At 40.6% G+C, this 213,624-nt stretch overlaps 4 protein-coding genes, 1 long non-coding RNA gene and 1 pseudogene across 8 annotated transcripts; 3 read left to right on the top strand and 3 right to left on the bottom strand.

Annotated features, from left to right (window-relative positions):
• Positions 1 to 4,544: 4,544 nt before the first annotated feature.
• LOC117424498 (monocyte to macrophage differentiation factor-like) lies at positions 4,545 to 24,075 on the bottom strand. 2 transcript variants are annotated; one of them, XM_034040858.3, is made up of 7 exons: positions 23,906 to 24,075; positions 10,958 to 11,039; positions 10,521 to 10,681; positions 9,928 to 10,002; positions 9,108 to 9,209; positions 8,089 to 8,158; positions 4,545 to 6,930 (listed from the first exon to the last, which is right to left on the bottom strand). In XM_034040858.3, exons 1-7 carry the CDS (start codon positions 23,941 to 23,943, stop codon positions 6,727 to 6,729), a joined length of 732 nt encoding a protein of 243 aa, XP_033896749.1. In that variant the 5' UTR covers positions 23,944 to 24,075; the 3' UTR covers positions 4,545 to 6,726. The 2 variants fall into 2 exon arrangements, with proteins under 2 accessions (XP_033896749.1, XP_033896750.1); XM_034040859.3 differs by lacking the exon at positions 23,906 to 24,075 and adding an exon at positions 13,215 to 14,909.
• A 26,558-nt stretch (positions 24,076 to 50,633) lies between these two features.
• LOC117424500 (transmembrane protein 100-like) lies at positions 50,634 to 52,732 on the bottom strand. The gene is made up of 2 exons (XM_034040861.3): positions 52,255 to 52,732; positions 50,634 to 51,174 (listed from the first exon to the last, which is right to left on the bottom strand). The coding sequence occupies exon 2, from the start codon at positions 51,079 to 51,081 to the stop codon at positions 50,680 to 50,682; it is 402 nt and encodes a 133-aa protein (XP_033896752.2). The 5' UTR covers positions 51,082 to 51,174; positions 52,255 to 52,732; the 3' UTR covers positions 50,634 to 50,679.
• Positions 52,733 to 53,893: 1,161 nt separating this feature from the next.
• LOC117424499 (phosphatidylcholine transfer protein-like) lies at positions 53,894 to 60,332 on the top strand (annotated as a pseudogene).
• Positions 60,333 to 65,546: 5,214 nt separating this feature from the next.
• Positions 65,547 to 67,693, bottom strand: LOC131698734 (uncharacterized). The gene is made up of 3 exons (XR_009307741.1): positions 67,565 to 67,693; positions 66,835 to 67,053; positions 65,547 to 65,996 (listed from the first exon to the last, which is right to left on the bottom strand). It is a non-coding gene; the product is annotated as an uncharacterized LOC131698734 (long non-coding RNA).
• On the top strand, positions 66,379 to 193,679 carry LOC117424152 (ankyrin repeat and fibronectin type-III domain-containing protein 1). 3 transcript variants are annotated; one of them, XM_058992307.1, is made up of 24 exons: positions 66,379 to 66,545; positions 70,151 to 70,264; positions 71,366 to 71,512; positions 86,004 to 86,137; positions 99,696 to 99,919; positions 128,365 to 128,402; positions 149,528 to 149,665; positions 152,941 to 153,136; positions 154,682 to 154,892; positions 160,739 to 160,933; positions 162,318 to 162,431; positions 168,579 to 168,676; positions 169,423 to 169,513; positions 170,103 to 170,213; positions 175,310 to 175,409; positions 176,152 to 176,284; positions 176,693 to 176,809; positions 178,833 to 179,048; positions 179,449 to 179,615; positions 181,862 to 182,012; positions 184,118 to 184,286; positions 185,550 to 185,716; positions 188,127 to 188,340; positions 188,848 to 193,679. In XM_058992307.1, the coding sequence occupies exons 2-24, from the start codon at positions 70,164 to 70,166 to the stop codon at positions 189,642 to 189,644; spliced, it is 4,029 nt and encodes a 1,342-aa protein (XP_058848290.1). In that variant the 5' UTR covers positions 66,379 to 66,545; positions 70,151 to 70,163; the 3' UTR covers positions 189,645 to 193,679. The 3 variants fall into 3 exon arrangements, with proteins under 3 accessions (XP_058848290.1, XP_058848289.1, XP_058848288.1); XM_058992306.1 differs by lacking the exon at positions 66,379 to 66,545 and adding an exon at positions 68,306 to 68,868; XM_058992305.1 differs by lacking the exon at positions 66,379 to 66,545 and adding an exon at positions 69,016 to 69,080.
• Positions 193,680 to 206,139: 12,460 nt separating this feature from the next.
• LOC117424747 (noggin-3) lies at positions 206,140 to 207,940 on the top strand. The gene has a single exon (XM_034041425.3). The coding sequence runs from the start codon at positions 206,796 to 206,798 to the stop codon at positions 207,474 to 207,476; it is 681 nt and encodes a 226-aa protein (XP_033897316.1). The 5' UTR covers positions 206,140 to 206,795; the 3' UTR covers positions 207,477 to 207,940.
• Positions 207,941 to 213,624: the final 5,684 nt, after the last annotated feature.

Raw genomic sequence — 213,624 nt, 5'->3', positions numbered from 1 at the left:
TCGGGAACAAAGGATCACATTTGCTGCACCTTGAAAGATAAAGTCTTTGACCTTTCTTTCAGAAGTAATAATTTACCGCTGCATTTCTTCATCCTGCAGTGTTCACAAAGCTGAAATTGCATTGAAAAGTCCCTCCCACACGCATCAGCGCTGCTATTTATTTGTATCTATATTATTATAATTATTAATGAGTAAGTCGTTTCAAATCTTGTTGTGCAGGGTTATGTTTCAATAGTGTTCGACTGAAATAAATTGATATAGGATAAACGTCTGTAAAACCAGAAATGATCATTTAGAAATAATCTCTAGTTTGTGTAGTTTTTATATGTACTGTCTGTCCCGTCTCCTTTACACTCTGAATGGCTAGGGGTCGCTGTCAGTCATCTCGGTGATCTGTACTGTAGTTTCACCCAGTTCTGATAGATCTTGAAGTAGCGCTACAATGCTCTCATTCGCTTAAATGACTGTCAATCATCATGACCTGCACCGACTGTGCACTTTCATTTGCCAGCTAGAGCGCCTGTCACTCAAAGCGCCTACTTTGAAATTAGCAGGTTAAAGGCTTTTGCTATAGCCGGTATACGGTGACAGTTACTAATTGGATTTGAAAATGGGGCGCAAGAGGAAAACACTTAATGAATATTGTGCACAATACCCTGACTGACAGCTGAAGTCTCCACGGCAGGATGAAGCGGACCTGTCTGCCTTACCTTCCAGTGACTCTGAGTCCAGCTGTGCTCAACGAGAGGGGCGGAGCGCAGACTCTGAATAATAAGTGCAAGTTAGTTCTGTTCAACTGTCTAATGTTTTGTTCTGTGCATATTATTTTTACTCGTAAATGTATGCTATAAAATATCTAAAATTACACGTTGTTATATGAGGGGTTACCAATGCTAAACGTGTTAGTGTCATTGTATTCAGTTAAGCAATGGCTTTGGCGGATTTATATAACTGACTCCGCTTTGCATGACTGGATAGGGGGATTGAACCCAGGGCTTTCTGTAGAATGGAAACTGCGGGTGATGGGGGAAATCAATTTGCAGTCAGCGAGTTGGCTGTGAACGGTTAGCGGTGCTGGAAAGCCGCTGAGTGAAGTCACACGAGACCCCTCCATCAGCCCAGAGAGTCCCGATGTGTGACTAATTCTACATGCGCTTGGAGATACGGTTTTTTGTCCCGGAAGCACTCCACTCAGATTGAGATGGCAGAGGCACTAGGAGGATCTTTCTTTTATCTCCAGTCGCTGGGGGTTGCAGGTCATCAGCCAAATGAATGTGGAGGTGGCAGTTCAGTTAGCAGAAGAGCGGCTGCTGCTCGCCTCCCTCACCTACCAGGAACGCTTATTATCTGTGCCGTATGCTGTGTGGCGTACGCACTGCTCTCTGTAACCGTCTGCAGCAGCTGGGGATTTGATGCACATTTGCATAGCCGTCCTGTCGGGTCTAATCCTAAAAGCGGTATTAAAATCTATTAGAACACAATGCTAAAGTAAAGTCACAGAACTAAGCGAGCAAGACAGTAAACAGCCACTGAAACTTCCACCAGCAACTTTGATTCCACGTTTTAACGCGTACCACAAAATAACAGGACACCGGTACATAACCAAATTCTGAAGTACCTGTGCTGCAAATCTTTAGGACTGTAATGTGCAGGAACGTCCACAAGGGGGAGCGCAATGATGACAAATGCTTTAGTCTGTGGTTTCCAGCGGATAAAGTCCACAGCAAAGCATGCTGTGTTAAACTCCCCAAGAACACACACATTTTCTAAGCAAGCCTCAGGAGTCCAGTGCGCATAACACTAATGTGCAGTCTAGCTGTGTTACCACACGCAAATCCTGTGTTTAATGCAATTGGCGCCCTCTTGAGTCTGTTTGATTTAGTACATCTTTAGGTTTAAATTTTGTATGTTGTTATTTTTTAATGCAGTGCTTAGATATCTCGATCCAATACAATAAAATATGCTATTTGTCATTGTATTATGTATTTGCAAGTTTTTGGGGTAATTTAGAAACAATGCAATGAGTATTCACAATATTATAAATACGTTATTTTGTATTAGCTACAATGCATCACAGTTTGAATGCAAAAAATGACTACTTGCCCCCTGAGTCACAAAGCCAAGTATTATACTATTCTCGTTGCAAATGATCAAGAGTGGAACCTCTTGTGTTTATTCTTGGGCTAAGCCTTAGAGGACATGTGATCACATGATGCCCCAGGATTCCAGCAACCAGGAAAGCATGCAGACAGAGCACGGGGAAGGCTAAGAACAGTTCCTCATGTGAATAAGAAGATTCTGTTACTGTAATACAAAGCGTGGTTCTTTCTTGAGTTCCAGTAACTCAGCCTTGTGACAGTCCATCAGATCTGTTCTGACTGTCTTGTCCTCTCACATCTGATTGCAGATTGGTGGAAATCCCATCCAGAGCCCCACACACCCAAGCACTTCCCTTCTGTACAGCCACCAGTGGAAATGTGCTGCCTGATTGCTGGCTTCATATACAGCCAACAATGATGTAAGTATTGACACCTGACCAGCAACTAAATCGCACATGCATAGCAAGCCCTTGCCTGGATTCTTTTCATTTGTAACTCTAGTACCTGCCCTGTGCATCACTAGAGGACTATGCACAGTATAGTCTCCAGTGGATTTTAAACCTAGACAGATTCATAGGCTACCATGCAAAAGAGATTTGTTCATATTCTAATAAAACGATCATGTTTTTTTTTTTTTTCTACTTTTTTAAGGGGCTCGTTTTTAGTTTATCAAGTGTTAACAACTACCTTACTGACATGTTAACAAATGTTATTTTGGCAGTAGTTCAAATATAATCACCTATTCATAAAGAAGGTCACCTAAAAATGTGGGTTTGTCGTATTTAACTACTTCTAGTCCTGTATCCAAACATGCGTAATGGAGTTTCAAATTGAAAGACTGGCTGAAGGACAAGTGCTGCTGCAGCTGCACTAAAAACAGGACTGAATTGTATGCTGCATTTCTTTGGGTTAACATTCAAAGCATCGGCAAACCTTCTATGGAATTTCTTCATGCAAGGACTATTGACATGCATCGTACATGTTCAGCTACAGAAAACCCTTTAGTTAATGCAGGGGACCGATTGTTTTCCCAGATAATCCTCATCCTATTTATCTGCTTGAGCAGACATGAAGACCAAATGGCTCCATACCGTATATTAAAGACCAACCCCTGCTATGCATCCTGTGTCCTGCAGCCCCGGGCTTCCTGTATCTGGGTTACACATGGAAGACGGGGCGCAGCAGTGACACAGAGGGATTCATTAACGTCAAGGAAGCCTAAAGAAGGTCACTGCATGAACTCGCTTCTCAAAAGGTCAAAAGCATGGCACACCCCAGCATGTGCGTCATTGCAAAGCACACCAAAAAAAGAAAACAAACACACAAAAAAACCCTGTGCATGAGAACCAGGGCTTTCTGAATCGAGTTTACTGTATATAATATAATTTCAAATGGCACATTCACTTATTTAATGTAGGGTTTTAGGGTCATTTTTTTCAGAATCTGAGTTTGGCATCAATATTCATTTCTGTGCTTTGGGGTGGAGCTTGCTGTGAGCAAAATAAACCCATAAATAGCAGATTACGTATTCAGACCTGATTTTCATCATTCTGCCTCCTTTACTGGGCCTGGTTTTGATTTTATTCTGTAAAGCGTCATGTCAAAATTGTTTATTATAAGCAAGCAACAATAGAGCCACGTTTCAAACAATGTGTTTATGTTTAAAAAAACATCTGTTGATAGTGTGATTTACGTTAAGCTTATTCAATTGTACTTGGCTATGCATGCAGTTAATGTTACAGTATTGTTAATGGTTCGTCAGTTGGCTTAGATTGATGTTTTGAGGACAGCGCAGCGACAGAATAATTTCCTGTACGCTAATCCAGTAGGAGAGGGTGACCTCTTGAAATAGCATTGCTGTACCCGATTCAATGGCTTCCTTTCGCCATTAATCTTTTCATTTCATTTTGTTTGCTGCACTTAATCCTGGGATCTTAAATCAGTGACACTGCCCATTTTATCAGTGCTTTAGTCAGATCTAGGGCAAAGTAGTATACCTGTTTTATAAGCGAGATAGCACTATACAAGATTGTAAGCAATGGTGAAAAATTAATTTTACAATATCACTGACGCTTGACAATTGGAGTGAGCCTGAACAACACATGAACTGATCAAGTGCCCTTTTTTATCTAAAGCAGGTCACTGATTGCATACAAGATTAAATGGTTATTGAGATCAATAGTGCTATTGACGATTCGTGATAGTGTAGTTTTATATAAACTTACAGTACAGTCAGTTTGAATGTCCTTTGCTTGACCACCAGAGGGACCTGTACTCACATATAGTGCATGGTGATTCAACACCCAAGACATGCCAACTCTCACCCATTTGGAGTGAGGCCTACTTATTTGAAGAACTTCAGATTTTAGCAGTCTCACTCGAAACTTTCCTTCAAGTCTCTAGCCTCCACCCAACCCTGTGATAAAATAAAACAAAATCTTTTTTCCATTTTTTAATTTTTTTTATTTAGTATTAATTCACATGTTTGATGTAGAAACTAAATGACAAATAACAGGTTTAAAACAAAAGATTCAGTATTAAAAGGGGCAGGTAAATGTGCCAAAGCTGAGAACAACAAAAAAACTAAAACTACAAAATACAGATAAAGGAATTGTTACACATAGAAAATAGTCGATTACATTTTGTTCAAAGAAGGTAGAAGCTACCTATTGAAAGAGTAAACCAGTGGTTTACAATACAGCTATACTGATGTGGCGGGGTTCACCTCCCGGTGACACTACTGCAGAGTTCTCACAGTGGAGCAGACACTGCGCGACATCCATGATCTGCTGAACAATTGGCAAATAATCTTCTCGGGACATGAGGAATACATTAAAGGGGGGAAAAAGCAATACAAATGCATTTCTCACCTCGTCAAGCACCTGTAATATTACAAACACATCTTGAAAGAATGTCACCGGCAGACTGCTGGCATCGGTTTACTGTTGCATCATTCACACAAAAGCCCATTTGCACAACGTCTTTGCTAACAGAAGTACTCAATAACTACGGACATACAGACAATCACTTCTACAACAGTTTTTTTCCCCTGTAATTCCCCCCATCCCACAAGGCAATCAAACTAGTATCTTCCCCAGTTGTGTTACTTGTGCACCACTGTTTCTGTGCAAAACCACTATAAACATTTTATTATTATTTTTTTAATATGAAATCATTATCACAACATTATTGTATTCTGTATATCAGTGTGAATATTTATCAAAATAACTCGTGGTCCTGTGCATGAATAAGGTTATGCAATTTGAGAAATTAAAGCCCACATTTCTTTAATAGAACTCTAAAGCTTTGTGATTCAGTTTATAACGTAATTGCATCTGAATTACCAACACTTATTGTACAGAGATACCAAAATGTGTACATTTTAGGTGGAATTAAAACATTAACACCAGTCCCAAGACAGTAACCCTGCCGTCCCACCTGGCCTCACCCATAACTTTAGCCAGAGACACCTGGTTCAATACTGATCCGGTATACTACAATAACAGTAATAATAAACAAAACCTTTTGTCCAAACGCAGACAAAAGTGGTTGGGAAAGTCATTTGTACGAGCGTATCTCTCCTGTATGGCGTTAGTACTGAATACAACTTCTTATTAAAAAAGAGGTACACTGTTCACGTGGAATGTGTCTCCCAGCCGTTGTGTTCAGGAATCTGTTCTGTACATGTGCATGTTAATGTTATGACAGAGCTTCAGTAAACTTCGCATTTTACTTCAATTTTTTTATTATTATTATTTTTTTAAATCATATGCTTCCAATGTGAAAGAAAAATAAGCTTTTTATATGTTGCCATTTTAGACAATTCAGTCCTAAAGACTTTTATACCCAATAAGGTTAAACATCACCTTTGTTAGTATTTAATTAGAACAATTAAAAATGTCCAAAAAAAGGTCATTTTTATCTGAGCCGCGTATCATCGCTCATAGAAACAGCTCTATAAACGGCAAACCTGTGATGTTTATAAAACAGCAAACAATACATGTGTCATGTAAACTTTTGGGTGCTGGTTATGCCTTTTTAGGATTTCTTATGCTTGCATATTTATTTTCTTTCCCACATTCTACACACAGTGTACTTCGACAAAGATGTATAGAAATTCGTTTTTACAAGCCTGCTAATTTTCTTTGCACTGTAAAATCATCTGAAGCAGTGTTAGTTTGAATAGTCTAATATTAGACCCGGTGCTACATCCTTACTCTAGATACAGTGGGACCCATGGGAATAGTTTCTCAGTAAAACCAGTAAACCTGTTAATACAGCCTGTCCTATACAGTACATTACGAGCCTTGATGACAGTGAAAAACAATTATTTTAAAAATACAGTCCCTAAGAGATTAAACAAATCTCAACGGTATACAGCTAAGTGCATCCCAAAAGCCCTCTGGAAAAACGAAGTATTGAGTTGACGTGTCAAGCTGCAGCGCGGGATAACCGTGGTAGAAAATGAGTTGCTTCAAGTTACCGTGTGATTTAGCCGTGTGGTACCGGGGGAAAATTGTAATGCGGCCCACTATATATGGAAAACAACGTTCACAGTAGAAAAAGGGAAAGGGAGATCAAGGCCAGAGCATCTTTATAAAAGAAAAGAAAAAACTGGAACTTCTTTTCATAAATCTCTGATGAGGTCTGTCAAAGGGCTTTTGTAGAGATATTTCCAAATGGCGTAGTAATGTACAGCTGCTGCCATTGCTACAAAGACATGCCAGATAGCGTGGGCAAAAGGAATGATTCCATCACTCTTGAAGAAAATCACTCCGAGGCAGTAGAGAAAGCCCCCCCAAGCAAGCTCCTGAAGCCCCTCTGTGTTGTTCTGTACAAATTGAAAAACAAGAGAAATGTTAATATAATTGAATGATACTGCTTCTGACAACAACAGATATATATCACTAAATGGAAAAGGGCACTGGAGTGTCGTTACAATATATGGTCTACACTGTAGACATGTAGCTTGGTATACTACAGTACTGTACACATTTCTAAAACTGGAAGGAAAAAAAGGCCCTATACAGTCCCTAAGAGATTAAACAAAACAAGTTATGGAGGAAACTGTTCAGGGTTTCTACTTCATTCACTTATTTTCAATCCTCGCTCTCTTAACCCTTTTATCCAGTCGCTGTAGTAACATTAGGGAACTGCTAACACCTAGCTATACTTACTGCAAATACGACACACACCCAGTTTAAAAACACTGTCAACATTTTTGTTAACCTGAACTTTTTCCCTTTTTAACATTATATATAATTCTATCTATATATATAATTATATACAAATGCTGGACACGCATAACATTAACAACTGTTATTTTTTTCCCCCATTGTTAGCACAGTATTTAATTAGCATGGACTCGTTCAAGTTTATGAAAATATAAACCCTATTTATTCTGGCACAACATCTTCAAGTCTTAACAAAGATGTCTGTTTAAAAAGAAAAGAAAAATATAGATCTCCCGATAAATACATTGCTAAACATTTACCCACGAGAATGCAGAATTTTTGTAACAGTGAAAATAAACTACAGCTGTGGCCAACATTTTGCATCACTATATAGAATTAACTCATTTTGCTTCGTAAAGTCGAACGAAACCTGCTGAATAATGTTATGTTAACATATTGAATTGCATACCGCTTTGAAGTTTTCCATGTACTTAACGAAAAACTGACACATTTTAAAAATGTGAATTTTGAAATTTAACATGAAATACTGTACTACTATTATGACTTCTGGTAGACTTTTACCATATTTTACACAATGTCAAAGAAAAGACCTAAATTATGGTCATACAGTTTTTTTTTTTTTTTTTTTAATTCTCAATCCTAAAATTTTAGGTGATGCAAAACCTTTGGCCAAAACCTTTAATGCTTTATAAATAATGTCCCAGTACAGTCCTAAACTTCTGCAACATGAAAAGAAATAAATTAAACACAAAATCACATTGTAATTGATGAATAAAATCAAAAGCATACAGTACCATTGACATCACAACCAAAGCAGGAGAAAAACCCATTGTTAGATAGAAGAGGAGCTCAACAAGCTTATACCTATAAACAAACAACACACTTTCAATATCTGAACTAACTGTGTCAGTTAGGAAAAGCACAACAGGCATGCCATAACAAACACAGATCAGTAGCTACATCACTATAATATAAACAGATATAAACAGTGTACGACGTGTGACGTCGATACAGAGCATCCGTCAGTCCCAGGGAAAAAGCAAGTGTGTGCACATGCCTTATATATATATATATATATATATATATATATATATTATATATATATATATATATATATCATATTAATTTTTAAAATCAGGACGATCGCTTTAAATTGTCATACTACTACTACTAATAATAAATAATAATAATAATAATAATAATAATAATAATAATAATAATAATGCGCCCTGCAATGGTATACTTATCGAATCATGAATTTGGGGTGCTGTCACACCCCAACTATGGTGGTTTCTGAAACGCAGCAAAGACGCTACTCAGATTTGTGATGACCCGTCTAAAACACCACTATGCTGGGACTTACGAAACACTCTATATACAAACACACACAGAAACACAGTACAGTACATTTTAGTGACAATGAAAACAAGGTGAAATCATACATCGATAAAACTGACATGGCATTTCAATTCACTTTGTCTATACCGTCAAGCAGTACAGAAGAAGTATAAGACCTACTTCAGTCACAGGACATGCATTCAAATGCATAGCCAGTCACATTTACAAAAAGTTTTAAAATCAATTAATTTGCATATTAACATTTAAAATATGCATTTAATTTATTTATTTTTTTTTTCATTATTGAAAAATCTATCTTCGACAAAAAACATAAATAACTATTCAAAGAAAATGTTTGGCTGAAGACCTCTGTTTCCAGTTAATCTGACTCGGGTATGGCTTAGCCATGTATCACTAAACTACCTAATAACAAAACTATAACAGGGTATCGCAAAGCAGTAAAATTGGGTCTTACTTTTCATGGTACAAAAACACAAAAACGGTTCCTCCAGCTGCCATTAGCCAGATAAACCATCTCATGTGTGAAGCTAAAGGTCCAAGTTCACGAAGGTTGAGCCTGCAAAACAGTCACACAGTGCAATACAGACTGAGCATGCTGTGTTGTGGAAGATTCAAATCAGAAGCAAAAGTCCAACAAGGTAGGGGTCAATTCCTGGTTTTCAGCTCCAATTCCTTTCTAAAATCAATTTCCAATTCCAGTTCCTTGGAAGGAATTGGAGTTGATATTTCAGAGACATTAATACTTGCTGTGATTGTTCAACTGCTTTCATTTGAAGCCAATTTAATTGACTAACAGTGACTTCAATTGAAATCATTTGTTGCTGCTGTGAGAAACAGAATACTGCCAGTTGCAATTTTGATCAACGATGTGTTGGAATTGATTAAAAGGAAATGGGAACTGATTTAAAAAAGGAATTGATAAGCAGGAATTGAATCCCAACCGTGCTGCCCAATACCACATTAACATATAAGAGTAACACAAACATCTAAAATCATCCTGTGTTGAAATCTGCAAATTATAATGTATATTAAAAAAAAAAAAAAAAAAAAATAGTACTGATATGAATTTGATTTAAATTTAAAACGAATATTAAAATATGGTTTAATTCAGAATTAGTTAGAAAACAGAAGTATACTTCAATCTGGTGTTATGATCACATATGGGAAAAAAACCCAATTTTTTTCAGCAATATACTACTGTTTGATATGCCATGACCACCATGCTTCAATTTATGAACTCACAATCTTGTGTTATATTCCTATAGAAAACTTACCATGGTGCATAGGAGGCAGCAATGAAGAAATAGATCACCATCCTGTCACACATGTGAAAACAATGCTCCACATTTCTGCAGAATGACAGCAAATGGGAGGAGAAACATACGCATCATTAAAGGAAGACCCGATGATCTGCTGCACACAGCATTTTTATACAGCACACACAAAGACTACAACAGACACAGGCGGAGCACTAGAAGTTAAACTCCAGTGAAAACGACCCAATTACTGGGCTTTAAAACACAAACGCCAGGGCTTTACCTTACCTTCCGATCTAAACGTATGAACTTTTAGTCTTCTGGATAACATTTTTTACTGCAATGCCAGTCTCACAATTTAGGCAAAAAGTGCCATTTTCTGAGCTGCATTTGTTTTTAATTCGGTGTCATCGTTTAGATACTGGATATAGTGTGTGTGTGTGTGTGTATGTAATTTGTTTATGCGTGTAAAGTTTCTGATAAACTTCATTTTTCACCGTATGAGCATCTGTCTTCCAGGTCACATGAAAAATGAGTGCAGTGTATTATTATTATTTTTTTTTTTTTTTTAACCTACATAAATACAATAATACAATTCTGACTCCACCGACCTCATGTGGCTCTTTTTCCATGATATGGTATGGAACACTGTGGACACGAGGAACAGGGTGCACAGGCCCATGCCGTAAATCCAGGCTGTGATCTTCTTCCAACTGTCATCCGAGAGGCGATAGAGCAGGGTCATGCCCACGAAAGCAGGTACTATGAGGAACTAAACAGGGAGGGGCAGGGGGAGGGGAGGGGGAGTGGCCCATTTATCTATTTAAATGGATATTTAAAAGGTATTCAAAGTGGGTCCTAGATATAGAGTTTTGTCTCACACAGTACCAGAATGCATTGCAGTGAACTGGGCGCCACATGGTCACCCTACCTAGAGCATCGTGTGCCCCTCATTATCTTCAGATACGCCTGTACCAAAGTTCAATCACACCTGGAAGTGTTCCTCGAGATGGAGGTAAAAACAAATGCAAGCGCTGCCAGGACTTACCGCATGTGTGTAGCAATTAGCAGCGTGTTCGTAACTAGTGGGCTGGTAGCGGCAGTTAGCTGCAGCTCGAGTGTTCATGAATCTGAGAAATCAAAGAGACAACCAAATTCAGACCTGCAAATGCAGCACAGCAGAACACCGAGTGACGTGAAAGGGTCTTAAAGGGTCTGAAAAGGTTTGCAAGTGTTTTTTTTTTTGTTACCCTCCTACCATGAAGCACAATTAATGCTGTCAAAACACAAATGAAGATCAAATCACAGCCACAACACATCAGGCTGCCTGTCTGCTACTTCTGTGAATATACAAGGTTATGCAGGGGAACTTGGTCACGTCTTCTTTAGATTAACTTCCTTTTAACCAAGAGCATCCTGTTGAAGCGACAATGGTTCAATTCAATTCCCTACCCTTCTGTATGTAGTTTCCATGATGTATTCTCTGATGAAACACCACCACTGCTTGTTGTTAATTTGATTTAGTAATACACAGAATTTCACAAAGCCTTAATTCTCACACCACCCCACAAAAAAAGTTTCTGTAGGGACAGTCATATAGTCACATGCTCAACAATTTTTCTTCAAAAGGATTCAACACACAACTCCTGCTGATATATATTCATCAAAAAATGTCATGGTGGTAAAACAAATTCTAGGTGAATATATATCAGCAGGAGTTATGTACTGAATCCTTTTGAAGAAGAAAAATGTTGAAAGTGTGACTATGAATGTCTCTACGGAAACCTTTTTGGTAAGCCATTAAAACAATGTTTGGCTCAAAGATTTTTGTACGTTTGTATTGCCGTAGAGACTCTACCTTCACTGCATACAATTACCTTATACTGATCAGCACCTCTTCAATATTGAGCACTGTTTATATATATATATATATATATATATATATATAATCCTGAATAAACCTGTTCTAGAATCAAAATCTATTTCTGTCTTAACAATTTAATCTTGCTGAAGTTAGAGATAGAGGGCAAATGTCTCTGCAGGGTAATTTTTTTATTTTTTTTTTTACCAAGAGGGAAATTAGATAAATTGCCCTACTGGGATCATTTAGTAGTCTCCAATTGCAAATGTGATGATTTTTTAATTATTATTTTTTTTAATTTAATTTATAAATCAACAGGTGAAACTCCACATGCTGCTGTAGAAATATGCCTAGGTGGTGTCCAGCTGTCCTCCTAAACCATAGAGTTTACAATCGACCCCCTTCCCTAGTTTTCAGAAGTACCTGACTGTGTGCATATAGATACAGTACTGTAGCGGCTGTAGCAGTATTATTGGGTAGTAGTGTTTGATAGGAAAATTTCCCCAACAGCAATGTGCATTGTGACTGTAAGCCTCATTGCATGCACTGGCTTTTTCACAGGGCAGCACCTCATAGACTGCCACCATGGCACTATCTTGCAAATGCAATGACTTCGGGACCCCAGCACAATAGACATCACAAAGGGGTACAGGCAGGAGAGTGAAGGCTTTATTCACTCGGGAGACGAAAACACAACAAATTAAAACAAAGATTCTGTACCGTGTAAACCACGCAGTACATTCTTTCGAAATCATGCATGCACACATTTGCATCCCCTCAGATTTCATTCAAATCATCCACAGTGCTACTAGACTTAATCAAATACTGACAACCCACATGCAGAATTAGCACGCACACACACATACATACAAACAGTATTCGTCTGACTGTGACGCCGAACAGGTTAGAGAACTGCCAGGAATCTAAATCACATTAGATTCAACATTTAAAACACTTCGCTCAATAATCATTGTCTCTGGAAGGACAGTATTTAAGATGTATTACTGAAAGTATTTGTTTAAAATAAACCATGCAAAGTGTACATGCAGTGGATAAGTGAACAGCGCTACCGGAGCAATCAATGACTGTAACTAATGTAATGTTACAGATTCACAAAATGTGTTGAACATCTACTAAGTAGTAAGTTACTTTTTTTTTTTATCATTCATTAAATTAGGCTAATTACATTTTTTTTGTAGTAAAATAGTAGGTGCATGAAAGTAGTTAATCAAACATTAAAATATGAATAGCATAATAATAATAATAATAATAATAATTATTCATCCAATTTTATTAGTGCAAATGCATAACGTAATATAACAAGCACAAAAGTCAGTATTTTACCGGTTCACCTTTAAAAACTTTTAAACAAACTTTGTAAGCTAAACAAACAAACAAAAAAAAAGTAGAGGAAACTTCAAACACAGGAACGCGACTGGCTTACCTCTGAAAACTGTTAACCCTCTTCATTTTGTAATGACCCGCCGAGAAAGACAATAAACAAACAAAAAAAAAAACCCAAAACAGTTATGTTTGTAGTCCAGCGGTTCAGTCCTGTATTGCTGGAAAAGCGAGGGGGGAAAAAGGCCTTTCGCGCACCGACCACCCGTTCAGTATGTCACATCAACACAACCTCTACACGCGCTCTTAAATGCATAAACATGCACTGTTTTAAATTTGGGTCTCATGGTGACACGGGTCTGGTTGCTAGAGCGAGTTTTTAACCACCTCGTTTGCTACCATTTCGAGATATTCTCCAAGCCCCCTGCACTTAATTACAACCTCGCCATTCATACCCAGCGAGTCACTGCCCGTCACTTGACAGACAAGGCTCTACACCAACCAGCATGCCAGGGCAGCGCTACAGCTCAGATCTGACCAATAGGGATTGCTCAAGATCAGGCAGCGTCTTGCCACTTCGTGACGCTAGGTTATTGTAAGTGCATGCATGCATTTTTTTTTTGTGTCTAAAATGTTGAAACGCTTCCCCAGATTTAGGTCACAAAATGGGAAAGGGTTTAATTTCAAACACTTCAGTGAATGACCAAATGTTTAGAAGGCTCCGAAATGTGTACAGTAAACGTGGAAGCTGGTTTAGGAAGCACGTTGACAGTATAAGAACACCAGGGACTATGTAGGTAAACCTGTACTGTCCTATTCATTAATAGAAAGGTGTGTCTGCATGTTTCACCTTGGCGTGTCATGCTCATCTGGTTATATGAAGAGTTTTATACTGGTTTTACCTTATAGATAATAATACTAGCTAACACCCAAACAGAAACACAGTTGATGGTGCGGTCACACCCAGTACATGCCATCTTGAGTTGCTGTGACACGTTTATCCAGGTGGTGAACATGTGCATTTTAATTAAGCAGCTGGGAGTTCACCATTCTGATGCCATGTTTGAAATGTGTAACAGGTTACAGCATGCTTTTCACTGCAGGGTAGGGTAAGCTTTTACATACAAGGGCAAACCTGTACAAAAGAGGCTTAAGGAGATGCAGCTTAATTGTCTTTGTAAGCAATGAGCTGGACTCACGCAGGTCTGCTTGTGGTTGTCCCCAGTTAAAATAACCCATCTCAGCAATTTCAGTTTGTTATATTGGAATAAACAGTTACGGGTTCTGACTTGGTATGATAAAACAGCTTGGAGGGGTTTGATTCTTGGATAATTTGCCTAGTTGCAATGACTTGTGTTTTTTTTAAGCCTGCCCTCTGTCCTGTGTTTATAAGCAGGGAACATTCTGTATTGGTTTTCTGCCTGAACATATATGTCCCATCTCTTGTTAAACCGGCATAACCTCTGCACTCAAGCCAAAAACAAAAGTGAAAAAAAAGAAGCAATAGTTCAAGTTTGTTGTGGTGTGTTGGGAGTCTCCTTGCTCTTTGTTTCCTATAATGCACTGTAAATAACAATAGCTTCCTGTCTGGCAGGTTTGTGGAGCACAGAGTTGTGTCAGAAAGGAAATCTGCTGGTCTGGGTAGAGGAGGGAACCTCTGCATGTTACAGACATAAGGTACACTTTCTGATACATTTTGGAGTTTTGATTTATTTTTTTGGAAGTGTTTTAGAATGCTCATAATAAAATAGCACTGGATTCGTTGTAATACCGTACCGACCATTATCGTCATTGTTTTCATCGCATTCATTTTTTATTTTCAGAAAGAAAAAAGGAATTTGTATGCAAATGATAATCCGTGTGAATTCCTTTTTCATTTACGAACACGGTGTTATTGGAAAAAAAACACTGCTGCTATGAATTTGGTTGAATGCAAAGCAAGAGTGATAAGGAAGGAAAAGGCTAAGGGAAATAGTTGATAGAAAGATGGAGAAAAATAGATTTTCTTGAGCCTCAAAGGGACCCACTGGCTTAGTAGCCATAGCCAGCAGAAGCGGCAGGGGTTGAAACTGACATTAACAGGCACACCAGGAAGACCACAGACACCATATGTTAACAATCTGTTTACTCTCCAGCAATGCCCAGAAAGATTCAGTGCAGGTCTCGTAGCATATAGGGTCTGTTCTTTTATCCTTTACCTGTCTCTTACTGAACTTCTTTATAATCATTTTCAAATTATGCAAAGGAGATCACAGATAAGTATGGTTAAGTATTGTAAAAACACAGTTAACAGTGATAAAGGTCAATAAATGCATAGTATAGGGTTTGAAAAGGCATGGTAAATTGCAGTGTAACAGGTAAAGGTCTACTATACTATGGAAGGACCACTTTTTCCTCATGCAGAAATACTTCATAAAACCACTCCTAAAAGAGATAAGAGATTTCCCACGTGCTAACCTAGCGTTGCCAGAGTTGTAGAGGGGGGCAGAAATCAGTTGCGCACCCCTAGTGGTCACTATCGAAACCACCTCACTTAAAAAATGTAGCTTTTAGAAAAAATACTTTTTTGCTGCTGTTGTTACTAATCCTGGTAAATACTGATCCAAGCAGAAACAGCAATACATCATATTAAAGAACACACATAATATGAAACTAAACAGGTAAGAAATGAAATACTTAATAAATGATGTTGTGATGAAGTATACATTTGACTGGCCCAAAGGGACGATGCAATCTAACCCTTCCACCAGTGATAATGCCTAGAGCCTGCTGCACTGTTTCTATGCGGGAGAATGGCAAATGCGTGTTTAACAAATGTTATTCCACTTGGGTTCCGTGTTTACACTGCAATACACCAATAACCCAGTCACTGAGCTGATACAGACGCAGAATAAAAGGGGAGGGCTTTCATTTGTATGCAAACAGCACAAGACTGTCCTGGAATGAATGTGGGAAATGGTGTTGACAGAAAACACAATGGTATGTTGACATCTACCTTTTGTACCTTGTGACCTCACAGACCAGATAAAGGGCATGTTATGCAAACTGAAGTCACTTTCAATATCACGTTAACCTGCACTTTGATTGTGAGGAAAGGGCATTTATAGCAAGGGGTAACTTTATGAATGTAAAGGCTTTGTTAGTATGAGGACATGGTCCTTATTTCTTAATTCCATTTTGGCTCGGGTGAAACCAGTTTTACCTGTTAATTACTTTTTCCTATACTTTATTTTCCTTTGTTTTTTGTAATAATGTTTGATTATGTAACAGTTGTTTGTAATAACAGTTAGGAACACCATTCTTACAAACTGACCGGTCAACCAAACAAGAAGCAGGCTCCTGGGTGCTGTGAAAGACCTGAAGATCCATCACTGGGTATCTTACCAGTTAAACACAGCTACTCCGGTGCTAAGTCAGAGAACAAATTAGTCAGGGCAAATGCTAGGCTGTTTTTTGCTTATAATATTTTCTCTGAAACGAACACGGGTTATAATATTAAATAAACACCTGCAAAACCACAGTGGGCAAACATTTGAAGAAAGCGTAGGTTTTGATAAGCTGGTGATAAGCCTGCTAGTTTTGTTGACTGAGCTGCAATTCCTGCAACCTTTAACGAACGGCTAAAGATAAGATTTAAATAAACTAAACAAGTTTAAGCATCCGAGTAACTGGAAATACTGAAAGTGTAACCTGACGGGTTCAGTTCAGTAGATAGTTCAGTGGATAATTACGCATTAGTCCGTTACTCTTTTGGGAACACGGGCATGGCTGAGAAATACATAAATTAAAAACCAAAATAGAAATAATTGAAGGCATTTCACTTTTAGATATATTCTTATCCTGTATTGGATTGGTCATGTCCCCGGGGCACATTCCGAACACTGCAGTGCGTTGGTGATCTACTTTGTTATGCAAGATGAGAGGGCAGCAAGCTTGGTTTATCTGACAACGCTGTCCTGTCTAGATTCACTTGGAGGATGTTCTTCAGCTGATTGCAGAAACAGCTGAGTGCCACATGCCTTGGAGAATGCCCCAGTGCATGGTTACAGAGCACGGCAGGGGTAGTCCTAGCTAGCCCCAGAAATATTTTCCAGAAGAGCGTGATGATTGGATGCCAGAGTATTACTGGAAAGGTATGTGTTAAGCAGCTACATACCGTACAGTACAATACCCCGCTGTATTCAAATACCACATTTCACAAAGGCTGCAACAGGACACGGTACCTCCTGCCTGTCCTATGTGGAATCTGACCCACTTTCTGCTGTTGAAATGGGGCATTTCTCCTTGTGTCTTGCACCAGCTCACCAACCAGCTCAGCAGTATAAGAAATAAAACAATAAATAATAGCTCATTCTTTTTTCTATTGAAATTTCTCAGGGATTCTACTATAACAATCTCTATCTATTCCTCTGCCTGGTGTTTTGCACAGCAGAAAGGTTTTGATTGATTTATTTATTTATTTCTAAAGTTTGTAAAATACCATTTGGATACCATTATAAATTAATGATGTCTGAGTCAGAAGGAGAGAAAGCTAATTTTGTATTCGCTGTAAGAGAATCCCGAGCAGACGTCTCTTTTCACAGGCCCCGATACGGGCTGTGGTAAGACGCATTGTCATGCCCTTGCTAGACCCGAAAAGCATTAAGAGCCTGTTCTACTTTGGTTAGCAGGACTGTCATAGTGTCACAACATTTAGACCTGGCTCCACACACAGTACACGCTGTTGTGCGGGTGGAGCCCAACCATTCCATGCTAGCTTTCTTCCAAGCCGCAGTGTTGTTCCCAGTGTAAACACAGGCACATGGTTTCACTCCCTCACGAGGCACTGCCAGCGCTTCACTTCCTGGAGGTGTATAATTAATAAGGGAATTGAGGGTAATTATGCTGTAATTCCTTTTCAGACTGCAATGAGAATTGTTCATCTCCGATCCTTGGAGAATGTGACATATATGAGATCAGGAGAATTGGTGTTCTGTACATTAAGTTCTATACAAGCTCATCAGTAGGGTGTTTGGATGGGTTATAATTGACCTGATCTAATGGTGTGTTGAACAGAGAGCTGCTCTACCTGCTTCTGTTTCCAGAGCCTCCTCTTTCATTGGCTTGAGGCACCGGCTTACTTCTAAAAACCGACTTCCTGAGCTGCGGGTCACATTGCAGTTAGAACAATGGAAGGTCGATGCCTTTTTTTCAATTCCAATTTCATTTCAGATTTTTTAATCAGTTCCCAATTCCTTCAAAGTAATTGATATTTTAGAGACATGATTGTTGTGATTGTTCAACTGCTTTCCTTTGGAAGCCAATTTCATTGACTAACAGTGACTTAGATTTAGGTAATGTGTTACCACTGTGAGAAGCTCATTTTAACATAATACGGCTTATTGTCATTTTGATCAATGATGTGTTGCAATTGATGAAAAAGGAATGGGAATTGGGAATTGATTTTAAAAAGGAAATTGAATTGTAATTGAAACACAGGAACTGACCCTGCTTGTAAACCATTGCGATTGGTGAAGTGGAAAGGGTGTATTGTGACTTTGTGGTGAACAAAAATGACCCTGCACAATCAAATTAGAAGCTCATTAGTCAAGTCATTTTAAAAGAGGAAATAGCAGCTGTGTAATTCCTGTGTCTGATGGGAAAGCTTGTTACTTATCAGGAAAATATTGTATTCACTTTTCAAAAAAGTTCATGTTGGCAGAACTGTCTTTTAATAAACTGGTGGTCTTGAGCTGTTAAATAAATAACTGAGAGATATTTGAGTTTTGGCCCATGCCCCCATTCCTGTAGTGTTCCGTTGTTTGTTCATGTAGTTCGATCCCATATTGACACCTACAGCCCAGCACAGTGCTCTAGGCATGCCCTTTGCAGCACCACCACTATCGGTTTGCAGAAGATCAGCAAGAATTGGGAGTCCTGTTTACTTTCAATTCTTCCCGCTTTCTTACAGTACCCCACTGGCTTTCATTTGTTTTAATAGAAATTGTTCTTGAACTAGTGTGCCCAGGGTTAGACACTTGCACTAGCCCTATAAATGGCTTTGTTTAAAGGAGCAGGTGCCAGAGATTTGAACAACCAGATCTCTGTCCAATCAGATTACCAATGAATGACCTACAGACACAAGTGAGACTTATCACTGTGATAAGCACAAGCAGTTGAAAGTCGGGGGTCTGATTGCTTCAGTTCCAACAATAGATCTCAGAGAGTTCTGGAATGTTGGATCTAGACGCAGGACTAGGTACAGGGCACAAGCTGATGCCTAACCCTGAGCATGACAGAAGAATTAAACAACTGTCAATAGTTTTACAAGCCGAGGTGCTTGACATGGGTTATATATATAATGGGTTTGTAACCCTTGGTGTTTTATCCATAACTATTAAACACTCAATAGTGTCAAATGTTTCGACTAGAAGATTGAAAAATACTTCGAATCGAAATGTTTGTCATTGAATTTTAGTTTCTTTTAGTAATGCATGGTGTTCGTAGTCCCCTGGGACCCGCCTTAAAACAAAATGCTACAACAAATAAACACACACAGAAATACACACTCGCACAACCTTCTCCGACCAACCGAAACACGATCCCATCCCCATGATCATGCTTTGCAATGGGGAAGCCTCTCCGTCCCCATTAGGGTGATAAAGGATTTCTGTGCACTTTGCAAACCAGATTACATACTCGTGTAGAATCAGGGGGAGAGGCAATGAAACGGAGTGCCCAGCACTATACAGATTATAGATCTGATTACTGATTGCGCAGGTAGGGATTTGCCTGGTTTTGTGCAGGAGCTTGGGGGTCTGTCCACTGTAATCTTCTATTTATATACAAGGACTATTCAGGGATTGAAGCGATGCTTAGGGCTTAGATGAGTATTCATCATAAGCTCATGCCAAAGAAGTCGTCTGGTTTCCTTGAAAGTGCAGATCTCAGGTAGTAGTCACCCTCACTGCACCCTTACGTTATGCACAGGTCTGTAAGGTAAGGCTGGTAAGGTTCATGATCTATAAAGAGTTGGTACATGGTCGCAAATTTGCTTGCTGTGAAATGCACGGTCAAGGCAGTGAACTCATTTTATTATCTCACCTGCCCCAGTGCATCTGCATCAACATTGGCCAAAGCACTTTATAATGCAAAAGATGGGCGCTGCTCAACCAAGTATAATAAAACTACAAACACCTTCTGGAGAGGGCCAGGGAAACAGATAGCAGTTAGCAGTCCCTGCATCCTCATTCCCTGGCTTTACGAGATCAGATCTGACCCAAACCAAGCCAGTGATCGAGGATCATCTGTCGGATGCTGTTATCAAGTGGAAGTGAGGGAGCGCTGTTGCAAAAAATGTTTACAACCTGAATAACATAATTTCTAATGTACTGTTTTCCCCAGAAAAAAAACTATAATTACAGCCCAATAGCAAGGGAGCACCTCGAAGGCATTGTCTTAGTGTGTTGACACCAGTCCAATTCACAAGCACTGTTAATCTTCCAGGAACTTAGATTCACACATTTTGGAGGTAAGAAAACTATCGGTATTCAGAGCAATTAGGTGCAATTTAACAAAACATCACAAGTTATAGAGAATATCAGTAGCAATCTTGGATTCATGAGATTTAAAATGAAACTAATCCATTTTGAACTTGCTTCAGCTCAATTAGAAATATTTAAAGAGGCACAAACAATCAGATCTTTGCGCCTGTGCTGAAAGGAACACACTGTCCAGTGCAGAGAACACTGGGGGGACCTCATAACCTGGGGACCAACATGGAACTCCTCTGTCCTTTTTGTTCAGTATACCAAATTGATTCCTTTTGATTGTGCGTCACCTGGAATGTCTGAGCAACGCAGTGGCAATGCATGATGGGATACGACTCCAAAAGGGGTGAGAATTAAGTGTTTCTAATAGCCGTCATGACAAAGGGGATTTTTGTGCTGGTACCCTTATTTGAGCTCAGAGTCCAAGTTGCTGGTTGACTGGGACTGATAAGATAAAGTTTACAGCATGCTAAGAAGTCGATTATTATGGGTTTCTGCTGGTGGCTGTGTCGTTACAATGCAGTTAACATGCTTGTAAACATTTTAAGCACTCTCTATTGACGGCTTTTGTAGTTACACTGTGTATTTACATAATTCGTGTATATCCGACATTATCACTGCAGCACGCAACTGCACGTGATATTACAAAGGTGCTTTAGAAGCTTTTGGTTCGAAATGTTTGTCAAAATGCCTAACTTGGTTTCTTTTTGGTGCAATTCAAAATAATAGCCTAGCCGACCAAGCAACTGAGACCGGATTCTCCTGTCTTAGAGTATTAAAATGGCAATTCTCTTAGTGATCGCTTGCTGTGATGCCAAAATGAATTGCATTATTACCACAGTCCATCCCGCTGGCCAGTATGACCCTCAACAGCCTCACTCCTGCATACCCAGCGTATTTGCCTGCTGATAGCCTTAGCAGCAGTCAGGATTCGTGTTTATGAATGCTGTAGATAACCCCAACCCATGACCCTTTTAAGGACGGTTTTCAGGGAATATTTAGTTACGAACTTTTGTTAAAGACCCATTTAGATTAAATGTATCAAGTTTCCACTCAAGGAAATGCATGCACATGGATTAGGGAGTGGTTAACATGTAGAAAACAGAAAGTACTGATTAGAGGAGAAACCTCAAAATGGAGCGAGGTAACCAGTGGTGTACCACAGGGATCAGTATTAGGTCCTCTGCTATTCCTAATCTACATTAATGATTTAGATTATCGTATAGTAAGCAAACTTGTTAAATTTGCAGACGACACAAAAACAGGAGGAGTGGCAAACACTGTTGCAGCAGCAAAGGTCATTAAAAATGATCTAGACAGCATTCAGAACTGGTCAGACACATGGCAAATGACATTTAATAGAGAAAAGTGTAAGGTACTGCACGCAGGCAATAAAATTGTGCATTATAAATATCATATGGGAGATACTGAAATTGAAGAAGGAATCTATGAAAAAGAACTAGGAGTTTATGTTGGCTCAGAAATGTCTTCATCTAGACAATGTGGGGACGCAATAAAAAAGGCCAACAAGATGCTCGGATATATTGTGAAAAGTGTTCAATTTAAATCAAGGGAAGTAATGTTAAAACTTTACAGTGCATTAGTAAGACCTCATCTAGAATATTGTGTTCAGGTCTGGTAACCTCGTTACAAAAAGGATATTGCTGCTCTAGAAAGAGTGCAAAGAAGAGCGACCAGAATTATCCCGGGTTTAAAAGGCATGTTGTATTCAGACAGGCTAAAATAATTAAATCTATTCAGTCTTGAACAAAGAAGATTACACGGTGATCTGATTCAAGCATTCAAAATTCTAAACGGTATTGACAATGTCGACCCAGGGGACTTTTTCGACCTGAAAAAAGAAACAAGGACCAGGGGTCACAAATGGAGATTAGATAAAGGGGCATTCAGAACAGAAAATAGGAGGCACTTTTTTACACAGAGAATTGTGAGGGTCTGGAACCAACTCCCCAGTAATGTTGTTGAAGCTGACACCCTGGGATCCTTCAAGAAGTTGCTTGATGAGATTCTGAGATCAATAAGCTACTAACAACCAAACAAGCAAGATGGGCCGAATGGCCTCCTCTCGTTTGTAAACTTTCTTATGTTCTTATGTTTAACCTAACCAGACACTCTTTAAAAAAACAGCCCTTAAAAAAGCATTCCTTAAAACGGTCCTTAAAGTTGTGTGAATAGAGCAGGAAGTGTTGGCTTTTAGTGTTGGTTAAGGTTAGGGTTAGGGTTAGGGTTAGAGGTAAGGTTAGGGTGAGGGTTAGGGTTACTTTTTTATCTCCTGTGCAAAATAATTGGGTGACAATTTTTATAACTGATCAAAAGCTTACTAAGTCTGACTACATTTAAAATGTTATAAACAAAAAAAAAAAATAGCTGTTTATGTACTGTATGCATTTTGCTGTTTTTAAGACCTTGGCAAAAACGCATTTTCTACCTTTGCTGCAAAAATGACAAAGAAATCTGACCAAATGGTATAAAATAAATAAAATCAAATGAAGCCCTGTACTTGCTGCCTTGTGTAACCGCTGGAGTCGGATCCGCTTCTCTTTTCTCCGTCAGGGCATTCACCTTGCAGAGACACGGATACCTAGATTAGATTCACATGTAGACCAGCTGAAATGTGCTCTCACCCTAGTTCTGTGAGGTCTAAAGAGCACACTTTAGTTTCTTGCACTGTTAAACTGCGGGTTAGTCGACTGCCTGTTCATTTTGAAAATGGACCCCATATTGTACCAACCAGATCAGAGGCAGAAATGTTTGAGTGAGAATAACAAAACTAGATAGCAATTTCCAGACACTCTATAATGCTGTAAAGCATTTTACAAATTGATCCTAAAGTTATGAAAATGTAAAATAAGGGAATGAATAGACATTGTCTCGTGTAAATAGGTGCAGTTCTTATCGAAACATGAAACTACGGCCGAGAAGTGCTTTTGTACTGACCTTTGTATTAACTACACTGATATTGCAAGAGGGATTACATGCAAGTTAATAATTGCAATGTATTATTTTTTTAAACTAAATTTGCACCTGGATATAGTGACAAGTTGATTGTTTAAACTAAAGCACACTGAATGTGAATCAGGCGTGTACAATATGTGACAGACAGCAATAGTGGACATTAAGCCGACTGCTTAAGCACAATACTGCTTTAAACAGTTTGATAAAGGAGTTCAAGCCTTGAACAATTCAGACACACCTATCCATAAATATATCATGATCCGAAAATGAAGTGTAGCAAATCACTTACCTTTTAAACCTCATCTTCTGCAGGTTGAATGTGAACATTGTAGAAAAGAAAAACGACAAAAAAAACAGAACAGTTTCTCCAAGTGGGGCGGAAGGGGGTGGGGGGGTGGAAACACAGTGTGTCACTTTTAGACCAAAGTACTTCTCTTCTCTGTGAGGTCGGTGGTGGCCTCGTACGTGCTGGCGACCTTCTCTCCAAAGCGGGCTGTGGCAGGGGAGCTCTGCATCACCACCAGCCTGATAGGGGACTGGGTGGCTAGGGCTGGCTCAGAGTCATACTCCTTGCTGGGGTCCTTCCCCCTGCAGTCGTACAGGACGCAGGACACCAGGAATACCAGCAGCAGGATGACATAGCTGGCAACCAGGATGATCAGGTTCAAAGTCACAGGGTCGATTTCCAGGTAGAACTCCATCGGAATCCCATGTTATCTTCACATCGTGCAGTAAAACAATAACAAACAAAGAGCCCGCAGCTACCTGCACGCAGTGGAGAAGGGTGAAGCCAGGGACTGCCAGTCAGGGAGTGAGTGAGGAGGAGCAGCAGGACAGCATCCTCTTCTCCCAGAATACTTTAATCCCCTCACTGCTCCTACAACCATAAGTTTCTGTTGCCGATGATTAAAGCAGCTCAGTTTAATAACTTAAGCCACCCTTTTAATTTTGCCAACTGCACAGACTAAGTAGGAATTATACAGCCAAAATCAGCATGGCAGAAAAATAAAGGAGTCCTGATCACATTTCTGAGGCTCCCCCACAACCATTTCCTCCATCCGGATCATACGTGAAACATGTGGAATGCTTGAAGGATGGATCTTTACGCAGTGTGTTTAATATATATATATATATATATATATATATATATATATATATATATATATATATATATATATATATATATATATATATAATTGTTTACTGTATGCATGGAGCAAAAGGGACTGGGACACTATGATAGATGGAACACAAAAAAATCAATGCACACGCAAGCAAAAAAGATTCCTAAGAATAAAACAGGAAGGTGTTTCCCTCTGGGATGGCAGGTTTTGCTTGATAAAACAAAGTGTGAAACATGCACCTTGAATAACATCAGCAGCATGGATAACAGTAAGGCTGTGCATGACGTCTTGGCTTGTACTGTACAGAGATGCTCATATTGTGGGGTCCTGTTGGGTTATAACCTCACACTGCCTCCCTTTCCCATGCAGGGACACACACATAAAAAAAAATTAAAAAATGCTTGCAATGCCTTTGTAAGCCAGCTTGTGGCTAGGACTTGTATATGATCAGAGCATTTTATTTTCAGTTTTGCCAAAAAAAAATCCCTGGTATCTGGCCCAGTGAAACCTGTGAAAATATTGCTTTATACCAAGACTTAACTGTCGGAAGATACATTTTATGTAATTTAAGTGTGTTACAAAGCTATGTTTTTACTCCATTTTCAGCAGCCACAGCAAATTCAATAGGTAATAGCTGGTGACATTGTAACACAGCAGCCATATTCATTTTATCCCAGTGTTTGCTGTTCGTGTCGAGGATCAGCCCTCTTTGTCCTGCCAGGGTGTGGGGGTGTAAGGGGAGCAGGGAGTGAATGCAGGCTCTGTGAAGGACTTGGCAGCAATATTTAATAAACCGTTTCATTCGATTCTTTGGGGTTGTCTTGTTTCTAAACTAACAGGGTGCTAGCAGACGACTTTATTTTTAATGAAGGGATCAACTGTTCTCTTTAGCAAGCGAACAATGTGCTGTTACAATAATGCTGCTCAGGGTCCTCATTCAAAACGTGCATTGATCGTATCTGTCGGATCACGATTAGTGCGGTGAATCTTCTCCACACTTTCATTGTAGACTTGTAGATTTTGTAGATGACTTTGTAGATGTTTCTTTAATCCAACTTCCAAACATAAGAGAGCATGTTCCACCAAGCACACCACCGTAGAAATCCAGTACAGTTTTCCCATGCTTTTCCCATGGTTATACTGTGCATTTACCCTAGTTTACCCCCGATCTGCCAGGTTTTTCAATACACTTTGCCATACCTTGCTATTCTTTACAATGCTTACCTATCCTTTACCATGCTTTTACTCAGTTTTATTACAGTTTGCTATGCTTTTAGTATGGCAAACTTTTATAAAGGAAAATGGAAAACATGTCTTTACATCTGATAGACTTATTTTTAAACTTGTATATACAGAAGGAATTAGTGTAGACTTTTTAATATTATCATAAGGGGCAGAATGTCATTGCTTCTCTGTGGACACCACGTTACCACAGGCAGCTCCTTGGGGTAGGCAAAGAAGGCCATCTCGAAAATATAAGAAAAAAAAATTAAAAATCACATACTGAGTGATCACATACATTTACTTTTAATTGCATAAATATTAATTATCATACATGTTGCCGGTCCAAGATAACATGTTAAAATAACCTATTTAATATTTTAACCAGTGCAAAATGCAAGGGAAACTGGCCCGTGTGAGCAACACTGGCTTCACAGCAGGGGTATATCCCTGTGTCAGCCTTCCTGCGGGCTGGTCCTGGCTGGGACATACTTTCTGTTATATCACTGCAATAGGGCTCGTTTTGCATGGCAGCACCAGCACTTTGATGTTTGCTAAAGATAAATCTTCCCTGATGCGAGGGGGATACTGTTTTGTAATGTGCATTTTGTAAAGTGCATCCTGCCCCAGTTCATCTGATTTCAGAGAGCAACGAGCGGATAAACTGTCTAATCTCTGTTGCCCCAGCATTTCAGACAGCAGCCCTCATTTTGTACTTGATGTCATTTTAATCTTAATTGTGTTAATGCATTAGCCGGAGTGCAGATTGAGAGTCAACCATCTGTCCAGATCAATAAGAGATTTGGGAAGGGGTGGGGGGATGCAGCTATAATATAATTATCAGAGTGCTAATATTGAATTCTCTGTCACTGCTATTCCAGGGACAAAGAGTATACGAGGACATTATTATTATTATTTGTTTAATAATATATTTATATATATATATATATATATATATATATATATATATATATATATATATATATATATATATATATATATATATACGGCTGTGCAAAGGTCTTAGACATGTTGCCATATATATATATATATATATATATATATATATATATATATATATATATATAGAAAGAAGAAAAGTAATAGATAAACTTGTCCCTTACTATTCTAATAACTAGCTAGAACATTTTGGCTTCTGCCATTTTCATATACCATGCTGCTATCTGAAGCATTGCAGCTAATTATTAAAACAGCAAGTCTTCAATTTATCAATTACTTGATTAAGTTTTTCTAGTGATTGCTGAGTATCCTGTTGGATCCTGATTCTCCTTGGATACTGATATTGGTTTTGAATTCTCGGTATTTAAAGGATATACAATGATACTGAGACATCACCAGTCAATAATTGGTGATACAGAAAGGGGAGCTCAGGTTAGCCACAGCTGCAGAGATACTTTTTAACTTTAGATAGCCAGCAGAGGGCAGTCACAGCTAGATGAACTCAACGCAAGGCATGGGACCAGATGCTTCATTATTCCAGGTGCCACTAATGCCAGCTGGGTGGATTAAAATATTAGTTTGACCTACTGTACGTTTGTGTCAAACACTAATGTAACAAAACATATGTCTTTTACTCTTTATAAATGTAATTTCATGTTTTTTTTTTCATTTGAAGGCTCATGTTCTGGTTTAAAATGTGTGTATATATATATATATATATTTAAAATAATAATAGTTTGTAAAATGTAAATTGTGTATGCCGGTAATCACTTTTTTATTTTGATCTTGCAATATATCTTTATACGTCATACTTTACAATTTTCTGAACATTGAACTCCCTGTGACTCATATCAATGTCTTCTCACTCATTAAATGTCCTTAACTGATTTAACACCACATGCACAAATTACTTAGCGAATGCATCAACCGTTTACAGTACACTGAATAGCACAATTTGAGATGAACCTGTGAGCTAGGACCATGGTTCTACAGTGTTCTGCATTCCAGTTCTAGATAGTGCAGACATGCACACAGTGTTCTATATTCCAGTTCTAGATTGTGCAGACATTCACACAGTGTTCTACATTCCAGTTCTAGATTGTGCAGACATGCACTTAAAGACAGTCAGCACTCAGATAATCAGTTCCAGATCTGTTTGCCAATCCAGGCTCTGTTATTTACTGTGGTCTGTGTGTGGTGGGATTGATGTAACATTTGGCAGCTAAGTTAAATATTTTTTACTTGTGTGCAATAAACATGAGAATTTGCGATGGCTCTTTGCCCATGTTTCGTGGTTAACATTGTTTGGGTTTCAATTTAAGCATTCTAGCAAGAAACCTACAAAGACACAACATTGTGTACAATGAGCACAACATTTCGCTTTTTGGCTCTCTTATGCACAAGAGCGCAGTGATACTGGCTCGGGGTGTCCGTCCGAAACGTTTGGTTTGAAGTTGTTCCTTCATTTTTTGGCGCCAGAGTTTGATTGTTATGGAGATGTTTCTTTGTGGGAGACGTTTATGACTGTGAAGTATAGATTGTGTTTGACAATTCAGTCTGGTTTAAATGCTTGTCATCAAAAGTACGGCATTCCATGGTAAAAGCATAGTATAAGCACTGTATGGTAAAACACAAGCACACATTGTAATGCAGTGAAACATGGTAAAGCACAGCAAAAACCATGTGTAAAGTACTCAAATAAACTTTATAAGGGTATTCTATTATTGCATATACACTATACTCACTGACCGAATATACATACATCTTTATGCATGTTATTGTGAAAGACGTCATGCAAATAAAGAATAACTGACTGACCGACTGTATATTATTATTATTATTATTATTATTATTATTATTATTATTATTATTATTATTATTATTGTTTTTTTTTATAAATATGAATGACTCAATACAATAGCAGAAGCTAAGACTTTAAAAAAATGTGCATCTGGAAATCATGTCATTAGTAACTGCACAGGCAGATAAAGCAATGGAAAGTTTCTGACAATTAGTCCTAATAAGTGGCTATTATCAAGTAGGATGTCCCTAACCTGGCCCGTTCCTGCAGTGACGTCTGTGGTTGCGTTAAAGATAACACGTATTGCGCTGCGGTCAATGACTCACGCAACCAGAACAACGGCGGCTCACGCGATCTCACTGCTGCTTTTTATAAAGTGCCAGCAGCCCAATGAGCGGAAATCTTCTCAGGGGTTATCAGGTTATCACAACTGGTGTCAGTGCTGAGAATCACTGTGTCTGACTGTGTGACCCTCTCCTGCAGCTAAATCTCCAGAAAACAAGCAAAGAAATGACCAGGCAACAAGACCAATGCCAAAAACAGAGGGATTCCTTCATACCAGACAACTCTGTGCAGGCACACTCAAATGCAATAGCTACCAAGACCCAGGGCATGCTTAAGTTTCAAGGCAAATGATTACAATATTTTGTTTAAGTTGTAGCATATAATCTATAAACATGGTTTTAATTATGATATAAGCAGTTTTAGATTATGATTAGAAATAATAACACTTATGTATTACAATACATTGATTGTATAAGCATGTTATAATATATGTTAAATGATTCATTGATACTGTATATAACCACTTATAACGAATACCTAAACAAACACGTTGCCCAAAATATGTTCTTCAGGCCCTTTCAGAGCACTGTGGTGGTTCATGCAGCCTAATATCTCTCAGGATGAACAACACACAAGAATAAACCTGGCTTGCTTTTTTGAAATTTGCATGAGAGTTTTTAGGGTACCCTTAAGTGGGGTTCAAGCTATGTGGCAATGGGGCAGCGCTGACTGGTTGCGAGACTATTGTACTGGCTTGAAGGAGGCGCCAATGAGAACCAATCAACATGCTTCCACCGATAGTGCACCCAATGGACTGGAACGACGCCATCCTCATGTGACTCTGTGGTGTTTCATTAGGTAGCTTTGGGTTGGATCAATAGAGGAGGGTGTACAGCATGTGAGTGGTGAGTGAGGTGTCCGTAGTTGTACTGCAGGATAAAGGGGAGGCAGTATAACAGGGGGGACGTGGGGCTGAGGACAGATTCGTCACCCAACAAGGGAAAACACAGAGGACTTGGGCACTGGCTCCTTGTATTGTGAATTAGGGGAAAGCTACTAATCCTCTGCATTGCTATTGGGGTGAATTGATGTAGCCTCTCTGGGGTATAGTGTGTCGTTCTGTATCCTTTTGTAAGGCTAAGCCCTGCTGATGAGTTTTCAAGTCTCCTGTTTCCCAATGTCTTATAAACACCACCCAGTCAGTCTCAGGAGATGAATGCTGTCTGTGTTGGCTTCAGTGAGGCGCTTTTTGTTCAGTGTTTTTGTTTTTCCTGCAGTTCTGTTTACTGGAGATATTTATCTCAAATAAATTGCTTCAGAAGGTGGATGCCAAATTGGAGTAACAAAAAAAAAAAAAGAAAAAAAAGGGCTTGTTTATCAAACCGAAACAGTAAAGCATGCTTTCTTTTGTCTATACCAGAGTCTTGGGAGGTAATCTGAAAATACAGATGTGAATTTAATTGGCAATAATCACAAAACGTTTAGGGGCGATGCTGAGTTATACTGCTATCCTGGCCGGAGTCTTGATTGTTAAAAAAAAACAAAAAAACAGCACTGCGTATTTTCCATAGAGACCCTAGGCTGGGTAATGCCAATGCTAATTGCTACCTCATTGCAAAGGCTGGGAGTTGAATCTTAAATGACGTCAGTGACTGAATAGATTATCGAAACCACGCTGCTCTCTTCGTGTTTGAGATGGTACCTTTGACCCTCCTCTTTCACAGATGTGTAATTGGTAGTGTCAGGAGTCTCAGGGATTCAGCCTCTGCAGAGTTTGGCTGTTTGTTTTGCATTGGATCCTCATATTCGGTAATCCAGTACCAGCTGTCTGTAGCAAACCTCCTTTGGTCTAAACCCCAATGACTTGGAATTGCTTGATGATCTTAATAGATTATGACGCCAGTGATTAGAATACCTTTCATTTCAATTTAAAAAACAAACATCTGCAGGATTTATTTATTTATTTATTTTTAATAATGCAACCAAGATCATTTTAAATATTTGTCTTGGATTTGCAATTTATTCCAGCTATTGTAATAAAATGAACACACAGTGGGTTACACCCAAAACGAATCCTTTCATTATTTTTTTTTAATAAATAAATACTGAGTTGGAGTGGCTGCAGGTAAACACATAGTTCCCTATGGTTTCATGGTTTATATATATATATATGTCTTCTTTTATGGGTGAATTCTATGCAGCTAGACTAAAACAATGTTAAATAAATCCGGACCAAGAATCTAACTGAAGAAGAAACTGAAAGCAGAGTTTTTTTTTATTTTACTGATAATTGTCGTTGAGAACAAGCTGTACACAGTGCTAGCTGTTAAAGAAGGGTTTTCACTGAGCTAAGTAACAATCCTGACTTATGACTTGTGTCTTCCCTGTTTAAATAAAGAAATACACACATTAACTGGCCTTAACCTGCCTCCTGATGAGCCTGGTCAGTCTATGAGCAGAGTGCGTATGATGTGTCTGTATTATCTGGCAGCTATTAGATTGAAACAACTCAGCATTGGTCCTTGAGGTCAGATTGCACTGAAGCCAGACGGTAATGTCTGTAAATCTCATGTGAGGATTCAATTCCTCTCCAATGAAGTTGAACTGTTGTCAGGGGTTATAGCCTGCTTTAAGGAGCCTCCATTACAGTGGTTTACTGAGGTATCCCAAGGTAAAGCATGTCACAGTGTAGTTCTGTGTAAAAGCACTGTGGACTCATGATCAGCACAGACAGGCACGGTTAGGGAAACTGCAAAATAAACAGTTTGTTTATAGAATCTAATATTTGACTACTTGGAATTCATTTAAACAGTGTTTTTTTTTTAAATCTAGACTATGCTGTTTAAATAGAACTACAAGGCCAAACTGTTCATAAATTCGCACGCAATACCTGAATCTTATTATCCTAGCTATAACAATGAGAATCCCTTACGTGACGCCCCGTCTTTGTAAGCATTTGCATTCTGCAATAAAAAATGTAAAAAATAATTAAATAACCGAGTGAAAGGGAAAAGCCCTTTTCCTGCCAATGGGATGTCTTATTGTCAATATCTCATTGTTGTGTTCTCACTCACCACCCTTTTAAGGCAATTAGCGGCTATATCAGATTGTCTGTGGCACGTCTGTAGGTGTGGCTTCTCCTGTTTATATATCTCGAGAGCTGATCGTTCCCACCATAGACCTGGTGCCAGGGTGTCGCATAAGCTCGGCAGCGTATCCATTGAATTACCAGGATGATACGTCACACAGTCCCTGTTGAGAGCTGTGCTGTGTCGGGGGCCTCTGGCTGTGCTGTGAAGACCTGATAGTGGTCCAACAATGGCAAGTGCTCAGGTTTGGCCTGGCAGTGTGTGAATTCCCAAGCCAGGCCAGGTCGGTGTGTTTGTTTATTTTTACAATGCTGTCGTTCGTCAGTGCAACTGGGAGCCCCTCCTTCTCAAACATCCTGGCTGCTCTGCTAACAACAAGCGGTGTCACGCACAGAACAGCTGGAGCGGACCTCGTTTTTTTTTTTTTTTTTTTGTATGCAGCTAAGCCAGCCACTGGATATCCTATCAGCGTTTAAAGCTTTGACATACATCTTTCAGATGTTAATAAATGGTGCTACAACGAATTAAACACTGTCCTGAATATTGCAGATTCCCTGCACCAAGGGGTCAGCATGTTAAGAGGAGACGATGAAAGTTAGGGTAGGGGATTGTTTAGATAAATGATGCGCTTGACGCTTTTCTCATGACCAAGCAGATAGTGATGTATTTCCCTTCCGTTTACTTCCTTTTCCATGCCTGGGCAGAGCTAGGGACTGGGCACTTTTTTTCAGTCAGCAAAATATAAAAGGGAGTGTAAAATTGCAGCCCTTTTAAAGGTTGTTAAGACCTGAATATATGAAAGTATTTGTTTCATCTAGTTAGTGCCAGAACATTAAAGCAATTCATATCACAGTATGCAGGAGAGCTTAAAGGCCTGTGTCAGGGTGTCCAAAAGTGTCCCTTCATTTTAAACCTCTTGCAAACTGGATAGGGAACCAATAAAGTAAATGGGATCCTTTAGATGACCATGGCACTACATGTTTACTGTGAAACCAATTGATGAAATTTAAGTCTAAAAATACTGTTGCACTAAAAAAAAAAAAAATATTCCAATGGGCTGCAGGGCAGAATTGATGTCAGGTAATTGTTTTTAATTATTTTCACTTCCAGACCGCACTGGTGTTTAGGTATTGAATCCAGAATGCAATGAAAATGAGGTGGACTGCAGTGTTGATTCTAGTAGGTTTAGACTACTGGTATTAAGACCCGCTGCTGTTTAGATCATTCAAATACCCATTCTATTCACCCCACATTCCCTGTATACCCCACAAGCCAAGAATCCATCCTCATTAGATACTTATTAAGTGTGACCACCAGACAAATGTACACCATCCTTCGTGCAATCTGACTGACATCGTTTCCATTAAATTGTCTCGGATTTGCAAAAGCATTGACACGATTAACTGCAATTACAGAGGTGGAATCGGAAGTGCTATTCCTGGATTTGCTCCCGCTGCAATTTCTTATGACGTTTGATTAATAATCTTGAAGAAATACAGTCGCTTCTCGGTGTGAGCTAATTGAAACTGGAAAAAAAAAATTATATTGAAAATATAAGAAGAAGAAATGAGCTAGGTCTTTGGAGCTGATTCTGAATCTGCTTTTTCTCACAGAACAATATACACGAGACCAAGATGCTTTCTCCCCAACAGCGCTTACTGTTCACGGGACAGACCCCCTGAACAGAAGGATCCCCCTGTCCCGTGACTGCAAGCTGGGTTCACAGTCACTGCCTTGGTAAACCGTCTGGATGTCATTTTCCCAGCCCTGTTATTGTGTTGTTTCCTGGCCGCATGCTAGAAAATAAAATAGCTTCACAAAGATCTCAAATAACAAGCAGTAAGCATTTGGATTTCTACAAACAATGACCGATGCCAAGAGATGTTCAGCTTTTATGTAGGCCAGTTACATTATCTGAAAACCATTTGGAACTGAACTGCACTCCTTCTTCTTTGATTTAGTTTGCTGGCCAAGGTACAATTTCATTAAATCAACGTTTGGAGCCCAAACTATGTTAGATTACCATTAAAACTGTGTGTGTTTGGGGGGAGGGGGGGCCCTAATAAAATTAAAAAGAAAGGGAGGTGGATAAAGTTTAAAGTTTTAAGATTTTGCAGCTGTTGGGATCATTATTACAACAGCCCCATGGATCTGCAAGGTCACTTCCTAGAGTACAGATACATGTGACGCCAGTTCAGTGTTCCCTTTTATATTCCAAATGGCTTAATGTGAAGAGGACAATGTGAGAACATGTAGTGAGCCGGGGACGATTAAGGAAATGAAAACCTGGGGAGGGCTTGTGTTTTAATGCTGGGCTCAGGTTCAATCCTGGGTTGAGTCGACTGTGGTGCGTCGGCTTTGTTGTTGTTAGGTTTTATACTGACGCGCTGCTTTCTTTTATACGAATTTCAACCAGTCCAGGAAATTAGAGAGCCTTGCATGTAAACTGCGGAGAGATTAACATCTTGGGTCTTTGAGTTTCCTCAGACATAAAAGACACTGTTACCATCACAGGCTGAAGCCGACTGTACCTGCCAAGAAAGGAGTGTTTACGGTGCTATGAGATCAAAAGCTTTGGTGACACCATCGTTTTAATTGTCACTTTTTATATTCCTGCACGGCCATTTGTGCATTCTTGCAAAACTGTTCCAAAAGATTAGGAAATTCCAAATCTGTCTTTCAGCACTGTCATATACACCGCTGAAGGCACTAGCCGCTATGTTAGTCTAATTGTTGCCCAGTTAATATAAAGTGTTACTGTAAACTCCTCCACCTTTCCGAACTGAATCCTATGTCCTGTGCCGTGTGATAGGCTCAGTGCTGTGTGTTGGATAGGCTCAGTGCTGAGTGTATTGGATAGGCTCAGTGCTGTGTGTTGGATAGACTCAGTGCTGTGTGTTGGATAGGCTCAGTGCTGTGTGAGTTGGATAGGCTCAGTGCTGTGTGAGTTGGATAGGCTCAGTGCTGTGTGAATCTCTCAGTAATGGCACCTCACTGAGTTGGATAGGCTCAGTGCTGTGTGAATCTCTCAGTAATGGCACCTCACTGAGTTGGATAGGCTCAGTGCTGTGTGAATCTCTCAGTAATGGCACCTCACTGGCTCAGAAAAGCTGCTTGACGAGACACTCACCACCCCACGGAGGCCTGCTTCCTTCCTGAGCCCAGGAATGTTTATGTTACTCTGTCTTCTGGCTCCTCTTCAGGGAGTGGGAATCTGCTCCGTTATCCTCCCAAATTTTCAGTCCCCCCCCCCGCCCCTGTCGTTTCTACTCATTGTTTATTAAAATGTTGTATACTGGTGACCCTTTTGAGGGCCTAGCGTTAAACTATTGTTACAGAGCTCTCCAATTCCTCTCAGGGGTATAGCATCTTAAAATGATCATGTCACCTGTATTTACCAGTTGATTCAATACATCCTTTAGCAAATAAAAGTACTGCATGAGAGGTGGACAGCCTCATAGTGACTCCCTCTGGATGCTGTCTGTGTTTGCTGTGTGCTTTACCACAGCCATACTCCCAATGGGCCGCCATTTGGAATTACATGACAAGAGGCTGGCTGACTGGACCTATTCTCTTGAGGGTATGTGTCTTCTCCAAACGTAACATAGGCTATTGTGTAACTAGTCATACTTGTAGAGTGGAAGCCATGCTTGGCGTCTGTGAGTAGTTCCCAGCTCAGCTTCATGACTTCCTACGAGGACACTGGACAGACGCGAGCAGCGTGAGCTGGACTGACTTGAAAGAAGGATCCCTCGGCTCTGCTGCTCCAACACCTCTCAAACAGTCCACACCTACACAAGCCTGTTCCGCACACAGGCTTTTCAACAATAGCATCTGGAGAAATTGCTTTGTGTACTGTCGAGAAACGAGTATACCGCTGTCTCCAGCTTGGCGATGGTTTAAGGGTCTGTGAAAGAAGCACTGTGAGGTTAAGAGCAGGGTAACGGATTCGGGTCTGTGTCTTTTAATTGAATTGCAGTTTATTTATTGTAAAAATGGGAAGACAGACATGCAGAACAAATTGCACCTTGGGGACGTGCTAACCTGGCATCTAGATAGAGTGCCCTGGAGTTGGCCTGTGCCCATTGTTCTCTGCACATAATGGACAATGTTTTTCTATGGTCCCCTCGGAACTCTCTCAGAATGTTCACCAGTGATAGAAAGTGTGTTCTGTAAAGCTTCAGACTGCAAGTCTCCAGGCAGCCAAATTACCTCATTTTCATTCAGATCAAACCTGTTGGCCCAGTTCATTTTGCTACACATTTATGCTTGCATACACTTTACCATGCATTCACTGTTCTTTACTGCACATTGCTGTCCTTTTACTAAGTTTTACCACAGCAAACACTTAAAGTTTGCAAGATACAAATTCCCCAGTAGCCACTGAACTGTCTTGGTCTACTGTATCAGGTATAACTCTTATACCTGGTAGCTCACATGGACAATAGGGTTTGGAGGAAGACCAGATTTGATTGTTGCTTACATTTTTGCAAGGTTCTAGCTTTTCTCTTAATGGTAGGCAAAAGGAAGCTTAGCGTGTAACTCACAAATGGGATGTTAGCCTGAATTAAAAATACAATTGGCTAAAAACAATCATAAGAGAGATGTCTTAGATGCCATTTGAAAAATGCTTGCTTTCCTCTTTCCCATGGAGCGCACTGCATTGTACAACAGGGAGCAGCAAATCTCAGCACTTTCTCTTATCTTTCATTTAAAGAAAAAAATGATGAAGCTGTCCCATGCCAGCAGCAGGGATATCACTCCTAAGAAAACACGTCAGCCTGCTAGATCAAAGGAAACAAAACAGAGAGAAGAATCTACTTCCCATGACATCATTGTTATTTATTAGGTGACCCTCTGCAGCTGTATCAGACACACCTTCTTGTTTCCTTAAAAGCGATCCAAATTCTTTAAATAATCTACCTTTAGGAAAAAGTGACTCTATTATCAGTATCTCTGTCGCTCGCTTGCCAAAAACCTTCTTGGCATAGGCAGGGGCGAGGAACCTATTAGAAAAGAATACCCTGTTATCTGTTTACTGTAAGCACTGTGTCTCACTCAGAGATACTGATAGGGACACAACTGTGATTCACAACAGCCATTGAAGCCTGATGGAGACAAGTGAGCGATGAGAACCACTTCCGTTCGTGCAACTTCTTTAAAATCTGATGATAACCCACTTGACAACATTTCATTTCCCAGAATTTTTGTTTTTTGCTGGTAATATCATTGCTAGATTGTTGCTGGGAGATTAACTGATTTGATGGGCCGCTCAGAAGGGCGCTTACATTACAGTAATGAGCCGTTTGGAACTGATTGCGCTTCGGCCCTTTGTGGTTCAGGTGGCGGTGTGATTTAAAGCTGCTGTGGTCAAGTGGTCAAGCCACAGATTAGAGGGCAAGCATTCTGGAGAAAGCAGGTCTGGGTAGAACTAGAATTAAAAAGTCTGCACACACAAATTAAAAAATAAAACTGTTGACGTTGGACCTGCAGTTGGATCTCTTGTAAACTTTCATAATGAACTTTTATACAGTATGTTCTTTTTTTTTTTTTCAATTTTCAAAAGTTTTACAAATGGGTTTGTGACTGCCAAATTATGCAATGTATTTTTTGTACTCACACCCCAACAGATGGTTTATATTTGGAAAATAATCAGAGGATAACAACAATATATATATTAAAAGTTAAAAGAATGTAAACAACGAAATCTTCTTAATTACAATACTGTACAGCACAGTAAACACATTACACAGAAAAAAAGCATAAATACTGTGCAAATTTATCACGGTAAACCTTATATGGGTTGCTCTGTATTTGCTCCGTAATTTATGGACTAAGCAAAGTGTCACAGTTCCTGGGAGACAACAACTACGCTGTAATGAAATTAACATAATTTACTTGGAATGAGGCTTGGAAAGATCCCCAAAGCAGATGTTGGTTGTTTATGCAGCCCTGGCAAAATTAAATTAAAAGGCAAAATTAGAAGGCAAACATGTTTATAAAAGACTGCTGCGCAAAGCCGACTGTTTACCAAAGATTGCATGTTTGGATTAAGGCTGTTAAATTAAATTAGCAAAGTCTGGGGACTCCTGTTGCTTTGAAATGAGACACTAGTTTTGGGTACTATAGATTCCCTTAGTCAGTCCCTCAAAAAAAACAGTTCCCCTGTCCTTAGCAAATTATCTTTAACAGCAATGACACAAAGGGGAAATGGTAGCACAGTGGAATGAGGCTTGGTGGAATGGTACTGCAGTCATAACATTTTCATATACTAAAGGATCAGAAACACACTGGTAAGCCATTTCCATGCTACCATACGAGAGCCAGACAATGTGCTACTCTACCATGAGCACGGTGCAATATGTGCTCCAAATCGCGTGTGTTGCCATTGCTGGCAATGCCGTCGATGGCTAATGGTCCTGGCGGAGTTTCTTTAGCGGGTAATAAACAGATTATCCCATAGCCGCCCAAGGGATAATAAAGTCTGTGAGATCCGTGAAGGTTGTGCTAAACCAGATTGTTTTTTAGTATCTTCCCTTCTTCTGATCTCCTCGTTTTAGGTGTGAGAAAATTAATTGTGGAAAGGGCCGTTCTCTCTTAGTTCAGTAACTAGGAGCGGAAAGTTGGTGGCGATTCAGGCCGATCCCTTTCCCTGAAGCTTGCCATGGCTGACCCGCCTATATTTCCAGGCCTGGTTCTCTGCAATGCAACCCCGCCATTCAGCTGCTGTTCCCAGGCTTCGCATAGTGCTGGAGGTCACAGCTGGAAATACAGAATAACGTGACAATCCAGGATATTTTACACGCATTTCTCAGTGTTGAAATCATTTTTTTTTTCATTTCATTTTCTTTTCTCTCCCTTGAAATACAATAAAATCATCTTTTGGTTTTATTTGATATATTTTTAAATGATGCTCAGATGAAACCTGTAGTCAGCAGACCCTGAAAGGTGCATTGCGATGATTTCAGGGGGCGCAGCTTCCGAAGGTATTTCAAATGGGATCCAGGAAAGTCTACCGACTCCATGGTGTGGAGTTTGTTCCTCCCAGAGATCAAGCAAAGTACCTTAAAACCATACAATGCTATTCCTTAACGGAAGCATTACATCCAATGAGGTAATTTAAAATATTTGTTTTACAGTTTTAAATAGTCTTTATTTCCAGTTTAGTTCTTATTGTTTATTATATTACTTACAATTAGACTTTTACAAATTTAAATCCTTATAAATGATAACTGCCAACGTAAAATGCCAAAAACTATGAGCTCCCTTTTACGGCAGTCCTTGTCTGTTTTGTAATCTGGTGCTTTTTAACATCTGCTATAAGGGAGCAAAATACTTGAAATGTAACCCTAGGGTTCATCTTCATGAGCCATGCTTTCAAATTTGGAAATTAAACCAAATTAATAAATGATCGTTTGTTAGGACTTAGTATAAATAAGACGAAGACACTAACATCTGTATAAACAGGATGGCCATCCTGGAACAGGCCTGAACCACCGAGAGCTTTTAAAAAATAATAGACGTCAAATTAACATCGTCCCCATGCTTCACTGTTGTGTTAGCAATTATCACGGAGGAAGTTTGGGATTCGGAGCAGATTTCCAAGGCTGGGTCTGTAAATAGTGTAGAAGTCAGTTTTCCTGTGGGTGACAGAGAGACTGACATGAAACAGCATTTGTTCTACGCAGAAGTGACAACCTGGATTGTTCTGCTGTTTTCAAAGTGAGACAGTCGGATTAGATTACAGGCGATGAGAATTTTCAGCACTAAAAAGGCTTGACCTTTAGCCTGCGGAACACAATATCCACCCTATTGTTTTGACATGGTTCATTATCAATCTGCTGCCCCTGCCATGGGATAGCAAGCAAGTGCCTTGTGCTGCTGGGTTCAATCCCAAGCAATCGCAAACTGTGCTATGCATTGAGAATCATAACACTGTATGCAATATGGACTGGAGCAAACACTCTGCCGTTGAAATAAATCAATACAATATAAAAGTACTTGAACCAGCCCCTCATCTTTTTCCTAAAGATAATAACTGCTGCAGAACATATTAACCCATTAAGTCTTCATTTGAGGACAGGCTGCTCTATTATTATTTTCTTAGCAGACGTCCTTATCCAGGGCAACTTACAAGATATCACATTATTTTTTACATACAATTACCCATTTATACAGTTGGGTTTTTACTGGAGCAATCTAGGTAAAGTACCTTGCTCAAGGGTACAGCAGCAGTGTCCCCCACTGGGGATTGAACCCATGACCCTCCGGTCAAGAGTCCAGAGCCCTAACCACTACTCCACACTGCTACTTTGTATTTTTTGGAGCATTTTTAACTGGCATCTACCTGTTATTTGAATTTTCTCTCTAAAAATTTGATAACTTACTCTAGTTTTGTTAACCGCAAATGTTAATTCTGCAAATATAGACCGTCACATGCGTTTACGAAGCCTCAATATAAAATAAGAAACCGAAGCTTAAAAATGATCAATTTCTTGGTGTTTGCCTCCCCACATTGATAATAAAGCTTAATTTTCTGTGTTGAGCTTCATAGCCAGTGTGGCATTTCTCTGGTCTGCTTACGGGCACGTCTAACTTGACAATCCTCAAAATAGGACAAAGCAGTTTAGTTTTGTTTTGCAGGCAAAACAAAGGATTTGCAAACTTCCTTTGAAGAAATATTGATTAAGAATGCATCAAAATACATAAATACAGTTTGTGTTCACTTTTCTATGAAAAAATCTGATTTTGGTGCTTAATGGGTTAATGCTACAATAAACTGAAGAAATGTTTTTTTGTGACTGGAGACATGTCTTTTTAAGGTTATATTTAGCTGTTTTAAAATGACCACTCTACGTAGAACTTGATTGTCCAAGATAATCCATGAGGTTTATCATTTTAATATAGTGAAACTGTTAGAGCTCTGGTTATGATGTTATATATACAGTAAAACCCATTTGGACTTTACAGGAGTGTTACCTGATGAGCATTGTAAACCCTACCCTTTATCGGCCTGGTTATCACAACCCCTATCTTAGCATTGTAAACCCTACCATTAATCGGTCTGGTTATCACACCCCCACAATCATCTTCTACACAAGAAAGTTCAGCCAAAAAATGACATAAAACGAGGCCAGGAAATACACGAGACTGGATTTAGGAGGAGGACAAATGTGTCTTCCTGTTGCAATCATTTTAAAAAAAAAGGTTTATGATAAACTGCAGGGTTTAAAAGTGGGAAATGTGCTTTGCTTATCCTTCGCTGTAAAAAGCAATGGCCAGTTAGATTGAGAAGAGACCATGTTGCACGCTGAATTCATATAGCTTCGGAGGGGGTCTTAGCTTCCATTGTTCTAACATTTTTCCATTTTACTCTTACTCATTTGAAACAAATTCATCCTGCTGTCGCGCTATGCACTTCTTCCTGTGCACCATCTGTTAGAATCCCACTTGACCCCAGATAAACCCTAGGCAGTGCTTGTGTGGCAAGTGGGGCCCAATGGCCTGCTGTACAGGAAGTGGATTTATAGTGTAGTGGCAGGATAGTTTTACAGCCTTTATTATTAAACACAAAGGGCTGTAACACATTAGCTGTCATGCTAATGTTTGACTGGAGCCAGCGTATTGATGTGTTCAATATTTATACCCGAACGGCCAACTCAATCGTTCTTCTTTTGTTGTCAATTTCCCTCTGGCCTAAACAACTGGATTCTGGACTAGCATGAATCCATACACTTATCCTTACCAAGCTCGTATAGTCCTGCTTTACATCATAATTGCAATGACAAACTGTGTGGCTGTATGAACTACATGGTTTACAGAACCCCTTTTTCATTGTGCACCAGTTCTGACATCCCTCAGATCACTGAGTCAGCTTCCTGCAGTCCTGGGAGCCTTAAACACATGCGTTGTTACTTTATACTACAGAGATCCAGAACGAATTAAAGAAGCAAATAAATGTAATAAAATAGAGAAAACAGAAAAACAAACCACATTTTAACAAGAGACACATTTCAGGTTTTAATTAATTTAAACCGAAGTATTGGTGAAGAATTGAGGGGCGATCATTACTTAACACAGGTCAGATTTATCACCAGGATGACAATCCTGGTTCACAGTAAGTGGAGAACAGCGAGGCAAAATAATCCACAGCTTTGACCATAATCCAGTTACCATTCTTGGGGAAAGGTGAGTATTCTATAAATGAAGACCAAAATAATGTGCACAACTGAAGAGTACAGAGCATCGACGGACTATTAATTTCTTAGTCAACAGCACACAAAGATGTCTTAATAAACAGAGATGCATGGCTGGAAACACATCGAGCACACCCTGAACCAAGGACAAATGAAACTACGTACACTGCACATGAGATCATATCCCACAGGAGATGCAGGGGGGATCGTTCACTTCTGAAGGCCGAAGCTAGAGCAGCATGGAAAGGCAGGGTAAAGAATGGAAAATCGTACAACCTTTGCTGGGAGCCAGATGTACTGGATTTGCGATAGGAAAGCAACACGTAACCATGCAAAATATTGATGGGTTCATTATAGGAGCCATGCAATGTACTGGTGGTCCTGTAAGCCTATAAGGAGGTTAGCCATAACATCTAGTTTTCCAGGTGTATTACAATAAATGAATCTATACCTGCTGAGATCTGTTAACTGTTGAAGCAGATACCAGCTCACCCACAGGTTCTGGACAGAATGATTTCTACAGGAGCTCTTAAGTACATCAGGAAGGGCTTTCCATACACAAGGAGGACAAACCCATGCAGGATTTATTTAACCCCAGGGATTGCATGCAGGCAATAGATTTGACATCTCCTCTTTGAGTCCTACTGGCAGCACATAAAAGAGAACCAACCATTCCTGTTGATGAAGTAGAAAAAAGACAGAAATGCTGCTGGAGTTACAGCAGAGGTACTGGGACACAGTAAAGAGCAGTCAGGAGGCAGGCACTGATGGGATTCATTGTGATGAGTACGGGATCAATCTGCATGCACACATCATTGTATATCTGTGTTTATGCATGTATGGTTTCTATAAATTCCATTGGCACTGTATTGCGTTAAGTTACTCCCAGCCCATTTTCAAAGCCTGCTAATATATATATATATATATATATATATATATATATATATATAATAATGTAAACTTTGTTAAGTATCACTTCCTGAATAAAAACTTTAAAGCAAAATAAAATATATATAATTTATAATTTAATGATTACGAACATTCTTGTTGATCACTTATTTGATTTCTGAATACAATTTATTTGTTGCATCTGACATAATTACAAAATAAATACCAGAACACTGTTCCTTGAGCATTAGCAGAATGAGTTTAGCGCAGCAGCACTGTGTTGTAATACAAGCTTGTGCACCTACTGGTAATACAAACCCTTAACTTGAGTTCAGAATGTTAATTTTTTTCATCTAATTTTAGGCCTGTTAGCAAAATTCACAGCATTTAAACTCAAAGAAATGTTAACCAAGGTTTTGAAGTTTGTTCTCTTATCACATCACCAGCCTTTTTTATTATTATTATGAAGAGGTGCTTTGCTTCATATCAAAATTTTTTCAATCTACAATGAATTGGCCGAAGGGGGATAAGATTTTAACTGAGGAGTGCCATTTTTAGTATTGTTTCTGATCAGGATTTTCTCACACAGACTTACAAAGTGATACCGTTGTTCAAGGAGAAGACCCTGTGGCCAGCGAGATAAGTGACATTACAAACAGCCTCGGCAGTAAGATTTCTTTTCAAAGCGATACCCTTGTCCAAGGAGAAGATCCTGTGGCCAGCGAGATAAGTGACATTACAAACAGCCTCGGCAGTAAGATTTCTTTTCATGCTGATTTGCGTGTTGTTTTAACCGTGTCCACCCATGTGATTCCAGGGGCTATCGGGCCGATCTGCACTGATAACTTTAAGCTTATTCATGTTCAGGAATGGGAGGGTCAGGGCCATTGGCACACACCAGTATCCTGCTGCCTATTATTTCCTGCAGGAGCTGGCGCCTCGCCAAAAAACCCCAACATGACAGGTGGATGGAGTTCGCAAGGAAATAATGACAGGGGCTGGTTTTCCAGGAAAAATACTGTGTGTTCACAGGCACACACAAAAAAAGGGTTTTAAGAAAAGTGAAAGCTTTACTTAGACAAGATGTAGACTTTATATGTTAATAACTTATTTTACATATCAGTTGCAACCACGAGAGAGATAGAATGGTCAGGCAAGGCCAAAACTGACCCTTCCACTCCTGGTCTTTGTTCCAGCCCTGTTCTTAATTGTTTAATTGAACCAATTAAACCTCCGTCCAGACTGAAGTCGTTCATTATCTGTTTTTTACCTGTTAAACCTGGAGTGGATTGGCCCTCAAGGACCGAGATTGGACACCCCTGGTCTAAGTAGAAGGAGATGTTCAGATGGCCTCCTAAGTGTGATTAATATATTTTAAAAATGTAAAATAGGAACTGTAAAAAAAATAAAATTTAAGGGAACAATCACTAATGCTGTCGATATGCAATACACTGCAGAGGTAGCGTGCACTAGATGGTACACTATCCGTGACCACTTATGTCTAAGGTGAGTCTACTGGGAACAAGGAGGTCCAAGAACAAGGAGGTCAAAAATTGGTGGGCATGCTTGGTGGTCCAGTGGTTGAAGAAAAGGGCTTGATACAAGGAGGTTCCCAGTTCTGTGTGTGCAGGTATTTGTGTTCTTCACTGACTCCATTGTAAATTAGCTGAGCTTTAGTATCTACATACTAGTGGGCTGGTGCAGAATAACCTTTACATTTAACCGTTTCCATTGCAAGTCAATAGTAGCCTAGATATACTGTACCACATGTCTGGGCTACAACATTCCCCCAGTATTGTGGTTCCATGCAGGTTTCAAGGCAGGGGGGGATCTGGACCCTTATTTTTAATGGGACGGTTCAGGTTGGCCCCAACACGTTTTGCATTTTTGTAATGATTTAAAAAAAAAAAATGAAAATGTTTGTACTGCCCGTTTTTGTTTTTCTAGTGTGTAGGTTTTAAAATTCTATATGGATCACGCTTGCCTTAGGCAGCGTATCTGGAGAATGGGTTATCAAGGAAAATGGGCTTGCAGATATGTGAAGTAATTAGATTCTGAAGGATTGAAAAGGTCATATTGGAAATGCTGTCAGTTACCATTGGCCTCAGGCGACCACAAAGAACAGCCAGAGCCTGAAATCCCCGGGGAACGGCACTAATTATACCAGGGTTGCATTTAACAGCCACCTTGTATAGACAAAAATAAAAGGCGAATTTGCATTTGTGTGTTGGGTGAACTTGGTATACATAAAGAAAGACTTGATTCACACTGAAATAAAAGATGTGGCCTGATTTTTGCTGTCGGTAGACATGGTTAATTTAAACTGACCTGTAAAAAAAAAAAGTGTTATGTGATTTACAACGTATCATATTGACTTAAATTAACAAATGTTAAAAGTTAATGCTTTAATAATTATCATCTGTGGTCCAGAGTGTGACAGGTATTGTTCACAAACTGCAAGAGAAGGGTGTAGAAACAGGAGTTATTTCCTGCACTCTGTTCTTTTAATAGTTTCCAGGTCCGCTAATGTCCGAAGAATGCACCAGTTCTATTCCCCAATTAGTTCACTTTCCATCCTTAGTGTCTGTGAGTTTACTCAGCTCCGAGTTGTCACTCTCAGGTCTAGTTCCCAAAGCAAATACTGCCAACGTTTTCAGGAAGGGAGAGACAGCGGAATGTGACAATAAAATTTGCATCAACCCCCTCCCAGCCTCTCCCAGCTCTGGAACAGCAGCATGCTGCCACAGAGCGCTTGGAGGAAGATGAGGAGGCAGGGGTATTAAAAGTTCTAAACTCTCCGGCAATTAAGAGCTTTCCGGGAAAGGGGCGAAAATGCAGGATTGCAAAAAAAAAAGAACAAAGTTTCTTTAGCACACCTTTTTCTGTGCTCGCCCGCCCAAGATTATGGGTGGGGTTTTTGACTTTTTAGAGCTCTTTTATTTTAATTGCGATGGATGTGTTGTTTCATGGAAGTGGTGGGAACAGCAGCACGGGAGGCTGAAGTTGTTCCCATTAACTGTCCTTTTAGGGGGTAAGGGAGCAGGTTATTCTCCAGCCAATCTCATTTTTGTGGTTGTTTAGGCTAGATCGTTTTTGGGGATTGGCCATAAAAAAAGGAAGCAAAGGTCGACATCTACAAATGATACCAGGGATATAACCCGACTACACCACCCTGCAATTATCTGCGTGGGAGAAACCTAACGAAAGCAAGTATCTAAAAATGACACTTTCAATTGCTTTCAACCTCAATATAAAGGGAACCAGTATAGTCACTTAAACAGGGAACTTTTAAGTATAGAAATGCAAGTTATTTTAAAAAGACAGCACCTTCTAAACCTGCAGATAAAGTGAAAATAGAGAAGCAGAAGATGAGTGGAATTTGGAGAGAAAAAATTGCCTGAAATGTGTAGCTGAGATACAGAAAGATCTTAATGAAAAGTAAAAAAATAAATAAAAAATATTCACAGAATTATTTGCAACCATGTCAAGGTCTTCTCTGAAGGATCACCTTTGTTTGACTGACATTTGTTTAATATGAGAAGGGTGATGCTCTGTACATGTGTCCTGCACTGCACAGTTATCCCTTCCTTTGTGTGTACATGTGTGTGCATCAGAGTAGCAGCCCACATCTCTCTAGCCGCTGACTGAATGTACAGCACAGGAGGCTGATTCATTAGTGAGACCACTCCACAGCTCTGTCAATACTACAATGTGACATTTTTAAAACATCCTTCTGTGCGTTTGTGGGGGGAGAGAGAGACAGAGGGCACAGTAAATGGAACTGATGTGAAGAAGGTCACAGTAATCTGCTCAATCACATTATCCACTCTGCAGGTTTGTATTGCTTAACCTTTGCTGTTACTTGCTTTATAAAATATTTAACTATTTGTAGTATATGGCCAAGTGGAAGAGCTCACATCCTGCCCTGTGGATATATCATAGCGATTTGAGCATGCAACTTTCTCAAGCATGCAAACTGTAGTGCAGAGAGAAATCTTCAAATATTCAAACTCTGCTTGAAATGGATTCGGTGCCAAAAATGCCCATATAGATGGCTGTATCAAAAAGGTATGATGCATAGGAAAGCAATCCATCAGGCAAAACAATTACCTTTCCCTTGGATAATTAGGGCACGCTCTTTCTGAATACTCTCTGGTCCTATATAGCTCCTGATCTGGTTCCAATATAATAATGATGATGATAATAATAATAATTGTTATTATCCTGTGAAAGCTGCTTAAACCTAGAAATCCATCCTCAGACGATCTGCATTAGCAGAGACAAACAAAATGAAAGCGCTGTCTCTTCTATTTCAACTGCTGCAGGCAACGCCTCAGGGGAGTGAGGGCTGCTAGAAACACCCTGTGCAGCTCCCATTAAAAACAGCAGGGGCTCTCATGCCTGTGTATGAATGACAGACACACTGCACCCGTATCTCAGCAATGTACATTAGGCAGGCTTCACATTTTACCTGTCTAGCTTATTCCCTTCAGGGGGTTGTTTTGATACATTTAGATTAACTATTGTAGCAATTCCTGTATTTTCCACCAGGTTTCTGTATGCTATTGACAGAGCTTTAAGGGTGTTTTATTTTAAATTTTTATTATACTCTTGGGTTAAACAGAGCTTTGAAAAATGAGAATAAACTAATAAACTCACTCAAAAACAATGGGAAAAGGGTTTCATGAACAACAAACTTCCTTTAGTTAACAAATCAAAATGTGCTTTAAAAACAACCCTTGAGAAAACACTCCTAAAAACAGTCCCAAAAGCTTTGTGAAGACTGCCCATTTCCTGTGGGGGTTTTTTTAAACTCCTTTTTTATACTTTTATTGTGCTTTACAAGGCAAGCTTGGCTACATACTTCACATTAAATTGCATTTATTATGTTTACCTAAGTTTATTTCTGAAGATTCGCACGACTTAGTGTTTAAAGTTAAAGGGTGTACATGCATTCAGTGTGCTTTACCGCAGATTGTTTTTCTTGAAGGTTCGAGGGAGTCTGCTGTTGGCTCTTTTCCCAGTTGATATGTGTGCTTACACCCCTGTACATACTACAGGTCAGTCCTGCTTTAGGGTTCAGGACTGGGATACTGCATCCTGACACCACCTGTTTCATTATTTATCATGCCACCGTCTTTCTGTCTTCTTCTTAATTGTGGCCCCTGGTGACGCATTATTTGGAAAGGGGATACCCTTGTGTTTTTACAGCTCCTTGCAAAGTGATTGACATCGGATCCCAGAGTCAGATGTCAAAGTGACGCAATACTTTCTCCCTATAGCAGGCTCGCCACGGCCAGCGATAAAGTTAGCCCTCGAAAAGTGACAAAGTGTGTAGTCGGTGTCACTCTGACGCAAGCAAATCATTTTATTATCGTGTCTGGTGTCACAGGGAGGCATAGCAGCGCAAATGCTGCCTATAAATATAACTGCTAGTTGCACTTGCACAGACCGGGCTTGCTATTTAAAACCAAACTGGTCCGTTAAGCGTCTCTTATTCTCTCCTCTCTTTTCTTACGATTTGCAAAACTTGCTTTGCAAGTGGAAATCAACAGGCATGGCCCGTGCTCGGTAACGTTTAATGTTCAGTGTGTTATTGAATTCAGCGGGACACCTTGCAAAACAGCGCTCAGTAAAATCTCAGCTTGTAAACCGTGCTAAATGACAGATTTCCCCATTGTTTGTCTTTGGGGAATCAAACAAGATTTCATAACAGTGGAACACCCGGTTACATTTTGTATCTAATGGTGTCTATTTGAATGATCTAAACAGTAGCGGATCTTGATACTGCTGACCTTTAACTACAAAATATTAATCCTGCTGTTGATTTATTGCCCCTCTTACTTGCGTCACAATGCAATAAAAAACAAATGAGGAAAGAGGTCTGTCTGGAGCAGCTCCACTGATTAAAGGGTGGTGGGGATGACCAAAACTTCGGGAGAGATACAAGTACAATAGAAAAGATATATATGTAACCATTTATTTATACTTTAATTTATGCAATATGATTCGGACTCAACACATCTTTACAATTAGTATACAATTAAGATCAATTAGGTGGATGCACAGTAATTAGCAGGGATGTGTGACGTTTAAGATTTCTACTTGAAATTTAAAAAGACCTCCGATCAAAATAAGACATTTAATTCAAGTGAACGAAAGCTAATGATTGGCCTTCTATCAGTTTCCTCTACTCTTGCTTTCTCAGAATACTGCTAGCTAATTTTTTTATTATAATTATTCAGATGTTTACTTAAATCTTAAATCAGCAAAGGAGTATTAAATTGTTTGTAAATCTGGTCTGCCTCGGTCTCTCTCTTGTGTTAGTGCTGCACTATTGAGATGTACCTGTGCTGGCCCCGTGGGCACAAAGTGAATAAACTCTATTATTATTATTATTATTACGACTATTATTCATTGTATTTCTGAGACATCAAAAATACACTTTGAACCTACCTAATAGAAGAGGTTTGGAGGGGAACTAAAATAATTTCTAATGCAGTATAACCCAGGTATGGACACGTATTCGGACATATGCTTAGGATCTTTTTTTATTTATTTATTTGAGCTGTCAGATTTGACGTTAGGGAACAGCTTGGTGATGACAGAGGGGTGCAGGCAGTGACTGGCTGTCCGGTGGGAAAGGTGCACCCCTTCTCTAAAGCTCTAGCAGCACTTTAATTATTCAGATTATTTCAGAGGAAATTAAACACTTAAAAGTTAACTACAAAGGCATCGAAAGTACTAAGTTGGAATCCTTTAAAGTTAATGTACAGTAAAAACATCCATAATCTGATCTACATTCTCTGATCTTGACTGAAGTCATTTATGATACATACACAATAAAGTTTGCTCCCTATATCTATAAAAGTAAAATATTTCAGTACCACATTTCAGTTATTCATGAGAATATGCATACAATGTCACAAGTGAGTAAAAATGAACAGTCACAATTTCGAGGAGACATGCTGTAAAGAACCACGTTCCCACAGGTCCGGTGAGCCCAGCGTTCCAGTGATTCAGAGTCTGCAATCATCATTCCAGTCCGGCACATCCCAGCAGGTGCACCAATAAATGAATGGAAAACAATGTCCTACACTGGAGTCCACGGCCACTCGTCTTCGTTCTGATCCATTCTCAAACATTTACGTTGGCTGCTTTCCAAGCCAGCCAGATGTTGGCAATTTATTTCAGAATAAAAAACAAAAAAAAACTCAAAAGGAGGTCCTCTGTGGGGCTGAATGCTTTTAGATACAATCTGGAGGAGAAGAAGATATTTCTGCAAACCCCATATCGGCTTTCATGGAATAGGATGAACATGCCAACTGTACTTCCAAGCATCCTGGAAGCTGTAAGGAAGTTCCTTAACAGCAGGGCAGCTGGAAGCATGCTGTGCATCTCCTGGCTGAAATCACAAACTCAAGAGTGGTCTTCAGTCCTCCCCACTCCCCCCCCCCCCCCCAATCGATTTCTCCGTTTCCTGCTACGCACCACTGATTTTAAGCAAAGCTGCTTCTCTGGCTTGCCATTAAAGCTGTCTGGCTGTGTCGCCTCTGGTCGCTCTTTCTCGCCTGCCTGATCTTCCAGCACAAAGCGCTGGAGGCCAGCAGGAGAAGTCCGGTGGACAGGAGGACAAGCCCGATGACCGAGATGATAGATCCGTGTGAATTGAAGCTGTAGGCCACGGCAGTGACCACGATCCCGGCTATGAGGATGACCACCCCGAACGGTACAGTGCACCGATAGCAGGAGAGCTCGGCGCCACCAGTGGCAGCGGTCAGCTGGACTTCGTTGACCAGGGGGACGTTGGTGACCACGCAGTCGTTATTTGTCTTTTCCATTCCTAGTCTTTCTGGACCCTTTTGAATTCTCATTATGTGTTTATTAGATTCTTCTGGCATGGCTATGCTCAGAGCTCTGTGCTTTGACTACAGATCCGAGGGGCGGGTCTCTACATGCGGTGGTCCAGGTCTCTCTTCTGAGCGTGTTCAGAGCTGTGCAAAACAAAACTCATTATTCTCAGCTGGCCAGCTCTGCAGCCAAGGGAGTTATTAATACATTGCCAATTGATTAGCTGTCTGCAAATATCTCAGTGTGCTACACTATCTGGGGATAATACACTCCCTGGAAGATTTTTAATTATGTAGTATTATGCTTTCAAAAAATTATATATATATATATATATATATATATATATATATATATATATATATATATATATATATATATATATATATATATATATACTGTATATATATATATATATATATATATATATATATATATATATATATATATATACTGTGTATATATATATATTTAAAGTACTATTTCAACATTTTTAGCAGTTGTTTTTCAACACATTTCCAAAACAGAACAGAATTATCACATCAAATTAGTTTTATTAAAGAATAATTACCACATTTTTTGTTTTGTTTAACACACACACACTCACACACCTGACATATTTATGTATTTATTTAGATTTACGTTTTTAGTAAATAGCAATTGTTGACATGTAACCATTAAAATAATAATAATAATAATAATAATAATAATAATAATAATAATAATAATAATAATAATAATAATGTTTTGGCAATCTGAAAAAAAAATGACACTAATTTAATTTCATTCATAACATGCTTAATAGCATCACACGGTGTATTTTAGTATATATCAATTAAACATTTAAAATAATCGATTATGTGAAATATATGACACCCTATAACTAATTCCAGTGATACCACAATGCAGCGTTTAATAGCAAAAACAACCCGAGTAACCGAGCTGTGGGAAAAGGTGTGTTTGGGGTTAACAGCGCGCTCCTTTAAGGACAGCATTGTAACACAAGTGTAACATGTAGGCTACAGCGATTACTAGTGTGTGTTTTTACAAAGTGTTTGAGCTTTTATAAACACGTCTATAGTTATAGGGTATGTATGTCCTTGACATAAACAAATGTGTTTACATACAGCCCTCAACTCCTCTCATCCCTAAGCCGCGTCCTGGCTGTATACTCTGACGCTGTGCGGCAGCTATTAGTTTATCCCAATAAATCGAAAGTAACGTACCTTTTACAATCGATATCCATTCCCGCATTAACTTGAAGTTGAAAAGATGTAGAAAGAATCCCTAATGCATCTTCACTTTACTGTCTTCCGAAAAAAAAAATATATTAAATGAGCTGGGGTTACTCAAGTACCAGCATAATACATTTCATATCACGAAAAAAAGAATTGCCTTCCGTCTTCTGCCAAAGAAAACAAGCTAGTTGCATTCAGGAGATTATTTTTTTCCTGCGTTGAAAACAATTCTTAAATGACAATTGAAGCACGGTAATATATATATAGCAACGTGAACAGAGTGAACGTGAAAAGGGTCTCCCTGCTCTGTGCCTGCCAGTCTGTACTGCTGCCTTCGAAAACGTCTCTCTGCTGGGAACCGGTATGGGAATTTGACTCTCATTCATCGAGGTCTCCTTGAGGACTCCCTCATGTGTAAACAGTCCGCTTGATTTCTAGCACAGCTAAGGAAAGAAGGGACGTCTGAAATGTGCCACTGCTTAAGAGGGGAGTTTCAAAGTCGCGAACACCTCTTTTTTTTTTTTTTTTTTTTTTTTTTTAATAACACGACTGAAAGAAAGCCTTCAATTTAACCCTTCGAATGCTTAATTGAAAACCACTTCAGTACATGAATGTCGATCATTTCATTCTTAAATTAATCAACAGTATGTTATTAATGAGTCAAAGTGCATGTTAAAACACTATATACAATAAAACTATAGGCATATATATACATATACATATAACTACACACACACACACACATATATATATATATATATATATATATATATATATATATATATATATATATAATTATGGTTTCATTTTTTTAAATTTTTTTTTTTTTTTTATATTGCCAGGCTGCAGTCTTGCCTAGCCTATAATACTTTGGAATATAATGCAAACCCAAATATTTTGTGGTTAGAAAAATACACATATAATCATTAGTATTATTGAATATTATTTATGGGACGTGCAACTCATATTTCATACAGGAGCAACAGTAACCGATAAAGAGGTACAGAGGTTGGACAAAAAGTACACGCGACTGCCCTGTTATATAAAATGATCTGGCTCTCGTATTACTTTTTAATTTGTTTTGTTTAATAACAGCTGCATCACCCAAAAGAAAAAAAAAAAAAAAAAGCAGTTTGAGTTCGGGGTGTACATTTGGGTTTTCTCATTAAAAATGTCCATACTTCTGCGTTGGGTGGGCAGACTTCCAGTTTTGTTTCCTCCTGTGTCGTTTCCTGATTGAGCATGTTATGTATTATCCTGTGGAGTAAGTTCACCCCACCACGCAGGTCACTCAGACTCCCTGCTTCTCTCGTTTTTAATATGTAAAGATCATAACCTGTCTCATTTACATCCTCCAACTGTGCGCTGGTTGTATAATGTGTAACAGGCTGCGGCTGTCAGAGCTGTGTTTCTGAACCCTCCTGTCCTACATATATCCTACATATGAATAGGAATGTGGACCCATTAGTACAGGTGTTTTTTTCTTAATAATAATGCTTCTTTTTCTTCTCTATTATTATTATTTAATTGTGGGTGTTATTGATACTTGTATTGTTACTAGTGTTATTTTTCATTGTTATGTAACCAGGCACTCAGCGTGCAGAAGAAAAATCGCTGAGCTCTTCAGTCTCATCACTCGGATACAGCAGCAGCAGCGCAAATAACACGCGTCAGCTGACCGGCAGTCTCTCCGAGCAGGTGTCTGTCTCTAAGCCTGCCGTACATACTGTAAGCCGCGGCCAATCCCTCGGTGACTCTCCTCACATGATACCGTTCCACTCATTTTCAAACATGGTACTGCACTTCGAAGCGGCAGAGTTTCAGGAAGCCTACAAAGAGACAGATGAACACGGACTGGAGATGGGAGCTTTTCACTGACAGCTCGGGCATTCAAATCTACCGGCTGTACGGCAAGGTAAAATACACAGTGCGTGTGCAGAAAGCAGCATAACACAGTGATTATATACCATAGAAGCTTAAAATCTCAACCAGTGTCGTTAAAAACGGGTTCAATGGTAAAATACAAACACTGCTGGTTACAGTCTGCAGCACCTGAGCCTGTCTGATGCTAGGGCTCTTTGCACAGTGACGTCGGTGCATATCCGATTTCACTTTATATCACGGGGACTTATTTCCTATCTGCATGTTGTTAATGACGAAGCTTGTTCGTATTTATTTCAACTTTTTTTTCCCACCAATACAATAGCATTTACGTGATTCATTGCGAATTAATTAATAGTGCAATTAGTTTTACTTAAGGTTCAACTTCAAAATCTGTGAAAAATAACTCCCCTTCATCAGTCACAGTTTGCTCTATTTCACCTTGCTCCTTGCACCTTGCACCTTTCTTTAGGGCTGCTCTTTAAAATCCATCAGAACACGATGACTGAGGCAGAAACTGACATACGAAGTGAATGTAAACAAGAAGGATAATTTAACGTTGACGTTTCCCATGCCATTACCCATACCAAGTTTCTGTTTAAAGACAGACACAGCTAGCCAGTAAGAAAATGCATGTTTTTGTTGTTGCTTTCAACATTACTGTGCCCTTCAAAAGAAGCAACCGCATGTGAAAAACGTGCGTATTCTGTATTATATAAAATATGCATCTCCCTGTTGCTAGTCCATTTAGACCACTTTGGCCTAAAGGCTATAATACATGTGGCTCAGTGTGTCTTACAAAAAAATGGCCCTGCAGCCCAGCGACTCAGCAGGATTATTTCTTTGACCAGTGATTCTGCACTTCTCTGTACTGTAAACACACAGGACTAAGTGTCATGCATGTTGTGCTTTTATAGTTACACCTCTCGCTAAACATTCTGCGTTTGTTTACACAGAGAACAGGACTCTACAAATATTAAATCATTGGTGGTCTTGCCAACTGTACCCCAGAGCTATGTGCAGATGTGTATATGGATTTAAAATATCGCAAAGCATGGGATGGTTATGTCAAAGCCTGTGCCTGTTCTGTGCATTATGCCTGTGGCTGTGTCACATGTTCACATCTCATTGTCTTACTGTTTCCCTTGATGTGCATGTCATCGCTGGCAGGCTTCAAAACGTCACACAGGTAACACAAAGTGGGTGTGAATCTCTATCTGTGTTGTGTTATGTGGAAGCATCTTCCGTGTGTATCAGTCATATGAAAATGGGTTAAAACCATGAAACAAAATCCTGCTTTCTACAGAAGAACTATGACCTGCAGGTGTACCTGGGGTTAAAGGTTAAATGCCCACTGCAGAGCTCCAATAAAATCTGAACTACCTGTTTGTTTTCCCTTGTATAGCATCCTTACTGTTTTGTAGTCTTGTTACCCATAGTAAAAGCATAGCAATGTGCAATAAACCACACTGAACACATAAGCTTGTAGTCTCTCTCTCTGTAAAATCTGCCATTCATTACCCATTCTCCTCCCGTTTTGGACAGAGCTGGACTAGATTCCTGGGAGGAGATGTGTTGGAACTTGGCTTGAACATTTGTCTTTTTTCTATGTCAAAAACCAAATCATCTGGGTAATACATTCATTGTACGATGTAACATTTTATTAATCACAGCTCATCCTTCGGCACGAATAATGAATGAAATCATAATAAATAATCTAAAAAAACATCTTACAGTAGTTCATCTTTATAGCATATGAAGTTTCATTTCCTAAAAAGAATGACACGCCAGTTTTGTTCTGAGCATTTGTTTTTCATTTAGATTATGTATTGAACAGCACTTGGATTTCTAAGTTTTTTTTTCTTATGTTTTTTCTTTTCTAGAGCTGTCTGAAAAAGGTTTATGATGGGAAGCCAGTGATCTACTGGGAGGTGAAGTACCCCTTTCCCATTTCAAACAGAGATGTATCCTTGCAAATGTAACAAGCAGTGGTGTGTGGTACACTGCCATTACAGATTCTGTTCCGTCGATGAGATGAGGTCAAGAGCTCAAAAACCATGGATCCAGATGAGACCGGCTCGTTTGCATAGTGACAAGCTCTGTGTATCAACTCTGCTCCCCAGAGGAAAACAGTACACTGGAAGATATGCATTGTGTTGGCATTATTCAACTGTTTTCATTTGAAGCCCATTTAATTGACTAACAAATGACTTCAATTGAAGTCATTTGTTGCCGTTGTGAGAAGCTTGTTTGAACAGAATGCTGCTAATTGCAGTTTTGATCATTGATGTGTTGGAATTGATTAAAAGGGAACGGAAATTGGGAAATGATTTTAAATTGGAATTGAAAAACAGGAATTGACCCCGACCCTGCCGGTAACCACAGGCAGTGAGAAACGCCCTGCTGCTTCTTTAACACGTGGAACAAGTGCGTGTACGTGCGTGGATGCCGGGATCTGGATGTGGACGGGAGGAAAATCTAGGTTATTCTGGCCACGAGCGCTTCTGTTGCCCAGTGTCCTGAGAAGTCCAGAGCCATTCGGGTGTGTCACTACAAGCAGAGCCTGGCCGTTGAGAGCGATGGCAGATCTGGAATTAAAGGTACGGTGTACATTTTTATGCCATGTTGTTATCGTTTACCCATGATTTCCATTACACGAGAGTAGATGTTAAAACTTCATGCTGATTTGAACTCGGCTCTCGCCAAGATAAGCACCAACTAAGACGTAGCTTTACAGTAAACTAATGTGATCCATATGTGTCTCCCTCCATTTACGTTTCCTTCCATATGATGATGTAGATATCCTTCTGTCTGGTGTTAATGGCTGAAGTGTAATGCTGGCTCCAGGGATCAGCTTATTTTGCCTCCCTGGCGCATCAGCACACACAACGGCTGCGATGCTGGCTCCGGGGATCAACCAAAGTGCGGCCTCCCCAGCGCATCAGCATGACAACCGTCTGGATTGAGCTAAGTAGGGTACATCTCTGGGGTTTTCAAGTGGGCACCTTCCATCCTCAGTGTTTCGTCGACTAGCCCACGACACCTCAAGAGGGCTCGACGGTGATTCTGGCGTCCCAGCATCACCCCCCTCCGTCCCCCACTCAACTCAGCCCAGCTTACTTACCTGTCCCCAGCCAGAATCTTTCCGTCTCAACCACAGCCAGTTGCTGCTCCTCTCTGCTGCTTCAGATAAGTTCTTCACTGTGCGACGCAACTCTTGGCCACTGAATCCGACGTCTCTGAGAAACCGGGTTGTAGAGCGTGCCACAAATCCTCGACAACCCACTTCCACTGGGTAAACCCGAACTCTCCATCCTCGCTGTTCCGCTTCAGTGGCTAGTTGAGCATACCGCAGTTTCTTCCTCTCATACGCCTCATCTACAGCATCCTCCCATGGCACTGTTAACTCTACCAGGTGAACAAGGCGTGCTGATCCAGACCACAAGACAATATCTGGTCGAAGGTTAGTGGTGGCAATCTCAGGTGGAAAAATAAGCCGTTGACCAACATCTGCCAGCATATTCCAGTCTCTAGCAGCTTCCAATTGTCCTGGGCGAGGATTGGTTTTAACACCTTTTCTTGGTGGTTGCTCTCCTGGGCGGAGGAATGTTGTCTTTTGTGTGTAATGTTTTGATGGAACAGGTGGCAACTTATTGGTCATGTTACGCTTGTCTTCCAATGCTAAGGCCAAACATCGCAGCACCTGGTCATGGCGCCAAGTAAACCGTCCTTGGCTAAGAGCCACCTTACATCCTGTCAAAATGTGCCTTAATGTTGCAGGTGATGAACACAAAGGACATGAGGGATCCTCTCCTACCCAGAGGTTTAGGTTCTGTGGTGATGGGAGAACATCATATGTTGACCTGATGAGGAAACTGATCCTGCTCTGTTCCATTGACCATAGGTCTTGCCAGCCAATCTTGCGTTGTTCCACACTCTCCCATCTCATCCATTCTCCCTGTTTGGCCTGGGAAATGGCCTTTATACACCTCATCCTCTCCTCCTGCTTTTGCACCTCGTTGACTACCAGCTTCCTCCTTTGAGCTGGGGCCGCCTTGTGCCATGTAGGAGGAGTTGAACTGAAACCAAGACCCCCTCTTCCATGCTGAACTTGCCCCATGATATCACCAATTCGAAGGGCAGCCTTTGCATCTTCCACAGCTTTCTTTGCCGCCCACTTTCTTCCAGTTTTCAACACAGGTGCTGCCTCCCTTACGCATTTATCGCGTGACTCTACTAATGTCATTTCCAGTCTGACCTTGGCGCACTTAAACTCCTCGGTTAGAGCAGAGACTGGTAGCTGCAGTATTCCTTTACCATAAAGTCCCACTCTGCTGAGGCAGCGTGGAACTCCCAACCATTTCCTGATGTATGAACTGATTAAAGCTTCCAGCTTCTCTACTGTTGTCAAAGAAACCTCGTACACAGTCAGTGGCCACAGCAACCTCGGCAGTAGACCAAACTGAAAGCACCAGAGTTTTAGTTTACCTGGTAGAGCGCAGCTGTCTATGCTCTTCAACCCTTGCTTCAACCCTTCAGTTATCCAACTTTTGGTTATTTGGTATAGACTGTCATTTGGTATTTCATCGATTTTAATCTGATGGTCTGCCTCTTTCAACCCTTGTTTTGAGTACTGTTTTTAAGCAATAATATTACTTGAAATAACGGAAAGACAACTGAGATTGCTGGAGTGTGGAGAGCCTCAAGTGAAACCACTGCTGCTTCCAAAACAAGCTGGAGTTTCTAATAGCATCACCATTCTGTAGCGTCTCTACTTGTGTTTCATGTCGGTTTTAATGCTTGTTTCCTGGCTTCTGACCTAGTTTTCATGAACTACTTTGATAATCCGGTGGATTGATCCCGTCATGGTTTATAAACTGGGCTGCCAAGGTGAGTCACTGGGTTAAACTCCCAAATTTAACTTAGGACCTTGTAAGTAGTCTTGAGTTAGGGTTAGGGGTAGGGTCAGGTTATTCGTTTCTGAATCGCAATGGAGATTTTTTTTTCCCTATGGAGTTTCTGTTGTATTTTTAGAGCAAGCATGCTGCATACATGGAAACATCAGAGAAAAACAGGGCTGGTGTAACATCGCTCAGCTCGGTGTATGTCCACGGATGCATTTATCTAGCCATTGTGTTTCTTTGGCAAGCTATAGCAATGTCCTAATTTGATCTGCACAGCAGAATGCATTTTGACATCTGTGAAATTTCAGCACAGCTTAGCTCTTCACTTATTTATTATTTTTTACTTTGCTGTTGAGTTTGACTAAACGTCTCCCAAACATCTGTGGCTTAATGTGCAATATTCTCAGGGATAAAGGGAATCTGGGAGCATTCAGGAATCCAGTGTACAACCTGTTTTCATAAGACGTGTGTACCCTTATTCAAATGTACTGTGGTGAATTTTCCCTTTATTTACACTGCATGTACTGTTCCATGATTTTCTTCATGTTTGCCATGCTTCTGTACCATATTGTTGTTTGCATTTAAACATGCTAACACAGTACAGTTTCACAAGGGACCTACCCTTTCTCTATTGCTTTACCACAATATTCTGCAGTCTTTTTAACAATTCAAACATAACTCCTTTGCATCCCAGCTGTAGCCTTTCTGTGGCAGAGGCTGCTTCCAGTCCAGATGTTTCTCACATTGTGTCTTTGATGTGATCTCCAGTCCACCCAGATGGATATTTTAGAGTCCCATGGAAGCTTCCTTCAGTGACTCCACTCTCTGTTTCTTCCGCAGAGCAGACTGCCTTCGTTCATCACAGACCTACAGAAAGCCTGCAACAACTACACCAGCTACTGCAAGCAAGACATGACTTCAAAGTGGCACCAGGGGCTGGGAAAGTTTTTCTTTTCCTTTAGATAAACAACCTGTGTGAAAATTGTTTCATTGCTTTATAGCTCAGAGAGGGATGGAAATAATTAACAATTTAAAACCAGCAACAAACAACTTGCGTTTTATCACGCTGCAATTTATTTATTCTTCTCCGAAAATGTGCCTTTGTACTTGCTTTGAAATAGATTCCTCTGCCTTTTTTTCCATTCCTTATCTTACAGTGGCATCTTTTGTAATGCAAGTCCTGAATTATTTTTGTTGAATTGAAGAATGGGAAATTAAAAAAAGAACTCCTTTAATGGGTATACATGAGAACAGGACAAAACATATATATATATATATATATATATATATATATATATATATATATATATATACCTATATTTTGGTAAATGAGACTTTAAAGTCCTGTCATTTGCCTTTTTATCACTGTGATACAGAAACCTTGGTCACTTCTCAACGTTTCTTTCCTCCTCACAGGAGGCCTGTGAGGTTCCAGCGTGATTTCCGATAGCATATGTTAACATATGGACTGAAAGGGTTAACGCAGAGGTCTACCAAGGCTGCTGTATGGATTACTATAAACTTTGAGCAGTTTGGTATGGATATGAATGATCAGTTATCTTAACTAATAATTAAGGCTGTATTTTTTCACTGTTATTCACGACTTTACCATTTGTGACAGAATAGTACTAATGCATTCCTCTTGTTTCGATTCACTTTTCACATTTCTGAATAGTTGCACACACAATAACTTTTATTGTATAGTGGATCACATGATACATCACGTGACCACATACATTTGCATGCATTGCAAATATCTTTGACCAGCCAGTGTAGTTTTGCCTTGATGTTACAAAACTAACAAGAAACAGCTTACTGGAAGGTCGGGTGAGTTAAAGTTGCTATGATTTGTTTCTCGCTAGTTATGCGACAGTAAATTTATTTTTACTCCTTTAAGAAAAAAAATAAATGGGGCAAACTTTCCATTTGCTACAAAACAGGACCCTGGTAGATCATTCGTATTGATGTCTGTGATGCATGTAATTCAATCACACACCTGCTGTTTCTATGAGAAAGCAAGGTTGGTTAATGCCAGGAATGTCTCGACACTGAATAATTCTTCAGCGCCTTCCTTCTGAACGTGTCGTCTTGAAGAATTATGCATTCAGGCTGAAGCAGGTATTGAGCCAGTCAGACCAAGGTCATGTGACTGTTTGGAAGTATCGGAGCAGTTGTAGCTGCTCGAGGGGATTACTCATTAAGTGGACGGTCTTGTGACTCATAAAGTTGTTACTTTTTTAGCACCCTGCAGGTGTCTGTTTTGTGAGGTGTAGCCACTTAGACCCAGTAGCTCATAGGACACAGTTAAGTGTACTGGTAATAGCAAAGTACTAGTTACTACCTGGACAACTTCTTAGATCCTGCATGGACTACCAGTTAAGTTTTACCCTGATTTCAAAACACCCTGTTCAAAGCTGCGTCTTGGTCCAGCTTATCTGAGGCCAGGGTTGAGGCTGGGCTCGAACCTTGCTTCCGCCCTCCAAACACGCATGCACCTTAACCACTGCACAAAAGAGCCAGGCTTGTTTGGATGAGCAGTGATAGAGGGGGTAAGAATCTGTAACGCCAGTGAACCACACACCACTGCAGTGTACACCTTTAACTGCAGCCAGGCAATGAGAATCCAGATCACAAACTGTTTAATAAAATCTACTGTTTTTCTTTCTTTCTTGCAGATCAAATAAGGGCCTGAATTTGAACTGCGGCAAACGCATAGTACACAAGGTGTATTGTTATTTGAAATGGGTTGTTTTGCGAGCCAGCTGGTGCTTCTGCCTTTATTAAATTTGCTGTTTCTCATGAAACTTGTTTTTTCCATGTCACGAAGGTCTGCTTGTATTTTGTATTGCAATTTGCTCCCCCCACAGAGCCTGACTGGGATTGGGGGAGTATGAAAGACTTTGATAATAATAATAATAATAATAATAATAATAATAATAATAATAATAATAACCATATCAGCAGCTGACATTAAGCCTTTCTTAAAAGCAGAGGGATTAGGAGAGCGATCCTGGCAGTGACTCACGCTGCCTTAATGAAAAACATTGCTCAAGTTGATAAAAGGATAACGAGAAAAATAATGAAATGTCAGAGCTGGTGTCGTCGGCTCGTGGGCTGTGCATCTCCAGGGGTCTCAGAAGTAAGAATCTGTTTGTGTGAACCGCGGTTTAAAGACATTGTTTCTGATGGTAGGCTTGCTGTCAATCCCTTGCACGCTCGGTTTAACCATCTGTATGTCGAGACTCTGTAGGAAAAAGTCTGTCTGGAAAAATCTTCATCATAAACATATCAGTGAAGTTTTTGGAAAATGATACCGTTTTATAAAGGATAGCACTGCCCTGGTGTCCGGTAAAGTACTTCATCCAAACTGAAAGATTTCTGGGATTATTTTACACTTTCCATGTGCTTATTACATGACTTAATTATGTAATTTGTATCACCAAGTATTTAAAAAAAATAATAATAATAATAGTGGAGAAACTACCTTTACAAATGATTTTTTCGCAGAGTCACATTTGACCTAATTCACTGTGGGGTTTCAACATTGCCCTGCTGTGTTTGTGAATGTGCTCCCCCCCAGTTCAAATAACACTTTCCACTCTAGGAGTTCTGTGTCACTGGTTTCCACAAGTCCCTTCAGCAGAGACACCTGTTCCAGAATCCAGGCTGCAGTGCACAGCACACTGTCAGTGCTGTAGACGTATGCGTGGAGTGAGCTTACAGTGTACTGACAGATCAGTTCCTGGGCTGTATGGAAAGAAGCCTATTATTCTGCTGTTACAACAGAACACATTTTCCTGAAAACTGGCCAGTTCAGTCTCTGTGGCATTCTATTGTACATTATTTTTAATTGATATTCAAGTTAAATAAAACGAATAACGGATATCGATCATTAATGTATAATTAGTTTTAGTTTTTTTTTTTTAGACAAGCTCTTTCTGCATCTTTGTGTCTAGTCAAAGGAACAGGGAAGAACACAGTTGCTTCAGTTTGCCAGAGAGCCTCTTTTAAGTCAGCGGGCGTTTCTCTGGATGCTGCGTAGGATGCCTGCTTTCACAGAAGCGCCTTTTAGAAAAGCTGAATGCAGACTGTGGGAGCTCTCAGCCCAGTGTGGAATTATTGCACAGATCATTGTCGCGGGTGACCCTTGACTGCACTGAGAACGATCGCCGGTCACTAGATGTTCTTTTGCAGAGAATAGCTGTATCCAGTCACTATGCTGAGCTCCAGCGTTTGCCAGGTTATTTTTCATGTCGCTTCTGTGTAATCTCCTAAAGATGTAGCCCATGAATATGAGTAGATGTTGCTACTCATATTCAGTAGGGAAATGCCATCTAATAATAATATCAATATTGTGTTTCCCTGTCCTTTTAATTGAAGCTAACACTAATATATAGCTGCGCTCTCCTAGCGTGCAGGGGCAGGAGGCGGGGTTTCCCGTTTGTATCCACCTCTGACCCTTGTTCACTAAACCTCTTAAAACAGATAATCAGCCCGTCCTCACATACAGTTTTGAAGAATGGCGTGGTCTGTCCCACAATTGCAGTGGCAACCTTAATATCATAATACTGCTAGCATGAACGACTGGATGGGAAATTAGATTTTTATTTCCCCCCCCCTGAACCTCATGGAGATTATTAGGTATATCATAGAACTGAAGACAACTTTCCATGCTTTATTTTCAGGAGGACGTTATCTTTTGCAGCCTGTCTGCCAAACCTCTGAGATGACTCTGTATGTTCCAGGAGTGGATACTCTCCACATGGAACAGGTTCACTTTTCGTGCTTCATCTACATCAAGCATGATATTTACATTCACAGGCCAGGAAATGAGGTAGTGCGCTGAAGCACTCCGGAGAGCCCGGGGGGGAAGCAGTGAACTGGATGACATTTCCTCACAGCCCTGTGTATTTTATAGCCGTCTGCTTGCTCACAGTGAAATCAGGTTCGCTCCTCAAACTCTTCCCACACTTTTTCTTGTTTCGCTGACTTATAATATAACCACTGACCTGTTTAAGAACTGGAGCATCAGCCAGATGTTTCCTGAGCGAAAGACAACTTTTGTTTCCTTTTAGCAGATCATCCGTAGGAGGCATCGTCCTTTATACTTGAGAACTTCTGATAGCTCTCTAAGCACAGCTGCCACTAATACCTCTCTCTTCCACTGGAGAACCGAGCCACGCCGGAGCCATGCTGAGCTAGCCTGGTGCGGCTCAGGAGGAGCCTGGTAGTGTTTCCACTGCAGAGCCCAAACCGTGCCACTGATGTCACACACAATGAACGTGTTGAGTCCCATGTAGATGATGCGGTATAAAGAGCCGCCGGTTTGAGTTGAGAATGGCGGATCCTGAGGATATGGTTGCATTTTTCTTCGTTTTCGTTCTTCATATATTACTGAATTCAACTGAAACGCAACAGCGGGCTGATTACGCAAAGAGGAGAAGAATGCTTCTGCAGCGTTTCAGTTTGATTCTTGCTCGGCTTGACACAGCCAGTAGAAACCCTCAGTTCAAATGCGTGATCGCAGCCTGACACTTTCAAGGAACAGCCGAGTTTTGAAGCTAATTTTCTGCCTAGTTAATTCTCCCTTGACAAGCCTTATTTTTCAAATATCTCCAACACTGCACCTTGTGTTTTACAGGACACAAACGGGACATATCCACAACCATAAAACCCTCAATGGTAGAATATTTAGCAATACTAAAATGGCCTCCTCTCATTCGTACATTTTCTTATGTTCTTAAACTTAGTACAAAATCTTTGATAAACGTTTAGTCTTTCTTGGTATTCACTTATCTTTTTTGCTCTATCATACCGTTTATCCTTCGGTGGGTTTTGTGATTGCAAAATATGCCCCCCACCCTGCCTTCTATTTGGGAAGGGAGGACAACTGCCTGTGGCTGTGATGGGGGGCTTTAATGTGGTTTAAGGCACAATGTGCCCCCTGCAATCTAGTTTGCTGTGGTATTGAAAACCTTCAATAATACTGTTTGCTAACATGCCTGCCTGTACTCTGCCTCTGTCTTGCTGCTGTTACCATGGGGACTGGGTTCATGTACCCAGGAGTGTGGAGGACAGCTGCCTCTCCATTGATTATCGTGTGGAGGCAGGAACGAGATGCTTTAATGTTCTGTACTGCGCACCACACGCATTCTCCTCCCATCGCTAACGGCATTCACATGCATTCACTCCATTCACAGGTGAGGCACAGTGGCACAAGGGGTTTCGGTTGTGTCATCAGTATGTGCTACAGCATGCCTTCAGTCTGCAGAGTTTACAGCCTCGCTCTGCTATATGGGGTTGAAAGGTCACAAAATCACATGACTGCCGCCCCAAACCCAGAACCAAACAGACATTGCAAAACAACACAGGGCTGCGAGGAAGATGAGAGACGGTCGGACAGAGCAACAGAGACACATGGAAAAGAAATCTGACGGTAGTTAATTATGAGGCTTGATGTTTAATTAAAGACTTTCTTAATGACTGTTTCCAAAGTTTGATATGACAACATTATTGACAACATTCTTTTAAAGACGTAGCTCCCTACAGGTAAAACAATTGTTTTTACAGCAATTGTTACTATTATAAGACTATGCTGAATCTATTAGCTCTTTCAAAATGATGATCTGCTTGCTCCCTCTAGTGCCAACTCAACAGCTGTTTCAACTTCTGTCCTGTATTGTATAACAACGGGGAGTGTTACTGGAATGTGTTTTTCCATTTGTTAGCATCGTCAGGGGTTTCTGCTAACATGTTAAACAGAATCTCCCACTTCGTTTCCAGCTGTGTCCTCTGGTCCTGGCTTCTGTACTGCGATTAAAGCATGTCAACTCTTTTTAATAGTTTAAAGACTTCAGTCATGTCCCCCCAGCTCTCTGTTCCAGGCTAAATAGATTCAGTTCTTGCAGCCTGTCCTTGTAGCTCAGTTCTTTAAGCCCTGGGAATCTACAGTATATGAATAAAATAGCTTTAGTTATTAGTTTAATTTTATGCTAGTGACCAAACAGCATTGTTTTTACTTTAAAACAGTTTAGAAAAACGGTATAAAAACAATATGAAAAAAAAATGCTAAAAATAAATTGTAATGTTATAATAACGAGCTTTGAAAATAAAGAAAGGAATCAGACGGGTTATACGTGCACGGGTTCCATTGTCAGGCTGTGGCTCACTGCCATTGTGACTGCAAATATGTCGACAAGTAAGTGTAAACGCACAGGTTTAACAATTCAAGAAAAACTTGAAATAGCTGAGAAGCTGGAAGAAGATAGGCCTGTTAAACAACTTTCAGTGCAACATGGCATTGGTGAACAGACGGTTCGTGATTTCCAAATAAAGCAGGAAGAGTTGATTTCATACAAGATTCTTCAAGCAGTTTGTCGAAGAGGAAATAAAAGGAATTGACCTCAACCCCGGTTGTCTCTCTTCTTCACGTCGCTCTATAGCTTTCTTCTTATATAGTGCCTTTCATAGTGGATCAGAAAGCGCTGTACAGAGGTAAGCTGTGAACTGTGCATTACTTACAATAGGGCAATGATTTAACATCTCGTCCGCAGGATGGAGCACAAGAAGGTTAAGTGACTTGCTCAGGGTCACACACAGTGAGTAAGTCAGTGGCGGGATTTGAACCGGTGACCTTCTGGTTACAAGCCCTGGACTTTAACCACTGGACCACACTGCCTCCTAAATATAATACAGGATGTATTTGTTTGCCACACACAATAACTTGTACCTCACCTTGTAAGTAAATTAAATCACGGTTCTTTTCAATATTTTACATACATACCATTTGCATTTATCTTTGCATGTGTTGCTTAAAACCCAACACATGACCCTTTATACAAGCGGTCCACTTGCTCAGACACGTGTTAGCTCTCCGAGCTGTGGGGATTACAGACCCATCCGTATTTCCTGGACTCGAGTTCACTGCCTTCGTCACAGTGACACCTGCTACCTCGACGTTACACTTTGCTTTCAGCGCTCCACAGCTTCTAGAAGTCTGCAACTAACCGTAGGAAAATGGATTAACTGGCTGTAAATAATGCAGTCTGGGCAGTTTCTGGACTTACACTGCCATCTAGTGTTTCAACACGGCTTTACAGAACAATGCGTGTAACGTGTGTTATCCAGGAGAAATCGAATGGCTTATATTGCATAGATAATTCGACAGTCTTTCTATATGCATAGTTTTGTTGTATGACTTAAATGTACTGTTTTGTGCTTTTGTGGTTATTTTAAACACGGTTTTATTGTTGTTATTACTCTACAGCCTGGATGGGGTTAAAATGACGCCTGATGTGTTAGATTTGAAAAAGGTCAGTTGAACGTTTACTGAACATAACACGAACATTTCAAATATGTAACACATCCTAAAATCTGAGAGCAAAACGGCCGGATTAGCTATTTTAAAACTGGAATTCATATTTATCATCAGAATAAATGCATATATATTTGATCAATTTTATCGAAAAATACCAATATTTTATAAATAAGTCACATTATAATATTAAACATACCTGAAGTAACTGTTTCGGCTTCTTTTTAAAAATATATATATATAAATTGACAAAACTTGTCCATCCACCAGAGTTAAAGAAATGTTCTCCCACCCTGTCGCCATTAACGCAAACTACCTCTTCACAGTGTTCGCCTGCAATATGAGCTGTAGTGTAAAACTCAACATGATTGTGTGGGGCGCTATAGCTTTAAGGGGGGACGGGTCTATGTTTCATGTCTTCTGTAATTCAATCCTTGCTGGATATCTTGACTATGGCATTTTAAAATATACCATATGTCTCATTATTCAGATGCTACTTTGTTAGACTGATGACTAATGTGGCAAACTCCCCACCCCACATAAACACATTCTCCCCGCCCCCCAGCTTAATATTTTTTTAAAACCCAGATAATGTCTTTTTCCATATTTAAAAAGACTGTTTACCTTATAAGGCAGAATCAGCTCAGAAAGTGATCAAACCAAAACGATAACCAAAGACGTCATCTACATTTCTGTTGTTTTCAGAGTTTGAATGTGTCGTGTATCATTATAACCTCCTCTCGCTGCACGCCAACAGCATGTCACACCCAAAGAGAGCGCACGCAACGTACGGCGGTATACAGACACCAATGCATTCTTTGTGACTGTAGAACTCTGAACCAATTAAAACGCCATCCAGACCCTAAAGTAGTTAACTATTCCATTTTAAATGTTAAACCTGGGGTGGAATCGACCTCCAGGACCGTGATTCGACACCCTGGCTTTCAACTGACCACAGAGCTATGCATCATTTAAAAATGAAAACTATTTTAAACATATAGCTCGGATTTAAAGTAAAGGTTGGATCGGCAGTAAAGGCTTCAAAAGAGAAGCCCGTTTTGGAAATAAGACGAGTTAACATGAAGATATTGGATATGGTTTTGTTATCTCAAGTCTGGGGCGTTTTAATTGGTATGTTGCATACTATTTTTTTTTAGTGGAATTATTTCCTGTGCAATGGTTATCTCGTTCCAAACAAACCCTTTTGAAAGATAGATGCAGACCAAAAGTACGTCCTGTAATTCCAAGCCTTATACAGTATAATCAAGTTGCAGAAAAGTAACATAAAACTACAAAACGTACAACACATCTGCGGCAGGATTCCAGCGCACACGCTTTATGGGTTAGCGGTTCTGTTTTTCAAGGACTAAGTATTTTGTCGTTCGACCCATCTCTTACCCGTCTTTACAAGATAAGCTAATTATTGATAACCCTTGGGGGTTGGGGGGAATTTAAATTTGCACATTCTTCTTACAGAGAAGAGCTGGACCGGATTAAACAATGGTAAGTGAGGGGGTTCATGCATTTGTTTTTATAAGAACGTTTTGCAATACAAAGCCTAACTCGTAGAAGCTTGAATACTTCTTTAAACGCTTTTATATATAAAGTAAAGATTTCCAGAACTCTTTTCCAACAAAAGTGCCCTGTCTGTGCGCCCAGCTGTTTTGAATGCCGTTACATCTGATGTGTCAGTCTGCCTTTAGGAGACAAAGAAGGTAAAATGTTTTTTTTCCCTCTCTCTCTCTCTCTCTCTCTCTCTCTCTCTCTACTTACTCTAATCTCTGCTTGTTCTTCCTCGGAGCATTTTGCTGTCTGTTGCAGTTGGTTGTTGCTGCTTCGGGTTAAAGTAAAAAAGCCTTTGTAATTTGTTGAATTAGTAAAGGGAAATGCTTTGTGTTCGTCTCCTACGGGTCTGTTATGAAACAAAAAAACTATTTTTTTTTAGCTCAGCAACTAAATACGTGAATGCAGCATCTTATGTCTGCCCCTTTATACTTTTGGTAACATTTCTAAAAGGATATGGAGACCGGCACATGCAGGGTGGTTGCAAGTTACAAGGATTAATTGCTGGGTAGGCGACAGCGTCGATTTTCCTGTTGCGCGTACTTTTCTATTTAACTTAGATGCGCGTCCACGATGATGATGACGCCTAACTGTTTGTCTTCCACTGTTTCGCTTCCACGGTTTCCTCCTGGGTGTTTCTCCCGGGCCTTTGAGCCAAAACATTAGCCACGTGGAGAACTGAACCGCAACGAAGGAGCTTGGCATTAATGTAGCCGGGTATTTAACGAGCTGTGAAATTAGTTTGCCAGCTGGGAGACTAATAATGTTCATGTCATTTGGAATAACACTACAGGAGTCTTACTGCATTTTTAAGGAATTTATATATAAAAATTGAGACCTTATATTTGCTGGTAAAATATTTAAAGATTTTTTTTTTCAATTTCGGGGTCTTCAAGGTTGTTGATATAAATGGCGGTTATTTATAAACTAAAACAAAACGTTTGCAGGTAGTAGTTTAACATGTTTTTATTTTTTATTTTTTTACTGTGTGTTTAACAAAACACATCTGAGCTTGCTACCTGTACACTGTGGCTAATGAAGCTCGCAGTAAAACCTGGAATGCGTGAAACTGCTATGCAGTAGGAGTCTTACTTCCATTCCTGCTTATATACTTCAATCTAGAGTCTAGACTCCTACTGCTTAAACTGAGATATGAGGTGATCAACTAAAGAATTGCCCTGCTCAAGTATTTGACTGAGATGTTGTCATTCTTTCCACACAGTGAGAGAGCAGAGATGTCCCTGGACAGAGAGCAGGAGGCATTTTCAGGGCAAGAGCGGACAGCACCCTGTGCATTTGCACTGAAAGGAAACCAGGCAGCAGCTGAGGATGACAGGTATTTATAATGCAGTATATTCATTCATAGGTAACATCATTTCGAAATGACACAAACTGTGTATTTGTGTAAGCTGTGCCTGACACCCATCACTGCTTAGTTAAGCGTGGCATTAAAACCTGTGATGTACAGTGAGCTTGGCAAGTTCTTTGTTGGAAGCAAATATTGTCCTGTATGTATATAGTTAATAATAGTGAAAGCATTGCATTTAAAATGAAACATAAAATGACAACGTGTGCAGCTTTTCCTTTTTGGATAGTATAACTGGTCTGTTTTTTTCATAAAGTTTGTTTAAAACTTGATTACATTTTACAATTGATTATTGTAATGCACATTTTTCTGGGGTGCCATAAAGTGTGGTGGTATCCTGCTTGCAGCTTGTTCAGAATACCGCTGCTAGAATTCTGACTAAAACCAGGAAAAGTGTCTCCCTGTGCAGTATAGAATTGATTTTAAGATTTTGCTGTTAACTTACAAGGCCCTGAATGGATTAGCACCTAGTTATTTGCAGGAGTTACTGACCCCGTATCTTCCGAACCGCACTCTGAGATCACAGGATGCGGGGCTGCTGGTTATTCCTAGGGTCAACAAAAGCAAAACAGGAGGTAGGAGGGAGGGCTTTTTCTTGTAGAGCTCCTAAATTATGGAATGCTCTACCGTTGTTTCAGGGAAGCTGGGACCATTTTCAAGTCAAGACTAAAAACGCACTTTTATAAAATGGCTTTCTAATCTTAGTGGATTTTAATGTATCTTTAAAATTGCCGCTTTTGTATTATGTGTATTCTGCTATTTAAATCTGTTATTTAAATGGTCTGATTATGGCAGTTGTATGTGTGACATGCTATACAAATGTGTTGCGGTTTGTTCTTTTTTTCTGCTATGTACTGTACAGTTAGCGATACTTTTGTATAAAAAGCGCTATATAAATGCAATAAATAAATAAATAAATAAATATTACAATATTGTTACGGTTTTAATGCCCCAGTACATTTTTTCAAAAGCAAATGGGTGCTGGAACTCAAGGTTTCTGTTCCTTGGTCCAGTGAGAGAGCTGGGGCATGATGTTTTTAGTTTTATGACACAGTTGTCTGTGTTTTGCAGTGTTCTGGAAATGCTAAGCTGCGCTAAGTTTTCTGATCTGGAAGCTTGGTTGTGCATGCCTTCCACACTGCTGCCCAGAGCTCTGGAATCAGCCGGGGAGATGATCCAGACACAGGGAGCAGCACAATGCCACGACCAAAGAATAAGGTATCTTCAAGTAAACTTCCTCGTTGAACACACAGTGTAGGAAGTTTAGTGCACAGCCCTCAACACACCACTTGCCGCTCCCTATAACTAGTAACCTGTAAGTCACAGGTGTCCAATCACAGTCCTGGAGGGCTGTTCCTTTCCAGGGTTAACATGGTAAAGTGATTTAATGAAACTGCTGCAGGATCTGAGTGCAGGTTTAATTGGTTCAACAGGGATGGAACAAAGACACACGTGGAAGAGCTGACTTTGGCCATCCCTGCTTCAAATCCTGGCTCAGCCACTGACTCATTGTGTGTGACCCAGAGCGTCATTGAGCAGTGTGGATAGCTGGGTGACTGCTCCAGTAGCACATGCATCCACTGCTCAAACTACACAGCATTCAGTCAACCAAGTGGGGTTGGGACTGGTGCAGTCGTCATGTTCTCTGGCTCATTGGGCTGCATGAGTGACAGTGCTGCAAGTACTCCAGTTTGCATCTCCTGCACAGTACACAGTTAAGGATTGCTGGTCCCACGAACCAAAGGCAGCCTTTTCAGGCACTAACCAGCGCAGTAGCTACACTGTACTTGTGTTGCATTACTTCATACTTGTAACAAAATGATAGGATCTGGAAAATAGCTGAAGGAAAACTAGAAGAGACTAAGTCAAGCAGACAAACATTTCAGCTAAGCTAAAACGTGTGTTTAATTGACCTGGTTTCTTTTAGTTTTACCTTAAATGTTTGTAATATATGGAGGCCCAGCCTCACAACCACATAATTGTGTGCTAAGTGCATGTAGTAAATATTAGTAAATTGTAACTGCAATGGGCCTGTATTTCCAAATGTATCCACAATCACAAAGTTTTGTGGTCCAGGGGTTAAAAAAAGGACTTGTAACCAGGAGGTCCCCGGTTCAAATCCCTGCTCACTCACTGACTCACTGTGTGAACCTTAACCTCCTTGTGGTCTGTCTTTCGGGTGAGACGTTGTTGTAAGTGACTGCAGCTGATGCATATTTCACACACCCTAGTCTCTGTAAGTTGCCTTGGATAAAGGCGTCTGCTAAAATAAACTAATTATAATTGAAAACATTTTATTGTTTTAAAAATGTTTTAAATATAGACTCCTCACGAATACCTTCAAATATAACTGAAAGCACACATATGCATACTATTATGCATAGTAATATAAACTTTATTTTTCAAAAGCAATAGGCAAAACAAATGTGCAGACACTTCCTGAGACACAATTGAAAACATGCATGGCCTAGTAATATAATGTTTGATTGAGGCTCGGATTAATCGCTTGGTTTTTGCATCTCCTCATCACACTATGGAGCTTGCTTCAGTTAGCTCTCAGAAGCTAAGCAAGGGTGTGCTTGGTTAGGACTTGAATGGGAGGCTTCCACTGACAGTCAGGTGCTGCAGAGTGGTAGCCCAGCAGAGGGCGCTCTCTGCTCACTCTCAACCAGAGCTCTCCTAGTGCTGCAGCATGATGTTTGTACAGGAGATGCCGTGCTGCTTGTTGTTCCTTTTGCAGAGGTTGTGGTCCTGTCTGCTCTGTGTCAATTAAAGTTCCCATTAACATCTTTCCAGGAAGGGCAGAGGTTTGTGTCATGGGTAACTTCCAATAGAAGTCAATCAAATTCTGGCCTTGCCAAATTCCTGTTTCAGTTACCCAAGAGATAGTATCTTAGTTAAATATCTTAACATACTGTGCAACCATGCACTGGCCATTTTAATGGTCACGCTTTTCCTTTGTGAATCTTAAGAGGTAATGCAGCTCATCAGAAAAACACACACTTATCAGCAAAAATCACCAAGTTGTTTTTCTAAAGTTAGAAAACATCTAAAATTGGATAAATTCAGACCTGTTTAGGGTTAGAAGATGATGCAGGTTTGCAATTTCATCATTGTGCTCGTTGTCGATAAATCTCATGAATACACATTTAAAATGTATTTTCGCACACGATATATCACACACACACACACACACACACGTTGTATTGCATCTGCTAGTAGCTAGCAACAAGCAGGGTTATTGCAATCTCTTAAACTGAAAAGAAAAATACCCAAGGCAGGCTTGTAGAGTATTTTTAGTGCCACGCCCCCCCCCCCCCCCCTTCCCCCCGACTAGCTTGTTCCTATGAATGAGATGGTTATGAAGACAAGCACAATGGAGGAATTCTCCATCACCCCCTGCTAAGCCAGACTGGAACAGCACCAGTCAACTAAAATAAAGTAAGTGGACTTGAAAACACAAATTTGCTTGACATGAAGTAGACTAGTTATAAATCTTTATCTGGGCAACAGAAGTTTAATTATGTATTTAGCAAGCGGCTGCCGTTGGCCAGAAAGGAGAGCTTTGAGGTGCATTCTGTAAACCTTCTGACGGCTAATGTGGGCTTTATTGAGAAACGGTTTTAACTCTTAAAGATGCAGTGAGCTACGATTTCAAAATAAATACAACATCTCTTAGTTTAGCTTTCAGTGGATGTATTGAACTGTGTGGCATTCACCTGTCCCACAGTGTCTGTAAATCAGGATGACTCAGGATGTGTAAAGTGGAGTTGTAACTGACTTCTATAGAAAGCCTGGGGGAATGTTTATGGGGCGGACCAGCATGGGGGGAATGCTGGTCTGTAGAGTGTTCAAAATGAAAAGTTACACGTGCAGCAGTGAAGAGGCTATTGAAGGGAATGGATTTTAAAACTTATCAGTGGCAAAGTAAGCTACTGCATTACATACAGGTACTGTCATACAATAATAATACTAATATCTTTTTATATAGCGCCTTTCATAGTGGACCACCATCACAAAGTGCTTTACAGAGGTAGGCTGTGAACTGTGCATTATATGCAGAGTCACTTACAATAGGACAATACTTATATTATTTCTGTCAGGTTGACATACTTCACAGAAACAAAACAGAAGTACTGTAGTTTGAGAACAGCCGGCATTTATTTGCTTTGGCCAAACTATAAAACTATGCTCTTCATTTTTTATTTTTTTTGTCCAATAGATGGCAATGTTGTAAAGTAGAAAGCTAGTGAAAGAAAACCTAATAGAAACTCTCGTCATTTATTATCTCGGCACAGGGTGAGACTGAATGTCTGCTGTGCGTTGTTTTCAACAGCATCCCTTCAAGTCTACTTTGCTACAGTACAGCTGAAGTGTAGGAAAGAATTGAGTTAAACAAAGTAGTTTAAAAACAGTTGACTCAAGTCAGCTGCCCACAGTGAGCGGGCAAGATGGGACTGGGGCCGAGGATCAATCTACCTTCTTTATTATTATTATTATTATTATTTATTTCTTAGCAGACGCCCTTATCCAGGGCGACTTACAATCGCAAGCAAATACAAATACATTCAAGTGTTACAATATAAGTCATACAATAAGAACAAGAAATACAATAATTCTCAAGTGTGACAAACCACAATTCAATAATACAGCAGATAATAGTGAAAGTTACATCAGGATATGATTAAGTAGTGATAGTTACATCAGGATATGATTAAGTACAAAATACTACAGATTAAACACTTGGGAGATTTACAATATTCTGAGGTACAGGATTAAATGCAGTAAAATAGGGGGCAGATAAGAGCAAAATAAAGCATATTTAAATGAAGGGTGATAGTGTCCCAGGATACAACAGAGGAGTTCTACAGGTGCTGTTTGAAGAGGTGAGTCTTAAGGAGGCGCCGGAATGTGGTCAGGGACTGGGCAGTCCTGACATCTGTAGGAAGGTCGTTCCACCACTGCGGAGCAAGGGTGGAGAAGGAGCGGGCTCGGGAGGCAGGGGAGCGTAGCGGAGGTAGAGCCAGTCTTCTAGTGCAGGTGGAGCGGAGAGGTCGAGTGGGGGTGTAGGGAGAGATGAGGGTCTGGAGGTAGCTGGGTGCAGTCTGATCAAGGCATCTGTAGGCTAGTACAAGAGTCTTGAACTGGATGCGAGCGGTGATCGGGAGCCAGTGGAGCGAGCGGAGTAGTGGAGTAGCGTGGGCGAAGCGAGGTAGAGAGAACACCAGGCGAGCAGCAGAGTTCTGGATGAGCTGGAGCGGACGGGTGGCAGACGCAGGGAGGCCAGCCAGGAGGGAGTTGCAGTAGTCTAGGCGGGAGAGTACCAGGGCCTGGACCAGGAGCTGGGTAGCATAGTTGGTGAGGAAGGGTCGGATTCTTCGGATGTTGCTCAGGAAGAATCTGCAAGTGCGTGCCAGAGTGGAGATGTGCTGGGAATAAGAGAGGCAGGGGTCCAGGGTGACTCCAAGGTTTTTAGCTGAGGAAGAGGGAGAGAGTGTGGTAGATTCCAGAGGAACAGAGATAGAGAGATCAGAGGAGGGGGAGGAGGAGGGAAAGAAAAGGAGGTCAGATTTAGAGAGGTTGAGTTTGAGGTGATGCGAGTGCATCCAGGAGGAAATAGCAGACAGACAGGTAGAGATACGGGAGGAGATGGTGGAGTCAGAGGTGGGGAAGGAGAGGAAAATCTGAGCATCATCAGCATAGAAATGGTATGAGAAACCATAGGATGCGATGAGGGGGCCCAGGGAGCGGGTGTAGAGAGAGAACAGGAGAGGACCCAAGACTGACCCTTGGGGGACTCCAGTCAAGAGAGGGTGAGGTGTGGAGGTTGCTCCACGCCAGGTTACCTGGTAAGTGCGGTTGGAGAGGTAGGAGGAGAACCAGGCCAGAGCAGTGCCAGAGATCCCCAGGTCAGCAAGAGATGATAGTAGAATAGAGTGATCAACAGTGTCAAAGGCAGCAGAGAGGTCGAGGAGAATTAGGACAGAGGAGAGAGAGGCAGCTCGGGCACACTTAAGTGAGTTGGTGACAGAGAGAAGGGCGGTTTCAGTGGAGTGAGCAGAGCGGAAGCCAGATTGGAGAGGGTCAAGCAGAGAGTGGTTGGACAGGAAAGCAGAGAGCTGGCGGTGTACAGTCCGCTCGAGGGTTTTGGAGAGGAAGGGTAGGAGGGAGACAGGACGGTAGCTCTGGAGGGAGGTGGGGTCGAGGGTAGGTTTTTTGAGGAGGGGAGTGATAGAGGCTTTTTTGAAGGCAGAGGGGAAGATGCCAGAAAGTAGAGAGGTGTTGAGGAGGGAGGAGATGAAGGGGAGTAGAGCAGGAGCAGCAGCTTGAAAGAGGTGAGTGGGGAGGGGGTCCAAGGCACACGTGGTGGGTTTGTGACCCTGGAGCAGGGAGGAGAGGTCAGAGTCTGAGAGGGGCAAGAAGGTGGAGAGGGAGGGCGAGTTAGTAGGGGATGTAGTGGGTGTAGGGGTTGGAGCAGGAGGGGGTGCGGGGGAGGGAGAGGTGTTAAAGAGTTTGCGGATATCTGAGATTTTAGAAGAGAAGAAGGAGGCAAAGTCGTCAGGGGAGATAGAGGAGGGAGGAGGAGGGGGGGGGAGGGTTTAGGAGGGAGGAGAAGGTAGAGAATAGTTTACGTGGGTTGTTAGTGGAGGCTTGGATTACAGATTGGAAATAAGCACATTTAGCAGAGGAGAGAGTAGAGGAGAAGGAGGAGAGAAGAGTGCGGTAAAGGTCTAGGGCAGCAGGGAGTTTGGTTCTCTTCCATTTCTTTTCAGCAGATCGCAGTGTGATTCTTGCCGAGCGGAGCACAGAGGAGAGCCAGGGATGGGGAGGGGAGGGGCGAGCGGGTCGGGAGGTGAGGGGACAGAGGGAGTCGAGGGAGGAGGTGAGTGAGGAGAAGAGGGTGGAGGTAGCAGAGTCTACGGAGAGTTGTGAAAAGGAGTCGATAGGAGGGAGGTGAGAGAGAGCAGTGGAGGCAAGGACAGAGGGGGAGAGAGAGCGGAGGTTACGGCGAGAGGTGACAGTGGGGGTAGGAGGAGCAGGGAGAGGGGGGAGAGACAGAGAAAAAGAGATGAAATAGTGATCAGAGAGGTCCAGGGGGGTGACAGAGAGGTTGGAGGGGCAGCAGGCCCTGGAGAAGGTGAGGTCCAGTTGACGGCCAGCTTTGTGGGTAGGAGGGGACGGAGAGAGACAGAAGTCGAAGGAGTGAAGGAGAGGGAGGAATCCAGCAGAGTGGCTGGGGTTGGAGAGATGGATGTTGAAGTCACCCAACAGGACAGTCGGGGTAGACAGAGAGGGGAGGGAGGAGAGTAGATAGTCGAGTTCATCCAGAAAGTGAGTGAGAGGCCCAGGGGGGCGGTACAAAACAATGAGCAGGAGTTGACAGGGAGAGGTTAGTTGGACTGCATGAAATTCAAAGGTAGTGACAGAGAGGGAGGTGAGATCAGAGGGGACAGAAAAGAGTAAGGAGGGAGAGAGGAGAAGACCCGTCCCACCTCCCCGTCCGGTGAGACGCGGGGTATGGGACAGGACGTAGAGAGAGGACAGGGCAGCAGGAGTAACAGTGTTATCAGGGGACAGCCAGGTTTCAGTGAGAGCAAGGAAATCGAGCGAGAGGTGGGAGGCAAAGGCAGAGATGAAATCAGCTTTGTTAGCAGAAGAGTGACAGTTCCAGAGTGCACCAGAGAGTGTGCGGGAGGGGGGGAGAGGCAGAGAAATGAGGTTAGAGGGGTTGGAGGAGCAGTAGCGGAGGGAGGGCAGAGGACGAGGACGGGAGGACAGAACAGGGATGTGAGAGACAGTCATAGCAGGACAAGCAAGACAAAAGGCACAGTAGGAGCAGTGGGGTGGAGGATACAGACCTGACTAGTAGATGGCTTCTTCCAGAGCGCTGGGAGGTTTGGATCTATTGGAACAGCGTCTCAGCGCAGGCCTCCCCTCGCTGGACTCCCACAGCTAGACTCCCGGCTCTTTTGTTGAGGCTCTTCTGTTGGCTGGCGCTTCGTGCTGGCGCTAAAATAAGCTGTTTGAATAAATGTTGTTACCCCTGCTTGGCAAAAGAACCAACTCAACTGTGTGGAAACCAATCAAATAGCAAAATCAACTGCTAATCAATTTAGCCACTCACCTGGTACTAATCACACACAAACTCAGCCAATTCAAACACCACCTTACAATGTCACCAAATGTAGTGGTTACAATTACAAAAAGCAGGAACTTATCTATCTGCCTCTCTCCCTGGTTCCCTGAAGACTGAACTAATTACCAGATGCCCACTCTTAAATAACTCCCTTCACTTAGCAAGGGAACTAGCTGCTAACTGCTCTGGAGACAATAGTTTCACACACTTTGATGGGATCACACAACTGCAGGAGCTGTGTGGAGACCAATTCAAATGCAAACTGCTCTAATCAAGTTAACCCACCCTGATTCAAATTTACAAATTACAAATTAAGTACTCAAAATAAGCACACTGCCTGGGATAAAATCACACACTCCTCCCCAATTAGAAACACCAGGTAATACTATATAGTTAATGGAAAAATTACTAGGAGCAGGATCAAATACCTATCTTGCCTAAAAATAACATTGAGGACAGGTTTCCACTGTAGAATAGGTCTGACTATTACTGCAGGTAGAAACAAGTAATTTAATTGTGGGCTCTGAGCCTGGCAGTGCTGGGCAGTGGAAACTAAAGAGCCAGCATGTGTTCAGCTCAGGTCCAAATCAAACCACTGTGGGAAGGGGACGGGTGTCGCTGTTTGTGCTTCACCTACCGTTAGAAAAGTTTGTACAGTCATTTTACAGTTTTACCACACTTTCCCATTGTTATACTATTTGTCACAGTTTACAAGGATGGAAATCAGACTCCTGTTGCATAGCAGTTTCACCCATTCCAGGTTTTTATACGGACTTGATTAGCCACAGTGTATAGGTATCAAGCTCAGGTGTGTCTTATTAAACTCCTAGTAAAACCAGAAATGGATCAAACTGCTATGTAAAAAACTGCTATTCCTGGCTTACCATGGTTTGCTATGGTTTTTTTTAAAAAAATGCTTTATACTACCTTTCTGATTTAAGATGTCTGTTTAAAATGAGAAAGCGTGGCTGCAGGTATTCATTTGCAGTAACGTTGTAATGGTGAGTGTGCGCTGCGTAATAGCGGGGGATCGCAAAAGACACCGCTTCAGATTTGAACCCCCAAATACATCCTTATTCCCAGCTTGTCATGGTGGTGTAAACATGCTGAACTGTGTGATTGACAGAGAAATATTGTTTATGAAATAGGAGCGGAGTACGATGTAAAGTGATAGACACAGGTGGTGACAGACCCAACAAATTGGCCATGTAGAACTCAGACACACGGTGTTTCTGGTTTAAAGTAATACCACAGACACGAATAGCCTTGATGATTTAAGAGGCCATCCCTTCGTTCCTTCATTCCTGCACTTCATTTTTATACAGGTATCAAAAACAAAACCAATGTTAAGAAACTCTTTATACAGAAACCGATACGGCAAGCAGGTGAGGATTCCTTGACACTGGTATGCTCACACCACCATGAGGTGAGCTACGACTAATCAATAAACCTGTTAGAGCCTCATCAGAATAATACGACCAGCTGGCTTGTACAAATACCCGAAGTGCAGCTTCCTTTGCAGTTCATGTTCCCAGGCTTTGTTCTCAAACATCATGAAAAGTTTATACTGAAGCCTTTCTCATTTACTGATATTTGCCATCGGTACTGTGTATCTGGATGTGAGTTTCGCCGATGCGGTCTAAAAATAACATTGATAGATTAATTCATTCAGTTAACAGATTTTTCTCAGACGCTAGGATTCGCAGTACTAACCCTAGTCGTAGAAAGCTAGGCGTATAATCTCTTTCCATGTAAAATTGAATTTGTTGCATTGTAATCTACTCCTATTTTGGGGTTTATAATATAATAATATTAACATTGCCCTCGACCGCTACCTGCACCATCTCCCCATCCCAGAACCCCACCCATTGAACCCACAGCTTTGGGGGTTTCTTATCCCATTAAGTACCAAATGCATTTCTTTGAAAAAAATCTGAACACACGCTGTATTTATGTAATTTGATACATTACACTAAGACTTAACTTTTGCGGTTAACACAATTAGAGTAAGTTATTATAACAAAATAATGGGTAGATGTCATTAAAAAAAATGACAAAGTAATCTGTCCTCAAATGAGGACAATAGTACTTAATGGTCCTGAAACGAAACCCATTGTATGAAACCATCACTGCGGCAGAATCTGTTTTTTAAATGAAAAATGGCTTGCTAAGAATAGTTTGAAGCGCCATCAAGAGAAAGGCCAAGGGAGCTATAAAGAAAGAGAAAAAAAAGGACTGACCCCAGCCCCCCTTTTTTTTCAGGAAGGAAAGTTCCTAAAGAAGCACAAAAAAAGTTTTTTTGGGCAAAATAAACAGCATTCTTTAAAATGTAGTTTCCTTTACGTACAGTATGATGTAGAGTTACAGATCCGCTGAGGAGTCTTGAGGACCGACAGGAAGGCCACAAGCAGGCCTTTTTGCTTTTTTTGGTTTCTGGGGTCTCAGTAGGCAAGACGTAATCTGTGACTCAAACTATAGCTAAGTTCTCACAACAATTAACTTAGTTTGTAAATCACTATTTTAGCATGAAAAGACTCCCGGGGATATTTTTTGACTCTGAAGGCTGCAGCGGTGAGCATCTTGAGTTGGATTTACTGAAATGCTGTAAGGTAACTTTCACGTTTCTTTTTGATTTGTATGAGTGGTTTTATTGATGCATTGGCAAGAATGATAGGCACTGGCCTGGACTAGCCTGTTTGCTCCATTGATGACAACAGTTTGTGCTAGTTAGTTTGCCACACATACATACATGCATTATCAAAGTGTTTATTATCAGCCTATTCTTCTGGCTGCAATAAGTTTATACATTTTGCAAAAGACAGACGTTCAGAAAGGAAAAATTTATGTTGACCGCAACCTTTATTTTTCTTGTAAGATTTCTTGAGCAGCCAGAAGAGAACCATTTTTTTTCACTATTAAAAACCAAATGCATGGTCTAAATCCACATTTTATTTTTTTTGGAACAGTTACCGGTATCCACGGCACTAAAATACCACAGAGATGTGCTTAACCGATTAGCACAGCTGTCAACACTTCCCTCTCGTCGGTGTTGCCTAGCAGGATAAAGGTATGTGGTTTGCTCTGTCTCAGTGGAGACGCAGCTACAGAATGTGAGGTTTCGTAAAACTGAAAAAGACAAGTGTGCAAAGAAAGACAATTCAAATATTTGTGTATGGAATTCCTGCAGACCAGAGAGAATAACCTCCGCCAGTGAAGAAGCTCTCTCTCTCTCTCTCTCTCTCTCTCTCTCTCTCTCTCTCTCTCTCTCTCTCTCTCTCTCTCTCCCTCCCCTCTCTCCTTCTGTCTCTCTATTCTCACAAATGTTAAAGTATCTTAACAGTGTCTATGTATATGCTGTGTTTGCTCATTTATTGATGTCAAATTGAGCTATCGCTACGGTAAATACCACCAGCTTCCATCCTTTCAGATGAACGTGCAGCTCCCTTCATCATGCATGCCGCTGTTCCAATAGGAGACTTTTTGGTGGTATAATTTTATTTGGCTATCAAAGGGTAGTTGGTGCAAAAACCAGTGCCATATCAGAGGTGGAAATAAGACTCCTGTTGCGTTGCAGTTGGAGCCATTCAATGTTTCAATGAGCGCTCACTCAGGCCCACCTGAGCTGTTTGTGTTTCCCTGCCCCTGATTCTGCTGTGGGAGTCTGAAAAGTTTCATTTAAGTGACAGCTTTTCAAGCAGTTCAGCTAAGCCAGGAGAGTTTGTCCTCTGGTTTGCTGGGGATGGTATGCCCTGTTAAATAAGCTTTTTGCTTTATATTGTCTCTTCAGCGATTCCTGCTTCACTTGTCTTTAAGGTATATGATCCACAGGCTTCCTACCATCATTACATCATAGAAAAAAAATACTTTTGTTTAGAAAGACAGAAAACTAAGTGCAGAAAGTCCATTGTCCATTAAATGGTGGTATGGTGACTGACATTCAGCAATGACCGTTGCCTAATTGCATGAAACACAGTTTAAGTGGGGGCTGCCTCAGGTTTTCTTAACCAGGTGTCGGTTTCTACCTCAGAACAAAAGGAAGCTCCGATACGTTTCTTTCTAGTGTTTCAGAAAAGCCCATCTCGTGGGCTAATGATTTGATTTCACTGTGTTGTTTGACTTCCCCGCTCCTCCTGGGAGCTATAAATGCAGCACTCTGCATTTCCCTGGCATGTCTTGGTGTGCTGTGGAGGTGGTTTTATTTATGCAGGGATAACAACGGAATGATTGTCCTGGGTTTGCAGATAGATGTCGGGGCTCATTCAGACAAGCTGCCTGTAAATGTATCCGTACGGTTTCAAAACAGTGTTTTAAGGGTTCACAGACGCATTTAACCTATGCCTTTAAAAACAAAACCAAAGTCTTAAAATAGCTTTCTGTAGCTCCTATTTAAAAAAATAAATCAAATCAAATCAAATTCTGTTAATTGTGAGACGAGTTTGATTCCTCCCCCCATACCTACACATGGGCCATCGGCGTCAGCTTTTTTAAAAATAAAATCAGGTTTACAAAGCTTAACACGACCGGACTTAATAAAAAAGAAACACACAAACCAAAGGGCTGTAATACGAAAAGAAGTGCAATAAAACCCACTATAGGAATCTCTACATGGGATTTAAAAGAAAGAGGGCTAGTTAACAAACCAGATTAAGAAATATGTGTTTGTCTCTTATTCCAATGTGCGTATAATGTTACACATGCGGTAGTGAGCTGAATACTACTTGCACTGAGAAATGTAATTTAGAGATTGAATGCAAAATACTGTATTTCTGTTATGTCAAAAATGCAATACAGGAATGTATTGGGAAAATTGTTTTAGTTACAAGGTATTCATATTCATCCATGTCACTTTGAAACACTCAATCAGAAATGTAAGGTAAAACTAAGCCAAGCAGACATGCCTCGGCTCGCTGCATCCACAACACCCTGACTCTCAGACTCCACCGAGCACACTCTGCAGAGCTGGCCCATCATTTAAAACCATTCTTACTTTTACTGTGCATAGTTTTCAAATTCCCAATGCAGTTCCACATTCCTGCAGCGTTTCTTTTAATTCCTTGCCAGATTATAATTTTTTTTTTACAATAAAAGAAAAATCTATTTCTTGGCCTCGGTTTGCATTTGAAATGGGTTATTTAGATTGGTAATATGCAGGTCTAATTAGCTTGAGAAAGTGATATACTTCGGGCTCCTGGACTGGTGGGTTTCTTCACTGGGTATCATATGACCCAGGGTGCCGCACTGTCTGCTAGTGGTAACAAAATAAAGGTTCTGTGTGGAATTTTTTTTTCATGATTACTTGTATAAATGTTAGTGCGCTTCAGGGATATGACAACAACAAACACTCTCTGTTACAAAGGGCGTCGGAATTCACATAGCATATATTAATCATCTGAGCAGTGTTTATAGTGTGGGATACAGTTTAAAAGCTGACTCGACACAGTATATATCCATGGAAGCTTTTTATCTAGATATACTGCATCTCCTCTGCATATTTTGAACCAACAGTTTTCCTAAAATTCTTGATCTGTTGAGGCCTATAACCAGTAAATACAGCAGCTACAGTACTGTGTATGCAAAAGCTGTTTGATTAAAATTAGAAACCTCTGTTTTAACTCTATAGGGTGTAAGGGCATGTTTTTAAAAGGAAGCATACTGTTTAATTGTAAGACTGAGCTAGAAGAGAAAAGGACACACACAGAGTACAAACAATACTCACATGCCTGCTTGCAAGTCTTTTTCTTCCATTTCAAAGTGTTAGATAAGAAAAGGCCAATTTACTTTTCCCCCGCGTTGTGATAATTGGATGTTTGCTCGCTTTGATTTCATGTGGTCTGTCTTGCAGTGAAATGTCAGGCTATTTTGTGCGCCGTGTTTGCTACAGAACACAATAAAGACTCTTGATGGGGAACTAAATATTCATGACTGGTCAGGACTCTAAAAAGAAAAGTTATTGTATCATGTAAAGAAATACCCTGCCTTACCTGTGATTGTGTTACAGATTTGGCATTTTTAAAGTTACAATTACTAAAGTCAGGGATTATTTAGAGAGCACTGACCACTGAATCATTCTCAAACAACACGTTCTGACTAAACTACCACAAACACCTTAGCCTTCTGCCATTTCAGGTTGATTACACCACTGTTTAAAAGAACAACTGCCTTTTACAAGTCCTTAGCATGCAAGAGATGCATAAATAAACTGGAGCTCTTGCATGTTGGCTCGTGCGGTGTCTCCTGAAGAAAATGATGTTCAGTTTAGAGAAACTTGTGGAATTCTTTCTCCGACGGCAGAAAAGAAAGCGGGGATCCTACCGGAAGGGGTCCTGGAAAAGCCGGAGTTACACTGTGACAGAGATCAGGTACATTGATATAGTGAGAGCTGCACAGTGCGGGCTGTTTGTGAGGATTGTAAACGGCACATGACGCATGCTTTAAAGTGCACCTGCAGCTCCAACTGCTGCAAACTCTGTGTGACTAGTAATCTGGGAGGATAATGCTTTGTATTAAGTGGTTTAATTTCAGGTGAGTTTATTTCAATTGCTGTTTTCCAAACCTGCTTTTCCATTGCAGCTATACGGCTAATGCACGGAGAAGGATTTTTCTCCATACTGTGTTTTATGTATCCAATTATTATTTTATATTATTGTGTATATAAATTATGTCACATTAAAAATAAATTGCAACAGACTTCGAAATTGCAATACAGACAAAATATATTGTGATGATAAAGAACAAAGAAAACATTTTTGTCTTTAAACATTTTTTTTAACGTACAGTGGCTTTTCAAATATTGCACAATATAAAGTAGTCAGCATAACTAAAATCAAAAGCACCGAACAGTTAAAACAAACATCTACAAAATTATTGCAAAAAATAATAAATAATAGTAATATCAACTTACAGCAGAGTGAAAGTGCTTAATTCAGTTCCCTGCAGTTTGGACCAGTCATTTTTAATTTCATTTTTACATCATCTGAGAATGTATTGTTTTTGCACAGACACTGCTAAACCCCTGTTTTTAAACCTACCAGATGGGATTTTAATGAGAAAACCAAGACGACTTTTTGGAATCATGTTGTACATGAGATATTTTACTGCTGAATTATGCAGTTCATGTTGCTCTTTGCTCTCTGTGGATAGACATTGTATATATTATTAATAAAGTATGCTGAATAAGGTGGATGTATTTCAAATAAAAAATATTATTCCCCCGATCCCCGCTCATGCATGATGTACAAATCTTGATGCACTGTGTACTGTCTAGAAGAATTCGTAAATACTTGTGAGCTTCCACCTAATTGCAATGTTATTATGCATAGTTACATAGGACTTTATATTACGGAGCATACATAAGCGTGTAATGGCACGGTAATACCTACAGTTTGTGGTTTGCATGGTAACTGCTCGTGTGTAATTACGTTAAAGGCAATGTTGCTGGCATGTAATTACATCAGTTGACAGAATGTTCCCAAGGCTACTGCCATGTAATTACACAGCAGTAAAAGAAAGGTGCATGTGTAATTACCATGTTATTGCAATGTACTTACGTGACTTTTTTTTTTTTTTTTGTAGGCCTGTGGAAAGAAAAGTGTCGGTGTTGGGGAAGTCCCGGACCCTCCCTCTGCTCCCCTTCCCAGAGGGCTCGACCAGGAGGAAGCGAAGACGCCTGCCCACCTCCCCCGGGGGACTCCTGTGTAACAGACCAGGTACGAGGCGTGGGCTCACCTACACGTCTTACCCAATTATAAAATACAAACATAATCCATAACGGACCATTGAAAGCTCTAGAGTTCAGTCCTACTAGTTTCTAAATAAATGCAGATATATAGTTGCTGAGTTGGGGTCCTGTCCTATAGCATATTAGAAATCTACTAGGATTAGGGTCTGGGTTCAGGTTAGGAGTAGGGTTAGGCTGAGGGCACCTGCACATCTATATGTGTCTAAATGGTTTAAGCTCATCCAATTCTTTTTAATTCTCAGTTTTGCAAAAGCATGTTCATGTCAGTGAATTGGATTCTGTGTTGAGTATTGCTACACTTGGGTTTGTGTCTGGCAGGAGAAAAAGAGCTGCCCACGTCCTTCCTTTGCTCCTGTTACACCGAGGCTTTTGAAGAGGTTTAATTCACGCCTGTAATGCCACACGGCTGGTTTCTATTTAAAAATCCCCATTCCACTGTTTTGTAATTAATGACATTTAAATCAACACAACTATAATGGGAAATAACTGTTTGAGGACACAATTGTAGGGTTCAGGTCATGATATCCTACTGAAATTGTCAGCTTGCTTTAGAGGATAATGGGAAATTAAAAATCGCCATAGCAACTGAAGAACTGACTACAGAGAAAATGTTTTGCTCAGTTGATTCCCCCCTCTGATTTATTTGAAGGTAATTCTGCAGTTTTTGTTTTTCTACAGTTGCGTGGAATCTATTTATTTGTCTGTGTGGGTTATACAGTTTCAATAGGCTGTCTTTTGTTGCAGCAGTCAAAGATCTTTTTTTATCTTGTGTTTTGTGCTTGTCTGTGACAGTAAATGTGTTGATTGCTCACTGCAGCAAAACGTGCACACTGTGCATCTGGTGCTCTTTATATAATGTGTATATAAGAGAGAGAGAGAGGTGTTCTTCTGCATTATGAGTACATACATTAACAGCAGGATTTGTTGATGCACTGGGAGGTTATCATTGTCAGCGAGCGTGTGCAGTTCCACATACTCCCATACTTTTGAATTGTGATCAGGGTAGGATGATCTAAATTAAGGGTGCTGTTCTATTAGAGTCGCAGTATGTGGCAGGTTGAGGCGTTTGCTCGAATTATTATTGTTAGTCGTAGTATTTCATACTATTCGTTATTTTTTAAATGCATTTATTCATATTATAATTTTGGTATTGTGATTTTTTTAAAAAAATGTTTTTGTAATGCAGTTATTAGAAGAAGAAAAAAAGGGCGTGCTGTAGAATCTGTCGTACGCCGAGTGGAATGTTCTTCTGAAAATGATGAGATGGATGCTGACAGCACCCAGTGTTGAATTTGCCAAGCAGTGTCACCGCAATTTCATGGCTGAATTAATACTGCCCTTAAATAACAAATCAAATAAATAAATCCCTTGTCTGGAAATGCGCTTTGAAGGATGACGTGCAATAAACGCGTGTGTCCCCCGTCACATTTTTAATTTGAGTGGAAGGGGGATGGATTGGCCAAGGCGAACATAACCCAAACATGTATGCAGTGCAGAGCAGCGACATGTGCACCTTGCCAGGTAAATATCAATCAGTGCTCGGCTGGGCTGTGAAGGAGACCTTTGATCCAGGCTTGGCTTTCCTAAAGATGGATTGCCTATCTTAACGTTGATTGCTTCCCCTAGGATTCAACTTTATTACAACGTGCAACACATAACTGGCTGCTTTGTGCACCGTGTATGGTTATTACATTAGGACATCATTTTGAAGCCAGTGCAGAGTCACAGGCACATTTCACAAAAGGAATAAAGCCACTGTAACGTTATATTACAAGCCAGGAGTAACTTGGTCGCAGGAGTGGGCAGGTCTGTCGAGTGGTTTCATGCTAGTTTCGTAAAGTTCCATCCATTCTGATAATGTGCTAGATTTTCGATATGAAAAGAAGAGATTTATTTATATAGATTTATTTATTGAGCAGGATGCTCTCCACTGCTACTCCAGGCAGGCCAGCGTCTGGTGTCCCAGCGCATTTCTGTGAACCACAATGCCAGGTGGAGAGCATTGCTATTCACAAGTCTTACAGAAGAGGAGTATTCCGTGTTTGCAGTGATTTCTGACAGGATTGGAACACAGTGATACGGCAAGCGATCTCTTCTGCTGTCTCTATTAAAGTGAGCGGATTAGCGGAACAGGCGTGTTTTAATTAAACCAGCATCCCGAGGAGACCTGACATGATGATTTTTATCTGTCTCTCCGCTGTATGAGTAAACAAGGGGAGGCATTGTTTAATCCCAAGAATACCCTGACAGAGTCACGCAGCGAGAAGCGTCAATCTAATGATTGGAAAGGCCAGTGCCCTGGATTGAGGCTTTTTCGTATTGCAATGTAATGACAATAATAACGATACATCTTTGCACTTTTCATGGAGCGCTTATCAGGCACTGGAGCATGTCGAACTGCAAGTGTGGTGGGACAGGGTGAAGTGGCACAGAGCAAGCAAATGGAAAAGCAATCGGACCTCATGCATGTGTGTGGGGGGGGGGGGATAATACCAATGACAGAGGTGCAATGAACCACCACTTTCCCCAATCTAAAATCGTACAGGTAATAATAGCAATAATTCGTGCATTGAGCAGACCTCATTGTAGTCGAATGACATGGCGGTCAATAATCAATTCATTGCTGTATCTCGAACCATGTTCCTTCAACGATTGGCTGAGACTGCCAGAACTCAATTCATCCCAGTTCCAGAGGTAATGACAACAGTTCTTGCTGTTCTGATGATTTGAGAAGCAATGAGATGTAGGTTCTGTGGATAAAAAAGGTAGATACCCAGTATTCATTTATTGGTTTGCATAATCTTAGGATATAGCCAGTATTCCCATTTGTTTGTCTACTGCAGCGAAAAACAAAATAAGCAGGCAGTATAATATAGTACACTTCTTTTATAAGAATGCATCATTGTTCTCCAGTTGCTACGTAAAGTTCATAAAAACAAATCAATATTTATCAAATTGCACTGTCTGCTGCCGAAACAGACTTGCTCTCCAGTCCTATCATTTGACGTTCGTAATTGAAAAACCAAAAGAAAACAGAACTGTTTGATATGATCGAGGTGTCACAGCAGTCTGGCTCTCTGCTAAGCATGTAATTCTCTACAGTGAATAAAATTGCCTCTCAAGGGAATGACTTGTGTGGATTCCCCTTCATTTCATTCCCAGTCTGCCAATATTAATCCTGTTTTCCGCCAGCATAATGCAACGCAGCAGAACTGGCTCCTCTGGCTTTTGATGTAATGGAAACTGTTTGAAAACCTATGAACCCAGAATAATGGTTAAGGATTCTTGCAAACTGAAAACTCAAAGGGTTAAGTGCCTGGCCGTGTGCTTGCGCCCTGATGCTATAGTAACGTCTACATTTTCATTCTCACTGTAAAGACATTTTAACATGACACCAATAGAAATGTTTCTCTGTAAGGCTGGGGGTCTATTTAAATGATCTAAACGGTATCCTAAATAGTGTAAATCAGATTTTTTTTCCCAAACTTTTTTTGACTGTATTTTTGTTGTCTGTGGCGATGCTTTAATGGGTCAATAAATCAGCTTTGTGGGAAAACCTGAACTGGATTAATACAGTTAGAGCCTCAACTATCATTAGAAATGACCCTCTAAACCTCCCTGTCGTCTTTTATTGTATTTATTATATATGCGAATAAGGAGGTTAATAAATCACGGCAATGGGGAAGGGGGGGCCTAAAACCATTTTCATTGCTGTACGGGTTATTTGCAAAAAATAAATAAAAAAGGTTGTTCCTCTCATCAAAAAGAACATCACACTTTTACACAGCCAGCGTAGCGTGAAATTGAGTGCATCTCTCAACAGAGCATCGCCTGAAGGAGCAGAATCTGACATCCATCTGGAAAGGTGTAATTTGGTTAATGTTTCCTTCGGCAAGAGTGTAAATAAATCCAAAATGATTTGACTGTTGGAGAAGGAGTCGTCTGCTTAACCTTTTTGTGAATAAAAAAAGGTCTCTAGTCTATTACAAAATGTCTTTTTCATTACAAATGACATTAGCAAAATAGATTTCAAAGCAGGAGCCTTGAACAAAAGTGTCATTGTTTTTCAAATGAGAATAGAAAATACAGAATACATGGGTTCCTTTCTTTTCTGTAAGGTTACCAGGTGGGACTAGCTAGTGGCCGGGTTGTGATCCCTAATACTGTGGGCTCTCAAACCACATGTCTGGTGTTCTTCCACAAAACCAATAAGAGGTTTCCCTGGAAATTCTCAAGTCTTTGCTGCTTTAGCAAAATGAACCCTCCTTGTAGATTGCTCACGCACCCCTTCCCTACACAGCCTTGTCCTTGATATATTCAGTAAAGATTGTTAACGTTTGATTACCTTGGTGATATCAAACAGAACATCAGCATTGCAGCTCTTGTCAGAGGTCTTTTAAAACACAAAAAAAAAGATGCAGACAGAGTACATCTGCCAACAGCTCAATCTTTGCATGAAGGGGCAACAGAACGTTAGGTGGTTATAGAAGAGATGTTTCCTTTTACCCCTGGACTGTTCCGACAGAGGGCACAGTCCATAAGCCAGGACTGAAACGGGCTCCTTTGTCTCTCCAAGCACATGCTTACCCCACCCCAAACATCAACCCTGTCCCTGCATTCATAACACATTCCTTTTATTGGTCTCTTATTAGCTTTTAAATGGAATGAACAACATTTTATTTCTTTTGCATCTGTAAAATAATCCTACTAATAAAATATTTAATTCTATTTAATGTTTTGGTCATTATTGGTCTTGAAAATAAGCTCAATTTCAGCATTGTGTGGTAAACGTGCTAGTGCTGATCATTTCCTCTCTCGTTCTCTTCTGCTTTAAAAGGTCACCACACATTTTGTTTCAGGTTTCACAACCTTTCTGAAAGCCTGGCTTCTTACCCACTCAAAAAGCCTTGATAAACACTTCTTTGCCCATCGATAAAAGGACAGACAATTTCTATAAATACATGCTGGAACATTACTCAAAGCCCAGCAGGAGCGCAAAGGTCAATGCAGCTGAAACAGGCAACTCGACACTACCAGGATTCGAATCAGAAAGCTCCTGATTGCATGACTCGCCCTGCACAGCACGCAGTAGTCCAGGTACCTATACTGGATGAGCCAATGGGGATCCATCCATCAGCCCTGTTGTTTTCAGTGGGTAGAACACAACATGCCAATGTTTTATTGATCCGCACAGAGAGATTGCGATTAGCATCCCCAGTTTACAGTGGGAGGAGTAATATTATCCTTGAGGACCACACTGCATTTAAAATCAAATGAAATTAGTTCCTGATATAATTTGTTATTTCCAACATTTACTACCGTATGACTATATTGTGGAGGCTGGAAGAAGCAGCAGATTATGCAGTTAAAATTAGATTTATGCAAATCTGGGTTTTCAGTAGATACATTAGGTGATTTAACTAGATACACGGTAGGACTTGGTTAACTTTTTGTTTTATTGATGTATAGCTCAAAGGCATTTCTTTGGCTTGATAATGCTGCTGCTTTTTTTTAATGGGATTTAATTAAATGTAAGCGTTTTCTTTTTTTTTTTGCCCGCTGTAAAAGATGGATACTGCATTTCTGGGAATTAAACACAATTAATATTGCATTCATAATTCCCAGGGGTCCTGTATAGTTGGCTATGATGACATATGATTTGTTGATTAAAATGAAGTTCTGCTAGTATTGTAGAAGCAGCTGTGTATTAGGTAATGCATCATGCTTTGTGAATGAAGGTATACTGTAGGCATGTCATCGTTGTTTGTCTTCATTAATAAACCAGTACAGGCATTTTTCATTCTCAACAGCAGCTATCATGACTAAAGAGTTTAATTTGTCATGTCACATAATGCTGTATATACAGTAATCTGTTGCCTATCAGAGCAAGGGCGGATATCTAAAAAGTCGGATGAATGAATCCTGTTTTAAATACCGTTATACACAGCTGTAACAATTACTATATTCACACATTGTTTTGAGATTTATCTTTTATTAGGGAGCTCCCCTAAATCCCTTGTTAAGAAAGACACACGGTATTAATGCTTGTGACAGGGTAGCCATCTGCCGTGTGGGTGCGTGCATTCGCTGCTGAGTGACAGGCAGGAGATCGAGACGGAGGTTGAAGTTGATACGCCCCGCAGGGGAACAGGATTTATTTACATATCAACACACCGAACAGCTCACGTGACACTACCAGCAATGGTAGCATACAGAGCACATACAACACAGTGCACTGCAATATATTCTACAATCTCTGAACTAATCTTCTCTGTTCAATACTAAACAAATGTTGCTGAAAAGCTTCATCATGGCGGATAAACGGTTAGGGCAGATATTTGACGGGAGGATACACAACGGATTACTGTATATAGATGTCTAAATAACTCCATTCTTAGTGTCCTTATGTTCGTGTGTGCCATCTAAAATGTATTATATGTTGATTGTCTATGTGTTTATGTATCACAAACAGAGACATTTAAAGAGGCATTGATAAAAAACATCCTTCATTTGCTCATACAAATTGCAGCGCCTTTGAATTACCGTTCATGATTAAAAGCAATAAACAATTTCCTGTTTAGCACATATTGTGTGTGTCGTGTACTGCTGGATGTGACTCATTTACATGAGGGAAAAGCCCAGCTTGATCTAAAAAAAAAAGGCTAAAAACTTCTGCCACTTTTCTCCATTGATACGCTTCAGTCGCTGGCATGAATGAATTCTCTTTCATCAATCATGGCAGGTTCTGCGATGCAGAGCTTCGCAATGAGGCTGCTCTGTTATACTGTCAATGCCTGTGTCTTGTTAGGCCTCTTGCTGTGACCATAACAACGTGCTACAGCGGTTGTCATAGAAACAGTCCTTTTTTCCTCATTACGATTAGCCCTGTTTTGTTTTATTCTTTCGATTTCCTGTTTTTAATGAAATTAGGCTTGCAGTTAAGTGCACTTGTAGAGCGTAAAATCATTTTGCGCTGTCTGAAACAGATGACATTATTTTCTCTTGGCATATATCATAAGAGCCCCATTGTAAGAGACATTACCTTGTAAATGGGCTTTAAAGTTCCTGTGTTGCATGGCACTGGCAGATGTTGCACGCTGGCGCAGTTTTTTATAAGCCCGCGGGATGAATGCACAGCAATCGTTACCAATAAATGTATGCAGACAGCAGAACACAAAAGACAGGACATGAGGATCTGCCTTGTAAAATGTTAACCACTCAACTGGGCGCTGGGGGTTTAAATGGAATGCTGCCTGTTACTGTACGAATTGGAGTTTTTTCAAGCTTCCATTGTACCATTTTGTAAACTTTGCTGAAGCCAATGCAGACAAAGTTGTTATCCGAGAGCACCTGTATGATAGGACTCCCAGTGTAGTGGTACTATAGTCCATGGTGTAGTGATGGATCCCTGTGTATCGCCCACATCATCCTGTCTTTGGAGATGTCTTGTTGTCTGTTAGGAATCATTAGATCGGTGTTAACCCTGTAACCTGCAAAGTTTTTTGTTTGAAGAAAAGCTCCTGTAAACTAGTTTGCAAGATTGTGCATTGCATGTTTTTGATAGGCATTTCAAGTTGGACAGCAGTCAGTGTGCCTGGAAAAGCTGTGTCTGTATAGCTTCGATATGCAAACTGATCAGACCTCATGGGCAGTCTAAAATGAGCATGGGGAGCCAGTGTATTAGCAGCTGCAGCAAGAGCAAAGCTGCTTTTTCAGATTTCTTTGTGAGCACTACTCACAAACAGCCTTTTCTTTCCAGAGCCCGGGGATGTTTAGATGTTCTCAGGGGATGGAGAAAAGAAACGCTTAAACATTTTGCAAACTAAACTGGCTTCTGAATTTTTGCGAATCTCCCAAGGAAAGAAAAACAAAAAACAAAAATCTACTTTTTATTTGTTTGTCAGAATAAATCTCCATAAATTGCTGACCCCCGTGCTTTTGGAGCATAAAATGAGGAATCCATTTGCGACAAATGTCAAGCTTACAGTAAAAACAAAAATGAAACGTGCTTCCAAAGTCATTAAAATGGCAAATTCCCTGGATGGTGCCAGTAAATGTAATTTAAAGTACTAATGAGTGCAGTTATCCCAGAAAGCAAATGAGTTCTGTGATCAGGAAAGACGTGTGATTATCTGCTTTGTGATGGTAATGTGTCAGTAGTAACAATTGCAGCCAGTTCTACAGCATTCAGCAATAAAACCGGAAAGCGGCAGCATTTTATTAGACTACAGGGATGTAAATAAGACTCCTGTTGCACAGCAGTTTCACCCATTCCAGGTTTTACTATGAGCTTGATTAGCCACACAAGCTCAGGTGTGTCTTATTAAACTCATAGTAAAACCAGGAGTAGATTAAACTGCTACACGATGGAAGTCTTATTTCCAACCCTGGCCTAAATATGAAAATGTCCTCCCGCTTTCCCATCTGACCAAACAAATACCTTGCAGACTCATTTTGTAACTTCCCTTTTGGTCAGCCAGTGTATATATTCATATATAGTATTTGCACGCACAGACAGACTGTATTTCCTGTTCCGTGCACTCCTATGACCTCACTTTTTCATCTTTTGTTTGCAATTAGTTAATTGCCGACGGTGGGTTCCTATCATGCAGCTTTAATGAGCCTGTGTTTTGAGGCTGCGTTGCCGTGGCGCTGTCGTGGGTACAGGCTCCTCGCTGTGCTTCTGAAGAACACGATCTGAGGAGGCCCGGTCCAGATGACAGCTGAGAGCAGGGTTGAGAGGCTGGCACAATGGAAGGACTGTAACCTTATGCTTTCCCTTCTTTTCAGGAAAGAATAGAGCAGCCCAGCAGGCAAGCAGGCAGTGCAGCACTGTGTACGACATTGCCCAACATACAGTACAAACCCATGGCCCTTCATTAGTTCACCGTTTTCAATATTTCATGATTTCTTGATTTGCAAGTCAGATTGTAAAGAGGGAGCACTGTGTTTTCTCATTATTATTTAATCTCATTATATGCATTGTAGGTTCTTCTATTTTATACTGTACTTTTTTTATGTATGAAGCTTTTACTAATCTTGTCTTCTACCAGTTATCTGTGGCTCTTTTCTTTGTCCTTTTTGATTTGTCTTATACCAGCACAACCTGTTAATCAACACCCCTGAAGTTTCCCCTTTTGCATTTTATTCCAGATATCCTTTTCCGAGAATAAGATCTGCTTTACTGTTTCACTGTTTATGGCGGCAGTTCCTTGGTAACTGGCAATGCTAATTGTACCCATGGTACTCGGCAGTGCAGAGACAGTGTGGGGCAGCATTCAGCACTCAGCACATTCAGAACTCCTGGCTACAGCTCCTTACTGTCCAGACTACACTGAAGGATCGCGAGACAAATCAGGGAAAGAACATTTTAAACCACAGTCTAAAATTAGCGGGTTAGATTGCTGCATTCGACTGAAACAAAGTATTGAAAACAAGTGAGGGATGGCATGCTGTCTACTACTTTTGTGTAATGAAATATTAATAACTTTCGTATTACCGGCTGATTTAAAGCATTTGAAATTATATTTGATTCATATGAAATACTATATTCAGGATGGCTCTTTCAGAATATGTGTGTGTCTGTGTATGTGTGTGTATGAATATGTGTGTGTATATATATATATATATATATATATATATATATATATATATATACACACACACACACACACACACACACAGTGTAGAGAGAGATTTGTTGATATGCTGGGGGGTTCTTGACATTAAGATATAGTGAGGAAGAATCGGGATCCAACAGGATACTCCTGAATATCATCAAATCAACTATAAAATATTTAGACATGCAACGTGTTCATTGGCCAGAGCAATGGAATTGAATCTGAGGTTCAGGCGTGTGGAGAGGTGTCAGACACTCGGAGCTGATCACTGGTGTTGGGTTGCATTAAGAAACTCTTTAATTTGACCCTGTTCTCCTCCAGTATGTTAAAGAAAAATCTCCTGTGTGGATATGATGAAAAATGAAGTGCCCGTAAATCCATCCCACTCTCCCAGGCCTCTCCCAGGTCACAGAGGTGAAAGGGCATTGCTTGAATAAAAGCCGTGCAGCTTGTGACCATGTCTGACAAGATATGCATTTGCTGTGGAAGATGAAAAAAAATAATAATTTGGATAAAGTTATGGATGAAGATTCTTGTGTGTGTGTGTGCATATACACATGCATGTGAAATTGATAGGGCATAACATTTCTTTGCAAACCACAGCCATATGGTTTGTGTGTGCGTGTTTAAGCATGACTAATGCCAGGGTTATGAAGCGAGACCCTTGACTTGAGTGGGTATTCGGTTATCCTGCCTCAGTCATCCTGATGAAGACCTAATACAGAGGCTGGAAATATTAGAAACACCTGGCATAGCAGTGTCATTCGGGTGCAGGGCTATGGGGACATATGCAAGAAGCAAATGCATGATAGCCTACTATGAGGATGACATTTTTCACCCTACAAAGCAATGGAAGAAAATGTATTATGTGTTCAAAACAACTTTTTTTGCTATTTTCAGTATTTCATGCATGGAAGGGTTAATTCCTGGGAAGGTACCTCCTGGCTCATTTAGGCAGTCTGAACCGTTTTGTTTAATTGAACTTGATGATAAACAAAGAAGGAAACGTCTGTAGATATTAACCAGTGTATTAATGTGGAAGGAGAAAAGAACTTAAAAGATGCCTTCAAAACCAATATATATATATATATATATATATATATATATATATATATATATATATATATATATATAGTGACACAGCAAGAGCTCTGCGTGTAAATAAAGTCTGGGTGATGTTTGTGTTTTGTCCCTGCCAAAAACATGTGAGAATGTGGGTGTTCTCAAACGAGATCATTGGTGTCAACTGGGAACAGACACAGACTATAAAAGAGAGCTTCCAGCTCCATTAGATGAGAGATCACCAGGGAGCTGGTTTATGAAGGGAAGTGCTGCTTAAACAAAGAAAGGTGTTGTGTGAAGTGTTTGTAAAACTAATCCTGCTCAGTACGAGAGGAACCACAGGTTCAGATATTTGGTGTATATGCTTGACTGAGGAGCCAATGGTGCGAAGCTACCATCTGTGGGATTATGACTGAACGCCTCCAAGTCAGAATCCCCCCTAAACGTAACGATACCCTAGCGCCATGGCTCCGTGGTTGGCCTGGAATAGCCGGCCCTTCTGGGGGTTTTGTGTGGAGTGCCGTTCGTGACTGGTTCAGAGAGCGGACAGATGAGCTTCCGCCTCTCTCCTTTTACGCACTGCATGTTCGTGTTGAACCTGGTGCTAAATCATATGTAACTTAGCCTCTCCGTACTTGGCTCATTTGCCCTTTAAAACATAGAGCCAGACATAAGAATTGCACAATTAAGCACTTTCGTGCACTTTTATTACAAAATTAACAAAACAAAACAAAAGCCTAGCTCAAACGTAGAGCCTAACTTCACTTTAAACTGTCCCTAACTATCAGACTGGACGACTAAAACGTTTACCAGTGACAAACACTTCACACAATACGTACGTACGTTCGTTTGTTTGTTTGTTTGTTTGTTTGTTTGTTTGTTTGTTTGTTTGTTTGTTTGTTTGTTTGTTTGAACAGCACTTCCCTTCATAAACCAGCTCCCTGGTGATCTCTCATCTAATGGAGCTGGAAGCTCTCTTTTATAGACTGTGTCTGTTCCCAGTTGACACCAATGATCTCGTTTGGGAGCAGCCACATTCTCACATGTTGTTGGCAGGGACAGGAATTAACCCTGTCCCTGCCAACCACCACGAAAACACCAAACACCACCCAGACTTTATTTGGATGCTGCTTGTTAAACAGGCTCAACTGTACATATTTGCATATACATAAGTTGCATATAGATATACAATGAAGAGTCAATCATCCTAACCAATTGGGACTGATACTAGTTATAATCGATTTGTATGGATAATCGAACAGGTATTAATAACAATGACTGTACCTTTAATAATGTATACAGTTAACATACACAAGTACTTAGTATACAAGTACCTACTGATGATGATATATAACTAGTAACCTATTCACATTAAGCATACAAAATTACAAACTTTAACACCTACAGTTAAGGTAATGAAATACTGTAATTAAACATATCATATACAAAACTTTGAAAATCAAAGAATACAATTCAGTACAGCTTTGACACATTACAGAACTTTAGCAATTGTTAAACTTCAAAAATTCAGTAAAGTATTTCTATACTTTGATACGCTGTTAAGGCATTGTAATAACGTGCCATTGAAAATAATAAAATGAAAGTTTTAGCTGCTCAGTAACAGACAGGATCTCCAGCCCTTACTGACGAAATAGAAGAAAAATCAAGGACGAGGTCACTGTTTTAATTCGCTTAACTGCAACAATTTAAAGCCCGGTATGCCAACGTGTCTATGAAAAAAATAAAATAAAAACGCGTTCGCGGACAGATGAGATCCTGGTAAAACTTTTGGCATTTGCAAAAATAGCGTTGTTTAAAACTGTTCCCTTACCTTATTAACACCTGAATTTAAGTTTGTTTTTCTGTTAGGACTGTTAAGTAGGCAGAGTGAAAACAGATAAACTTGAGTACAGTTTTTTTTTTTTTATGACATTTAATCAAGAAACCGCATTTGTTCAAATATAGGCAAAGGAAAAGAAACTGAAAAGGATGCGTCCTTCTATGCAGTTTTCATAAAACAAATAACAAACACATTCCATTTAAATTGTAGGACTGAAGGTATATACTGAATGCCTCTTCTGTGTCTCCTTTGTCGCAGTCAATAAAAGTTTTTTTTTTTTTCGTTTCTCTCTGCCATGTTGAGCCGAGTAGCTGCAGACAGTGGTTGTTATCATTAAAGCGAATTTCAAATCTTGTGGTTTTAATTTTAGCGGCAGGGGTTGGTTGCCTAGTTACTAAGTGCAGCAGAGTAGCACACATAACGAAACAAGGGAAAATCGTGAGTAAAAATAGAATCGGAGTTTCTTTAATGCAATCCCGAAATCAGGATTTGTGAGTTGAATTTACCATACAGAATTCGTGGGATTGCAACCACTAAATACACCACATGTGATTACAGGTGCGTTCGGTTGATTAGACAGTAGGGTTGATCAAAGATCGGATAATTGACTCTCTACTGTATTGTATATAAAATAAAAAGCATGCTGCTGGATCACTGTATACGTTCATATCCTTAATCTGGAACATGATGTTTTCACTTCTTGTCTGTGGGAATGCTGTGTGCAATTCCTGGAATTTAAAACTCATTTACAAAAACCCACCGGCAAGCCATTTAGCACATTTTTAAAAACATTCTGGTTTAGGGTTAGGTGTCAACCTTGCCATGAGTTTTAAATAACGGATCTGTGGGATGATCGGGGTTCATAATGAATGGTACTGTGAGAGGCATGAAATGCACTATCCCTGCAATGAAATGTGTTGGACCCTGGGCTCGGCTCGCTGCCCCCCCTGAGTATTCACATGCTATCAGTTGTCACTTTGGTATCTTTTGTTTCCCTTCACTAGGAGCACGGCGCTGGGAATATGACAGAGCTGAAACACTGCCTTCAGCAGCCGAGAAGCTCAATGCCAGCAATGATCCTGCTGTGCTCCTCTGGGAGATCGCAGACAAGGCAGCCCTGAGGAAGAGTCTCTCTGCTGACGAGCGGCTACTCCAGCAGCAACGCAAAGAGCAGCACAAACTGCTCAGCAGGCTGGAGAAGGGCAGGAGCAAGCTGAGGAACATTCACGTGAGTGCAGCTTTCACAAGCTTTTCAAACAATGCTGACTGCTCGCACCCAGTCACGTTGGAGGATCTGTACTTGTGTGTTTGATTACGTGTGTGGGTGCTGCATGTTTGTGTTTGCATGCCATGTACCTGTGTTATGTGGGTATCGTAAAAGATGCTCAACTTACACATTGTGTCTGTGACGATATCGAACTCTGTGCTTTATCATATGCTGCGGGTGGGTTAGTGGGTTATTGCAAAAAACGAGAATAAAAATCATATATATAATGTTTTACGTTGTTACTTGTTCTACAGGTTCAACTGACAATACTATCATAATTTCAAGTTACGTTTTACATACATAAGTTGCATCATATTATTGCCATAGTAATCATCAGCCTTGTCTGTATGTGGATGTGAATACAGCACAACTTGCTAGACCTCGTGGTTCTTTCTCATAGATTTGCTACTATGATCATTACTGCAAATTAGTGTCCGTTTAACCTTCTGTAGCCCTCTTTGATCTGTGAGATATGCAAGACTAAGACAACGTACCCTTTGCTAGCCAAAGAGAGAGTGGTGCCTTGATGAGAGCTGGTTCTAGGGACATTCCTGATTAATAACACTCGGCGTACTCTTGTGAAAACCATCAGAGGACTTACAGCACAATTATGGGAAAGTTAACAGACGCACACTGGAACGATTACCTATTACCGAAGAACCCTCAGGATTTCTTGGTGGATTTGCCAGTTTGTTCATTGGATTAAAGAAGAAGAAAGAAATAGCCACTTTAAAAAGAGAATTGCTGTTGAATAATGCACGGGAATGTATAAATTGCTTGTTTCTGTTTAGGGCAATCTTCATCTTCTTTTTGTTGTTTAAGTACAACATCCTAACCTTTGCCATGTGTTAAATACACAAAACCAGGCATCAGCTTGCTGAAGGGCTGGTTAAGTGCAGACAAGCGTGGAGAAAGCGTGATGACTGGTATCAATGCAGAGTGGTAAAGCATGCATGTAAAAATAATTCATGTGGAATTAGCTGCAGAGATTCAATTAAAGAAATACACACTGCATTGTTAGAACTGCCCAGAGGAAGCGGTGAATATGGGTTTTACAATAAGGGCTGTCATTTTAAACGCACACTTTTTGCTAAAGCAGTGGTCCATTTGGCTTAGTCCTCCTGCGTCTAGAAGTATAAATAAATAGCACCATAGGACATGAAAATAGTGATAAAGCACAGCTGTGTTTGACTGAATCCTCCCCTTATTGACAAAAATTATAATGAATTTCTCGATGCTTGTCGTCTGCCTCAAAGCTTGTTCAATCAAACCATGTACAGACTAGCTCTAATTCGTAGCGGAAATATTTTTCTGGAAAAGAAGGAAATTGAACTTGTTGTGCATTTGCAATAGTTTATATTACAACCATGTACAGTATTAATGCAGTGACTGTTGTGGTTTATTCTTCACTGAAGGAGTGTAATGAATTAAACCAAACAGTGTCTCATCTTTTCCTGACTGTCTGCAACAGAAGCATGTAAATCAGACATATGCCACCATAGCGAGCACGATTATCTTTAGGTAAAGGGCATTGCCCTGGAGCAGTATATTACCCCCACCTATAGAAACCACTGCAATTCTGCTTCACCTGCTTCAAATTAAGCCCAGTTAAACTGACAGAAGTTATTTCCACTGGCTGAAAATAATGAGAGATTGCAAGGGTCCCCTTAGAACTGATCAAATGGAATCGCTATGCAGATGTGCCTGTTTTTTTTTTCTTCATATTTCTTCATATCGTCTGAAAACATTTGATGCTTATATGGCGTCAAGCCTCTAAAATGTCACAATATAGAATAATAATATAATAATATATATCTATATTTTTATATAGCGCCTGTCATAGTGGACCACCATCACAAAGCGCTTTACAGAGGTAGGCTGTGAACTGTGCATTATATGTAGAGTCACTTACAATAGGACATTGATTTAACATCTCATCCGCAGGATGGAGCACAAGGAGGTGAAGTGACTTGCTCAGGGTCGCACACAGTGAGTCAGTCAGTGGCAGAGGTGGGATTTGAACCTGGGACCTTCTGGTTACAAGCCCTGGACTTAAACAACTGGACCACCCTGCCTCCTGTATCTGGATGTGTGTTCTTAGTTGGCCAATTAAACTGTGCAGTTTTATTTATTTGGTTGTCTTCCTGGTGTATGTTTGTTTATTTTGGCAAGTTGTTTAAAGCCAGATTGAAGACTCATTGATCTCAAGTCTTTTAAGTGATATGGGATTCCAAAGTGCAGGCAGTGGGCATGGTACATGCTAGATTCCCCAGAACATCTGATTTTAATGCTGATTTTAATACCCTCCTTAACTTGTGGTATAAAAAAAAAACAAAAAAACACACAGTTGGTTCAGCTGGAATACACCAGAGTAGTGGCACAGGGTTCGGGTTCATGCACACCTTGGTGTTCATTCAACACAATAGGTATGACAGGTAGGCAGCGCTGTGAGTGGATGACAGGTGTGATGTGGAGAAAGAGAAATTAAATTCAGGACAGTGATCGGACAACCCTGCTTTAGGGGCAATGGAAGAACCATTTGTTATCAAACGGTTCCTCTTATAAGGAATAGAAATGCCGTGCCTTTTATCTTCGAGACAGACCGCATTTACAGTATGATCTGAGTGGATGACATTTAATAGTCTTTTGCAGTTTATTGTCACAAGTACAGTAGAGGCCAGGGCACAGTTGTGTTTATTATGAGGTGTGCAGTCCGCTCCGGTTGTAGTATACTGTTGTGTTTTTGCTAGTCTCGTATACAGGAGGTGTGCATTACAAGGGATGTAACCCAAGTCTGCACAGTCATGCTTGTTGTACGCAGCGTGTGTGGAAACGACTCTGTACATTGAGGCACCGCCCCGGCACAATTGCTAAAGTCTATTAGTGATTCTCCCATCCTGGATGTCAATAAGTTGCTTGTGTTAAATAAACAAGCAGTTGAACTGGAGCACAGAAACATGCTTAGCAACTCAACAAATCGATAAGCAGTATCTACACATTGTTTTCCTCACCCGTTAGGTTCAGTGCTTCTTCTAATTGCCTTTTTGAATGTGTGTCTTCCAGAAGTAAGGGTGACGCATTACAGGACTGTTCCCTTGCTCGTTTATATGGGAAAAAAAGATAGACTTGGATGGATAATAAATGTGTCAGCTCAGGAACCACTGCTGTTTGAGATCGAGCTGTTATTTATATCACAGCCGTGTTTGAAAAGCATTCAGATGCTCTGGAAACGTGCTGTCAAAACACATGCTGTTTGACTTTGTTCTGTTTTTAGGAACATGCATGTCTAGAACTGCCAATAACTTTCTGGTGATTTTGAGTTTGGTTGATGATGCACTGGCCCGCAGAAGGGAATATATTACAGAGGGACAATATTGTGTGGCCGGCTGCAGTGGTAATGAATGCTTTTTTCACATATAAAGACACAAGATTGTCTGAAAGTGCTCCTACTCAGGAACTCAGAAATCAACTAGATGGCAGACTGCTAGGGCATTTGATGTATTTATATATTTTGGATAGGCGTAGCTGTTAAAGATAATGTTTGACTTTCATCCATTAATCTCTCTGTTAAACAAAGCTTCATTCAACAAGCAAAAAGTCTGCATGAATTGCTGGGCCCGCCTGACAAAAAATGTATAGTCAGCTATGTCTTGACTGCAGTCTGCAGTGCGAGAGAGAGGGAAAAAAGGCTAAGGTTATTTTTTAAGCATGTCACAATATAGGATTTATCTGTGTGTTCTTAGTTGGCCGATTAAACTGTGCGGTTTTATTTATTTGGTTGTCTTCCTGGTATAGATTTATTTGAAATGACAACATTTGCCTGAAGATGACAAAGATGGGTTGCTCGCCCCCTAACTCGCATTGATTTCTTTATTCCTGCTAAATGTGCCTGCTTTCAGAAATAATTTACGTGAGTAAAGCGAAATGCGTTGGGCAGATTCATGAAAGCATCATAAATCCACAGGTTTGACCAGGACTGGGTAGATGTAGTAGGTAACCGTAAAAATCCATATCCTGTCTTCTATCCTTTTTTTGTTTGTTAATTAACTGCATAAAGACAGAGGCGCCAATGTCAGTGCAGAGGATGCTCTAATAGAACTGCTATGTATGTCACTGTGTTTAGACCTGCACAAGCACACCGCATCTACACTCTGTCGAGCATGTACCCGGTATAACACAGTTAGGAATTTTTAGGAGCTTTTGACGTTCTTCTTGCTCAAGACCTTGGCATGCTCTACAAATCCCTGCAATCGTTGTAAAACATGTTAATGTCAGTCAGGGTTGCTAGCTCGGACCAGCCTCTTAGCTACAACGTTTTTCAACTGGGAGGCGAAACATGAGAGAGAGCTTAGCTACGCTAATTGAACATGCACCGTTGTTAACAGCATTGTTTTTGTCTTTATTTGGTTAGTCAGTAATCCAGGGCTAATATTGATCTGAAGTATAGAAATTCAATTTCTCACAGTTTGTGGTGCAATACCTTCTCAGAACAACCTAAACTGGCTACTGTTGTTTAGATTACTTTACCACTTCAACACTAGGTACCTGTACTAAAGAATAACCCTTTCAATCAAATCAAGAATGGAAATGAGAATGCTATTGCACAGCAATGTGATCCATCCCAGGTTTTACTGTCTATAGTGTCTCAGAGGTACCTACTGTTTGTCACAGTAAGAGAATGATCTAAACTGCTGTACACTGTACACTGAGAGTATTGCTTCCATCTCTGCAAGTGTAGTAAAGCATAGTAAATGCTTTTTAAAAAGCAAGCTAAAGCTCAGTACAAAGGCATGGTAAAAATGTGGTCAAACTCCTGTGCAGGTATTAAAGGATGCATGCAGTCACAATAAAGAGTTGCTGCAGGTTATGTATTCATGGTGTGCATTCATTGAGCCAGGAGGTTCATGATTAATGCTCTTCTGATGCTTTTTGAATGCATGTAGAATATACGGTACTCAACAGTGAAAGCTCCTGCTGCAGACATGTGAATCATTAGCACATTGTGTTCTGTAGATCAGGATGCACTGAATTGTGCAGCAGGTTCAAGTATTTCAATACGTTCTAAACGGGATGTGAGTCATTTTATTGCACAGTAAATTGCTGTGATTAATCGTAACTTTTTTTTTAATCCACACTCCTCAAGGTACAGTTGACATTTCATGATGAATATAAAGAAAATGCATGTGCATTATTTTGTGGAATTAGTATGCTGTGTTTTAATTCGCTTGGAAGCCTAAAGACGAGGTGTTCAGTCATAGTGGAAGATGAATGCAGCCTAAACTGTGTCTAGACATACAGGTTCTCAAACTGTTTTATTTTGGGTGTCATAGAAAACGAGGAAAGGCGAAATTGCAAACAAGACTTTCAACATTTGTTTTCAGTGCAGCACAGTTTTTATGTCCTGGTATATCGCATCTCACCACAGCTTTGAAAGACCATGCACATTCAATACATACAGTACACCCTCGCTATAACAAACCTGTCAGGGTCCAAGCCTTTTGTTTGTTATATCAAGAGGTTCGTTATAGTGAAAGGACAATCAAAATGAACGACAAACTGTTGGAGTAAGTTAATGAGATGATATTGTGAATACAAGTAGAATTACATGTACCTGTTCGTTTCATGTGTGCAGTATCCTGCCTTTGCTTTATCCTATTCATTAAAGAATTAAAACGCAGTACAAAAAGCAAAAATCCAGAATTGAAGCTTTTATATTCAAAATTAATCTGACACAAATCGTTTCAAAGTGCACCAAATCTTAATCCAACATGCAAGAATCCCAAACTGAGTTTTTATTCCAAACCAACTCGACATGAAAAATTCATAAGATCCTCAAGTTTTTTTTTTTTTTTTTTTTTTTTCTTTAATCAATTTTGCTTTGCCGCATGGTTGCTCAACAAGCCCAAAAACAGAGTGCTTTTTGACAACCTGTATTCATGACTGAGATGCCCGCGTTACTCCTTTTTTCAAACGATCAATATAGTTTCCAGCTTTGTTGCAACATAAAATTATTTTCGTTTCGGATGCATAGTTACACAGCGTGCGCTTTTTATTAAACAAAAGAGCTGACTTCACGGCGGAGGTGGCATCCCGTGCTACAGACCGGGATGTTGACAGTGTGTGTTTTATATGATCTTTTAAAAAAAATTTTATTTGGGGTCCAAGGGCCAGGTTCGTTATAGCCGAAGGTTCGTTATAATGAAGGGCGTTATAGCGAGGGTGTACTGTATGTTGTTTTCCAAAACAGTGTTTCTAAAATATTCTGGGGACCCCCTGGGCAACCATTGTGGACCTTTCTGGACCCCACTTTGAGAACAACTCATCTAGAATGTAGTCTCTGATACTGGCTGATAGAATGTGGTCTCTGATACTGGCTGATAGAATGTGGTCTCTGATACTGGATGATAGAATGTGGTCTCTGATACTGGCTGATAGAATGTGGTCTCTGATACTGGCTGATAGAATGTGGTCTCTGATACTGGATGATAGAATGTGGTCTCTGATACTGGATGATAGAATGTGGTCTCTGATACTGGCTGATAGAATGTGGTCTCTGATACTGGATGATAGAATGTGGTCTCTGATACTGGCTGATAGAATGTGGTCTCTGATACTGGATGATAGAATGTGGTCTCTGATACTGGATGATAGAATGTGGTCTCTGATACTGGATGATAGAATGTGGTCTCTGATACTGGCTGATAGAATATGGTCTCTGATACTGGATGATAGAATGTGGTCTCTGATACTGGATGATAGTAAGGCTGAGCTTGAACCCAGATTTGTATTTGGATTCATAATAAATGTGAAAATGTTGTTGGTTTCAGAAAATCTCTTAATCAACAGGGAATCATTTTGAAACTATTGCCTGATTGTGACCCAAAACCAGTACCACATCTCACAACCCCATATAGGAACCCCATTAGAGACAACCTGCCTGAGATTGAAATTGTCTCTAAATGGTTACAAGCTCACTTAGCAACATCCACGGTCAGTTTGGATAGCTTAGAAATTAAGAGGTAATTTCCTTTATAGTATGGAAATGGAAGGATGCAGGAAATAATTGAAGTGTCATTTTTGGAAGCTAGATTCTCAGATGCTGCAAGTCTTCAAGCCACGCTGAATTAAAGGGGTGAAATTCTCAGAAAACATGTGGAGCAGCCTGTTCTCTTCTTGGAAATTGTAAATGGGAATGATATATTATTAACAGAACAAGGAGAATAACCTCCAGGGGCACCTGCATGGCTGAATGTGGTTCTCTTTTTATCTTAAAGAAGTTTCATGGTGAATGCACCATTTCTCTGTGAGTGATGCGTGCTCAAACATTTTGTTTTGTGATTTTCATTGAAGGCTTCAAGTCGGATGTGACATTCTGAATCTGCGGTTGTAAGATGGACCGTCTGTGCATACCAACACAGACACTGTGGATGTGGCCAGAGAATGCATGTTACTCAATTTATTCAGTCTAGAAATAAAATCATTCAAATGAAGGTACATTTTCAGGTAGGCAGTGTGGTCCAGTGGTTAAAGTCCAGGGCTTGTAACCAGAAGGTCACCGGTTTAAATCCCTCCTCTGCCACTGACTGACTCACTGTGTGACCCTGAGCAAGTCACTTAACCTCCATGTGCTCCATCCAGTGGATGAGATGTTAAATCATTGTCCTATTGGAAGTGACTCAGCATATAATGCACAGTTCACAGCCTACCTCTGTAAGGTGCTTTTTGATGGTGGTCCACTATGAAAGGCGCTATATAAAAATAAAGATATTATTATTTATTATTATTTGTTCAATCCAATTCCCAATATGATATAAACGGGCTTCCAAAACACATTACCCACATAAGCATTTATAAATGAACTTCAGGGCTCAATACACACTTTATACTAATTTAATATCTGCCAGTGCTGTAACCCAGGGAATTTCATGCATCTCTAGTTTGTAGCTTTCTCTTTATGTGGTGAGTTTAATGCATATAACTGGTTTCATGAATGACAAACATTATTCTGCGTAGCTATGTAGTATATTACACACGATCATTATGAACATAGCTGGTTCATAATTCACTAAACCAGAAATGCGTCTCATGCACAGATCATTGTATGTAATAGAAACTGTTACCTAACGGATGGATCAGTTGTTTTAGAATTGCATTGAATGGAAATGCATTTGATGTTAGTGGGAGGTGATTCGCTGTGGAAACTCAACGCGGGTGGAATCCACTTGCAACATCTCAACAGCTTGTACATATTTGGCTTGAATTTGTTCACACAATTAAAGACATTCAGAATAGAAGCTCTGGGACTTATAAAAACAACACATCAAACAATGATTCACTTTGTAGGTCCATCAAAGAATAAATCTCATGGCGACAGAGTATTCTTTACAAAGGTTGTTTTGGAGCAGATGTACATTTTGTGAATGACAATGTTTTATGCATCATGGGTTTAATGTCTTTTTGTATTCAGTGGTGCTGTTGGAGAGATGCTAATGTCAGAGAACATTACTTTTACAGCAAGCGAAGCTGCTTCTTGTTCTGCAGTGCTGCTATGATTTCTTTGTGAACAGAACAATGCTTGTTTCGACATGTCTAAACTGTGTGAGCCATTAATCAACACATTTTTCATCTCGAACTCCCCAGTCGGCAGTTGTAGTAGCTGCTCCATAGAGACAAACACCAATCTATTCCAATCTCAAATATTCTATTGTGTGGAGTACTGTTACCTAATGAGCTATAGCATAATTAGGGCTTCTGATTTTTGGTTTTTATTAATTGTATTTTTCAGTGCTTATTTTTTTATCTATCATTTTTTTGGGGGGGCTTTCGTTTTTGATATTATTATTATTATTATTATTATTTATTTCTTAGCAGACGCCCTTATCCAGGGCGACTTACAATTGTTACAAGATATCACATTATACATTATTTCACATTATACAGATATCACATTATTTTACATACAATTACCCATTTTTACAGTTGGGTTTTTACTGGAGCAATCTAGGTAAAGTACCTTGCTCAAGGGTACAACAGCAGTGTCCCCCACTGGGGATTGAACCCACAACCCTCCGGTCAAGAGTCCAGAGCCCTAACCACTACTCCACACTGCTGCCCGATATACTGTATGAAATTAGTGTTTTCGGTTACTTTCCAAAATGCTTGAGTGTTTTATTTTTTTCTGTCAAAATATGTATAGTAACTCGACAGTACTTGCACACTTAAGTTGTACCTTCTTTCCTTTGCTGTCTTCCGCAACGAAATCCCTATGGTCACAGGCACATTCTTCTGGGGGTTTTGTGTATAGGCATTTTTTTACATTTCACCAAAATCCCGCTAACAAACCTCCATTCCTGATTGTAATCTCATTTTAAATCTCGCAAGCGGAGTCTCCAATTGAAATGTAGGAATGTGCTTCACTCAGTAGTTGGGGCGGGTTTAAAGTATTCAGAACGAATCAATGATAGATTCAAGTCAGGAAGGCGGGACATTGCCCAGCAGCACTGGGAAATGTATTTATTCTTATTTTTGTAGTAGGTTTTATTTTTTAATGGGAATAGGGTAAAGTCGAATTGATTAACCATTTCCACAGCTTTTCCGATGTTTATTGGCTATCCACCGATTTCATTTTTTTTTGTATCGGGGGTGTTTTATCGGGTTTTATCGGTTAATACCGAAAATCAGAAGCCCTAATCATAATTCATTCATTCACATGCATACACACCAGGGATCGCCCTTTAGGTCAGCTTCAATTGATCATTTTTATTTTTTTTGCAGGAAAGGCTTCAGACAGTCAAGTCAATTGTAAGTCTTGTTTATGCGAGCGGGCAGCAGTTACAAATAAGAAAGAAATAATTGAAGATGCTCACCCAAATATCCAGGAGAGAGATGACCGAGGCCAGCACCCCAACAGACAACCTGAACATGCTGGCTCATGCTGTTAAAATGAGCCCCTGTTCATATTGCAGTCACACTTGCTAAGACGTCTCTCATGTAGAGCGCAAAGTAGCTCTTACTGCTTTAAAACCACTTGGGCTGATTTTGAAATGAAAAAGAAATTGAATCTGCTGCTATAATCCATTTTTAATTTACTAATAAACACAGGCGATATAAGTTGGGGTGGCTAAAAGGATCAGGCAGTAAAACACCTGATATTGGATTCACATTAGAGTGCAAGAGGTTTTGGAATGCATAACATATTAAAAGCAATGGCAGCTGTTACTGGTAACTGTAGCTAAATATGTGTGAAGTCATAGAGACTGCTTTCAGCTGATGCAAAGCTCATTGAGTATACAGAAATCAGTGCCGATATTAAAATGTTTAAAGAGTGTTATGGGTTTACATCGGCAGTAAAAAAATAATTGAGAGAGGTTCTTATTTTGTGAATACTACAAATTGAATAATGCATTTCATGTTCTGCCAGCAACACATTTGAATTCTTTGTGAATCTCCTCTCTGGTAAATTACTTTTCATTCCACTCCCTGGAATGGCACAAAGTTGTGTTAGGGAACCCTATAAATGGTATTGGAAGTGTTCATAGATTTTTACTAATATTTCTTTAAAGGTGTTACAGGGAAAATGGCACCATAGCATTTTGTAAAGAAGTACGCTATTGCAAACAACGCAGACATCTGGTAATAAACTAAAGAAAGTACTCAGTTTGCTGGCCTTGCTTTCCAGGAAGTGCGCTCCAGCTTTACTTCTTTGGTAATTTCACCTTAGTTGTACATTTTGGGTCGAAGCATGATACTGGAGTAAAGCATGTCAGTGAATAGGGGAAGCAGCTGATTGGTTATTGACCGGAAGGAAGCCAGTGAAGGGGTGGGGACAAGTTCCAGGCAGTGCAAGACAGTCTAAAAGCATGGCTTGCAAACAGAGATTTCGTTAACCCACTATACTGTAGTGTTTTAAAATGAAAATGCACGTTTGCTAAAACATGTGCTTCTTTCAAAACTGTACGCAAGCCCTGTCAGTGGATGTGCATGGCAGACTACATGCAGCTGTTTTGTGAGCTCCAGGTACTTTAATGTGGGGTGGTCTGTTCAATGCAGCGTCAGTAAAACCTAAAGTGCACTTTCCTGTTTTAAAAAGCCCTTTTTTCCACTTCATTTCTTTATTTATCTGTGTGAGTGTGTGCAAAGAGGCATGCAGGCAATGCCATTTAGAATGCGTGGCTGGGAGCAGCAAAACAAAGGTGCTGGTTACAGGGGCTGGGAGAATTTCCCTTGTTTGATTTGGTTTTGTGTTTTGTCAGGAATACCTTAATTCAGTACCTCTTGGCAAAATGAGTAGCTACATTGTGACATAAGACTTAATGAAGCAATGCTTATGAGTTGGGTTAATCGTACATACATTATAGATACGTAACTATTACAAATCATCCATCCATAACCATTGAAAAAGACAAACAGACTTCTAGCTGTTTGCCATTGGATTGATTATTCTAGTATTTCTAAACTAACATGCAGTATAAAGACAATGCATAGCTTGGTTTCTTTTTTCATACTACCGTACATCTTCTGACTTGTGTGTTTTAACGTTATGGATGACCACCCTAACCCACAGAGAGATGCATTCTTGTGTTGTAACCGGCAGCAATAAGCAGGGGGTAGTGACGCGGAAACTACCCAGCAAGCTATCTCAACCTTTTGTTTCACTTTAGAAACCAAGTGAAGTGACAGTACAGCGTTCATGTTGGCAGGGTTTTTGCTACACTTGACTTTGTAAGTGTGTAGCATTCGCTTGTGAATGTAATAATTACCTTACTCTGCACTGATGCTTCTGAAAGCAAGAGGTCACAGTTACACCAATTACAGCTCTTGGGTTTCTTTTTAATTTTTTTTTCCTTTGCTGAACAAAGCCAGTGGTCTTTTGCTCTGTGTTGATTTTGTAATGATGGAATGTGTTGCTGGGTAGATTTCACCTCTTAATATATGTATGTGTCCTTTTGCCTCCAGAATGAACGAGCTGTACTATAGGTTACTAATACAGGGAGCGACTGAGGATGGGAGAAGCTCAGATTCACAACACAAGGAGGGAGTAGAAATAGCCTATTGGATGCCACTTATTGAGAACAAACCCCATTGTGTCTTGCATAATGCCAGCCAGTTAGCCTGTGCCCTCAATTACCAGAAATAAATCCTTTGAGATCCTGCAGAAAGCGCTGAAAGAGTCGATACGCCTGTTTCAAGCAGGGATGCACATTTTTTGACTGGTTTTGGGAGGTGTAAATATATCCCATTGGAGACGCCAGTGTTGGAGTTTAATCCAATTTTGAAGATAAGTTTCTCTGAATTAGCTGCAGCGCCTTAATAGCAGATGTATTATCCAATATTCATAGATTAGTGCAGGGAGGAATGCCTAGAAGCACGCCACCTTTCTTATACCTGCTGGGCTCCTGTCTCTGAGTTCTGAACACTACTTTATTCTGCCTTGTTTCTGTGTCCAGGAATTTCCACTAAGCCATTCTGCGATTTCCACAGTTCATTGTACCCAGTACCAGCAAAAAAGCTCTTGTAACAAAAGCCAAGAGGCTAAGCAGTCACAAGCGGCCCACTTCATATGCCCAGTGCAGACCCGCACGACACACAAGGACAGTGATCACCAGTCACCGTGTGCATACACATGAATCTGTCCAGGGACAGGCAGGGGGAAAGGGCAGCCTGGGGATTGAATCTGGGACCTTTGGAAACAAAACATGAGCTAAAGGAACGTGCTGGTAAGCACTTCCTAGAAATCCTTTTAATGATGTGCTAGATGAAGGCATGTTGAAATTGGCAAAGAGTAGTCATGCTGAACAGTATGTAATCCTGACAGGACACCAGCCATTAAACAGGGAAAGCTAATAAGAGAGTGCGGAGAATGCAGCTAAGAAAACCTGAAATCAGTCTACCGGGGAAGGGAGTTGATGGCAAGTTTAAATGTAATCGGGGCAAAAATATTTGGAAAAAGGATGAGAAAAAAATGATTGTCATTTCCTGCACATCATTTTCAACGCAAAAGTTTTTCCCGTCCTTTTTGAACGCAGTAGTTGCACGAGTTAACTTACAACCAATGTGATAGTTAATCGTTGTGTAGAGTTTAAATTGCATTAATGGAAACAGACTCCTTGCTATAAGAGTTTTTAAACAAGTACAGAACTCTTTATTGATGCGCTGTTATTGGGACCCTGACAGATGTTTGCCTGGATTGTTTTATTTGCTCACATCGTATGCTCAGAAAGATTAGGCAAGTTTTTATTAAAAAAAATTGGTTTAACATGTTGCATGAAATACTTTTTATTGAATTGTTTTTGTTCAGCAGGCAGCACCAGCGAAAGAAAAACCAATGAGGCCATGTTGGCGAGAGCGATGCTGTCTTTGCATTGCATGATAAAGTTCTGTGATGGTGTTTGAAGGCAGTGTATTCTGTCAATGACCAGAGCCAAGGTTAAACAAAAAAAAGAAAAGGGTAGAAAAAGGGCTGCGTTTTAATGTGTTGTTGATTTAGCAAAGAACCGAAGCAATAGGACAGCATTGCATAACCGGAGCCTTCTAAAAAGAACAAGGAATCAGAAAAGCAACAAGCTTCTGATCATTTTGTTCTGGAATCTCCCTTGATTAAATAGGAGTGTGTGTGTGTGTGTGTGTGTATGTGTGTGTGTGTGTGTGTGTGTGTGTGTGTGTGCGCGCGTGTTCCACCTCTAAAATATTGATGAACTGGTACAAGAGATACCCCTGATTTATTGATAAACACTTGAATGGGATTTGTGCCAGGTTAGTTTCAAAGTGCTATTATAGATAGTGCTCAGACCAGTGTGTGGACTGCTGTTTTCTTTTAGATCTGCTTCCCTTTTCTTTCTTTTCTTCTTCTCGTTTTGTATCTATATGTATTAAGCTCTTATTTCTGCGAGGGGATGTCATTGTGTGTCTCCCCTGTGGCCTCACACAAGTCTGCATTCCTGCGAGGGCTCTTCGTGTTTACCTCGCCTCTGACTCTCCTCCGTGGTTTCTGGCAGGCAATGGAGAATTCTTTCATGTCTCTAAATTTAATCAAAAATCCAGACCTGCAGGCTGCCTAAGAGTCAAACAGAGCAGTACGAAACACTAAACTTAAAATGAGCTGCACATTTTATTTGGACGGAATTTAGAAGTATGGGGGTGGGGGTGGGGGGGGGTACGTTCTACAAATGACCAAAAGGGGGCGAGCTTACACTCTTTACCACACTACCAGAGTTGTTTCATTTATTTTCTGTCTCCTGTTGGGTTAATGACAGGCCTTTCTACCCTAAAAAGCTGATTTGTTGTCTTCATTTCTCCAGGGAAGCGGCTTATCTGTGTGCAAATTTGTAATAATATTGTCCAAATCTTTGCATTGGAACGATTTAACCTTTGCCTAACTGTTGAAAAGCTCAGGATCTCGGAGAAAACGGTTTTAGTTGCCAACCTGTCTGTCTGCTCTCATCTATCAGAACTAACGAACATGGAATCTAGGGCCCTGGAATGCAAACACATTCTAGGACTTTTAAAAAGGCAAACCCAGTGACGTTACGAGCGATCTCAAATGAAGAACTCTTGTTTGCAAAAACTAATATTTCTGAATACCAGCACCATGTACATACATATTTTTTGAATGATATGGCATAACGATTCTTTGATCAATATAATAGTCAGTGGAGGTAAAAGCAAAAAATGTGAAAATGCTACCCAGTTTCCCTTGTCATTTCAAGAGCTTTGACTTGGCTGATCAACGTTATTGATACAGGTAAAAACCATAGCTTTAACTCTTTCAATACCGACTGCATACAGTTGCAGGAAAAGCCACCCTCAATGAAAACTTCAGAGCGGCAAACTGATTTAATATATGAATATGTATAACTGTGCCTGTTTTACATTTCTTTTTCGTTATGACGCTGAAAAGATTTCCTGGGTAGTTGTTTGTCGTACTGCCATAAATACTTTAGCGGTTGAATAGTGTTGGGAATATAGCACCAGTCTTTAATAGTTAAGGGAAATAATACCGGAATGGGAGCTTTTGTTGTTCCTCACAACTGTACTTTCTCACATGGCAGACTGCTGTCTGTGTGTGTCAGTTTACCTTTGTCACCTAAGCCTTGTGTATAAGTGCATGAAGTATTTCACACTGTCCAGATATTTGAAAAGAGAAGCAAGCTGTCTAAACGCCCCTGTGTAAGGCTCAAGGCAGTGATTCTCAGAGGATCTGCAGGGCTCCATGTTTTAGCACTGACTTTTCTGAGACCACATTCCCCACCTTCGTATTTCATGACATCTTTCTGTTGATTTACAGGCAGGGCTCAGCAATGGTTCTGGAGGTACTAAGGTGGGGTTCGAGAGCACATCTGATGGAAAGACCTGCTTGCTGGATTTATCTGAAGTGGGGCTCCGGAGCCCAGAGTACAGGACTGTAGATAGATCCTGCTACACGATATGTAACCATGTAAGCAAGCAGGGCTGTGTGGGATAGCACCTATAGAACTGCGCTTTTACAACGGGTACTCTTCCTAGGAACTTAGTTTAGCTTGGTTTCTTTTTACAGAAGCATTTTATAGTGTTTTGAGTAGTCTCATTACATTCCGTTCGTTCTGTTTCAGTTCTGTCACATCAAACGCTCCTCGAGTTTCGAAAGAGGTACTGTACAGCCGGTGCCTAGACAGTTTGTGCAGCGGTGAGTTACTGTGTTTTGACAGTGGGGCAGTGCTTTCTTTATTCCTAAACAAACTGGAGACTTACAGGCTGGGGGAGACGCGTTACACTGAGACCTCTGAGCGGGAGAGAGGCTCCACGCTAAAGTAAGCGTTCACCAGAAATTGAAAGAATAAACATCTCCAGGTTAATGGCCTGCTGTGAAGTGCAGATTGTCTGCCGGCGTTTTGCCATGATTTGCTACCCGCCACTTTTTGCCCCCTTCCTATACCCGGCATGCTCACCATGCGCGGTATAGTCAAAAATAGCTACCCAGCTTTGATCGCTTTCTTTTATAATAATCCATAGAATTATTAAAATGACATCTATGGCAATAAGTATCTGTGTAATATGAAGCAATAGCGATAGCTGACTATTTTAAACAGGGGTAATGCATGCTACCTGATCGATGAGAAAGCTATGTGATGCTGTAGTTTCTTGTGCAATGAGGTCTGTGTTTCCTGAACATTTCCAGTTTACACGTTTACTTTTTGTAAGCCCTCAATTAAATGACATTTGTTTCCTAGCAGGATCTTTTAGCAAATAGCTCGCAAAACTAAATAATTTCTGACATCACAATATGGTTTGTTAGAATGAACCTGATGTTCCTATGGTATATAAACCACAATATGACTTGTGAGAATTGAATAGCTCAATGTGACATCAACTGCTCCCGCACAAAGGGGCCACTGTTGTAATGAGCTTCTGCCTTAACCTGTGCACCTGCCCAATCTATCCTCAGTATCCAATAATTTTGTTTGTAATAAGTGATGTTAATAAAGGCGGGGGGCGTGGTGAATCAATAAACACCCACCCAGTTAGGAAGTTCAGTGGCAGGATTAATAGAGAAAAACTAGAAGGGACTCGGGTATATGAACCTGCTGTGGCAAGCGTGTTGTTTACCGTGGAAAGCAAGACTAATGGCTTAATAAAACCTTCCCAAAAGCCCTCCTCAGCAGTGTCTGCTCGGTGCTGCGTGCCGTTCTTCGTTATATATTGAGCTGCCAGGCTGCATTTCACTCTTCAAGCCGGAGATATGTCTTTGTTGCTGCATTCTGTATGGTTTTTCTTTTCTTTCAAAGGATACATTTTAATGGGGTGTTGTCGTCTTAGATTAAAATCAATGTTGTGAGCAGGTTATCAGTTGAAAAAGGGTTGTGTCTGCATTGGAAAGAAATGACTTCATGTAGCTGGTGGGCTTTCTTTTTTGTTCCTAATGCCCTTTAAACGGCATCTGTGTTTTATTACGTGACGGTAGCATTTGTTAATACGGAAAAACGTGGGGGGGGACCCAAATGAAAGAAACTCAAGATCCTTGTTTCAGGTAGCTAGGAGAGCCCATACATATTTATAAAGAGTAATATCTAAGGGAGTTTGTATCTATCCTGGCAAATTACTATCTCCTCCCAATTGGATTCTCTCCTAATGCCAGCCATGATTTATTTATTTGCTGGGTCCCCTTTGGCAGTGCACGGTTTGCTTTTTTTCCCACTAGAAGTATAAGGTGAGCCCTATGCGTATTTTCAGGATTCATTATTGAACTTAAATTGAGTTCTGCTGGCACTCTGGTTTAAAGGCATAGTCCGTTTTGTTTTAAGATTGCAGCCTCCATAGTACATATAACATTCTGTCCTCATGCTTTAAAAGAATAATAATATGGAAGCATGTTCTTATGTAATTTATAGTGTGAAAAAAACACACTTTGTACAGCCATCTGATGCAAGAATCTTAAGAGGGGTCTGAGAGTGACTTTGAGTTCAAATATATAGATTGAAATGTGTTGCAAGCTCTGTACTATACAGACTGGTACACACATTGTTTAAATATCCACGGAATCACTGTACACAGTACGTTCTCTCTGTATATGGAGTATGCGTTTGTTTGCATGCTTTGCATGACGGCAGGTCTCACTGTATGTAAAATGTATATTGTATTTGTTTTTCAAGCAGTGTGGCTTCGATGCAGTGGACAATGCCGCAGTGTGCTTCGTGTGCTTTTGCAAGGAAACCCTCCTGCAATGATTCTAGTGCTTACTGTTTTCTTCCAGTGCACTGAGCATTCCACATCTTAAATGATCATTTGCTGAAACGTATTTGCGTTTTTTTTTATTTTTTTTTATTAGTCGAAGCTCGGGGGAGAAAATAGAAGTCCCTCTGTCTCAGGGTATTTGCTAATGCACGGTTAATTATCACGTATAGCTAACTATAATTCATTTTACAGAGGGGTGGGGGCTCCTGTAGGTAATACTAGCAGGCTTCTGAACTGAAGTAACCCCTCCACAGATTAGACCTGTTTCACTGCTGCTGGTCAGACAGTTGGGGCTTCTAGAACTTCTCACTTCACTTTGCTAATTTTGAACAAGGTTTTTTTTTCATGTTTGTCAGCAGCTAAACTGTAGCACAGTTGTTAAAGCTCTCCCAGTCCTAATTAGGGCAGCAATGCTGGCATTCATAATCAAGCTTGCCTTCCTGGGCTGGAGGAGGCAGCCTCTGTGCTGCTGGCAGACAGTTGCTGGCAGTGCTTGTGGCTGTGATATTAAGTGGCTGCCGAAACTCACGTCCCGAGCTGCTGTTTTATATGTCTTCAGTGACAAGCAGCTTTCACATGGCAGGGGCGTTTTTGCAACAAATTAGCAAGCCGTGGCTTTATTCATTAGGCCATTATAGCTTCATGCAATGGAAAAAAGAGTTTACAGAACACAGCAATTCATAGCACTTTCTATGACACACCTTGTGCTGGTTTTGTAACTCGCTGGCAGATTTGTAAATCTGAAATGGCAGCTTTTCACTATAAATAAAAATTGCATTGATTTTACTTTTTTTTCAAATGTTTGCACTAGACATAGTGGTGTGTTTGATTTTGTAATTTTTTTTTTTTAAGGACTACGATCACATGCTGTACAGTATATGCAATGTGAAATGTTTGTGTGTATATGGTACGGCATGGAGCTTTAATATATACATATTCAAACTTTTAAATAAGAGTAAAGCAGACTCCTCAGACTCCTTTTGCTTCCTGCTTTTGCCTTGAATAAAATGCCATTTTAATGTTCCATTAATCTTGATCTATTGATCGAGGATAATTGTTGCTCTCATGCATTAAATTAGGAACACTTTGAATTTCACTTTAATTCATAGGAAGAACTGTTGCACTGGCATTCGTATGTATTGAGACCATTGTTTTGCTTTGCTGCCAGAACCACTTTCAATGTGCAGCACCACTACACCAGATAACAAATGCATTACTCATGTGCAGCACCTCTACTTTGAGGATTTGGGCATGCTTTTTGATCTTGGATAGATAATGCATAGATATAAGATCTGTATTATCTTTCAGTGTGGCGATGAAGCCTGCAGTAATTTCCATGCTTCTCAAAGCTGCCTTTTTCCCAGTAGAAGCATGGATGGGACAGAGATGCTTCATGGTAGCCTAGAGTCCAGTGAACTCTGTGCAGCCCTCCACAATAGAAGAGGTGAAGTGATGATCTAAGCATCGGCTCTAGATACTGACACCCCTAAACTTTTACATGCATACCGCTGGTGTTTTTTTACCTCAAGGCTGGTTCTTTGACCTCATTCCTGAAATAGAATAAGATTCCAGTGGAATCTTGTAAGATCATTAAGCTAGACCCCAGGATCTGTTCTTAGAAGCCAGGCATATCTACCAGCTTGGTTACAATACCCCGGGTGTCTATTATTGTATGGCTAGTAGCTTCTTCTTTTATTAGGAACAGGTGTGTGTGTCTTACTCTGATAACATGTAAGTCACTACTAGTTATAGAGTATATCACTGGACCAACTGCTGGGTTTTTAATGATCAATATCAAGTTTTAGTTGTGTGGCTTGGGGGGTAGTTGTTTATGAACATCTCAGGTTTGTGAAATATCACTTAAAGAAAAAGTAAAAAACGCTCAGCCTTCGGCGTCGGAATAGCACAGAACATTGGCTCTGAGAGGGGTTTATGGGAAACTTTGACAGCTTTATGAAGGGAAATGGTGAAACTCTGTCACCGTACAGACGGAGGAGGGAGCCAGCGTTATCCACTGCATGCGGGATGGGAAGAGGCGTCTGAAGGGCTGTGCAGTGCTGGCCAGCAGAGAATGGGCTGGTAGCTTAAGAGCCTGGTCCCAGAGGCAGCCTGAATAACAGGTAGACCTGTGGGATTAGGAGACTCTCCCTGATCCAAACCTGTTGGGACCGGACCTTGTTCAGGTTTGCTGAGTACTGATCGGAACACTAGAGTACTGATCGGAACATTAGAGTATTGATCGGAACACTAGAGTACTGATAGGAACACTTTTGCTGATCTAGCCCACATTTACATACATACCAGATTTTATAATTAAGGAAGAGGGATAGTATTTTTGTTTCTAGACCTAATGATGTACCGATCTTGCAGTATGTGCAGTATGTGCTTCTCATCTGCTCGTGAGTTTCATGTCTTATTGCTGGTGTCGGTAGCTGCATGCTGCCCTTTGTCTAGCCGTGTTTTAACATAATCTTCAGGTTTGAACAATACCAATAGCAGGGTGACTAATCTGATGAACAGAACACTTTTATCATTTAATTCAGGGAGCAGGAAAACATTTTTTTCTTTCATATGGTTAACCATTTGCAAACTGTATAATTCTCACCTGTCAGACAAAAAGCTACTGGTTTGGGATTCGGTGTGAACCGGCACAAACGAGCCACTGCATGTGTTTCATAGCAGACAACTAAAAATGAAGAACAGCTCCTGAACCCAAACTCAAAACAGCTCAACAACCCAAGAACGTTTCAGTATGCGAGTAATTGTAATTCAAACCGTTCGAGTGATTGGAAACATTATGAAGTGGTGAAAGAACAAATATCATTTAAAGTCACTTGTTCTTTCAGACTTTTCTGTTTGCATTTCTATGCATTTCATGAATAAAGTCATGAAAAGGAATGATTGCTGTTCGCTTCGATGAGGGCCGGGTAATCTTCTAATTTCTATAGCTAAAAAAGGCTTCTTATCCTATTTGTTTCATTCCTCGCTGCTTTAATACGCAGAGATTTAATGATGTTCTTTTATCACTGTGAACTCCCATTCCCTTGCAGGCTGCAGGGGAGTCATTGTTCTGGGGAGACTGAATCCTAAACTGCGTATCATTTTGCTCTCCTCCAATTGAAAAATTCATCTCCATAAAGTAAAATGTACATCCGGCAGCAAGACTGAAACTAATGCATGAATGCATGCATGTTAGTAAGGTTCAGCCGACTGCATCGAGGTGAACAGTTAACCTGCATACAGGTTCCGTATGTTGTACAGCATGTAAACACCAGAAAACTGTTTACTTTGGACAAGTAATAGCAGACTGATGAGCTACAGTTGTGTGTTATGTTACTGTCTGGTGGTTCTGTGGTTCTTTTCACATGAAACACTGTACTTAGCAGGTTGAAATGAGAATAACCAACATGAAATCAAGATTTGTCATGTTTTTACCAGATTGCTTATTTATTTATGCATTTATTCTCAACATTATATTGAATAGCGTTTTTTATTGATTCATATATTTTTTTTTTTTTAACATCGACAGTGCATGGTGTGGTGCTACACAGGAGAGCTGGCATCTCTTTTTTTGGCTTCACAGTCTGCAATACATAAAAGCCGAATCTCCAGTTTCAGTCATGACGAGTAAGACAGCAATACTGATGGTGTTTTGGCAGGTTTTCTTTGGGGTTCCATTTTCCTATTTGGCGGTGATCAGTTTAATTTAAAACTGGCAGACATGAAACTAACAAAAATAAAAAATAAAACACCTCAGCGTATAAATAGAAACTGTTACACTTAATATTGTAAAATCGGTTATCGTTTGAATTAAATCTTGTAAAATGATCTTGAGAAATATATAAGTATTGTACAGATGAAAAGTAATTTTAATTTAAATGCAAAAAAAAAAGAAGCAGAAAAAAATAGCTGTGGAAATTTTCAGAAGTGGCTTTTTAAACATTCACACTGTGCCTGAATTTGAAATATTCCCTATTCTAAAGTTATTTTAAGTAATTATTTATTTACAGTATTTTTATTTTCATTTGTTTACTTAACAAAATACATAAGTTTGCTGTTCATTTGCCAGCTTGTGGATTTCTTTAACTCCAGTTAGACATTAACACTTTTTTCCAACAATTAGTTCACACTTTGGGCTTCATATTTGTGGTTTATTCTGTCTCCTGTTTTCAAAAGGACAGTGTTTACATTCATGGCTCCTTTAATACACTGATACGTATTTTACACACACACAAGACCTGCTTAATTATGCAATGGAATAAAAGTCTGCCAAGAAAGCAACAAACAAAGACCGCCCCTTTAAGGCTGTCAAAACTTGTAAATTAATGGGTTTATTTATTCTTTCATTTTAAAAATAAAATCTGTCTATCTATCTATCTATCTATCTATCTATCTATCTATCTATCTATCTATATAGAGATATACATGTATATACACACCCTCATTTGATGGACTCAGGTGTATTTTAATGATCTGAACAGCTATTGTGGTCTTGGACCCACTAATATACTTTCTGTAGAAATTAAAGTGAGATACGATCATAACCAGGCCACACATACACGCACACACTCTCACAGAATACTTGATCAGCGTGCTTATGATTGATTTAATTAAAAAATCAAAGCAAACAAAAAGCAGCTATTCCAGATGTCGGTGCCCAGGAGTCGATCCAAGAAGCGGTGGCACATGGCATTAGAAATAGTGCTGTTAACCAGCACATTGAAATAGTAACACATGACCCAGGGCTTTGCAGGAGAGCTGTCTAAGTTGCTGGGGTCCTCTGGGAGACTGTGTATCCATAGAGCCAGCACTGTTCATGTTGCTTTGGTCTGAGTGGACTATTGGTCTGCCTGTCTGTGCGTGCCCTGTACAGGCTTTCTTCAGCCCAGAGTCCTTCCACACTGAAGCCCTGTCTATGACCTACCAGGGTCTGTAGCGTAATAGTTCCATCATGTCATTTTAAATTGCAGTGGTAATAATAATTTTAAAAAGACATGCTTCAGTGAGGCTCGATGTCTTTACTGAATTTTTTTTTATTTGGTTTAAATTTATGGATGCATGCATTTTATTTTTTTTTATTACAAAAAATAATCAAGCAACTAAAATCAAGAGATCCCGGAAAGATGAAGACAGTTTGCGAAATGAAAAAAAAAAAGCGGGGGGCAATTATTCCTACAAACTGTATCTACACAATGAGTGTGTTCAGAAGGGCAACAGGATTAGTGGCTATCAAAGCCTGGATTTGAGTGCAGGTTACAATTGTTAAGGTGCTAGGGGTTGATGAAGACACAGGTGGCTTTCTTAGAGTGTTTTCCAGCACAAACCAAGGATATCCACTGATGGGTGCAATCCAAGGTGCTGTAAAATGCTCTAGGCCACCTGCAGCTTATCCATTTGGGATGCTGGTTTATTGAACCAACCTCCTAAACGAAGAATGTAAAGAAGCCATTCTAGTAAAAGGAGCAGCTTTGAGTGCCTTTCTTTGAAAGCAGACTGCTTTGATGAATGCTGGTTACTTTTGCTTCTGATCACATGTCAAATAATAATAATTATTCTCTTTTCGCGAGTCCTTTGTATCCGGAGGATTGCTTCAGCAGCTCTGTTTTTAAAGGTCAGGACTGAATTGCAGCACATGGTTCCTCTGTGGCTCTGTCTGGCTCACACAGTTGAGAGGTAGCAGTCCAAACTTTTTCTTAGAGGACCTCATTAAAGACAGCGGTCTATTCGAGACGCATTAACGCATGCATTAATCGATTTATTGATCTAGCTCAATCAAACATGTATTGTTCTATAGGGGCCTCATGTTTGGAAGCTCCTTCTCCCGTGTGTATTTTGTTACTAACACGGCCATGCTTTCTGTTGTGTTTGAGGGCTTTTAGAAGAGTCCTATGTTGTTTCTTTCTGCTTGATTTTTAATAATAGTTTTCTATATGCATGTTTTATATTGCCATGTATAAAAATACAGCTGGATTCAAAGGTGTTTGCTTTTAAGTATAAATGTGTTCTCAGTCGCATCCATTATTGTCAATTTGATTACCTGTCTGGTAATCAATTAGGAGACTGGTTGCTGATTACACTTCGAGGGTCTATTATTATTATATTGCCCTCAGCTATGAAATATCTGAATAAAGTGTAATAGGACTCCCGCTGAAGTGCCTAAAGACTAAGAAACCCATCTCATTCCATGATTAGTAAGTATAATGAGTTTATTGTAAAGTTTAACAGATCACACATGACCTCCTGATGGTGTGTCAAAATTAAGGGCTTGCGTTTTGCTTTTTTAAGTTGTCTTCATTTGATAAGCCAAGCAGCCCCCTCTGCAGACAGAGAACAGTCTGGCAAGGTTTGACCGCTGCTCGTAATGGCTTGTCGGGAGACGAGAAGTGCATTAACAACCACTTGCTTTGTGAAGGGATCAGGGGAGATGGGGGTGGGGTGGGGATGGGATGGGGGTGGGGTGGGGATGGGATGGGGGTGGGGTGGAGATGGGATGGGGGTGGGGTGGGGGTGGGGTGGGGGGTGCAAAAAACCTTGCAGTTTACTTTCTCTCTCTCTCTCTCTCTCCCCCTCCCCCCCGCCGGCATTAATTGCTCTGTGAATGTGAGAACAGTTGGAGGGGAGCATTCAAATCTTTAGAGATAGCTGATTGTGATTTGCTATTGAAGCTGCCATGATGTTCGACAAAAGTGAATCTCGCTAAATGCAAAGAATTATGGATGATTATTGAATGGGACTCTTTCACAGACACCCGGAATGCTAAGCACATCTCGAGTTTGTGGAAGTAGTTACAAGAAAAGAGCCCTGGTTTTTTTAGCTTGTGTGTTTAGCTACGCGGTCCGTTGCTGGCATCCATGATCTGGAACAGACTCGTTTTGCACTTCTGCTTTTCTTCCATGAAAAGATCACAGATCAGAGAAAGCCAGTACAAGTGAAATCGCTGGCCATTGATTTGGTGCCTGTGTTGTGGTTTGTGTTGGATCAAGCCTGTTAAAGTGAAATGATTACAGACCAAATTTGAAGGGTATAATCTTGTAGCCTGGCTATATCAGTTACAATTGTGTATAAAGTGGACAAAGGTGTAGGGGCTAATTTTGAGGCAAAAGCAACATATCATAGTGTTCAGTTCAGTGAGTTTAGGATTCTATTTGACTGTTCACTGGTGAAAATAAGAATCTGTTCCCCACTGACTTGCCTGGTTAAATAAAGAACTGATTAGGTACTGATTTTTTTCCACCCTGCATTTTATTAACTGATTTTAAAAGGTTTTATTGAGATAGATAACAAACAAAGAGATGAATAATCACACACAAATAAATAGATAATAACAACATCCATTTGTTACAGTTAATCTTGTCTCCGAGCAAGCACATTGCACTTGCCTAATTGTTTGGAATGATATGCAAATGTGTTCATTAAGCCTCATGCCTGGCTCAGGGAATACAAATACGAATTGGAATCGTGCATGGAGTCTTTTCATTCTTTGTATTGGGGTATGCTGTTCTAGAGTCACCACATGGCCATCCTTAAAACACACATTTTTAATATAGCATGCTCCTGTAAATAAGTAAAGCCTTGAATCAGGGGAAAAAAGCCCCTGCTTCAGTATAAAAGCTTCAGTTCTGCTGTGGAAAGCCTGATCGTCTTATATAATGCTTCTCAGCAGTCTGAGGAAATCCACGACGCAACCAGAATATGCCCTATTGCAACACAGCCTGAGCACATAAATAAATACCCACAAATGGTTCATTAAAATGACCTACAGTACAGGGATGAATCCGACTGCAAGCAGCAATTTATATATGATATACATACATTATATATATATATGTATATATATATATATATACACACACACAGTACTGTTACCAGTTAGGTTTATGTAAATCTGTGTCTCTCCCTATCAATGCTGAAACTTCCCTGAACACAGACAAACAAATCTGTCCTGTCATCTTGCTGTCATTGCAGCCCACGGAATCAGTCTGTTTCACCATCCAGTTGGCACAAACACCCCATTCCTTTACTGCGTAGTCTCCTGTCAAGAGACAAGACTAGGGATGGGATCAGTGGGCTATATCTCCCGGCATCAGTTCAAGTTACCAAAAAGTAATTCCTTGTTTAATTCACGCAGGCGCTTGTAAAGTAATAGCAGGGGTTGTCTGAGTATGTTACTAAAAAAAACTACCAACACAGTTTTGGGTTTTCTTTCTAACTGCTTAATAATATGTTGTTTCATCTTCTTTTTTCTTTCTGCAGAATAGGTGCTGCAGTTAGATATCCCCGGGTTTTCTCTGATAACAAGGCATGAAAAACAGCTGCGTCATAACATGTTTTTATTGAAAACTTATATATAACGATTCCATCTTCCTTGTTTGGCATCCATTGCTGTCAAAACAAATAACGGCACAATAGGAGGTGAACCCAAAGGCCTCCTGTGCTGTCGCTTCCCGGATTAGGATAAGGAGTGCACTGACATTAAACAGTGTGCATGGAGAGGGATCTCCTGTGACCAGAGAAACAGACCCCGGGTAGCAGCTCTGAGATCTTATAAAGCTACGTTTCAGCTGCACATGGAAGCTGAGCTGACATGGGAGTAAAGACATGACTGTTTGTATGTAATGCTTACTTTTTTTTTTTGCGATTTTAATAATTTATTTATTTTATTTTAAAAGATTGGTCAAAACATACAGTAACCCAAACCTGAGCAACCAGACCCCAGCCCCACCCCCCCCAAGTCCCTCACCCCCTCCCACCAAGTCCCTCAACCCCTCCCACCCTCTCCCAAGGACCAGAATAAAATAAGAGAAAGCTATTCCATGATCAACGTGGACACCTTAACATGGGCCTCCTTCCATATTTCAAGCACAAAAGCAGAGGCATGATTGACTCTGACAGTAGACAGTTCTAACAGAATAACGTCAGAGAAAGTAAGCATCCAGTGTCGCCAAGATAATGAGTGTGGAGGAAGCCAACGCTGAACCAATAGTTTTTTAATAGCAGTGAGACCGGCTAGTTCTCCAATCGTTTTGACATAGTGTTATTAGTGAGCCAGTTCCTTATAGAATGTGTAGAGGGGACTGTGTTCCATGGTACTCCATCTGTATGTAGAGCAGATCCTAATCTAAGATACCAAAAAAAAGAAAGGAAAAATTATGCTAAATAGGAGTATTATTATTAATTTCTTAGCAGACGCCCTTATCCAGGGCGACTTACAATTGTAACAAGATATCACATTATTTTTACATACAATTACCCATTTATATAGTTGGGTTTTTACAAGAGCAATCTAGGTAAAGTACTTTGCTCAAGGGTACAGCAGCAGTGTCCCCCACCTGGGATTGAACCCACAACCCTCCGGTCAAGAGTCCAGAGCTCTAACCACTACTCCACACTGCTGGGATGTAATGGTTGCAAACGAGTTAGCTATGAGGTCCAAATCGCGTAATACATTTCTTCATAGAGAGGCCATTAAATAAAACATCTTCTAATCGACGAGGAAGAACTAACACCTTTTCAATTGAATGCCATTGGACAGATGAAACAGTATCAAACCAGGTTTTAAGGGGACGTAGCTGGAAAGCCCAGTGGTAAAGTTGAAAATTTGGTGCCGCTAGTCCACCTGCAGATTTGGGAAACGCTGATGCGTAGAAAATTTTGTAAAGCTTACTTATTTGCATGTGTCTAGAGAGCTGCTAGCCCAGTTGTGATGAAACTAGCTATGGACATTAAGTGTATTGGAATCACAGAGGCTGTATGTCTGCTTGCCCGACTTTAACACAAGTTATCGAGTGTATCATAATCTGGTGGCACGTGGTCTGTTCCTGCATCCGTTTCACTGCAGCCTTTACTGGACCTCAATCCTACAGCAGCATCAGTCATTTCCGCTATAGATTTTGGGCTCTTGGTCTGCAGTTCAGTGCAGCGAACATGTGCCCAGACACATTCCTCAATTGAGAATCCTTTTAATTTCTCTCACGTACGCTTCATCCCAGTGTATGAAAAGGCAGTTGTCAGGGACAGGAGAAAAGAAAATGAAGAGTCGTGGTTTTGCTTGCAGCCTTGAGCAGCAGTTCACAGTACAGACTGTACACTCTGTCCCCATGGATTCAGCACAGCGCTTTCTTCTTTTCTGTTTTCCTGAATCACTGCACATTTCTTAAATCTGTTCTGTAAGAGCTGATCATTCGTAGCATTTGAAGCAAGTTTCCTAGCAACCTTTTTTTTTGTATTCTGTTTTTTAATTTTCAATTTTTTTTTTTTTATGGTCAGCAGCCCAAAGTATATAAAGTGTTAAAAAAGCAGCTTCGATTAAAAACAAGATGCTCTGTTTCTTTCTCTCGTTTCATTCTGTTGCTGGACTGCAGAGCAAGGTTTGCTCCTGGCCTTGTTCCTGACTGAATTGTGTGCTGCAAATAGATGACTGATTAAATCACCGCACAGAGTCAGACTCCTACTTAACTCACAGATAAAGTGTTGCAGTGTGACTCAAAGAGTGATTAGCATTCTGTTTATAACAGATCAAATTAACCATAGGATTTTTATAATAAATGTACAGTTTCTGTATAAAAATGTAGTAATGGTTGGAAAAAATATATATTTTTGCAACCTAAATGAAATATTTTTTGTACATTGATTAAATGTTGCTATGGCAACACCTTACAGACCTCATATCTTCTTCTTCTTCTTATTTTCATTTATTTTAGAGTCTTGGATCCACAGACGGACAAGAACCTCAAACAAAGTAAGTCAATATTCATTTAATATTTGTAATCTGCTGTCTGGTAACTGGTGTGGATAATAGGCTGTTAATAAGAAAAGGAAACAAGAACCTCGACAGTTCTTTTAATTGACAATGATCCCCAGAATCCTCAAGTGACAATAGAAAACGTGATGCCAGTGTTCAGTGCATTGTGGCCTTCCTTGTTTTACTGGGCCATTCGTTTCATAGCATTTCATGCACATTAGTAAATCTGCTTGAGGCTGAGAGCCATGTTCATTATGAACAGCTTTATAGCAAACCTGTAGGTTATTGTATGTCACCCAGCTGATGAGGCAGAAGAGCATACTGTATGGCAAGCTGTTCCATTATTTTCAGTTTTGAATTTTATTCAGATGCAATTTCTAAATAATACTGGTATGCATAGGAGTGTGTGTGTGTGTGTATATATATATATATATTTATATACTGTATATGTATATATACACACACACATACAGTATACACACACATGAACAAGAAATGTAATTGGTAAACTGAAAGGTCACTATTTTAATAATTAGCTACAACATTTGGGCTGCTGCCTTCTCCAGATAGCATGGTAGTACTAGCCAGCTAGACTATTGCTGTTTAAGTTTGAAAATGTGTGTGTGTGTGTGTGTATATATATATATATATATATATATATATATATATATATATATATATATATATATATATATACAGTACTGTGCAAAAGTTTTAGGCAGGTGTGAAAAAATGCTGTAAAGTAAGAATGCTTTCAAAAATAGATATGTTAATAGATTATATTTATCAATTAACTAAATGCAAAGTGAGTGAACAGAAGAAAAATCTAAATCAAATCCATATTTGGTGTGACAACCTTTGCCTTCAAAACAGCATCAATTCTTCTAGGTACACTTGCACAAAGTCAGGGATTTTGTAGGCATATAGTCAGGTGTATGATTCAACAGTTATACCAAACAGGTGCTAATGATCATCAATTCAATATGTAGGTTGAAACACAATCATTAACTGAAACAGAAACAGCTGTGTAGGAGGAATAGAACTGGGTGAGGAACAGCCAAACTCAGCTAACAAGGTGAGGTTGCTGAAGACAGTTTACTGTCAAAAGGCATACACCATGGCAAGACTGAGCACAGCAACAAGACACAAGGTAGTTATACTGCATCAGCAAGGTCTCGCCCAGGCAGAAATTTCAAGGCAGACAGGGGTTTCCAGATGTGCTGTCCAAGCTCTTTTGAAGAAGCACAAAGAAACGGGCAACGTTGAGGACCGTAGACGGCCAAGGAAACTTACTGCAGCAGATGAAAGACACATCATGCTTACTTCCTTTCGCAATCGGAAGATGTCCAGCAGTGCCATCAGCTCAGAATTGGCAGAAAACAGTGGGACCCTGGTACACTCATCTACTGTCCGGAGAAGTCTGGTCAGAAGTGGCCTTCATGGAAGACTTGCGGCCAAAAAGCCATACCTCCGATGTGGAAACAAGGCCAAGCGACTCAACTATGCACAAAAACACAGGAACTGGGGTGCAGAAAAATGGCAGCAGGTGCTCTGGACTGATGAGTCAAAATTTGAAATATTTGGCTGTAGCAGAAGGCAGTTTGTTCGCCGAAGGGCTGGAGAGCAGTACACGAATAAGTGTCTGCAGGCAACAGTGAAGCACAGTGGAGGTTCCTTGCAAGTTTGGGGCTGCATTTCTGCAAATGGAGTTGGGGATTTGGTCAGAATTAATGGTCTCCTCAATGCTGAGAAGTACAGGCAGATACTTATCCATCATGCAATACCATCAGGGAGGCATCTGATTGGCCCCAAATTTATTCTGCAGCATGACAACGACCCCAAACATACAGCGAAAGTCATTAAGAACTATCTTCAGCGTAAAGAAGAACAAGGAGTCCTGGAAGTGATGGTATGGCCCCCACAGAGCCCTGATCTCAACATCATCGAGTCTGTCTGGGATTACATGAAGAGAGAGAAGCAACTGAGGCTGTCTAAATCTACAGGAGAACTGTCGTTAGTTCTCCAAGATGTTTAGGCCAACCTACGTGCCGAGTTCCTTAAAAAACTGTGTGCAAGTGTACCTAGAAGAATTGATGCTGTTTTGAAGGCAAAGGGTTGTCACACCAAATATTGATTTGATGTAGATTTTTCTTCTGTTCACTCACTTTGCATTTTGTTAATTGATAAATATAAACTATTAACATGTCTATTTTTGAAAGCATTCTTACTTTACAGCATTTTTTCACACCTGCCTAAAACTTTTGCACAGTACTGTGTATATATATATATATATATATATATATATATATATATATATATATATATATATATATATACCAGCCAACAATGTTGTTGAAGGTATTAATACCTCCTTGCCCCCAGACAGATAACATACACTTTATTCAATTATTTTCAGATTTTACAAAAGAAACACATTTTTCCTTTTCATATTTCCTACAAGTGTCCTAATCTTTTGATGTCTCTTATTTCCTTTACAAGGCCATTAAGGGACCTTTTTCTCAGTAGCTCCAGCCTCTCTTTGGTCTAATTAAGTGTCTTCTTTTGCCTTTGTGTCTGACGCAGTTTCCTTTCATGTCCTGGCAGACTTCTTCAGGTTCAAAGAGGAGCTGCGTCAGTGACTCCACTTACCTGTATGCAGATCTGCACAGCCGCGCGCGAGCCTCAACAACATATTGCGAAATAGGCATAAACAGCCGGCACAGATGGGTCAATTAGGTTTCTTTTTTTTCACATCTTTGACACCTCTTGTTCTGTGTGATTTGGTAAGAGGTGCTCATCCATATAAAAGTTTCCCATAGTAAAAGCATACCAAAGTGTAATAAAGCATAGGTAGGCATTGTACAGCACAGATGATAAGCATATTTATAAACGTGGCAAACCAGGGTAAACTATGGTAAAAACATAGTATAACCACAGGGAAAGCGTGGTAAAACAGCACAAATGGCATGCAGAAATACAGTGGGGAACTTTTATAAGGGCAGCATGAGTTAGCTGGAGATGTTTTAAAACTATAAGAACGATGAACTCCAGCAGACAAACTTTTCAAGGGGGTGTCTCAGCAGAGTTCAGGAGATTAACCCAATGTGAGGTGGTATGTGTAGCAGGGCGGAGGCTGGGCCCGACCCGGCGACCACACGAGCGTCTTAACCACCATGCAAAATAGCCAGGCTCCTCTGCAAATCCTGTTGCATTCTTCATATAGGGACTGGTGTTCACCATACCTATTGCACCTGCATTGTCGCTATTTTTATAATAGGGATATTGCTGCTTAGGGTAAAATCATACTTATTACTGTTTTTTATAGTAATTAAATGTCAGGAAAAAATGCAATCTTAATTAGGATCTGGTGTGTGTACTTTAATGATAAGTCCCACTGTTACTGAAGAAGAGGGATGTGTGGAGATGTTTTATAAGAAACAGACTGCTGTAGATCCGTGGGTGCATGAGACACTGCGTTATCTGTAATTACTGTGAGATCACAGAATGATCGCAATGGATTTGCTGTGTTCAGGTTTTGAGGGTGGCAGCATTCTTGTCCCTCTGCCCTCTGCAAGACAAATCAGTTCTTCTTCACAATGCATGGGCGGAGTATCTTCTGCCTAATTAAGAGGGTTTTGTAACGGCAAGGTGGAATCCAGCATTTTTCTCACCCTGACTTGTTCTTTACCTGCTGTACTTTGAGAATAATCCTCACAAAAAGCATGTTATTAATGATTGTATTGTTTCCATGCAGTGTTTAGCTGGCACTGCACCATTCATGTCATGTCATAGCATTTCATTTACATTGGTAAATGTGCTTCAGGCTGATAATCATGTTCCGTGAATACCTCTATAGCAAGCCTGTATTGCATGCCACCCAGCTGATGAGGCAGAAAAGCATACTGTAGGGCCAAGTATTGTAGACAGCTGGCAACTTTTAAAATGAGTGTTATTTATAATATTTTTTTCAAGTTTTCTTTTTCTCCTTCCCTGTCACAGAGGTAAGGGAGAGCACTACACAAATAAGGCTGTGCATTAGAGCCACAAATTCTCATAAATGAAATGAAATCCAAATAAATCCACACGTTCCAGGGCAGCGTGAAGCAAAAAAAAAAAAACACAAAGAAGATGATAAATATTTTAGGAGACCAGTAACACAAGCAAGTGCCTTTTTTATTAACGCAGTAAAAAGTCTGGTCAGATTGCATTCCATCTATAAAATATAGCAGTAGAATAGTCTCAAGGAATACTGTTTAATCAACCGAGCGGCAGCGACTCTCGCATTCCGTTTTGACACGCAGCAAAGAAAACGGAAGTTATCAAACTCAGCAGCATTCAGCACGGCTGGATTCGAACCGGAGAGTGAGCTATGCATTGCAATCCTTTTGTTACCCTTGCATAGCTTTAGTGTATTGCAGAGAGAACAAGTGACTGGATAAAATAAGCCCTACTTGCATACATAAGAGAGAATATATTATTTCTTTAAGGTCTTATATGGGTTATATTTATGTTTGGGAGCAGGGGGGCAATACCTTTTGTTGTGACTAGCAAAACTGTTAGAAACGAAGTGAACTATGAGCTGGTCTGCTTGCTGATGAAATAGGATACGCAGACTATGGAGTAAAAAGACACCAATGCATTGTTTTGTGGAGGTGTCACTTGAACGCGATTGCGGGACACAGCAGGTTTCGGGGTCACATATCAGTTCTGTTCTGTAGGGAGCCGTACTCGAGCAAGCAGCAGAGTGGAGCCTAGGGTGGGACGGGGAGGAGAATACTGCCAAACCGCAGGACTGTCTCTCTTGAGGTCGTCGTATAAAACTCCAATTTCACAACGGATAACAGCTCCAGTGGCCCCTGTCTGTTTTGAGTGCTCAGCTGAAGTTCTGGTACGGAAGCTCTCCAATGAGTTTGGTTCAAGGGTGTTCTGTGCTGTATGTGCCTGTGTTATTTATGGTCGAACCACACTCTGTGTGTGCAGTTCACAATGTCCTAAATAGTTTTTTATTTATTTATTTATTTAATTATTTTTTAATAATTTAGTTGTCGACATTTTTTTTACCCTGGTTTTTCTCCCCAATTTTGTATGCCCAATTATTATCTGTATCCTCGGTTCACCGCTCGCAACCCCCCTGCCGACTCGGGAAACGGCGCCTGGAACAGACGTCCTCCAAAACGTGTTCCTGCCAATCCGTCATTTTTCACACTGCAGATCCACAGTGAGGCCACCAGACCTATAGTGCCGGAGGACAACACAGATCTGGCGGCTCCATTGCAGAACCACAGGCACCCTATCGGCCACAGGGTACGCTGGTACGCGGTGAAGCATGGATTCCCCTGTCGACCTAAAGCCTCCCTACCCAGACGGCGCTCCACCAATTGTGCGCCGCCCCCTAGGAACCCCCGGTCACATTCAGCAATGACATGGATTCGAACCTGCGATCTCCAGGCTATAGGGCGCATCCTGCACTCCACGTGGAGCGCTTTTACTGGATGTGCCACTCGGGAGCCCTCTGTTCTGAATATTTCTGATATCAAACACTGCCATAATACTCCTTCTAAAATTTGATCATGTATATTTGTGAGTTTCCCCATGCTTCTCCCATGGTTATACTATGCATTTACCACAGTTTACCTTGGTTTACACTTATTAATACGCTTTACCATGCCTCGTTATTCTTTTAAAGTGCTTACCTATGGTTTACAATGCATTTACTATGCTTTATAAGAGATGAACCATTAAGAAATCAGTAATCCAGGGATGGCATTAAGACTTCCATTAAATTGCAGTTTGATCCATTCCTGGTTTTACTAGGAGTTTAATAAAACCACACAGGCTTCATATTTGATGGGTTGTATAAATTCCTCTGGCAAAATGTCCTGGCGTGATTGAACTCTCACCTCATGTAGCTGACCTATTAACTTTCTGGTTGTGGATGATGGATGGAATAAAAAATAATAAATTAGGTTTGTTTTGTTTTGTTTCTGCAGGGTGATGGTTTGTGCTGTTTCTTCTATGTTTAAAAGATCATGGTGCAGTTGTACGTATTTCGTTTTTTGTTTTTTTTAATTGCGAACAGATATTTGTTTTTTAACTGTTTAGTTTTTCACAACTCAGAAGTTTGCTTTATTTTTTTTCAATTTGGAAAAGGCAGGCAGTGATTATACCTTGCCAAGAATCTACTGAAAAGAATCCAAAACTCTGATAAATGCTGGGAAAGTAGAAAGAAATGTTGCTTTGCCCTCTCTGTGTTTTTTTTTTCATTTTCCCAACCGTGCACTTAAAATAAAAAAATAAAACAAAACAAAGACACACAGGCAGTTAAAAGGTAGTTTAATATGAAAAAGCATGCAGGCAGTTTTCTGCTTCACAGGCTGTAATTATTTCAATCGTTTTAAGTACAAATCAGATATAATATTGCTTGGGCCTTTATTATTTTTGCAGTTCTTTATACTGCATGTTAAGACTGAACCTCAGATTTGAATTGCTTATCTTATTAAGCTTTCTCCTATGACATTAAGCCAGGGTACAATGCCATGGGAATTCTATTTAAAAGCAGGGAAGCAGGGCTCTAGAGTGTTTTGTGCATTATAAGCTACGTATGCACAAATTCCTGTTTTTAACCCTTTCAGGTACAAGGGACATGTGTGTCCCACAAAATAAATATATATATTATGCTGACTTTCTTATTTTTGAAACAAGTTGCACGAAACAGGGTTTAAAATGTACCGACAGGTTGGATCTGGTCATCCACATTTTCAGTTTGTGATGCTTGAATCGCTCTGAAATGCAAGAAGAAACCGCTTGAACAACCACTCAATTCCTTTCGTTCCTTCAGGAGATAGGTCGTCAGAGTTGCACTGTTCAATTGAATTGTTCATTTTCTCTTCACGCTGCTGGGGCTCAGGGAGGGGGGAGTGACATTCTGTATGTCCCTTCCATTTTAGAATTGTGGAACTTTGACAGTAAGGGATTGTTTATGGCCATTCCAAGGTAGAACTTACAAGAAACAAAGTCAAGTAGACAAACGATGAAGGCACACAATATGTCCCTGCCACAAAATCACAGCTCATTCTAAAAACTGAAAGTGACGTAGGCAATGTAATGTAATGCCAAGAAAGATTCCAGATGTGAGGGCAGTATATTGACTTCTAATGCTCTTAAAAACATGGTCATTGCTCCTTACAACACCCCTTTACGGTGTCTGTTTTCATAGTGGACAGCATGCATTTCGCTTGTCTTCAGAAGCCAGTGTTGTAAAAATGAATTAGCAGTCAGTGGCATGGATTAGGTGGCTGTGTATAGTTTCACTGTGTGAGGCTTGGGTTTCACATTCTAACAGTTTTGCACATTCTCTTTCATTTCCAGCCGGCACACAATGGTTGTATTAGGGTGATGTATTATTTTTATTTGCTGTGTAATGTTAGTTCCACAACACTAATTTGAATCAGATGGCGATACCTGCTGCCTGTGTTTTGGGAGCCCTCGCAGGGTATCAGCATTAATGGTAATGACTGGATTGCCATGGCGATGAATTCTCTGGGATGTGAAGAACAATGTACAATAATAAAATAACCAGCATTGTTGTTTTTGGGGTTTTTTTTTCCTTTTCAAAACCATTCTTTGTAAGACATCATCCCATACGAAACATTCATATTTCATTCTCTGTGTTCTTTGAAACGCTGCGCCCGGTTTAAGAAATCAATAATCTATAATGATGCAGAATGCTTTGCTATGCTTATTGCTGAACAAACTGCTTCTGTGATTGTACTCTTATATATAAACACACACTTCCACATTCAACAAACACATTAAGAACTCTTTTTTTAAGCACTGTGCTTTTTTTTTAATAGGGCCATTTTTTTTACAATTAGCTGTTTTAAAGTGGGAAATGCCTTTACTAAAGCAGCAAAGTTAAGATCTTATCAATTAGCGATGTGTCTCCAACATCAATTTGTAACTCCCAGGTAGGTCTGGCTGCGGTAGCATTCATTGCACAGCAGGACCCCTTTTCAGCAGCTCACACTAAACAAGAGAGAGAGAGGGGGGAGATCTTTAGATTTGAAGGCGCTATTCTCAGCATTCCAGCTGTTTATTTAAACTGCCTCCCCTGACCCGCACTCATTCGTCACCCTGATACGATACCTGCTGCTCCATTGTCTCAGACCCCCTGTGCTAAAGCAGTTGGCAGTGCTCGGCTCCACTGTCTTTCTGTGGGACAGTAAATAAGCAAGGATTGACCCCGCAACTGTTTCCGTGGTGTTGACTCAGCGTTATACCGGGATCAAAGAAGAAGGAATAGGGTCGCTCCCCTGGGGGAAGGTAGCTCCATGGCCGATTGCAGGATCAGAGAGGGATAGACACCGCTTTGAAATAATGATGAAACAGGCATGGGAGTTGCTGGCCATCTGAGATTACAACAACAAATCTCGTCTCCCAGACAGACAGACACCCAGGAGTTGGGAGCGGAGGTGATCTGAATCCGATGTGTCCGGGTGAGGTGTGGATGGGACATCCTGCCTGTTGAGCGCATTGAGGATCTCTGAGTCCTTGTGTGATTACAGCATGTCTCCACCCACCCACTGGAGTCGTGACTAGAGACAATGCTTACACACGCACACACACACACACACACACGCACACACAGGCAGCTCAGCTATTTCTGAGGCTGTGCATCTCATTAAAGCGATCCTTTCAGCAACTTGGATGTTGCAGGCTGGTGATGCTCTAGATCTCAGCAGCTTGCCTTGGATGGATGTAACAAATGCGTAATTTACAATTGGTTCATTAGCGCCACTCTAATATATGGATTATTTTTATTTAGAAAAATAAGGCAGGGTATTACATCACTGGATAATTCCATCGATGGGGATCTAAGTGATTTAAAAACTGTTTTCCAGAAACTAGTAATGCATATCAAGTACTAAGGCTGCATTATATATTTTGTCTGCATAAATATTTAAACATATTTGTGTAACACATTCATTTTATTGGGTTCAAGTAATAAATACACTGGGCAGTAGTCTATTCTCAAAGGAGATCACTTAGAATAAGCTGATACACAGGAGCCTATCAGATAACAGAAAATAGTGCCCTAATATGGGATGCAGCCAATGCATCTTACTGTGTCATTAATGTCACAGCTCATTTGGTTCACCTTTCGAGTGCAGGCATAACTGTGGATGGGCACTATAGTTTTATAGCTGCTGCTGCCATGGAAACAAAGACTTGTTTTCTTTTTGTTTCATGAAAAATGTTTCCTCAGATATGTAAAAAATAAATAATTAAATAAAAGCACCTGAAAATCTTTTGGAAGTTAACATTGTTAGTTTTCTGCAAGGCTGAAAAATATTCTAAATAAATAGAGTCTATCCTTGAATTATATGTCAAGTTGCCATGGATACAAAACTGACTGCTACCCCCCCCCCCCCAACACACATAAAGATCAAACACACACACAAACACCAGCTCACATACACACACACACGCACACACACCAGCACGCACACACACACACACACACCAGCTCACATACACACACACACACACCAGCACGCACGCACACACACACACACACACACCAGCTCACATACACACACACACGCACACACACCAGCACACACACACACACACACCAGCTCGCACACACACACACACACCAGCTCGCACACACACACACACACACCAGCTCACACGCACACACACATGCACACACACACACACCGGCTCGCGCACACACACCAGCTCGCACACAGACATGTTTACAGCAATACAACCACGTAGCAATTTAGCCTTTGTATTATAAAAAAATAAAAAAAGGTTACTCTGATAGTCTTCCACTATCACAAGAGAAAGATGCACCTGCAAGAGTGACAGACAATATCCACAACCCTGTCACTGCTTCTCTCTAATTTTTTCCCTAAATTTGTGTCTGGTTTCAGCTCTTTTTTACTGTTGTTCTGCTTCTTGGAATGATATGTCAGAGTGCCAGAACTTTTCCTTTGAAAACGGGTGCATTGTTAATACATTTGTTGTTAATGGATAGTCAACAGCAGGTTATCTGTCTAGGACAGTATGGTACATGTGAATAGACCTTGCATTCAGCTCATACAGCACATCTCAATGCCTGACTCTGTCTTCTTTATCTTTTCAGTGATCACGTTACTCATCTTCAGTGTTGAGAGTACAAGCAGTTGAACAACGGTTTCTTCTTCAACGCAGCTGACAGCATCATTTCGTTTTTATACCACATCTCATTTTGGAGTCTTGCATTCATTCGAATCCAGTGTCAGTGAGTGGGTGAATCATGCGGTTTCCGAGTTGCGTTTCTCTGAATTTATCGATTTCAGCATCCTTTCTTTTTCATACGTGGTACTTGTTATATAACCGGAATGCTCCATGGACTCCTGAAGATGGTCATAAACATTCCACCAGCCTCGTTCATACACTCATAATGTTTGTACTGGAGACACCCTCCATCTGTCCTCATCCAGTGGGTTTCTGGTAATCTGAGGTGCAAACTAACTACAGATATGAAGAGAAAACCACTCGGTCACTTCCCTTAATGGAGCACCGCCCTGGTAATTGCATGGAGCACCGCCCTGGTAATTGGGGCGAGCACCTGCCTTTGGGGGTGCGATTCCTTGGGGGTGTGTATATATATATATATATATATATATATATATATATATATATAGGCATAGATATAGATAGATAGATGGCAATGGTATCTATAGAAAGGGCTGGAGCATGAGAGGAGGGCTGTTGTTCATTGTGAATGTCCTGCAATCACACTGAATAAAAACCCATCCTGATCATCATAATGGAAATAGATGCTTGTTCGAGCACTGCCTGATCTTTTGAAACGCAGCTGTGCTCATAGTGAAAAACAAGCCAAAACGAAAGGTGCTTAATATTTGTAAACACTGAGTGCAGTTGAATTGAATTATTTTAAACCTATCAGTAGGAGGATTGGCTTAAATAAATCCTCCACCTACCGGGCCTCCTGCAGACGAAACAGAGATGTGTCATCCTCATTGCCAAGTTTATGAAACGCGTTGAAGCGGGTGTAGTGTTTTTATATAGACGGGCCGTGGAAAATGAACACACTCTGAGAAGAAGCAGGGTGATCTTTGTAACGGCAGGTATCCATCATCTTGTTGTTTGGTGGCCCGTGACCAGTATCCATCCTCATCTTCCAAAGCCAGGTAAATTCAGTTTATTTTTCAATAACTTCTTAACTCGTCTTGCCAGCATTATCAGTAGCAGCAGCCTGCACCCCTGCCCCCTCCCTCTCCAGAAGCCCTCCCATACCACATGCAGTTGTTGCACTTGTATCCCATTGCAAGCTCTGCTCAGCAGGGGGAGCTATGACACTGGTCCCCGCGACAGTAGCACGGCGCCACACGGCCTGCCTGTTTCACTAAAAGCTTTGGATAAAAGAAACAAACTCTTCCGCTTGTCAGTGCTTTGATGCACCTCAGCGATGTCACCTTGTTAATCAGTGTTGAAATTGTAGAAATTTTGTGTGTTCACTTCTTTCTGTGTATAATTCTGGTCCTCTTTTGTCCGTGGAGATATTTTCCAAAGTGTATCATTTTAAACGAAGACCCCCTTGGTTTCTCAGCACTATATCCAGGATTATAGCAAAACTAGTCAGGATGGATGTTTGCTTGGCAGCTGAATGCAATGTTATGCTTTTAATCCATGTTAGCTTGAAGTTTGAAGCATGTAACCAAGTAAGAGTATCAGTCCAGCTATCACAAAAGACTAAGTCTGTTGAATAGTCTGCTGAATAAGGCTTCAGATTTCAATAGCAACTGCTTTGAGGCCAATCCTGCGAAAGAGAACTGTGTTGCATAGGACATTAATAGATATCTGAATAGATAAAGAACAAAATAAGATCCTTGAGCAATTAATTCTCTTAGTCTACTCTCTCCTCTGCACACAAAGATTTTACTTGTTAATTGGATCAGTATCATTAATTTTGAATTTGGGGGATCTAAATGAATGAAACAAACATTGCAAGTACATGGCAAAGCTATATACAGTACCAGACAGCACCCACACGATTTTGGACACCAATTAAAGAGAGCTGTGAGTCAACTATTGTGTGAACTGTCAGGTCCCTAATTAGCATTTGTGCAAACCAGTCCTTTGCTGGTGCTCATGTTCTGCCATTACTGTGGCAGAAGGTGTTTATTTTACACAGTATCTTCTTTTTAGAAAGTATGTAAAACATTTATTTTCAACAAATGAAAACTGGCAGCAACAAAAATCATTTCCAATGGGCAGTTTTGCAGTGCAGTTCAGTATTTCTAGGCATTTTTGTTTTCCAACTAACTTTTATTACAGTGCGCTTGACAAGAGAGCGGACAAGACTGTATACTTCTAATTCCAGCTCTGTGTTCCTTTTGTGAATTTGGAAATAAAAACGAAAATGGTTGACTTGACTTATTTTATGATCCTGGCTGCTCACTGGAATTTTTGTGTACAAAGGATATGTTTTGTTTTGCACACCGCTTTAAAACAACTTGGTTTAGAGAAAGTTTTAAAAAAAAAAACCCCACTAATGCAGGGTTTTTGTTATTGGGGTGGGGGGGGACACCTCTGTATTCAAAGCCCCTCAATAAATCTGCGGAGGGTTATTTGAAAGCATGTTTTGTTATGTTAATGCTGTGATCAGAGCTGTGTGGGACATCCAGCGAAAGCCTGATCTTTGAAGTAACCAGTGAGACTTTGCTGTTTGTTAAATTAGGCTATCACTATTGTGGCCATCATCCTTTTGCCTTATTGTGCTGAGGATCTCGCGCGATTCCACTGCTGAGAATGTGGTTGAAAGTGAATGGATTAGGAGTTTAGACTCTTCTACTTTAAAAGGGGTGTGGGATTGTAGTTGCATTTCTCCAGTGGGTCAGCTTATTTTTCGGAACTTTTTACATTTGATTATTTTAAGTTGTTTAGCACATCAAAGCGCCATTCAGGTCAGTACACTGTTTCCTAATTTCTAAGATCTCTTCTGCTTCCACTGTGATGTCCAGGGGGGGTGGGGGTTACAAGGTTCTTTGCTGCATCTCTTCTGCGTCGCTACCATCTGTTTCCCGGCTATTAAGAGCATACGATCTGTGTTTTAGTTAAATGATAGATGTTTTTGTACAGTATATGCGGAAAGAACAGTGTAGGTGGGGAAATTATATGACATACTTGATTATACTTGTTCATTTTTCTGTAGTGTTATTTTTGAAATATGAATAATGAGCACCACAAAATAGTTGTTTTTATAGAGTCTTTTGATTCAACTTACGCCTATGTTTTGTTTTTTTTACATGAAAGCAGGGTTTCATCTTTGTTTGTCTGCACATCTCTGGGTTGTCATATTGAATCTTGGATATCATATTCTTTGTATATTCTTCCTGTGTTGAGGCTTTGAGAGTGGTTTTGACCTCTCTGTGTTAACTATCATATTCTTTGTATATTCTTCCTGTGTTGAGGCTTTGAGAGTGGTTTTGACCTCTCTGTGTTAACTATCATATTCTTTGTATATTCTTCCAGTGTTGAGGTGTTGAGAATGGTTTTGACCTCTCTGTGTTAACTGACCGTATGCTTTGCTTTCAGTTTAATTTTAGGGGGAAAAAAAGGCCATTCAGACGGAGTTAAGCAAATAAATAAACAAGGAAAACGCCAGCTAAAACACTTTCTGGAATAAAAACAAACAAGCAACATACACAGCGACGAAACAGTGTCCTTCGTGTAATGACATGCTTCAGTAAAACGGTGGGCTCCTCTAAGGACGAGGCTTGCACGGTCCAAGCCAATCAGATGAGACTTGAGGCTGCCGGTGGCTTGTGCTATTGTGAGTGAAACAAGAACTTCTGTTGCTCGTCATGGTAACCGTGTTGACACGGGACCTGGGCAAACAGGGCAAATAGGTCACGAAGAGGTAATTGAGAAGAGGTAGAATATCAACAGGGCATGACTGAAACTTCATGAAGACACTGATGAGGACTTCTCGTTGAGTCGTTTGTCTGAAACTACTGCACTCACGTTCAGTTCTAGTCGTGAGCACGGCTTTCTGGTGATAGGATGCTGTGTTGACTTGACAGCAGAAGTTCTCAAGTCTTGAAAACAAGTTGAGTACGATGTACCGTTGAGGACGAGTGTGGTACCTGAGCTTTGTTGATTGTATTGGCCTTATTGTATCTGCTAAACCTAAACTAATTGAGTCGAACTGCTGTTATGTAGAACTCAGCTTTGTAATCTTATTAGTTTAGTCAGCAAGTAATGTACATTTTAACTTAAGATCTTGTAGGACTAAGCATTATTGTTATTCAACACCAGTTTCTATATAAGTCTTAAGTACTGTATTTCTGTATTTTAGTAGGCTTCAAGGATAAAATATGGAGTAATTTACAATGAAATGCTTTGACAATAAATTTTTTTTTGTCTTCTAAAATGTATTAAGGCTTGTATCGAGGGAAACATAAAGCTTGACTCCCTTCACTGGAACAAACAGCTAAATTACCCCTGCATAAATAATGCAGCACCCATTTGAGCACGGATATCGTTCCTTGAGCCTGCTGTGAATGGGAACCATGGAAACATGAGAATGCTGCTCATCTCAATAACCCTCAGAGGCTGCTTTGTGATGCTGTAATAAATGCAGTGTATAGTCAGAATTGAATATCTTCGAATAGATCAGTTACTTACAGTGAGAAGGGTGAAATTATGGTAATCAATTTTGCTTTTCTACTTAGAAAATTGAAAAACAAAAAGCAAAGCAAGCTCTGGTAGCTGAAAGTAGACCCAAATGCAGGGCAAAGCAAGCCGATTCCCTTCAGTCTTTATGAGCTTATGAGTTTCCTCCATTCTTTAATTAACTCCTGTTTTTTTGAAAGGAGGAAAAAACATGTGACTGTTAAAAAAACGTATGGAGAGTGCTTAAGAGGACTTCAAATGTTTTGTAGTTTGATTCTAGCATTGTAAAATTTAAATTAAGCAGGAGTTGATTAAAGGCTGGAGTAATTTAAAGGTCCTCACAGAAGCTACATCACGTGCCACTGCTTTATTCTGAGACTATGATTCTGATAAAGAAACACAGTTGTCCTTTTTCTCAACACCAGTGTTTTGTGCTCAGTAAGCCAGTGCTTGTTGTCTGGTAGATGTTCCGAGACCAGTAAGATTGAGCCTGCATTCTGGGTCCTGCAGCCTTTTAATCTGGAGTGATCAAAGCTTCTGAAGAGAATATTTACACTGGGTCAGTATTTACACAGAATTACCATACAATTACAAAGAAAGTCAAACGAAATCTCTCTTCCTCGTTTTCATTTTACTTCTCACTTTCCACAAGGCACAAGTCCTTCCCAAGTGGTGGCCATCACAAAACCTTATTGTCTCTTTGGATTAATAATCCAACCTTTTTAATTTGCATAAATTTTTTTAAAAAAAAGTTTAGTTATTGTTGGTATACAGCACAGGGCTGAACGTTGGGTTTGAAATAAATGGGATTTGAAAATGTGGCTTCACTTTAAGGGAACTTGTGACGTATAAAATGTCCATATTTTTCCTTTTAAGTAGCTCATTTTGGATTTTATTAAATTAAAATATGTGTGACAAACTCTTTACACAGAAACTTAGAAGGATCAGGGACATGACATTTATGAGAGGTCTTGGTATTGCAGTCCTTTTTGATGAGATAATCTGGTGTAGTGTCATGTGCCAATGCCTTGCTAACCCTGATGAATGATTCTGTGCTCTTCTGAAAGCATAAGGAATCCATGACCTATATTCTTGTGCACTGCAGACATCAGACTACTGTGCTGGCATCTCTTATTCTGCAATGGCTCCTTTACAGTAAAGACTTTAAACACAAGAAACAAGGGGGCTCAGTTTCACTCGGGGGGGAGGGGGCCTGTTCATAGTAAATATATATTAATTTGATCTCAGCCTGACACTCTTTGCTATGGCTCCCTGTCTAAAATGATTGAGTACCAATATATGAACGTGGCAATGTGTCGCTCCGATCTGACGCAGCACAATTCCATAAACCACCCCACTTGAAGCAAAGCTAACCATTACCGCCTTTACACCTTGTCAGCAAGGGGCACATTAAGAGATAAAAGCTCTTGCTGTTTATTAAAGGATAACTGGCACCAGACAGGTATCCTGGGCACCAGCTTCTTCATCTGGAAGGTCTTCAAAAAGAAACCGCTTGGCTCTGTCTTTTCCTTTTTTAATTTATTTTTTTTCTTTTTCTTTTTTAATGCTTTTTGGATCTGCTGAGAGGCGCACATTTACTTTCCAAGGGTGTCTTGAGATATCTTTTAGTGGAATTGATTAAACCACAGCAAGGAGGAATTTAGCCAAAGCAGAATTATTTAGCTTTGCATTGGAATGGGTCCAGGGGGTCGGGGTTAGAACCCCTGGTGCTGGAAATGCCACAAGCCTGTGCCAAAGAAAGCACTTTCAGAGGCAGGAATGGGAACTGGACTCCCGTTGCATAGCGTTTTGATCCACTCCCGTGTTTTACTGTCAGCTTGCTTAACCGCTGTGTATAGGTAATGGTTCAAACTGTGAGCACACATTCCACAGAAAAACAGCAGCAAAATGTCACAGCGACAAAATATCACTCACACGAGCCACCCTGGATTAAGAGGTCTTAAACCAGAACTGCATTTTTAACAGTTTCTTGGAGGATAAATAACAACACTACAAATGCATTTAGCGAGTTGTCACAGCTCTATGAACAGCATCTATTGCCTCACACATACTTGCTAACGGCAGGTTGTGTAACCAGTCCCACTGCTAAATGTTGAAATGTGCTTTTGATGCCTGGATTCGGTGTGCAGTACCTCATATGAGTCTTCAGCGCAGTTATCAAACTGCTCTCTAAAGCTCTGCTGGAACAGTCAAGTGCGTTGTCAGAAGAGCACTGACTCACCCACAGCTACGACTGCTGCTTTTTCAAAGCTTTGTGAAAGTTTTGTATCCCACATATTTACAAAGAGCGCAGGAGGCCTTAGTCATCCTGGTTGAATTAATGAGTGATCTTCAACAGCAGTGCAGTGGGACTACAACCCCATTCTGGTCCAATAGGGACGGGAGATATGGGAATGCAGGACAGGTGAAACCATGTCAGCTGAAGAGGGATGCAGTCTAAATGAAATCGCTGGCTTGTTTAACTTTAGGTGCAGGACATGATGCGGTCTCTGATGTGTTCTGTGTTGAATGAGCCAGCATGGCAGCAACATATCCCCCATTGCCATGACCGTCAGTTCAAAAACAGCATGTACAGAATAGCATGGTCTTCTACTCCCAATGACTTGTGCTAATCAATGTTAATACCAAATTTAATCACAATGTAAAAAAGAGTTTTCCCAGATGTATGTCAATATGTAAGCGTGACAGACAGGTGTACTGCAAGGCAGTCCCCCGATGTATCCCCAGAATCGAATGAAAATGTTTTTCCACATTTAAGGTGTTCGACCGCCTCCACTGTATCCCCATTGCTTGGGATTTCATCCCCATGGTCTAAATAGCCACAGTGATACATGTTCAAAACCACTGGTATGCTGAAAATAGTACATTTGCTCACAATACAGGGTCATCCTCCCCCTGGGTATTGAGTAGCCACATGTTATGAGCATTGTTTTTAGTTCCAATACCAGGGAGCTATAAATACCTGGTCCCTCTTTCCACTCCGCAGCATGGTGTGGTGCTCTGGGCGATGCTGCATGGTGAGGTGTAGCACTGCTGTACAGTTGGCCCCAGGCGCTGCCTCGCACCTTCAGCAAGAGGGATCTGGGAGCACAGTGACCAACTCTGTGTGGGAGAACTTCTCTCTGCTGCCCTGCTGAGATCTGTCATTCCAATTGAAGCTGTCAGTGCAAGTGCGTGCCATCTCATCTTATCAAAGTCTTTCAAGAAAGTGGCTTAAACAGTGACGCACAGAAACGTCTCATGTTTGAAGGTATCAAAGCCTTCTGAGTAGTACTCGTGCCTTATCAGAGTTCCTTTCAAAGCAATCATAGCTCGTCAGAAACTTTAAAAAAAAGTGGAACTTAAGAAGTACCTGCACTGATGGCTTATACAAGATGCATAGAAAAAGTTAGTATTGGCTGGTGTAACAAATAGTAATGCATTAGAAGTGGTAAGCATGTGAAAAGAATGGCAAGTTGAACAGCGGTTCAGGTGCAGATGCAAGTACCTGTCACCCTGTCTGCTAGGAAGGGTCTTCAGGAATCCAACGTACTGTCATCTTACAAGTAGGGTCATCATATGTCTTTTTTCCCCCATATAACGCCCACCTGATTCAGGCAGACAATGGCGGATTGGGCTCCACAACTCTTGTTTTCCTATTTTGGAATATACTGTGTTGTGTGGTACCTCTACCGTAATCTCCAGTATATAACATGCACCGTGAACCATCCTGAATAGAACAGACATGACTGAGCTGCCTTGGGTTACATCCGTTGTATAACAGGCACCTCTCCTCTGCTACCCTAGCAAGAGCACCACGGTGTACTATTCAGAATAACTTATAGACTAAAAACCTGGTACACAGATGCTGTATATAATACTTAGACATTCTCCTTTGCAAAAGGGTGGAATAGGCTGACAGGTGCATCTAAAACTAAAGAAGAAAGCATTTGATCTTAACCAATAGTAGACATCACTGGCTTCAGCTGTTTTCTGAATGCCTGGGTAGTGGTGAAGCTGCATGCCTGCGTAGTTTAATGGAACAGAGATGCTGCCAGCTCAACCAGCAAATCCCATCTGGTACATTGCCGTTTCCCAGTAGGGAAGCCTGTGCCTGCAGCATGGCTCCTAATGGAACTCATTTCTCGCCATATCAATTAGTGTAACTGTATCATTGCTGATATGGTCTTAAGCAATCTGTTTCCTTTTTTTTTTTTTTTTTGCATTAATAATTCTTGAACTGTTATTTAATAGAAAATCCCCAGTTTTAAATTTTTGCAAATGCATTTCTGGAACTAAAACGGCATATCACATTTTGTGCATTCTGAATAAAATTTAACTGGGTAAAACAGAACATTAATTAAGCTTTGAAAAAAATATTCACCTAAGTGTACAAGTGTACTTTATCAATTTTACTTTGAAAAGCTACACATTCGTATGGTGTGTGTGTGTGTATTGTTAGCGTTTCATATTTAAAAAGTAGAGGGAGGAGGAATGGGTTGAAAAGCGTTGTCCAGTCTCTACTGATACAGCCCGCAGGTTTAAATTGAGACACTCATTATTACAGGCACTGATTTCTCACAGCTCAAATTTAGATGCCCCATCTAACTTAATTGCTTTGCGCTGCTGGCAGCTGTTTGGGGGGGCATTAATTCTTCGCAGAACCACCTTTCATAGTGGATCACCATCACAAAGCGCTTTACAAGATAGTGAGGAACAATGCATAATACAGTGGAACGTCACATATCCGACCGTCACATAACCGTATAAATAAAACAAATACATATTAAAAGTAGGCTACGAGAGTAATGGCATTGGCAGCAAATGCAGCTTCCATGATGGAAACAGAAAGAAAGCGTTATAGCAATCAGCCTTTTGGTGTGTTCCCCTTTAAGAGAGGAGGGCTGTGTGCGTGTGTCAGTCAGCTGCGTGTAGCAGTGATGTTTCAATACACCAGTTGAGAAAGCTTTTTTTTTGTGCAATGTGTTTATATGATGGAGTGCACGCTTGCAGATATTGGCAGTGTGTTGTTGTAGCTTTTAAATGCATTTGAATTAAACAAAGCAAGCTTCATAAACGCAATGCTTGCCGACTGTTTGTATAAAATAGCCGAAGCAATATTCAATTTTTTTTTTAAAAAAGCTTTGTGTGGAGATGGCTTATAGCAAACCACATAGCAACACTGTGTATTGTAGCTTAATTCATCTTGTTTACGTTTGCTTACCTTTAAAGCAAAAAATGTCCCTGTGTTTAAAGCAGTTTGTGTGTTGTTTTCACAGAAAGGCTGCAAATTGATTCAATTCAATGAAACGATAAAGAAGGACAGCTCTACATTACCTGGAGGCATACTTGTAATTTTCCATTTACTATAAAAAGCAGTAAAGAATTGCTGGTGCGATGTCGTGTAGGAGTGTCAAATATGCCATCATTGTAAAGACAGTGCGGATATTTGGTGATGGAGTATGGTCTGAGTGGCTACAAGAGGCACTTGCATGTTTATACTGTTGCTAGGCACTTAATGGTGCTTTATATTAGATCAGAAGGGTAAACTAAAAGCAAGTAGTAAAATCCAATCTGTTTTTTTTTTTTTTTTAAAACATCTCTGGGTAAGACCCCCCCCCCCCCCCCCCATTCCTTGCCTGAGAGTCGCGGGTTTGTTTTTCCAACAGGGAACACTTTCAGCACATAAAACACTGTCTTCTGTAACAGGGCTTGTCATTTGGCTGGATTTTGATTTATTTATTTATTTTTAATCCATTGACACACCAAGCCATTTCAAGATCATTTTTTTTTTCTATTATCCATCTTATTACTGGAGTAGCAGTGAGCCTAGTCGATTTTGATGTTTGCTGCTTTTTGTTTTTTTTAATATAAACCTTGATGATCGCATGCTGTGAAGCTTATAAATGATGCTCCAGTGCACTTAATGCTCTGCTTGTACAGCTACCAGCACAGACAGCAGAGGATAAGGGCTTGGAACGAGAGGAACTGTAGATTATCAGCCCTGGTCTATAGAACTGGTCTGGATCATTTGCATGTCATTGATTTAAAAAAAAAACCACTAGTACTGTAGTTCCCTATTGGGGCTGAGCTCTCCTAAAGGTTCACAGACCTTATCTGTTGATTGGGAGCCCCTTTTTCTGTTCGTCTAGGGGGCAGTCGCTGATCGCTGCAGGTTCACATGCTAGTTGGTCTGTCATCTGAATTCAAGAGGAGCTAACGAAGCATGCTGCTGCTGCTGCTGCTGTGCTGAAGACTTCACACAGCTGACTCCAAGGAAACGGCTGCTCTGTCGGGTAGCTGTCTCCATGTCTCCCCATCCCCTCTGCATTGCCGGGGTCTATGGAACAATGGATTGCATCCCCCTGCAGTTCTGGTTGCATGTGATAAAGCTTTAGTTGAGTGTGTTCTGTTTGGTGTTCCTCTAGGACAGAGAACAGGATTGCCCGTTTTGCTCAGCGGCTGAATCAAAAGCAAAGAGGGCAAAGCCAGTGCAATGCGCTGAACGAGGACTTTAGGCACTTCATGCTCCCAGGTTCCCCAGGCATTTCACAGAGCTTAGATAGGTAAGTGCCGCTTCTTCTTTGCTGTTTGTACTGACACACTAGGAAGTGGAGGTGCATTTAAAAACACCATTGTCTAAATCATACGAGTGTGTGTTTATGTTCACTTTTGATTTAAAAAAAAAAAGTGTTTTTCAATAATGCATTAATTTCTCCAGTTACCAAGATGTACTTTGTTGAGCTTTTTTTTTATGGATAAGTACATAGACTACACCTATTAGGAAATGAAGATGCAATAATGAATAGTGAACAATGTTGTTCATTTGGATGTGCTGTACTATTGATGAAACTGTGAAAATGTGTTGTATTGTAAGGTGATTTCAGTTGCCTTATTATATATAAACAGAAATATGATAAAGCAGTGATGACTACAGATACAGATGCTAGAAAAGATAGTTCTTGACCATCATAAATTACAGAGGATTAGTGATTGTAGCAACAGTGCTTTAAAGGACTGTGTGTGTGTGTGTGATTTGTGTTTGGACGCACGGCTACTGGTTATCTGCACTTAAACCCTATGCAATTTAATAGATCTGTGATTTCCAACTCTGCGTTAGCAAAGGCAATGCTGCCTTGTAGAACTGGCAGGCTCGCTCAGTGCAGCGCGCTGCTATAGAGATATTTGAAATTCCCAGCTGTGTGGACTCAGTCCTGCATTATACTTCGCGTTAAGCACTAAAGCGGCTATTACGTTTTGTCATTACTTCTAAGTGACTCTATATTAAATTGTTTTGCAGAAAGGTAGTGGTTATGCAATAGCAACCATTCTTGCTACAGGGTGCTCTAATAATAATAACTGTCGCTCTCTGACCACACTGTTAGTGTATATACTGTGCTGCAGGGATGGCTCCCATTCTATAGCAGTTTGATCCATTCCTTGTTTCACTATGAGTTTAATAACACACACCTAAGCGTGTTACCTATATGCTGTGGCTGATCAAGCTTGTAGTAAAACCTGAAATGGGTGCAACAGCTACACATTAGGAGTCTTATTTGCCTGTTGCCTCCCACCAGAGCTTCATGCCTTCCCAGTTGTCAGGGGTGAAGCGGACACATTATGTCCAAACTCTTCATAATCTCTTGCTACATTAAGCGGAGAATTCGTTTACATGTATGACAGTATTCCACAAGCTAGTAGAGGTTTGAACACAGCCCTGTCACACTCCGATTATCAAGACTGTCCCAGCAAGTGGGGGTTTGATTGCCTTAACCCTTCCTCGATATTATGACCCTAGACCCTAGAAAAACAGCTCCTATATGGCAATTCACTGGGATTAGACTGAGTTTATCATCTGAAAGCATGTATCAGTGACTTAATGAACTCAGTCATATGATATTCGGACAGGTCTGAAATTGATTTCTTTTTGGTACTGCTTACGCTCAGGGCTGGTAAGCAGCTTTGCTCTTAAACACATCATGGAGTCATTCTGGAATGACCTCTTTGCAGCTGGTATCGACCCCATGGACATTTGCTCCCTGTTAATATTGGATAACAATCAGGGATGCTTGCATGCAGTGTATTTGAGCTGTCCATCCAAATGACAAGTGATTAAATATGTGTCCTAATAGCTGTACTGTGTTTTAGTTCCAATCAGTATGATTTATTTTACATGTCCGTTTTTATCCACAGCGCAGCCAAGAAAGATAACGGTTGATTAGGTGTCATGTTCTGTATTACACTTCCAGAGCCATGCTGCCACATTATAATGTGTGGGTGCCTGATATGCTGTATGATTCCTTCGATTAATCTCACCTGCTAATTTTCCAAATAAGCCTAAAAATAATGTCAAAATTTGTTCTTCTGTGCAGGATTCATTTCTCAAGACAATAATAATAATGATAATAATAATAACAATAATAATAATAATAATAATAATAATAATAATAATAATAATAATAATTAAAAAAAAAAAAATTCAACACAAAGCTGAGTAGAGTAGTAGTCACAAAACCACCGCATGAGAGAGAGAGAGAGAGAGAGAGAGAGAGAGAGAGAGAGAGAGAGAGAGAGAGAGAGCGAGAGACAGATAGATCTCAAACATCTTGACAGCTCGTATTTCAGGCTCCCTTTTTATGTTTTTCACTGCAGTTGTTTTCGAGTGCATTTCAGTCTTTTTTAATAACGGTTTTGAAGTTATCACTGTACATTGCCAAAGGAATCTCCTGGGAAGTCCTTGAAGTCACATCTGTTGAGCTCATTAGCTCTAACGCTCTAAATAAACAACAAAAAACAAAGAAAAAGCGATGCTACCATTTGTCAGCACCCTGTTAAACAAGGCTCTTCTCTTATCAAATATGGGTAGCTGTCATCAGTCTCTCACTGTCAGTAAGCCGATGGTCCGTTAACCGGTATCTCTTGACATTCAAGCTGCACTTGGACTTAAAAAGGTGTCACTGTATAAAAAAAAAAAAAACATCAGAAAGGAGTGATGAATGAATTAGTCACATGATCAATGTAGTACTCCTTAAACCTGCCATTCAGTCTGTGGCCTCTTTCAAGCAAAGGCTGTCAGACGTGCCAAACTGCGCAGTGGTTTTGCAGACTGATGTGTACCAGGGGCTTGGCTGAGATCCCGAAGCTCATCTCCTTTGTGACCAGAGCCAGACCTCCGCACAGTGAAGTAGCCTGCAACGCCCCCGAGCCCCCAGGAACACTCTTCTCATGCGTTTCTCAGTGGGGTTTGCATCTTGTGGAATAGGCACATACAGCTGGTGTTCCTGTATTCAAATGTCAAAGCCGTTCACAGCGTGCCTCTTTTCACTTTGTGTGGATCTCATATCTATGCTCCCATGCTGTCACTGCATCTATTTGTGGGCTTGTCAGTTTGTTTGTCTGTTTTGATTGTTTGTCTGGAACGAATGCTTACGTGAGATCTTAATAACTGCCTCTCGTTTCCAGCAGTTCTGTTTTTTGGGGTTTTTTTAGAAATGTTGCTGGGGGTTTAATGTTCGTTCGGAGGTGCTCTGTCTGAACGGCTGCTCAGTCACAGCCCCTGCGAGAAACACGTTCATATCTGCGCTCCTTAGGAGGAGATGCTAATACACCAGGACAGTAGGCTCGCCCACTCCTTCTAGAGGGTCAGCACTGCATGTGTGCAATCGTGCACATAGGCACACACACATATTTGAGCTTGCGTGTGAGATAAGCGCATGAGCTTCTCTAGTTATTTTCTTCATTTGATTTCCCATTTTCATTGCACGTGAAGATTTTGTTCATGCACAATGAGATTTTGACCTCACAAATCCTATAGAGACAAACCGCAATTTTGACTCCTCAGAAACTTCCATGTCAAAATGACCCAGCAAATGCAGAATCTGCACCTGTCTCACGCCAAGAAGAGCAGCGGGCCGTCCTCCCCCAGCGCGGCCAAGCGCCTCTACCGCAACCTCTCAGAGAAGCTGAAGGGCAGCCACTCCTCCTTCGACGAGCCCTATTTCTTCGGCCGCTCGGATAGGCTGAGGAAGGCGTCCGTGGTGAGTAGCTCCCCCCTCTCTCTCTCTATCTATCTATCTATCTATCTATCTGTCTGTCTGTCTGTCTGTCTGTCTGTCTCTCTCTGTGTGCTTCATGTATAATCTTCAATGGCTCAAACTTTGATGCTGCTTTAATCTGGAATTGATTTAAAATTCCTCCAGTGAGTTCGGTTAGCTTCAGGTAAAGAGGACTTGCTGAAAGCACCTCTCACGCGGAGCACTGGCTGCGGCAGGGAAGTGAAAGTGATTTGGCCTCGCTGGTTGTAATAACAAGCGGCAGGGCTTGCATTGCGGTGCCCCCTCACAGCTTCTCTTTCTTTTGCCAGTATAAGTGTGTGGCAAACAACCTTGTGGTTGCGAGGTTAGGATATCTTCAGGGAAACAGAAATAAAAGCTTTCTCACAGTTTCTTTAACATAATTCTAAAGTAGTCTTGCTATATCAAGATCAGCACAGATCTTGAAAGGGCGATACGAGTTGCAACATTCCTAGATGTTTTTAAAGACCGAAGACGTTCACTTCAGAGGGTTAGTTTACTAGAGGGACGTGAAAAATAAATAAAGAAATGAATAAAACAGAAGAAACCCTGCAGCAACCTTACAGAATCATTTGTGTTTGTAAAGGACAGGATGCCAGATATCTGAACTGGAGGAGGGTGAATGATGGGAGGACAGTGGCATTGAAGACACAACAGAATGTTCTGTGCAGAACATCTTTTAAAAGGCTTCAGTTGATAGTTTTTCTCTTTTGTGTCACATTGTTGTATAGAGATGTAATGGTATACAACACATGGCTTGAATAGCTGATATTTCCTGATTTAAAAATATGCATTGTGTTGCACCTTCAGGAAAAAAAAGGTATATTCAAAATTAAACAACAAATAAGGTGTGTATTGTACTGACGCGAAGGCAGGACAGGGACATGGATTTTAAAAGCTTTTCAATACCTGATGGAGGTGTTTGGTATCACCAAGCGCTTATTATTTTAAAAGGATTATTACATCCTGAGTGTGAAAACTCCTTTCACGAAGAACACTTTGTTACCACCAGGGGCACTATTTAGTACAGATGTAACCTCACATTGCTAGATTTTGCCAATTTTAAGAAAAGCTTGTGGCAGTTTTAATGCTAGTTTTTGCCAGTGCTATACAGTTTCAATTCACAGAAGTTAGTAGCAAAGGTTTGATGGAGCTGCAGGTCTAATGCACTGCGTGTGCGCCTGTGCTCTTATCTGGTTTGCAAAACATGCAGTGCAGCGAGGCTCTGTTCGAGGTGGTGCGTGATGCTCTTGTGTGGTTTGCAGAACGTGCAGTGCAGCGAGGCTCTGTTCGAGGTGGTGTGTGATGCTCTTGTGTGGTTTGCAGAACATGCAGTGCAGCGAGGCTCTGTTCGAGGTGGTGCGTGATGCTCTTGTGTGGTTTGCAGAACGTGCAGTGCAGCGAGGCTCTGTTCGAGGTGGTGTGTGATGCTCTTGTGTGGTTTGCAGAACGTGCAGTGCAGCGAGGCTCTGTTCGAGGTGGTGTGTGATGCTCTTGTGTGGTTTGCAGAACGTACAGTGCAGCGAGGCTCTGTTCGAGGCGGTGGAGCAACAGGATCTGGATGCCGTTCAGCTCCTGCTCTACCAGTACTCAGCCGAGGAGCTCGACCTCAACACCCCCAACAGCGCGGGGCTAACGCCGCTGGACATCGCCATCATGACCAACAACGTGCCCATGGCCAGGGTCCTGCTGAAAGCTGGGGCCAAGGAGAGCCCGCATTGTGAGTACAGCTCCGGGGGTCGGGTAGTGGCTGCATTGAATTGCATTACAAAGCTCTTGTTAAAAGTGTGGGCAGTAATAGATTACTGCAGATCAGAGCAAGTTGTGTTATATAGGGATCACTTTCAGTGCCTCGAACTGCCCTGTTACCACACTCAGATTGCATGTGTTGTTACCTGTTAGTAACAGTGTAGTTACCAGTGTGGATACATTAGGGTTACAAGTTTTATAAAGGTTTAGATACATTTTTATAAAGCCTAAACTATTGTTCTTATTTATTTATTTTTATAATAGTGTTGCTTTTAACATCCATTACATCAGATGCATTTTCAGTAACAGACCCTTGAACTGAAGTGCTGCTGAAGTATTGTGTGCTTTTCCCAAAACTTTAACTCCAAAAGAAGAAATATTCCCTTTTAGACCTGCTTTCAAGACAAAACAAGATTATGGATAGAGCCTGTTCTCATTCTCATCAAACACTTTGCAACATACAGCAGTTTTGTGGATCACCCAAGAGGCTCCATTGTTTTTTGTTCAATTATTTTTATGAAACCTTAAAAAAAAAAAAAAAAAACTCAATGTTACCTGTGCTTTTGCCAGCAACGTTTGTACAAGTCTAGTACTCCTGGGCAATGCATTTTGTGAAAATCAAATACAATCAGAACTGATATCATGTTCTGCTGTGTTGGTTTCCATTTTAAAATGCTGTATGTACATGTCTGCACCAGACAGTAATTATTTCTATCAACTGATTTACCTCAACCAGCAGCTAAATCTCTAAAACAAGTCCTTAAAGCTGAATAACTCAGCCCTTGTAAACATGACCATACTCCTCCCACACCTCCTGCTAGATAGAATTATGTTTTTGTTTTTGTTTTTCTTATTTGTTTGTTTTTCTGCATAATTCCATAATCAGTTGGCCCAGAGCTTCGCAATCATGACACCTCACCTGGGGTTAAAACACACACAGCTTTATGAGAATTGTGCAGTGGCACTTTCCAATGCCTGTATTTAAGACATTCCCAGTCTGGCCAGCAATGAGAAGTGTGTTGGCGTCGGCAGGCAGGGCCATTCATTTTTAGTTAGTTCCATTAACAGCATTTACAGTCAATGTCAATCTCTTATACTTCAGGAAATGGCACCTCAAGGCTTCTAATATTGCCAGCTTTTCCACTGGCACTCGGCTGCCCTTCTGAGCCCCCCCAGGTATGGTACGGCCGCACCTTTCTGTCTTTTTCTCTGGGTCTTTACTGTAGCCCTTCTGCCTTCCCTGAAAGCGGTGTTCTTAGCCAGGTATTTATTTGTTTATTTTTCTGTCACGGTTCATGACTGAAGCTCAGAAAGAACATGCAACGGTATTCAGGGCCCATGATCGACTGTAGAGGCAGCATTCATTTTACCATGTGACAAATCCAGCGGTCCAAACACAGTCCTGCATTCATTTTACCATGTGACAAATCCAGCGGTCCAAACACAGTCCTGCATTCATTTTACCATGTGACGAATCCAGCGGTCCAAACACAGTCCTGCATTCATTTTACCATGTGACGAATCCAGCGGTCCAAACACAGTCCTGCATTCATTTTACCATGTGACGAATCCAGCGGTCCAAACACAGTCCTGCATTCATTTTACCATGTGACGAATCCAGCGGTCCAAACACAGTCCTGCATTCATTTTACCATGTGACAAATCCAGCGGGCCAAACACAGCATGTGTGTTCCGAACAGCAGCTAAAAACACTACACTCTCTTTTTTGTTTCGTTGTTTTAAACGTTGACCTCATCTGCAAACAAATTAAGAGTGCTGGCAAGCAGGGCAATCGCACTTGTGCATTCATTTCCTGCAGAGAACATAGTTAGTCTCTCTCACTCTCTCTCTCTCTCTCCTATATATATATATATATATATATATATATATATATATATATATATATATGTGTGTGTATGTGTATATATATATATATATATATATATATATATATATTTCAATTTTAGCTATCCTAAAAATAGTATATTATGTATAATAAGGTCCTTAAATGTATTATTTTTAATGAGAGAACTTAATTAAATCACATCTTTCTTATCCCTTAGATATAATGAACGAAGTTCACTTATCCACAGAGATTTCTACTGGGTTATTTAATACAGATTTAGCTTAGTCTCCAAGTCATTCTTAATTGTTTTTATTATTAAGTTATTTTAATACAGTTTTCTCTCTAGTGTCCAATTTAAGAGGTAAAAAATTGAAACAATACCTCTGTAGAAAAACATCACCGGACGGCTGGAGATTTTTATTTTGCTAATTTGGTTTATAATTTTGAATACGATTCTTGGTTGTAATAGGAATATATTTCAATTTCAGTATTGTTTTGTTCTTTGTTTGCAAATGTTGCATGGCTTGTGCATTTAACAAAAATGGGACAAATGTACCTCATTATAACGACGTGTCGAACCAAACACTGATAAAGTTAACAGGAATTCTACACACAAACGCACGCGCGCACACACACACACACACACAGAGTTTTTTTATTAATGATGGTCAGTTTCAGGCCCAAGGAAAAACAATAAATGTAATTTACAGCTTTCAATAAAGGATGTAAATAATTACGACGGAGAAGTCACAGACCCACCCTGTGCTCGTAAAGCTGTAGGATTTAAAGCCACTGGAGACTGTAGCCCCTCGGTTATGCACGGCCTCATGGGATCTCACTGCCAGGCCAGGCACACACTGGTGACCCACCCCTGAGCCTGGCTAATCGGCCCTAATGCATCTGCTACTGAATGGACCGGGTCCTTTCAGTCTTGCTATTCAGATTAGTCCCAAGGTGCCAAATTAAAAGACTGGCAGCGTACAGTTGTAAGCTTTGTCTGCTCGCTCAATGACTTTTTCGGTGACCCGTGCCAATTATTTCGTTTTTATCTGTTCAGGCAATTAAATAAATGCAATAGATCGGAAAGCAGTTTACTCCAAACTTTTCAACAGTTGAGCTGTTTAGATAAAAATAAAAAAATAAATATTGTACATGCTTTAAATCTTTAAAATCTAGACAAAAGGCATTAATCTGGGTTCACAGCGTAGATAGGTTAGGTCAGTTCAATAAGAATGTCGTCTAGCGATCTGACAGCAGCTTTAGAGCAGTTATTTTGCAGCTCTGTGTATTGCTGGCTTGTGAGCTGTCTTGTTAGTGAATCAAGTTCCACTCCCAGGACCGTGTCAGTAACTGCCTAACCCTGTATACTTCCGACAGTGACCCAATTTTTGGTCTCAGTCAGTGGTCTGCCACGGTCGGAATGACATCATCTGCACTGCTGCAAGAAGAACTTGAAAAGTCGTACGGCCTTTTCTTGTGTGTCTGTGACCGCAAAACACACAGGCTCGGATGATGTTGAAAAAATCCAACATTTGTCTCATGGTCTCAAGTCAGTGAAGCGCGATAGAGCAATTTTTTGAGGAACCCAATAAACATGAACAACAGAAGAGGATTTTAAACTTGCCTCTAAACTGAATGAAATTAAAGCGTAAATGAACCTTTGCTAAAATGAATATTGGTGCTTACATAGGCTACCATGCGCAGCAATCACTTCTATAAGAATAACAATAATAATGAATACAATGTATTTTTATTTGTATTATTGTTACTCTTTTTATATATGTGTGTCACTAATAAGTTAACGTCGCTATTTATTTTCTGTATGTAATTACTTTCCCCATCTTTCTGATCGGAGGCAGTATGAAGAACAGCTGATCAGTTTTACTTGTTTGCTGCTCATAAAAATATACATGAGCCAATTTACACATTCACTTCATTCATGAGACGTGCCATTTTAAAATCCTGTCTCAGTGTCGCGGGATTGTCAAGTCAACACCGGCAGTAACACAGACTGGCTGAAAGTATGACAGACAGCTACGACCACTTTGCTTCGTCAAAAAGTCTGCGAACTTGGGGGGGCTTCAGTCCTTCTGGCGCACCCGTAGAAGTGTCTGCAGCTGATGTACGGCTTTTGTCTGCGAGAGAAGTATAAACCAACCTTAAGTGTGCACTCTGATAACTGAAGTCTCTAACAGCCCTCATTCACGCGCCAGTAACTGCCTAACACTGTAAGTGTGCAGGCTTTGCCGGGCACACAACAGGTGACATGGTATAGTGTAGCTCAGAAAGGGAATGGACATGGAAACGCTAGTGGGGAATCTGCTGAAGCAGTCAGGGACCATAGAGGCCCTCAGTAGTCCGCCCTGTGGTAAATTACACACGTCTCTGTTGATCAGAAATGAGTAATGAGAAAGGAATAAAGAAAGCCACAGTCGCACGGCAAGAGTTACTTAATGACCCCAGGTGGGTAAGCGGAGAAGTGCCTCAAGTCTAAGAATCACAGAACAGGGTGCAATTGAAAGCAATACCGTGCAGACATTACTGTGACTGAAGTGGAAGAAACAGGGCTGTCTTCGAAGAACAGACCGGCCACTGATCACAACAAGCATTCCCAATGAGCTCTTTAAACACTGGCCAGGGAACAGAATCTAGCCATGACTGCGTTATTGAAAACTGAGCCTGTCCCAGAGGAGAGGGGAAAGCCAGCACATATAGAAAGAGAGGGTTTATCCACAGGAGCTGGATGAGTTTGGAGGAAAGCGACAGCATTTAAAGCATTTACTTGCAGGAAAGAAAATGAAACATTCAAGTAAATGTGGTCATGTAGTAGAATAAAAATCCTTGTAACAATTCATGCTTTTTTCTACGTTAAGAATGCTTAGTGCTCCAATATCTGTATATAAAGTTAAAAGAAAACATTGGAATATCTCTTTTTAGTCAGCGTTTAATACAGCTTTCCATCGGTTGTTTTTATAGGTAAATAGATAACAGATCATTCAGCATCAGCTTTATCGGTGATGGTGCACCAACAATAAAAAACCCAGGGCAGAGAGAACAAGACTGCATCTATGCAGCATAAGGGATCGAGTGACATTCTTCACACATTTTTGTATCTTTCTGAATACTGGGTCATTGATTAGTTTAAAGTATAAAGAAGATCATGGAGAAGCACATTAGCTGTAAGCCTGCCACATGGATATCAGATTTCAAGTGTGTCTTTAAGAGGGGAAGGGGTCTGAGGGCAGGGTTGGAGAGGAGGAGGAGGGAGATGCCCCTCTTGCTCTTTGTTGTAACGGCTGTCACGCCCCCACTCTGTGCTCAAGTGGAGAAGCTGTCAGACGTGCTGGCTGTAGTGGGGGGTCTATAGGGTACACACACTGTGCTTAGGAGTGGGAATAAGAACAATGAAGGAGATAAGGAGCATGTCTGCATACACGACGCGGCACAGGGTTAACATAAGTGGGATCCATCTGAAAACGCTATAAATAAAAAATAAAATATGCACATCAAGTCAAAATGAAACTGTTGGCCTTTGTCAACAGCTGCTTTCCTGGGATTCATTAAAAAAGCACTTGTGTTATTTTCATTTTTTACAGTCGCATTTGATCAGTGAGGCTTTGTTTTTAATGTAGGGCTTTACAAAATGTTATGTGTTTTGACACTTCTGGTAATGATGTGTTGGGGGTGGGGGTGGGGGTGGGGGTGGCTCCTACAGTATTTTAGAACATGTCAAAAACTTAACATTAATCAGACTCCAAATTTAAAACACACATATACATATATGTTATTTCTGTCCACCTTCTCTTGCCAAGACCCCCTTAAAGAAGTAAAGTACAGTATATCTGAAGGGTTCGCTCTATCCTGGTTGATAAAAACAAGTGGAAGTAGAACACAGGCCGTAAAGCCTCCCAGTAGGCCGAGTGTAAAAGAGCAGGTTCTCACCCATTGTAATGTGTCTCAATGCTTTGCAGTCGTCAGTCAGGAGAGCAGAGTACTGCACCTCAGCACCCTTGTGCAGGAGGCACAGCGTCGCGTGAGTGAGCTGTCTGCACAGGCGACGAGTGAGGGGCTGAGCCTCGACAGCACGGAGAGAGAGAAGCAGCTGAAAGCCTGGGAGTGGAGGTACCGGCTCTACAAGAGGATGAAGACGGGCTTCGAACACGCCAGTGAGTACAGGGGAGAAGACGGGGGGAGGTGCAGGAGTTCACCCCTTAGAGGACACGACGAACTGAGAGGCGGTTCAAACGTTTTTTTCTTAAAATACATTTGAGAGCGACTCAAGTATCACAAGGAGGAAGCTGACAATTTGGATGACCAGATCCAACCTGTCAGGACATTTTATAACCTGTTTCGTGCACCTTGTTGCAAAAATAAGAAAGTTAGCATCACTGTGTTTGTGGGACACATATGTCCCTTGTACCTGAAAGGGTTAACTGAGAATGTTTGTTTGTTTGCTTGAATGTTCTTAGGACTTGCTGTCTCATGACCACTTAGTTCCATTCATATGAATTTCAATAGGATTGCATAGGAGTGACATCTGAATAATAAATGTGTTGTTTTTGATTTATAATGATTTTTCGAGTCCTGAAGATACCTTTTTTTTTAAATGGCAGCAAATATATAATGAATTCCAGTGGAGCACCACAGGATTAGCAGATAATGTGTTGGAATTCATAGGAATTTGCGGTTGTTATTGTAAAGGGTGACCGTTCCAGGGACTGTAGATAGAACAAACACTTTCTATAATTTCCTACCTTCTGTGCCTTCTTAACTTCTAGCCACCAGCTTCATCGCTCAGCAAGTTCATGCAGCTCTTCATAATAAGTCCCTCTTCTTGCTAACATGGACATGTAGGAACCTAACATTCCTATTGTCATCATGACATTGATCTGCTTTTCATCTTGACCTGCGAGAGAAATCCCATTCTCACTCACTTCCCAGGGGAGCTCCGACCTGCACGGAATGGCGTGCTTAGCTGTGCTTGGGTTACCCTCGCTCGGGAAGATTTAGACATGAAGTCGGTGTCTAAAACCAGGGTGAAAGCAGCGTGGGGGGAGGGAGGGGAGTACTCTGCCGATCTGAAGCTACAGTTATACCGTTTAATCTAACAGTTTGTAAGTAAACATCAAAAAAATGCAACATGTTAGCCTAAAGCAAGATTTGGAGAAAAACAACGAATGTTTCTTTTGTTTTCATTAAGCTGTATGTGAAGTATATAACCAAGCAGAGAGCAAGTAACTTGTTTTTTAATATGCTTTACTATACCTCTCTGGACTTTACAATGCTTACCTATGCTTTACCATTCTTTCACTATGCTTTATTACACCTTGCTGTGCTTTTGCTATGGGAGGCTTTTATAAAGGCGTGCTCACTGTTCAGTTTTTATTCAAACTGTCATACTTGTATTCCTTGCCTTCCCTTCACTAACTCCACATGCTTGACGACTCGTCTGCCCTGCCCTTCGTTCTGCATTGGAAAGTGGTCACGGTGTTGGGTTGGGTTTAGAAAGATTTTTTTTTTTTGACCTCCTGGTGTTGTCTTTCTTCCCAGGAGCCCCGGAGACGCCGTCCAGCGTCCGTCTCACTGTAACGAGCAGCACGTCCCTCACTGTCACCTTCCAGGAGCCCCTCAGCGTCAACTCGGCTGTGGTCACCAGATACAGAGGTACTGCAGCCTTTCCAGGGCCTCTGCTTTACCCAGCTGTGGGTACCAGAGCCTGTGCTCTGTCAGATACTAAGCACTAGGACCATTAGAATTGGAGCTCATACAGACTACCATCCGAGATGTTTATTCATACATGTCTTCAAGTCAAGCATCACACAGCCAGCATCCTTCAAAATAAAGGGCTAGATCAGGGGTGTCCAATCCATTCCACTCCAGGTTTAGCAGGTAAAATGAGATCATGAATGACTTCAGGGTCTGGATGGAGGTTTGATAGGTTCAATTAAGCAATTTAAAACAGGATTGAAAGGGCTTTGGCCACCCCTGGGCTCGATTCTCAAAGCTCTTTACTCCAAATCGTCATTAGCATATTCTTTTTTTCAGAAAGGAAAACCGCACAGAATTTGTTACCAAGCCAAAAATGAGCAACTCAGACATTTAAATGCTGGGGCTTGTGAGTCATTTTAAGTTTTTTCTGTTTTGTTTTTGTTTGTAATTGTTGTTTTTTTTCTAACATGCTGTCTACTTCAATCTTAGTTGCTGGGATGCATGTGTTTAAATGTATACTGCAATGACTTAATACTCTATTAGAAGCATCCAGAACTCAAACTGTAGTCTAAATGTCTGGACAAGGTGTCTATCTCAATCTCTGCTGGACCCTGTGCGGAGAGACAGTAATAGAAACGTCAGTGAAGGCTGTTGTTTATACATTTCGGTTAAACTTGGCATGTCAGTTTTCAGAACGAAACCGCAAAAAACTCTGGATGTGATTTTAAAAAAATAACATGCAGAAAATCACAAAAACCTGGAAGCTGCAGTTTATTTCATCCTGCAATGAAAGCCAAGTGCTGTTTTGTACCCTTTCATTTCATAGTGTAGTCTTTCCCATTGGAGTTGTATATTGTAGTCCTTCTCATTGGGGTTGTTAGGAGAGTCTACACACCTCGGTATGAAAACACATCTGCAGACGTAGTTTATATCAAAGTAAAACCTAATGCCAAAAAATAAAGAATGCTAAACCCTTGACAGAAACCTTGAACTATTCAATTATAATCTCAAACTTTAACAGTTTACGTAGCATAAAACCGAATCATTATTTAAGTTAGACTACTATATTCTAGGTATCCTGTTGGACATATTGTATATCCTCTTAAAGGATCATTGATCAGTATATGGTAGATTGGTGGCATCCTTCAGCTTAATCTTGTTGGTCTTCTTGCCCTCACATGTGAAAGAACAGCTGCAGATACAATTTTGAAGCTACACTAGACAGGTCACCAGTGGCTGGCCCTGTACAATCATTGCGGTCAATCTCCGGTGATATCACGCATCCCCTCACCCGTTGCGTCATTAGGAAGACTGGTCTTCCAAACTGGGCACAGGCGGCATAAAGTCTGGCTGCATCTCTCGGAGCTTGGCGTGTTTGGCATCTCTGCAACGTGAGAACATTAGCTCTGTATCCAGAGAGTATTCACACTCATTGCTCTAGTTCAGACACTTCTAAGCTAAGGGCCGGTTTGACACCAGAAAAAAAACACTTGGATGGTGTTCAGAAACAGCCATCAAGCCTGGTCAGACAAATCCTCAGGTTTATTATTCCGCTGTAATGTCATCGTTCTGATTCACCCCTTGTGGTACTAGACTGTTCACGAGAAATCAATCCCATGTAAATCGGCCAGGAGACAATACTGCACGTTTTTTTTTTACTATGCTACAGTTTTGTTCTTCTGTGACATAAGACCCAAACAAAACAGCCTGTCTATTGGAGGGAAATATTTAGGTGAAACAAAAGAGGGGGCAGCTGTGCTTCTGTGCACGATAATTACCATTTTAGGATGAAAACCTCCAGCAGACAGACAGACGGACAGACAGTGGGCTGATTGACTGACAGAGATACAGTATTAAGTTTGTTTTTGTGCCTATCATTAAAAAAAAAAAAGAAAAAAAAAAGAAAAAGAGAAAAACAGCTCAGATTTCCTTATTATACCACATATCTGTGTAACAAAAGCCGCACAGGGAAAATTCTACCCTATCTTGTAACGGTTTGTAAAAACCCCATCCAGAGCAATTAAACAATGCATTTATTATAGGGCTTGCTGCAATTTAGTTGTCTGGACTCTTGTCCTCCTTTTGTGGGTTATTATTAGTATTTCTTTTGGACCGAAGCGCTTCACTAATAGAGCTATTTTGTGACTGTTTCAGTCCAGTTCTTTCCATAGTTACCGAACAGAAACAAAACATTTCCTAGGTACAAGTTTGCTACCTTTAAGAGCAGCTGTGTTGCAATACGTACAACTCAGTTCAGTCCCTTTAATAATAACTAATCGGCAGATTCAAGGTAAAATACTTTGAACTGAATTACTACCACTGTTTAGAAAAAGTACCCCATAATATTACCATTACCATGAAGTTTCCCCAAAATACTTTATATTGAGATGTTTAGCTTGGGTTCCCCCAAGAAAATGAAACGTCCACGAATACCACCATGTTTCACTACAGTCTCATATAATGGTAATTCTCAGAAGCCATAAACGTACCCCCGACCCCCTGCCCCCAGAGGCTTGGAATAGGAAGACAGCTAACACCATCCTGTCATTCTCCATGCATTCTGTGTTCAAGCTAATCCGAGTACAGTAGGCTAAAATGTACACCATTCACACACGCTGCTGTTTGCTTTTCCTCTTTCCTTTCAGCCTCTGATTCCACTGATCCTCTTTCCGTACCACAAAGCTGCTTCTTTTTTTATTATTGTTCAGAAAGTGACATTTCGGAGTTGAAATGGGCCCCTTGCTGGTGGAGAATTCCTTTGATTCCTAACTCTATCTGACTGATTCTTCAGAACTGCGTTTTTAAAGATTAGAAGCAAACGATCCACTTTAGAATCACTTGATGCTGAGAAAGGATAAAACAAAATGTGTTTGCTTGTTATCACCCAGCATGTTTTAACAGTCTCATTTACTGCTGCGCCTCTTTTAAGCCTCTGACAATCATTTTGATGCCCACGTGTCTCATTTATCAATTGAGTGAGATGCAGCTGTTAGAGAACCTTTCCTAGACAAGTACATACTTTAAGACAATCATAAATGACATGAAAAATGCAGCCAATCACTGTTGAGGGTTTGTCAAGGTTCCAGTGGATCTTTTCCTTTGTACAGATGTCACTGTACTTCGTACAGAGGTAACGTACTGCACTGCTCAATTCGAAATACAGCAGTAGCTCCTGGCTAATGACAATTTGGAGTAAACAGTTTTGAGAATCAAACCCTTAGTCTGGTGCTAAAACTGCAGAAAGAATTCAGAGATCCAGCATGAAACAGGGAACTTGCATAGGCATTCTGCTTCCAGCCACTCAAAGGTGCAAGCTCTCTCGTTTCACCCTTTCACTTCATATAATTGCTACCCTGCAGAGAGATTTACATTTTTAGGGGGGGGGTGTCCAAAAAGGAAAGGCAAAAGGGTTATGTTTTCTGCAAATTACAGTAATTGTTTCCTGAATCATGCAGCACCATTGAAATGTGTTTTTGAACATATAGTATATATTTTTTCCCTTCTGTCTCTCCTCTCTCTCTCTTTTGTGATTAGAAGAACATCACTCGGTTGTATTTTTCTAGGCATCACCTGCTGTGCTTTTATGATGGTCCTTTCAGAAGTAAATCCAATAGCTTGTTGTAGCTCTTTCCCTGAATGAAACCTTTGGGAAATAATAAAAAAAAATAATAAAAAAACAATACCAGCAGCACAAAAACAAAAAAAGAAACGGCTAAATATGTTGGAGCTATTATTTTTTTTTCTGCTGTTGGTAGCTCATTGAAGTGTCTCCACACATTCTTGTTTCGACGGACGCTTATTTCTTTATGTATTCTAGGAAGATCGGAGCCGTGGAATTTGTAAGCAATAATCCAACAGCTGTGGTAATAATCAGGGAGTCAGACCAGTTTAGCTAGCAATGGGTCCTTAAAGCAAAACAATATATACTGACTTAAGTACATCCATGGTGATTTGCAATACAAAGTGACACACTCGAAAATCAACAAAACATCTCAACCGCTGTATTGAAGAACCAGGCTGGTGTGCATTTGACGTTAAGGAGCTTTTAACCTCATCTCACTGACGGGCAAGAATCCCCAACGGTAGTGCATCCCGAAACTCTGCCAGGACAATGCGGTCTGACATGCATCCCACTTCTTTATTGGAGTAGACGCGGGTGAGGGGTTAAAGTTTGATGTCACTTTCTAAATGAAATGCCAGGATATCAGAAATCCTGCCAGTGCTTTTATAATGATCATTTGGTAATTTCTACAGGTGACTTCAGAACCTAATTCATTATGAATTTACAGAAATCAATTCCCTTTTCACGATTTCCCTTTTTATATGTAAGCATGCATTCATCATGAGCCTGCACTTATTTTTAAGTGTGGCTTGGTTTGTCTTATGAGGGGGATCACTGCAGAATTGAACAATGAGTAGGTTAATGCATTCCTTTTCCATTTTGGATGCCAGCGTAATTAGCCAGACTCCTCCTCATGCAGTCTGCTGCTGCTGTGTGTATTGTAGACATGTTAGTGTCTCTAAAATGATTTCGTTTGATATTCACGAAACTCTTCAAGCCTGTTGCTGGCTAATAACGTTCCAGAGCAGTTTCAAAAGTAGCAAACTGTACTGTTATACAAAACAGGGCTCTAAAAAACAGTCCTTTGATAACCTGCAAGTTAATTTCCTACCGCCTTTAAAACAGGTTGAAAAAGCCGATCTTGTCCTTAGCAAGCTTTCTTTACAATTCCTGAGTTCAGGTTAGTAATTGCAGAGCCCCAACCACTGCAATTAACACAGAAAGGGTTGAAATTTATTAAAAAAAAAAAAACGCTACCATGACAACCACTTGTAGTTCATTTACATATAAATAAAGCCATGAAGGTGTCCATTCTGATTTTCAAAAGCAGCTGTAACAGGATTCTGGGCTGATTGGGGGGGAGAAGGTCATTCTAGTTTCCAGTCCGAGAGTGGCTGTATCCTCACATGTACAAGCTTCCCTTTACAATATGTGAATGGGGTTTGTATTTGTGAAGGATTGCCGTGGTTCCCAAAGGGAATGTTGCTGGAAGCAGTGGGTAGAATCTGGGACTTCAAGCAAAGAACATTGCAATCGATCTCATGCCGCCATGCAGATTCAGACAGATTCAATCAGAAAATACAGTCTTTATAGCCCTAGATTATGATGCTATTCAAACACATTTCCAGTGATAATAGGACCCCCACCCAGAAAGCACCACTGGCCAAAAACTTGTTTTAAGTAATGTGGGTACTGTACTTTTTAATTGACTCTATTTTTAAATAAAATGTATTGTTTTTTGTTTTTTTTATTACAAAACGTTCACATGCCTCGCATACCTCTTCTTGGTTTCTTGCTAGTTGGTGTTTATCTAAAAACGACTTTGACAGAAAAGCACTGATGTACAAGCAGCCAAACTGATTGATATGGTACGGTTTGCCAAGAGCCCATATTTTAACTGAACTGCGCTGTTAAATATGTACGAAAGGTTGAGGGTCAAGCTCTTCACATTTGTGCACCACACTTATCTGCATTACAGTGTAGTCTTGTGTAGTTAGCCATGTCAGATGTAATTAGAGTCACAGTGCTTGGAGAAAAAAAATCCTCGACATGTGGTATTCAAAAAACATTTCTAGTAAAACCTTGCTCTACTGTCCACAGCCAAGTGAGCAGCAGCTTCCAAATGCACAGCTGGATCTGAACAAGCTCAGGGTCCTGCCTGTATACTGATCTGACGGCCCAATACTGCCTACATGTACATTCGTTTTGAGCTGTAGAATATGTATGTACTAACACACGAGAAGGAGTGGGCTGTGCTGACACCCCCACCTGAGCACGGAGTTGTATCAGTTTGTTACTGTGCTTACGAAATGGCTCATGATTATTTTGATTGGAATGAAATGAGATCCAAACCATTGGTATGTCAGCAGTCAGGATAACAAAATGAAATAAGATTACATTTTCTGTGAGTAACGTTAAGGTACTGTCACTGTGACCTTATTCTGAGCGAGGGAAAAGAGATCTGAAACGCTGCTCTCTCGTGTTTTGTTGTTCTTGTAATCAGATCCTGATTTTTCTTTCTCCTTTTCTTTTTTCCCCAGTCGAGTGGAGCTGCTCGAAGGACTTTTCCACGTTGGCTGGAGAAATAATCATGGATAATCTTCAGTCTTTGAGGTGCACTATCGCAGGTCTAACAACGGTAAATGCAAGATCATTCGATTAGATCTTAACTTCTCCCAAAACCATTCGGGGAGCGCTCTGACATTTGCATTCAGCACTCTTGGCAATAACAGTAAAGCACCATTCCTCTGGCAGCCACTACCAGTCATTAAGCATAATTTGTCTGGTATCCATGAGCTCCCAATCCACAAAGGAATAAGTAGACAGCATAACCCATTTTTGCAAGTTGTCCTGTGGAGAGATCGGAATAGATTGGGCTCACGCAGGGATTGGGAAGCACAGAGCAGGGGCTTGCATTGTAATCTCCTGCAGGATCAGCCTCTTGATAGATCCAATTCTGACTCCCGGACGGTCTGATTGTTAAAATAACAAGACTTCCCAACTGACTCATTTGCCACCGACAATTATCCATTCCAGATTGTTTTCTCCTTTGCCCCCCCCCCAAAAAGCACAGAAATAGAAATTCTAAATAGGAAACATTTTTATTTTATTTAGCTTAATTGTATTCAAGTATTTATTTATTTTCATGTCATTTCTTTTCCTGGAATAATAAATCATCAGAAAGGAATGACCGGAGCCCTCCTCTTTCTCGTACTGTAAACGTTGTTGTTTTTGCTGTTTCGTCAATCGATGTTGACACTGATAAGCAATCACAAAACCTCCAGCAAAGACTGGACTTGCATGTCCCTGGTTATTAACAGGAACGATCAATGGATCTTTTAAAGTATGTGTTTTATTTAATCCTCCTACATTTCCACTCTGCAGGGTCAGGCCTACTACGTTCAAGTTTCAGCCTACAATATGAAGGGGTGGGGGTCGGCACAGGGAGCCACTCCTGATGTCGCTGCCCCGTCGAGTAAGTGCATGTTTTTGCTATTAGGATGGATAAACATTTTAACAGGATTGCAATAGATTTACCACTTAGGCTTGAATTAAATCAAAATTATAGCACAGATATTTCCATATAGCTTCCCTTTAGACAAATTAAACCATAACCTGTATCTACAGGGTCATTATGGTTACAGACATGCTTTAAGATAGTGATAGAAACATGACGCTGAATGATGCATCAGCGCTGATATAGAATTAACATTGTGCCTTGATTCTTAAACAAAGAAAAAATTTGAGTTTTATTAGGTATAGAGATCTCATTAAACATCAAGACTCCTTGTATTTGTTTTGAGGTTTACTTTCGCTGTGCAATAGTGGAATGTCATATTATTCATGGGAGAGAAAGAATAACATTAAAGAAATTAGCAGAAAAAAGTAATTAAAAAAGAGGAACTGTAACTAATTTATTTATGAAGACATGCACAGCAATGTTTAACTCTGCAAATGTTTTAAACTGTGTTAAAAAAAATTCTCTTATAAAAAGAAATGGATAAAAAAAAAACCCAGTCGTTGTCTTGTTTGGACTGATGGCGTTTGTTTGTGTCGCTCACCAGACTGGAAGGAATATGGTGGCAGGGAGCCGCGCCGGCACACAGGGCAGATTGAAGCCCTGGAAAGGCTCCTCCAGCAGGTTCGAAGCTCACATCAACGTTACAGCTGTCGAGGTGAGGAGGGAAGTCCTGGGTGGTAGGGCCCCAGCCAGGGTCTCGGTGGCGTCTGGAATTTCAGCTGCTTTCTAACGGGGTCATACCTTCCCACTGATCAGGAAAAGAGAGATTATTAATATCGGCACGTCTGGAATCACTTTGCTTTATGCTTTAACCCTTAAAAGGATTCCCTTAGCATTTTATTTTGTTAGCTTTCCCGAGTTTTATGTCTGACTTTTTTTGGAGGGTGGATTTGGAAAGCACTGAGAATTGTAAAAGATGCCTTTGGACGAAGGCACACGGGTGAGGGAGTATAATATTGCGAGCCTTCTGAACTGAACTGCATTCAGCTGCTGAAAGAAGCCTTGTAAAATACAATGTCGTTGTCACTGACTTTCTCATAGTATTTCAAAATCTAACACTCAAGAGTGTTTTATAGTTATGCATGCATTCAATTGAATTTACAGTAATTAGCAATTCTGTACATGTCTGTGTCATTGTAATCACATGTTATCTGGGTTGAAAAGTAAGTGGCTTAAACAGTAGACATGGAAGTGAGGTCTAGTATTTCAGGGCACCCCTCGGAGCTGTAGTCATAGGAGCCAGAACCACAAATCTATTACAATCACAGAAACTTCAAGTGGTATTTTTCTTGGTTGAATACAGGGCCGGCCTGATTTGAAATGGTTCGGAATGGTTTTGGAGGGTGTCTAGAGATGTGACCTGCGTGGTCTGGTTTGGTGGGGTTTGTGAAGCGCTGAAGTTTGCAGGGTCTGTTTTAAGCGGAAGGCTTGTGCTCCAGGCAGGGCCTCTCTGTGTTGAGCATCCCCAGCAATGCAGAGCCTTCCCTCGTTGAGGCCTCCATTTTAATTCAGGCTTGTTAGCGAGCAGAATGGATAAAGTGGTCCCTGGTGAACTTCTGAATGAAGTTATGTGTATTACAAACACAAATTAAAGTAGCTTTCTGTGTTCAAACTGGAACTTCAGTTGCACTGCAAGTGAGACGATGTATGTATTCACTAGTGTGTTTGTTAACCAGGGGGATATAGCACATCTGCATACCACACTTCCATCTAGGAGAGCGCTTATCCCATTGGGATGTAACTTTCTATAGCATTCTTTAGCATAAGTTACTGAGTATCGGAGGAAGGAGTCTGTCTTTCTGACCATCTGTCTGCAGGCCACACTTTTTACATACATTTAAGCAACCGGTAATCCAGTTTTAATGAAACCAGCTTAACCCGGGATACAGCATAGATTCATGTTGAATAAGAATGAGCTCTAGATGACACTTAGCGAAATGTAGGAGACTTGTGATGCGACTGGAGCAGCGTGCCAGTCCTGACCTGGATGGGCTTCAGAGGACTTGTACTGCTTTGTGAGGAACGCTGGCCCCAAGCCCACTTCTACTATACTTGGCCAGTGCAGAGATAGAGGGCTGCTGTTTCCAGTGCTGACGGCCTCGCAGCCCTCATGAACACCAAGTTTATTACCAGACTATATGTTTTTGTTTGGGGGGCGGCTGGGGGGGTGGGGGGGGGGGGGGTGTTCATCACTCATCTCTTTGTGAGTCAACACTAATGATGTCACACAGTAAGGCTGCCAGTCTCATTGCCTGCATATAATTGATGTTGTATAAATGGTCTTATTTATTTGGAAAAGTATGTGTGGGGGAGCTTAAATTGCTTGATACAAAATGTACCGATGTTTAGATTGGCATATCTCAAAGAAGTGCTGACCAAGGTTTTAATAAACTTTTTTCTTACTCTTCTTAGCACTAGCAACATTATCTCCCCCCCCCCCCCCCCCCCCACCCATTTACTCTTGCATTGAAAACAGGGGCTATGGATGCTAAAGATGGGGCTAATTTGTATGTATTTTGTTCTTTGATTCGGGATGTGCAGATACTTTAAATGCAACGCTGTAGATAGATATGCTTCTTCCTGGTATATAATCACTTCCTGTCTTGTTCTTCAAACTTGCTGCAGTGGGGTGACCTACAGCACAGGAAGCAGGATGCAGCAGTTTATCTAACACGTTGCTTTATGAACATTTTAAACAATACGAACTGCATGCATTAAAACAGGGAGGGAACCCGTGATAATGTAAATAAAGTTACGAGGAAGGTAAGAATGTGGATTTCAATAAGCACTATCTGGAGCTCCTGTAAGAAGGGTTTCATTCTTTATCACCAATAGGGTCTCCGTGTTTCTCTGATGCCTGTGGTTTAACACTCCCCTCCTCTCTACAAGGGCGCTGACTTTCAAATCGCAGGTGTCTGGCCTAACCACACCAAACACGGTTTTTCCAAAAATAAACAAGTGATTTAATACTACTTAAAGCAATAGAAGTACTTAAGTCATTTGAAAACCAAAATTTAAAAAACAAACAAACCGCACCAAGCTTGCCATTAGGTACTTATCCACAGACAAGCACAGGTGACACAATAAACAGAAGAAAAAAAAAAGAAAATCGAAATCCTACAACGCTTTCTGCTGACTATAGCAATGAAAATCTAAATAATAATAACAGTAATAATAAAGTGTTGTTACAGTTTGTGTAAAATATTTGATACTATTACTATAGCTGTAAATACACATATTTTTGGTATACTTTTTATGTACTCGGAATAAGGAACAAATCTTATAACTGTTGCATTGAAGAAGCCTAGTTTTAAGAGTGAAGAATTTCAATAGAAATCTTAAATATGGGGCACTGGCACATGTCCTTTTGTTTCTTTTGGGTCTTTTCGCGCAGTTTACTTTTGTAGAGGCAACGTTAAAATAAGTAAGTACAATAAATAATCTATATAAATAAAATAAAAAAGAATCTGTACAGTTACAATACCGCCACTATAAAGTCATGCGAAAAGGGGAGTTGATCTTAATTTATGATGTGTATGTGCAGAGCTGAGAGTGTGTGTACATTCTTTTGGGGGGTGGGGGGGGGCTGCACACAGCACCTTGTGTTCCTGCTCCAGACACCCCCCCACGACGCACCCAGGGATTATCCAGCTGTATAAGCGCCTTCTGTCAGGGAAGGTGAAAAGTGTTGCCCTCGTAATAAAATGATCATTACAGAAAAGTCCTCTGCCTCTGCCTCTTAAGTGTTGAAAGGGACAAGTGTGACCTGTACAGAAATACCTACAAATTACAAACTCATTTATTAGGCTTGACAGTGATTTTTGTTTGTGTGCGCCCCTGTGTGTGTGGCAGACAGCTTGACTGGCGCCCCATTACTCAAAAGTAATCCCTATTTAAAATAAAAGAATGTATTTGTGTGTGTGTGTCTATATATATATATATATATATATATATATATATATATATATATATATATATATGTATATATATGATGTCAGGCCGACAGGCTAGTGTTGAAAGATCAGCCTGTCAAAAACATTTAGCGTGCGTCTACTAACAAAAACAAGTACAGCGTAGGGTTGTGTTCAAATTTATTTTACAGTCCTTCATTTTCTGAAATTGTCATTTTAATCCCCAATTCATAATTGCCCTTTAAAAAAAAAAATACAAAAAAGAAAGTCATTAAAGAAACAGCACCTAAGCACGTTAATTCTCCTAGGTAAGTCCTGTTGACAAGTCACTCGTTTGTTTTAGATTCTCTCCAGATAAAGATCAAGGCCCATGCTTGGCTAGGAGACAACCTGCTCGCTGATGCAATGTTAACTGTGTGTTGGATCCTGTTGCATATACAAGCTGTTTAAGCAGTCCTTGGCTAGGAGCAGCAGCGTGACTTTTGTTTTCTCTCTCTATTCTAAAATGAATGCAGGTTCATTGTTTTGTGATATTAAAAGAATCAGTAAATGCCAGCTATTCAAGATTAATCTTGCATGACTGAGACAGATAGCTGGGAGAGGGGGGGTGGAGTCAGTGTGCTGTATGTATTAATAACAGCGTCCGTCTTGTGCAATGACATGAAATTATCTAGGGATTTGTTAAAAGAGCTTGTGTCCTTTTTTTTTTATCTTTCTGGAAAATAAACTCAAAATGATTCCACACAACAAAGCCATTCACTCATCTGTGCAGTGCCTGGCTACTGTAGCATGACTAAATTATAGTGATTACATATTTCTGACAGCAGCTCTAATCGTATAAACACATTTTTCCAGCGGAATGAATCATTCTGTCTGCCTGTTGTTTACATGAGAGTAATTACGTGATGCTTAATTTAAAGAAAAGAACGTCAACAGATTGGCATCGCTGAACTTTCTGCGGGGGGAGATACGCGCTTGAAAGCTAAGAGATAACTGGTCGGTTGTAACTGCTCTGCTGCAGTGAACCCAATCGTAACAAGTGACCTTTTTATCTGTGGAATTGCTGTTGTTTTTAATGCTCATTGTGAGTGCGTAGCGGTACTGAAAAGAAACTTGGAAAGATTCATTGTGGGGACTGCTGGGGTTTGTTCCCGTGGTTCATTCTTTTGTTCAGCCCTTGTTGTTTTAACTATAGGGCAGGCACCATACTGTACAACATTGTCTTCTTTTAATATTCGGCACAGTCATTTCTTTTGATCAGATCTTTCTGAGGCTGACTTCTAGAGCTGCGGGATCAGCATTGCTTCTCCAGTAGTGCTCTCAGTAATCTAAGTTTCTGTTTTTTTAACCAATTTTTTCTTTCTTTCTTAATTTGTACTGCATTTAAATCGCGGTGACTGTTTGTGAGCGCACTGGACACGAATGCAAAATACATGGTCCAGTGGTCTACAGCATTGATGTAGCATAGGTTGGTTCAGTGGCCCTGCCGGTGTGCCATAATCCCCTCCTGTCAAAAAAACAAAACAAAAGACCAACCTGCCTTAACCCAACCCTGATCTGGAGCGGGTCACCTTCAATTAGGCAGCTCATGTCAGGCTTTAAAGAGAAAGCAACCAGCCCTGCTACCTGGAGCTGATGGGACACTGACAGGCACAGATATAATGACGAGCATACCAGCTGGTTCCAGTGAGGTTAGACACTGGTAAATGAGCTACTGCAGGACAGGAGCAGGGCTTTGACAAGAGCAGACTTTTCCAAAGAAGACACAAGACTACAGCTGAGCTTGAAGTCACCCAATGGGAGCCTCCCACGCTAATTATATTTTCTCTGTTTCTTTCAGAGTCGTCCAAGTCGCAGAATCCGAGTCGCAAGCAGTCTGTCTCCAGAAGCCTGAAGCACCTCTTTCATTCTTCAAACAAGTTTGTGAAAACGTTAAAAAGGTACAAATGGATTCATTAATGTTAGATGTAATCTTGCTTGAAGGGGTTAGTCCACAATGCCCTTGTCTCCTAGCTGTGCTAGGTCTGCAGGGAACTGGTCATGGCATTGTGGGGATCCCTGATGTATATCCCTGCAATGGTCCACACTGGTTTTGAGCTGGATGGTCCTGCTGGTTAAAGAGAGTCTAAAGACATCTCTGTTCACTTGTTTACAGAAATCCCACACCCAATTAGACAGCTGCCCTCTCCACCAGGGCGGGATCTAGGGACAGGAAACCCAATCAAGCCCCATTACCATTTCCTTTCTAGGAAGCCTTTCTGTCATTGCTGACCCTGATGTGAAGAGCAGGTCATCATGTCAGATAAGGTCACTGGCCCGGATGATGAACAATGATTGGTTACTGTAGCCTGTCCACAGGACAGCACACAATAACACCATGTTTTTGACGGATTGTGGGGATTATGTAGGTTGTTTTTATTTTTTGTCAGGAACCTGATGGGAAAAAAATTTGAAAGTTACTGTAAATGTTATCCAAGTGATTTGAAGCACAATAACAAGCTTCAAGCCCTCTTTAAAACAAGGCTTTCCAAGATACCATTAGGTTTAATGCTAACGGTCCTGAAAAAAACACCTGATTTTTTATTTACATGCACATTTTGCAACTCCAATTAACTATAGCAATGTTGGAACTTCAGTTGTGTGTTTCGTGCCTCTCAGTACACCATGTCCTCGCTCTTTCAGGGGGCTCTATGTGGCAACAGTGTTCTATCACAAAGACGACATTCTGGTCACCAATGAGGATCAGATCCCCATTGTTGAAATAGACGATTCCTTCACCAGCTCCATCATGCAGGACTTTCTCTGGTTCACAAAGGTATTGCGTGACATGACAATTATCTTTTTCCATCAAATACTGTTTGTACAGAGGTTGCTATTGCAATTGAGTTTGGTTGCATGTGGATATCACAAGATGGGTAAAATCAGCTAGCAGGGACGCCTCTGTGATTTTAGGATTTACCAAGCACTTAATAACACACCTGAGGTTAACGAGACAATTCCTGGAGACCAGAGGCCCAGGTGTGGATGGTTAGGCTCAAAGTACAGCCTGTGGTGTGGCTCACACTGAAATTCAAAGGAGTCTTACCAGTTACCCTACATAGACTTTGAGAAGTGTCTCTTTCCAAAGCAGATAACGCCTTGCCTGAAGGACGTTCTTGCTTTTCAGATCTGCTATTAATCCTGTTTGTGTCCCAGGGCAGTAACGGAAGGCTTGTCTTTTCAGCTGTCGTGCATGTGGGAGGATGTCCGCTGGCTACGGCAGAGCATGTCTGTCTCCATGTCCTCCTCGTCTGTGCTCCAAGCTCGGCAGAAGATGCTGGCAGCAGCCGGGCAGTTGCAGGTCAGTCACAGTGACACATACAATCTCCCTCCTTCAGCAGCTCCTTTCCACTAAAAGCTGCGGAGTTCGAGTTTACGCTAAAACGGGAACTCAATTGGTTTACTGCATTCTTCCACAGTTCACCTTTTTTTTTTTTTTTTAAAGTCTTGAGAATCAGCACAATGTAATCAATCCCATCAACCTTGCAGTTTGCTAACTTGCATGACGGCATCAGCTGTCAATGTGGTATGAGGTCATCTGTTTTGTAGTTCTAGTTCTAGGCAGTATTACTAGTCAGTGGTTTACATTACTGCATTTTCCTTTGTTTAAGATCTACTCAGGCAACTGTATTCTCGTGGTGATTTGTTACAGCTTTCAACCTGTCCGAGTGAGTTCCCTCTGACGTGACAGCTCCTCCTGTGTGATAGCGCTGCTGAGATTCTCTCTTCTAACCTCAATGAGCAGCGAGAGAGCCTCATGAGCGAGGGGAGTCTGTTTACAGGCACATTAAGAAAGGGAAATTAAACAAATAGCAAGTGTGGAGAGAGGAGGCTGCAAATGGGCTCCGTTGTATTTAGTTGCCAGGGCCAGCAGAGAAATAGTTGCCACTGAAGGAAGGGCAGACACTTAGGGGCTGATCTGACCAACCTATACCCCCTGTGAAGCCTTTTTAGGTTTTCTGCATTAAAACGTTTCGAGCTCTGCTGGTCCTTTAAGAGTTGTCCACTAAAGATAATTGTGAACCTTAATCAGCGTTAGCTTTTAAGAAGTGCAATTGCAGCAAGATATAAAAAATGTGAACTTTATAGAGTTCTGGTACTATGTTTTGGTTGGAGCTACTCCATTAACCTTACCTGTTCTGTGTTTGAAAGAAACACCTGCTATAGCAGACATGCATTTTCATATTGAAACATGATATCTGCTACATCATTAGTTCTCAGTTTCCATGGCTTGCAAAACAGATTTCTTAAACCTAGTGTAGTACCAGATGTGTTTTAAAATTTAAAAAAAACATGTTCACTGCAATATGTACTCCAAACTGCACATATTGAGACCTTATAACCAATGGAAGTCTTAGAAACAGCCACTGTAAGCAGCCAACACAGAGCCCAATGATCACACTGCCTTATGTGTATAATAAACACAGTCAAGCCTCACAGTGCTGCGCACAGGGCAGCGCTTGTAAGACAGCACTGTTGGTAAGCTAGCTGAACTCCAGCATCCACACAGTAAACTACATGAGATTGTCCTAGCTCACCGAGTGTGCTGCAGTTTGTTGTACACCCTGTATAGGATTGTTTGCGACCAAGCGTCGAGCAAGCGAGACAGTCCGCCAGCTCACAGGGAGTGAAATGTGAAGTAATAAACCTGGAGATCCCAATCAGCAGGAGTCCAGGAATCTCGTCAGACCATGAGTGTGGCCTTGCTGGAATTCAATTAGCTTCCCTCAGTGTGAAAGGACAGGATTGTTTACTGGTACGCGAGTTCAGTCTAAAATAGCCCTGTCCTCTGGGAGTGCTTTACCCCCCTGGACAGGACTGCACATTGGTTTCAACATGAATGTAATCTGCAATACGAATCTGTGTGGGAGTGGGACCTCGCAGTGCACCGGGGTGTAATTCGTTCTCTGTTCAAATAACAAGGTGGATTTTTCATAGTTTTCATGAAGGGATTTGAATGTTTCACACCAACTGTAATGATGTTTCTATTTCTTTCCAATTTCAGAGGATGTCAGGTTAGGTTTAGGGTCCTATGTATGAAGCCAGGCAATTATTTGACTCATTTCTAGCATAAGTCAAAATGATACCCTACACAGCAGTAAAAATAAATGTACCTGAGTTCTATTACCGGGATACAATATAAAATGTGTAAAATACTTGATTGTAAGACATGTAGAAATAGTCAAGATGTTTGTCGAAGACAATTGCTCGTTTCTTTTGTTACAAAGAGGAAATAACATTTTTCAAGAGTGCATATGCAACTTAAAAATACAGTACCGGTATAAAACATGGATCATCGTTTATTTTTTTCTTCTCTTCCATAGAATTTGCTTGGCACGCATCACTTGGGACGTGTTTATTACGAGCCCATTAAAGACAGACATGGCAATGTGCTGCTAGTTACTGTAAGAGAGGTGGAGAGCCTCTACTCCTTCTTCAATGGCAAGTGGATGCAGATATCCAAACTGCAGAGCCAGAGGAAATCCCTCTCTACCCCGGACGAGCCCACAGCTCTCGATGTGCTGCTGATCACAATCCAGGTATTGCTTTATAACTCAGAGCCCTCAGCAGCTGAGTCTGGCAAAACTGTCGAACAGAACTTCTGTCTTTGAAAACGATGACTAAAGAGTTGACAGACGAGAGAGGTGTTCAGAGATGACAGGCCTATTTTCACCTCAGGGATATGATTGTATTCTGTTTTTTTTTTTTTTCTGAACCCCCCTCTGATCCCCGAGATGGACTTGCAGTGTTTAAGGGTTTGTTGTATGTTTGAAGGGTTATGAAGGTTCACAATAACACGCCACTACTCTGGCTAAAACTGCTCTTATCAAGAATGAACATTTCTGTACATTTTAACAATGATGGTATACAATAACACCTAAAAGGGGAACGTAGCCTGTAGCCACAATATTATTACAAACCGCTGTTTGTGATCTGCAGGATGTCCTGTCCTATCAGCGGAGGAGCCAGCATCGCCTGTCTCCAGGACTGTACCTGGGCTACCTGAAGCTGTGCAGCTCCGTGGATCAGATTAAAGTCCTCGTCCCACAGAAGCTGCCCAACGTCCTGTGCCACTCGAAAATCCGAGACAACTGCAACGTGTCCAGGTATCGTCGGCTGAAACAAATACTGCAACCAACACTTGTGTTGATCCGTCTTGAGCACGGTTTGAATTCGCACTCTCAAACTTTATCCTGCTGTAGGAGAAGTGGCCTTGAAAGATAGCTGGAATCTTTTGGAGGTTAAACAGAATTGTTATCCACAATGAAAGCCTGCTGTTTTCCTGTAGAGTGTATTGAGAGTGGAGCTTCTCCACCACTGTGCAATGTGACTCATAAGCAAGGCACCGTCGGTGCATGCATTATTGTAGGTGTACCAGTACCCAGTAATGGTGCGCAGGAACACATACAGTGATCAGTTCAGAGCAGATTTCCCAGGGCCTGATTGTTCAAACGCTCAGCACCTGTTCATTTCAATAATGTACGTACACGAGGGAAGTGCTAAAACACAGAGCTGTGTTTCCAGCCCTGTACCTGTACAGCATGTTTAACACGGGGCTGTCCTGATTTAATGCAGTTTGCCTGAGATGTCTTGAGGTATTTAGCCCGGTTTGATACTGCGTGTAAAAGGAAGCCCTACTTCAGGAGCTGTTTATTTGGGCGCTATCAGATATTATTGTTATTCCTCGTAGCTAGGTCTGAAGCAGCTAGGTACAGATATTTATAAAACGCTGGCTGGCTCGAGCAGAAGGGATTCTTGTCTGTTAGAAAGTGCGAAGTGAAAAACTGGCACCTTTCTCAGCCGAACTGCTCTATTGGGGGGTTAAAAAAAAACATGAAAATGTCAAAAATATGAATCCCAATTTCATGTTTTAGTAATTCACTGTGCAAAACTCTCCATATAGAAAAAAATGCCACAATATATAAGTATTTTGGTCACTTCTGTAGAAGCCTTTTTGGTAACACTTTAAAATCATTTCCTAATGAATTCCTATTGAATACCTCAGGAATAACACCTGAATATCTTCTGCACATCTTCCGAGTTCTGAAGCTATTCATTTTGAATCCAGCCCTGTTACCTTAGTGAATTTAATAACCTGTATTCCTCCCATGTTTCTTTGTAACAAATTATATTGATCCCATGTATATAAGTCACGCATTCATGCATGAATTAACACTTCTCGCAGTCCCCTGTTCATGCATCAGTGCATGCCTTATACATGTGATCAACATCATGTGTTACAACGAAACATGGAAGGAATACGGGCCATTATTTTAAAGTGTTACCATATTTTTTGATATTGGCTGACAGCCCCGGGACGTTCTGTCTGTACAATTCAGTGTGTCCTGTTGCAAGAATAAGTTCACATTCCAGTCTCACTTGTTTGTTTATTTTAATAAAAAGGCCACGGTGGTGACCCCAAAAAGTCTGGACAGGGATCCTATTATCCTCTTAAGTGATTTAGCACCTCAGCCTCTTGTGTTACTCAAAAGCCATTAAATGCAATGTCACGGCCAGAGAGCAGTGCTGCAGTGTGTCTGCATTTATTTTAAATATGGGATTACTGGGATTTCAGCAAAAGCTGACAAATAGCTACTGGAGAGAAACAGCAATTCTTCTGTCAGCAGCAGTACCCTGTAGTAAACTGCTTCCAATAGTTCATACATAAAGACACATTTCAATGACTTGTTAACTAAGCCAGTGAGACCGGGCTAACGAGCTGGCTGTGCTTGATTGCGATCGTTGTGCTTTCTTTGCCCTGGTTTCATTTGCACTGCTTGTTTGCAGAAGTCATTTTACTGTGCATTTCAGCACCCCTCGCCATGTCTGTTAACATTAGTGTAATGAAAAATGGATTACATTTTCTGTGACATGGACTTTTATTAGTTATTTTTTTAAGCTCTTGTGTCGTTCTATGAATAAAAAATATGTATAAATTAGTGTTGGGATGTACATGTTTTCCATGTTTGAATAATCTTTCAAAATTGAAACCCATCTTTTGAATACTCTGAATTAGCCAGAAAACAAAAGCGTCATTTGTACCATATTAGAGTAGTATAACCCTAGTACCTCATCAGGTTGCCTGCTAATTAAAGGAAAGCTCTTCTGTACAGTACAGACCGTGCCTTATTTATTTCAGACGTCTGTGATGCATTGATTTCCATCACATGACATCTTTTTTTCGATGCAGTCATTTATAAATTCTGGTAAAGGAACGAATCCGAAAAAGGTCGCTATTTCTATATAGATCTATCTGTTGGGATATTCGAAGGTCTGTCCCAGCACTAGAATAAGTGAAATCTAAAGAAATGCACTCTGTTTACTCATGCCAAGTATCTCCTTGTGTGCCTAGAGATGAGTGGGAATGGCTCCAGAAGCTGTCTGGCCCTGCTTATGTGGAAAGTACTGATCAGACGCCTGCCTGCCACACTCAATTGTTCTTCTATGAGCTCCAGATGGCTGTGAAAGCCCTGCTTAAACAAATCAATCTACCTCTGCACCAGGTACCTCTGACAGGGAGAGATGCTTTCTTTTCTTGTCTTTTTTTACAGTTCTAGACTAGACACATATATATATATTTCATGTCAAAAGTATTTTTAAGCTATGATAAAAAAAATTGCTTTTTGGCCAGATTTGAAGATATTTCCAACTATTATGTGGTTTTGGCTGCACATAACATGGTACTGTATTTTTAGAAGTAATTTAACAAAAGTGTACATTTTAATTTGAGGACAATATTGAAACTCTTTGAAGTCTGCGCCTTTTCATAATTTCAGCAATGGCGGTATTTTGATCCGCCAGCGTTCACGTCAGGGGTGGCCAAAGCTTTTCTTCTAAATTGAGTAATTGAACCAATTAAACCGCTACCCGGACTCTAGTAGCAGTGGTTCATGATATCATTCTGCCTATTATTTCATTATATAATTTTGCCTTTTACCTATTAGAGTGGAATGGCTATATATATAAAGTTTACATACCCCAATGAAAATGTATAATTTCTAGAAATTTCTCGAAAACAAATAATTATAGGAAAAATCGCTTGCAGCAAAAATGAGTAAAAAAAGTTACAAAAAAAAGTTACAAGAAATAGATGTCTACAATTATTTATTTCAGCAATTTTTTTGCAAATACTCCAAAAATGGTCATTCAAAAGTATTCATACCCTGACAAGGAAAATGAAATGAATAGCTAGTTGAGGCACCTTTAGCAATAATAACCTCTTTTAAATGATTAGGATATTTGTCAATGAGCTTTTGGCATGATTCTTTAGTGATTTTTGACCATTCTTCAACGTAACATTGTTCCAGTTCATTCAAATTCCGAGGACTTCTCTTCTGCTCAGCCTTCTTCAACTCATACCAAAGATTATTCAATTGGATTTAGACTGGGACTTTGACTATGCCATTCCAGAACCTTGATTTTATTCATTTTTAAACATTCTGAAGTAGATTTTGATGTGTGCTTCGGATCGTTGTTGTGTTGGAACGTCCAGTTGCGCTTTAAATCAAGTTTTGTAGCGGAGGGTTTCAGATGATTGGTCAATATCTTTTGGTATGCTATGGAATCCATTTTACCATGTATTGGAACTAAATTTCCTGTGCCATTAGAGGAAAAACAGCCCCATAGAAGGATATTACCACCTCCATGCTTGACAGTAGGTAGGGTATTCTTTTCTTTGTACACCTCACCAGACTTTCTCCAAACGTAATGACTAGCAGCATGACCATATAGCTTGATTTTTGTTTCATCACTCCACAAAACCTTTGACCAGAACTCATATCCATCATTCAAATGCTGTTTTGCAAACTTTAAGCGATTGTCCTTGTGACGTTTTCCTGAGAGTGGCTTTTTCCTTGGCCTGCGACCATTGAGATCTTCACCATGCAATACCTATGGATGAAATGGAAACTCCAGTCCCACTTGCAGCCAATTCACTTTGAATATCTTTGGCAGTCAATCTCGGATTGTTATTAACCTTCCTCACAATTCTTCTACTTGTTCTTAGTGAAAGAACCTTCTTTCTTCTACACCGAGGGAGCGTTGTGACAGTACCATGAGTCTTGTACTTCTTGATAATAGAAACAATAGTTGAAATTGGGATACTCAAATGCTTGGAAATCTTCTTGTGTCCTTCTCCAGCTTTATGACAATAAATCATTTTCTGCCTAAAGTCAGATAGCTCTTTACTTTTTCCCATATTGACATATTGGTAATGACAGCAATCATCCTATGCCTAACCCTATACTCTCTAAGAATGTTCACCTACAATCCAGCATTTTCTAGACTTAGGTTCTGCATTATCATATTGAAATTTGTAGCACCTATTTGTAGGACCAATACTATCATAGCATCAAAGGGTACGAATGCTTTTGAATTAGCATTTTTGGAGTTTTGCAAAAAAAATGCTGAAATAAATAATTGTAGACATCTATTTCTTGTAACTTTTTTTTTTCCTCATCTACAAAAGCAAACACAGTAATATTTCCATTGGAACGGCTTGTGTGAATGTGTTCCCATTGTTTTTGAAATGGTTCATGTCTCTGTTGGTTGAATGCTGAGCTGTAACCCTCCCCTCTCTCAGTGTTTCTGTGCATGTGTCCCTCCACAGGCCAGGCACTTGCGTCTGTACACACAGGAGGTGCTGGAGCTGGGTCACAATGTCTCCTTTCTTCTGCTGCTGCCTGCCTCAGACGACGTCTGCACTGCCCCAGGACAGAGTAACCCTTACACCCCGCTCTCAGGCTTTCTTAACCTCCCTCTTCAAATGTTTGAACTAGGTATACTGGCTTCTGTTTCACCTAGAAATATTAGCTTATAAAAATCCACAGAGTCCTATGTGTTCCCCCCTCGTCCCAGTGGAAGACCAATGAATCACAAGCATGGCATGTGGAACGGGGCTGTGTGTGAAGCTCAGTACAGCGTTGTAGAAAAAAACATGACTGCTGTGGCAGTTCCAAATTATTGATGGTACACTTAAAATTCCAATCATGCAGGAGCTCATTTATATGGTCCTTCCAAGGGCACGGGTGTTAATAGTCTCTATGATTTCTTTTTAGCATACTCTGCCTGGTAACTTTTGAAATTATTATTATTATTATTATTATTTATTTCTTAGCAAACGCCCTTATCCAGGGCGACTTACAATTGTTACAAGATATCACATTATACATTATTTCACATTATACAGATATCACATTATTTTACATACAATTACCCATATATACAGTTGGGTTTTTACTGGAGCAATCTAGGTAAAGTACCTTGCTCAAGGGTACAACAGCAGTGTCCCCCACTGGGGATTGAACCCACAACCCTCCGGTCCAGAGTCCAGAGCCCTAACCACTACTCCACACTGCTGCCCAATGAACATTCTTTTGTCACACTTTCACAAACTCCTTTATTAATAAGATAAACACCAGGGGTCTACACGAGTGTAATAAACTAACTGTTTTTAGATACAAAAGCTGTCTATTAAACTCTTTTAAAGTTAGTGGGGATGTTTTCACCTCAATACTCAGTGAATACTGTTAACAGTAACAAGCCCACGCTTATATATGACTAATGAAGCATTTGAGGTGCTTGTCAAAGGGTTTACACCGGAGCCAAGTTTGCCCCCCATTCTTATCCGCAGTGCATTGAGCTTGGTGGTCTCTGACAGGCCTCCAGGGTACAGCTCAGGCTACAAAAATTTCTGTGCAGACCCTGAACCCCTGTGGTGCCCCTCAAGACTCTGGTGCAGCGAGCAGGCACTTTCTCTTGCTTCATGTTATTTCAGTAAAATTATCAAAAATAACATAGCTGTATACTGATGCAGGAGCCGCTATCAGTGGCAACTTCGTTACAGTCCAGAGGCCAGTGATTTGTTTTATGAGTTCCAAGTCTGGAAAATGTTCAAAAAATTAAGAATTCTTTGGGTCTCCTTCAGAACAGTTAGCAAGTTGTCTCGGTCGCTTAGCAACTTCTTTCTATATATGTATATGCGTTTTGCACGTTTGCGAAAGCGTTGACAGCGTGACTTGCATCTTGTTTTTTTCTCGCAGTTCATTTTTGCACTTACAAGGAGAAATTCATCAGCCTGTACTGCCGCTTGTCTGCTGTGCTGGACCTCGACTCGCTCATTACCCAGCAGTCCCTGCGAGAGGCCATCTCGGACACGGAAGTTGCGTCGGCTAAGCAGAGGCATCAGCAAGTTCTAGACAACATGCAGGTACGCACTGTATTTGAATGCTGTGATTACATGCAGATGCACACTGTATTTGAGGCTCCACCAGTTCATTAGCACAGTTAAAGTGGTTGTGAATGTAGCTCACAGTGTCCGACCTCAATAGTACTAGTGTGACTAGAAGAGCTACTAAAGACTCCTAAACTTCTTGAATATAATTCAGGATGTCCCCGTCTACATTGAGTATTTATAGAACTTGTATAGATTTTCAATCTTATAGAAATCCAAAGTATACATGCCTTACATATCGTATTTCTAAACCACAGTTTGGCTCCCGACAGTAAAATCCACTCCCTGTGAACACAACAAAAATAAATCTTATCCTTTTTAACGGCAGACAAGATATACTGAGAAATAGTGTGATACAATATTATTGCTATCAGGTTTCTACTTCAAACCAAAAGCAGCTGTAATTTGCCTTGTGGAAAAAAAAACATCTTAACCTACCACAGTAACCTTTAAGATTAACCACAAAACCACAAGTGCATTTGTGTGATCCCAGATCTAAGGAGCCTGAAACTCGCTACACACACCACATGTTAAGGGCTGTAGAGGACCGTCAGGAAAAAAAGCATGCGTATGCAGCACAGTTATGAAATATGGAATCAGTTAGCACAGGGTATAGAAAGTGAATGTGTTGGGTAAACTGTGTGAAACTGAGGGCGCTTCTGTCAAAAGCAGATTATTTGACAGAAACAGGCCAGGGTGTTTTTTTTTTTTTTTTTTTTTTTTTTACCTCAGATTGCTTCCATCTTTCACAGCTTGGATTTATACCACCCGTACAGCCACTAAAAATCTTTCCAGGGTAGCTGTGATGGAGAATTTTATTTAGACACTTCAGAGTGGCACCAAGTGAACCCACAGTGTGGTTAAAAACAAAGCTCCAACAAAACAGGTCTATCGGTCCAACATGTCAGTCTGGCTCATAGTTATCTGACTGGCTGTCTTATCACGAAAGTATGTAATACATCATCATGTATTATATGAGTGTTGTCTTTAGTACTTTAGTATATATATATATATATATATATTTTTCTGTCAATGTAATATTCTGCTGAGTGTTCTAGAACCTTTAGCGTTGCCACTAGTGTTCTGACTGCAGACTTGTCAATGGAAGTTAAGAGATATAAGCTGAAGGTAAGCCAAAGCCACTTTGCGGCTTGGAACGGTTTCAGGAGACAAGATTTCAGGCCACTGCATGGCACACCAGGGGAGATACAGCAAAGTTGCCTCAAACTAGGTCTCCTGGAACCAGGTTTCAAGCCACCGTTCCAGAAAAAGTGACTTTGTGTTCCCTCAGCTATAGAATCACAAATTCATTAAGCAGGGAGTCTCAGTAGATGGCATTTGAAGATAACACTTCTAATGAATTTCAGGATCCTTTTAACTCGTAGAGTTGAACCATCACTCTGACTGCTTTTGAAGTGTTCAGATGTGCCTTTGACCAAACTCTAATATAAATGCGTTAGCGGTAGTATCACTGCCAGACACGCAGCACAGCCGAGCCGAGAGATAGGATGTGCTCTTACGACAGCTATTCTTTTAATTGCTGCAGTCCATAGAGGAATTAATAAAGATGAAGTGGTTACGATTCCTGCCTGTTTGCCATAGTTTAGACGTAGATGCCTGAGCCAAAGCCCCTTCTGGTTTTGATTTATGGCTATGATTGGTGTAGTTTAGGCCGTTATCTCTGAACTGTGATATTATGAAAAGTGGACAATGGGCCCGCAGTGGCCCGGTTCACAGCCGTTCTCCTTGTCGCTGGGCAGGGAGCGAGTCACACAGCGGTCAGTCAGTCACTTCAGTCGGTCAGTCGGTCCTATATTGGGCTTGTTTTGTTTTGCCTGTAACACAACCTTACAGAAATACAGTGGCTGCTTTGTGAAACCGAAAGGGGGGGTTCAAACATATTGAACCCATGGAGTTATGTAGATAAACATTTTATAGAAATTGTATATTTTCAGTGGCAATGTATGTTTAGAATGCACATACCCTAAAAGGTTGCCTCTCGAAATATTTGAAGTAAAAGAATCATGAATTCACACAGCATGTATAGATTATTGGGTTCCTGAATAATGGCGAACACTATTTGTTGATTCTTCTTTTTAATTGTTTTAGTGGTATTGAATAGAAAACAATATGGGATAAAGAAAAGAAAAAACACTTACAATGAAACAGCTGCTTGGGTTTGTGTGGATTGCTGTTCTCCAGTGTAAGAAAAGCAGCGAGCAGCTGTCTCTTCATTCATTTCATGTTGAACGGTAAGTTAGCCCAATCCATACCGATGACCCTCATCTGACTGTCGGACCCTGATTGCTGTGGAGAGCTTGGTCTGAATAATCGTTTCATGCAGCTCTGATTAACTGGCTCGCTTGTTCTTTTTTAAATTGAAAAGCAAATGGATGAGATGTGGCGTGAGATGAGGTGGATCATGGACGTGCTGCAGTATGCCCGCTACAAGCAGCCTGTGGGTGGCCTGCCTGTGCCGTGGCTTGTGGACTCCACGGTGGAGCACGTGCCTGAGAAGAACGACTCCACGTCCTCGCACATGGACTACCTGCCCACGCCCTCCCCCTCGCCAGAGATGCATCGCAGGAAGGCTGTGAGCGGTGAGTAAACAGCTGCGTGTGATGGTGACACAGCATCCCATTGGAGAGCCATGCGCTTTGCAGCACTGGAGGTTAGGTACTGCTCTTTTAGGTTAAGCAGTGCTTTGATGAACAATGAGAATAACTAACTAATAAACCTTCTCTGGAACAGTTGAAAAGGGTTTCAATGAGCTACAGGCTTGATTTAAGAAACCAAAATGGACTTAAAGTTTGGGAAACGGCTGCCAAAAAGCTAGTGGACGTCTCCATATGACTGCATATTATTATACTGCATGTGTTGGAATGACGCAAAATGAGTTTAGAGATTGCCACCTTGGACGTTTGCACTTACACTCAATAGAATATTATAAGAAAGTAACTCAGAGATGCAGAGATTTTACACATTACAAACACACTGCATAATTCATCAGCACATTTGTCAGTCTCTGCTTGTCATAGCAGGGCGCAGAGCTGTGAGGGAAAGCTCAGTGTGTGTGTGGTGTTTTCAAATGGTATTTGTTGTTCCAGACTCCCAGCCTTGCTCCGATGAAGAGGGCTGCTCGGAAGTGTTTCTCCCCACAGACAGCGACTACGACTCAAGCGACGCCCTGAGCCCGCGAGAGCTGGACCTCGTCTACTCCTCGTCCCAGGACATCTCCCAGCAGGTGCTTTCGGGGCTGAGCGGGAGTGCGCCAGACGTGCTGCAGGTGCACGACCTGAAGTCGCCCCTCAGCCCCAGGGAGCAGTGCAACAGGGGGCCCTTCGACGCAGACACAGACTCCTTCACGAAGACCATGGGCGGCTTGACTCTAAGGGGCACAGACAAGGCCACTTCCGGCAAGCAGCCAGGGAACAACCCCCATAGCAAGAGGAAGCTTCTGTCCAAACACCATCACCACAGCTACTTCAGCTGCCACCACCGCTGGCTGCGCGTGCACAGCGAGAGCCAGGCCGCCTCGCTGTCGGAGGGGCTGTACACGCAGCAGCGGGAGTGCCCGTCCTTACCGCTGGAGTCTGCCTGCGGGGGAGACATGAAGACCGTAGCAGAGCTACCGCGTAGCTCTTTCTTACCTCACGCCTCCAGCCTCCCGGAAGAAGGGAAGGAGAGATACAAGGAGTCCAAACCGAACGTCCGCAGGATATTCGTGGAGCCTTGCAGAATGCCGTTGTCCAATGAGGGCTTAAAAGCGTGGACTCTGAACGTAGGAGAGTCTCCTCCCGCGGTGGGAGACGCGAGTGCCGTAGCTGGAAGTGTGGGACAAGACATCGACTCCGATGACCAAACCAATTCTCAAGTATCAGAAATATTCAGCAGTACACTCTAGGAGTATAAATGCTTTTACTTGATCGAAGATGCTTTATCTTTTTTTTTTTTTTTTTTTTTGAATGCAATTTGTATATGATACGAACGTTGTTGGAATCTGTTTGTGTTTTTGTACGTGTTCTATAACTGAGCATGCAAAGCTGTTTTTTTTTTTTTTTTGTTATTTTATGTATCGTGCACAAGGCTTACTGGGATTCTACATCCTTGAATTAAATTGTAAAAATAGAACTTAACTAAAGTTGCTGGACAACTCTTTAAAGTAAGAAAAATACACCCATGGCTCTTGACTGTTCTAATAATCAATGCAATGCTGAGATAAGCACTGCTTGTAAGATTTTAACTTGAACAACTGCGTGCACCCGAGGCACAACAGGCAAGTAACGTAGTACGTTTTAAAATTCAATTCATTGTTCGAAAAATATAGTTTAAAAATAAGTTAAATTAAAAAAAGAAATGAAAAGTTACCATGCTTATGAATTGGCACTGTTCAGCCATATGTTTAAATATAGGAACACAGTGGAAGGCTGCCTATCCAGCCAGCAGAACTGACATATAGAAAGGTATGTGTAAAAGCTAGATCCATTCAGAATAAAAGAACACATAGTACATAATCTTCCATGTTTCACTCTGCCATCAGCATTGATTCAGAACGTCGATTTAGCTCTAATCGGCAGTGCAGTCGTAAATCTGAAGGTACCGCGACGGTACTAAAATATTGATCTTCTTAAACAAGAATGATTGTACAAATTCACATGTTATTTTTGTACCGAACTTCTAGAAGCTCATCTAATAGATCATGCATTTATCCAATGTCTACAAGTATTTCCACAAAGTGTCATTCTCGATCTTGTCAGAGTGCTTTACTTTACGTGTCTGTGTGTCAGTGGCTTTGTTTCCACAGTCCTAGTCGATACACTGTTGCTGTCGTCTTCGTCAGCATTTTTAACCTTAAAGAAGTAGATTGTAGTAGAAGTTCCTAATGCTCATGTCATTGCATCAAGAGAACAACTGACTGAATCAGACAGTTGGGAGGCAGATGTGAGTAATGTGACTTAGCTTTCCTATATTCCGGCTAGACTACACCACTGGCACTGATCCTAGACTACCTTACCTAAATTAACAAGCAGTAGTCCAAGATTAGTGCTAATCGGGGTCTGTGAATTCCATCATGTGATTTAAAAGGTAGCGTTATTTAAATATGCCTCCTGTTTAGATCACTGACGTACAATAGAAGGGAAGACCCCCTTAATGTTCTGTTCAGGTATTCCACATTCCACTGTGATTCCAAAAGCGTTCCATAAAGGTACCACTGAATTCCAGTATGTTAGAGGACATTCTATTGCACTTTTGTATTCTGAAACTTGATATTTGGACTACATTACAAAAAAACATTATTTATCGTTTTAAGTGTAAAAAAAAAATGATAGTGACTGCATCCAGAGTAAATGTATTTTTAACCACACAGCTAAAGCCAACACTGTTTATCTGTATTTATTTGTGCAGCGCATCCTGCTGTGTACTGTTTTATGTGTGAAGTATTTAAGACCCCAGATGGGCTTCTTTGGAATTGTGTTTTTAATATGTTTGCAGACCAGAGTAAAAAAAGAGTATTTTCAGAAAAATAAGGGTTTCGTTAAATCTTTATATGGTAAAAAATATAAATATATATATTATCTGTGCAAAGGGCAGAGTTAAAGTTTGTAAATAGTGTTTGTTTGCTAGTTGCAATCGTCAGAACGTTAATATGTGTTGTTAGTAATACAGTCTGGTGTATGTTGAACAAATAACAAATACTGGCATTGTATGTGCTCTGGAAATATCAGTTTGATAGCCATGAATAAGCATATTGTCAACACTTTAAAATAATGACTGCAGATTCACAATGGAAGAAGAACTCACAGGAAGTGCACAAGATATTCAGGTGTTGTTCCTGTGGGGTTCAGATGGAATTCATTGTGAATTTGTGGCTATTATTCTAAAGTGTTGCCTGTCATGTGGCTGACCATACACACACACACACACACACACACACACACACACACACACACACACACACACACATAACATAACCCACGGCTTTGCAACACTCACACTGAAGACATACTGTATGGAAGTGCTAAAAGTGTGATTCTACATGAAGGGGTGTATACAGCCTCTTTTTAGAATGTCTTTATAACAGCTTTTTATATTTCCTTACAATAACAATCGTTTGCCCAGTACAAGGAAAATTACTCCGTTTTTATTTTTTATACTATCTCAAACTGTTGCAGTTCAGTATTTGGTATTGCCTCGCATGTATCTCAGGAAAGTTTAAGTTCCTCCATAAAATGTAAATGTATTATTAAATACAAAAAACAATTGTTTTATTTTTGTAAACCGCATAAAATGAATTTCAGATGCTCACCGCGCTAAAGGAGCACATTTTAGAGAGTTAGAGAGTAGCAGATGTCATTATACAGTTTATGTCTGCTCTCTCTCTCTCTCTCACTCTCTCTCTCTCTCTCTATCTCTCTCACTCTCTCGCTTTCTATTCCTCAGCACTTGCAAAGGCTTCAGCCCGACAACGTCCTGTGTGGCCCTCACAAACATTCTGTGTTCGGTTCAGTCCAGAGTTTTCAGAGCATTCTGGAATATTCAGATTTATTCCGGAAGGCCCAGCTGTCATCTGATGACCTGTTTTCAGTGTCATAGGCTTGTAAAGCTGAGGGAACACGAAGCTGCTTTGTGGCTTGGAACTTAGTTTCAGGACACTAGGTTTCAGGCCACTGCATGGCACACCAGGGGAGACTTGGGGGTTGATACAGCAAAGCCACTGTTCCTGAAAAAGTGGCTTCGTGATCCTTCAGATTAAGACTTTGAACACAAGGGGGCAGTCACCCGCTGATCATTTTGAATTGAATGGTCATGGATGTGAGGAAGGTATTCTTTCTCCATGTGTGTGAGTGGGTAGAGAAGTGAGGAGGTTTTTGCTTCATAATTGGTATATACCAGTCAACTTTTCCTGAATGCTTTTGAAGCAGGCCAAGGCAAGATTTACTGAGCTTCAGTGCAAAGTTAATATACTGTTCAGTTTCCAAAACCGGTATAATGCGACTCAGATGTAGGTTACTATTTATTACAAGTTTTGAAACAATAGCTTTTTATTCCCCTTAGACAAAAAGTTGGAATGAAATCTTACTAAATCAGGTTTTGCTGGACTCATCTACATTCGTGGTTTTAGAGCTTTTAACCTTCTCTCATCTCACCGACAGGACCAAATCCGTAACAACAGCGTATGAAAGATATTTATCATCAGAACAACTTGACATTGCTGAATGTTTGTGAGTAGAGGCCAATAAACCAATAACATTTAGTTTGTTTCTTACATTTGACTTCATTATCCAAAGTTAAGCATACCAAAAATCTGAAATATCATTTGTTGTTTGAAACACTATGAAAGTAAATTATGTTTGTGAATATATATATATATATATATATATATATATATATATACATATATATATATATTTTTTTTTTAATTAAGTTTTAAAACTGTCTTTGCATGCGTCGCAAGCTTTTGTTCTGTTTTCACTAGCTTTTGTTCCGAGTTGTGCTGCTGTTTTCTTTGAATCAGTTTGGTTTGTGCATTCACTTGTTGTTGGTTTTTTAAACTGTAAATTAAACGTTGAGAAGTTTCTCATTGCTGGGACAAACCAAGTGAGTATTTTGATCTCCACACTGGAAACATTTTGTAACATATTACTTAACCAGATTATTCTATTGTAAAACTTTTACTGTACTGTGTTTTTGATCCAATAAGAAAAAGCCTTAACTGTTGGCATGTTTGTGGACGGCTATTTTGTTACAAGAATGTATGTTGTTGTTATTGCCATCTTGGAAAAAAAGGGCACATCGCTTTCTCCAGTAAATGATATTCTTCAGAAATTTGCAGACTGTTTTTATAGTGTTATTACAAAGTTTGGTTTGAAGTCATTTTGAGGTGTAACAGTGCACTAAACATTCCTAAAGCTCAACTGAAATATTAAAGAACCTTGACTGTCTGTTTACCTGAGTTTTGTTTGAACTGTTTTACAAATCCCAGGAATCAAACAAGAGTTACTGTGAGCGGTAGATGTATTTATATAATAATAGATATATATAATTTTATTCAGCTTGTTTTATATAAACCCTTGAGTCACTGCGTGTATAACTGTACCATGTTAACTTTCCTATCTTTGCTCTGGTTTATGATGCATGGATCTGCATGCTCAGCCCAGCATGCTTCAAGCCTCTATTGGGGGGTATGATTGGTAAAACATTATATCCCTTGGGGGTGGGGGTTGGTTAAACATGGTATAATAACTAAATACTAAAAAACTTGAAAGCAAGAAAAGACTTGGAACACTGTAACTAATTGCAAGGTTGCAACACTAAATGAGTGATAGTGACAAAACAGTTCAAAGGAACTGTCGCGGGTCACACTGCCCAAATTTGTATATTGCAACTGATGAAGATTACAGTGTGGTGTCAAGCCTGTTAATATTGATGATGCTTTCTGATTTGACATTCCAAAGCTGGGCATTCGCACCTGGGACCGATATCCTAGGAGAGTAAACACCCCTACACCCACCCCCCGCATTCCCCAGTGCAGAGTACTCATCTTCACAAACTGCATCATAGTACACTAGCTCTGTGACATCATACTGCATGGTTTGCAGGATGCTGTTCTTTTCATTCTTTGCCAACATCTGAAGACATGGAAAGCTCGTCTGTTGGCAGTGAGCTCTTCAAATCCACCGATGTACCCCAGTGCACTCTCTGGCCCCCCCATCATTAATCCTGCGATTCAATTAGCAGCGGATCACTCTCCTGTTATCTCCCCTTCGCCCGCGGCGTGGCTCACTGACAGAGTACCCGGATGCTGCTGTAGTTCAAGGGTGAGGTTTATGTAGAAACACAAGCCATTTCCTGCCGCTCACATAATCAGACAACCAGCCCCGTCAATACCAACGAAGGAGCACTTAAAGTCTGCATGCATTTATTTTCCTTAAACTAACAAGAGATGGCATACAACACTTGCAGATTTTTTTTTTTTTTTTGTCAAGTGATGACTAATAAGTCTCAGCTGGAGATAAGAGGTGTGAAAGTTCCTGTCAACACGCTCTGCAGAGAGGGAAGAGAGTGGTGTGTAGCTGAGGCTTGATCGAGAGTCACTGGGCTTTTACATGTACTTTCTGCCTCTAACACCGCTGCACTGGCCCCCTTGGTATTTCTGTTGTTCTTGTGCTCTTATGTAGGGCAGAAGCTGAGCGGTAACACACAGGTGATCCTTCACGAGAGGAGACGGGATCGGCTGCACGGGTTCACTTCATCTCTGGTTAAAGGGCAAGCAGGTCGCAGACAACTTCACAGCTTTAGTTTTAAGTTTCTTTAAAAAATCATTTTATTTGTTAATTGGTTGGTTTCTGTGAATGAGAAATGTCAAAATGAGATGGAATCTTGGGAATTGGCTGTTTTAGTTGGCTGAAGAAAATGAACGTATCACAGCTTCACAGAATCCACATGGATTGAATCGCAGGATAACCACAGACAGGTGGTTGACGGTGATTCCCCCATCTGTATGTTATATTCCAGGGAGAGCGGGATCAAGGGTGATCAAAGCAACCCCGAAAGTGATTTCTTTTTAACAAAACACAATTATGGAAAGCAATGCCACAGATTTTGTTTTCCACATTGTTTGTTTTCTATCTGAGGATTGAGGTGAATATTCCAGAACCAGGTAATCTATTTTTTTAACAGCTACCCCTTTGGGCTCCGTTGGATTTCATATTGGATTAGTCAAGATCCATTACCTTTGCACAATGTCAACAAGTGATTTGCAGGTAATAATGAGTTCTCTTACTAAATAAAAATCAGCAGCAATCCAGACTCCTGAAGAATCACAGAAATTATATACAGTAGAAAGTGAAATTAGATGTCAAATAAGCATCTATTAAAGCACAGCAGGGTCCTTATTTACTCTGACCTCTGGGTATAATGTCAAATTCTCCTGGGTTTCGGTATTTCATTTGTACACCTAAGTTTCAGTTGACAAGCAGCAGGATTTCACACCAACTCGAGTATAGCTCAGAGGAAATGTTTAGAGTCGCCACCTTCCACTGTTTTAATTTAGGAACTCAATAGGAATGACTCTGCACTGACCATTGTCTGTCCTGTAGTAATCAGGGACAGTTTCTACTTCTGCATTGTCCTGATATTTCAACCCTGCCTGTTTAATATTCAATATGTGTTGTTTTCTATCATACTTTTTTTTTCTATGCTTTCAACTTCTGGAAAGACTCCTAAAAGCTGATTTCCTGTTAAACCTGGAGTGGAATGCCCTCCAGGACTGTGATGGGAGACCCCACATCAAAACAGTGGCGGTTCTATCATTGCTAGAGGGGAGGTTTGAGTGTGTGTGAGGCTCATAAGTATATTTCTGACTTTAAAAGTAAGTAAACAGTGTCTGCATGTAGCTCTGCCACTGTTAAGATCAATAGACATCAATGACACATAAGTTGCATTTGGTTGCATTTGGTCCCAAATTGCAGTTTGATAACAGTGCTTGCAACTTGTTAAGTTGGGCAATTTCTCTCCATTTGATAAGATTGTGGAACATCAAAAAATGAGTCGCCCCCTCATTCCATTTCAACTGAGATCTAATTAGAGAGGAAAAAAAACTAGAGAATGAGATACTATTGAAACCTGCGCATAAAGAACTGTGAAATCGCAATGGGCTTTATAGCGAATGTATACAATGTTTGCATTAACTAATGGCTCTTTGTTGTGTGTGACTTGATTGTGTGTTTGACTTTCACTGATGTCTGTCTCTGCCCCCCTCCCCAGCACACTTTGTTTAATTAGCATAGCCCTGGCGCTATCTCACATTTTACTTTAGTTTGAAAACTACACAGGCAGGCATGTGGCACTGAAATTAACCTGTATAATATAAATATAAAAAACAGGATCAATTAGTCATGTGGCAAATCACCTTCAGAGTGGTGGCAGCACGGCAGCCCTTACAATAAGGACCGTTTGAAAGTAAAACTATTAGGCCTATTTATTTTTCCACTCCCTATAAATTCAGAAGTTGCCGTCATTGTGAAATGCCGTACAGTCATTTCCGAGCAGGGATTAGCAGTGAAGTCTTAGGGTAAAGTTTGCGCTAAACAGGAGCTGTCACGCAGGTCTGCTCAGTGTAGCTTGCTGCTTCCATAAACTGCTTGGATCTCTGGGGACCATTTGGGGATTCAAAACGTAGCAGATATGTCATGCTTCCACTGGGGGGTGGGGGGTTTGAGTGACCTTAGCCTGGATCTCCTATCAAATAGGACTGTCTGGTGGACAGGGGTCTGAAAAGCTACTGAAGCATTGGGCGAGGATCTCAGTGATTGCTGACTAGGAAGGATAATGTGTACATTTTGATACAAAGTTTTGCTGATTTTTGTATACCTGCTGGGAAAGTAATATAGACTCCTGATTGGATGAGCTGCCGAGGGCTAGTATATTGGGATACGACTTGGGAAACGATTCCAGGGCATGTCTAATGAGATGCTGGTCTGCTTGCTGTGGACGCAGATGAATTTACAAATACCAAATCGTGTTGCCACTCGCCGCAATAAAATGAAAGACTCTACAGGGCCATACTGTATATTGTAATGGGCTAAACACCACAACAAGGAATTGCTTATATATTGGTGAATAGTTGTTATATTGACATAAAACTGCCCTTCAGTCCTGGGCTGGCTTGAGGCAGGATATCAGGGCAATGTGAGGAGAAATACCTGTGGACAAAACAAAGAGGACAAGACTCAAACTCCAATCCAGTTATCATTTGTAATAATAATAGTAGTGATAGTAATAGTCATTTTAAACCAGGGTAAATGCACAGTATGAAAGCATGATGAAATTGCAATAATACTATGCCGAAATGCTGTGGTCAACTTTGATAAGGATATTAATAGCAATAGTAATAATGAATACATATATGGACAGGACCAGCCAGCCTCATTTAGGCCATATTTTCAAAGTGCTTCCTCCATTCTTGAATTAACTCGATTAAAAACTTGAAATGCATTACTTTGCTGTTTTGGTTCCAGTTTTGTAACAGGTGTTTTACCTCTTTAAAAAGACAAATTGGAGTTAATTAAAGAGTGGAGTAAAGGCTTTGAAAGTGTTGCCTGTAATGTCTTATATATCAGAGTGCTGGAGGGATGTCAGGGTTGCAGCACAGCCCTGTACGGCCCAGGCAGGCACGCTGACAAATCGACCATTCAAATTGCCTCCTTGTTAGATCTTCAAAGGCTTTTTGGAGGGGAAAAAGGCAGAATAAACAAACCACTTGAAATCTTTATCGGGGAAGGTCACGAAAGAAAGCTCTAGCCTCTAGAACGAGGAGGGAGGGCCGGCGATTCTTGATTAAGATTAAGATTCTTTTCTTTTTTTTATCAGTGCTACACACCAAGTTATTTGTTGTACAGTTCTTAGGGCTTGTGTCATTGCCACACAGAAACACCAAAGAAGCTTTCTCATTTGTTCTGCTAGAAATGTATGCACAATAATTACCAAAGGCATCCACAGGTCAGGTACTTACGGTAAGTGTTTAGCTGTATTATTTAAAGGGGATTGCTAAAAATTCACACAAACTGTCAGTAAATGTGACCAATTTAGTTTACTGTTGCGACAGCCTTGTTCAGGCAAGGAAAACAAACTGAAAGAGCTAAACATGTTGTTTATTGCACTGTAAACACAAAATAAACTGGCACAGTAACACTATATTCTGCCTAAATACCAGTTAGGTCATTCTGCGTCCAGCAATTCTGGAAGACTTTAGATACAAAACTGTAAGTCATTTCATGGGTGAATTCTAGTGATAAGGAACACACACTTTCAGTGTTTTTTGTACACGTATGTTTATAATGACTGTGGCAGACCTTCAATGAACAATTGGAAATACATCCAAAAATAGGCATTTCAGTGGTGATTTCCCCAAGGTTTCCTAATAGCAAGCTTCAGGTCAAACCTCCCAAATGGAATGGGGCTGTAAAAACCGCAGCTCATAAATCGAAAAACATATAATTTTCAAATACTTTATAAAAGAAATGAGGTGTCTTTAAATGCTGGAAGCACATCAAAAGAAAACAAAACTACTGTTCATTTGCACATGTACATTGAGTTAAAAAAAACACATAGAACTCCATCGTCAGTGATATAGGCAGATAGAACCCCATTTCAGAATGCTCTGGTTTGCTGGTGCTGTGATTTAGAACCCCATTTCAGAATGCTCTGGTTTGCTGGTGCTGTTATTTAGAACCCCATTTCAGAATGCTCCGGTTTGCTGGTGCTGTGATTTAGAACCCCGATTCAGAATGCTCTGGTTTGCTGGTGCTGTGATTTAGAACCCCGATTCAGAATGCTCTGGTTTGCTGGTGCTGTGATTTAGAACCCCGATTCAGAATGCTCTGGTTTGCTGGTGCTGTTACTTAGAACCCCATTTCAGAATGCTCCGGTTTGCTGGTGCTGTTATTTAGAACCCCATTTCAGAATGCTCTGGTTTGCTGGTGCTGTGATTTAGAACCCCATTTCAGAATGCTCTGGTTTGCTGGTGCTGTTACTTAGAACCCCATTTCAGAATGCTCCGGTTTGCTGGTGCTGTGATTTAGAACCCCGATTCAGAATGCTCTGGTTTGCTGGTGCTGTGATTTAGAACCCCGATTCAGAATGCTCTGGTTTGCTGGTGCTGTGATTTAGAACCCCATTTCAGAATGCTCTGGTTTTCTGGTGCTGTGATATAAAGCTGAGCAGGTACGAAACCTTACCACGCAGTTAATAAAGGGTACCTGAGTGTGCTTTAACAGCATAGTGTGTTTAACTTGATTGCCAGAAAGGGTATCTGGTATATTTCAGGAGACTGAAAATCAGCAGGGAAGGAAAGGACCTGAGAAGTAAGCTGCTAGTTAAATAGATTGATTTTTACCACATAGCCCCTCTGTTACAGCAAAAATGCACTATGTAGCACTTAATGCGTGCCTTACATGGACTGCACTGGAAGGGGCTCCTGTTACCCAGGCTATTTTATTGGTTAAGGAAATTGGCTTTAGTTTAACAAAGAACCGAGCCTCCATTAAACAGGCGTCTCTATAAACTACCATGTCCTTTCAAGGTAGACAATAAACTATCTGAAATCTGTGATAAAAAACACGCCTGCATTTGTTAATGCAAAATGGAAACCACATCAACAACAAGAAAACAAACGTGAATATTTTTGTTAAAATCATTAAAAACTTAAAGACTTGCAAAATGTGGGTGTTTTTGCCATGTTCAGGCTGGGATTCCGTTTTAATTAGGGCAGCATTGCATTCAAAGAAGTGTCAAAGAACAAAACTGTGATAAAGATCACAGTTTGTGTTTTAGCATCAATGTGTAGTTCTATTCATCCAGTGGTCTGTCTGGTTTGTGAAAGTCACTCCATTCTTTCTGTGAAGGTCCCACTGGGAATCGGTGTGACTTTGTAAAGAGGTTTTTAGCACATTGTCACTGCTGCTGTAGGCCTCTTATCTCTAGAACATCATTTCACCCCATTTCCTCTGTGCAGTTACATATCACTTCCTACTGGCGCCCGCCATGTATTGTCACGGTATTAGCCCAGAAAATGACTCCAAGGTCAATTTGAAACTTAGAGGAGAAGAAAGGCATAAAGCAAACACTTCAAACAAACAAAGCGGAAATGGAACCGTCAGGATGTTGTTTTTGTATTTTTCATACATGAGGCTGCTGCACTTCAATGGGCTTGTCTCTGGCCTGTAGCTCCGGGCTCATTTGAGTGAATCAGCGACATCTCCTTCTATTCCAGTTGTAGCCCATATTGGTTCTAGCAAGTACAAGTATGACAAAATACGATTCAGTAACGGAGCAGATAACAGTGTCAGTGATAGTTACATCAGGATATAATTAAATACAAAATACTACAGATTAAATAACACTTGACAGATTACAGTACTCTAAAGTACAGGTTTAAATGCAGGAAAATAGGGGCAGATAAGAGCAAGTAAAGCGTATCAAGGAAGAGTGATAAGTGTCCAGAGGGAAAAAAGAGGAGTTCTACAGGTGCTGTCTGAAGAGGTGAGTCTTGAGGAGGCGCCGGAATGTGGTCAGGGACTGGGCAGTCCTTACATCTGTAGGAAGGTCATTCCACCACTGTGGGGCGAGGGTGGAGAAGGAGCGGGCTCTGGAGGGAGCATAAAGGAGGTAGAGCCAGTCTTCTAGTGCAGGAGGAGTGGAGAAGTCGAGTGGGGGTGTAGGGAGAGATGAGGGTCTGGAGGTAGCTGGGTGCAGTCTGGTCAAGGCATCTGTAGGCTAGTACAAGAGTCTTGAACTGGATGCGAGCGGTGATCGGGAGCCAGTGGAGTTGCGTGGGAGAAGCGAGGCAGAGAGAACACCAGGCGAGCAGCAGAGTTCTGGATGAGCTGGAGCGGACGGGTGGCGGATGCAGTGCCAACCATAAAAAATTACAAAGTAAATGAACTAACAGTTCAACACTACAAAAAATAAGCATAATATGAATTACATCAAATGTGTAGTTTCAATATAGGAGAAGAAAGGATAATACATGGATAGATAGACTCAATACCATGATCCCTGCAGGTTTAAATAGAAAGGAATAGCATATCCTAAATCAATAACTATGTACTAAATGACAGCACAAGCACATTAATAGTCATTGTATTGTATCTTGCTCTTAATTGTATTAATACTTGTACTGTGATTCTTGAAATGTATTTTTGTTTATGACTATAAGTTGCCCTGGATAAGGGTGTCTGCTAATAAATAATAATAATAATAATAATAATAATAATAATAATAATAATAATAATAATAATAATAATAAATAGTACATAGAGATTAATGAGTGTAGTTACCATGGCATCAAAAACCTAGAAGTTCCTCCACTGTTTGTTTTCAAGGACACTTTCCCTTGACAAAGGCATGATAAACATACAGAAACGTTGGAAAGTTATTTTCAGTGCTTGTGAATTGTAATGCTAATGAAAGTCCTGAACCTGCCTGCTATACAGTCCTGCCCGCATTATCTTTTTACAAAGTGCACTGGTGATCCCTGACCCAATCTCATTTCACTTGTGACCCGAGCCAGATTCGAACCCAGGCTTCAGGCACCCTGCATCTCCTTATTTTGACTAGGCAAAATTACTGGTTTGATCATTTGTGGGTTTTTTTCATGTTGCATCTGTATTTGATTTCATGACTTCGGCACCCAGGCTTGGTTGAGATGCTTCCAGAGTGTTTATGAAGCAAGCCTTTTGTACTTTTCTTGCTGTTTTCAGAATAACTGTTCTTGGGGCACGAGTGATTTGGTTTTATTAACTGCAACTTTGAAGTTATAAAAAGCCCGCTGCACAGTACACAACCTTGAGGGAATAATGCAGAACCAGGAACGTTTTCCTCTTTACTTTTCATTGACCAAAAATAGTAACTAGAAGTGAAGTGTGTGTGGGAGACATTTTCAAGAGCTAAAAGCAAGGTTAATTTGCAGCAAAGTCACATTGCACGGGTCTTTATACAACAGGCTTGGGCTCGTACCATCGAGATCCACTGATGCCAGGACACTGTGATGGCAGGCCATTTAGATGCAGTGGCTAGAGGACCAGTGGTGCACAGTAATAGTTCCACGAGCCGAGGGGTTAAAGAAGCAGGTGTGGGTTAACATTCCACCCTGGTCATTATGTCATCTTTTTGTTGCATAACTGAGTGAAACCTTTGATGGGTCATCAAGATTTTTCCCATTGATGGTCAATAGACTTTACAATCTTAACATAACCAACCATTGACTCATTTTCCATGAATGGCTACCAGGGCAGAAATGAGGAAGATAGGGTCTGAAATTTCAACCCTGGATCCAAGTCTGACCACTGACCACTCACTATCCCTTACCCTTAATAGAGATCATTGAAATTTGGACCCTCTGTTATATTTAATATACATGTATCTGCTTAGGATGAAGACCAAAGCAGAATGCTGTTCTGTGGTTCTGGGATGGCTATAAAATAAATCACCTACCTAAACTCAAACCCGGATAAATCACTAGTGACACCATCCTAAAGTAGCAATGTGTGTGCATGCTGAGGGTGGATGCTGTGCTTCGTTTTGGGTTTATGTAGTTTATAATACTGCCTTGTGTCAATGTTAACTACAGTATGGCTTTGCATGACATGAAAGAAGCAAGTAGGCTGCAGCAGCTCCTATAGAAAGAGTCGCTCCATTGTAGATTAATTGGGATATGTGTGAACAAACTAAGTCAGTAGTCTGGGGAGTGTTGTTAATCGCGGATACCGCAGCAGGTAAACGGTTTCTCAGTTAATACCCATTTTCAAAGGACGCCTCTTTTAGTATTAGACAGTTGTTAATAAGCCGGCGGACTGTGATGATTTTTCATGCCTGCTTAGTTAGCGCTGAATGAGCCGAGGGTGCGTGTGTTCATTAGGGGGGTTATTTCGGTCGGGTTTTATAGAGCGGTTCCCCGTGGCTTGGCTCCATACTGAAATATTGTCTTCGGCTCTTTGACACAAACAGAGGCTGGACTCAGAACCTGGCGCCAGCTCCATAGCTGGGGAATGTGAGTGTGTGAGGGGGAGGGGGTGGGGGGAGAGCGCAGTAAAACTGGAAGATACTGTAGGAATACAAGTAACGATTTAATAGACAAGTTCCATGATACAGTTTTAAAAAAAAACGTTAAAGATTAAAAGCGTAAAAAAACAGTGTTGTTTTATTGACCCCATGCCTTCTACTGTCTGCATGTCTTGATCCACCTGTGCTTGCAGTATGAAAAGATAGACAAGGCGGTGACATGCATGCAGTTTATGGAACAACGCACGCTGCAGAAGCATTTATTAATATAGTTCGTTTAAAACTGTACAAATGTGTTGTATATGCTATTGGACTAAACTTAGACTGGGGCACAATACGGGTGCAACTTGAAAGAAGCACTGTATGTGCGTGAATGCGTTCTGATATGTTGATATGCATTTATATATTGATTTGGTTTTCATTATTTATTTATTTATTTATTTATTTATATGATTTTTTTTTTTTTTGGATTTCGTGTCTGGTTTGAGTGATTGCGTCTATTATAAGACCGACTCTTTTGAAAATATCCTCAGACGAAGAACCCCCGAATAAATGAAAAACAGTAGAACCAGCGGCACTTTTAACGAAGTGTTCTCACACAACAGAGGTAACTTTAGATACAAGGTAAATACAAACAGCTGGGTGCGTACGGGACATTGTTTGTCTTGAAAGTGATGAGGAACACAACGTTCAAACGGCTTGTTTTACTAGTCATGCCTCATTATAGCACAAAAACAGTAGAGATGAAACAGTTCAAATGATCAGACCGCTCTTTGACAGTTCGGTTTCCTCGTCCATTTGGGCGTCTCGTCAGTCACACGTGAAACTACATTTGATTATTTTGTTTAGCAAAACCTCTGATGAAATCACATTGGAACGTCTGGGCTTCTCTCATGAGAATAATTACAGTTTGAAAATGACACTCTGCAAAAATTCGTTAAAATATTGAGTAGAAAACTCTCAAAGCGTGTGATCTGTCTTTAAAGCGAGATTCAGTATAAGCTGTAGCTGGATAATTGTATAACGCTCTGCGTCACTAACTCTAGCCTGCTCAATTAACCTATTCATTTCAATTCTCAAATATTTTTTTTTCTTAAGTGACGTGTTTTAAAAACCTGCTTTAATTATTTTACTGTGGTGTAATCGTTTTGCTTTTGCGGCTGGAGAAATTGAGTGCTTGAGAAAACGTGTTTGTCGTTTTCCATAAGCACCAATCCATCATGTGCCATTAGATAATTACCAATAAAACATTAGCGAGCCACGCCACTGTTAATGGGCCTGATTTCTTTTTTTAATTTGAAATGGGTGTGAAATTAGCCATTTCACCAATGGCTCGCCCTATAGTTATGTTTTGTGGAGCTTTTTATCTCTTTATTTCACGCTCCATTGGACCACTGTCGCCCTGTTATCTTTCGCCTTCAACGAGAGAGCTCTAGATTGGAGCCTTATCTTAATAGACATCTATCTTAATTAGGCACAATTGCGACAAAAATAACAATATCCAAACACTTCAATATTTTCTGCGAGGCTGTTTATCCAATAATGTGCGCAAAGTAAACAAAATACCCGCGTGACAAATGGAATACATGCGCCTGCAAAAGAAGGTTACTTGTTCTTGTTGTCTGTTGATTTAATTTATTGCACTCAGTTCAAACCTCTGGTGGTGGCGAATATTACTATTCTACCTATATTTGTAAGGAATGGAGTGTATGTGTACAGCATCGGGGTCTGCCTATACAATTGGAATTCCGAACTTGCACTGAGTTCATTTTGGATTGACATTTCATAAACTTTATTTTACTACACATTTGAGAGGGAGAGGGAGAGTGTCAGGCTGGGGAGTCATAAATATCCGCGGAGACGAACGCCCATGATCCCGGCTCCAGTGAGCGCCGGGAGAGGCGCCCTTGTAAAAAGCCAAGTTAAACAGTTTATCAGCACAAACGCACACGCTGCGTCCTTCGAGACAAAAGTTAGCCCCTTCTCAATGTTGCTTGCGTTTGATTTATTATCAGCACTTCGCGTGGGTGGTATTGAAGGGGAGATGTGTTGGAAAATCATAAGTTTAACCCGTCGCCCGACCTTTCATTCTGTTTGATCTTCCCCGGCTCCTGCAATGCTGCCTCTGGCTGTATCTGTTTGTGGATGCTGCTGACACACATATTGACAACTTATATCTGTCCTCTACCAATCCCCATAGTTATCCTGTGTTAAGAGCTGGTGTACATACAACAAGAGCGCTTGAAATGTAAGGTGTCCCCTGTTACAATTGACCCCATGGCTAGGGTCAGTTGTAACGGTAGCTGTCCTACTTTTAAATTTTTTTAACATCCTTAAAATTATAGGCCTTGTCACCGTGAATCACAATTGTGATATATGAACATTTTATTTCCTTCGGTGCAAGCGTCATGTGCTCAAATATAGTTGAGCTAATGTTGTATGGGGTCAATTGTAACGCGTGTTACAGCTGAAGTGTGCCTCTGAGTTTGAAATATTTTTCCACTAACTTTTCTTATACTTTCACGGAATTATATGAAATTAGATGAACAAATATTCCATGAGAGTTGCTAGGAAAAGCAAGCATGCATATATATATATATATATATATATATATATATATATATATATATATATATATATATATAAATTAAATATGATGACGCGTAATTGCCAGTAGAGGGCGTGCCAAATCAAGCAGATTTCCTTATAGCTGGAGCTTCAACACCCAAATGCGACCCCCCCCCCCCCCCCACCCCCCACCCCCCCTCCGCTCCAACACACACCCATCCCCGCCCCTAGAGAGAAGGAGGTGTCGGGGATCTTTGGCAACTAGCCCACATCCAGAATGGGTTTATGGATTACATCACAGGCTGTGCGGATAAATCGGAGGAGCCAGATACTTCGCAGTTTGGCTTCCTGCAAAAGAAAAAGAGAAAACATGCTGATACTACTCAGGACTGTGGACTTTAAATTGAGTAGTACTCGAGATCTGAAGCTGGTCCTGCGAGGAATAGTGCAAGCCACAGAGCAAGAAACGAGAGCAGCCCGGGCTTGTGTGCTGTGACAAACTCAGCTCGACCGCAGTGATTTTACACACGTCTTCTGCATACTCTTTTAAAATAAGTACCAGTGGAGCACAAACGAAGACACCCGCTCCTTGGACCATGCTGTCACGCGAGTGATCGCTTCTCCCTTCCTGGACTTACTAACTACCAAGTCACTGGTTACTGTGTGTGCTACCTGAAGCTTCAGAACATTTAAAGGGGTCTGTAGCCTGGACTGGGAACAGCTCGTGGAGCCAACTTGTGCGTTTGAAACTGAGTTGCAAAAAAAAAAAAAAATGATTTAAGTTCTGAAGTTGTTGTTTTTTATATAGACTGGATGGCTGCTTCTGTGTTGTAAAGCAGTTAAATACAAAAAAACGACATTATTAATTTGTATTCTTATTATTATAGATATACATAATATATTTATTATTTACAACGATAACGAAATGGATCATTCCCCGTGTTTTGTGGCAATGTGTGTTCTGGTTTTATTGCTGGGTCTTCAGATTGAAGTTGGGATTTGCCAGCATTATTATCACCTCCGACCCGTTCCAAGTGACAATCTACCCCTTGTGGAGCTTATTGAGCACCCGGACCCTGTGTTTGACCCTAAAGAACGCGATATCAATGAGACCGAGCTGAGAAGTCTATTGGGCAGTAACTTTGACCCGCACTACATGTCAGTTTCGCCTCCCGAGGACCGTTACGCAGCAAACGACGAGCTATCGGATCAGGACCCGCTCCTCAGGCAAAAGCCCACGGGGGCGATGCCCAGGGACATCAAGACTATGGAATTTTTTGACATGCTGCATGGCAAGAAGCAGAAACCGAGCAAAAAACTCAGAAGAATGCTGCAGCTGTGGCTGTGGTCCTACACGCTGTGCCCGGTTGTTTATTCCTGGAACGATCTTGGGAACAGATTCTGGCCCCGCTATGTGAAAGCGGGTAGCTGCTACAGTAAAAGATCTTGTTCAGTTCCAGAAGGGATGGTTTGCAAACCTGCCAAGACTGCCCATTTTACGATCTTGAGATGGAGGTGCTTGCAGCGAAAAGCAGCACAGAAGTGCAACTGGATACCAGTTCAGTATCCAGTTATATCCGAATGCAAATGCTCCTGCTCGAACTGAAATGAACGTGTTAATAGCTACATGGGTATTTTTATATGCACTGCCAAGTGTAGAAGGAATGTATATTTTATGTATATGTGGTGCCATTGAAATAATATACCTGTAAAAAGGTCAGTATTATGCATAAGATAACCAGCGTCTACTGTATTTGGGGGGGAAATGTCCTGGTTGTAATGTATCGTTATATTTATATTGAGAGCACTTCGCATTGCGAAGCATTTAAAAAAACAAACGTTTATTGAAGGACTTTAAAGCTGTTTTCCATTCTACGGAAAGTGTGGTTTTATGGACCTCAGTGGAAAATATATAGATTACAATGTAATTCAGCAGCTGCACTATAGCTGCAAATATAGTGGGAACATTTGAATGATTAATCTTGTAAATTAAGAGTAACTGCTATTTATTCTTTATATTCCTGTAGTAAAACGCCAGTAAATAATTAAAGTAAACCACTAAAACTACAATGCCAAGAGTTGTTTTTCTTGTTATAAGATTTTTTTTTTACTTGCTATTTTCTTTTTTGATTATACTTGTGCGTGTGCGTGTGCGTGTGCGTGTGCGTGTGCGTGTGCGGCGCTTATTTCTGCAGAGCAGGCATGCTCGTTTGATACCCTTGACATTCCATTTACAATGCGACACGTGTCTTTCACACATACTAGAGTGGACGGACACCGCTGAAACATGACCCCTTTTCACCGCCTCTCAAATACATTTTAGCTCTGACACTTTATTAGCGCTGATCCTACTTGATCCCATCACGCACGGAATCCCACTTTTTTCAAGAGTGTTAGACCATAATACCTCATAAGAGCTCGTCTAACCAGTTACCATGACACATTGTAATAGTTTAATGTGGAGATAATATAGGCTCCAGTCTGGATAGCTGTGTACAAGGCAGAACTTGTGTTGTAACATTACAAGTTGCGTTGCGTGTGGGTTCCGCGACTGTCTGTCTACAGAGTGTATTTGATTAAAGGGTTTTGGTGACTGGGTCTTGCTTGTAAGTGTTTGGAATTGGACAGCCAGTGCTGTGTAGATTGAGATCAATACATCTGTACATCTTCCCGTGTGTGTATAAAATGAGGTGCCTTAAACTGATATGAAATAGAATTGAACTGAAGGTTCCAATTCCAAAAGAAAACGTGTTTATTCCAACTGGGGACGACCTATTTCAATAGAAATTACTGCATACAAGTTCAGTTATATATTTACAGCTCTTTACTGGGTTACGGTTGTCAGAGATATATATATAAAACCCTTTGTCAAATATTTCTTTTTTTTTTTCATGCACACTCAGACATGGTGCTGGTAGTATGCAATTAACTTTGTGTAAAAGCAACAGCGGCATTATTTCTCTTAAAGAAAAGCGCCCTGCCCCCAGACAATCTGAAAGGTCTTTGTGAAAGGATTATAAATTAAAAGTCCTTCATTTTATGATTCTTGCATTTAATCTGCGTGGCGCCTGAAAGACACGCTGGATGGATGATGATCACATCTGAGACATATTCCCTGGTCTGGTACCTTCAGACTCGTCAAAGAAGACAAACTGCCCTTGTTCCAGTGAGGAGGACCGTGCTTAGCTGTGCTCAGTTATAAATGGTTATTTTTTGTTTATTTGACTAGTTTGCAGCAAATGTGCCTTATTCATTAAAGCGTCATTGAAGTTTTTAAGTGGTTTTCTTTTTCACATTGTTTTGTAGCACAATTACTATACGAGAGGACTGGGTAAAGAAACACGCAAGTTATTTTAATAAAACCATCGCTTGCAACAGGACACCCGCCAAGTTGTTAAAATGTCAACGCGCTTCGCCCTGGACCGTGGAGCGGCGCTATACGACCACTACCAATGTCCTGCAGATAAATGAACAGATATTTACTTATTCAAGACGAGCAGTAATTCTGTACTCGCCCCTGTTGACAGATCCCAGACTGCGTCCCTCTGCTCCCACGCCTATCAATCCTTTACAAATATTCTGTAGACAGAGCGTAATAAAAGAAACAAATAGCTACATTGCTAAATAACTTAGGCGCAGTGCGCTCAAGTCAAGTAAAAAAGGAGCAATTATTAACGTGACTCGCACATTCAGGTGCGTGCCAGCAAAAGGAAAATCTCACTTCTTAATCATTAACCCAGGCGGGATAAAATAAACATTTCGAGTGATGAGCTGCTGTTTTTATAAATGCATCTTAGTTTTAAGATTGTGTTTTTTTTTTTGTTTTGTTTTTTAAACATTCTACAAGATCTCCCGTTTCCTCTTCACAAGAGAGCAAAAAGTCTATTCTATCCTCAGGGTAAATAAAAATGAATGCAAAAGATGGGATGAATTGATCAAGATCGCATTTATAATGTGCACAATTTGCAAACCTTCTTAACTGTTTCTGTAATACACCAAGCAGCTCGCACGCCCCCTTCTGTGTGTGCTGTGTATTTAACCTTAATCGTTAGCGTCCTTAATACTGGTCGTGTTTTTTTTTGGTTGTTTTTTTTTGGTCAGTTATTTTTAAAGCCATCAGAATATAAAAACGATGAAGAGATGGGGGTAAGTAAGTAAGCACTTTGAAGAAATCATTGTGAATTTCAAATATATCCAAACACACCATCAGAGATTACATGAAAGAAATCTTCCAAGTACATAAACACTTTTTAACAATATTTATAAAGAAACAGAGGACTATTATCTTTCTAACCCTAACCCTAACCCTAGTCCTAACCCAAACTACTATTGCCTATAGGGACACTGAAATTGCATTTCTTTTCTTTTCTTTTTACTTTGATAACTGGATATATTGTGCCATTATATCACTTATAATGATTCCTACTTCAAACCCACTTGCTGCATGCTTTACATGACAGCTGGCCCAGCTGCTGTGGTAGGTCATGCTATAGTGAAGCAAAATAAAGCAAACTGTGCTAAAGCATTGCAAGGCTATGGGACAGTGGAAAATGACCATGCAAATAAAGTCAACTTTTAAAAGGGCTGAGAGAGTACAAAGGTCTTGCCACAGTGGCATGCCTAGCAGATTCTGTGATGGGAATCCTTAAATGGCAAAATAACTAAACACACACAAAACAATAATTCTAATGTAATAATTGTTTGAATTATGAAAAACAACTGCAGAAAAATATTTATTTAAATAGTCTTGGATTTCGGCCAAGGGTTTTTGATAGGCGAGAGTAGTTTCTATTTCTGTAACACTTAGAGGGAAAACAAATCATAAAAAGCCCTCCGTCTTGCCAAAGTCTGTAGAGCTCCTTAAAAATAACATTGAACTGTTTTGTTGACATAGCCTCTGTTTGATGCAAAACACTCCATCAATTGCCTCCAGTCACCATACATTACACAACATTGAGAGTGGCAGGAAGAGAGTTTGAAACTGGTACGCTGGAAAAGGCAGGAACGTTTGTGTCAGCTTTATTAAATAAATGAGTATGATTCGTTTGTTCTCTGTGAATAGGGCTGGCTCATCCAATCCAATGGAAATGTACAATGATGAAAAAGAAGTATTCAGACAGGACAGGAGCTTACAGGGTATAGGGGAGGGATGCGATTCATCCTCTATGGTTTACAATGTTTCCTAACATGATTGTGAAACCTCTTTTCAGACTAGTGTTCTTTTAATAACTGTGTTTTGTGTTGAGAAAGCCTCTGGTCAATGAAACCCCACACAGAGCTTAGTGAGTTGCTTAATAAGTGCTGATTGATCTCCTGGTACCTGCTAAATACACACATTTTTCACTATTGTTCCCATTTAATAAAAAACACAATTTGGTTAGATGATAAAACTGTCTTTAGCCAGCATTGTGTACCTAAGAGAACACGTCACCCACAGTCCCACACAGTCTTTGCACCTTTCAGCAAGCCATCATGCAAAGACTCATCAGTGGGCCGTAGCGTCACGAAAGCGATCTGCACTTCACTCATTTTGTGATTTGTGATAATCCGTTCCCAGCCAGTCAGAGTAAAAATGATTATGTCCTCTAAACCCTTTAAAGCTCCTCACATGACTAAGCAGCCAAGTCAAGGTGTGTGGGAAGCTGGGTGACTGCTCCAGTAGCACACTGCTGAAACTACACAGCATTCAGTCAACCAAGTGGGATTGGGACTAGTGCATTCGTTATTATTATTATTTAGCAGACACCTTTATCCAAGGTGACTTACAGAGACTAGGGTGTGTGAACTATGCATCAGCTGCAGAGTCACTTACAACTACGTCTCACCTGAAAGATAAAGCACAAGGAGGTTAAGTGACTTGCTCAGGGTCACACAATGAGTCAGTGGCTGAGGTGGGATTTGAACCGGGGACCTCCTGGTTACAAGCCCCTTTCTTTAACCACTGGACCACACAGCCTCCTTACCATTCGTCATGTTCTCTGGCTCATTGGGCTGCATGAGTGACTGTGCTGCAAGTACTCCAGTTTGCATCTCCTGCACAGTACACAGTTAAGGATTGCTGGTCCCACGAACCAAAGGCAGCCTTTTCAGGCACTAACCAGCGCGGTAGCTACACTGTACTTGTGTTGCATTACTTCATACTTGTAAAAAAATGATAGGATCCGGAAAATAGCTGAAGGAAAACTAGAAGAGACTAAGTCAAGCAGACAAACATTTCAGCTAAGCTAAAACGTGTGTTTAATTGACCTGGTTTCTTTTACTTTTACCTTAAATGTTTGTAATATATGGAGGCCCAGCCTCACAACCACATAATTGTGTGCTAAGTGCATGTAGTAAATATTAGTAAATTGTAACTGCAATGGGCCTGTATTTCGAAATGTATCTGCAATTACAGTTTTATGTGTGTCCATGTGGTTAAAAAAAGGACTTGTAACCAGGAGGTCCCCGGTTCAAATCCCTGCTCACTCACTGACTCACTGTGTGAACCTTAACCTCCTTGTGGTCTGTCTTTCGGGTGAGACGTTGTTGTAAGTGACTCTGCAGCTGATGCATAGTTCACACACCATAGTCTCTGTAAGTCGCCTTAGATAAAGGCATCTGCTAAATAAATAAATAATTAAATAAATAAATAATAATAATAATAATAATAATAATAATAATAATAATAATAATAATAATAATAATAATAATAATAACCCCTAGTCCTGGGAGAGATGGTAATGAATTTGAATTTGTTCTCCAGCGTTTAAAATAAGGCGAGCAGAGCAGTAACAAAAGCATTAATCAATATCTCCAGCTGTTATCGCAGTGCAGAGGAATCTGGTAGCCAGTTAACACTAATCGAAATGCACCAGAGAAGATGTGTTTACAGGTGCGTCAATTGCTGGGAGACCTGGTATTGACGCTAGACTAATGCAGCTGCTTATTATAGCTGAAATGGAAAAAAAATAGATGACAACTATAAATAGGAAAAATGGCACTAAAACAAATTAAATAATTACCAGCACGCAAAATGAGAGTGCTGTTAAAAAGACACATGTTGTCTGAGCTGCCTTCTCTTGTGGAAAATGTCTAAAAGTGGGCATGACATAAATCACTGTGATTCCTTTTTCCACACCTGGTGCACTTGATAACTACTGGGCTTGGAAGTTCAAAGCAGAATTCCAATCAAAACCTCCTAGATGGCCATGAAAGCAGTGTTTTAATTAGCAAGGGTTCGGTGTTCTTTTTAATGAGAGGATCAAAGTGTTGGCAGAGGAGCATTTTCCTTTTGGATTCCTCGTTAGGAGCACTGCATTATGAGGTGACTATAACCTGTAGTGTCCAGGAAGCGGTGCTCTGCTTGGGTAACAAGAACAGAAAACGAGAGGAGGCCCTTCAACCCATCAGTGCTTGTCCGGTCCCTAGTAGCTGGTTAGTCTCAGTCGGGTTTTAAAGAAGCCCAATGATTCAGCATCAGCAACATGGCTATGTAACCCATCCCATACCCTCGCCGCTCTCTGTTCTAAGTCTCTAATTAACGGTGTCTTCTGGTCCTGGTTTCTGTGCTGCGCTTAAAATATTGACTAGGTTTAATTTTGATTATTTTATGATTTTAAAGCCTTCAATCAAATCCTTCCTAATTCTTCTTTGTTCTAGGCTGAATAAATTCAGTTCCATCAACCTATCTTTAAAGCTCATTCCAAAGGTTTATCTGTCCAGTGACACCAATGGGACCAAGCCTACCTGGTGGCTGCTTACTCACAGTACCAATA

Source organism: Acipenser ruthenus, chromosome 19, assembly GCF_902713425.1.
Source record: "Acipenser ruthenus chromosome 19, fAciRut3.2 maternal haplotype, whole genome shotgun sequence".
Classification (NCBI taxonomy): Eukaryota; Metazoa; Chordata; class Actinopteri; order Acipenseriformes; family Acipenseridae; genus Acipenser; species Acipenser ruthenus.
Note: the sequence above shows the minus strand (reverse complement) of the source record. Positions and strands in the feature narration are given on the sequence as shown.

Bases quoted from the DNA above. Each gene is read 5' to 3' on its own strand.
- LOC117424152 (XM_058992305.1), top strand. From the start codon at position 69,034: ATGCCGTTACATCTGATGTGTCAGTCTGCCTTTAGGAGACAAAGAAG. The intron at 70,265-71,365 runs GTATTTATAATG...TGTGTTTTGCAG, and splicing joins GCAGCAGCTGAGGATGACAG to TGTTCTGGAAATGCTAAGCT. The intron at 188,341-188,847 runs GTGAGTAAACAG...TTGTTGTTCCAG, and splicing joins TCGCAGGAAGGCTGTGAGCG to ACTCCCAGCCTTGCTCCGAT.
- LOC117424498 (XM_034040858.3), bottom strand. From the start codon at position 23,943: ATGTTCACATTCAACCTGCAGAAGATGAGGTTTAAAAG. The intron at 8,159-9,107 runs GTAAGACCCAAT...GTTTGTTTATAG, and splicing joins GTGTTTTTGTACCATGAAAA to GTATAAGCTTGTTGAGCTCC. The intron at 6,931-8,088 runs GTACTGTATGCT...CAATTTGTACAG, and splicing joins CTTTGGTTGTGATGTCAATG to AACAACACAGAGGGGCTTCA.
- LOC117424500 (XM_034040861.3), bottom strand. From the start codon at position 51,081: ATGCCAGAAGAATCTAATAAACACATAATGAGAATTCAAAAGGGTCCA.
- LOC117424747 (XM_034041425.3), top strand. From the start codon at position 206,796: ATGGATCATTCCCCGTGTTTTGTGGCAATGTGTGTTCTGGTTTTATTG.